We start from the raw sequence: 287,691 nt of genomic DNA, 5'->3' as shown, positions 1-287,691 counted from the left end.
TTTCAAAGCTCAGTAGTCTTAGAATTTCACATTTTCCTCATAGATTTGGTAAAAAAAAAAAAAAAAAAGAATTGTGAATCCAGTGGGCATTTGATATTCACAAGAAACAAACACCTCTATAGCATGTCATTTTCTTAATAAAATTTAAACTGAAATAAAGTTTAACTGAAAAAAATACCTAGTCTCCATACACTTTATGACTTGTATAATATGGCACTGAAATCATTTGTAAAGACTTCTTTTGGGGAGGAGTTGTTTTGGAACACCTTCATTGAAGTACTTCATTGAAGTATACATGTATTCAGAGGGTGCAGAAAGCATACTAACCATCACAAAGTACACACTTCTATGAGTGTGACCATCCTCAAGCAGTAGAATAGGACTAGCCACTGAGAAGCTTCCCTCTGGGTCTGTAAGATTTGTTCATTATGTGCAGCAGTTCCTTTATTCATTTTTCATTGCTAGAGTTTTGTATTGTGTGAACATATCACAGTTTGTCTGTTCTGCTACTAACACATTTGTGTTGTTTTCAGCTTCAGAAAATTATAAACATTTTGTTGCTACAAATACTTTTTAATGTGTTTTGGTGCACTTATATATATGCATCTATTGGGTAGATAATTCAGGGGTGCAGTTTTTGTAGAGTATGCATATATATTCAGCTTTGTAGATACGGCCAGTTTTCAAAATTGGTTGTTCTGATTGTTACATATTTCCCTCCTGACTAATGAGGTTGAGTACATTCTTACCTGCTTAGGACCATGTGGCTGTTCACTTTTGTGAAGGATCTGTTCAAGTCTCAAGAAGATACTGTTTGGCATATCTACTAAAGCTGAGTACACACATATTCTATCATCTGGCAACTCTGTACCTGTTTTTCTCTTTAGTGATTTGTCTTTTTCATATTGATTTGTTGGAATTATTTATATATTCTACATTTTAATCCTTGTGGGTTTGCCTGAGCTTTGCCTTTTCACTCTATTAATGGTGGGTTTTGTTTTTTTTTAATAAAAGGAGTTCCTAAATTTAATTAAATCCAATTTATGAATATTTTATTTTGTAATTATTCTTTTTTGGTGTTCTCTTTTAGAAATGTTTGCCCACTCCAAGATCATGAAGATATTCTTCAGTTTTCTAGAAGCTTAATTTTTTAATTTATATTTTTATTTTATGTTTTTATCTAAAACCGCAAAATTAATTTTTGTATAGAGTATGAGGTGGATTTCTTTTTTCCTTGATGAATCACTATTTAATGTCCTTTCTCCATTAAATAGATATACTCTTATCATCATAAGTTATATATTCATTGATCTTAGTCAATTACTAGATTTTTTTCTTTCTTTCCATTGCCTATCTTTATGTTTTAAATTCTGCCTTTTTCCATCTTTAGCTTTCTCCCAGTGATTTTTATATTGCCTAGACAGTCCATAAAGTTATTATTCATTTTAATTTCCTATATAAAGCATATAAGAAGTTTATTTGTATCCGAGATAAATTATTGCCAAATTCATCCTGCCACTTTATCTGAAACCTCTACCTTGTAGCTCATACTACAAAGACTTAATCTTTCCTTTTCCACTGTAACACTATCAGTTACCTTTCTTTTGGAAGCAATTTTTCACAAATAGTATTTTTTACTTTATGGACATTTTTTCCTTATATTGATAAACAGAGCAATAAAACCATAGGTGAGTGGTGAGCTAGGCTCAGACAATAGTTAAATGACTTCCTCACAGGTAACAACAGCCTTGTAGGACATGTGGTTATGTTTTGGCCTGAGCAGATTTATATAACTGTATATCCTAAACCCCTGTGGTCACTTAAAATAGCTGAATCTATGAAATTCTTTCTTTTTTAATTGTTTAAAACATTTCTTAATGCTATGGCCTGGGTCATTTTTTTAAATTGAAGTATAATTGACGTATAGTATTAGCTTCAGGTGTACAACATAGTGATCCAGTATTTTTATACATTACAAAATTATCACCATAATAACTATAGTTACTATCTGTAACCAGACAGAGTTACTAAAATAGTGACTATATTTCCTATGTTGTACATTACATGCCTGTGACTTGTTTATAACTAGAAGTTTGTACCTCTTAATCTTTATCACCTATTTCACTCATTTCCCCACCCTTTTTCCCTTGCAGCAACCAGTTTTGTCATCTATGAATCTATTTCTGGTTGTTTTTTTTTTTTTTTCAGATTCACTTGTTCCGTTTTTTAAGTTCCAGATATAAGTGAAATTGTACAGTATCTGTCTTCCTTTGTCTGACTTAGCATAATACACTCTAGTTCCATTCATTTGGTTGCAAATGGCAAAATTTCATTCTTTTTCAGGGCTCGGTAACATATTCATTGTATATATACACCACATGTTTATCCATTTGTCTATTGATGGGCACATAATTAGTTAACTAAAAAGAGACAGTTCTGTGCTACCCGTGATGGGGAGCAATAAAAATAATGCAATCTGAAGGTTTGAGAGAAATTCAAGTGAAGAATGACATCTTAATTATATTTAGTCTTAAAATGTGTTCTGATTGTAATATTTTTGTTGAAGTACATATTTGGTAGTCTTGATTGCAATCCATGAAGTCATTCTAGTTTAATCTTAAATATAGAATAAAGTTTAAGTAAATCACTCTTGTGCTAGTTTTGGAAACATTTTTGCTGTTTTTGTTTTCTTACACAGATATCTCCGATATCTCCTCTAATTACCTGCTTTTGAAAGTGAAAGTAAATGTGTTAGTCACTCATTTGTGTTCAACTCTCTGTGACCCCATGGGCTACTGTAGTCTACCACACGCCTCTGTCCATGGGATTCTCCAGGCAAGAATACTGGAGCAGGTTGCCATTCCCTTCTCTGGGGGATCTTCCCGACCCAGGGATCAAACCTGGATCTCGTGCATTGCAGGTGGTTTCTTTACCCACTGAGCCACCAGGGAAGTCTTCCTGCTTTCAGTAATGTTATTTTAGATATTGAAAAAAGATTTTTGTACATATCCATTCAATAATAGCTAAAAGTAGCTCTAGTTTTTAATACAAACTGTGTTTTCTTTTTTTACTTTTTTTTTTCATTTATTTTTATTAGTTGGAGGCTAATTACTTTACAATATTGTAGTGGTTTTTGCCATACATTGACATGAATCAGCCATGGATTTACATGTGTTCCCCATCCCGATCCCCCTCCCGTCTCCCTCCCCATCCCATCCCTCTGGGTCTTCCCAGTGCACCAGCCCTGAGCACTTGTCTCATGCATCCAACCTGTTTTCTTAACAGATTTGCTGCATTGTTTCCCCTGCTATTTGTCTTTAAGTTGCACAAGTATTGTATGATAGGCAAATGACCAATTAGATTGTGAACAATTTAACCAGTGAAAAAGCAGCTATGCTTGAGTAGCTCAAGATGTGTCTCAGTGTTCTAAACTATAACAAATCTGGGCTTTGTTGAGTTAGTGGGGGAAGAGAATTCCAAAGATTCCAGCCACTTTTCATTTTTTAGAGATAAAATGCCTTATGTACTAAAATCATGATTTAATGTAATAGCAGTTGTGACTTAAATCTCTTGCCAACATTTCAGCCAGAACATAGAAGTATACAAACATGCAATACATTGGTGATGTTTTAAAAATATTGTGGCTTTTAAATTTTATCTTTATCTACTTGTATGTAAACTTGTTAGAGTATTTTCAATACTTCCTAAAACTAAAATGTGAGAAAGAATTTACTATGTTAAATATAAAAATCAACATTTAGATTTCTCACTGTATTTGAAATAAATACACAAAAACATTTTCATGCAGCTTCTATACAAACACTTTTAAATATCAATCTGGGGATGCTACATATGTTGTCTAATTTGAAGAATATAGTGATTAGCTGAGGTTAACATTAAAACATTAACATTAAAAAAGAAAATCTTTTTTTGTTATTTTTAATTTTTTTTCTGGCACTGCACCATTTGGCTTCCAGGATCTTAGTTCCCTGACCAGGTGTCGAACCCTGGTCAACAGTGAAAGTACTGAGGCCTAACCACTGGACTGCCAGGGAATTCCCTAGGAAAACATTTTTTAAATTAAAATTATATATGGTAAACATTTTGTTGTGTCAAAAAGGTAAAATGAAGTTTATAGGAAATTTACTATTGCCATTTAGAAGAACAAAATAGTCTCAACATTTTTTCAACTTAAAATGAGTTGTCCATTTTCATATTATTTCATCTATCACTATCAATTTCCATGTAACAGATAAAAACAAAAATCTATATGTAGAGATTTTACATTTAGACTTTGCTTTCATGTGAATTCACTTGAATTTAGGGCTAGAGGTTTTTGAAAGTTGGATTCTTTAACCTTAATAGTTTTTAGCAGTTTCAGTGGTTGCAGGGGTGCGACATCACTGAACTCTTCCCCATTCCGCCAGAAGGGGGCAAGCCTAGCAAGCAAAGGAAATTAATAGGAAAACTTTGCCCCGCCCCCCTGAAAAAAAAAAGGAAAGGCACTCAAAATTCAGAAAGGTATAGCCCCAAAGCTTCTTGGGGTGGCTTTACTGTTTGAGAGTGTAAAGTCCCTAAAGCCAAGTGCCCGCCCCCGCCCCCCCCCCCCCCATAAGCAAATCTTAAGGCATCAATACACGTTCATGCAGACTCAGGCCTATCTAATAAAAATTATTAACCTTGCAGAATGCTTACCAAGTTCCAGACCTGCTAATCTCTGAATATACTACCTTTCTTAATCTTCACAAAAACCTTGCCAGATGGACATTCCTATTAATCTGGGGAACACAAAAAGTCACAAAAAGTAGCAAAGCCAGGATTTAAGCCTAGCTCCTATTACAAAGTCCTTGCACTTAAACTACTGACACTACTATATGCCCTCGTTTTCAGAGAAGCTAGGAGTGTAGGCTTTAGCAGGCAAGAAACATGGATATGTTAGTTGACTAGAAAAGGGATTAGTTTCTTAAGTCAAATGTCACTAATAGGCTTTAAAATACATGGCTTGAGTACTGATGGTGGTCCAGTGGTTAAGACTTGAGCTGCCATGGCAGGGGGCATCCCGGAGCTAAGATCCCAAAGGGGGGGGGGGGGCAGTTAAAAACCAGATGAAGTCCATTTCCATGCTTTTCCTTGGTGTCTCTGTTTATTTCCTATCCTGCAGTAGAGTAATTCTAGGGCAAAAGTATGGGACAGAAGTCAGAATCTGGAGTTTTACCAACTTGGTCAATTTTAACTTTATAGTTAACTTGGTCAGATACTGTGGCAGGTTGCAAATCATGGCCACAATATTTCCAGCTCCTCACATCAAAGTGAAGTTTGTTTTCCCACCCCGAGTATCTGGGCTGGACTTGTGCTTTGCTTTGACCCATAAAATGCAGCATATATGTTTTCTCGGCTAACTCTTTGTCTAGACCTTGAGAGGGCAGGCTACTTCAATCTCTTGGGGTCCTGCTGGCATGTATAGACACTCGGGCTAAAACACTGAACAATGAGAGAATGATGAGAAACTATACGGAGAGCTAATACCGCCGACACCACGTGGAGGAGCGTCTAGGCGGACTTCCTTATCACCAGAACTGTGAGAAACAAAGTGATGTTTTAAAGACATTATATTTTACCATAAAGTTTACTGTGTAGTATACAACCAAAACAAAAATGGGGAACAAAAAAATGCGTAAGTTAAATCTCAAAGTATTTAATGTGGATTCCACTTTTCCTATTTACTATCACCTTTCCACTTTTCGTAAAGGTATAAAATAGCCCTATGTATTCTTTCTCTTCCTTTTTATAATATACAATTGGTAATGAACTGAAAATGTCAAAAGGCTGTAGCTAAAAGCCAAGGTCTTTCCAAAATCTTAAATAATGCCTTACATAATTAGAAATGTACCCAAAATGAAACTCTGTAAGCAGCTCCAAGGGCTGGAAAAGCATTTCTCTGAGTTCTAAAATAAAAGGGCACACTAGTAGTTCTTTTAGCAATTACATTCTTTAAGGATATAATAATATACATAAATAATTTGTAATGTGAAATGTCTTAAGCTCAAGGTTGCAAGTTAGCAGAGATCCAAACAGATCTGAAACCCTTTCCTTTCCTTATATGCTTCAGAACAATTGAGACTTTCTACTAAGTAGAACTATATACATTATTTATGTAATAAACACTCTGTTACTATGTCCATATATTGCTGTGACTCACTCAATAAGAAGGCACTATCTTTAATATCCATTTATAGATGAGGAAATCAGGGTACAGAGAGAAGTAAGTTGTTCAAGGTTACAATGCAGGGAAATTTTGCTCTCTCTGAGGGAAGAAGGGGGAAGGGTAGAAAGCAGAAATGGAGTTAGATGGTATTATGTTTTCAAGTAACAGCTCCGTGTAAATAATTCTTCCCAGGGAAGTAACCATGAGAGCAAGGAGGCTGTTGCATGTCATTTGAGATCCATGATGTGTCTCAAATATTTCCAGCTTTTGTCCATCACCATGGCCCCCTTGGCCCCCTCCACCCTTTAGCTATAGAAAACATCCCCTAAATATACCTTGGAATTTTTCTCCTGTTTTGCTCATTTGGCTCCTTCCAACAGCCACCCACCACATACACTTCAAATGTATAAGTGGAGTCACATACCTTCCAAAGTCTACCAGTCGTACTTTCCCCACAAAGCCTTCCAGGTTCTCAATATGTTAATATAACTCTCTAGACTTCCAACAGAATCAACTGCTCCTTCCATCACGTTTCTTTAGCTCTAGGATTCTAAGCAATTTTTTCACATCACTTTCTTAAATTTTTTTTTTTTTAATTCTGTGGTCGTGCTCTGCAGGATGTGGGATCTTATAGTTTCCTGTCCAGGGATCAAGCCCATGCCCCCTGCAGTAGAACCACCAAATCCTAAATACCAGACCACCAGGGAAGTTCCTCCTACATCACCTTAATTAGTTGTTCATAAAATATATCTTCCATAGTAACTTGCGATTTTCTTGAGCCTAACCCACTTTTCTGCTTACAGTGTGTATTTGAAAACATTCGTTGTAATGATATCTGAATTAGAGGGCATTCAGTCAGAGTGAAGAGGGCATCTTTTCCAGACTCAGTTAATATAATATAAACTTTAGAGACAAGTAGAGGTGACATTTCTGATATTGCCTCAAGGCATTGTCAGTTTCAGGGTAAAGAACAGCAATCTCTTATTTTTAGTTCAAGTTAGAAAATTCCACAGCAATTTCATATAAGCAAGAGCAGCAGGCGAAATCGGGGATTCCTTGGTAACTCAGCTGGTAAAGAATCTGCCTGCAGTGCAGGAGACCTGGGTTCAATCCCTGGGTTGGGAAGATCCCCTGGAGAAGGGAAAGGCTACCTACTCCAGTATTCTGGCTTGGAGAATTCCACGGACTGTGTAGTTCAGGGGGTCACAAAGAGTCGGACATGATTGAGCGACTTTCACTTTCAGGGGACAAAATCTAGAAGCAGAGGACACTAACTAAACAGTCAACCCACCAAGTTTTAGATTGTTTATGAAGCACAAAGTTTAGTGGAAACTAGCATTTACTACTAGTTGCACTGATAGATAAGCTCACTGACAGACAGCCGAAGTCAAATGGGGCTGCAGTTCCTTCAAGGAGCTATCCAGTCATTCTTTTATTAATCAATTAATACCAATTTTCCATTAGACAGAGAAGCCACAATTTTGGTGAATCATTTTTAGGAAGACAAGGTAGTACTTTGATTTCATAAGTCACTTGGAATCTGAGGGGAAAACACCTATATGTGCTTGAGTATTTGCTTTTAAAATTAATTAAAAATAAATATAGTGATATCCATTTCTAAGAACATGAAACCATGATTTAAAAATCACTGTATTCTGCAATGGAATATTATTCAGTCACAAAAATGAATGAAATAATGTCATTTGCAGCAACATGGATAGATGTAGAAATTACCCTCCTAAATGAAGTCAGACAGAGAAAGACATATATATGACATCATTTATATGCAGAATCTAAAAAAATGATGCAAGTGAAGTTATTTATAAAACAGAAATGGATTCAGACATAGAAAACAAACTTACAGTTATCAAAAGGGAAAGTAGCGGAGGGATAATTAGGAATTTGGGATGAACCGAAACACAATATTATATATAAACAGATAAACAACAAGGATCTACTATATAGCAGAAAGAACTATATTCAGTATCTTGTAATAACCAATAATGGAAAATAATCTGAAAAAAGAACACACATGTATATAGATGTATACTCTTTGGATTATTTTCCATTATATATGTATTTTCCTATATATATTATTTTCCATTTTATATATATATGTGTGTGTGTGTATATATACATATATACACACAAATGAATCACTGTGCTATGTACATGAAACTTTTTAAATCAATTATACTTTAAAAACATTACTGTATTCTAAATAAAGCCTTTTGGTCTAAGCCAGTGTTTCTGAAGCTTTTTTCCATTATTGCTCTACTCCTACAGGAGAATATTTAAATTAAATTTAAATTCTCCCTAGTGAGAGTGATAAGGAGTAAGATTTTGTTGGGTAGAGTTGAGCTTTCAAGGGCCAAAAACCATTATTATATCCAAGAGTCTTTTTGCCTTTAAGAAAGTTTCAGAATGCATGGTATAAGCCCATTAACAGAAAACTGCAAACTCGAGATTACAGCCAAAAAAAAAAAAGATTACAGCCAACTAGTCTTAGAGTCACTGGTGGTCCAGGAGTCATCCCCTTGGCTGTGTCTGATAATATTAAGACTCTCAATGTGCTACTCACCCTTATATCACCCTGCTGGGATGATGTTTCAGGTTTGTCTCCATCTTTAAAATGAGACAGTAGTTTCATGTTCTCTTATAGTTTCAGGGACAAGGGAACAATCTGAAAATATTTTGAACACCGAATCTAATATTTATTTTATGGAATCTAACAAATCTGTTCTCTTGAATGGAGATATCTGATAATGTGCCTTAACCATTAATTAGCTAAAATGCTAATGGTGTTCCTTCCCTGACTCTGCCTCCTTGTTCCTTCCTAAACATACTATTGACAACTGTACTTTAAAATAGACATTTGTTTCATCCACATCCAGAAAGGCTGTAACAGGTGTGTTTCCCTAATTGCCTTTTACCAAAGGACTGCTACAAGGATTAAATTATTTAATATACATAAAATGCCTAGCATAATATAGTTTATTCTTACTATAAAACGCAAAGCCATAAATTATGAAAGAAACAACATATAATCAACTGAAAAAGCAAAGATCTTACTGTGTAAGTGAATAAAATGATTGTTGACGTAACCACAATACTGTTATCAAATCTAAAAAATTAAAAATAATTATTAATATGATTAGTTTTCCAAGTTTACATGTTCAGATTTCCCTGAGAGTCTCATAAATGTTTTTGACAATTGTTTTGTTTCAATGAAGATACATACAAGATTCACACACTGCACTTACTTGATCCATCTTTTAAATTTCTTAATTTTAGGTTCCCCTCCCTTTTTCCCCTTGCCATTTATTTGTTGAATTGTGTCACTTTTCCTATATAGTTCCCCACACGATTTTGCTAACTGCATCCCTGTGGTGTTTTAAAACATGTGCCTCTATCCTTCTAATTCTTGTAAACTTAATAGCTGGATCTAGTGAGCTTCTCAGATTCAGGCTTGATGTTTGGGGCGAGAAGGCCTCATATATGCTGTCATCTACTCATCATACCCATAGTGTGAACAGTGAGTGCTGTCAGGCTGATTTATTCATCAAAAAGCATTCAACGTTTCATATAATGCCACCCTCCTCTTAATATGCCTTCCTCCTCTTACTATGCCTTCCTGGGCTTTAGTATCTAGAAGGCTAAAAATGCATTTCTCAAACTCTCTTGCAGCTAGAGTTACTGATGTGATTTGAATTCCATCAATTATAGGCAGTTGTGTTTAGTGAACTGAGTTGTGGAGGGTTGGGTTGTGAGGCACCTTCATGACAGGCTGTATTATAGTGAAAGACACGTGGCTGTGGAAACAGTGGTTGTAGGGGTGTCTTCCCCATTCAGCAGGTAACCTCCTGAGCATGGCCAGATCAACAGTCCTTTGACAGCTCAGTTCTTTAGCCTGGATTTGTGAGTTACTCCTGAAGCTCAACCCACTGGCTGTTTCTTCAACCCTGCCAACCATTTGTGATAAGATCATGCAACACATCCCTTTTGGCTTAACTTACTAGAGTGGATTTTGTTCTCTTCTTTGAATCCTGACTAATATAGCTCCACTAAGAAAAAATATTTTCAGCAATTGTCAAACAGTTGCCTCTCACTTTTTTAAAAGAGTGAATTTAGTTAAGCTTGTTAACAATTGCCTGAGTATGTAAAAATATCTTAGGAAGGTGAGCCTTTTTAAAAGAAAAAAATAAAATAAATAAATAAAAGAAAAAATCATATAGCAATTTCACATTAACATTGTATAAACCTTCTAAAAGAAACAAAGAAGTACCTTCCCTACCAGTTTTATTGAGAAATAACCAACATGAATCACTGTACAAGGTTAAGGCATACAGTATGATGGCTTGATTTACATATACTGTGAAATGATTACCACAATAGGTTCAGTTAACATCTATTATCTTGTAGATGCAATAAAAAGAAAAGGAAAAAACTTTTTCCTGTGACGAGAGCTCTTAGCATTTACTCTAATAACCTTCCCATGTCACACAGCAATGTTAGCTACAGTCACCATATTATACATTATACATTACATCCTTAGTACATATTTATAATGGAAAACTTGTACCATTTGACCACCTTCCTTCAATTACCCCTCCTCCCAGTGTTTTTCAAACATTTAAAAATTAATCCATGTTAAGAAAAATTAATCCACATCCATTAATGAAGACAATTTTATTGAAAAGCAATTTAAATATTATCTTCACAAAATTTTAATTCTATAGTATGAAGTAATAGGTATAAATCTTCAGAGTCTGGCAAAGAGATTTTTATTCAATATTTTATTACATAAATGTAAAACAGAGAAGTTGAAAGAAACTATACCATGACCTATCCAGTGACCAAATTATACTTACACCTGTCACCTGAACTCTAAAATTAACACTGTTATATTTGTTTTACCGCACGTCTAACCATCTATACATCTCCCTATCATATATTAATCCATCTTATTTTTTGATACATTTCAAAGTAAGTTGCAAGCATGAGTACAGTGCATGCACGCTCAGTCATGCCCTGTCTGACTCTTTGTGATCCCATAGACTGTAGCCCGCCAGGCTCCTCTATCCATGGAATTTCCCAGGCAAGAATACTAGAGTAGGTTGCCATTTCCTACTCCAGGGGATCTTCCCAACCCAGGATCAAGCCTGCATCTCTTGAGTCTCCTGCATGGCAGGCAGATTCTTTACCAACTGTGTCACCTGGGAAGCCTGAAACATGAGTACACTTCACGCCTAAATACTTCAGAATAGCAAAAAAAAATTTTTTTTCAAGTATAGTATATGGCCACTGGAGGGCTTCCAAATGCCGTAAAATGCATTAGAAAGTAAACTAGTCTATGAAAGTGAAAGTCTCTCAGTCGTGTCTGACTCTGCAACCCCATGAACTATACAGTCCATGGAATTCTCTAGGCCAGAATATAGGAGTGGGTAGCCTTTCCCTTCTCCAGGGTATCCTCCCAACCCAGGAGTCCAACTGGGCTCTCCTGCATTGCTGGCAGACTCTTTACCAACTGAGCTATCAGGGAAGTCCAAACCAGTCTAGAGTGTCTAAGTTGTCAAGTCCTGGGGAAGGTCTAGGCAAGAAGTTGCACGGAGTGTAAAGGGCATCAATCAGATGGAGAGACCCAATCTGAAATCCAGCAAAATTGCAACATTTTCAATTTTTACCCTCATACCTCTCCTCCTCCTTTTACAGCTACTACAATTATAAAAGAGAAAACACATAACTGGTCTCTCTCCCATTCAAATGATTTGTGCTATTGAAGGTAGAAACTCTTTAAATCAGAATCTCAGAAAACTTGATGGAAATCAAGATGGTATATTTGCAGAAATGAGCTGGCGTCATGAACTCAATGTTAACTTTCCATGAGGGCAGGAGCTTAGTTTATCATTTATCCCTAGCATGTAGAACACTGCATAGTACATACTAGTGCTCAATTAATATTCACTGAAGGATTGGTGCATTCAAGTGCTTAATTCAAAATATAATATTCACATATTTCCTGTCATTACTAATCAATGAGGTTTTTCTAAAATAAAAATAAGCCTCAACTTAAAAATAAGCACATAGGTTGATTATCTAGAGCTAGAGCTGCAATTATACAGAAATGACAGGTTTTCCATATGCAGTGGGAACTTCAGTGCAAGTCTATAGTGTATCCACCGCTGAGGCTCACCTCACTGGTGAGCAGGTTTTGCCGAAGCCCCTGGCTGGGCAGAAGCCGCACTGCCTTTTTTTTTTTAGTTCTCCCACTTTGTTGCTCCCAGCCCGTCTCCCTCCACCCTCGTGCACACATGCGCAGTCATGCAACCCCAGGGGCTGCAGCCCGCCAGGCTCCTCTGTCCATGGACTTTTCCAGGCAAGAATACTGGAGTGGGTTGCCATTTCCTTCTCCCGCACTGCCTTTTGATGGAGACCACAGGAAAGCTTCACAGAATTGTTAGGGCACTTTTCAAACACACCCTGGGACTTCCTAGAAACAAATATGAAGTCTGTCTGTGAACCAGCAGGGATGAGTCTGTGGAATCTGAATTATTGCTATTGATGTTATTCTCCTTTAGGGTTTTTAAACTGGTGATACCTGAGGAAATTCAAATGTGCTGCAACTTTAAAATTACCTTGTTACGGTGATCATTTTCTTTGAGATTTCCTTGGCCTGGAAGAGTATTTCCATATTCAGCACAAGTTCATCAAGCTAGCACACATCTCAACAGCTACTGTGACTTTTTTTCCTTTCTCTTTTTCTTTCCTCCCCCGCTCCCCCCACCCCCCGCCTTTTTTTTCTCTGTGTCCCAGCGCTTGAGGATAGAACTGGCAGACTGGTGACCGCTGGTAGTGAAGACAGGACACCGAGCGGGCCAGAGCCCATCCCCTCTACCTCTGTACATTATGCGGATCGGGGTTGCACGCCCGACCCCTGCCAAGAAAAGGATGGTCCACAGGCACCGTCTCCCTCCCCGAGATCCCCAGTCTGACCCCCATGGTGAATAGGCCACACTCACTCAGTCGCTGCCCTCTGCTACTGTGATATTTTAAAAAACATATATTTTTGTCTCTTTAAGAGAATGAGAGACAAATTATTTTTTAATGTGTCTACATAGAGAGCAACATGAATAATAATTTCAGATCTATCCATTTTCCTGTTAGAGATCACAATTGGTGGCCTACCTAGATGGGAATCAAGGACAGGGAAACGAGATTTAAAATCCATAAATTCACCTTGTATTTTATACTCAAAATAGGTATTTAGAGAAATTTCATGGCATAAGCTATAAAAGGTTAAATGTCCAAAGTAATCTGCTAGAGCAAGTGCTACCCTCTCACTAAAGGAAGGTAAGATCTGCAGGCCCCTACAGACTTTCAAATAGCCCAGTGAAGATGGTCATTAAAACATACCTTAGAGAAACCACATTCTTCCAAGTGAGCCATCAGAGGCTCCCTGACACTTGGTATAATGTGATAGAATCCAAGCAACTGGCTATTGGTGGGAGGTGGTTGACTGAGACCAAATATCCATTTGTTCTTTCTCAGAATGTTGCTTCTCTATGTCAAGGTTTATACTAACCACAGGTACATTCAGTGAAATAAGAAACAAGCAGTAAGCATCATTTCCATAAAGGTAAATTCATCCAACTGAACTGGGTTCCTTCTTTTTCTGTCTTTACGACCTTCCTATTTATTTTGGTGTTAAGATATCTTTTTTGTTAATAGTGATAATGAAAGATAGTTTCATGCTTTCATTGTATTTACCTTAGTAAAAATGAAAGTAAAAAACTCCGTGTTAGTCTCCAAAATTATCTTGAAAATTTAATTGTACATGAAAGTTCAATGTCTGGAAAAGTCAAAAAGTCTCTTCCAAATTAAGATTCTGTAATGCAAAAAATAAAATAATCAACAACTCTATAAATTCATTCTCCCTATTCAGGTACTGGACATGAAATGGAATAAATCGAAAACTATTGGTTGTTAGGACAGGAGTTCCTCCATTTTCAGCCCCCTAAAGCATCTGCAATCCCCTCAAGGAATGTAATAAAATTAACTGATACAACACAGTTTCTGAAGTCAACTGCCTAAGCTCTGACATTTACCAACTGCATTATCTTGGTCAAACTACTTAACCCACTTTGTGCCTCGATTTCCTTATTCATAGAATGAAGATAATAATAGTACCTACATCATAGGGCTGTTGTGAATATTAAATCAGGTAACCTATGTAAAGACTTCATCATCACTTTTTCATCATCATAAACTGAAACTCTGTACCAGTTAAACAATAACTACCCATTACCTCATTCCCTGGGCTTCCCTAGTGGCTCAATGATAAAGAATCCACCTGCCAATGCAGGAGATGTGGGTTCACAGGCTCGACCCCTGAGTCGGAAAGATCCCCTGGATAAGGAAATGGCAATCCATTCCAGTATTCTTGCCGGGAAAATCCCATGGATAGAAGAGCCAGGAGGGCTACAGTCCATAGGTCGCCAAGAGTTGGACACAACTTACCAAGTAAACAACAACAACCCCATCCCCAAGCTGCTTTTCATCTCTATGAATTTGACTAATCCAGGCACCTTAAATAAGTGAAGTCATACAATATTTGCCTTCTGTGTCTGCCTTACTTCAGTTAGCATAAAGTTTCCAAGGTTTACTCATGTTGTAGTATGTATCAGAACTTTTTAAGGTTAATAATACTCACCTCTATGGATATACCACATTTTGTTCATCCATGCATTTATCAATAAAGAGTTAGGTTGTCTCCACCTTTTGGCTATTGTCATATTACACATCCTTAACAAATTACTTGAATTATACTTTAAAATAAAACTTACTACTTTTGAGTGAATCTTATATGCAAGACACAAAATCAAACAAGAATTTACTGAGTTTCATGTCTCATCACCACCAAATAACTGGACTGTGTTGATAAAATCACTGTGACGGGCTTCCCTGGTGGCTCAGGTGGTAAGGAACCTGCCTGCAATGTGGGAGACCTGGGTTCGATCTTGGGTTGGGAAGATCCTCTGGAGGAGAGCATGGAAACCCATTCCAGTATTTTTGCTTGGAGAATCCCCATGGACAGAGGAGCCTGGCATGGTATATAGTCCATGGGGTCACAAAGAGTCGGACATGACCGGGTGACTAAGCACACCAGTGTAGTAGGTAATTCATCTTTCTGCAATATCATTGCAAGTCACTTAAGCTCTCTCAATTTCATCATTTGTAGAATAAGAATAATAGACACCAAAAGCAAAAATAAACAAGTGGGGCTGTATCAAATTAAAAAACTTCTGCACAGCAAAGGAAACCATCAATAAAATGAAAGGGCAATCTACTCAAATGGGAGAAAATATTTGTGAATCATATACCTGATAAGTGGTTAATATCCAAAAACATAATGAACTCATATAATTCAATATCAGAAAACAAATAACCGGATTAAAAACTGCATAGAACAGTTTTCCCTGAATAGGCTTCCCTGGAAGCTCAGCTGGTAAAGAATCTGCCTGCAATGCAGGAAGATCCCATGGAGAAGGGATAGGCTACCCACTCCAGTATTCTTGGGCTTCCCTGGTGGCTCAGATGGTAAAGGATCTGCTTGCAATGCAGAGACCTGGGTTTGATCGCTGGGTTGGGAAGATGCCCTGAAGGAGGGCATGACAACCCACTCCAGTGTTCTTGTCTTGGAGAATTCCCCCATGGACAGAGGATCCTGGTGGGCTACAGTTCATGGGGTCGCAAGAGTTGGACATGACTGATTGACTAAGCACAGCACAGCACAGATGATAGTACAAGCTTTTTCCCAAAGACATACAGATAACTGGTTAGCAGGTACATGAAAAGATGCTCTATGTCAATAATCATCAGGAAAATGCAAATCAAAATCACAATGAGATATCACCTCCTATCTGTTAGAATGGCTGTTATCAAAAAGACGAGAAATAAGTGTTGAAAAGGATGCAGAACAAGGGAACCCGTCTGCATTGTTGGTGGAAATGTCAATTGGTGCAACCACTATGGGAAACAGTACTTAGATTCCTTAAAAAATTGAGAATAAAACTACCGCATGATCCAGGAATTATGTTGCAGTCAGGGGGACCCTTTCCAGGGCCCAAGTGGGCGCTTGTCTAACACTCAGAAATCAATTGTCTGAGGAGACACACATGCTGACAAAGCATGAGGCTCTATTGGGGAGGGGCGCCTGGGCAGAGAGCAGGCGGGTGGGGAACCCAGGAAGACGGCTCTGTCACGTGGCTTGCAATCTCGGGTTCTATGGTGAAGGGGTGGCGCATGCATTGCTCAGCCAAGATGGAAGCCAACAAGAAGGATCTGTGGAGGTGGTAGGACACAGGACACATGCCCACATGGCGTCTCCTTTCTCAAATTTCTTCCAGTTGGTGGTGGCTTGTTAGTGCCGTGTTCCTTACCAGGCCCTCCTGTTGTAAAATAACTCACACAAATTGTTACTATGGTGCCTGGACAGGGTGGGCAGTTTTAGTCAGTGTGTTTCCTCTAACAATTCTACTTCTGGGTATTTATCCATTAATTGAAAAAGATGAATGCACCCCAATCAAGAGAGCCTTTTGTTACAGCAACTGAGATGTGAAAACAACCTAAGTTCCACTGATGGATGAATGGATTAAGAAACTGTGATACATACATATATACACATGCACAATGGGATATTATTCAGCCATAAAAGAACGAAATCTTACCATTTACAACTTCAAGGGTATCATGGTAAGTGAAATAATAAGTCAGAGAAAGACAAGCTCTCTTAAATGTGGAATCTAAAATATGTATACGAAGCCAAGTTTATAGATACAGAGAACAGATTGGTGGTTGCCAGAGGTAGGGGGTGGGAAGTGAAAAAGATGGGTGAATTATGTTGTTTTGTTTTTGGCCACACCTTGCAGCTTGCAGGCTCTTAGTTCCCCAAATAGGGATTGAATCCCAGCTATCACAGTGAAAACACTGAGTCTTAACCTAGCAGGAAGAACAATAAAAGTATCCACGTTATAAGTACTACATGAATTTAAATACTATACAATATAAATGCTGTTTTTGTTATTATATATCAGTTTGTCAGTTCAATACTTCAGGTATAATGAATAATGTTGGCTGCCCATTCAATGTCCATTTTGTTCCTTCTCCTTTCTAACTGCTCCTTTGTTCAAATACCTACCTCTTGTCCTTATAGCCCATGAGATTTATAGATGCTAGCCAGACTCCCAGCTCCAGGAAACTCATGTTAGCCAATAAAATTCATTATGGTTTAGACCAATTGGCGTTTAATCATATCACTTGGAGCTGAAAGCATCCTAACTGGCAGAGATCAATCTTAACTTCCAAAGAGAATTATAACACTAGACTGATTTCTGGTACTAAAGTTGGGTAAACAGGTCCATGGAAAGGGGAAAAAGAAAAAGGGAAGGATGAAAAAAATGTAAAGAAAGTGAGTCTTAGATTATGTCTTCAACAAATAACAACTGTATATCATCACCCAAAAATTTAAAAAAAATTTGTTTTGAAGAATGGCAAGAGCTAAAGGATGAATGAAGCAGTGTCCTAAAAATGTTAAAAATAATTGTACTAGCATGAGTAATATCACACATCTCTACTTCATTGTGAAAAGTGATAATCAGTTAAATGAAGGTACATTCAGTTCTCTCATCTCTGTAGACAGAAGTGAGGGATGTAATTACTAGCATAAGGGCTACAAAGATCGTATGAAATTCAAGGGGAAAGTAACTTGACCATTACACAACTTCTTAGGGATTAAGTAATATCCCACTATCATGCTATTTAACTTGCCACTGGCTAACTCACTATTATGAACAAATGTCTATTTTCTTATTCAATTCTGTTGTAATAATGAAGAATTTCTCTGATCTTTGTTCTGAGTTCCTGTCACTTGGCCTCTAGGGGAATTTTCTGAATGATAAGAGTATCTTTGTTATTTGTAAGTGTCTTGGATCACACCTGATTTTATCTAATGACATGGCTTAGGATGGGGCCTAGTTATCAGAAGGACCAACCAAGTGTTAAGAGGGTTGAGCTTTGAGTCATCTAGACCTTCAGAAAAGGAAGGAAGGCTGGAGACAGAGTTCAATCATATGACCAATGTTAGTTTCTAAATAATGAAACTGTGGTAAAAGCTCTGGAAACTAAAGCTCAGTGGAGTTTCCTGGTTGGTGAACATACCGATACTCTGGAAGGATGACATGCCCTGATTCTATGGGTAGAGGGCGTGAAAGCTGTGTCCAGGACCTTCCACGACTTCAATTTTAGCACATTATACTTTTCATATATCAAATTAAACACTTGGTTTTATACTTCACTATTTGTGTATCTTTCTTTCCTCTCTAGTCTGTAATGTCCTAAAGGACACTGATTGAGTCTTGTTGCTTTCAGAATCCTCACAGTGTCTAAGATCAGGGCCCAATAAAACAGGGGGTAGGACATAATCTTTAAAGGTATGATATATCCATTAAGGATAAGACATAAGGTAGTTAGAACCAATTAGGCCCAAGATGGTAGAGAAGCTGACTTCAGTAGACCTTGAGCCTCACTATAATACATTAAGCATGCTAAAGACATACCCACCAGCAATAGGACTGTTCTGAGGCTGACTGTCAAAAAAGTGGGTAGTGAGCCAGTTCCTGGAAATCCCCATCTCTTCCCCCAAATAGTTGGAATATACTCTTACTTCTTAGCCTATGAAACTACACAACCCATAAAAACCAACCACCCCATATTTTGGGGTAACTCTCTCTTCTGAGATTGACTGCACTCTGTCTGTGGCATATATATCTCTCTAAATAAAACTGCTTTCATTTTACTGTGGCTGGCTTTCAAATTCTTCCTTGAGTAAAGCCAAGGATCCTCACATGGTGGCCCATCCCAGCAATTCACCCGAGACCTGGGATGTGACTACCCTCTCGCACCCCATTTTTCCTGCAACTACAGGGTTTAGAATGCTGAAGGACTAGGTAAGAACCAAACAGCATTCTCAAGGGGATGCTAATGCTCTTCTTCAGAGCATGGCTGAGAGTCTTGCTTTTTGGAGCACTCATGATGTTTGCTAGTTTCTAAGCATGATTCTCCAGCCTACTGAAAATACTGGTATCTTTCCCCTTTGCTTAAGTTGGCTGAAATTGGTTTATAATGCTTACAGATGAACTCTTGACAGGAGAACGCAAAAGCAGTCTATTCTTTCTTCAGTTTTCAGTAACCTTTCCTGGTACCTAGCCATCTGAATCCTTTCCGGTTTGTATAACAGAGATTCAGAATTATACAGGCTTTAGTGAATTATAAATAATTCACATTTATACCAAATGTTCATGGAACAATCTTAGAAAGAAAAATACAGGGAATTTTTCTATGGATTTAATATTTAACATTTAGCTTTTAATGCTAACTTTTACTAAGTTGCAACAAACATAAAAATAATAGCTAAGACAGCCACAGATGATTATGATGGGTGTCAAGTGAATGAGACTCTGTACTGAAACGGGAGAGAAACACTTCATAGGACTATATGAAGACGTATATGAGAAAAAAAGATAAAGGCAACTATTTTTGTTTGATTTGGCACTGGCCAGGCCTCAGCTGGATCAAGCTATACTCAATTTTACATGCCAGGCTGAAGGAACAAAACAACACAACACAACTTGGAGAGCGTTCAGAGAACAGCGACTGATTAAAGGTTTGCTCAATTAGACCTATGAGAAATTGTCATAAGAACTGGGCATGTTCAGTCAAATGCAAAACATTTGGGCAGGATGAATAATTAAGTACAAGTATATATGAAGAGATGGTTCCCAAGTCTGAGGTATAGGTTAAACAGAAAGTTGAAAATCATGGGATTAAGAACATAAAACAAAACAAATCAATGTTAAGTGTGGAGTAAATATTGTGAAAACAAACTAAAAAGCTTTTAAGAAAGTGATGAATGGATGTATCTGTCATAATTCTTCACATACCATTATTAAAACAAATTCAATTTTATCCTTAAATAGAAATAACCTAGAAAATGGAAAAAAAAAACATCTTTTGATGGGTTGCATTTAAAAAGTGAAAATTTTCAGATCAAATATGAAGAATTTTTTTAAGAAAAAAATGGTCTACCTGGGAGCCTTCTTTAGGACCCAGGTTTATCAGAAGAGAGAGAATCCCTGATACTAAGTGTCTCAGCTCCTGAATAAGGATAATTTCCTTGTGTGTGTTTTTTTTTGGGAATGGGGGCAGTGTCGTGGGCAGCTTGTCTGGCTTCTAGAGGTTCAACTGTCATTAAAGACTCCCCATGGACTTCCCTGGGGGTCCAGTGGCTGACACTCTGCTCTCCCACTCCACACACCCAATGCAGGAGGCCAGGGTTTGATCCCTGGCCAGGGAACCAGATCCTGCATGCTGCAACTAAGACCCGGTGCAGGCAAATAAGTACTTAAAAGAAAAAAAAAAAGAACAGGGTATAAAAAGAGACTCCCAGAAACTCCCACCAAGATACATGATTCTCTCCAGATGGTCCCTGTTAATTATCCTTTCTCTTTGTCAAATAGAAACAGTTCCTTCTCTGAAGTAACTTCTGCTATTTGGAGGTCTTGTTGGGCAAAGCAAGTAGAAAACTATTTGCTCTCCAGTTTATACCCTTTACTTCTTTTAAAAAAATTAGAATATAATTGCTTTACAATATTGTGTTCGTTTCTGCAGAAGTGGATCAGCCATATGCCTACATATGTCGCCTCCCTCTTGGACCTCCCTCCAAAAAGACAACCCTCAGAATGGGAGAAAATATTTGCAAATGAAGCAATGGACAAAGGATTCTCCAAAATATACAAACAACTGAGCTGACTTGCCTCTTGAGAAACCTGTATGCAGGTCAGGAAGCAACAGTTAGAACCGGACATGGAACAACAGACTGGTTCCAAATAGGAAAAGGAGTACATCAAGGCTGTATATTGTCACCCTGCTTATTTAACTTATATGCAGAGTACATCATGAGAAACGCTGGGCTGGAGGAAGCACAAGCTGGAATCAAGATTGCTGGGAGAAATATCAATAACCTCTGATAAGCAGATGACACCACCCTTATGGCAGAAAGTGAAGAACTAAAGAGCCTCTTGATGAAAGTGAAAGAGGAAAGCAAAAAACTTGGCTTAAAGCTCAACATTCAGAAAACTAAGATCATGGCATCAGTCCCATCCCTTCATGGTAAAGAGATGGGGAAGGAGTGGAAACAGTGTCACACTTTATCTTTTGGGGCTCCAAAATCACTGCAGATGGTGATTGAAGCCATGAAATTAAAAGACGCTTGCTCCTTGGAAGGAAAGTTATAACAGCATACTGAAGAGCAGAGACATTACTTTGCCAACAAAGGTCTGTCTATTAAGGCTATGGTTTTTCCAGTGGTCATGTATGGATGTGAGAGTTGGACTATAAGGAAAACTGAGTGCAGAAGAATTGATGCTTTTGAACTGTGGTGTTGGAGAAGACTCTTGAGAGTCCCTTGGACTGCAAGGAGATCCAACCAGTCCATCCTAAAGATCAGTCCTGAGTGTTCATTGGTAGGACTGATGTTGAAGCTGAAACTCCAATACTTTGGCCACCTGATGCGAAGAGCTGACTCATTTGAAAAGACCCTGATGCTGGGAAAGATTGAGGGCAGGAGGAGAAGGGGATGACGGAGGATGAGATGGCTGGATGGCATCACTGACTCAACGGACATGAGTTTGGGTGGACTCCAGGAGTTGGTGATGGACAGGGAGGCCTGGCGTGCTGTGGTTGATGAGGTCGCAGAGTCGGACACGACTGAGCAACTGAACTGAACTGAACTGATGGAAATCAAAATCAAAGAAAACAATCCACTCAATCCAAAAATGGATGGAAGACCTAAATAGACATCTGTCTAAAGAAGACACATAGATGGCCAAGAGCCACCTGAAAAGATGCTCAACATCACTAATTACTAGAGAAATGTAAATCAAAACTACAAAGAGATATCACCTTACACTGGTCAGAATGGCCATCACCAAAAAATCTATAAATAATAAATGCTAGAGAGGGCATGGAGAAAAAGCAAGAGTCTTGTACTGTTGGGAATGTAAATTGATACAGCTACCGGGAGTTGGTGATGGACAGGGAAGCTTGGTTTGCTGCAGTCCATGGGGTCGCAAAGAGTCGGACATGACCGAGCAACTGAACTGAACTGACTGTTGGGAACAGCATGGAGGTTCCTTAAAAAACTATAAACAGAACTATTGTATGACACAGCAATCCCACTACTGGGCATATTCCCTGAGAAAATCATAATTCAAAAGAACACATATAAACCCCATTGTACTCTTTACTTCTTAAATACAGAGGGAGATGAAACCAGGAAGTTTGCACCACTTTCTTTTAAAGTTGTTTTACTAGCCTCATGATTTAGTTTTTAACTTAGATGTAGACATTCCAACAGTAGTCTCATTTAAGTGTTATTGTTCCCTCTTTAGGTTTGGCACCTGAATCCCGCACCTATTTGTTCGTTTACTACAATTTTGACACCAATTACAGTGTGTCGGTTCTCTCCCCCTCATCAGTGAATTCTCAGTTACCAGTTGGGTGTCCTACTACTTAATTGAGTTCTGACACTGTCTACCAGGAGATAGCAACAGATCCCACAGGTTAAGGTTCAGTCCCATCAGGACACCGTCTACCTCAGACACCAATCAGAGATCTCAGTGGTTATCTATGCTTCTAACTGACTGGCTATAAACAAAAGGTTCCCACAACCCCTTCCCAGGGTTTGATTAATTTGTTCATAGTACCCACGGAAACATTTTACTACTAGGTCTCTGGTCTATCATGAAAGGATTTAACTCCTTCAAAGAGTGCCAATTCTTTCCTCACCTTATGCCGGTTCCACAGAACCCACTTACAACACACCTGACAAAAGTTAATGATTAATTAATGCCACGTTCTCACGATTCTCTTAGACATAAATGAGCCTAGATTCAAGTTGTAAAAGTAGGTAGCACCCTCAGGTCTGCAGTATCTTTGAAAATACAAGACCAGCAGCTCTGGTGATAGAATATGCTATCTAGTTTCACAAGGCAAAATCCTGACAGGACAGTCTGATGAAGCTGTTAACAAGATCAAAAAGGTTCCAGATAGCACTGGAGTGTGGAAGACCAACACTGATCAGTGGTAAAAAAAAAAAACCTGGTATCTGTAACATATTTAACTCATGACATCGAGGTTAAGAGTGTTAATATGAATTTCATTGTATTAACTTTTAGTTTTTATTTTATTTGACCACACCTCATGGCTTGCACAGAGAAGGCGACGGCACCCCACTCCAGTACTCTTGCCTGGAAAATCTCATGGATGGAGGAGCCTGGTAGGCTGCAGTCTATGGGGTCGCGAAGAGTCGTACATGACTGAGCGACTTCACTTCCACTTTTCACTTTCATGCATTGGATAAGGAAATGGCAACCCACTCCAGTGTTCTTGCCTGGAGAATCCCAGGGACGGGGGAGCCTGGTGGGCTGCTGTCTATGGGGTCGCAGAGTCGGACACGACTGAAGTGACTTAGCAGCAGCAGCAGCATGGCTTGCAGGATCTTACCCGACCATGAATTGAACCTGGGCAGCCGTCAGTCAAAGTGTGCAGTCCTAACCACTGGACAGCCAGGGAATTCCCTTTGTTCAAAAAAAAAGCTGGAGTACTGAATCTTAATTTCCTATTGGGCCCCATTTCCCCCCTAATCTGGCTTCATTATACTGTTTTGATGTCTTCCTGACAGTAATTTTCTTGTTGCTATTATGTTATTACTATGCTTATTGGATAAATAAATCTTTAGGAACTAGAGAAATGTTTTAATGATTGAAAATCAAAATAAATATATCTTATTATAATTTAGGCAAGCACATTGTTAACTCATTTTTTAAATTAAGACTTTAAATATGAACATGCAGAACTTTCACATGGCTTAACATTCAACAGATACAAGAGAACATACAACAGAAGTTTCCCTTTCATGCTGGTCCTGGCTATTCAGTTCCTCCTCCCAGAGACAGTTAATGCTATCATTTTCTTTGGATCATCTTCCCGGGGACCAAAGTACTTGTTTTAAATTTAATAAAAGGATATAGGAAGAGCCAAAAGGTAATTTAGGAGACTGTTTTCAGTGTTATGCTGTAAACATTTCAAATTTCAGCAAATCCAGAGAGATACACCTGCGTTGTATTTTTCACTACCAAAATGTGGTCAAGACATTCCTGTTCACAAAAGCAGCTGTGCAATACTGGACATTTGGTTTTTAAGTGAACACTCCTGAACAACTGCCTACAATCACTTCATTGGCTCCACTGCTGGGGTATAGCCTGTAGCTAATCTGTTCCACAGCCACAGAGCAAAGAGGGGTCAGATAGGCACTTGTCCTTACAGTTCAGGCCAATACCACACAACAGTAGCCTTTAAAAATGTACAGAAGAAAAATCATCTCATTCACATGGCATGGCAAAGAACTGAGTCTCAACCATGTGCTGGTTCAGATTCAAAGCTTTTGAGAGAAAAAATACAGGCCAAATAATAACCCTGTCTGGTGGTACTTCTCTAGTCTAATTCTATAGCATAAATTCTGGGGTGGAATTTATGAAGATAAAAATTTAAAAAAGAAAAAAAAAGACTGATGTAATAGTTTTATTTCCAATAGCAATATTTACAACAAATGACAAATTATATCCTTAGTAAATATTTAAATTTATTAAACTAGAAATTTTGAATTTCAACTTAAAATTATGTAAGGAAGTGAATAGTTTTTCAAATTCTTTTAGAGACACACACATGCCTGAGGATCACTGTTCTAATCTATAAATACTGGACTCCCAATCATCTCCACCTCTGTGGGCGACTTTCAGTGAGCACTCCATTCTGGGCTTAAAGCGGGAGGTGGGGGCAGGGGGAACGACTGATGGGAGGGTGATGGGAAGGTAGGCAGAATCGAACCAGCAATGAGTATCTGCTGAGGCCTCTGCTCAATGTGGCCTTGTGACTACTCCTGGTGGCTGGAACTGCTGCTATCCTGTCCTTTATTACCAAACTCACCACCAGGTCAGCAAAGGATGAGGGAGCTCTGAGGATCAGGGGCCTTCAACTCACAACCGAATCATCCCAGGTGACCAGCGCAGTTGAGTTCTGTGTTATGACTGAGAAAGTCAGAGCTTTCTCCCTGTTGTTTCTCCCCCTTCCCCTTTTCCATTGCCTTTAAACGTACTAGAGTGTACCTGGCACTGCTGTGTTCTGCTGACTCCACACACACTTGAAAATGAGTGTTGACTACCAAGTACAGAAATGGCGAAAACTGGTCTGCCAGAGCTGGCAAGAACCTGGCAGAAAGGGTATTTTCCACTCTTGGTGAGCTGTATGTACATTTTCTCCTCAGGTAGATATGGGGGGAACCAAAGATGCTAAGCTTCTTTGTCATCTCACTCTCTCACTTTAAGAAATAATCTCAGACACCACCAGTGACACGATTCATTTCTGCACAGAGTGCCTAGTTTTATTGCCTTTTTCTGAGGGGCTTCTCACACCCTGCTGATTTTAATAACCAGCATTTGTGTCCCATGTTTCACGTCAGTGTCTGAGCCAGTGTCTATGCAGTTGGCCATTTCTCCGCAGCCAGGACTCTAGATATAGCAGACTGTTCTCAGGTCTCTGAAGCTTGCTCTGCAGGCGCTGTTTGCTTAGGTCTTATCTCAGAGTGGTGTTGTTCTACAGGGGCTGTTAGGCCTGGCCTGGCTGCTTTTGGCTCAGTCTATGGGACTGGCTGAAGCTTGGCCCTTCTTGTTCTCTTTTGTCTTCTCATAGTTATAACTTTTGGGGAGTACTTTTTTCTTGAACACACATGAAGTGGTCTTTTTACCTTCTTATATATCTTCACCACCTGTTAAGGCAACGGTGAGCCCAGAGGTCACTGGTTGGGAGAAGGGTGGGTGGAAAGGGTGGGGGACTAAGGAGGAGGTGTGTGCCAGGCTGGGGCAGGATCATCTCGGGGTGGGGGAGGGGCAGAGGGTACAAATGGGACAGAAGAGGAGGCCCTCGGGTAGGGTCATCTCACCTGGCCTCGTGATCCAGGCTGAGAGAGGGCCTTCCTTTTCTTCCACCGCCTGGTGCTTGTAGTTTTTGGCTCCCAAGATTTATCGGTCACTTTTGCCATGCTGAAGCCACTCAGTTGTCTAGCTGTCTGCCAGGGCTGCCCTCTGTATATATACCTCTCCCCAGGACAATGAGGAGTCACACCTGCTCTGCTTTGTTTGGTCATCAGGACACTCCTGACAGCCAATGGTGGCTCTGGGGAGCTGTAACATCATAAAGGACCACTCCTGAGGGATAGAGGTGCTGGGGAGGCCCAGATGCCCTGACTAGAAAAAGTACCCAGTAAAGAGCCGCTCCTCACTGACCTGCTGTCCCTCCTTATCTCTCCATGTTCTGGTTGTACACAAGGCAGAGAGGGTGTTTTCTCTAAGTCATTCCCCGTGGTTCATTCTACCGACTGCCACCCTTTACTGTCACCTAGCATTTGGATATCTTACCTAAAACTAGCAAGATACAGGTATGGCAGCCTGATCTGAAAAACCTATGAATTAGGGAATTGGAGGAAAGTGTTTGAAGCTTGGTGTCCTTCACTGTCAATCCAGACAAGAAGGCTTTGAAATACAGCTCAGGACAAGATGGGTGTGTGTGCATGTGTGTGCACACTAGGGTCACTCATTCCCCCAAAATAAGATTAAAGTTATGAAATAAGATTAAATGAGGTATCTACCTACCTACCTACCTATGTTTATGGGTACTGTAAGTGAATACCTTTGGAGATTGGATAGAAATTCTTGGAATGAAATTAATCTTCAAAGAATCAGGGATTTTTAACTTCAAATTTTGTGATGGCCAATAAGCAGAGATCAGAAATAGAAGCTCCCCTCCAGACGACAGCTTACCTTTCTCCCTATCTGTACCGTCCCCTCTACAAACAGCAATAATGACAAATCTATGGACAGAAGGTAGATTAGTGATTGATTACGGCTGGCAGGAGAGTGGGGGAAATAGGTGAATGCTAATGGTATGTGGCTTCTCTGGGGTGATGAAAATGTTCTGCAATTAGATTGTTGGGATGGTTACACAACTTTGTGAGTAGGCTAAAAATCACTGAATTGTTAATATGCTAAAAATCTCTAGAGTATGATTTATTTATATTAAAATATGACTTTAACCACAATTCTGATTCAAATTAGCTGACTGATAATGCATATTTATCTCTTTCCCCTCAAGAGGCCATAACACAATGATAATAAAAATTCGTAAAACCACAACATGAAGAGAATGGTAGAGGTCATACATGCCTGAGAGAGTAAATTTCTAGAAGAAGGAAAACTTGTGGAGACGTTAGCTACTGAAACCAGAGCGCAGGGAACAGTGAGCAGAGAAAAGCAGAGTGTCGGCGAGTGGACAGTCACTCCTTTCTGCAGAACCTGGAAGTATCTCAGTATGTGGTAGTTTAGTCACTAAGTCATGTCCTGCTCTTGTGAACCCATGGACTGTAGCCCTCCAAGCTCCTCTGTCCATAGGATTTCTCAGGCAAGAATACTGGAGTGGGTTGCCATTTCCTTCTCCAGGGGATCTTCCTGACCCAGGGACTGAACCTCTGTCTCTTGCATTGCAGGCAGATTCTTTACCAATTGAGCCAGCAGGGAAGCCCAGTGAAAGGATAAGTACCCAAGAACTCAGAAGGATGATCTTGATACTCCTCTACAAGCTATGCAGATGGTTTAGGAATGCGGGAGGGGGGAGGGACTAGGGCAGTAATCTGGTTTTTAATTATTTTGGTTATTATTATTATTCCAGAAGACGCCTGCCCACCTGGAGCTAGTGTTCCTTTAAGATCCAGGAGAATAAACTGGCAGTTTATAGGAACAGACTGAATTGCCTCATTAAAAAGGCTTTAGTGACTGGCACATCCCAGGACAAAATTTGCCTTCACGTGGAAAACTTGGTCTACTGCATCAAATAAATTTATTTTTTAATTTTTTTTGGTCTACTGCATCAAATAAATTTAACTCTTGTTACAGTTTCATTTTCTCCTACAGGTTAAAAGAGGTCCAGGCAGCCATGCCAAATTAGATTTTAAAATTCCAACGAAAGAAATTAGCCTTATTTGTCAAGTTTCTAGAGGGTAAAACTACATACAATGGGTGGGAATAACATGGGGAAAATGTTTGGTTCAGTTAAAAGAAATAACTTCCTAACGATTGGGGGAATTCAAAAGGAGAACAGACTACTCTGTGAGGTAACAAATCTCCATTCATTGAGAACCTATGTGCTGACTGATGTTATATAAAACCACCATTAAGACTCGAAGCTCCACTCAAGGTTATTTTCAGTATATGCTGGGGAAAAGTTTTTGTTTTGTCTTAATGTCCTTCTGAGTTCTCTACCAAGCAATCACTCTTTAGCTTCCCAAAGACTTCTCTGCTAGTACCTAGACTCAACTTTGCTGGTCACCCCCTAGAACCGGGGGTAGAGTGCTCACAATAGAAGCTATCCCCTCACAATCATGCCAGAGGAGGTATGAGAGGGGCAAGCCTTCTTAAAACAAAAAAAAAAAAAAGTTTTTTTTAGTTTAAGTTGAATGGTTTTATTGAGCATAACAATATTTAAAAAAAAATTTTCCCTTGTTTGTGCTTCTGTATGTGTGGTAAAATGTCTTCAAAAGGGATATTCTCTGGGAGTAAGTTGCTATAGTGTACTACACAACCAGAATGTTTCTCTGCCTTTTTCCTCCATGGCATTGACTTTTTTTTACAAGACCAAGTCTGTTATCTTGTAGAATAATCTGCAGTTTTAAATTTTCTTTGTGACTTCATTTAAGATGGTCATTTCCTCAATAAGACCTAGGAGAAACTCTGAAATTACTTTCCTCAAGGGCTTGATTAAATTCTCAAAAGATTAACTTCTTTCCAGGCTTGGTCTGGGGGTTCAGGGGCTATGGTAGTTCTAGGGATAAAAAGATAAACCAGATACATTCACTTTGCTAAGATGCTGAAGAAGTAAGATCGGCCCAGTGACCTGGCTCTAACACACATTTAGTGATTTCTATGGTCTATTTTCTCCACCTCTACTGCACTCATGAATCTGGGTTTCCCTTCTTCCATTTTTAATCCCCAGCAAACAATTACTCACGCAGTTGTGAGTGAGGCTTTGTGAAATTACATCCCCCAGTTTTTTTTAAACAGGGTTTGTGAGGTCTAGTCCTTACCTACTTTTTTAACCTCAGCCTGTCCTCATTACATCCTAGGTATACATATATTTATTCAGTCACACACAAATATCTCTGCAGTGCCTATTATTTGATTTAAAATACACTGTTCTATATCATTTTTTTTAAACTTTATTTTCTTTGTTGCTGCACTTGGGCTTTCTCGAGTTGTGGTGAGTGGAGGCTACTCTTTGTTGTCGTGTGCAGCCTTCTCACTGCAGGGGCTTTTCTTGTTGCAGAGCACAGGCTGTAGGCATGTGGGCTCAGCAGTTGTGGTGTGTGGGCTCTAGGGTGTGTGGGTTTCCGTAGTTGAGGCACACAGGCACACGGGCTTAGCTGCTTCGTGGTATGTGGAATCTTCTCAGACCCGGGACTGAATTCATGTCCCCTGCACTGGCAGGCAGATTCTTAACCCACTGCTACACCAGAGAAGTCCTAAAATACACTGTTTTAGACAAAAGAGAAAAATCTTTTCCTCATTGAACTTAATGTCCTTTTGTTCCTTGAACAAGCCCAGCTCCTTCCTGAGCCCATCTCAAGGGCTTTTGCCCAAGTTCTTCCCTGCCTAGAATGCTTTTCTTTTCACTTCCCGTTCCTTTTCTGACTGTTCTATTTAAAATAGTTTCTCTACTTGTGCCGTGGAACTCCATTTGCTTCTTTAATAGCTCATACCAGGGAGTGTGCGCGCGTGTGTGTATAAAAAGGTTTCTTTGTGTGTAATACATCTATTCTGAAAAGCTGGATCACGTTCACCTACTCTGCCAGGCAGAAGAGCCTGGCGGGCTATAGTCCGTGGGATAGCAAAAAGAGTCGGACATGACTTAGCGACTAAATAACAAATATACTTAAAGCTTTTCATAATGACTATCAGCATATCATAGGGGTTCAATAAGCACTGGCTAAAAGAATAAATTGTGACTTTATTCCAATTGTGACTTTATCCCAAAGGGGATCTAGGGCTATCCCCTTTCTATATGGTGCTAATTTTTATAACAACGTAAGCATATAAAAAGTATACATAGTTTGAAATATTTATCAGCTTATAGCAATATGATTATAAGTCACGGGTGAGGGAAAAAATAACCAGATACTAAACTGGACAAACAGGTTTTTGAGTCCAAAGGTAGCAAAGGTGTAGTTAAATGAAAAGACAGCAAAACCAAAAATTGTTAAAAGAACTGGGGTAAAAGCAGAGAAAGGGAAGTCTCTTAATGAGAACAGAGGACATTGTATCTTTCACCAAGTAGATACAGGTTGCAGACTGCTGTATTGGTCACAAACTAGGGGACCACGTTAGAGATCATAGATAGAGTCTTATATTCCAATTAGCCTGTGGGAAAGCAACTTCAGGTATAGGCCCTATGATCATAGGTCAGCAGCATATTTTTTTATTCCTATCACGTAAATTCCTTTTCATCCTGCTAACGTTACACAGTGAATATAAAATATACATTCACAAAATACAGAACTTCCAGGCTAGACATAAGAATCAAAGATTTAAAACATCCAAAGTCGGGCTACCCTGGTGGTCCAGCGGTTAAGAATTCGCCTTGCAATGCAAGGAACAACGGTTCAATCCCTGGCCCGGGAAGATCCCACATGCCAGGAAGCAACTAAGTCCCTGCGTTACAACTACTGAGCCTGCGCTCTAGAGCCCACGCCAGCAACTACTGAAGCCCGTGGGCTTAGAGCCTGTGCTCCCCAACAGGAGAAGTCACCACAATAAGCTCACACACCACAACAAAGAGTAGACCCTGCTCCTAGCAACTAGAGAAAACTCGATAAAACTAGTGCAGCAACAAAGATCCACCACACCCCACCAATCTTAAAAAAAAACAACAAAGGTCTATAATGTATTCTTTGATGGAGTAAACTGCATAATTATTGTATAATGGGCGTTCACATAAGAATTCATGTGAAGAAAGAATTCTTTTAGAAAGTCTGAAAACTACTTGTCTAAAGGACAGTAGAACTATTACAATAATACAGATTTTTTTAAAAAATTAGCATTTCAAAGTGCTATTGATTTGCATAAATAAGGCCAAAAATTATCAAATATTCCATGTCCCATAAAGACCTAAAATGCCCCAAATATAATATACATAATATACTTTGTACTGACATACCATTAATCAACGTATTGCTGACTTTCGGATCTTGCTGACCTATAAACAGGCTTCAAATGCATAATTTGAATTTAGGGTATCATTCTTGACCTTAAAAACTGTGTTTTGGAACCTCAGGCAAGTGACTAACATATGTCATATATCAAAAGGACTGGTTGTCCTTAATACTTGAAGATTATGTAGCTAGAATAAGGCATATTTTACCTGTAGTACTCCTTGCAATTATGATATACTATTAAACTCTGCACAGTTATGACTTCTTTTGGTAGGATCCTGTTTCTGATTTTAGTTCCACTTCTGCCTAATGGGATTAAATACTTTTCTTAAATGTAATTTTTTCCCCTAAAACTGCTGCAAAATTATCACCCTATCTGTTCTGAGCTACAGGTTAAGTATTTCCTAATTCCTTCTGCCTTTAACATAAACTATACCAAACACAAATGAAAAAAAGTTATTTACAAAGTTTAATGTTTTATAGAAGTAAAGTACTGGAAGTCAATAAATGAATCCAACATAAGTAAATTATTGAATCCTGAGACTGAATAATTATAGGGCATAAGTAATTTGAAATCTTAAATATAAACCAACTCTTCTATTGCTTCTCATAATCTAATTAAGGCCTCTAAACTTTTTTAAAATAAATTTTTATTGGAGGACAGTTGTTTCACAGTGTCAGTTTCTGCTGTCCAGCAAAGTGAATCAGCTACATGTATATGTATATCCACCCTTTTTTGGATTTCCTTCCAATTTACTGCACCACAGAGAACACTGAGAAAGTTCTATATAGTAAGTTGTTATTAGTTATCTGTTTCACACGCAGTAGTGTATAGAGCCTCTTAACTTTCTGATACATAGCATGTACCCATGTTCTAGGGTTGCTGTAACAAAGTGAATTAGGGGCCCACTCTATTCTAATATGGAGGCTTCCCTGGTGGCTCATATGGTAAAGAATCTGCCGGCGATGCAGGAGACTCAGGTTCAATCCCTGGGTAGGGAAGATTCCCTGGAGAAGGCAATGCCCATCCACACTAGTATTCTTGCCTGGAGAATTCCATGGACAGAGAAGCGTGACTGGACACAGTCCACAGGGTTGCAAAGTCGCACGACTGAGTAACTAACACTAACACTACTCTAATATGACCTCCTCTTGATCAGTTACATCAGTAATGACTCTATTTTCAATTGAGGTCACATTCCGAAATACTAGAGGTTAGGATTTCAATATAAAATCTGTGTGTGTGTGTGGGGAGGGACACAATTCAGCCTCTAATACACTGTAATACATATATATTTATTTATTTAGAAATTGTTTACATTCAGTACTGCAGTAAGAATTATATACACTGTAGTCCCTATACAGTTAGAAAATTTAAAAAGACAAGACAAAGATAAAATATACATATTAGTAGTAGTATTTCCTTTATGAACCCTAACATGTTGTGTTGCACATTCTGTGGACTATACACAGCTCACCAATTACAAGGACAGTATCATCGTGGCTTGGTACATCCTACCTTCTAACATCTTCCCTTTGCTTACTTAGCCTGCCTCTTCTGTCACCTACCACATACCCGGCATTCCAACCAATCTGAAGTATTTGCATGAGCTAGGCCCTTTCTCTGTTCAACAACTCTGCACACGCTGTTTCCTATTGTTGAAATATGCTCATTCTCTTCACTTCACATGAACACATAGTGAACTCCCAATCATTTTCTGAAATTCAGCTCAAATGTCATCTCTGGAAAGCTTTCACAGACTGTTCTGGGCAGCACAAAGCACTTTTTCAGGGAACGTTGTTCAAATCTCTGCTATTGTAAATTTCTATTTAATATACATGTAACACACACACACATGTATTTAGATTGAACTGATATTTGAACATTTTGACCTAAAAAAAAGATGCAATTTCATGTGGTTCAACTTAATACTTGACAACAAATCCACTGAGAGTATGGACTGTATTTTTCATTTTTATATTTCCAGTGACTATAATGGATTTTGACAAAAGCATATATATCCTTAGTACATGCTTCTCGAAATTAAGAAAAGGCTTATACACACCTTCCATTTTCAGATTTTCCTGTTCAAGAATGGGTAGATATTGACTTGATCCTTCCTATATATTTCATTGGCTTTATTTAGTTTAACAGTATTTTAAATTACTTCCCCTTGCTTTTGTACCTCTGTATATGGAGAAATCTCTTCAAAAGAGACACTCATTTTTTAAAAAACAGAAGAAGCTATATAAGTTTTGTTTGCAACCAAAATAAAAACATTTCACAACTTTACTGTTTTACTTACAAAATATTTTTATGCTTTTGAAAAAAAATTAATTAATCATAAAAAGGAATATAAACAGGAGAGCTAAATAAAGATATCAGTTGTATAAAGTAAGTGTGGTATTTTAAACCCAACAATATTTTAGTAAAAGCTAATACAAATCTAATTTTAGAATGTCAAATTTTTCATAATATTATTTGGTTTGTAGAAAAACTGTGATAACTGAAATAGCATTTAAGTATTACATGGAGAGTTAAAAGGCAAGGTATGGAGAAGTGTTCAGCTACAGTTAGGAAGCAAGACATGGTGAAGCCTGGGAGAAACTAGCAGGAAGTGAGACACAGTTAGATGAACATTTTCCATGCTTCCTCATTAAGCACTTAAGTTAACAAAATGCACGCAGTGAGTCTTCAGCATGCCAAGGCAGTCAAGAGCAACACAGTTCAGAGTCTGGCTCTCATCCACTGTAGAGACTCTTCTCCTTTTATGGCACTTCATGTTCCTTATACTCAAATTACAAAAAACTTGTTGCAGAGAAAACCACATTAAACATGTCATTATTTCATGTCTTCTAAATGCTCTTTCCTCAGCCTCAAGTCTTTTTCCATCTTCTTGCCTTCTAGTTTTTAAAAATTCAGCTCAAATATCATCATCTCTGGGATTTTCTCCCTCACTTCTCCAGATAGAGTTGATGATCTGTCTTCTGCATTTTCTGTATCTAGTGCATGCCATCATTGCATTATTTTAACCACAGTGTGATAACTTAACTGTTGACATCTATTTTCTCAATTATATTATCACACAGTAAGAAATGAAGTGACAGTCTGGAATAACAAAGCACTGATGAAAAGCTTATTTGGAAACAGAAATTGTGACTACAGAGTGAAGTCTGCCTTGTCTATTGCTATATTCCTAGCATTTAAGTCTACTGCTTGGTACCATGTGGGTGCTTTGGAGGTCCTAGCAGGGGACTGTAACTACTCACACACCCCTGACCAAAGAACGGTCCTCCTTACTAGGGAAGGTTGTCCTCCTTGACTGAGTGTGCAGCTTTGGGAGGGGCACACATGGAGAGGTGAGGTGGGAAGTGGACACTTGCCTAGCTAGTCAGATCAGCTGAAACAACCTTGGCAATTAAAGGAGTGACAGATGTTGCAGCCAGACTGCCTTCAGAGCCTGTAAGTATTCACTGACTAAATACTTAATACACATGGAAAATAAGAAAAAGCAGACTATTTATGGAAGATAAATTGAAGAAGGGCACCCATAAACAAGCAGTAAGAGAAGCACCTCTAGTTTAAGAGATAGTTGTATCAAGGAATAAAGAAGCTGTAAAAAATAATAATATCATTGGTTAGCAAAATTTTTTTAAAAAAATTACTAAATATAAATATGAATGAATACTGGGGGAAGAGTCAATATAAGTTCATGTAAATATGATTTATGCTTTCAATTAGAGTGGTCAAAGACATTAGAATGCCCACATAAATAAAAATAACTCTGTTCTTTACATCTGCAAAAAATTCTGTATCTTTTGCCATTAATGCATTTATGTTTTCCTGCTTAATGCCTCTACTTTGGGCATCAAAAGTGGTACTTAATCTCCAACGGAGTTGGTTGTTCATTTACAAGCCTACCATACCACTCGTGTCTGACTCTTTGCGACCCAGGGACTGTAGCCCACCAGGCTCCTCTGTCCATGGAATTCTCTAGGCATGAATACTGGAGTGGGTAGCCATTCCCTTCTCCAGGGGATCTTCCCAACCCAGGGATTGAATCCCGGTCTCCCACATTGCGGGCTGATTCTTTACTGTCTCAGCCACCAAGGAAGCCCATGACAGCATACCTGTACTTTATACTGGTGCTGCATTATTTTAGGCTTGCTTTCCTATGATATACTGAAGCACTTAACTTGGTATCATCATCAAACAATATTTAAGAGGACCTGTGTACCTCTAATACTGAGGCCCATGTACTGACAGTCCACTGTGAAGAAACAGAAGTCACTGAATGTCTTTATCACTACACTTGTCACATATCAAGGTAATGGGCAAGCTACGCTGGTAGAGTTTGTAAACTCAGATGGCAAGATAAAGACTACAGGACAAACTCCACCCAAGGTTACAAGAATTATACACATGGAAAGCTTACCCTCTTTGCTTGGCACTTGGACTTGTTCATTTATGCTGACAAGGTTTCATGCCTTGGTATTCAGGGTTTCCAGGTACCTGGTTTGTACCTTCTTTTTCTGTCCTCTTTCACTAACTCCCAGTGACATTATTTTAGAACTTAGTGTTTTCTACTCACTGGAATCAAACACAGGGATGAAACATGTGAAAGACTAGGATTAAAATCCTAAAAATAGCAATTATAATAGACTTAATTAAAGCTTGTGTTGGATTTAAAAGTTAACGTTAAAGTGGGCATTTTATGTTTTTTATTTTTATTTTAGTTGTTTTAGTTATGCATCTATTTTTTAGTCTAATGGTGCACAGAAGCCATAGTTCATCTGATAGGAATTAAGAAAAGCCAGCAGTGGCATCTGAGGCAAGATACATGTTGCTTCATGGCTCTGTTCCTTATTCAGAAAAGCTTTTCAAATTAGAATCTGTGAAACTAAAAAGTAAAATCACTTTATGGCAGTCAAAGTTTTGCAATTTTCTAGCTCTACTGACATATGCAGTATTAGCACAAAACTGCTCTGCTGTGGGTCATCTCTTCTGGGAATCTATTAGACCTGCTTCAGGATGTTTGGGTCATCCAGACTCTGTTACTGAATCATAAAGTGTCTTAAGAGTTCAAGTCACTGTTTTTATAAATCTGTTTGTCCACACCCTCTCCCACTCTCACTCCTTCTCCTATAAATATTCTTGGCCTAGTATGAGATAAAAGCACTTGTGTCTACCAGCAACCAAAGAAACACTGCATCTTCCCCGAATGCGTTATTTCCTAAGCATTTAAGTAACTGAAATTTCTAAAATGGCATGATCAATCTGTAGATTTAAAAGACTTTTTAAAAGATGTTTTAAGACTTCTGTTTCCTCTTATAAGATAGGATACATTAGAAAATCAGTTCAGTGTCAGAATGAATGGGGAATTCCAGTTCAGTTTTGAAAAACACCTTGTAAGGATTTTCAAAACATAGGCTGACATGAAATGTTCACAAACATGAGGCTTACACAAGATACTAAGTAAACATCATCCCCCTACCTACAGTGATGGTCTGAAAGTATGGCTGAAACTTATGAAGCAGAGCAGTTACTCTGGAGGTGAAGTTTTCCTGTTGAAGAACAAAGTAAAGGATAAGTGGCAAAGGAAACTCATGAACTGGATACAGGGTTGGGTTTCCAATCTAGAAACTCTTTATCAACTTTCTTTACACCTCTTTGCCACACTTAGTTTTCAAGATGATAGTATATACCTAATGCTCTACCCACCAATTCTTTGCTAAAAAGTTCCCTTTTTTCAGAAAACTGACTAGTACTACAAAACTTACGCTTTTCTTTTCAGAGATTTACAACAGTGAGTAAGGCTCCTGTCATACATTTTACAAGCTTCCTACCCTTTCCTTAAAAATAAGCATCAAAATGATCTGATGTCTTTCCAAACAAAAATTCTGGCAGCAAAATTAATCTCCCAAGAGACGTTATGGATGGTTTTCAGTTACTCTATTTGGCCCCTTTTATTCTTTCTACATTCTTCCTGCTTGGTGGTGGCTGCTGGCTCTCCCAATGAAGGCTTTAAACAGAGGGCACTCTCTCATCTACAATTATCAGCTTTCCCCAAACTTAAGAACATACTCAAACTGGAAAGACTATGATTGGGCAAGCAGTTAAGCCATATTTGTTGTAAAATGATATTCATGGTTAAGAGTTCAACTCGCCTACAATGTTGAGTAAGTAAAATATGGGATGAAAGTTTTACATTTTGATAGTTAAGGGTCTTTCTTTTTCCTCACATCCAAGTTTCAGGCAGGAGAGAAAGGGGGAAGGGGAAAGAGGCTAAATGCCCTCTCATACTCTTAAATAGCTGTCCTGAAAGCCTTGTCCAGACTTCAAAAACATCACTGTATCCCTAGGAATAAGGAAGGTTGGGCAGTCTATGCTCTTATTTCCCCAAACTAGGCACATTGCCGGAGAAGGCAATGGCACCCCACTTCAGTACTCTTGCCTGGAAAATCCCATGGATGGAGGAGCCTGGTAGGCTGCAGTCCATGGGGTCACGAAGAGTCAGACATGACTGAGCAACTTCACTTTCACTTTTCACTTTTATGCATTGGAGAAGGAAATGGCAACCCACTCCAGTGTTCTTGCCTGGAGAATCCCAGGGATGGAGTCGCACAGAGTCGGACACGACTGAAGTGACTTAGCAGTAGCAGCAGGCACATTGCACCTGAATGAAATGAGGTTAGGGTAGTAAGGAAAAAAGGGGAACAAATATTAGCCATCTCTACTACAGACATACTGAATTTGAGGTGCTTTTGACATACCTGTGGAAGATGCTGAAGTGGTTAGGTCACAAACACAAGAGGACCAGGAGATTTACAGATATACGTTGGGGAGCTGTTACTATAAAAATAATTTACCGACATTATGGCCATTTTTGTCCCTTGGACTGCAAAGAGATCAGATCAGTCCATCCTAAAGGAAATCACCCCTGAATATTCATTGGAAAGACTGATGCTGAAGCTGAAGCTCCAATATTTTGGCCACCTGTTGTGAAAAGTCCACTCATTAGAAAAGACCATGACAGTGGGAAAGACTGAAAGCAGGAGGAGAAGGGGACGACAGAAGACAGTATGGTTGGATGGCATCACCGACTCAATGGACCTGAGTTTGAGCAAGCTCCAGGAGATGGTGAAGGACAGGGAAGCCTGGCATGCTCCAGTTCATGGGGTCTCAAAAAGTCGGACACGACTGAGTGACTAAACAACAACAACAAGGAAGAGGAACAATGTGAGGGAAAAAAAGACCCTCAAATTGAAACTTGAGAGTCTCTAGAGGAGGCACCTATAAACCAACATGAGAAGGGGCTGATATAATGAGCCTGAAATGTTCTTGAGATACACAAGTGAATAGTGGCAGTTCAATTTGAATGAAACTAAGATCATGGCATCTGGTCCCATCACCTCATGGGAAATAGACGAGGAAACAGTGCAAACAGTGACAGACTTTATTTCTGGGGGCTCCAAAATCACTGCAGATGGTGACTGTAGCCATGAAATTAAAAGATGCCTGCTCCTTGGAAGAAAAGTTACGACCAACCCAGACAGCATATTAAAAAGCAGACATCACTTTGCCAACAAAGGTCTGTCTAGTCAAAGCTATGGTTTTTCCAGTAGTTATGTATGGATGTGAGAGTTGGACTATTAAGAAAGCTGAGTGCCGAAGAAGTGATGCTTTTGAACTGTGGTGTTGGAGAAGACTCTTGAGGGTCCCTTGGACTGCAAGGAGATCCAACCAGTCCATCCTAAAGGAAATCAATTCTGAATGTTCATTGGAAGGACTGATGCTGAAGCTGAAACTCTAATACTTTGGCAACCTGATGTGAAGAGCTGACTCATTTGAAAAGACCTGATGCTGGGAAAGACTGAAGGAGGGAGGAGCAGGGGACGACAGAGGATGAGATGGCTGGATGGCATCATCGAATCTATGGACATGAGTTTGAGTAAACTCTGGGAGTGGTGACGGACAGGGAGGCCTGGTGTGCTGCAGTCCATGGGGTTGCAAAGAGTTGGACATGGTTGAGTTACTGAACTGAACTGAGTTTGAATGGTAATTCTCTCCTGATGTCCCCATATCCATCCTCTATTTATTAAAACATTTTATTGTGGATACTATGAAAGTGAAACTAGTGAAAGTGTTAGTCACTCAATCATACCTGAGACCCCACAGACTATAGCCCTCCAGGCTCCTCTGTCCAAAGAATTCTCTAGGCAAGAATACTGAAGTGGACAGCCATTCCCTCTTCCAGGGGATCTTCCCAACCCAGTGATCAAACCCAGGTCTCCTGCCTTACAGGAAAATTCTTCACCGTCTAAGCCACCAGGGAGTTGTATACTATACAGCTAAACAAATGCTGTTTGGGTATTTTAACTTTTTCATGTAATCTAATCTCATAATAATTAATTGTCTTTTTTTTAAGTTATTTTAATTATTTCTATAAGCAACAACTACTTATAACATATGGTATATCTCAACCCTGGGACCTCAAATAGGTTCTTTCCTACTTCTTAAATTTAAGAATGATTATAATCAGGGTGAGGGAAAGGATTTACATAATCATCACAGAGCCTAGTGTTGATGGATGCCTGAGAAATTAACAGTGGATCTGTAGTTCAATGTGTTCTCTTGTCGTATATTTATATGGATGCAAACTTGGTAACAATCTTATTTGTCAACAGAAAAGGCAATAATGTAATGTTATACAGCTTAACAAGTTCCCTGTTCTGTAGTTAATTCCAATAGCTCTTTTAACAGGTTAGGTGTGGATGGATGCAATGCTTGTCAATAGTTTTTTTTTTTTTTTCACGTCAGTAGTATAACAGAAGGCTTTCAGATGAATACAAAGAAACTGGTCTTAGATATTATATTTTGTTCCAGTTCAAAAAACTTTTTGAAGTTCATTCAGAGTTGCTTAACTCCGAAGATTCTGAAGATAGCTACAGAAGGATCAAAATTGACCTTCATAGTCCTGTTTACTACTCTATTACCCAAATAGACCTTTTCTCCTAAAAGACAAAACTACGTCAGTATTTTTCTTAAGAGTCCTGACAGTCCTTATATGAGGTAAACATCCATAAAATCTCATGGTATAAGCTTGGCATTGTTTGACCTATTCAGATCTGCAGCTAGAGCTATTCTGCACTTTTGGAAATGAGTTACAGAAAGGTATTCTGAGTTGTACAAATTCTCCATGCATCAGTGTGCTAATACATTGAGAAAGGGTGAAACATTTACCAAGAAACTCACTATGACTGAAATGCACATGGTAGGTATAACCAGATTCATCAGAAAGCTAAAATTTTTTACTTCTTTGTGTATATACCATTGCATCATCATAGAACTATTCTATCAGTTCCTGGTGAACAACTAAGTTGGTTAATCAAAATTCAGGCTGAGTCATTAATTGATTTATTCATTCAATAAACATTTGGTGAGTGTCTAATGCATACAAGGCATTTTGCTAGAGCCACAACACAGAGTACTAATCACTATATGATCATGATATTGCTAAATGGCAGAAATACACTGGTGAACAAAAGTGAATAAGAAAGACATGGTCCTTGGCCCCAGAGAGCTTAGTGTTTACTGAAGGAGACAGATGATAAAAAGGTAAAATAATTATAATCTGTGATAGAAAAAAAGAGAATGCTTTGTCAGAAAATAATGAAAAGAAGAAGGTCTGTCATGACATCTGAAAGAAGACAGTTGGGGTGGGAGGGAGGAAGCATTCCAGACAAGGAAACAGCCTGGGCCAAGGGTCTGAGGCAGGACTGGGAATGATCAGGGATCACAAAGTCGTGTGACTGATGTAACAGGAGCAAAGGTCAGTGTGGAAGAGATGTTTACCCTTTCACATGGTATAAAGGTACAAATCAACATTCTAAAGCAAGAGTCAGAAAACTATATATTGTAGGTCAAATCTATCCTGCCTGTTTTTATAGTTTTACTGGAACACTGCCCTGCCCATTCATTTATATATCGTCTGTGGTGCTTTTGTACAACAAGTAGTAGTTGGTACAGAAACATGCGGTAAGCAAAGCCTAAAATATTTACTATCTGGCTCTTTACAGAACAGGTCTGCTGCCTCCTGTACTAAGTGTGGAGTAAATTAGAACTGACAATATGGAAGTTGAAAAGGTCAGGCTTTCCTAAAGCATAGAACCACTCTTTACAACTGGTCAATGCTGATTCACATAAGAAAGACACATAAGGATGAGCAGGTCAATGTTATAGAGGTAGGGCTTTAAGATGTCCATTCCAGAAGGGTAGAAGAGATGTCTTTAAGGTTAATACAGAGTTTCATAAAGCACAAGGACTTTTTATCCAAGGGGGTCAAGAACCTGGACAAGGACCAAGGATAGTATACCTGCAAAGTAAAAATGCAGTTAGGCTCAGGAGTACTGGAGGACATTATATAAAGAAAAAAACAGTCTAGGAAGATACACTAAGCACTGCTAACATACGTTTATTACAGCTAGAAGTTTGCATGTATTTCTTTGCATGACTATGTACTCAGTTGCTTCAGTTGTGTCCAACTCTTTGTGACCCCCTAAACTACAGCCCGCCAGGCTCCTCTGTCCATGGGATTCTCCAGGAAAGTATAATGGAGTAGGTTGCCTGCCATGCCCTTCTCCACTGGATCTTCCTGACCTGGGATTGAACCCACAGCCCCAGATCTCCTTCATTACAGGCAGATTCTTTACCCACTGAGCCACCTGAGAAGCCCATATATTTGCTTAGCATCTATCACTTCTAGCAACTGACAAAGGTAGGGCTGTGAGTTAACAAATGAATAAAACTCTTAGAAGCTACCTTAACCAAAGCAACTTTTTTTTAGATTGGAAGTCAGACTAGGCTATCAGACCCACAGATATGTTTGTCTTGTCTTGAGTAGTTTCTTAGGACACCTCATATTAAAAAAAAAAATCAAGGAACTTTCCTGGTGGTCCAGTGGTAGATTCTGTGCTCCCAACACAGGGAGTGCAGGTTTGATCCCTGGCTGAGGAACTAAGATCCCACATGCTGCATGGTGTGGCCAAAAATATATATAAATGAATAAAAAATAAATGCACACTCCCATTCATTAAAACATTTTGAAAAAAAAATCTAGATATTTAGCAAGTAGGCTTGCTTCATTTCTATATGGGAACAATCAGCAAGGTACCTTGTAGATATAGATAAGGCATGTAATTCTCAGTTTCCAGTCTTCACCACTTCCTATTATATTACATTCAGCCTGCCTTATTATTTTTTTAACCTATCAAGAACATTTGTTTGTAATCTCTGGTCTTCATCTTATCATAAAGATCACAAATCTGTCCTTTATATACTTCTTTTCAACATTTATTTTCTAACCATGTCCAAGATACTATGCATCCAAATACAAATAACACATCATCCCTGCCCTGAGGAGCTCTCAGGCTAGAAGCTGAGACCAATGTGTTAAATGATCGGAGGCAGAATGATGACAACACAAAGGAACAATCAACTCTACTCTGGCAGGTCAGGAAGCACAGTACTAGGGAGATGCGTGAGCCTACCTTGGAGGGGTATTCCAGGCAGAGTAGACAAAGCAACAAGGAATGCCACTCTTTTGGCAATTACACATAATTCAGAATAGATGAAAAAGCGGAAAGATGCAGGAGGGTGAGAGCGATAGGAGTGCTAAGAATGGCCTGTATTTACACTAGAAAGTGTGACTTTTATCCCATATGCCAAATGGAATTAATGAAGAGACTGTGGCATAATCAGGTTTATATTTTAGAAATATGATTTTGGAAACAGCATGGAGGATGGTTTCTGATGGAAGACTTCTGGTTGGGAAGGTATCAATGACAAAATCCAAACTGGTTTGAGGCCTGAAGACAAGAGGCAGCAATAGGAATGGAAAAGAGAAACTGGCTAGAGACAGTGGCTGACTAACAAGGAAGATGAGGGGGAAAAAATGTCAATAAAGACTACTTGCAAGCTTGTACTTGAATTATGAGGTGTATAAAAAAATACAGGAGAATTAATGCATGGGAGGATGAAAATGGGTGGTATTAAATCTGAGGTGTAAGTGGCTACAAACGTGGCCATATCCATTTGGCATCTGGATAAGAGTTAGGAATCGTGGCAGGCCAAGGCAGGAGACAAAGACTAGGAAACTGTCAGCATTTATGATAAATCAGAAGACACCAAGATGCATAGTATCACAGAGGGGTATGCACAATTAGATAAAGAGCAACTATATATTCCTAAGAATCCCCGACACTTAAATAGAAGAGAGGGAGCAATGCTTAGCAGAGAAGCAGGTAGATGTGGGGCAGGGGTAGCAGTATAAAGATGAAGAGAAGCAGAGTACCAGGAATTGAGGTGATGGCAAATGTGTGGTGCAGATTATATACACAGATTCTAGGCTGGATAGAGAAGAAAGTAAAGAAAGGATAAATTTGTGTAGGGTTGCCAGATTTACTGGAAACTAAAAAGGGACATTCAGCTAGATTTGAATTTTAGATAAACAAAGAATACTTTTTCAAGTATAAACTTATCCCAAATATTGTATAATGCATACTTATACTAAACATTTATTCACTGTTTATTTGAATTCAAAATTAACTGGGGGCAGGGGATTAACTGCTTGCTGGGTATCTGAAAATTTAACTGAGTGTCCTATATTTTATCTGGCAATCATAATTAATTGAAAAGGAAAGATGTAGAGATGGGAGTTCTCTGAGGTTACAAGGCAAGGGCATACTGTAGAGAAGTGAGAAAGCTGAATATTAAAGCACTGCAGTTCAGAATTTCAGAGATGGAAGAGTGATGAAAAGGATCAAGAGGGCGTCCATTGGAATTTGTGGCTGAAACAGAATGGAAATGTAAATCCAAAGAGAAACACTGAGACAAGAAGAATAGTACATGGTTCGTTAGTATGGACACTGACTTCAGTTAAAATGATCGCTGGAGGGTAAAGGGGATGCATATGTATCAAAGTCTTTAATAATTAAAAAATAAAGTAGAATATGGGAGAGATTAAAAAAAATATATATAGTGTCTGTATTCTTGTCTGACACATGACAGCCAGGTGTCAGACAAGAAGATGGAGAAATAGGGTAAAGGGGAGTATGTTTTCATAGAACTGCTGTTACAGAGGAGGAGTGAATAGAGATGGGAGAGACGTTAAGTAAAAAACAAAAACAAGCAGAAAGAAATGGGGATGAGAAGAAAAGGAACAAACAAGTTAGTAATCTAGTCTTGACCAAGAGAGAAGACTTCTCCAAGTAAATGAAGCATAGCTTGAGCTGAGATCCAAAGGATGTGATGTCTTGCAGGTACCTCATATTCATCAGGTGCAAGATCAAAGAGCATCCCAAACTTGTCATATTTTCAGTGTTTCCTAGTTCAATGAATCGTTCCACTGTCTGTCAGGTCATGCAGGTTATAAATATAGGAGGTATTCATGACATCTGCCTCCATTACATCCATTATCCAAACCATCACATAAGCATCAGGCAAAGAGAAAAACATTCTATGCAGAGGAAACAACATATGCAATATTCCTAAACTGAAAGATAGTATGGTGCATTCTGGAAATTAAAGACCATTTATTTTGAAATAGAAGAGGAAGTGGCTAGATCATGATGGGTTTTGTAGGTCAATTAAGGATTTTGTTGTTTAAGATCAATGGAAGCCATACATGGGTCTGAAGCAGGAAAGTGTCATGATCAGATTTATGTTTTGAAAAGTGTAGTCTGGGTAGAATGGCCGGCAGATTTGAGAAAATTAGAAAAGAAGACCACCAGATAAAAGGCAAGTGCAATTATCCAGGTGAGGGGGTGGTACTTGAAACAGGGTACCAACACTGGACATGGAGAGAAGTGGATGGTTTCAGCGCTAGTTGCTGAGACCTGGTGGCTCAGACAGTAAAGAATCCACCTGCAACGCAGGAGACCCGCGTTCGATCCCTGGGTCGGGAAGATCCCCTGGAGAAGGGAATGGCTACCTACTCCAGTATTGTTGCCTGGAGAATTCCATGGACAAGGGAGCCTGGCGGGCGATGGTCCATGGGGTCACAAAGTCGGACACGACTGAGCAACTAACACTTAACACTTAGCGCTAGTAGAGATTAAGCCAGTAGGACTTGGTGATAATAGTAGGAATTCTCTCCTAGTTCAGTGTTGTTAGGAATTACCTAGTTGTGAGGGAATGGCTGACTCCAGGGGAGAGAAGAGAGATAACTGAGCATGTTTTATACCAGTTCTACCATTAGACTTGGGTAAGGACCCTCCTCCAGCTACAAAGGGCAGGGAGTCCACGAGGTCAAGGGGCCATTTCTGCCAGGAGCATGCACACCTCTTTCAGAGTGGCTAGATTTGAGGGCAGATGGAGCAGCTGATTACCCATCACTATTTGCAGGGGGTTTAGGGATGTGGACATGGCTTGAACATGTTGAGTGAGGTGGGAGAAGATGCTTGGAATGGGAAAAGAATAGGGTAGGTCTGAGGAATCTAGAAGTCTGAGAATTCTAAATGTAAACTTGGCCTTCCATATTATTATTTATGGAGATTTGTGAAGGTAGTAGAATAGAATATATTTTTAATAATACTTTGATGATTCATAACTTAAATATTTAGACATATGGTCTTTGAGCCTCTGTAACCATACTCTTGCTCAGGCTCTAAATTTAGGGTCAGGCCTGATAAGAGAGTGTAACAGTATAAAAGAGTATAGTGCAAGTAGTAACATATTTAGATGATAGTTCACTTTAGCTGGACTCTTTAAGAGATAAAATTTTCCAGACTTTTGCACGGGTATAAATGGTGTAAATTTCTAGGTGCTATATTAATGTATATAAGAGACTCTTTCCTATATCTGGAGACCCTTTCCTATTTCTGGAGGGCCAGCAGTTATTTTACTTGTAGTGATTTCAATGTGATTTTGAAAAGCTTCTTAAATAGTGCAGAAGTGTAGAGTGCAGAAGGGATCTTGGTGGTCATGTAATAAAATTTACTCACATAATAAACCAGAAGTTCCGACAGAAAATGAGCACCCTGACAGAAATCACAAAGCTAGTCAATACCACATAATTACCAGCCCCATACTCTTTGTCCACTCTTTAACCAATGTCACTTTTCAGGTAGATATCTACTGCCAGTCCACTCCAAAAGTTTACACATGCTTTTATTGTTTTGCATTTTAAAAAGTACAGTAAATACTTTTCATTACTTTAAAAATTCGAGGTACCTCAAAAGTCTATAAAGCAATATTAAGTTTTGACTCCAAAATATTCTTAAAACCAACCCCCTTGACCCCTCAAAAGTGAACACAAAATTAAGAATTCCAACTTCATGAACTCACAAGAAGTGGTAATTCTGGAAAGTTAATTGTTTTCTACAAAGTCACAGGCAACTTAGGGCACCTTTTGGGACTCAAAATATTCTCTGACTGGTCACCTACTCATTTGACTACTTTTATTTTTATATATCTATTTCTTTGATTTTTTGGTCTCATGTAAGACCTTGGAATAAAATTATAATCGTGCTCTTCACTTTGGTTGCAATTACTGTAACCCATCTCCTCAAATTCTTTATCTTCTAAGCTACAAATGAAAGCACACATTTACAAAACATCACTCAGACTGCTAACTAAACGCTAAAATACAGACACACACACAAAATCCTCTTTCTTTTCAAACATCTATAAACATCGCTATTGAATTTTTCTTAGGAGTATCTGAGTTATAATAGTTAACAGAGAAATTTCTCTAGGAGAGTCTTACCTTCAAGCTGGATAGTAATCCGAAAGTTCTAGGTTTGCAGGAAGTTATTTCCCTCAAAGCATTAAAGACGATCTTAGCAAGACAGTAACGCATCTTGTCAGGACACCAAGCGACCTTTAGCCCCTCCCATCAACCGACTACTGCCTAAGAGAAGGAAGGATTTAATTTCCGGCAAAATTTTCTCCTCAGAGCTGAGAATCTGCGAAATTCGGCTTTTTGAGGGGGAAGAGAGAGGGAGGGACCAAAACGACCCCAGAGGAAAAAGAGGGTAAAGTGGTACAAGACAAAGTCGTCGAGGCAGAGACGAGCGAGACCTGGGTTCGGACTGACTCGGGGCCTGGAGTGAAGGTTCCTCTCAGACATTTACTGGGCCCCCGAGTTCACGCGGGCGACAACTCGAAGACCCTCCCCTCACAGCTTGCTTCGCCACTAACTACGCCCGGAGGACCTGTGACCTCCAAAACGGGTATGCTAGGCGATTCCCCACACAACTTCGGTTAGAGACTCGCGCTTTTGATTGGTTCTTGGAGATATCCCTCAGCGTGGCTCGACCAATGGAGGGCCAGACCGCTCCGCCCCTTCCCCGCCCCCCAAGGAGAGCCCGCCCCTGCCCCGCGCCCGGGAGCCGAGGAGAGTAAATACAACAGGAGCGCAAAATGGCGGAACCGCCGAGCCTAATGCAAGGCGCCCCCGCTGCCGTCTCGGAGAAAGAATCGTTTGGCAAACTGCAAGCCCCACCCCGGGACCCGCCGGGTCCTCTGTCCGCCAAGAAGATCCGTACTGAGGAGAAGAAGGCGCCGCGTAGACTGAACGGAGAAGGAGCCAGCAGCGGCAACAGCAGGCAGCTGCAGTCTCCCGCCGCACCTTCGTCTCAGAGCTACGGCAGCCCTGGGTCTTGGAGCTTTGCCGCTCTGTCCGCTGCCCCCTCCCCGTCGTCTGCTCGGAGCAATTTCTCTTTCTCCGCTGGCACGGCCGTCCCCTCCTCTGTTTCTGCTTCCTCACCTCAGCCGGTGCCGCGCAAACTGCTGGTGCCTCCTACGCTGCTGCACGCTCAGCCTCACCGTCTCCTGCTGCCCGCCGCCGCCGCCTCGGCCAGCGCCAAGCCGCGCAGACCCAAGGAGAAGCGAGAGAAGGAAAGGAGGAGGCACGGTCTCGGCGGGGCGGGCGAAGCTGGCGGGGCCTCCCGCGAGGAGAACGGGGAGATGAAGCCGCTGCCGCGAGGTGGGTGCTGAAGCCGGCAGGGGGGAGGGGAGGGCGCCCGGGGTCCCAGGCACAAGCTCTCGCCCGCGGGGGGCGGGCTGGGGGCGTGCGGGGGCCGCGTGCGCCGGCCGGGAGCGGGCGGGAGGCTTCCCGTTCACTGCAGGCGATTTTGCGGTCCCCGTGGGGACCGGAAATGGAGCCTGTAATTTCGGTCGCAGAGTGGGGAATGGCCGAAGCTCATTTTCTGTATCGTTTCTGCCTCCTAGTTAATGCGCGGCAGGGTTTGTAGAATTCGATCTAGAGGACCCGCCTGGGTGTGTTTGACTATAGAGGGAGATTTGAGGGAACGGGTTCGGGAAAGGTTTGGTCTTGTAAAAGATGTGCTTGATTATTAGACCGTTTAGACATGGTCACGAATTTATATTTGTGACACTGGCTCCAAAGCCAGAAAATCCTATCAAGAAAAGGGGTGTGGAGAGCATTGGCGTCAGCTGGAAGCTACCAGAGGCCTGAGCTTTTCATCCCTATTAGGGAAATGAGGTAGTGTGCAGGGCCCGGAGTGTGCTGTTTCATAAGGTACCCTCCCTCCACACTCCTCTCCCTTAAGTATTTTGAGTGGTCCTGTTTGAAGTACCACCCTTCAAAAAGAATTTTCAGCCATATTTTTTTTTTTCTTTCTTGCAGCAAGTGATAAAATCAGGAACATTGACTTGTTTTTGGCCTGACCAAATACTTGGCTGCAGAATGTTTTAGCATCAGAGTATGGCAAATTCTTTACTCTTTATTTTTTAAAATTTATTTTTAATTGGAGGATGATTGCTTTACACTCTTGTGGGAAAGGCAAATTCTTAAGCACTCTTTGCAGATAGGACTACACAGACTTCTTTTAAAATGTAGGCTAAGCATATATAATTTTCAGAAAGTATTTTTGTAAAATAGGTAGCCCTATTTAGCCATTTCATGCGCAATGTTTTGAGAGTGGTACACGTGGAGACTGGTTGAAAATTAGATTTTTATGTGATCAAAAGCTGAAAGCACGTAATGATCTTCATCATAAATGTACATTGATACACGGTGTTGTCACAGTATGTTTTAGGAAAAAAATGAAATGTCAAGCACTTTTAGCATTACTGATCTAATTGTACCTTAGATCGTGAAAAATTCTGTAGTTTTTCGCAGTTTTAAAAAATGCTGCACATGAGTGTGTAACAACAGTGTTATTTCGATGGTCTGCATGTAGCAAATTTTTGATATCTAAGCATAGCCATCAGGTACTCTGGCACAAGGCAAAGGATCTCACAACTTTGGAGAGTGTTGTTTAGAAAAGTGGTTTTGAGGACGGGATTTATACTACGTTTAGCCTGAGATTTTAGGTGATTTTTGTTTTAAAGCAATTTTGTTCGAATAATTACATTTAAAAGTTGAAAGTGCCTGGAAGTCCGCATTTACAGCTCAATATTAGTCTTACTTGTGATGTGTAAACGTTATATTTGCACTTCTAAGTTCTTTGAGGAAGTGAATATGGATATAGCATTGTCAGTGTATTGGAATGGCTGAAAATAAATAGGCATTCTTTAACAATTCTAACTCAAAAAATGGAGCACATAAATCACTTTTAAAGTGAAATGGCAAAAAAAAATAAATAAATAAAGTGAAATGGCTGTTAAAGAAAAAGTTTTCTAATTTTAAATTGCATGTAGAGTCCTCTGTTTGAAGGTAACAGCTTACATTATTAAGCCTGAGTGTAAGCAATGATAGCTTTTACATTAACATGTTTTTCCATGATTGATAGGTTTTTTGAGTAGTGACTAGATAGTAACACTGTGGTAAAATTTTCTTCTCTTTCTTGAATGGAAATGCTACTTTTATAGAGAAAAAACTAAGTCAGTGAGGAGGACTGCTTGCAGTGTCTTGATTGTAAATTTCATGGTGAAAATCTGATCCAGCCCCCAAACTCCATTAAACAATTAAGCTCCTGTATTTATTAGTAGAATTTTTTTTATAAGTTTTCAGTCAGAACTGCTGCATTTTTACATTGGCTACCTCTCCAGCAGAAGTTATTTGCATTAAATGAAAGTGTGTGTGTGAAAAGTAGGGCATTTAGTGAATGTTACTTGAGTCAGAAGCATGATTTTTTTTTTAAAACCCCTTATAAAAGATGGGTCAGTTCAGATTGAGGACAGATCCGTTGACTGCATATCTGCAAGTTAAAAGTGATGGACAGGGGGATTATAAAAACTTAGCAGTCTAGGTTCATTAAGTATAAGGACTGATGCCTTACACACCTAAAGCCTCTGAGGCCATCTTGTCATAGTGCTGGAGCTGACTTGCATGATAACCTGAGTCATCAAGTAAAAGTTCTTTCTTATAAAAAGAAAAAGTGGAAAACATCTTAAATTTTTAAAACTATGAATAACCAAGTTCTGCTGTATAAAGAGGTCATCTACTAAAGAGTTCACACCCCATTTTCCTGTAAGACAGAATGAATTATTAACTGTTAAGTGTAGAAGATAAAAGTGAATATTTGCTGGTGTCCACCATTTAACTTATAGCAAAAAATAGAACAGACATATTACTAGATAGTAAGCTGCCTTAACTGCATCCAGTAACCAATAAAACTTGTATCGATTTTCTGATTTTTGTTAGCATTTTTGTTTTGCCTTTATTAACTTACTTCCTTAGAATGACCCTGCAAAGGATCCCAAGACAAAACCAGGGCATTTCACTAATTTTTTGCCTTGAAAGTGTAGTTACAGAATTTAATGAAAATAGAGGCTTTCCTTAGAATTGAATAATTTGGTATATGTAAATATCAGTGATTTTAAAGGGATAGATGTTCAAAGATTTTTCAAACTAGGCTTTTTCTTCGTCTTTCTAATACTGTTATTCTGCAATTTTAGATTAAATTCAGGTTAAGAGTATTCATCATTCTGACCAAATATTTGTCACTGGTGAGATAGTAGTTTACTGTGATTTTATTTTATTGTGTAACCTTTTGTTTTTTATGCTTTGTTTTTTCATTTGCTAAGTTTTGTCTCTCTCTGTCTTCTAGCAGCTCTATAAAATGCTTCTCAGTACAATTTTCCACATGGTCAAATCTGTCAGATAAACTTAGCAGTTCCATTTATTCCTATAGTCATCCCTTCTATAGCTGTCTTTCTTCCCGCTTTATTCTGGTTTGTTCTCTGAGCCTGCCTCAAAGCTGTCATCTTGGGACATTCTGGGAATTTGTTTCACTTTTGTTGAGTCCTTTTTTCCTGGATCCCATGCCTTCCTTTTGGTTTGTTCCTTCATTTTGGCTTGGGAAGGTTTATTTCTTCTAACCTCACGCTTGACTGTTGGGCTGTTGAGAGATTTCTGTATTGGAAATTATTTTCCCTTAAAAGTTTGGAAGTGTTACCTTATTGCCTGGCTTCCAGTGTTGATGTTGAGAATTTTGATCTCCAAACAGCTGTCTTCTGTTCTATTTGGGAGATTTCTATCCTTTAACCAAGTCTTAAAATTTCAGATGTCTTTTTAAAAAAATATTTTATGGACTCTTCTCTGTTTCCATATTATAGCATTTTATTTCTTTTTCACAGGTACAGCATCTTCTGTATCTCTTCAAGGATATTAATTATAGTTTCTTTGGCATGTTCTTCCATGCCTTGCATTGTATCTGCTTCCTCTAACTTTTTTTGTTTGTTTTGGTCTCTTTCTTTTTGCTCAAAGCTTTCTTCAGATCTGTGGGATCGTTAGCAATTCCTTTATAATCAAGAGAATGCTACAGAGCTGATTGAAAGCTCACTGGGCATGCATGAGCATGCGTGAGTGCCCAGTCACCAAGTCCTGTCTGACTCTTTGCAACCCACAGACTGGATAGCCCTCCAGGCTTCTCTGTCCATGGGGTTTTCCAGGCAAGAATACTGGAGTGAGTTGCCATTTGCTTCTGCAGGGGTTCTTCCCGATCCAGGGATTGAACCTGTGTCTCTAGATTTGCAGTCGGATTCTTTACTGTTGAGCCACCTGGGAAGCCCTCTCAAAGCTTGGTGACTAATGAACTCCTTTGTTTTTTATCTTTTGTTTGTTTGTTTGTTTGTTTTCCTCTAGGTGGTGGGTAAGAAGGCTTTCAGTTTCTTCCTTCATTTTTCTGTTCATCTGTATAAACGGAATAATGGAGAGAGGAGAGGATTGGCAGAAGTAATGAGTTTTGATGTCAGGTTCTAATGCTGGGTATGAGAGGACAGCTACAAATCTCACTGATTTATAACTTTTCAGTTTGTCTCCTCATACCAGCACGTCATTTCTCCCTTTTTCTGTGTGTGTCATCCCTGATACGAGCCACACTCTGATTCAGTTTTGCGGAATACCTCTCATTCCCTTAGGAGTGTGTGTAGGGGAGTGGGGGGCGTGTGGAGCGGTGGGGAGGGTGAAGCATTGTGGCTCTGTCATCTTGCCTCTCCCAGCACCTCAGATTTCTAAGCCTTTCTGAGGTACTGCAGAGTAAGCAGAGTTGTTTCTTATTATTTCTTTCTATGGAGATTTATATTAACCTTCTTTCATTATGCCAGGTCATTTCCTATTCCACCATCAGCTTTCTGTCTTTATAAGTTGCATTTCAGGTTACAATTATAATTTCACATAGTTATGTTAAAAATGGAATTTATGTTTTTAATTTTTTTTTTCCTTCTCCTTATTGGTAGGGTCTGTTTTTCAGGAAGAGATCTTAAATTTTAGCCTTATTTTGATTTGTGCCTATTTGTGGGACACTGGTGAAATGACTTAATCTTTTTGAGCTCACACTCATCTGTTATTATAGGTATCCTTTTTCACAGCATGAAATTACATGAATCTGGAATATTGTAGGCATTTATGGGCATGTTAGTCCCTAAGTCTTCTTTCCTATAGAAGACATTGGAGACATTTAGTTTCACTTAATTCATGGGTAGGTATAACCTGTATAGTTTTCCCATTGGTATCCAGGTTTCTGAGAATTTCTGGTATTAGTTTGAGCCATACTAACTTGTTCAAAGAAGTTTACATTTCAGAGGTTTACAGTTAACAGAAACTCAATCATTTTTCACCATCCTCAAATGAATTAAAAATTTCAGATTATAGATAAACTATATAAATAGTATCTTGAAAAAATAGTACTTGGTTTTAGAGTAAATCAAGATTGCTGGGAGAAATATCAATAACCTCAGATATGCAGATAACACCACCCTTATGGCAGAAAGCAAAGAAGAACTAAAGAGCCTCTTGATGAAAGTGAAAGAGGAGAGGGAAAAAGTTGGCTTAAAGCTCAGCATTCAGAAAACTAAGATCATGGCATCTGGTCCCATCACTTCATGGCAAATAGATGGGCTAACAATGGAAACAGTGAGAGACTATTTTTTTGGGCTCCAAAATTACTACAGATGGTGACTGCAGCCGTGAAATTAAAGACGCTTACTCCTTGGAACAAAAACTATGACCAACTTAGACAGCATATTAAAAAGCAGAGACATTACTTTGCCAACAAAGGTCCGTCTAGTCAAAGCTATGGTTTTTCCAGTAGTCATGTATGGATGTGAGAGTTGGACTATAAAGAAAGCTGAGTGCAGAACAGTTGATGCTTTTGAACTGTGGTGTTGGAGAAGACTCTTGAGAGTCCCTTGGACTGCGAGGAGATCCAACCAATCCATCCTAAAAGAGATCAGTCCTGAATATTCATTGGAACGACTAATGCTGAAGCTGAAACTCCAATACTTTGGCCCCCTGATGTGAAGAACTGATTTGTTGGAAAATACCCTGAAGCTGGGAAAGATTGAAGGCAGGAGAAGGGAATGATTGAAGGCAGGAGGAGAAGGGGACGACAGAGGATGAGATGGTTGGATGGCATCACTGACTCAATGGACATGAGTTTGAGTAAGCTCCGGGAGTTGGTGATGGACAGGGAAGCCTGATGTGCTATAGTCCATGGGGTTGCAAAGAGTCAGACACGACTGAGCGACTGAACTAGAGTAAAAAGAATTCTGATGAAATAATTGTGGCTTATGTAAAATTTGTGTGTGTGTGTGTGTGTGTGTGATTAAAGAGAATTAATAATAGAAGTACATTCTTACCAACTAAAGTAATTTTTTATCTCTTTAAACATTATTATTTCTGAATACATTAAACTTTATGCATATTATTTTTTTTTGAATTGTAGGTTGAAAATATTTATCATGAAAAAATTTAATACTAAGAAAACCAGAGCCATATGACTTCTGGGTCTATCCATCATCCTGTTTTCAACAATTACCAACAATTTACAATACATGTTTTGTTTCTTCTCTATTTATTTTTGTTTTTTGCTCAAGTATTTTAAAACATATGCTGAATATATATCATTGACCCCCAAATAATTAGCATTGAATTTTTTTTCATTATAGAATAATGCTTGTAAAATTTCAATAATTCAGTATTGGTACTTTAAAGAGGGGCTTCCCATGTGGCGCTAGTGGTAAAGAATCTGCCTGCCAATGCAGGAGTCATTGGGTTGGATTGGATTGGATCTCTGGGTCAGGAAGATCCCCTGGAGTAGGAAATGTCACGCCACTCCAGTATTCTTGCCTGGAAAAACCCATAGGCAGAGGAGCCTGGCGGGTTACAATCCCCGGGGCTGCAAAGAGTTGGACACGATTGAGTGACTGAACAGATACTTTAAAGACTGAAGTTTTCATCCACTCCCAAACTGTCAGAAACAGTATTTCTATGTCCTGAAATAAATATGCTTATGTATTTTTTAGATTCTTTTTCAGAAATTATTTTTAAAAATTCTTGTAAAATACACAGAACATGAAATTTACAGTTTTAGTCATTCTTAAGTGTATAGTTGGAGAAGGCAATGGCACCCCGCTCCAGTACTCTTGCCTGGAAAATCCCATGGATGGAGGAGCCTGGTAGGCTGCAGTCCATGGGGTCGCTAAGAGTCGGGCACAACTGAGCAACTTCACTTTAACTTTTCACTTTCATGCGTTGGAGAAGGAAACGGCAACCCACTCCAGTGTTCTTGCCTGGAGAATCCCAGGGACAGAGGAGCCTGGTGGGCTGCCGTCTATGGGGTCGCAGAGTCGGACAGGACTGAGGCGACTTAGCAGCAGCAGCAGCAAGTGTATAGTTACTGGCATTAAGTACATTCAAATTGTTAGCAGCCACCATCACTGCACCATCCATTTTCAGAACTTTTTTCTTCTTCCCAAACTGAAACTCCATACCCATTAAAGAATTACTCCTCTTTTTCTTCCCCACTGCTCACCCCAGCCCTAGCCTACCACCATTCTACTTTCTGTCTGTCTGAATTTGATGACTCTTAAGTACCTTGTATGAGTGGAATCAAAGTATTTGTTCTTTGTGACAGACTTACTTCACTTACCATAATGTCTTCAGAGTTCATCCATGTTGCAGCATGTGTCAGAATTTCCTTTCTGAAGGCTGAGTAATATTCCATTATATGTATATACCACATTTTTTTTATGCATTCATTCTTTGATAGATGCCTGAGTTCTTCTATTATTTTGGTATAATGAATAATGCTGCTATGAACAGGGTGTACAGATACCCAATTGAATCCCTGCTTTCAATTCTTTTGGGTGTATACCTTAGAAGTAGAATTGTTGACTCCTATAATAATTTTATTATTATTATTGTTGTTAAATTTATAGTTTGCCCATAACTATTTTCTGTAGCAGTTGCACCATTTTACATTCCCACCAGCAGTCCCCAGGGGTTAGGTTAACTTTGTCGTTTTGTTGTTTTTTAAAGGTTAACTCTTTAGTATCTGAAAACTAAATAATCTAAGTAAGCAGACACACCTCCATAACAGCTAATTGATGCAGGTATTTGCAAAGTCATTGTGCATTCAACCACATCAGTATAGGGGGAAAAAAATGAGGGGTTTGGTAGGAGAAAGAAAAGGCTTTTATTGAGTGCTTGTCAGGTGCCATGGTGTTAGCTTAATATTTTTCCATTAAAACTTGGAGAATTGTTTATCTTTTACAGAATTGCAAAGCTAATGTGTGAAGAATTTGGATCAACCCTATCTCTGCCAAGATCTGAGCCTAGTTTTTTACACAGTGCTTCAGTTAACTTGACTTTTTTCCTTTTAGATTGTGATAACAGGAAGAGAGTAAAGATGAACTTTATTTTTACAAATTATTTTTCCCCTAACTTTTTATTATGAAAAAATTTAGAATTCAGAGAACTTGAAAGAACAACATGATGATCTTGTGTAGATTTTCCTTACTGCATTCCTTCTATTTTAATATTTTATCATATATTTTCACTGAATCATTTGAAACTGAATTGTAGACATCATGACACTTCGTTCTTAAATATTTCAGCCATCATGTCCTACAATTAACTACATAACCATAATAATAGAACACTTAAGAAACTTAATATAGCCAGTCCATACAAATTCTTCCAGTTTCCCTCAAACCCCTCATTGTACTGAAACAACATTTTCTGTTTTTCTTTTTTTTTAATCTAAAATTATTCTGGTTACTTTTTCAATATGATAAGTTGACTTTTTGAAAATACCAGTTTAAGATATTTGTTATCTTATAGATTTTTATATTTTTATGATTTTTAAACAGTTTGCTTTATTGTGGTAGTATTGAATTTGTTTCTTTGTATTTCTTATACACTGAAAGGTTTAAAGGCATGATTGATTTCAGATTAAATAGATTGAGTAAGAATATTTTACAGATGTGCTTCATATTATAGCCCATCAGGAGGCCTGCAATATTCAGATTTTGCTATAAGTAATCATGTTACATTTGATCACTTGGTTGAGATGACCAGTGTCACAATTTTAATAGTTTATTTTTCACCTTGTATTTAGTTTATAATCTGTGGGGTGAAACTTTGTGAATATCTAATTTGCCAATTGTCTTTTACCTAATGACTTCAGCATTACTTCATGATCCCTGCTTGAATTAGCCATTTCAGTTCAGTCGCTCAGTCGTGTCCGGCTCTTTGCGACCCCATGAATCACAGCACGCCAGGCTTCCTTGTCCATCACCAACTTACAGAATTTACCCAAACTCATGTCCATTGAGTCGGTGGTGCATTCTAGCCATCTCATCCTCTGTCGTTCCCTACTCCTCTTGCCCTCAATCTTTCACAGCATCAGGGTCTTTTCAAATGAGTCAGCTCTTCTCATGAGATGGCTAAAATATTGGAGTTTCAGCTTCAATGTCAGTCCTTCCAGTGAACATTCAGGACCGATCTCCTTTAGGATGGACTGGTTGGATCTCCTTGCAGTCCAAGGGACTCTCAAGAGTTTTTTCCAACACCACAGTTCAAAACATCAATTCTTCAGCACCCAGCTTTCTTCACATTCCAACTCTTACATCCATACATGACTACTGGAAAAACCATAGCCTTGACTAGACGGACTTTTGTTGACAAAGTAATGTCTCTGCTTTTTAATATGCTGTCTAGGTTGGTCATAACTTTCCTTCTAAGGAGTAAGCGTCTTTTAAATTTCATGGCTGCAATCACCGTCTGCAGTGATTTTGGAGCCCCCCCCCCAAAAGTCTGACACTGTTTCCACTGTTTCCCCATCTATTTGCCATGAAGGGATGGGACTGGATGCCATGATCTTAGTTTTCTGAATGTTGAGCTTTAAGCCAACTTTTTCACTCTTCTCTTTCACTTTCATCAAGAGGCTCTGTAGCTCTTCACTTTCTACCATAAGGGTGGTGTCATCTGCATATCTGAGGTTATTGATATTTCTCCCGGCAATCTTGATTCCAGCTTGTGCTTCCACCAGCCCAGCGTTTCTCATGATGTACTCTGCATATAAGTTAAATAAGCAGGCTGACAATACACAGCCTTGACGTATTCCTTTTCCTATTTGAAACCAGTATGTTGTTCCATGTCCAATTCTAACTCTTGCTTCCTGACCTGCATACAGGTTTCTCAAGAGGCGAGTCAGGTGGTCTGGTATTCCCATCTCTTGAATTTTCCACAGTTTATTTTGAACCACGCAGTCAAAGGCTTTGGCATAGTCAATAAAGCAGAAATAGATGTTTTTCTGGAACTCTCTTGCTTTTTCGATGATCCAGTGGATGTTGGCAATTTGATCTCTGGTTCCTCTGCCTTTTCTAAAACCAGCTTGAACATCTGGAAGTTCACTGTATTGCTGAAGTCTGGCTTGGAGGATTTTGAGCATTACTTTACTACTGTGTGAGATGAGTGCAATTGTGCGGTAGTTTGAACATTCTTTGGCATTGCCTTTCTTTGAGATTGGAATGAAAACTGACCTTTTCCAGTCCTGTGGCCACTGCTGAGTTTTCCAAATGTGGTACCATATTGAGTGCAGCACTTTCACAGCATCATTGTAGGGTTTGAAATAGCTCAACTGGAATTCCATCACCTCCACTAGCTTTGTTGGTAGTGATGCTTCCTAAGGCCCAGTTGACTTCACATTCCAGGATGTCTGGCTCTAGGTGAGTGGTCACACCATTGTGAATATCTGGGTCCTGAAGATCTTTTTTGTACAGTTCTTGTGTGTATTCTTGCCACCTCTTCTTTTTTTTTTTTATCTTAAAAAAAAAAAAAAAAGCAAACCCTTGTGTGGAGGCTGACTTTCAGTAGATCGCAGCGAGGGAGCTGCTCTGCTACGTAGGAAACCCCGACCCAAAAGCAGGTCGTCTACGAATGGTTTAGCACCGAGTTCCCCACGAACGTGCGCTGCGTGACGGGCGAGGGGGCGGCCGCCTTTCCGGCCGCGCCCCGTGTCTCGGGACGAAGGGTCTCCGCCCCGGACCCGGTCCTGACGCGCGGCGCCGCGCCCCGAGGGACGCGGGCGACGGCCCGCCGGCGGGGACTCTTGCCACCTCTTCTTAATACCTTCTGCTCCTGTGAAGTTCATACCATTCTGTCCTTTATTGAGCCCATCTTTGCATGAAATGTTCCCTTGGTATCTCTAATTTTCTTGAGGAAATCTCTAGTGTTTCCCATTCTATTATTTTCCTCTATTTCTTAGCCATTTCACTGGAGGTTAAAATGATGCCAAACTATTTCTAAATAAAAAATAAATTAGTTTTGGGGGTGGAAAATTCAGAGTAAATCGCTGCTCTTATATTTAGGTTAAAATTTGGCTGTCTGTTTTTACTTTGGGCACTTTGTGTGCCAAGGTAAATACTATAAATTCGTTGATATGAATAGAATCTTATGGTAAATACCTTTCTTGAATTCTTAATTCATAATAATTTAAATTTTGTAAAGCTGCGTTTCAGAATGCTTTTATTTAAAGATTGATTGTTATAGTCTGGTTACTGTAACTGGTAATCTATTATAGTATTGGTAAATGGACCAAAAATAAAAAGCCCTATTTACTTTTTAAAATTATTTTTTAAATTATGAAAGTTTGATAACACATTTACAGGAAACTTGGAACATACAGAACAAAGTTACATATAGTTCCAATATATATTACGATGTTTTTAAGTAGACAAATTAAGATTTTTAGTCGGAGTTTCAATATCAGACGCTCAAAAAGTAATAGAGTGAATAGAAAGGTAGAAGGATATAGTAAACCTGAAAAGCACCAGGAACCAATTCAACATAATTAAGATTTATATAATTTTCACACAACAGCAGGATGCAAATTCTATTCAAGTTGCGATAGACTGTAAACCAGGAGACACTGGAACATATCCAGGGACATAAAACAAGGTGCAAAAATGTCATGGTCTAAAGATATTGAAATCATACAGAGTCTGCCTCTTGTATCACTGTGGAATTATGTTAGAAATCAGTATCAAAAGATACTTGAAAATAACCCACATTTTTTAAGGTGCAATGTGACATTTACCAAGAGAGATCTTTGACTTAGCTATTGAAAAAACCTCAATAAAGTTAAAAGACCAAAAAGCACAGAGGGTGATTATAAAAAAGAAAGCATGTAAATATGAAATTAACATCAAAGATGTTTAAAAAACCGCATGTGTTTGGAAATTAAATGTCCACCTTTAAATGATGTCTGTGTCCTAGAAGCCATAACAAAGAAAATCAGAGAATATCTGTAACAGGATAAAAATGAAAAGAGTTTTATCAGAATTTGTTGCATGCCACTGAAGCTGTTCAATGCAACTAAATAAGATGTGGAAACTTGGTTAAGTTATGAAAACAAAATAATGGACAGTAGCATCAAATGTTGTGAAATTTGAACAAAATCTGGAGTTTAGTTAATAATACTGTATACATGTTAATTTCCTATTTTCCAGATGCACGTTAGAGTTATCTTGGAATTTTCTGAAAAATAACAAATGCCCAGGTGGTGGTGGTGTTTTTTCCTCCAAAGCTCTAGATGTGATTTCTAGTGAACAACCATACTTAAAAGCAATTAGACTATATGATGAGCATAGTTTGTTTGCCTTTTTCTGTTTCATATTTAGTGCTTCCATTTCATTTATTTTATGTTTTCCAATTTCTCTTTTTTTTTGTTCTTTTCAAGCCTTTATCAAGTATAGTAGAAAAGCCCTCTTTTTTTAAACATAATAACTAACATTAATAGTGTTAAATATTATATATATTTCAAAATTATAATCTCTATTCCATTATGTCCTCTTTGGGCTAATATGAATTGAGTATATGCCTATATGAATCCCTATTTATTAATTTGATTATGTTAGTTGTTACACAACAGGTATTGTTTTAGCCATTTTATGATCTTTGCCTTGTATCTGATTAAAGAAAGTAAATAGTACTTTTTCATTAAAAATTAATTTTATCGGTCCTCTTTGCAGTGTCAATTTCAGTAGCTGCTCTTGCCAGCTTTTTTAAAGAACAGATAGATACACTTTACATGTTATTTAATTCAGAGCCACTTTGTCTGGTTTGACACGTGAAGCAATATTCTGGAAAGCACATGTCCTTGATTTATTTTCTGGCATAATTTGCTGATGAACTTTATATCTTAAGGGAATAAATAGCATTTTTCAGTTTTCTCTTTTGAGGATAATGAAAATGTCAGAATTAGTAAATTCTGTCTGCCTTTTTTGAGATGGGCTGCAAGCGGATGCAATGAGTACTTAGGTGCAATTTGAGCTAGAATATAAACTTCTTGAGGACAAGAAGTTCTTTAGAACTTCTTAAGAACAAGAGTTAACATTTATAGAACTATACTTAGCAACTTAGAACTATACTATACTTTATATAGATTTAATTTTTACATCTTTAGTTAGATAGTAACCTTTTGAAAGTGCTTTACGGAAGCTCAGAATAATTGAAGTAACTTGCTGAGGGATATAAAATAAAATAGGTCTTTAGATAGTTTGACTTAAAAGCTGTAGCTCTAAACTACTGTGTAAACTGTGTTAATGTTTTTAGTATCTCCTTCATCCAGAATTGTACTTTGCATTGTGAGATAGTTTGCCAGGTAAATGAACTGGGTTTGATGAAAAATTGGTTTTTAAGTAGGAGGATAGTATATTCTAAATGGTATTTTAGGGACATTAATTTGGTAGCATTGTATAGGATGAATCACCTGGGAAAATGAGTCAGGAATATTTGACACAATTGTAGTAGAGAATTGAAGTGACTTTAGTGGTAAAATGATTGGTACTCCTGGACATGAAAAGGGAAAAAAAAGTTTAAGAGGGAATGTATGATAGGACATCATGGTTTTCAAATAAATAGCAAGAAAGGAGGATTTATATATTATTTTATGGTTTCAGATGAAGGGAATGAGCATTAATTGAAAAATGTTGGGTACACCTGTAACAGAACTGGTTCAAAAAGATGGATGTAAGTTTGAGATTCAGGCAAGTACCCTGTTAGAGTTCTGTTATCAGATGCATCTCAAATTAGTAGTGAGTCCATGAATAAGGTTTAAAATTGTTGTTATGTGGACTGGAGATTCTGCCCAGTTAGCATGTATGTGCTTTTGTATATGTATATGGAGGGCTTTTTCTGTGAGGAGCAAATAATCTAAGATCATTAGATTTCAGGTAACCAGCTGTTCCGTTTTGAAAAGACCTCTGAAGACCCCAAGATTAGACATGGTCCCTTCACCTTTACTCCGTTCCTCAGTTTAACCATTTACATTCCATTTGTCCTTCCTCTTTTAGCCTCCCCTGCCATTTTCCTTATCTCTGCTGTAGCCGTTTTAACATTTGCTTTAGTTTTTACAGTTATTATTTTTACTTACTGTAAAGCCATTTTACAGTAATCTCTCTGGCTTTGTTAATGACCCTGTTAGTTTTCTAGTGCCTCTTGTTGGCACTCCTCAGGTTTTAGCTTAGTCCAGAGTTTCAGATCTGTGTATTCAGTTTTCTCCTTGACATACCCACTATTGGATGTTCCATAGAACTGTAAGAGTAATATGTTCACACCTCAGTTGTTTTCCTTACCCACATTTGTCTTTCTGTGTCTGCACCTTATCTTAGTGCTCAAGTTTGAAAACTTGATTCTATGCTTGTCCTTTATCAGACTTGAAAATAAGTCTTTTCGCTTCTAGCCGCTCTTTCACATATATCTATTTTACTCCTTCCTTTCTGTTAGTATTATTTGAAGGCTAATTAATCTCAAGCCTAATTAGCTCTAACCTAAATTATTGTATAACTCCATCCTCATTGGGTTCTCTACTTCATATCTATGATCTTTGAATTCATTCTTCATTCTACAGCCTAAGTGATAACTAGGGATCTAAATGCATGTTTGATCATGTTACTTTCTTGTTTATAAGATAATGTTAAAATTCTTTAAAATGTCTTCTAAGGTTCTGGATAATTTATGTTCTCGTTTAACTCTCTAGCTTCTGCTCTGTGCTCCTTACTGCCTAGAACTTTCTCCATCCATTATCCTTCCATCCCTAGTTCCACACTTCTACTCCACTGAACTTACTTATCTTTTCAGACTCAGCTTGAAAGAGATGCCTTTGCTACTCTAAACTACATTAGGTTTCCTTGCTGTCTCTTCTTATATCTCTTTGCATCCTGTCCTGAGTTTCTTCACTTCATTTTTTTTTTTCAAATTTTTATTGGAGTATAGTTGGCTTACAGTTTGGCGTTAGTTTCAGGTGTATAGAAAGTGAATCTGTTTTGCGTATATCCACTTTCTTAGATTTTTTTCCCATATAGACCATTAAGGGAAGTATTGAATGGAGTTCGCAGTGCTGTACAGTCCTCATTAATTATCTGTTTTACATATAGTAGTGTGTGTATGTTAGTCCGTTTTCCAATTTATCCCTCCCCCCACCCCACTTACCTCCTGATAACCATAAGTTTATTTTCTGTAATTGTATCTCTGTTTCTGTTTTGTAGGTAAGTTCATTTGCAGCCTTTAGATTCTACATTAAGCAATATCATATGATATTTGTTTTTCTCTGTCTGACTTCACTTACTGTGATAATCTCTAGATCTATCCATGATGCTGCAAATGGCATTCTTTCATTCTTTTTTAATGGATGAATAATATTCCATTGTATATATGTACCATGTCTTCTTTATCCATTCCTCTTTTGATGCACATTTAAATGTTGCTTCCATGTCCTGGGTACTGTGAACACTGGGGTGCTTGTATCTTTTCACATTTGCAAGTTACGGTTTTCTCCCCATATATGCCCAGGAGTGGGATTGCTGGAGCCTGTGGCAGCCCTGTTTTTAGCTTTTTGAGGAACCTCCATACAGTTCTCCGTACTGCTCGTATCCCTGTGCATTCCCACCAACAGGGTAGGAGGGCTCCCTTTTCTCCAGACCCTCTCCAGTGTTTATTGTCTTTAGATTTTTTGGTGATGGACATTCTGACCAATGTAAGGTAATATTAATACTTCATTGCAGTTTTGATTTGCATTTCTGTAATAGTGACGTTGAGCATCTTTTCATATGCTTTTTAATTATCTGTATGTCCTCTCTGGAGAAATGTCTGTTTAGATCTTTCATCCATTTTTTTGATTGGATTGTTTCTTTTTGTGATACTGAGCTGCCTCGGATGTTTGTGTATTTTGTAGATTAATTCCTTGTCAGTTACTTCATTTGCAAATATTCTTTTTCCCATTCTGAGGTTGCGTTTTCAGTTTCTTCACTTGTTTAATTGTCTTCTTCACTGGACTGTAAGCTCTCCGGAATCTGGGGCTGTGATTATCTTGTTTCAGGTCAGGCCTTCAACCTCTGGATACTCTGTAATTTGGGGAATGAATGAGTTGCACTATATTTCAGCGGGTTTTTGCCTGCTGAGAAGAGATGTCTGATTGTAGTTTAGGAGAGTTTTGGCAGGTTATTTCAAGTGTGAAGACAGCAGAAAAGTGATAAAGAGATGAGCAGCTGACGAGCCGCTCACCAGCAACGGGCAGGTTGTCAGATGAGCGCAAGAGGCGGGTGTTAGTGGCGTGAGGAATAGAAAGAAAATGAACTGAGTGGGTAATGCTGATTTAATGTTTGACTAATCTTGAATTATCACAATTACTGTATTATAATACAAAATTGTAATTAGAAAAGATACATGCACCCTTATGTTCATAGAAGCACTATTTCCAATAGCTAAGGATTGGAAACAACTTAAATGTCTGTCAGCAGGTGATTAGATAAAGAAGACATGGTATGTAACCACAGTGGAATATTACTCAGCCATTAAAAAGCATGAAATAATGCCATTTGCAGCAACATGAGTGGACCTAAAGATTATACTAAGTGAAGTAAGTCAGAAAGACAAATAGCATATGATATCACTTGTATGTGGAATCTAACACATGACACAAATGAATATCTGCAAAAGAGAAACAGACTTACAGACATAGAGAACAGACTTGTGGTTGCCTAGGGGAAGGGATGAGTTTGGGATTAGCAGAAACAAAGTGTTCTATATAGGATGGAAAAGCAAGGTCCTACTGTATAGCCCAGGGAACTATGTTCAGTATTCTGTGATTAAACCATAATGGGAAAGAATATGAAAATATGTATACATGTACACAAAGTGCAGCAACAACGGTTGTGAAATTAACACAACCTTGTAGAGCGACTCCACTTCAGTGAAGGAAAAGCTCCCTGTTGCACCTCAGTACTCTCCCACTTCTTCTAGCCTGGGACTGATCTGTTTTATGTTCCAATGGTTTTGCCTTTTCCAGAATGTCATTTAAATTGAACTATCTGATTTTTTCATATTTGGCTTTTTTCATTTAGTATATTGCTTTTGAGGTGTTTCATTAATCAGTTCAATCTTTTCTGTTTCTAGTAGTCCATTGAATGGATACACTGCACTTTGTTTTTCCATTTGCCAGTTAATGAACATTTGGATTGTTCCTGGTTTTTGATAATTATGAATAAGCCTGCTATAAACATTCACATACAAATCTTGGAATGGATATATGTTTTCATTTTTCTTCAGTAAATACCTAAGAAGTAGAATTTCTGGTTTGTATGGCTAAGTGCAGGCTTCCCAGGTGGTGCAGTGGTGAAGAATCCATTGACCACCTGTCAGTGCAGAGACACAAGAGGAGACACAAGCTGGATCCCCAGGTCAGGAAAATCTACTGGAGAAGGAAATGGCAACCCACTCCAGTATTCTTGCCTGGGAAATCCCATGGACAGAGGAGCCTGGTGGGCTATAGTCCGTGGGATCTCAGTCAGACATGACTGAGCATACCCACACACGGCTCGGTGTATGTTTTAACTTCATAAGGAACTGTCAGACTTTTGTAAAGTGGTTGTACCATTTTTCATTCCCACAGCCCTTTGATATTGTCAATTTACTAAATTTTAGTCATCCTAGTGGACGTGTAGTGGTATTTCATTGTGGTTTTAATTTACAATTCCTGATGAACATCTTTTCATGTGCTTATTTTCCATCCCTATCTCTTTTTTGGTGCACTGTCTGTTCAAATTGCCTGTTATTGGATATTCTCTTCTTATTGAATTGTGAAAGTTCTCTACATATTCTGTGAACAAGTTCCTTACGAGAGATGTATTTTTACAAATGTATTCTCCTGGAGATGTATTTTTACAAATATATTCTCCAGTTCTGTGGCTTTTCATTCTCTTAATATTGTCCTTTGCACTTTTTCACAGCAAAACATGGTAATTTTGATGAGGTTCACTTTATAATTTATTTCTTTTATGTTTTGTGCTTTTTGTGTCTTAACTAAGGGAGCTTTGCCTAACCCAAGGTCATCCAGGCTTTCTCTTGTTTTTTCTTTTAGATACTTTATAATTTCAGATTTTACATTTGGGTCTGTGATGCAATTGAAAAATTTTTGTATGTGAGGTTTGGATAAGGTTCCTTTACTCTTATTTTTCCTTTTTGATTAACTAGAGAATTATTTTGTTAAGAATCCTTCCTCCCACCCTAATCTCACAGAGATTTTAATCAAATATATTGATCAAATAAGGGCAAATTATAATTATTATAGAACTACTTTTATACTTAAAGCTACATGTGGGGACTTCCCTGGTGGTCCAGTGGCTGAGAGTCTGCGCTCCCAATGCAGGGGTCTCAGGTTCAATCCTTGCTCAGGGAACTAGATAGATCCCACATGCTGCTGCATGCTGTTGCAACTAAGACCCAGAGCAGCCAAATAATTTTTTTTTAAAGCTGTATGTGTATTTTTACCTATTATATTCTTTTCTGTCTCTGTAAAATTTATTGATAGTTAATACAGTCTGTGAATTTTCTTGTATTTTGCTTTATTTTGGGGAGTTTTTTTTCCAGATTATTACTGGTATATATAGAAAACTTGATTTTTCTACATGTACTTGATAACTGGGTATATAATTTTGTAGCAGTGAAAGGTTATCAACTATTTATAATTAGGAACAGATTGAATTACAGTAAGATTACTTTGTAATGTTCAGAATGATTTCTTTGTGGTCCATCAAGCATTGTGTTTGTCTTTAAAATCTGAGGTCTCTAGTAGCAGATTATAACTCTTCAGCTTAAACATTTTTAGTATTTATATGCTATGGCAGGTGTTAAGAAAAATGACTAAATCAGTAACACGTACTGTCTGCCTTCAAGTAGCTTAAACTCTCTATCAGGGTACTAGAAAAAGTAGAGTATTTAGTACAATAAGTTAAATACCACAAGACATATGAAAAGTAATGATGGTACCTAGTGGGAGTGGGGGCAGGTAGATATTAAGAAAGGGAAAGAAGATGCAGGAGGGAGGGAGGGATGTTTGAGAGAAACTTGGAAAGACAAAGTGGTAGGATTTCAGTAAAGAGAGAAGAAGCTCTAGGTAGAGCATTATATGAAGCATAATGTTCATGGAGCTCTGTAGGAAAACTGAACTGTGCAGGGTCACGGATACTGAAGCCGGAGATAATCTCCAGATGTTTGATTCTCTTTATAGCTTTGACATTGTATACTGCTAAGCATCCTTATATTCTAGCCCTTCATCTTAGATTTTAAAATATCAGTGTGTTTTTATGATACTCTGCTTTAGCATTTCTGTGAAGTCAGTGCATGTCTTGTATATACATAACTTACCCCAACTTTTTTGACCATAAGATTTTGTGAAGGCTGCAGTAGCTATTGCCGTGTAACAAACCTAAAACTTGGAGGCTTAGAAGAACAATTGTTTTAGTGTGTCTAATGATGTTGTGGGTCAGGAATTCAGCAGGATTGGCTAATTTTGTTACCTTCAGGGCTGACTGGGGTTGTTTGAGTGTGTGAGTGAGTGAAGTCGCTCAGTCGTGTCTGACTCTTTGCGACCCTATGTACTGTAGCCTATCAGGCTCCTCCGTCCATGGGGTTCTCCAGGCAAGAATACTGGAGTGGGGTTGTTAGTGGTGTTTATTTGGTAGCTAGTCATCTGGTGAGTCCAAGATGATTTACTAATGTACTCATTGCCTTGTGAGAGATAATGAGATGCTGAGCTGGGCCCCCTCTCTCTTGTCCTCTCAGAGCCATTTTACATGATCTTCTCCGCATCACGATAGTAGGATTTTTACATGGCAGAAAGAGACCAAGACACCTGGGTAGAAACAGCAAGCTTTTCTAACATAGCTTTGGAAGTCTGAAACAGTTCCTCCCTGTGTACTTATTAGGACCTTAATAGATAAATTTGTTTTGTAAAATTTTATTTAGAGGATATCCTACATTGAACTGAAATACATAAATTACCTATAGGAGGGTATTTAGTGGTATTAGCTAAATATATAACTTTGAAAATTTAGAACATTAATTGGTTGGTTGTATGAAAAAATATAATTAGTATATAATAAGAGCAGTTATTCCCACATGATATTACATTAACCAGAAAGAACTATATGATTTACTGTTTGCATTATAGAGTATAATTTTTATTAAATGATTGTATAATGTTGACTTAAGAGGTCTTGAATGTCCCAGGTTCTGTGTGTCACATTTTATATGACAGCTATAGTATAAGATTCAGTGACTAGAGTGATTTAATTCTGTCACCTAGGTACCAATTATAATATCTCACTACTTCATATCTTTGTTTTACAATATATTGGAAAAAAGAAGAAGTAACTGTACTTCTGCTTTAGAAGCAAATTTTTCTTGCTAGCTCATTGAAGAAACCTTGACCTGAATTTTTTTTTTTTTTTAATGGAAGAAAAGGGAGCCCAAATTTCTTTTCCATGGTATGCCTGGCTTGACTTTCATGTAGGTATATAAATATTTATTTGTCTTTCCTGTTACTTTTCTTTTGGTGTTCTTGGGACTACTATTGCTATACTGATTTGTCATTCTGTATGTGCTACTGGCTTCCCAGGTAGCACTAGTGGTAAAGGACTTGCCTGCCAGTGCAGGAGACAGAAGAGAGACGAGTTTGATCCCTCGGTTGGGAAGATCCCCTAGAGGAAGGCATGGCAACCACTCCAGTATTCTGGAGAATACCAGAATTCTCCGGTGCCTGGAGAATCCCATGGAGGAGGAGCCTGGTGGGCTATAATCCTAGGGTCGCAAAGAGTCGGACACAACTGAAGCGACTTACACACACACACACACACACACACACACACACACACACACACACACACACACACACACACACACACACACACACACGGTGGGCTATAATCCTAGGGTCGCAAAGAGTCGGACACAACTGAAGCGACTTAACACACACACACACACACACACACACACACACACACACACACACACACACACACACACACACACACACACACACACACACACGCATGTTACTAGATGCTTCCCTGATAAAATCCCACTATTTGCCTTTAATAATAATAGCAAAATTTATCAAGTGCCTTTAATATACTGGGCATAGTGTTGGAAATAAGCACATGTTGCCTTTAATTCTTCTAAAAGCAATCTAAAAGATAGGTGCTGTTGCCTTCGACAGATGAGAATGCTGTGGCACAACACAATTCCGTAGTTTGTTTTATATGCGTTGGTCAGTTGGTGGCAGAGCTGGAATTTGAACTTAATATGTCTAACGGCAAAGCCTGAGCTGTTTCGACGGTACAGTAGACCACTCTATTTGAGGTTTCATTTTCTGCAGTTTCAGCTACTTGTGGTCAACCACCATCTGAAAATATTAAATGGAAAATTCCAGAAGTAAACAATTGATAAGTTTTAAATTGTGTACTGTTCTGAGTAGTGTGATGAAATCTTGCAACATCCTTCTCCATCCCTCCCAGGTGGGGAATCATGCTTTTGTCCAGCATATCCACACACCACACACACTACCCACCTGTCAGTCACTTAGCAGCCATCTCATTTGTCAGATCTACTGTCCTGGTTTCACAGTACTTGTATTCAAGTAGCCCTTAACTTTACTTAACAGTGGCCCCGAAGTATAAGAGTTGTGATGCTGGCAATTCACATGCTCTCTTGCTGTGCCTAATTTATATATTAAACTTTATTGTAGATACGTATGTACACATAGGAAAAACATTGTATATGTAGAGTTCAGTACGATTTGTGGTTTCAGATATCCAACTGGTTTTGTACCATAGCCCCCAGGATATGGGGAGACTACTGTATGACAATCTATTTAAAGTTTCTTAATCCCCTCCTGAAGGAGACGTAAGAATTGTAGTTTGAACTTCCTCTTAATATCTTCATGTAGAAACATTTTTTGCATTACTGTGTAAAACATAGGAAGTTGTTACTGTATAAGTATTGTACTAAATATTTCCCCTTTATAGGGGAAAAAAAAACATAGAATTAAGGAATACTAGAAAAGGAGGAGTCTTCAGAGATCAGTTTTTATTGACCCTGATTATGTAAGAAGCAGCAGAAGCTCCACAACTCTCCCTCAATTCAGCAGTTCACAAGCCCCTGCGTTCTTAGTTGACTGGGTCTGCGTGTTTCTTTCAAATCTCAGGATTTTTAATGTATCAGTTTTTACAGTTACACCCACAAGAACAATTCACCCTGATTTCAGGAATTTCCCTCCATGTGGACGGGTAAACAACTCTAGGGGAGTCAGGTGTTTAAATACCATTTGCCTCATGTCTGTCAGATCTCAGTCATCCTTTAATCAGGAAGGAAAAGTTTTCTTCTTTTCCTTCCAAGTTTCTGAAGCCTATTTATACATTTCTTCCCTTGTCATACAACTCTATCTACTGGGGAAGACTTGATGCAGAACTAGAACTAGTGCTTTTATATGTGCCCGCTATAAGTTGGAAACTATCCCTTAAGTACCAAAAAAAAAATTTGTGGTAAATAATTCTGTTTGTATTTATTGCTTTTTATAAAATAATTTATGTATGTTCTTATATTACATCGTTGTTTTTCTAATTTGTCCTCTACTTCTCTCTTGTGTGGATTCAACAAGCATTTACTGCCTGCTGTACCCTTGGCCCAGTGGGGGAGAATGCAAAGAGGAAAACTGTTTATATTTCTTGTTTTTATTAGAGTATTTATAGTTTAATTGGAGAGATAATTAGCTGTAATGAAATGACACTCTGCATTTGTTATTCATCTTGTTTGTTTCTTTTTCTGCATATTGACCTTTTTTTTTTTTTTGTCTTCTGTGACTGCTGATCCTTTAGATGCTTATCACTAGTAATTTGTTTCTATTTACTTGAACCGTTTTTTTCTTTTGCCCGCTGGAAACTTCATTCATATTGAACGTTGTTTGTATGCAAAACATTTCTAGGTTCTATAGAAGATATCAAAGATGAGTAACGTGATAACTACAAAAAAGTTTATAATCCAGTAGGGCAGATGGAGTAGCTACATAATCAGAATTTGAATCATAAGACAGAGAGGCAGTGATAGTTTTTATTAATAGTTGTAGGGATGTAGGAGGGCTTAATGAAAGAAGCTGAATTTCATCTAGATCTTACAGGACATACAGGATTTTAAGGCAGAGATGGAGTGGGCGAAGACATTCCAGCTAAATGGTATTAGCAAAAATATTGGAGTGAGACATTTGAATAATGAGTCAGAAATTCTGGAATCTTACATATATACGCATGTAGTTGAGTAGTAGAATAAGTTATTAAAAGATAAAATGAGCTTTGACTGAGGTTCTGGAATGCCATAGATTGGAAATTTTCTTTTTTTGGTAGGATTTGTTTGTTTAAAGCAGAAGAGAGTGACATGAAAAACTGTCATTTCAAAGAATATTTGGTCACTGTGTGTTCAGTGGATTGGTGGAGTGGAGAGAAACTCGAGGTAGGAAGGTCACTTTTTTCAGAAGGTAATGAATCAGTGTTTGTGGTAGCTATGGAAAGGGAAGAAAGATAGACATGTTTTAATAGAAAAATAGACTGAACTGAGCAGGTGACTTAATGTTAAGGGGAAATGGAAGAAGGACACATAATAAAGGTTTCTGAGAATTTTTTGAATTTGAATGTTGGAGGATGTTGTGCCATTAGTATAAAGAGAGAATTAAAAGGAGAGGTTAAGCTTTACTTATATGAGAAAGATGATAATTTTGTTGTTAAGTATTTCTTATAGAGATGAAGGCGCGAGGGGCTTGGTAGAAGAGTTGGATTGAGAGATTATTTGGGGTTTCATTCACCTAAAGTTATAGTTTAAATTATAGGATTGCATTTTAGAGGAAACACAAAAGAGAAAGCATGCCTAGAATAGACAGACCCTAGGGGAGTGTGCAGATTTGGAATGATGAATTGTGAATTAGTGAGTCGTCAGATAGGCTAGTTCAATTTCACTGAAACTTCAGTACAGTTTTTGATGAGGAGGTTAATAATGTCTGTTGCAGTAAGCACTAAGGGAAAAGGGCTGAGAAGACATTGGATTCTGTGGTCTTGATTGACTTTGTTGGGGAGGGAGTGTGATAAATGTCCTCTTTCCCCATCCCACTGTATGTACAGTATTTTCTCTTTATTGTACCCTTTTATCTTTTTCTTTCCATTTATGTTCTTACAATTTTTGTAATTTACTTTCCCTTTTGCTTCCCCACTTCAATTCTGTATCATTTTTCTTCTGCTTCCTGCTTCTCAGATCTTATTTCCAGCTATGCTTATTCCTGGGTGGGAAATGGTCACAGGGGAGGAGATGACAGTTATTGCCCAGACCAGTCAATCTCATGGACTGCATTATTGCGCTGTGAATCACGCCACGTATGAAAAACAAGTAAAACATTACATGAAGCTTGTTTGAGGTTTGTGCTACAAGAATGTAATGTGGCTGATAGCTTTAGCATGAATTTCTCCCAGCATTTCTTAAGAACTGCTCTGGTGGATTTTGATGACTTTTCTATTAAAAAAAAAAAACAAAAAAAACCAATGAGCCTATATGAAGATCCTTCTTTATACCAAAAACCGTGTCTTAATGAGTCATAATGAATGGCATTTCTTTTTGTTAAAACCTTACATTTAACAAATTATGTATATATGTTTACATATTCAGAATATATATATATGTAAATATATAAAAATATAATTGTATTGTGTTTTCACCTTTCTTTTGTTCTCTTTTTGAAGTATAATGTAATCTTGAGGTAATGTGTGTAAAGTAAGACAGAAATACATTTGAATAGTTACAATGAAGGGAGGACTTTGAAAAAAGTAAGATTATTTGTATGTATGTTTATTACTTCATCACATATTAATTCATTGTTTTATTTTGAAGTGTCCTTTTCTCTTTTCTCTTTCCTTCTAACATGCCAGAAGTGATTCTAAATTTTTCTTAAGAAATAATTTGTTTGAAAATAATTATCAAAAAAAAAAAGAAAATAATTATCAGTTCTTCCTTCAGGGAGACATGGTTTAGGCTTAAGAGCTTACACATGTCATGCATAGATATGAATCTGTTTCTGTTGCAGGAATGTTAAATACTTGAGACATGCTTGAGATAAAACCAGGAGTGCCCTTGTTCCTCAGTTGTATGTGTCTGTCCTTCCAGACCTTTCTCTTGCATTTACAGGTATACATTTTTACATACATACACACTCACAGAAAAGAATATGTAGTTTATTTTTAAAAGCCTGAACATCCTATCTACACTTTTCTGTAACTTGCACTTTTTTTTTTTCTTACAAACAATGTATATTTACGTATCCCACCAGGCTCGTCTGTCCATGGGACTTGCCAGGCAAGAATACTGGAGTGGGTTGCCATTCCCTTTCCCAGTGTAACTTGCACTTTTTAACCTAACAGTGTGTCTTCGAGCTCTGTCCATTACATAGTGTTAAGTTTATGTACACAACTTTGTGTGACTGTGTGTTTTTCTTTTAATTAACTAGGTTTTGTTCTTATATACTTATATGAAGTCTAAATTTCAATAAGCTTTTAGTTTTAGAGCAGTATTAGATGTACAGGCATGTTGGGGACTTCGTATAGAGTTCCCATATGTGCTGTATCACTTTCTTATATTATTAAAATCTTAAACTTGTATAGTATATTTGTCTTAATTAACGAAACATTATCAATACATTAAAGTCCATATTTTATTCAGATTTCCTTAGTTTTTTTTTTAAAATATTTGTTTATTTGGCTGCATCTGGTGTTAGTTGTGGCACACAGAATCTTCGCTGCAATGTGTGGAATCCAGTTCCTTGACCAGGAATCAAACCTGGGCCCCCTGCATTGGAAGTGCAGAATCTTAACCACTGGACTACCAGGGAAATCCCAGATTTCCTTATTTTTTACCTAACTTCCTTTTTCTGTTCAAGGATCCTATTTAGGATACTACATTTTAAAAATTAATTAATAATTGCTATCTAGAGATCTTTATTTTTAAAATTTTACTCTTTTTTTTTTTTTGCTTATACATATACCTTTTTTTCCCCCCAGAATTCTTTTCCCATATAATTTATTGAGCAGGGTTTTCTGTGCTACACAGCAGGTCCTTTTTGATTATTTATTTTAAATATAGCAGTGTGTTCATGTCAGTCCTAAACTCCCAATCTAATCCTCTCTCCCACTCTCCCCCACACCATAACCATAAATTCCTTCTCTAAGTCTGTGTCTGTTTCTGTTTTGTAAATAAGTTTTTTTGTTTCGTTTTGTTTTTTGGATCCTCATATAAACAGTATCATGACATTTGTCTTTGACTTACTTCATGTAATAATCTCCAGATTCATCCATGTTGCTTCAGGTGGCATCACTTCATCTCTTTTGGCCAGTATTCTCTCTCTCTACGTCTATCTCCTCTTTCAGATTTCCTTCCCGTTCAGGTCGTCACAGAGCACTGAGCAGAGTTCCTGGGCCGTATGGTAGGTTCTCATTAGTTACCTCCTTCATACGTAATAGCAATGTGTATCTGTGTGAACTCTGCTGTCCTCACTCATCCAGCCCCACTCCTGCGCTTTGGTATTCATGCATCTGTGTCTGTTTCTGGTTTTCCTTAGATTCCACATATTTAAGTTAATATATGATACTTGTTTTTCTCTTTCTGATTTCTGATTTCACTGTGTGAAATTCTCTAGGTCCATCCAAGTCTCTGCAAATGGCAGTTTCATCCCTTTTATGGCTGATATTCCATTGTATATCTGTACCACATCTTCTTTATCCATTCCTCTGTTGATGGATATTTAGGTTGCTTCCATGTCTTGTCTATGGTAAACAGCACTGCAGTGAACATTGGAGTGCTTGAAGATACCACATTATATTTAGTTGTCATGGCTATTTAGGTTCCTCTTGGCTATGATAGTTTCTTAGACTTTTATTGCTTTTGATGACCTTGACAGTTTGAGGAATATTGGTTAGGTATTTTGTAAAATGTCCCTCAGTTGGGATTTGTCTGATGTCTTCCTCATAGTTTGACGAAGGTAATTGCCTGACTCATTGGAAAAGACCCCATGAACCACAGCACGCCAGGCCTCCCTGTCCATCACCAACTCCCGGAGTCCATCCAAACCTATGTCCATTGAGTCGGTGATGCCATCCAACCGACTCATCCTCTGTCGTCCCCTTCTCCTCCTGCCCCCAATCTTTCCCAGCATCAAGAGTCTTTTCAAATGAGTCAGCTCTCCGCATCAGGTGGCCAAAGTATTGGAGTTTCAGCTTCAACATCATTCCCTCCAGTGAACACCCAGGACTGATCTCCTTTAGGATGGACTGGTTGGATCTCCTTGCAGTCCAAGGGACTCTCAAGAGTCTTCTCCAACACCACAGTTCAAAAGCATCAATTCTTCGGCACTCAGCTTTCTTTATAGTCCAACTCTCACATCCATACATGACCACTGGAAAAACCACTGCTCTGACTAGATGAACCTTTGTTGACAAAGTAATGTCTCTGGTTTTTAATATGCTGTCTAGGTTGGTCGTAACTTTTCTTCCAAGGAGCAAGTGTCTTTTAATTTCATGGCTGCAATCACCATCCACAGTGATTTTGGAGCCCAGGAAAATAAAGTCAGCCACTGTTTCCACTGTTTCCCTATCTATTTGCCATGAAGTGATGGGACTGATGCCATGATCTTAGTTTTCTGAATGTTGAGCTTTAAGCCAACTTTTTCACTCTCCTCTTTCACTTTTATCAAAAGGCTCTTTAGTTCTTCTTCACTTTCTGCCATAAGGGTGGTGTCATCAGCATATCTGAGGTTATTCTTGTTAGGATAAATAAGAATTGATCGCTTCTATAATTTAGCTTCCTTCTTATCTCTAATAATTTCATAAACCTAACTAGGGTTATTAAGATGATTAAGCAGTAATCAGGCATTATTGACTTTGCAAATACTGTTCAGTGCAGATCAGAAGTCCTTTCTTGGTTTTCAGAAAGCTAAAAATTGCCTCTTTTTCATTTACATACATACTTATTACTTCATTTTTTGTCTTATTCTCTGTTCTGTGATGAGGTAGTGTGTGGTGATTCTCCTTTGTTCCTGGGGGTGTTTTTTCTGCAGTTCTCCACTCTTACTCCTGGCCCACCCCATCGCCCTCTGAGCCGGCTGCACGGCCTTCACACTGCTGTTTCCTCGCGATGCTCCCCTGGGCTCTGGGTCCTGTTTGCTGTGTCTCAGGTCTCCCTCCTTCTTTGTGTACTCCTTTACTTCAGCATACCCTCAGGTAGCTTCCTAAGAAAGGATGCATGTGTGATGAAAATTTTGAACTTTTGCTTGTCTGAAAATGTCTTCCTACATACTTGATTCATAGTTTGGCAGATTCTAGAGTTCTAGCTTAAAAAACATTTTCATTCTGACCTGTGAAGGCACTGCTGCAGTGCTGCTTTCTAGCATCTACTGTTACGTTGAAGAGTCCAGTTACACATTGTTACCTGAGATATATATATATATATATATTTTTTTTTTCTCTTCTCCTCTGGAGGCTTTTAGAGTCTTTCTTTATCCCCAGTGTACTGAAATTTCATGAGGGTGTGCTGGTACAAGTGGGGTGGGGTGTGGGGGTAAGGAGGCTACAGTGCTCAATGCCATTCTTTGTATTCATCCGTTAAAGAATCTGCATTTTGTAGACCGATCTTTTTGGGGGGATTTATTGATTGATTGGTATTTTCTTCCTTATACAGTTGTTTCTTTCTTGTGAAATTTCAGTTCATTTGATATTGGAGCTCCTGAATAGATCCTTTGGGTTGCTGTATTTTCTGCTATTTTTCACTTCTTTTTCTGTTGCTCTGCTTTCTGGAAGATTATCTAAACTTGATCTCTTCTAACCTTTTAATTAAGCCTATCAGTTTTGCTGTTGTATTTTTAATTTTCACAAGTTCTCTCTCTTAAAATTTTTTGATGCAGTTCAGCTTAAGTATTTTAGGGAAGTACAATCAGCTTGTGTTTACCTTGCCTAGGGTACCTGAGTCTTGAGGCCTCTTCACTTTCTTCAGAAGATGAATGTTCAGTGTTTGCCTTAAGGGGTAAGATTGAAATGATCACTTGAATGTTTGGGGTGAGGGTAAGAGAACTGGGGAATCAAGCTTGCTCTTATATAAACTTTTAAACAATTTCTCTTGTTTTAAGATCCTTGTATATGTGTATATGTAGATAGGGAGACAGTGGAAACAGTGTCAGACTTTCATTTTTTGGGCTCCAAAATTACTGCAGATGGTGATTGCAGCCATGAAATTAAAAGACACTTACTCCTTGGAAGGAAGGTTATGACCAACCTAGATAGCATATTAAAAAGCAGAGACATTACTTAGTCAACAAAGGTCCGTCTGGTCAAGGCTATGGTTTTTCCAGTGGTCGTGTATGGATGTGAGAGTTGGACTGTGAGGAAAGCTGAGCGCCGAAAAATTGATGCTTTTGAACTATGGTGTTGGAGAAGACTCTTGAGAGTCCCTTGGACTGCAAGGAGATCCAACCAGTCCATCCTAAAGGAGGTCAGTCCTGGGTGTTCATTGGAAGGACTGATGGTGGAGCTGAAAGTCCAGTACTTTGGCCACCTCATGCGAAGAGTTGACTCATTGGAACAGACCCTGATACTGGGAGAGATTGGGGGTAGGAGGAGAAGGGGACGGCAGAGGATGAGATGGCTGGATGGCATCACCAACTCGATGGATATAGGTTGGAGTAAACTCTGGGAGTTGGTGATGGACAGGGAGGCCTGGCGTCACAAAGGCCATGGGGTCGCAAAGAGTTGGACATGACTGATCAACTGAACTGAACATACATACATATACAGATGTATACACATAAATGTTTGTGTGTTTACATATATATACACAGTATACATTATATGTCAAACTTGGGATTCTTTCATAGGTTTACACTTACATATATCAACTTGCAATTTTCCTCTAACATATGAAAATTTTCCCGGTGAAGTTAACTATTACTTAAATATGATATTGGGGGTGCTTCCCAGGTGGCGCTAGTGGTAAAAGAACCCACTTGCCAGTGCAGGAGATGTAAGAGACATGGGTTCAGTCCTTGGCTTGGCAAGACTCACTGGAGGCGGGCATGGCAACACTCCAGTATTCTTGCCTGGACGATCCCATGGACAGAGGAGCCTGGCAGGCTACAGTCCATGGAGTTGCAGAGTCACACATGACTAAAGTGACTTAGCATGTATGCTCACAAACATAATTTTTAATGACTTTGTAATCTTCCATTTCTTAAGATACCCAAATTTAACTAATTTCCATTATTAAACATTTGTTATTTACAGTTTTTTACTATTAAAAATAATATAGAAAAAGAATAATATGGGATGTAGACCTTTGCATGAGCATTTTTGTGCAGACTTGGTTTTCTTTTTATTAAATCCTAGTTGTGAAATTATGGGATAAGAGGAATGATGGGCTTTAATATTTTTTCAATGTGTTGTTAAATTGCCCTCCAGTAAGACTATCAATTTATACTCGTTATCGTTGTATAGAAGTACCTGTTTACTTCACCTTTGCCAAGCAGCACTAGTTATTGTTAAGAAAAAATTTCGTGTTTATATAAGATGATGGACAGTTTGTGATACATGTAAGTCAAATCATTATGCTGTATACACCTTAAAATTTATTCAGTGATATATGAATATCCCAATAAAACCGGTCAGTTTGATAGGTGAAAAAAATGATTTTACTTTATTTTAATTGAGTTTTTCTTCATGTTTATGGGACATTAACATTATTTGAAATGTGCTTGTTTTATGTGCTTTCTACCTTTTCCTATTTACTATTTTTTATTTTCTTTTTAAGATTTTTTTTTCTGTTGATAATTTTTTCCTTTCTTGGTGTTAAATTGTAAGAGTTCTTTGTGTAAAAGCAACTCTTTGTAAAAAAGAAATTACCCCGTTGTTGTTAGGGAAATATTATTTGTCTTTATTAAGGCTAATCCAGAAAAGTTTTGGATTCCTACTGTTGTTGAAGAATAGCTTTATTAAATCTTAAAGCTGTTCGTCAAAAATGACCAGGTCACTTAGAAAAGGGATATATATACATTTGAAGAACTAATCCTGAAAGGTTTTCAGGACTAAGAATTTCCTTTCTTGCCGTGGAAAAGAAGGAAGAATTAACAAAGATCAATCTAGAGTATTACTGGAGAGAAAGTCGTGATGAACTATAGAAAAATAACAGTAATGTCCTACTTTATTGCAGGACTTCTTTCATGCATCGAACAAGCATTTATTGAGGGAGAGCCATCTCTGCCTCAAGGAATGTACACTGGTGGGAGCAGGAATGGTGCTAAGAAGAAAGATATGTTTGTAGCTGACTAGAGTACGGTATGAGATAGAGAACCTGCTTGCTGCATTATACAGTGTAGTGTTAGTGCACCTGCTCTGGTTTCTTAGCACAGATCAAGTGAGAATGAGCCTGTCAGTGACTGCCGGAAGTTAGAGCTCTCACCTCTTGTACCTGGGTGATAAATGACAGGTGAAACAATAACAATGAAATGATTCTCAGTTGCTGTTTAGTTGAACATTTTATTTTTTCTTCTGTTTTTGAAGGCAGTATGAATATGACAGCAAAAGTTAAAATGTCTTGTATTTTTGAAAGCAGTGATGTATGTAGAAATGTAATTAGAACTGTTATAGCAGGTGGCAGTCGTGTGTTATCTGGAAATCTGTGAATTAATTCTGACCATTCCAGGTGAATGGCTTGTTGATACATTTGATCAGTTTCTTAAAGGTATTCACAGTGCTTTTTCTAAGTTTTGCTTTCTTACTGGAGCAGTTCATGTAATATTTGTGTGTGTGTATGTGTGTATTTTCATCCCTACATTATCATAATAACATCAATGCTTGTGGAGACTATTGAATTTTATTATAACCAGATGAAAACAGTTATTTTATTATTTAAGAACTGGTTTCCAGGGGACTTCCCTAGAGGTCGAGTGGTTGAGACCTCACCTTCCATTGCAGGGGCTGTGGGTTTGATCCCTGATTGGGGATCTGGGTTCCCGTATGTCTTGTGGCCAAAAAATGTAGAACAGAAACAATATTGTGACAATTGAATAAAAGCTTGAAAAAAAAAAGACTTATTTCCAGAGTGGTGCTTAACATAAGGATCAACTGATACCTTATCAGTTTTAAGGTTCTTTAGTCAAGCACTAGAATTGTTTTGCCTCTTACACATAAGTGCTCAATAGAAATGTATTGGGTGAATGAAATATATGTTATTATACATTGCTGCATATATGGTTTACACTACTAAATCATAAGTTGATCATATGTTTGATGAATTCCATTTATATTTTGTTTGAAACTATTTTCGTTAGCGTTCCTTTTCATGTCTTAACTTTTCCATATGAGATCTGTCTTTAGCCCATGTGTGTTTTCCCACATACATAATTTATAGTATGTTGTGAGTTGTAATGACTTACTTACTCCTTCTTTTTCCCTTCATTCTTATATTCCTTTGGCCTCTTTAGATTTAAATTGTTTTTGTGGGTCTCTTAGCATCTGTGTTCCATCTGTCCTGTATCCCCCTTTTTATTTTAAAATAAAACTTGTCCTTATGTTAAATTGGACTTTTCAAAACACATACTTTTGTTGTTCTTACGATGGAATAATTCTTACTTTTATTCTAAGAATTGTGACAGGAAATTGAGCTAGAAATTCTTTCCAAGCCTTAGATTAAACCCTGAAGGTTAAAACTGTACAAATTCTTGGTCATGGAAACAAATAAAAACTTAAGAATGATGATCGTTAAAGAACAACCTATTCATGGGAGGGGGGATCGGGATGGGGAACACATGTAAATTCATGGCTGATTCATGTCAGTGTATGGCAGAAACCACTACAATATTGTAATTAGCCTCCAACTAATAAAAATAAATGGAAAAAAAAAAAAGAACAACCTATTCAGTAAACTAGATGCCAGGGAGTCTTTTTTTGTGTGTGTGTGGAAAGACCTAGAAGTGGCCTTTATAAATAAAAATGCATTACTGTGTAGTAGCAGCAGACTTGAGGTTGTTTAGATGGTGGAGTTCTCAATTGTTATGGCCCAAAATGTTTATTATACCTCAGTAGTATGGGTAGATAGATAATAATAGTCTGTATGTATAAGGCATATTTTATAAAATGTTTTTGTATAGACTTCTATTTAATCTTACCTAAACTCCATCTTACAGCTGAAGCTGGAGATCTGAAAGTATGTTAGTTATCAGGGTTATAGAGCTTAAACTTGAACCCGGGTCTCCTGAGCTTGTGAATTTCCCACTTAATCATAGCTCTTACATGTCTGCCTGTAACAAGCAAATACCTAACATACATCTTTATACTATCTGGAACATGACTACAGAAAATTTAATGAATGTACTTTAAGTTGGGTTTTGAAAAAGGATGTGCTCTGACAGGAAGCAAAAATTTCTCCGAAGAGTGAGTGGGGTCGAGACTGAGATAGATGTGCATGTACCGACAACAGTTATGCCACAAAAATGCTTTTCTGCTATGTATATATAGGCTTATTTGTTTTTGTTTCCTTTGTTTTGAGGGTATAGGATAGGCAGTAAATGCAGTTATGTTGTCAGTCACTCTTAATGTCTTGACTTTGTCATTGTTTTGTTTCCATAGGTGTCTTTCATATAATGACGTCACACCTTACTTTTTCTTGAACTATTTAATACTGTACTTGAGGGCATATTCCAAGACCCCCTTTTTGTGTATTCAGTTCAGTTCAGTCACTCAGTCGTCTCCAACTCTTTGTAACCCCAGGGACTGCAGCACGCCAGGCTTCCCTGTCCATCACCAACTCCCAGAGCTTGTTCAAACTCATGTCCATCAAATTGGTGATGCCAATCAACCATCTCATCCTCCATCACCGGCTTCTCCTGCCTTCAGTCTTTCCCAGCATCAGGGTCTTTTCTATTGAGTCAGTTCTTCGCATCAGGTGGCCAAAGTATTGGAACTTCAGCACCAGTCCTTCCACTGAATATTCAGGACTGATTTCCTTGAGCATTGACTGGTTTGCTCTCCTTGAAGTCAAAGGGACTCTCAAAGAGTCCTCTTCAACACCACAGTTCAAAAGCATCAGTTCTTTGGCACTCAGCTTTCTTTATAGTCCAACTCTCACATCCATACATGACTACTGGAAAAACCATAGCTTTGACTGGATGGACTGTTGTTAGCCAAGTAATGTCTGCTTTTTAATATTCTGTCTAGGTTGATCATAACTTTTCTTCCAGGAAGCAAGCGTCTTTTAATTTCATGGCTGCAGTCCCCATCTGAAGTGATATTGGAGCCCGAAAAAATAGTCTGTCACTGTTTTCCATTGTTTCCCCATCTATTTGCCATGAAGTGATGGGACCAGATGCCATGATTTAGTTTTATGAATGTTGAGTGTTAAACTGGGTTTTTCACTCTCCTTTTTTACTTTCATCAAGAAACTCTTTAGTTCCTCTTCACTTTCTGCCATAAAGGTGGTGTCATCTGCGTATCTGAAGTTATTGATATTTCTCCTGGATATCTTGATTCCAGCTTGTGCTTCATCCAGCCTGGCATTTCACATGATGTATCTGCATATAAGTTAAATAAGCAGGGTGACAATATGCATCCTTGACGTTCTCCTTCCTTAATTTGAGAACAGGCTGTTGTTCCATGTCTGGTTCTAACTGTTGCTTCTTGACCTGGAAACAGATTTCTCAAGAGGCAGGTCAGGTGGTCTGGTATTCCCATCTCTTTCAGAATTTTCCACAGTTTATTGTGATCTACACTATCAAAGGCTTTGGAATAATCAATAAAGCAGAAGTAGTTGTTTTTCTGGAACTCTCTTGCTTTTTAGATGATCCAGCGGATGTTGACAATTTGGTCTCTGGTTCCTATGCCTTTTCTAAATCCAGCTTGAACATCTGGAAGCTCATGTTTCACGTACTGTTGAAGCCGGGCTTGGAGAATTTTGAACATTAACTTTGCTAGCGTGTGAGATGAGTGAAGTTGTGCGGTAGTTTGAACATTCTTTGGCATTGCCATTATTTAGGTCTGGAATGAAAACTGACCTTTTCCAGTCCTGTGGCCACTGCTGAATTTTCCAAATTTGGTGGCATATTGAGTGCAGCATTTTCACACCATCATCTTTAGGATTTGAAATAGCTCAACTGGAATTCTGTCACCTCCACTAGCTTTGTTCGTAGTAATGCTTCCTAAGGCCCACTTGACTTTGTACTCCAGGATGTCTGGCTCTAGGTGAGTGATCACACCATCGTGGTTATCTGGGTCATGAAGATATTTTTTGTATAGTTTTTCTGTGTATTCATGCCACCTCTTCTTAACATCTTCCATTTCTGTTAGGTCCATACCATTTCTGTCCTTTATTGTGCCCATCTTTGCATGAAATATTCCCTTTGTATCTCTAATTTTCTTGAAGAGATCTCTAGTCTTTCCCATTCTATTGTTTTCCTCGATTTCTTTGCATTGATCACTGAGGAAGGCTTTCTTATCTCTCCTTGCCCTTCTTTGGAACTCTGCATTCAAATGGATATATCTTTCCTTTTCTCCTTTGCCTTTTGCTTCTCTTGTCAGCCATTTGTAAGGCCTCCTCAGACAACCATATTGCCTTTTTGCATTTCCTTTTCTTGGGGATGGTCTTGATCACTGTCTCCTGTACAGTGTCACAAACCTCTCTCCATAGTTCTTCAGGCACTGTGTCTATCAGATCTAATTCCTTGAATCTATTTATCACTTCCAATGTATAATTGTAAGGATTTTGATTTAGGTCATACCTGAATGGTCTCGTGGTTTTCCCTACTTTCTTCAATTTAAGTCTGAATTTGGCAATAAGGAGTTCATGATTGGAGCCACAGTCAGCTCCCAGTCTTGTTTTTGCTGACAGTATAGAGCTTCTCCCTCTTTAGCTGCAAAGAATATAATCAATCTGATTTCAGTATTGACTGCCTGGTGATGTCCATGTGTAGAGTCTTCTCTTGTATTGTTGGAAGAGGGTGTTTGCTATGACCAGTGCGTTCTCTTGGCAAAAACTCTGTTTGCCTTTGCCCTGCTTCATTTTGTACTCCAAGGCTAAATTTCCCTGTTACTCCAGGTATCTCTTGACTTCCTACTTTTGCATTCCAGTCCCCTATGATGAAAACGACATCTTTTTTTGGGTGTTAGTCCTAGAAGGTCTTGTAGGTCTTCATAGAACCTTTCAACTTAAGCTTCTTCAGCATTACTGGTTGGGGCATAGACTTGGATTACTGTGATATTCAATGGTTTGCCTTGGAAACAAACAGAGATCATTCTGTCATTTTTGAGATTGCACCCAAGTACTGCGTTTCGGACTCTTTTGTTGACAGTGAGGGCTACTCCATTTCTCCTAAGGGATTCTTGCCCACAGTAGTAGATATAATGGTCATTTGAATTAAATTTGCCCATTCCAGTCCATTTTAGTTCACTGATTCCTAAAATGTCAATGTTCACTCTTGCTATCTCCTATATTACACAACTGATACACTCCTACTGCAGAAACTTAGAAACTTTTTGCCACTTTAAAGTAATGGCTGTTAATTTGCATTATCATCTTTCAGTCTGTTTTTTGAATGTGTGTATATTAATTATAAATTCTTAAAAATTGTGGTTTGTAGAGGCAGGAGGTAGGTAGAGAAATCTCTTTGCCTTCTGTTCCATTTTTCTTTGAACCTAAAACTACTTAAAAAAAAAAAGAAAAAATCTGTAAGTAAATATATTCATAAATAAAGCCTATAAAAATTGGATCATGCTATATTACAGTTTTATTTCCTGAGAAACTAGTTTAATTTTATTCTGCAAAAATATATTCTGTTGTAGATTTACAGCTCATATTCTTTATTTGCCATTAAAATTCTATAGTTGTTTTAATCTTTGGGGTTAGAAGTCAGGCTCATGGTTACCCTTAGCGCTGCGTAAAGACTGAAGGGAACACAGGGGAACTGGGTGCTGTTTATTTTTGTGAAAATTGAGTGGTTTATGGTACTTAATGCTTTTTTTTTTCTGTATGTATATTATACTTTAATAAACTTAAAAGTTTAATAGTTATTGAAATAATACATTTAGGTTAGTAAATATTTAGGGATAATTGGAAAAAAAAGTGGAGACATTTCAGATAACTGTTTTCTTCAGTTGTGATTTTAAATGATATGTAACTAGTTCATTTTTAAAAAGTGTGATTACTTATGCAATATTAACTTATATATGTGTCTAGGCTCCAGCTATTTGTGCTGACATTTTATGGCTGAATGACAGTCTATTATATGATTTCAAGGATTTTAAAACATCAAAAGTAAGAATAGTGAGGTAATCTGAAGTATGAGAACAATTTAATCAACTCTAGAATTTTAGAACAAGTTGTATATGAGCATATATCAGAACTGGAAAAGGTCAGTTTTCATTCCAAACCTAAGGAAGGGCAATGACAAAGAATGCTCAAACTGCTGCATAATTGCACTCATTTCATATGCTAGTAAAGTAATACTCAAGATCCTTCAAGCTGGATTTAGACAAGGCAGAGGAACCAGAGATCAAATTTCCAACAACCATTTGGTCATAGAAAAAGCAAGGGAATTCCAGAAAAAATATCTGTTTTCATTGACTATGCTAAAGCCTTTGACTGTAGATCACAACAAACTGGAAAATTCTTCAAGAGATGGGAATACCAGACCAACTTACCTGCCTCCTGAGAAAACTGTATGCAAGTCAAGAAGCAACAGTTAGGACCAGACATGCAACAATGGACTGGTTCAAAATTGGGAAAGGAGTATGTCAAGGCTGTACATTGTCACCCTGTTTATTTAACTTATGTGCAGAGTATATCATCTGAAATACCAGGCTGGGTAAATCACAAGCTGAAATGAAGATTTCAGGGAGAAATGTCAACGAGCTCAGATACACAGATGAAACCACCCTAATGGCAGAAAGCAAAGAGGAACTAAGGAGCCTCTTGATGAAGGTGAAAGAGGAGAGTGAAAAACTTGGCTTAAAACTCAGCATTCAGAAAACGAAGATCATGGCATCTGGTCCTGTCACTTCATTGCAAATAAATGGGGAAATAATGGAAACAGTGTCAGACTTTATTTTCTTGGGCTCCAAAATAAAGCTGACGGTGACTGCAGCCATGAAATTAAAAGATGCTTGCTCTTTAGAAAAAAAAACTATGGCAGACTTAGTGTATTAAAAAGTAAAGACATCACTTTGCCCACAAATGTCCATATAGTCAAAGCTATATCTTCCCAGTAGTCGTTTAGTGGATGTGAGAGTTGGTCCATAAAGAAGGCTGAGTGCTGAAGAATTGATACTTGCAAACTGTGATGCTGGAAAAGACTCATCAAAGACTGCAAGGAGATCAGACCAATCCATCCTAAAGGAAATCAACCCAGAATATTCACTGGACGGACTGATGCTGAAGGTGAAGCTCCAACACTTCGGCCACCTGATGCAGAGAGCCGACTCATTGGAAAAGACATTGATTCTTTTTAAAAGATGGTTTTATGTATTTATTTTTGGCCATGTTGGGCCTTTGTTGCTGTGTGTGGGCTTTCTGTAGTTGCGGCACACAGGCTTCTAATTGCCGTGGCTTCTCTTGTTGCAGAGCACGGGCTCTGGGGTGCACAGGCTTCAGGGGCTGCCCTCCCCGACTCTAGAGTAGAGGCTCGATAGTTGTGGCATTTGGACTTAGTTGCCCCGTGGCGTGTGGGATCTTCCCAGATGAGGGATGAAGCTTGTTATCTCCTGGATTGACAAGTGGATTCTTTACCAATGAGCCACCAGGGAAGTCCTCAAATCTGTATTTTTAAAATTAATACGTTTTAAAATACTTGTTAAGTACATAGATTTAATGTTTTTTAGGAATTATCTATTTTAGTAGTCTAGAGAGTGGTTCAGTACGGTAGCCCTTCGTCTTACATGGCTATTGAACAGTTAATGTTGAGCTACTTTGTATTGAGATGTGCCGTGAATGTAAACTGTAGACTGAATTTTATAATCTTATTATGAGTAAAAGAATGTGAAATATCTCAATAACAGTTTTTTAGTATTGGTTCCCTGTTGAAAAATATATTAATAAAATTAATTTCACTGGCTTCCTTTTGTTTCTAATGTGACTGCTAAAAATGTAAATTTACTGAAAAAAAATGCAAATTTACTTATGTGGTAACCCTTATATTTCTATTTAACAAAACTGATCTAGACAGTAATCTAAATAAACATTAGATGACTAAGACCTGAATTTAGGGTAGTATTTATAGAAGGAGAAGTATGAAGGGATTTGAAGAAATGATGCCATTGGCACATGTGGTGTGTAATCTTGGCTGCTGCAGGATGTTTTGCAGTTTTGTGTGAAGTTTTGTGTCATAACTTTGTAATTGTAGTGAGCTTTTTGAGGACAAGGACTTCATCACTATTTTAAAGTTCTCCTCTACATTGTTTTTGCTGGGTGCATAGGAGCTTGATTGAATAAACAAGAATTACAAAAGGACATCAAATAATTTTGCAGACACAAAGTTTGAATTTTAGAATGTGGACCAATGATTCTTTGAGTTCCTATATGCCTTATTTTAATATCATAGTATCACTAGTTAGCCAAGTCAGTCATGTCTTTTTTAAAAGATACAAGGGTAAGGAAACTTAACATCTAGTCTTATATGTATGTGTGTGTATATATATATATACGTATATATATCAGACTCTGGGTAGTCTTTTTATATCTTCCTTCATTTAGCCCTGGTGTAACCTATGAAAATTTATCATCCATCATTTTAAACATTAGGCCATTGAGAATGAGTATTTTTTCCAGTGTTGTGTTAACCAGTATGCCCAACTTCAAAACTAGCCCTTTTTACACTGTAGTTTACTCTTCTGATTAAAGTTAGCCAATTATTTTAAGTGATTTGAAGTTAGGCTGATGTTGTGTTGGAAATGAAGTAGGTGAAGAATAATCTGTAGAATAAAATTTGTAATGATACATTTTGACAGCTTATGATGTATATATTCCAGTGTTTAATATATGAAAGGAAATTTAAAAATACTTCCTAAAAACTTAGAGAAAGAAAAAAAGGTGTAATTGTTGTTCTTTCTGATTTCCTTGGTGTATTGTAATTTGAGAAATTGCATTGTAGTTCATGAAAAAAATAAAGTTGTAAGATGTTTTGAAGTATTTATTTTGTCTTTTAGATAAAATCAAAGACAAAATTAAAGAGAGAGATAAAGAAAAGGAGAGAGAAAAAAAGAAGCATAAAGTAATGAATGAGATCAAGAAAGAAAATGGAGAAGTAAAGATTTTGCTGAAAAGTAAGTTTATATTAAGTGATTTCAGTTGTACGATGTTACATTGTTCAGTATATTTATTGGCTTAGTGATTAAAATAAGAAATGTTACTTGGTGCTGAATTTCACTGAGAATAAACATTTGTGGTCAAGATATGAAAAGTTAATAGTGGACTTTTCTAATCTGTATAGTAATATGTCTTTAGCATATTTATTTAGTGAGTTATTGGAAGTAGTAAAGGTAATTATTATTGAATTATATAAAAGTAGGTTATATAATTCTGTGTTTACATTACTAGTTTATCGATATTTGGATAATCCAAAAGAAAAGACTAAAGCAGTATTTACCACGATAGAGAGGTATGGCAGAGGTGGTGATCTTACCAATATTTGATGATAATCACTATGCATAGTTTAGAAGGAGCATTTTACTCTGAGCTAAATAACAAGATGTTCTGTTTTACTGTATGTTTCTTGCATGCTTAAGAATATCCTCTTTTTGTTTCCTATTTTTTTCTCATTATAACTGTTTCAGTTATTATGTGGGGGTGGATGGTTAGGTAATAATATAGATCCTATCAATAAATATGAACTCTTCGAGAGAGAATTTGTGATAGAAAGATAGTTTTAAATTCACTCAGATAGAAAGGTAAGAAGAATCAGTGGCATTTGCTTGCTTGATAGCTGGCAAATTCATTAACTGCCTCATCAAGTCAGCAATTTGTTGATCATAACACGTTGACTTTTATTAATTTCATGTTGAATTTGCATGTGCATAAGCCTTTCTGTCTACGTAAGGGAGAGAAGTCCATAGCACTGTAGGTGCAATGAAATAACTGGTTAATTACATAATTTAAGGTACATAGACTTTTAGATTCTATGATTTCATTTAACTCTTTGTCCTGTTTCCACATGTTCTTTGATGTACTTTGGCTAAGCTCTTATTTTCTACTTGTCAGAACTTTATTTTCTAAAAAATTCTTTTGACCCTGAAGAAACATCACAGAGCTAAAGTTGGTGACTGCTTGGTTAACGCTCATGGTCCTTTCGTTTTGTTTCTTTGCCAGTGTGTTTGATGTGTGTTGTCCAAACAGAACAAATTTTGAGGCAGAAATTGAATATAATCACGCTAGGGCTGTACAGCAGCTTATGATTCACACTTGAAATGTTTTTTTTTCTTTACCATATTGGTGTAGTCATTTTTTAAATTGCTTTAGTCACATAGTCATTTTATTATTCATTTGAGTGTCCAGTGTTGTAACTTCCTATCACTTGGTTGAATGTTAAATTCCTTGCATACCATTAATGTGAAGTATGTGAACCTCAAAATTACATATGCAAGCAGAATTTTAAATAACCTAAAAAGTGGAGATTTTTCTAGTAATATACAGTGGTAACCTTGATTTTGAAATAAATGAAAAGCTTAAGAGATAATTAAGCTAAACTGAACCCTAGTGATGATAAAAGGGAATAAAAGAGATTTGGAAATAAATTGATCTCTGGGATGACATAGGAAAATATACTTACTGTGAAATGGAGGTAAATAATAATTACTGCCTTTCAGGGTTGTGGAGATTAAATGACGTTAAGTATAGGGGAAGTACCAAGTACAGTGTCTAGTCCACAGATATTCAATAAATAGATATGAATCTTTCTTGTTAACATGTACGAAAGATGAACTCTTGTGATTAAAAACAATGAGAAAACTTATCTCTCCTCGGAGGGTAAAAAAAACTGAAAGTGAAAGTCGCTCAGTTGTGTCTGACTCTGTGACCCCATGGTCTGTATAGTCCATGGAATTCTCCAGCCCAGAATACTGGAGTGGGTAGCCGTTCCCTTCTCCAGGGGATCTTTCCAACCCAGGGATCGAACCCAGGTCTCCCACACTGCAGGCGGATTCTTTACCAGCTGAGCCACAGGTAGTATGTAGATAATTAAATGAATAAAAACATGATTAACTTGTGAGATTGTGCCTGTCCCATGGTAAGCAGTGAGTAAGTACTAGCTGTTGTTATTATCCAGCACAGTTTGTCCCGCTTGTGTGGCCAGCCATTTACCGAGTGAGCCTTATGATCAGGGAAAGGCATCCTTTGTTATTGGTGTCCTGAAGCAACAAGAAAATCAATTAGGTTGGGGGAGTTAAGTATGCTGTTCTTTACTGCCTTGTGCCCCATTTTATGGTTTTTGACTTTTCTTCCCTTTATAAGTTTCTCTTTCTGATGATGCCAACATTGCAGGGCAGACACAGGCATGGAGTGGGTGATGACCCTTGAATATCTGAAATAGATGCTAACTCTTTCTCCACACCAATCTTATTTCCTCCAGATTTTCATTAAAGCTGCATCACGTATGACTAGAGATGTATATATGATATGATTACATACATAGCAGAAAGGTGTTATTAATGGACAAATCTTATAAATTTTTTTCACTGATAAAATAGGAGTTTGCTTTATCAGAAACAGTTTAAAGGAACAAATAAATTTGAAACATAAACTTATTTAGCTCATTTTTTATTTCTAATGTCTACCAGTTACTTTTTCTGAATATACTTAGGTGTTCCAGTTATTTTATGTTCTTCGTTGATAAAGGTGTAAGAACATGGATGTTACCAGTATAGTATTTTTGAGAGTAAATTTTGTCATTATAGCATATCAAGGAGCTTGATGGTGAGCAGGTGAAAAGGGCATTAAAAGAAGCCAATGTTCAAGGTTATTAGTAGTGTAGTAAAGGTCAGGGCTAGGTAATTCTTGAAAGGAAGAGTGAAAATGTTGCTGTGCGTAAAAGGAAAGTCATTCCCAGAGACCACAGGCCGAAAACAGCTAAGCTAATTACTACTTTGTTTCTGTGTATGATAATGAAATTATGTATATTACTTTCCATATTAAATATGAAATCAGATCCAGTGTTTCTGGCAACCTTTATTAACACTCAAAATATACTAGGGTTAGGAATGGGAATTAATTCTAGTGATTTTGTAATTTTTAAAGATTTTTTAAAAATAACTTGCCATTAGTAACACATACTCGATTTTCTTTTTTATCTGTGTTTGTGATTTTTTTTTCCTGTCTCTATCAGAGTGTCTCTTCTGGCTGTGTGTATATCTCCATTTATCTTTGTGTCTGATTCTCTCTTTGACTATCTGTGCATGTGGGGAGGGGGCGGGGTATGTGTGTTTGAAATATACTGTACGGATCTTCAAGGGGAGGGTCTCCCATCAACTACACTTCTATACTTTTTGAGGGTCCAAATTACTTAACAATTCTTTCTGTTAGGGGTATTTACCAGGATCCTCTAATAAAACACTGTAGTTCTGATGTATTGGGCTCTGTTTGAAGAATTATGAATTTAGAGTAAATATATACTTTAAATACCATTTAGTATAAGAGAAGAACATTAATATTCAAAATAGTCTTACCGCCTTAAGTATTTAAAAATTTCCTACATATATATCTATTGCGTTTCATGCATCATTCCAAGACAGGAAATGCATTATATAAAACTTAAAAATCTATCTAGTAAAGGCTAGCGTTTGATGTACAGATACATTTTATTTGTATCCATTGGAGGGGAGGGGTCCCAAAGAACACCCCCAGGTTTGATGATTTGCTAGGAGGACTCACAGGACTGGGCCTAAGATTGTACTCATGGCTGTGACTTACGGTAGAGGATACAAAGTGCAGTCAGTGAGGACAAAAGGCACATGTGGCAATTTCTGGAGGCAGCTAGGTGCGAGCTTCCAAGAGTCCTCTCCTAGTGGAGTCACACAGGATGCACTTAGTTCTTCCAGCAGTGAATTGTGACAACATATATGAAATGTTGTCTACCAGGGAAGCCCAGTAGAAACTTAGTAGCTGGGGTTTCTGTTGGGAACTGGTCACATAGGCACCCTCTGTCTAGTTGTAGCAAAATCCAAGGCTCCCAGAAGGAAAACAGGTGTTCGATGTAAACCATATTATTTGCAGAAACAGTTTAGGCACAATGAACCACTTTTATCAGAGAATAGTAGTAACCTTCCCAAAATACAAGTTCTCAGGTGCCAACCAAGGGCCAGCCTTGCAAGCAGGCCTTTCTAAGGATAGCACTCTCAGGCATTTTATGTTAACTCTCTTCTGTTCATGGTGCTCACCTTAGTATTTAATTATAATTTGTCATGTAAGTTTAATTACTTGATTTTCAATATAATAATCTTTTGACTAATTTGCTATTAGTTAGCGTTTCTCAGTTTCTATTATACTACAACTATTTTCATCTATAACTAAGAAAGAAACTATTGTACCTGTTTTATTTTAATGTAACATGTATTCTGAATGTTTTCTATTTTAACTTAAAAAATGTATTAAATGTAAATTAATTGGGTATCAAGGTTATATTTTCATTCAAATGAAATTCTGCTTGTATTGGCAAGCTGTTTAATTTGTGCAATTTTACATGTATTTCCAGTTAAGTTATTAACTATACCTATAACAGTTAAACTGTTTTAAGTCCTGTTTTTTTTTTATTATTGATTTTATTTAAGTTCTCTGTTTTAATTCACTACTGTCTTTTTTCCTCGACTCATTTGGATTTCACTTACGTATATAAACCTCTTTATATCTTTCATTTTGATTAACTCTCTATTTTAACTTTTCATTACTAATTTTGTTCCTAAGATATTAACTGAATCTGATGTTTTGATCATTTATACCTGGGTAGCAAGTATGAATTTGTTTTTATATTTTTAACTTACTTACATGTAGACTCTTGAGAAAATTAACACTTTGCATTTTATGAATTTGCAAACTTGTGTAATCAATAATGTTGGCAGATTTTTAGTTTTGCTTTTCACAGTGATACCAATTTGGCCTTCATTTCATACTTAAGAATTTTTAGACGAGATGGTTAATTATTAACATTAAACTTTCCCTTTTTAAGAATTGCTGTGAACTTGAGAGAATTTTTATGCTTTTTGTTTCAAGGTTAGGATACGGTGAAAAACTGACTGAACTGGAAACAGGGGATAACCCTGTAAACGTCAGGTAGTCTGTTGGTGAGAGAAATCTTTGTATTCGTGGATTCATTAAATGTTCATATATAGCAATGTACTAGATGCCAGAAAAGCCAGGAGGGATTCAATGATTGGTAGAAAAAGTGTTTCACTAGGAATTTATTAAAGTTATTTGTTTCACTCAGACATTATCCTGAAGGATATATGTTATACAGGCATCCTGTGAATGAAAAAAATAATAACTTTGTTTGACTGTATCATATGTATTCATATATATAGAATATATAATAACAGTTTATGAATTTAGAGCGAAAATGTTTCAGTTCCAAAGAAAAATGATGAAAATAACATAAGAGTTGTCTTTATAGGATGGGTAAGAAAGTCCAGTAGTGAGTACTGGGACAAGGCAAAGATGTTTTGGGGAAAGGAAATAACTTTACCAGTAGTAGAAAGATAAAGTAGGATTAGGTATGTTTCATAAGAAATTGTAAGTAGTGTAACTGACCAGAGCATTGTGGTACTTGAGGACACTGAGTTTGGATTCTAGACTGAAGAGATTGTATTTTATTTGGTAGTCATTGAGAACCCTTGAGAACAGTTGAATGAAGGGATGAACATGACCAAAACAATATATAAAACTTACAGAATTAGTGTTATGGCTCTAGCATTAAAGATGAGAGTTAGTCATGAGGCTTTTAGATCAGAAGCTCAGGCAGTAGTAGTATCATGGAAATTAAAAGTAATCTTAAGGATGAGGTGGGTGATTACATAGAACCTTGGAGAGATCAGGAAAAATGACTTGAGAGAATATCATTGGATTTGATATTTGAACAATCTGGGAAAGTAAGTTTGAGTAGACTGGAAACAGACCCAGAATTTAAAGGATAGAAATAGTCATGTAATAAAGATAAGATACTGGTGGGTATAGTGGTTCTTTATGAGAAGTTTGATGGTCAAGAGAAGAGGAGAGAACTTTAAGCAACGGGTTTTGGAGTTGGTGGGAGGGACTTATTTTTGGAAAGTAGGCAGGACATCTCAATCACCAGAGACAGAAAAGAATAGCAGAGATATGTGAAGATGGGAAAATTTAGATAAAGAAGCAGGTTGCGAAGATTTAATTCATGACTGGTTATCTGTAAAAGTGAAATAAAAGATGGAAACAGTGAATGCTTTTTTTCCCTCAATTGTCATCTTAATAACTTTTTTATTTTGTCTTAGGAACCCCAATATTTTCTTATTAGGATGTTTGTTCCTTTCTGTGTTTCGTATTGTCTAGAAATAAATATACTGTGATAATGTTGTATTTAATATGTACACTTAAATTCTATAGCTGTATAGCCACTGAAGATTAATCTTTTATTCTTTGGATTTCTAAATTTCTGAGCCTAGTGTCTACTTACCTCTGGTTACAGAGGTTCATTAATATATAAACTTATTATTGACCTATTTCTTTTTCTTTTCTTTAATTTCTCTCTTTACCAGTAAATGGATATCATTTGTACTTAGGACATGAGAAATTATTCTGATTTTGTCATCTCTTTATGGTACCTTGCTGAGTTTTCAGTGGGAATTTTGTAGACTCTAGTAGATCTAGAATAGCCTGTTTTAGATTAAAAAGTAGTTTACGGAGAAGGAAGTATGGTAAAGAGCTAAGGAATTTCTGTGTTTGTTGCTTGTATACTATTGCAAGCGTTTTTCTCCTTTGCTGATTTGTAAATCTTGACACCTGTATGTAATTTTTAAGAACTTAAAGTAAAAAAGATACATATCAATGGAAAATATCTGCAGGGCATTCATTGTTCACATTGACTTTTGTTCAGCTTTCCATTTCTGATTTTCTGTATTTAAAATTTGAAGACTATGATTTCTAAAACATTAATTTCATTACTTCATTAAACACTGATTGAGCATCTAATGTCAGAATGGTACCATTCACTGTAAGCATAGCTGTCTTCAGCCTTCCTCTGTGTGTATGTGTGCCTGTGTGTGTGGAGAGAGGGAGAGAGCCTGACTAAATTATGATTATCAATACTGTGTAAAACAAGTCCCAAATATAAACTTCATTTTGTGTAAACTTTGCTTATTTTTATAAAACAGTTCCTGAAGCATGATATTTAAAGAAAGTAAAATACGTAGTTTCAAAAAAAAATTTTTCCCAACAGGTGGGAAGGAGAAACCAAAAACAAGTGTAGAAGACTTACAAATTAAGAAGGTAAAGAAGAAAAAGAAAAAGAAACACAAAGAGAATGAAAAACGGAAGCGTCCAAAAATGTATAGCAAATCTATTCAAACTATCTGCTCAGGATTGCTATCTGATGTTGAAGATCAAGAAGCCAAAGGTATCCTAAATGATAACATAAAGGATTACAGTGGAAAGAGTTTGGATACCAAGAATTATGATTCCAAAATTCCAGAGAACAGTGAGTTTCCATTTGTCTCATTAAAGGAACCACGGGTTCAGAACAACCTCAGAAGGCTGGACACTTTGCGGTTCAAACAACTCATTCATATTGAGCACCAGCCTAATGGAGGTGCATCAGTTATCCATGCCTACAGCAATGAACTCTCCCATCTGTCTCCTGTGGAGATGGAGAGGTTTGCAGAAGAGTTTGTGGATCTGGTGTTCAGTGAAAATGAGAACTCTGCAGCTTTCTATGTAATGGGTATTGTTCATGGGGCAGCTACTTATTTACCTGATTTTTTAGACTACTTTTCATTTAATTTTCCCAATTCACCAGTAAAAATGGAGATATTGGGAAAGAAGGATATAGAGACAACGACTATGTCCAATTTTCATGCTCAGGTAAGAGGTTTTAGTTGTGTTTTTTTTTTAAACTTTTAATTATATGTTTTAGACAAGTTAATTATGTTCTTTGATCCTCATTTTCTTACAGGTTTGCAATAAAAAAGGTAAGGATATAACGAAACCTCTTGGGGATATTAAGAATAAATTACTCTCTTGATGTGAACACTAGACCTTAAATTTCAGCTCCTATTTGTCTTTCTTAAAGATAGTGAACTAATTAAGATTCTGTTGTCCTTTTTTCCTTGGATTTATTTTGGGAGTGAAATGAATTTACGTATTTATTATTCCAGTCCATACAATAGTTCTCCTGCCTGAACATCACTTAAAATTGTCTTCTTGCTTTATGCAGTAGTGCTTTAAAAGTGCTTAGCATTGGATTCGTCATATGGAAGGTGCTGAATAAATGTTGGGTATTCAACATATTGTGGTACAAAGGAATCATTAGTTAAATATGTGATTATGTGAGAATATTAGCATATCTGCATGTATTGACCTAATTTCTATTTCCTACCCTTCTCATTGTAGAATATACATTATTTTAAATTAATTAATTAATTAATTTTGGCTGCATCATGCAACTTGTGGGATCTTAGTTCCCTGACTAGTATTGAACAGTCAAAGACTGGAATGCTAACCATTGGACCGCCAGAGAATTCCTGAATATACCTTATTTTAGAATGCAGAGGCAGAATCCAGTCCACTGGCTTTAATTAGAAGTGAATGTAGGCCCCATCTAAAGTCTGGTGCATCATTATTCATTCTCAGATCAGAGACTGCTTAGGCTGAAGATCAGCAATTTTCATGTTTATCTGTGCTAAAGTTTCCAGTATTCTAAGTAATAATTGATATTCTGGTTTGAAAAGAGGAAAAAAAGTGAAGAAAGTTTCAGAGAGATCTTAGTGATCATCTGTTCCAATCTTTCTCAACTTAAACATAGATAGGAGTCATCTAAGGTTTTAAGGTTGGCAGCAGTGCCAGAAGCAGAACACAATCTTCTTAATCTCCACCCAAAACCCCTTTCCTTATTTTGAGTATATATCTTTTTTTGTGTTTGTTTAATGTCTGTTCAAGTTATAGTTTCCACTTTAAATGATAGTCTGGACATTCAGTCACACCCACACATACCAACCTCCCCACCCCACAGTATGTTTGGTGTGTATTCTATAATATACTGGAGTCTGGATAATGTGCTTGTATTTAGCATTTTAATATGTGTGTGTATGTGGAGGGGTACTTACTGTTGGAGAATTAGAATTTAAATATTTTTTAGAGCTGAAAGGGAGCTGTAGAGCATTTGTCACTTGCTCTGTCATTTTATAAATTTCAGAATGGTTAGACTGGCATCTAGTAATAGTGTCTACTGTTTACTGAGTACTACCTATTGACTACCAGGAGCTGCTTTAAGTACTTTATATGTGATAACCCATTTAATCTCCATTACCATTTAATTTTAGCAATGAGGAGAGAGAAGAAATAACTGCCCAGAAACCTTTGGTATTAGATCATTGATTTGTTTTTCATTTATTTTATGTCTGCTAAGTGCTAGGTTTTATGGTAGACCTCTTGGCTTCCAATGTAATTTGTTTCCACTGTATCATAAACTTACTTTTGCCGTACAATGCAAATTATTTCAGTCATCTTTTAAATGTCACAATACATATATTTGCTTTTCAGATAGCTTTTAAGGTTAGGAAGTATTAATCTTTTATTAATGGATGTTTATTAAATGATAAGCATTTTCATCCTAACGTGTAATATATGCAACATGAAAACCATACTTCTGTTGTTAAATACAATATCTTGCTGGGACTTGTTAATCAGGCCGGTGTGTGACTAGGTAGTGAGTCTCCAGTCCTTGTAGAGCCACCTACCCTATTGCCGTTACCTGTTAAAGAGTTCTTGGATAACACATACATTTGCAGCCTTTGTTACCACTTGTGGCTCTGGCCCTGTGTCTGTGTGATTTGGCAGCTACAGGGACTGCTTTTACCTCTTTAGCTTTAGATGTGGTGGTGGGAAATTGCCTGTGCAGCATTCATGTGCCTTTACCCCCGTGGTCCTCCAGATCCAGCCATTCCCCTGGTGTGAGAAGGAATACCTTGCGAAAAGCTCCCCTGAGCTGCTCATTTGATGTTTCCCCAGACCAGATTCTTTGTTTTTTTTACCAGCTTAGAAGACTGAGGAAGTTGTTTTCCTTAGACTAGTTGTATGAATATTTGTTTAATTAAAATCAGAGCAGCGAAAATCATTTGCCCTATATCTATAGACACTAAAGGATGACAATATAAGTAAGATGTAGCTATTTCTATGATCTTTATAGTGATAAGGTTTATCTTTGTAATATTACTCTGTAGTTTTCACAAAAATTCATTTTATATCTTTTTAGCTTTTATGCTTGAATCATGTTAAAGATTTTTTGGTATATGTATCAGTGTATATCTGTGTACACACACACACACACACGGCACTGACAAAAAGGACCAAGGCACAAGACATCCTGTTCTTTGGTCACACACACACACACACACACACGGCACTGACAAAAAGGACCAAGGCACAAGACGTCCTGTTCTTTGGTCATTGGTTTTGGATTTCTTTTTACTTGTATAATTCTGTTTTTCATCTTCCTCTATATCCCTGCAGATGGCCTGAAAAATTTGAAGACATAGTGGAATTATATGTGGTCTTATAGGTTATGTCATTTTTCTGATGTTGTGACTCTGAGGTTAGTGATATAATATCAGTCAAACTGTATGGTAAAATTCTGTTTGAGAATAAAAATGGATTTTTGTGGAAAGCTTGTAATGTATCTATATCAGATATTTGGCTATAGATCAAATCAAAGAAACTCAAAACTAAGTGGCTTAGAGGTATTTCTCACAATTTGTTGGCCTCTCTGGACAGTCTTTGTCAGCTCAGTTGGTGACTGGATAGCTTCATTCATGTCTGGTGGTTTTCAGATCAGTTGTTCTTAGGAGACCTTGCTGGACCAGTTGTTCTTAGGAGACCACCATGTCTGGTGGTTTGATGCAGTGTCAGTTGGGGTGATGATCACGTTCTTCTCATCTTCTTGCAGGTTAACGGGCTTGTACACGTGGTGGTAGTTGCAGGACTTATAGAGCAGAAAGAGTGCGCCTCTGCTTGTTCTGTGTTTGCTAATGTCCCACTGGCCAAAGGAAGTCACGAGGCCAAACCCAGATTCACTTCTTGATAGTAGGAGTGGCACAATCATATTGCTCAGAAGTGAGTATACGTGCTTGTGAAGAGATTTTGGCCATGTGCAATCATCCACATCTCTCTTGGGCTTCCCCTGTGTCTCAGACAGTAAAGAATCTGTCTGCAGTGCAGGAGACCTGGGTTTGATGCCTGGGTCAAAAAGATCCTCTAAAGAAGGGAATGGCTGCCCACTCCAGTATTCTTGACTGGAGAATTCCACGGTGAGAAGCCTGGAGTACTACAGTCTGTGGGGTCACAAAGAGTAAGACACGACTGAGTGCTAACACTTTTACTTTTTCACATCTGTCTTAGTCTACTGTCTCTATTTTGTTCAAATAGTCATTTGGACATTTATCATTCTCCTATGTCTTTCATGGTATGGGAACATAAACGCAAGTAAGACAGGATTTTTATCTGTCAAGGAATAATTGAGATGATTGTCTTGACACACAGTATTTAATCAGTGTGCATTCCAACTTACTACTACTGTGAGGATATGAAAACTGGGGCAGTTATCTTCCAGTCACCTTTTTCCCGCCCTCAAACCTGGTTCTGAATTACTGCTAGCAAATAATTTACATCAAGTGTTAACTCATGATTAAATCTACCAATATTTTAATAGCGAGTTCAGTTCAGTTCAGTCACTCAGTCATGTCTGACTCTTTGCAACCCCATGAATCGCAGCACGCCAGGCCTCCCTGTCCATCACCAGCTCCCAGAGTTTACTAAAATTCATTTCCATTGAGTCAGTGACGCCATCCAACCATCTCATCCTCTGTCATCCCCCTTCTCCTCCCTCCTTCAATCTTTCCCAACATCAGGATCTTTTCAAATGAGTCAGCTCTTCTCTTCAGGTGGCCAAAGTATTAGAGTTTCAGCTTCAGCATCAGTCCTTCCAGTGAACATTCAGCATTGATTTCCTTTAGGATGGACTGGTTGGATCTCCTTGCAGTCCAAGGGACTCTCAAGAGTCTTCTCCAACACCACAGTCAAAAGCATCAATTCTTTGGCACTCAGCTTTCTTTATAGTCCAACTCTCACATCCATACATGACTATTGGAAAAACCATAGCCTTAACTAGATGGACCTTTGTTGGCAAAGTAATGTCTCTGCTTTTTAGTATGCTCTCTAGGTTGGTCATAACTTTTCTTCTAAGGAGCAAGCATCTTTTAATTTCATGTCTGCAGTCACCATCTGCAGTGATTTTGGAGCCCCCAAATATAGTCAGCCACTGTTTCCCCATCTATTTGCCATGAAGTGATGGGACTGGACGACATGATCTTAGTTTTCTGAATGTTGAGCCCTAAGCCAACTTTTTCACTCTCCTCTTTCACTTTCGTCAAGAGGCTCTTTAGTTCTTCTTCACTTTCTGCCATAAGGGTGGTGTCATCTGCATATCTGAGGTTCTTGATATTTCTCCTGGTAATCTTAATTCCAGCTTGTGCTTCTTCCAGTCCAGCATTTCTCATGATGTACTCTGCATATAAGTTAAATAAGCAGGCTGACAATATACAGCCTTGACGTACTCTTTTTCCTATATGGAACCAGACTGTTGTTCCATATCCAGTTCTGACTGTTGCTTCCTGACCTGCATGCAGATTTCTTAAAAGGCAGGTCAGGTGGTCTGGTATTCCCATCTTTTTCAGAATTTTCCACAGTTTATTGTGATCCACACAGTCAAAGGCTTTGGCGTAGTCAATAAAGCAGAAATAGATGTTTTTCTGGAACTCTCTTGCTTTTTCGATGATCCAGCAGATGTTGGCAATTTCATCTCTGGTTCCTCTGCCTTTTCTAAAACCAGCTTGAACATCTGGAAGTCAATAGTTATTAAATCTGATTTGAATCTTAGCCCTGGCTCTGCAAAATGAGGGGAGAAAACTAACAGTTATTGATTTCACTTGGGGTCATTCATTCATCATGCTAGGCCAATGAAAATGATTCAACATGGCATCTTTGACCATTGCCTTCCTTTGTACTGAATTTTCATTTTGACCAATTGTGCTTGACATATACAACTTAAATGGTTGATCTGATCTGCTATGGCAGGAATCAGATGTTCTAATTGAGAACAGAGACTTTTTCCTTTATTATGCTAATTTAAATAATGAGTAGTAACACATTGATTCTTATTTTAGTTATATGGATATTTTTGAAATAAAATATTGATTAAATGTTATAACCTGTTACATATTTTACTTTGGAAGGGTATGCTGGATGTGGTGGGGAATAGCTCCCCCTTGTGGCACGTCTGTTTTTGTTAGATGCTTAGATGGCCTCAGTGGAAGGTGGTGAGCTTGACTTGTTTTTAATAAAAACTCAGCAGGACCCGACCAGTGGCTGCTTCTGCTCTCACTGCCACATTTTTTTATACTGTAGTAACTGTCCTGTTTTTTGTATTTTTTTTTGGTATTGATGATAATACTTGCTAGAAGCATCTATAATATCTTTTCTATTTATCGTGAGTTAACTATAATATATACTATCCCCTGGAGAAGGACACGACATTGCACTCCAGTATTCTTGCCTGGAGAATTCCACGGACAGGCAGCCTGGCGGGCTGCAGTCCAAAGGGCTGCAGAGAGTCATAGACAGCTGAGCGACTGAGCACATAGTGTATACTATAAAGTGTTCTGTGCAGTTTTTAATTTCTTGGGATGTTGACAGGTACGCTAAAAGAAAACAGGTAAATAAGAAAAACAGATTTTGAAATCAAAACAGTTTGTTTATTGCTGGGTGAAATAAGTTTGTTTATTTTGAGTCTTCTCAGAACCTTATAGCGTTTAGTAGTGTGTCGTGAACCTCCCAACCAGAAGAGCTTTCCAATCTTATTGGACTATAGAGTCTTCTCTTCAGGGACTGCCACATCAGGGAGCACATTTTAGGAAACAGCATTATTTCGAGTGAGTCATTCCTAGTGTTTTTTTTTAATTACATATGTCCAGTTTGCTTCCCTTGTTGCAGCAATTTTTATAACTAAAATAAGAGAAAGCAGTATATTTTTGGCAATGTATTACCTGTCATAAAGCCTACTTTTTTCTTTAGTGGCAAGCCAAATGTATCTTTGTTTTTAAAGATTATGTGAGGAATAATGAATAGGGTTTTAGTTTAAACATAATCTAATTGAACAGTCCCTTTCCCATTAATCAGAACTTACAGTTACTGATAGTGGGTACAAAAAGTCTTCTCTTTCCTCCTCTCTCATTCCCCTTACTCCCCTTCATAACATTTACAGAGAATAAATGGAATAAATAAAGGGAAATATGAAAGTGTAGTCATGATGGTGGTAGGTTTTTTGTGGAGTGGAGGACTCTAGGGGAGGTTTAGGTTAAAAATGTTACATCTGTTGATAGCTTTTACAAATATAAATATCCTTTCTGCCTTTTATTATGTTGTCTTCTGAGAGGTATACCCTTTAAGGAATATATACCTTTTAAGGTATACCTTTTAAGGAAGCATATAGGATATGTTTTAATGCAGTGCTATATATTGATATTTTCAATTTTTTAACTGCATCAGAAAACTAGTAATTTGATTAATGTTCACTGAAGCAAATACAGTGATCTTATTATGCAAAGTGTCAACAGGATGTGAGATTTTCCAGATAAGTGGTTTTTCTGAATAATGGAAGCATACAGTCTTCAAGATTTTATTGAAGATATCCTTTTTACTGAGGATTGTTGTTGTTCCGGAGAAGGCAATGGCACCCCACTCCAGTACTCTTGCCTGGAAAATCCCATGGATGGAAGAGCCTAGTGGGCTGCAGTCCATGGGGTCTCGAAGAGTTGGACACAACTGAGCAACTGACTTCACTTTCACTTTTCACTTTCATGCATTGGAAAAGGAAATGGCAACCCACTCCAGTGTTCTTGCCTAGAGAATCCCAGGGACGGTGGAGCCTGATGGGCTGCCGTCTGTGGGGTCGCACAGAGTCGGACACAGCTGAAGCGACTTAGCAGTTGTTCTTCAGTCACTAAGTTGTGTCTGACTCTTTGTGACCCTATGGACTGCAGCATGCTAGGCTTCTGTGTCCTTCACTGTCTCCTGGAGCTTGCTCAAACTCTTTGAGTTGGTGATGCCATCCAGCCATCTCATCCTCTGTCGCCCCCTTCTCCTCCTGCCTTCAATCTTTTCCAGCATCAGGGTCTTCCAGTGAGTCGGCTCTTCACATCAGGTGGCCAAAGTCTTGGAGCTTCAACTTCATTATCAGTCCTTTCAGTGAATATTCAGGGTTGATTTCCTTTAGGATTGACTGGTTTGATCTCCTTGCTGTCCAAGGGACTCTCAAGAGTCTTCTCCAGCACCATAGTCTAAAAGTGTCCATTCTTTGGCATTCAGCCTTCTTTATGGTCCAACTCCCACATCCAAACATGACTACTGGGAAAACCAGAGCTTTGACTGTGCGGCCCTTTGTCAGCAAAGTGATGTCTCCGCTTTTTAATACACTGTCTAGGTTTGTCATTTTCTTCCAAGGAGCAAGTGTCTTTTAATTTCATGACTGAGCATATTCAACATAATTTATGTTTTTATTTCCATCTAGACTTGTCATTATGGTGTTATAATTCCGATGAGCTAGGGCAGCTGCAGTTGGGTATACCTCTTGCCACTCCTTTCCCTTGTAATTGTAGTTTCTTATCCTTTATGATTTTTTATATTAGCTGGAATTATGCCAAGTGTAGAAACATATGTAGGAAGAGTATCCTCATATGAATCATGGCCTTTGTGACATTTATTTTAACTATTTAGATATTGTTTCAGCTCTTACTTTTTTCTTTTCCCATCCCACTGCTCTTGAATTGTAATTGTTGGATAAATTATTTTTGGATAATTGGGACTTTTTCCCTAATGATTATTGTAGATTTCTTTTTGTTCCATGCTACAGAAGAAACTTAATTATTTGCTGTATAATATTTCATTATTACAGATGTCATGTAAATCAAGGCATACTATTTTTTTTTTTGTGTGAGCGGTGTGTGGATTATATTCTTCTATCTCAGGTTTCATCAAGAAATATATACTTTTTGAATTTGAATATGTGTAGTTTTCCATGTTTGAAACATTAATTGTTCAAACAGATTTAGCGTATGTTTGAAGTATCGGGTTATTAATCTAGAACGTGAAAGTGTTAGTTGCTCAGTCGTGTCCGACTCCTTGAGACCCCGTGGACTGTAGCCCGCCAGACCCCTCTGTCTGTGGAATTCTCCAGGCAAGAATACTGGAGTGAGTTGCCATGCCCTTCTCCAGGGGTTCTTCCCGACCCAGGAATCAAACCCCGGATCTCCTGCATTGCAAATTCTTTACCAGCTGAGCCACCAGGGAAGCCACAAGAATATTAGAGTGAGTTGCCATTTCCCTGTCCAGGGGATCCTCCCAACCCAGGGATTGAACCTGTGTCTCCTGCTCTGTAGGCAGATTCTTTACCCACTGAGCCATTAAAAGTTGTATTAATATGAAGTTGCTCGGTCGTGTGTGACTCTGCGATCTGAACCCATGGACTGTAGCCTATCAGGCTCCTTTGTCCATGGCATTTTGCAGGCAAGAGTACTGGAGTGGGTTGCCATTTCCTTCTCCAGGAAGGAATTAAATGATATGCATTGAATGGTATATAAATAAAAGTTACATTACAGTGTGTTTATTTATTTTAATTGGGGGTGTGCATGTATGCATGCTAAGTCACTTCAGTCGTGTCTGTTTGTGACCCTATGGACTGTGGCCCACCAGGCTTCTCTGTCCATGGGATTCTCCAGGCAAGAATACTGGAGTGAGTTGCCATGCCCTCCTCCAGGGGATCTTCCTGACTCAGGGATTGAACTCACATCTCTTAATGTCTCCTGCATTGGCAGCTGGTTTCTTTACCACTAGCACCACCCTGGAAGCCCCTAATTGGGGTATAGTTGATTTATATTATTATTAGTTTCAAGTGACAAAATAGTGCTTCGCAGTTTTTTTAGATTATACTCCATTTAAAGCTCTTACAAAATATTGTCACTATTTCACATTCTGTACATTATTTCCTTGTAGCTTATTTATTTTGTACGTGGTGGTTTGTATTTAACTCCCTGCCTCAATCTTGCTCGTCCCCCTCCCCCCCACCCCTCTTCCCACAGGTAACCACTAGTTTTCTATATCTCTGAGTCTGTTTCTTTTTCGTTATATTCATTAATTTTTTAGATTCCTTATATAACCAATAACACACATAGTATTTATCCTTATGTAAGTAATAATATACATAGTATTTAGCTTTCTCTGTCTGACTTATTTTACTTAGCATAATACTCTCTCAAGTCTATCCATGTTGTTGCAAGTAGAAAAAAAAGGCATTCTTTTTTATGGCTGAATAGCATTCCACTGTGTGTGTGTGTGTATGTGTGTATATATACACACACACCATGTCTTTGTTATCCATTCATCTGTTGTTGGACACTTGGGTTGCATTCATATCTTGGCTGTTATAAATAATGCTGCTTTGAACCTTGGGATGCATTTATTTTTTTGAGTTAGCATTTTCAGTTTTTTTGGATATATACTCATGAATGAAATTGCTAGATTGTGTGTAATTCTATTTTTTAGTTTTTTGAGGAACCTCGGCTGTTTTCCACAGTGGCTTCACCAGTTTACATTCACATTAACAGTGTACAAAGGTTCCTTTTTCTTTACATCCTCTCCAACATTTGTTATTTTTGATCTTTTTGATGATAGTCCTTTTGACAGGTGTGAAGTGATGTTTCACTATAGTTTTGATTTGCATTTCCCTGATGATTAGTGATGTTGAACATCTTTTCTTGTGCCTGTTGGCCATCTATATATCTTTTTTGGAAGAATGTTCAGGTCTGGCCATTTTTTAATTGAGTTACACTGTATTTTAAAATTCAGATTGCTTTCTCAAGCTAAGATTGTAATGAATTTAATTTTTAAAATTTAGTTTTAAATTTAAATATATTTATATCCATTCTATTGAGTCATCAGATTATTATCTTTAATATTTGGAGAATGAATGTTTAGAAGAAAATTCTTTTTTCTTTTAAACCCAATAGCTAAGTATATGTAATTTATATAGAGACCATACTTTCTAGTGGAATATATACTTATCTGTGGTTTTAATAGTGGACAAACAAATGTACTTTACAGTTTTAGCACATTTTGGTGAAAAGGGAAGGGACTTGTGCTTTTATTATAGCAAATTACATGTGTAAAAGAATTTTACATATATATGTATTTTGCCATGAGATGACAAGAACTATGAAGATTCAAGTACCATATTTAACATTATAATCCAACGTGTAGAGTCTGTGTTTACTTTATTCTTTAAAATTTAGTTTTTTCCGTATATCCTTTGAAATATTTATGAATTTTAATAGGACATACTTCAAAAAAATCATCAACAAATATAGCGTTGTTTAAGGAGCGTCAAACATAGGATTGGTTTGCTAGCGTGTGAGATGAGTGCAATTGTGCGGTAGTTTGAGCATTCTTTGGCATTGCCTTTCTTTGGGATTGGAATGAAAACTGACCTTTTCCAGTCCTGTGGCCACTGCTGAGTTTTCCAAATTTGCTGGCATATTGAGTGCAGCACTTTCACAGCATCATCTTTTAGGGCTTGAAATAGCTCAACTGGAATTCTGTCTCCTCCACTAGCTTTGTTTGTAGTGATGCTTCCTAAGGCCCACTGACTTCACATTCCAGGATGTCTGGCTCTAGGTGAGTGATCACACCATCGTGATCATCTGGGTCATGAAGATCCCTTTTGTACAGTTCCTCTGTGTATTCTTGCCACCTCTTCTTAATATCTTTTTCTTCTGTTAGGTCCATACCATTTCTGTCCTTTATTGAGTCCATCTTTGCATGAAATGTTCCCTTGGTATCTCTAACTTTCTTGAAGAGATCTCTAGATCTCCCATTCTGTTGTTTTCCTTGATTTCTTTGCACTGATCACTGAGGAAGGCTTTCTTATCTCTCCTTGCTATTCTTTGGAACTCTGCCTTCGAATGGGTATATCTTTACTTTTCTCCTTTGCCTTTTGCTTCTCTTCTTTTCATAGCTATTTGTTAGGCCTCCTCAGACAGCCATTTTGCTGTTTTGCATTTCTTTTTCTTGGAGATGGTCTTGATCCCTGACTCCTATACAATGTCACGAACCTCTGTCCATAGTGCATCAGGCACTCTGTCTATCAGATCTAGTCCCTTAAATCTATTTCTCACTTTCACTGTATAATCATAAGGTATTTGATTTAGGTCATACCTGAATGGTCTAGTGTGTGTATTCTACGTCTGAATGTGTGTATTCTTACATATACTCTCTTGGAAAGAAGAGAGTCCAGCACCATCCATTCATTTGACTTTTGCTTTAAAAGTATGTTTTAAGTACCCATTTCTTTACATTCACTTGTGCTTAGCATTTCAGAAGGATTCTCTCACTGGAAATTCCTCCTTCCTCAAGTTAATTTGTTGATAATTGAGTCACTGCCCAAATCATTAAGTTGATCATTATATTGTGATACAGTAGAACGAACCAGCTGGATGGCAAAGACTGGATTCTGGCTTGGTTAGAACTGGTTAATAGTTTAGACAGTTATTGAAGTTTAAACAAGACAAAGAAGTTTGAAGCACAGAAAATTTACTTAATTGTGTGAAGTGGAAATCCTGCCTCTCAAATATGACTTGTAATCAAATGATACGTTTCAAAGAACTTGTGAACTTGTGTTTAACAACAAAAGGTATTTGATTTCACTGAGATATTTATGAATTGTAATAGAAGTCTTTTAATTTTAATGAAGTCTCTCAGAAAGTCATGATCATTTGCAGATCTAGTACTGAGGCCACAATCTCAGAATCAGCTAACAAAATTGATATCAATCCTGATAATTTTGTTAAATTTTAAGTTGATATTTTTAGCTTTGTTAGATTGCATTACATAAATGCATAACAATGATTAATTTTACTGTTGTGGTACTGTTAGTATATCTAAACATCTAGAGCCTAAATATTGTTGTAAAGTCAGATACTCACTTTCTGTTCTCTCAGTATTGGAGATGCTAGGAACTTTTGGGAGACAGGAAAAAGATCAGACCATGCGTACAAAATGGTGACACAGACCCCAGCTTTTTTTTTTTTTTTTCTTTTTTTGTAACTTGAAGAATTGGGGTAAGGTTTTATGTTTCTGAGAAGTGAATTTGTGGCAGTTCATGAAAACTTTGAAATTCTGGTAAATGAATTTATTAAGACAATGATGTATCATTGTTAACAATGTTTTGCTTATTACTCTAAAAAATAAAATTATCTAGTGTTTTAGTCTGGAGAAGGCAATGGCACCCCACTCCAGTACTCTTGCCTGGAAAATCCCATGGACCGCGGAGCCTGGTGGGCTGCAGTCCATGGGGTCGCTAAGAGTCGGACATGATTGAGCGACTTCACTTTCACTTTTCACTTTCATGCATTGGAGAAGGAAATGGCAACCCACTCCAGGATTCTTGGCTGGAGAATCCCAGGGACGGGGGAGCCTGGTGGGCTGCTGTCTATGGGGTCGCACAGAGTCGGACATGACTGAAGCGACTTAGCAGCCGCAGCAGTGTTTTAGTCAAATATTCTGTTAAGATAGAACTTCTTTGTCCTGTTTTTGATGTGGGTGGGGGCTTAGATACTTTGATACATAATACTGTGTTTACCAGCTGTGGTTGTAGGGATGCAGCTTGTGATCTGAACATATTTTAGAGTCTGTGTCCCTTTGTGATGAAAATTTACCCATCTAGATTTACCTGGTATATCGGACTTCTCATTTTAAAACTGGGATAGGCCCAGGCAAACTGAGACAATGTTATTTCCCTAAAGTTAGTGGCCACAAAGGCTAATCCAGAGAAAAAGATGTTTGTTTATGAAAGGAATTTGTTTTGCTTTAAAGATACTTGTGTTTACTAGTGTTAGCATATGAGGTTTCTCTGTAAGGTTTAGACGTACTTTTGAAATTTAGGACCAATGATTCTTGAGGTATAGCCTCTTTTATTTTGGTTTAAATTTGAATGATAACCATTTGCTCACACTGTACAGGTGGCTTTACATAATTACTGTTTTCTTTAGAAATCTGAGATCAATTTTTCTAGTTAAAGAAACTAAAACTGAAGGAATTTAACTGATTTCTACCAGCATAACTGGTAGATAGCAAATGTAGATTTGGAACTTAGGACTTTTGGTTCTCCAGCTCTAGTAGGTTTTCATCAGAGAAGTATAAGCTGAATCTTAGGTTAACATGCTAAGATCTAGAAAGGAACATAATTCCTGGTGGCCTTTTTGACATACAAAGTACTGATGATGGTTAAATGCACTGTTTTCAGAGGGTCTAGTTTTGAAAATTCTGATGAAAAGGTATGAACTATTTAGGAAAATATAGGTATAGGAACTTTTAAATATAATTTCAGTAGCATTATAGATCAAATAATAAACTGTGTTGAAAGGAGAAACTATATTATCAGGAAGTATGCTGTTTATCTCAACTCTGTTTTCATAAGCAGTGTGTAGTAATAAATAGCCAGAGAAGGTAAAATACCTCGATTTTGTGCATATTTTTTTTGGTTTGTTTTACTGTTTGTAAAAGGCTTTTTTGCTTTGTTTCGCTTGCCTCACATTTTGTTTTAAAAATCTGAGACAGAATAATTTAGAATTATGCAGCGGTAACAGGAATTGTCTTATGTTTAATGTAATTAAATCCATATCCTTCAGGTAAAAAGAACATATTCTCACGGTACTTATAGAGCTGGCCCAATGAGACAAATCAGCTTGGTGGGAGCAGTTGATGAAGAAGTGGGAGATTACTTCCCTGAGTTCCTTGACATGTTGGAAGATTCACCATTTTTAAAAGTAAGAGAAAACAATGTGAAGCAATCTGAGTTGTGTTACTTTCATGCTACCAGTGATACAAATCATGGCTTTTCAGAATTATAAAATTTTTTATTTCAGTTGATTTGGCAGGAAGGGAAGAAGAGGTGAGAAACTAAAAGTAATTCTTGTGTGTGTGTGTAACTTCTCAGGTACTAATTGTAATGGCAAAGCTGAGTGGTAGATCAGAAAATGATACTTGCCTGTAGCTGCCATTAGAAAAATAAGTTTCATTGGTTTATCACCATTTTATAAACTTGAGTGCCAGAGGATTTAAGAAGAAGTACAGGATAGATGCTCACCACAGTGTTTGCAACTGGGAAGTGACAGTTGGGTGTGTGGAAAACTGGCCTGGCAAGTTGTATAACTGTATTTCAGCTTTGGAGATCCTAGCTGGGTTGGGCAAACCAGTTAAACTTTCTGGGCTTCAGTGTCCTCATCGAAAAATAAGGTATTTAAACAATGCAGCTTTAAGGCCCCTTTAAATTCTTTAAATGATTTTGAGACCGATTCTGTTTTCTTTCTTCCTCTCCTCCCTTCCTTGTTTTCCTTCCTCCTTTCTTTTTTCCTCCCTTTCTTCCGTTTTCTTTCTTTTCCCAGCAGTTCCTGCATTCCAGAAAATATTTCTTCTTATGGGCTGCTAGCACTATCCTATTGAGAGAAAAATCTCTGAACTATGTAGTTAGGTCAGTTATTTAATCAGTAATTCAAAGGTGAAAGTGTGACAAGATTAGTTTATCTCTAATACTTGGTACACATTCTGTAGAACATCTCTCTCTCTCTCTCTTTTTTACTTCTTGCTCAATTTTCTAGCCTATGTGTGTATATATATCGTTTACTTTTTCATCCTACTCTATTTTCCTTTTATTTCCTTTTTTGTTCCTTTTAAACCATTGGTTCCTTGTCTGTTTCTCCCAGCTAGTGACATGGAATTTGGTTGCATTTATTTTGAGTGGCATTTTAAAAATACCATCATTTCTTTTACAACATAGCATTTCCTTTATATTCTCAGAATTGAATTAGAAGTTTCAAGCCTCATTCAAATTTATTTTTAAAAAATCGCTAAGATCATAAGCTTTCTAGACTTTTAGCTGTAATGCTAGATGCCAGAATAAATGGAATATATCAGAGTTTTGAGTGACTATAAATTAGACCTAGCATTCTATTCATAATTAGTCAAACAAGTGGAACCAAAATGTCATAACATTTTTAGTTAAGCAAAAATTAATGTTTTCTAAAATATGTATACATATTTTAGAAACATAAACTGAAATGGGAGCACTGAATATGAAATAGAAAAAGTGAAACAAGCTAAATAAAAATTAAAGATCATCATACAGCCCTATTGTTTTTAAATATGGCTGCTTCCTTAGAATCACATTTGGAGCTTTGGAGAAGGAGGAAAAAAAAAGCCTGGGCATTTATATTTGTCAAAAAATTCCAAGATAATGCGAATGTGCATCTGGAAAACAGGAAATCAACATGCGATACAGTTTTAACTAAAATACAGATTTTGTTCAAATTTCACATTTTAAGCTAGTGTCCATTATTTGTTTTCATGCATTATTTTTAAGAGTCCACATCATATTTAGTTGCATTGAGCAGCTTCAGCTACATGCAGCAAATTCTGATAAATTATTTTTTTTTCATTTTTATTCTGTTACAGATATTTTCTAGTTTTCCTTGTTATGGCTTCTTAGATACACCTATCATTTAAAAGTGGATGCTTAATTTCCAAGTAGATAGGTTTTTAAAAGTATCTTTGATGTTAATTTCTCACCTAACTGCTTTTTTTTCTGTAATCACCCTCTGTGCTTTTTTAGTCTTTTACCTTTTTTGAGGCTTTTCCAATGGTGAGTCAAAGATTTCTTTTGGTAAATGTCACATTGTACTTGAAAATATGTGAGTTATTTTCAGATATCTTTTGATATTGATTTCTAAAATAATTCCACAGTGATAAGAGAACAGATTGTGTATGATTTCAATACTTTCAGATGATGAAATTTTTGCACTGTTTTATGTCCCTGGATATGTTCCAGTTTCTCCTGGTTTATATAGTCTGTGGGAACTTGAATAGGGTTTGTATCCCGTTGTTGTGTGAAAATTCTATAAATCTTAATTATGTTGAATTGGTTCATGGTGCTTTTCAGGTCTCCTTTATCCTCCTACTTTTCTGTCTATTCATTTTATTAATTTTTGAGAGTTTGATATTGAAACTACAACTAAAAATCTTTATTTATTTATTTAAAAAGTTGTAATATATACTAGAACTATATGTAACTTTGTTCTGTATTTTCCAAGTCTCCTGTAAATGTTATCATACTTTCATAATTTAAGAAGTAAAGAAAAAATAAAAAAATCATTTAAATATTTATATTTCAGATTTTAATCTTAAAAGTAAATGAGCGAAATAAATGCATTCTTCCTGGAGTAATGTAATTTGACAACCTCCCCTTTTTGAAAAGGGGGGGTATAGTTTATAAATACCCGTTTTCTCACCGTTTTATGGACAGTGACTCTTCGTCATTCTCTGTTGCTCCTGTTTTCTTTTCAAATATTTTAATCCCTGGTTTTAGACCAGCAACCTCTTCAAGGAACTACTACACAGAAATAAATTTTAATTTTGGTTTAGTTTTCCTCTTTGTTCTGTTAGGTTTTAATTATAACTACTCAAAGAGGTAGCCCCCTTTTATTTGAGGTATCCATTTTTTAAAACTCAGTTGGTCATTTTTATAGATTGTCATGGAAGATAACTTGCTTATTTTGCCAAATTGTTAACTTATATTGTCGGGTTGGTTTATTTTTCTTTCTTGGCTCTTGCCTTATCACAATAAAAATTTGGAACGACTGACTAAAGGGTTTAAGACAACTGACAAGTTACAGCTCAGTTGAGCTCAAGCAGGCAGATCTTTTATTAGACAGACACCCCCAAAATATGAAAACAGGCCCACCCCAAAGGAGTCTTCCTTTTCCATCTGGGTTCCCCCTTTTTATACTTCCAGTTTCTTCCTTTTGGTTATGCCCTGTGCAAAATAGAGCTTCTATTCACCACCAGTCAATGAAAGGGAATGCAAATGGGCATACACGCAAGCCCGATTGACAATTGCAAGTCATATAACAGTAGACTGTGTTGTTTATATATTTCCAAAATTCAGTCTGTTATAATCAGATGTAGTATATTTATGAACCCTTAATGGGCCCCTAGCTGCCTAAGATTACTTGGGGAAGACCCTGTGGTTATTTTGTATCCACTGTGGGCCTAGGGTACATGTGCAGGAGTTGGAAAAGTAAGTCTCTGTGGTTATTTTTGTAGCATATCTGTGCACTCTCCTATGTGTGTCTGGGATGGGTTTTAGAGATCTGCTTGCATCCCTTTCAGCCAGGCCACCCCTTGTTGCTCATGCCTATCTTCCTACTTAACAATATGACCCATATATTTGGTAGAAAGATTAACAAATGATGAATACAGTGAATCATACCTCTGGCAGAACTGGAGAAGTGGAGGAAACCATCCAAGAATAATTATCCTCTTGATGTGTCTGAAATAGAATATTTTGAAGGCAAACTTATGAATATATTAGAAACTTAGAAATATATTTAAAACAGGTACATAATTCAAATGTATATATGAAATTTTGTGAAGGACACAGTAGTCTTTAATATATATTTGAAGATTAGTTTTAAAAAATAATTGATTTCTATGTCATTATTTGCCTCTAGTGTACACTGCCCTGGGGGACACTATCTAGTTTAAAATTAGAGAGTCGGAAAGATAGTGATGATGGTCCCATCATGTGGGTGCGCCCAGGAGAACAGATGATCCCTGTGGCTGATATGCCAAAGTCACCTTTCAAAAGGAAAAGGTATGTTGGATATAAATGTTTATTGCTGGGAATGAGTGTTTGTACATTGGTATGTATGCATTTGTTGAAAGTTGGAGGAAGAAGGTAGGGGAAGTTTAGAGCATAACTGAAATGTAAATTCAAAAATGGTTACACATGCTGATATAATTTCTTATAAATATAAAATATAAATAAAACATGAAAAATGGCAGGCAAATGACAAATTGTAACCAGAGATGGGAAAAATTGTCATTCACAACAGGGACATTATAAACTGTATTGGAATAAATTGAATAAATATTCAGAAACAAATATAAATAATATTTTAAGAAAACTAAAACATCTATGGAGAATATAAAGAAAGATCTAAGCAGATATTTAGATCTATACTCTGGATTGAATACAAATGGTAGTCCTTTAGAATTTTAGGATTCATTTGGACTCACACTTCTAGCACTGGATAAAATAATTTCAAAATTCATATGGAATAACAAAGTCAGCAGGTAGTCTAGAAAGCTGTGAAAGAGAAGATACGTGTGAGGGGGGACCTTATCTTACTCAACATTAAAAATTACCATAAAGGTCAAAAAGATCACTGGAATAGGATAGAGTACACAAATAGATCAAAGTATAATGGGAACTTAATAATAAGATAAATGGGGAAAAAAAGTTTATTTAATGAATAATGCTGGCATAATTGGAAGTCCATTTGAAGGGAAACAAAGCCATAACCCCAGTGTTATATAAGAAATAAGGGATTTGAACATAATAAGTAAAAAAAGAATAAAAATACCAGAATAAAATACTTAAGCTTAAGAGAGACCTCCCTAAACAAAGATGCAAAAACATACTGGTGATACTATTGTGAGAAAAAAGACATCAACACAACGAAGCTCAAAACTGGACTTGTATCGTGACAGACTAAAGTTAATATACAAAGAGCCTTTCTAAATGAGAAGAAAAATGTGAGAAAAAAAAAAACCCAATAGATAAATAGGCCCTAGGTAGTCAATTGTATATTAAGTGTATGTTAAAAGAATTATGGGATATTATTTTTACCCATTGCATTGGCAGAAAGTATTAATAGAGTGATTATATTACAGGGTGGTAGGTACGTGAGGAAGCAGGGTCATATATATTATTGGTTGATGGGTGAGCTTCTGTAATCATTTTTTTAAAGTAATCTAAAATAGCTCATAAAGCTTCACACACACACACACGCGCGCTCTCTCTCTCTCTCTCTCTCTCTCTGAACTAGGATCCCTACTTTTGGGAATCTTTCCCCAAAAACAAAAGCACTAAAGATAAATGCATAAGAATGTTAATTGCAGCATTTATTATAGTGAGATCAAGTATAAAATGATCTCATTGTCCATTATTAGAGTGGTTGAATTCATTTTGTTATATTCCTATGAAAGAATGGGGCTTCCCTGGTGACTCAGCTGGTAAATAATCTGCCTGCAATGTGGGAGACCTGGGTTCGATTCCTGGGTTGGGAAGATTCCCCTGGAGAAGGGAACAGCTACCCACTCTGGTATTCTGGCCTGGAGAATTCCATGGACTTTATATAGTCCATGGGGTCGCAAAGAGTCGGACACAACTGAGTAACTTTCACTTATAGAAGAATGTGGTGAAATAGTTAATTTCATCATATGAATTTTTGTCTGTTGAGCTGAAAGAATATCCCATGAAAAGAGCTAAATGTAGAGTATATGCTAAGTACGATTCTGTTTTTATGAAGAAAAAAAACAAACGTGTATAAGAGTATATATATGTAAGCACAGAGAAACGTGTAGAAAAATGTACATTAGGTTAACATTGTTGGGAATGGAGTAGGTGATCTTGGGGGGAGGTAATACCTTTTTTTTTTAGATACATAAAGATGGTCTCTCTTTTTATTATTTAAAAAAAAAAGAATAGGGAAAAATGGTGATAGAGTAAAGTGTAGGTTACATGAGAGCATGGACAATGTTATGCTTGTTACAAATGTCTCTAGCACCTAAACAGAATGCCTGGTGCTTAATAAATAAATTTTTGTTGAATGAAATTTTTACAAGTTCATTTTTTTTTTTTATAAGTTCATTTTTAAGTTGGGAGTAAATGGTAAGCTTGATATGTATCTCAATGATTAACTTAAATTTATAAATCATTTAGAGAATCCAAAAGCCTCTCCCCAGAACAATGCAGATGTACATAGATTGTTACATGTAATTTAAGGGAGTTCACCAACCCCTTGAGGAACTCAAGGATTAAAATCCATGGTACATATATGGTCATTTCCCATCATGTTATAGTCTTACCAACTAATGAGAACATTGCCCTAGGCACTGTGCCAAATGCTTTGTTTTGTTTTTTTTTTTTGGGCAAATGCTTTTAATCAAGTCTCAGTTCATTAGAATGTGGTATAATGAGACCAGACTTGCTTGTTTGAAAACCTGTTAACTTTTCACAGAAAGCAACATCATCGTCTAGCTTTCTGATATCTATAAAACATTAATCACAAAAAGGAAAAAAGGATATTAAAGCATGGTGTATGTGTCTGTGTGTCTCTGTGAATGTATAAAACTTTAAGACAGGAATGCACAAAGAGCGGTGAAGTAGTAGAGATTGAGGGTGGGAAATAAAGAGAAGCAAAAGGAAGAGTGACCCTAGGGGATAGACTAGGATGAGATAAGAAAATGATGGGGGCAATCCTGATTTGTCTCTGTAAGCAAAAGAAAAATCATACAGGGTGATAAATAAGATGATGACTCCCAAAGTAAATTCTTCTCACCCTGTTCCCCTTCTGCAGCAAAATTTGAGAGGGTTTCTGCAGTGAGTGAGGCTAGGTGGTAAGCAGTTTCTGTATGTGTATGGATTCTAGAATGTGAGTGGTGGAGGAGAGGGCCAGTGGGAGATGTCTGTCCTCCACAGTGGAGCTACAGTGTTTTTTTTCCCTCCTACTTCCAGTAAACTATGTGTGTTTTATGGAAGCACTTATTGCCAAGTGTTTTCTTGCTGTTTATATTTTGGTATTTCTCCCACAAGAATATAAACTCCCCCAAGAATAAGAATTTCTCTTATTCACTGCTGTCTTGTTGACTAGCTCTAGTGCCCAGGTAGTACCTGACTTACAGTAGGTAATTATTTGTAAATATTAATGCATTTTAAAAAGTTAAACCTGTGAATGCCTTAATACAAACGTTTGAAGGCAGTTAAGCCTTAATATTTAAGCCTACCTCTGTCTCTTTATATACATATATATATGTAATTTTTTTTTAAACAGAACTACCAATGAAATAAAAAACCTGCAGTACCTACCTCGAACTAGTGAGCCCCGTGAAATGCTCTTTGAAGACAGAACAAGAGCTCATGCAGATCACATAGGACAAGGTTTTGAACGACAGACTACAGCTGCCGTTGGAGTGTTGAAGGCCGTGCACTGCGGAGAGTGGTACATGTTAACTACTGCTACTTAATGGCTTCTGAACTTTTTCTTGGGAAGTTTTTCAGTAATTCTTCTTAATGTGGGGGAAAAGGTTTCAGTTTCCTGTGTTTGGATATTGTTTTTGTGTAATTGCACTAAAGATTTGCAACTGATAGAATCTAGATTTTATCTTTTGGATTTGACTGAAATAGTTTGATTTTCTACGTGACTGGAGTTGAAAACAGTTGTCTTACATACAGTAATGGAGAACCCAAGGTTCACCTGATGCTTACTGTATGTCCACTTACAAATGTTCAGTTAATTTTCTCTGCTTTTTGGCTCACAGTTTTTATATAAGGAGACTAAGACTCAGGACTATCAAATAGTATTATCATAGTCATATAGCTCATAAGTGGCAGAGCTCAGTCTGATTTCAGAACTGACTCCAGCTTCTTGTGCTTTTCCTTTATACTGTTTTAACTTGCTGTCTTTTTAAGGTTTGGTATCTATTAAGTGTTTGTTTACCTTAGTATATTAGTATTTTTCCAGCTGTGCTTGCAAGTTTCACTAAATCTTTTGATAGATTAGAAAAAATTGATAATTTTCTTAAGGAAAATGGATAATATACTTAAAGTGCTTGTCTCATACATTAAGAGAATTTCCATTTACTAAATTGACAAAACCCGTAGAGCAAAGCTATATTTATACTGTAAGGTAACTTTGGTCAATTAGGTTTTGTTTTCAAATTGGGTATTGTTTGGGTATGAAACTTAAGTTGAAATATGCTATTTCACTTATTAAAGCAGTTGAATTAAATACTTAGCATGTAAGAAAGTTTTCTAAGTAAAAAGAAACTTTAATTCTGAAAATATAAAATGTCAGTATTGTTGCATAGATTTCTAAGATGTTTTGAATAATATGGCCTGTATTTTCTACATGAGGAAATTGTATTTTCAAGAGTTGTGAATACAAAATTGACCCTATGTTCAAAAAAGAAAATTTAAAGTAATATTTTATAAATTAATACTGAATGGGGAAGCCAGTGTAAACTGACTTTCTTCCTTAACATAAATGAAGCTTTATCATTTCAGATATGCAAAGTAGCTAGTACCAAGCTAACCCTATGAGTTCTTTAGGAAAATGATGTTAATAATTTAGTAGTTTATGATTCAATAATAATAATAATTGTGTTTATGTTAAATGGTAATATCTGTGGTGATTCCCATACAGTTTCAATGTTCTTACTACAATCTGGTTTAAAATGCTAATTTCGTCAAAGACTAAAGGCAAATTTGTCTGTGGAAATCAGTACAACAAACCCATTTCAGATTAATGGGATTTTTCTTGAATGTTTGGTAAAAAGATTTAAGAGTGGCATCAAAATTTATTAAAGTGAAATCTGATTTACAGATAGTATTCAATAAAGTTAGCCACATATTATATTTTTCCTCAGAGATAAATATTCTTGTTTCTTGGCCTTAACTTTATTTAAATCTCTTTCAGGTTTCTTTTAATTATTGTTCATGTTTGCTTTTTCTCCACTTTATATGTGATCTGATGTTAGAGATTGTTTCCTTTCCTTCACAGGTCCATCATAGTTCACTATAGTTACTGAATTAAAAAGTCTTTGAAGCTAGCAATTTCACAGTGAAAAAGACTATTGTCAAATTATATTAGGGGACAGATTTAAGAATATTCCTGAGGTAGATTTTGGAATGAGATGTTGCTAGTTATGAATTTTCTCACTTTTGTAAAATACAGTTTACTTTATCTACCAGTGATGCTTTGATCTCTTCAGTTCATTTTAGTCACTCAGTTGTGTCTGACTCTTTGCGACCCCATGAATCGCAGCACGCCAGGCCTCCCTGTCCATCACAAACCCCCGGAGTTTACTCAAACTCATGCCCGAGTCGGTGATGCCATCCAGCCATCTCCTCCTCTGTCGTCCCCTTCTCCTGCCCCCAGTCCCTCCCAGCATCAGGGTCTTTTCCAATGAGTCAACTCTTCGCATGAGGTGGCCAAGGTACTGGAGTTTCAGCTCCAGCATCAGTCCTTCCAATGAACACCCAGGACTCATCTCCTTCAGGATGGGCTGGTTGGATCTCCTTGCAGTCCAAGGGACTGTCAAGAGTCTTCTCCAACACCACAGTTCAAAAGCATCAATTTTTTGGCGCTCAGCTTTCTTCACAGTCCAACTCTCATATCCATACATTACAACTTTGATCTTTTAATATTATAATAAAGATAGTAAGAAAATAATTTGGTTGATACTTTTAAGATGGTTTCATGGCTCTGATGCAAACATGGTTTATGATCGCTTTACTATTGTTTCTTGCTGTTAACCTAAGCTGTACTAAGGAAATTGGAGCACTGTCTTAGTGTTCTTATCTTAGCATTTTGGGTTCTCCTCTTTTTCTCAAGGAGACATTAGGTATTAGATGATTGATTTTATCTTACAGCCTGGCTTAACACGAATTTGAGATATAAGACTTAAGTTGATTTAGACTATAAAGAGATCTTAAACTAGATAGACTTGTGAAGTGTTGGTCAATTTTTAGTATTAGGAAGACAGAATACACATAGATTTATATATTTAAGGTTGCCTCTTGGAATTCAGTTTTTTGAAAAATCAACTAATGGAATATAATTTGTATTCAATAATACAAAACTTGTTATAAGTATACAGTTAGATGTGTTTTGACTAATATATACAGCCATGTTAACCACTACCACAATTAAAATATAGACCATTTTGTTTTTCTTGTATCCCTTGACAGTTAATCTCTCCCCATTCTTACTCTAACTCGAGACATCTATTAACCTATTTTCTGTCTTTATAGGTTAGCATTGCCTAGTCTAGAATCTCATGTAAATAGAATCATATATTGTCTGACTTCTTTCACTCAGTATGATAGTTTTTAGGTTTATCTAAAATCTAAAATTTAGTGTTAGGTGTCTTAGTAGTTCATTCCTTCTTGTTGCTGAGTGGTATATCATTATATGGATATATCACAATTGATTTATCCATTCACCTGATGATAGACATTTGAATTGTTTCCAGTTTGGGATTTTTATGAATAAAGCTCTTATGAACATTTCCTTACAAGACTTTGTGTGCACATATAATTTCATTTCAGTAAATACATAGACATGGAATTACAGGGTCTTAGAATAATGTACAATAATTGTGTGTAGAGATAATTCTAAGTCTACAAAAGAAGTACTAGAATTTATCTAAGTCACAAGATAAGACAATATTGAAAAGTTAGTTGTATATAACTATATTTTAGCAGTAAATACTTTGAAAGATTTTGAAAATGAAAAGAAAAAATAATGCCAGCTTGTAGTAAAATAAAAATTATGAAATTCTTAGATTAATTTTTTTAAATAAGTGACTTACACTAAAAACTACAAAACACCAATGAGAAAAATAAGATTTACAGAGATGTTAAGAGATATACCTTGTTTATGGATTGAAAGACTCCATATTATATGTCAGTTCATTCCTTTTCCCCACTTTCCTTTCTTACCTTTTTTAGTGTTTCATTATATCTCCACTGACTTCCCAGGTGGTACAGTGGTAAAGAATCCACCTGCTAAGGCAGGAGACACAGGAGGCATGGGTTCCATCCCTGGGTTGAGAAGATCCCCTGGAGTAGGAAATGGCAACCTGCTCCAGTATTCTTGCCTGGAAAATTCCATGGACAGAGGAACCTTGTGGGCTTCAGTCCATGGAGCTGCAAAGAGGCAGACACAACTGAGCATGCACTGTTATACCTCTAACTATTTGCTTAGTAGTGGTTGCCCTAAAGTTATCATAGTGTATCTTTAAATAATATCATACTTTTCTATGTATAATGTGTAAGAATTTTCAACAGTGTATTGCCATCTTTCCATGCCCCCATTTATGGCCTCTGTGTTAATTATTATACATTTTGCTTTCTATATTCTATAACATCACCCCCCCCCCTCATATGTTGCTTCCTTTGGCATTAAGGATATATTTCTGAAAATATTTTAAAAATAAGAATAAAATAACTTTCATATTTACTATTACTTGCATCCTACATTGCTTTGAATAGATCTGCATTTTCATTGAAAAATCATTTTCCTTCAGCCTGAAGAAGTTCTTTGACATTCTTTGTTGTGCAATCTTCTGGTGACAGGTTCTCTCAGTTTTTGTCTGAAAATTATTTATCTCACGCTTTCTTAAGGATATTTTTGGGGATACGGAATTCTAGATTTACTTTTTATTTCAAATACTTTAAAGATAGTCTGCTTTCTTCTGGCTTGCATTGTCTCTGATGTAGCGTGCAATCATTCTTACACTCTTTCCCTGTATATTAATATGCATAAGTTTTAGATTTTCTCTTTATCACTAGTTTATTAAAATAAATTGGTTATGATTTGCCTCAATATGATTGGGGGGGTGGTATTTATTTTGCTTGGAATTTTATTCCAGAATCCATTTTGAGCATCTTTTATAAACATGTATGTGTATATTATTAATTAATTGAAGAGTTTGGGTGTGTTTAGAAGTATAATTAAAGATACTATTAACCTCCACAAGTAGAATGGTAACAGTTTACTTTATAAGCACTTTCCTAATAAATGTCTCTTAACTTTTTTAAAAGTTATTTAGGGATTTACTGTATCATTGCAGTTATATACGCCTAGATTGAAAGAATGTATTCCCTTCCTCTCCATATTTACCTCTGACTTCTATGTTGTGTTTTTAATTACATACTTAATTTGTTGAAGTACTGACCTTAACTATAAACACTTAGTTTTTTGATTTGCATAATTTAACCAAGTCAAGTCAATATAAGTTTTCAAAACATCGTTACATATAGCCATAATAAAATGAGATGTGGCTGCTTCTGGAAATCCCCTACTCTTTCCAAGAGTCCTGATGACATGTCTTCCTTCTACCTTAAAATTTCCTTTGTTCTTCTCCCTTCCTTGATCAATGGATAAAGTTTCTGCTCTGCTATGCCTATATATTATATAAATAATAAAATGAGTTGTTTTATCCATATTTAGGTTAAATCTCATAGTGTTATCCTTTGTTTAAATATGTAAAGTGGTCTTCTAATTACAATTTATTTCTAAGATACTACTTTGATTTTGACCATAAACTAGTTTTGCTTTGAATTTATATATATATATATGTGTGTGTGTGTATGTATATATGGACATATATATATATATATATATATTTGGCTGCATTGGGTCTTAGTTGCAGCGAGCAGGGTCTCTTGGATCATGTGGGGTCTTTCATTTCAGCACATGGACTCTAGTTGCGGTGCATGGGCTCAGTCGTTGTGGCACACAGGCTCCGGGGTGTGTGGGCTCAGTAGCTGTGGTACCCAGGCCTAGTTGCTCCATGGCGTGTGGGATCCTGACTGTGAGTGGAACTCACGTCTCCTGCATTGCAATGTGGATTCTTCTTAAGCAGTGGACCACCATGGAAGTCCCTTCTGCTTTGAATTTAATAAAGACTTAGCAGAGTAAAACATTAATGGCAGACTCTTCATTATCTCTTGTTCTTTTTTTAGGCCTGATCAACCCCGAATAACCAAAGATGTAATTTGTTTTCATGCTGAAGATTTCTTAGAAGTAGTTCAACGAATGCAGTTAGATTTACATGAACCTCCACTGTCCCAGGTATATTTAAAACTATTATTATCCTCAATTTAATTTTTATTGTGGAAAAGGCTTACTGGTATTTTGTGTTTTGTTTTGTTTTAGTGTGTCCAGTGGGTTGATGATGCAAAACTTAATCAACTGAGGAGGGAAGGCATTCGCTATGCCAGGATTCAGCTATATGATAATGACATTTATTTTATTCCAAGGAATGTTGTTCATCAGTTCAAGACAGTTTCAGCGGTATGCAGTTTAGCATGGCATGTTCGGCTCAAGTTGTATCATTCACAGGAGGACACTGCTCAGAATACAGTTACTCATGAAACAGGCACATCACCAGATTCCACGTCATCAGTTCTTGGACCTCACACTGACAGCACGATTTGTGCTGTAAGCAAAACCTCCTTGGATTCTATTTTTTCAGACAAACTTCATTCTAAATATGAATTACAGCAGATTAAACATGAACCTGTTGCATCTGTAAGAATCAAGGAAGAACCTGTGAATGTTTATATTCCTGAAAAGACTGGAGGACCGAATAATATGGATAGCAAGAATGTTAAAGCAAAATTGGATCATGTTCAATTTACAGAATTTAAGATTGAAGTGGACTCTAAATTTGAAAATAGCAACAAAGATTTAAAGGAAGAATTGTGTCCTGGAAGTCTCATAAGTCTAGTTGATACAAGGCAACATAGTTCAACACATTCAAATCAAGAGAGAAAAGATGATGACGTTTTGTATTAAATTTGTACATACCATTTAAATTTTTTTTCCCTAAACTTAATAGTGTAATAAAGATTCATGAATTCTGAAAGCAAGCGGAGGACTTGCTCCCAAGTCTGTTACAAAATATAATTTAAGTAGCTTTGTAACATTCCTCAGTGCCTGTCCATAACTGTGAAGTAGCAAAGCACTTAGGGCCAGAAGCACTGTCAACACTGCAGGTTTAAACAAAGCAGTCTTTAAAAAAAATCCTTTGAGTTGGAGTTGTAGGTTTTAGAATAGAGCTGACATTACCATATATATATATATATATATTTTGTAATATGAGCCAGAATTCTTTTTTGACAATTAAGGCTTTTCCATAGAGTTTATTTATACCAGTTTTTTTCTTTTCCATTTTAAATGTGTCAGCACTGTAGTGTAAATAGCTTTTAAAAAATCTTTTTAGTGTGATTTATACTGAAATGTGAGCCACTTAATAAAGGTTCATAACAATAAACATGTTTTCTGTTGGGTCTGCCAAAAAACAAAAAACATTCATTTAAATCATTTATTTCATCTGTTATGTTTCTGCTGGTATATCAAGTGCTAATGGAGTGCAACTGTATGTATTCAAATCTAATTAATATTTAAGTTCCCCACACTGTGCAAGCATTTTTAAAACCAAGATTCAGTTATGAAAGCATATTTATGTGTGTGTGTATGTATGGGAATATATATATATATGTTACCATATTTTGCATAACTTCATAAATCGCTGAATGAGTATGTGAAACTTCCTATACTCCCTGGAATACATTTTAAAATATTTCAATGTTAAGAAAGCAGTTTAGGTAATAGAAAAATGTTATAAGTTTGGAGAGAAAAGGTATTTTAGTGGTATCTAACCCTTCTAACTAATGAAGTTATGTGGCCAGATTATATAGCCCTATTACGTGAATTTTCTTTGTAGTGTGTGGAATAAGAAGTGGAGAAAATTTTCTTATTAATCAGCACCTATACTGTATCTAATAGTAGCTGGGAAAAAAATGCTCAGTTACAGAAAGTTTAATTGCGTGCAGTTAAAATATTTTATTACATATTTCTTGAGTAACAGGAGAAAAAGATGGCAAATACAGCATATTAAAATAAGAGCAGTGACTTAACTGCCATATACAGAAGTATAATTAACAAAATAAAATTTGTTACTTGATCTTTCTAAGCATCCCTCTCCCTACCTTACTAAAGTAAACAACTTAGATTTTTTTTTCTTTGAAAAGAAGCTCTGGAAAACTGGCATAGGAAACAAGATTGCCAGTGCCTTGCCAAAGATGATTAAAACAAATCTCTTCAATGATGGACTTTAGCACTGTTTCAAATTGCTTTCATTATTGTAATAAAAGTCAAGCAAATGTCTCTAATGTTTGCTTTGATGTTAAGAACTCTACATTTGCAATTTATTTTCTTTAACTTGAATTTGGTATTTTTCTGGGCTCATGCTTTGGTTGATACTTTCAGCTGGAGTTCTCTGTGCTGCTGCCTTTTGAGCTTGTGTAGCTGTTCCCATTCAGTGGCTTCTATGCTGGCCCATAAAGCTGCTTTATCTCTCTGATGAGGGAGAAGCCACTTGAAGGCATTTCGCTAGAAATAATAAACTGTAGCAATGGTGTCATTTCTGACCTCCAATTTAAAAGGGCAGGCAAATATGATACAGAAATATCAATGGTTTGTAAGAAATCAATCTATTTGCAGCATATGAATTTTCATGGAGTAAGGAAAGTATAAATCATCAAAATGTAAATAGGGTTTTTGTTTTATAACTTTCTTATCTTGCTTCTCACTACCTTTATCTTCAATTTTAAGCTAAATTTATGTATTTATACCTACTTTGGGGAGAGACAGAAGTTTATAATAAACCAGTATTGAAAATTGAGAGAGAATGTGATTAAAATGTTTAGGTTTTTATTTTTTTAAGTGAAGGGTGGGATATTTAACATGGTTTGCTTTAGCTCCATTTTTCCAGTGTCACACACATAGATGCATGAGACCATACTGTAAGAAAATGTCTTTAGGATATCCCTCCAAAATATATGAGCCTTAAACTTTTAAAGACATACCTAAAACAACCAGAGTGGTTACTTTTTAAGTGTAGTTTCCTTTTTAACCTATTGTCAAACTTCTCCATATTTTGAAATTTTAATTGTGTTGTAAAATGCATACATCCCCGTAGAGGTGAAATACAAGCCAGTGAACCCAGATTTTCAAGATTCAGCCTTTACCTTGAGTCACGCTTATCTTTCTGTCTTACAGATTATAATTTTAAAATTCTCTCCAGATGCAACCTGAGAGCTTATTGGCTCCATTTGCTACATACAAATAATTCTTATTTCAATATTGTATTAAAAAGTTTTCCTAGCTAGTCCACTCCAGTTCTTTATCGGAACAAAACTTTTCTGTTATTATTGCCAATTTCTTGGACCAGAACAATAAAGCACATAAGATAGTTTCTATATGAACTTATACTATAGGGAATAAATGTTATTATGTAAATTATTAAATTGCTATACAGACCTTTACAAAAAAAAGCGAAACTAAGGTACCTTAGTGGTGTCTGCTACAGAGATTTTTTTTTTTTTCCTTCTTAATTATTTTTGGTCATATCCTCTTTGGTAAGTAATATATATTCCATACTCAGGTTAGCTATCAAAAGAATTAAGCATTTGTGATATTTGGTTGAAAACTTTTACTAAAGCCATATTTATTATCTTCTTTGTCGCTACAGCTATTGACCTTAAAGATTAGGTTGATCTAGCGCAGCACTGTGTGTGTGTGGTTGTGTGTGTGCGCATGCATGCATGCATGCATGTGTTATAAAGTTATTGGAAATACTGTTTTGTTTCCACATGTATTCATTTTTTTATCCATTCTGTAACTGGCGGCGGGGTGGTCATGGAAGGTAGGAAATACTTTATTTCTTGGGTTAAGTATTCAAGGTTATTTCATTAGTGTTCCTGAATGTAAAACAGGTTTTTCCTGAATACTTATGGCAGGTAAGATCATCTTTGTAAATAATAGATTAGCACTCTTTTGGTATATTTGGATTAATTATTTTTGGGGGTAATTTCATTGTCATGTAAAGCAAATATCAGTTTATTTTGCATTTAGCAAAGGTGCAGGATTTATTTTTGAAGTTGGAGAGGAATTTTCCTTGTCTTCCACCTTTCAATAAATACTAAAATTGATAATTGTGATAATTTAAATTTGTTTTGTAATTATTTTTTTATATTTGACATTTTATTTTCATCTTACCATATTTGAAGTTCTTGTTTATCTTCAACAGAAACCATAAGATCTTGAAAGTGATTCTAATCTGAAAACTGTTTTTTCTCTTAAAAACTATGAAACAGTTGACTTTTGTCAACAGAGAGAAGAAAAGTAAAGCTCACTTTAAAAAAGGTTGCTAAACTAGGAAGGTATGGGTGCCGGGGTGTAATGGTAAATTGCCTCCCTTCCCTCTAGATATGACTGTTTTTATCTTGAGGTGGAAAGGACAAAAGTGCCATTGTTTTCAAAATACTTTTAGCCTGGTAAAATGTTACTTGATGGGTTTTATATGTAGCTCATTCTTAATCTTCCTTCCTCTTGTTTAACTACTGTTGATACGTAAACAAAATTTTACTGGTTTTAGAATGTGCTATGAAAAAGTTATATTAGAATGTGCATAGAAAGAGTTTTGTTTGGTAAGATTGGGTTCTGACAGTATACCTCAAATAAGAAAGTTCTGAGGACAACTCAAGAGGGCTGTAAAATCCTATCTCTGTTCTGGCTTTTCTGTTCAACTCTTCATGTAACCCACTACATACTGCAGATGGGAGTGAGTTTTTTAGAATGTTAAGCACAAGGAACCTAAAAGCAGTGATGTCTTTCCTTTTTTAAGTTTACAGATGTAAACTCTCTACTGGGAGAACAGGGAAAGGAAGGGGAATACATCTTTCTAAAAATTTTGCATTTATCTTCCCTTCAGGACTTCAGACCCAAACAGGGAATGTGAATGACCTGAGAACAAAATGTAGGAAACTGGATTATGTTAACTAGAAATTAAAAGTAGAATTTGTACTACTTGTATGCTCTGTTACTATTCTCTACCTTCTCAGAACTGTACTATTAAAATATGAAACTCTGAAATTCAACACATTTTGAAGTTTAGATTTTATGCATTTATGTTTTTAAAATGTTGATTTTAAAATATTTTTATGTTTATTTGGCTGCCCCAGCTTTTAGTTGCAATCAGTCTTCATTGCAGGGCATGCAGGATCTTTTAGCTGTGGCATGTACGAATTGTTTTGTTTTTTGGTTTTTTTTTTTTTCAGTTGCAGACTGTGAACTCTTAGTTGCAGCATGTTGGATCTAGTTCCCTGACCAGGGATCAAACCTGGGGCCCCTGCATTGGGAATGTGGGGTCTTAGTCACTGGACCACCATGGGAGTCCCTAAAATGTTAAATCTTTACCCTTCCCTATAAAGTTCATTGCTTCTGTACTGCTGAATACTACTAAGTCTGCAGACTGAGAGGCAGGTCAACATACTTGCAAATATTTTACGTTAACAGTGTTTTAAAACTTTTAGACAGTTCAATCCCCACTCCACTCTGAAAAAATTTTTTTTAACATTTATTTATTTATTTGACTACATCGGTCTTAGTTGTGGTCAGTAGTTGTGGTGCACAGGCTTAGTTGCCCCAAGGCATGTGGGATCTTAGGTACCTGATCAGGGGCTGAACCCACGTCCTCTGCATTGCAAGGCAGATTCTCAACCACTGGAACAACAGGGAAATCCCGAAATTTTGTTTCTTAACTGAATTGATTGATTTTTATGTCAAAAATCTCGTCTGTCTAAAAAACAAAAACAAAAAAACCTTGAGTCTGACTTTATGCTCTTGTTCCCTCTGTCTTCCTAACAAAGTTCTTGGAAATCTGTCTGCTTCACTTCATCTCACTAAAATTTCATTTTAATTCTCAAATTTAATTGTTCAACCGAAGTGATTCTCCCAACTGTTGACTATCAAATCCAGTGACTCCAAGTCTTAATACTTCCATTTAACCCCTGTAACTCTTGTTATTGATCATTTACTCAGTAAAACTCTACATGACCTGTTGGGAGTTTTTCATTGTTTTTGGTTTCTTTGGATGGTGTCTTTTACCCATCCACTACTATTTAAGGCCCCTGGAGAAGGAAATGGCAACCCTCTGCAGTATTCTTGCATGGAGAAGCCCATGGACAGAGGAGCCTGATGGGCTACAGTCCATGGGGTTGCAAGAGTCAGACACGACTGAGCAACTAAACCACCACCACCACCATTTAAGGCAGTCTCTCTGATTCTTCCCTTTAGGTCTTTAGGTTATGTCCCTGAACTATCTTCATGACACCATGACTTCAGTCAGCCTTGGTTTCTTACTTAACCTCTAATGATCCATGCTATCAAATCTAAATTCTTCTCTTTACCCTTGCCCCCAAGAATTAGCTGTTTCATTCCCTCCTAATTTTGCTGTTGTATCACTCTACACAGTCATCTCATGGTAATCTGATTTCTGTATCTTTTCCTCTGTGTGCAGTTGACTCTTGGACAATACAGGTTTGAATTGCAAGGGTCCACTAATAACACGTTTTTCAACCTGTACCATATTCCTACACAACCTGTTACTGATTGAATCCAAGAATGTGGAACCTCGGATGTGGAGGGCCAGAGAGCCAACTGTAAATTATAGGTGGATTTGCCAGCATGGAGGTCAGTGCTCCAAACCGCACATTGTTCAAGGATCAGTTCTACAATGTATTGTTAAATATTTTCTTGTGTTGACCCCAAAAATGCCTATAATTTGTCTACTCCTCTTGTTATAGTAGATGTTCACAGTCATAGATCTTCATCTCATCTAGATTCTTAAAATAGCATAAACTGTTCTAGGCTGCCTGCAGTCCTCTGCCTCTACCCTTATTCCAACCTGTTACATTACCACCTGGTAATTAATGGCTTCACTAAAATATTTCAAGTTTGTTTCTAAAAGCAAAGTGTTCTTTTTATAAATACCATCAGTAAACATCTCTACTAAGGAAGTATCCTGTAGTTAAAATCTAGAAGATAATTTTCTGCAGTACTTACTGTTTATGTATTATTACATTAGTTTTGCTTTTCCTGACTTTAAGTATAATTTCATTTCTTAAAGTATATCCCAATTACTGAGACTGTGATACTGGCTTTTAAGAAGTTAAAATATATATCTAGTCTTCATCCCTGTTCCTTGCACAGGAATTGGACACCCTTGTAATTTCCCAAGTGATAACTGTGAATAAGGTGTCTTTTGAATTTATGTTAATGGGGAGACTTTTGGAAAGGTCCTAGGTTTGAGGCCAGTTGCCAAGGGAACCAACCTGGTGATTAGAGTTGAAACTGTCAGTCCCCTTCTCTCCCCCAGGGCTGGAGATGATTTCAATCACCAGTGGCTAATGATTTAATTAATCACACCTATGTAATCAAGCTTCCATAACATCCCAAAAGTACAGGGTTCAGAATGCTTCTAGGTTGGTCAACATGAGGAGATGGGGAAGAGGGGTGTGCACAGAGAGCATGGAAACTCTGCACCTCTTCCCCATACCTTGCCCTGTGAATCTCTTCCACCTGGCTGTTTCTGAGTTAATATCCTATAGTAAACTGGTGCTCTAGTAAGTGAAATGTTTCTCTGAGTTAACGTGAGTTGTTCTGGCAAATTAATCAAACTCGAGAGGGGCACGGGAACCTGCAGTCTAGAGCAGGTAGGTCAGAAGCAAGGTGACAACCTGAATTTGTGATTGGCATCTGACGTTGGGAGGGGAAGGAAAAGGTGCAGTCTTCTGAGACTGCTTATGGGATATGACTCTATCTTCTACCTCCACTAGTGTCGGAACTGAGTTAATTCTTGGTGGTGTGGGGAAAAAACAAAAATACCTGGTGTCCAGATCAGGGAGGCACACATCAATAATAAAGTTGCTTATTTAGTGTGGCAGTACACCAAAATTAAGAAAGAGGAGTTCTACTTTCTGGGACTCTTTCAGACACTTAAGATTGGTTGATCCTTACATGTAAACAAGTTGTTTATTGTGCTGCGTTTTACATACAATTCTTAACCTAAACCTCTTTCCCTTTTCTTGGAGACCAGCCCCACCTCTCCTGTTAGTAGTGTCATAAAAATTTCTAGTTTTGCTTATTTTATGGCCTATAGCTCAGGGGTCAGCAAACTACTTTGCCCATGGGCCATATCTAGACCACTACCTGCTTTTTGTATAGCCTGTAAGGCAAGAATGGTTTTAACAGTTTTAAATAGTTGAAACAAAAATCAAAAGAATATTTTGATATGTGGCAGTCATACAATGTTAAATTTCATTGTCCATGAACTTTTATTGGACCATAGCTAGGGTCTGTGACTGCTTTCTTATCATATGAGCTAAGCTGAATAGTTGTGACAAACCCATATGGCATACAAAAGGTTTAAGTATTTACTATACAGCCCTTTACAAAATAACTTTACTGACTCCTGGCCTAGCTGATTCTTTGCATGTAATGCTGTTCCTTTTCCTTTTCTCTATGAGAGATTATACTTAGTGATACTTTCACAAATACAGGTTTTCCTAAACTACAAAACCTTATCTGGTTTCTCAGACACAAAAGCTTTCTTCTACTTTGAATATACCCAATAATAGATTCCAGGGACAAATAGTTTAGATTTCTCATCTGAATTAGGAATAGCTAGTCAAGTCTTGGAACATTATGTTCCCCATATTAACTATCCTTCTTAATCCTATTTTTACATATCCAAAATACTAATATATACCAATTACAAGATAGAAAAACATTTGTAATCAGTTTTTTTTTTCATTTAACCTAGCTCTGTAGTTTCAAATGAAGAGTTAAGCAGTATTAATTTGTAGTGTTGTGTCTGAAACTTTGTCATGTTATCTGTCTACAAAGAAGAAAAGAGAGGAAAGTGAAGTCGCTCAGTCATGTCTGATTCTTGGCGACCCCTATGGACTGCAGCCTCCCAGGCTTTTCGGTCCATGGCATTTTCCAGGCAAGAGTACTGGAGTGGGTTAGCTATTTCCTTCTCCAGGGGATCTTCCTGACTTAGGGATCGAACCCGGGTCTTCTGCATTGCACGCAGACACACACTTAACCCTCTAAGCCACCCAGGAGAACTAGATCACAATGCTCTATTTAAGCAATCTTCTCAAGCTTCCTTGGTGGCTCAGATGGTAAACAATCTGCCTGCAACACAGGATTGATCCATGGGTCAGGAAGATCCCCCGGAGAAGGGAATGGCAGCCCAATCCAGTATTCTTGCCTGGACAATTCCATGGACAGAGGAGCCTGGCAGGCTACCATCCACGGGGTCACAAAGAGTCGGGTATGACTGAGCTGGTAACACACTCAAGTACTAGCAGCCAAAAATCATTTTCTTGTTAAATATTTTTAAAATGAACACAATACTACTTTAGAGACTCCCAAAGCTGAGAGGGCTGTATGGGGCAAAAACAATCACCCTGACCCTGCTTTAGGGTTGTAAGACACTTAAGACTCTGGAATTCTTTTAAGTACTGCCACCTATGTGCCTGTTAAGTCGCTTCCATGGGATTCTCCAGGCAAGAATACTGGAGTGAACTGCCATTTCCTTCTCCAGGGGATATTCCCTGACCCAGGGATCCAACCCTGCGTCTCTTGCAGCTCTTACCCTGCAGGCAGATTCTTCATGGCTGAGCCGCTGGGGAAGCCCTACTGCCACCTGTTTCACTGGGATTGGTAGGGGCATCTGGAATTTCCGAACCAAGACACCTGTAAGAAAGGGGAACTACCTCCCTGAGACCCCAGACCTACAGGCATAACCTGGACTGTCCTGACATAAATGGGATGGATGGTTCCCCTAACATTAGGAAGAGGCAACCTTCTGCTCAGTTTTTAATATGCTACTCTAATTTATTTGTTCCAAATGGAAAGCGAAGATAACAATGAAGGTAGCCTAGATAAAAACAAATGAAAAAAACTCAAAACTCTTAGATTCTTTTTGAATATAAACCTTAAGTGGCACCCCTAATTATTTCAGTAACTAGGTTTTATCCTTCATAATTGAGAAGCACAAATGACTATTTACGTTCATCATAATGGGGCCATGATATACTAAATGTCTATTCAAATATGTAGACTAAAGACTTTACTTAAAGGCTTTTACTTACTTTTACTTTTTTACGTTTACTTTACCTACTTTACTTTTACTTACTAAAGGCTTTTACTTACTTTAGTTTATGTTTACTTACTTTTAATATTGACCACATACTTAAAACAGATTATTCAAGAGTCAAGTAGAAACATAAGATCCAAAACAAACTTTATTCATATAGGACAATAAGGGTATTAATAACTCAAATACGGAATAATCAGGTTTTGGGTCAACTAGAAGTCACCAAGATTATTTTAATGGAAGCAGTATAAAATTACATTTGGTATTTTTCTCAGTTCTCTGGCATTCTTCAAGCTTGCAAAGATTCAGTACACTTTAATAATAGCTTGCTGATCAGCAATAAAATGATCTGATGTCCTTAGAAGTCAGTCTCTCACAAAAAAGACATTATATCCAAGCTCTATCAAAGCCCCAGCCAGCAAGGCCCATAAAGGAATGAAGACATAGGACAGATTCATGGTAGTAAACTGTTCCAGTTTAGCACAGAGTGCAAGACAGAAGGCTAATTTAAGTAACATTGCAATGAGGTACCAGGCTTTTTTTTTAATATTGTGTGATCCATGTCGAGGGTCAAAGCCAGACTTACATCGCCCAGCCATTTTCACAATCAGCATGACAAGAAGGATAGTATCAAATATCCAGACTGGAATAAATATGAGGAACCAGTTCCAAGGTGCCTTCTCATCCAGCTTCAACACCAACATGATCAAGAAGAGTAATGTGAAAAGCCAGGTGAGTAGTACTCTCTGAGCCAAGGACATTCTCATTTAAACAGTTTAAAGAAGCTGTTGCAGGGTCGAAAAAAGGAAAATATACCCTAAGAGAAGAAAAAAAAAAAAAAGTCAAGATCGTAAATTTTGGTACCAGAAAAAAAAATTATTTCTATTCCTGGTTTACAAAGCTGGCTCTTTCTCTCTCAGATTTCCTAATTTTGAAAACATTTTACCATCTCCCTTTCATAATCCATCAAATTTGTAGCCATCTTTGACAACATCACATCCATCATTCCATACAGCTGTGACAAAATACAATTTTTAGTATATCCACTGGGTATAAGTTCTATTCAAGATGTTTTAAAAACAGCCTGTTTCTCTTCATTGTTGTCACACAAATCCAGGCACTCAGGATCTTTTTCCTGTACCTCAGGGATGTTCTTAATTAACCTTTCTTTGTACATTTGCACACCTATTAATTTTCATTCAGTATCAAGGAATACTAAGAAAAAGCATTCAAAATCAAAGAAAGGGTGGTATAAAGCCAGGAGAGGAGTTTTAATAAGGAGGGAACAGTTAAAAAAAATTACAACATTAAGTAGAACTATGATTGTACAGAGGTCACTGGGCTAAGTAACATAGAACACATTGGTAACACTGGATTTTCACATAGCTAAATCTATGGGTCTAACATTTTTTAAATCAAATTTTCTCAAAGTTCTTATAAATACCTATTTTCTTAGTCTAAAACTATTTTTAGTAATACCCATTTTTTTGGTTTGTGGTATATAGCTTTTTTACTACTTGCTACCCAATAATCAAAACCACTTAAAAAACTTGTTTTGGGATTATTAGGTGCTAAATTGTCTAATAATTGGGGCTATTTCTTACAGTCCTATCCTGTCTTACTGATCGATGTCTGTTTTGCACTAGTACTGTATCACTGTTACTAGATAGGTTTTAGTATCTGGGAGGCCTCGTATCTATTTACTATTTTCTTCTCCAAAATATTTTGTTATTTGGCCCTTCCAGTTTTTCAAAATCACGAAATTTAAAAAACTTGGAATTTTGATAGGAATCCATCAATCTGTAATACTTAAGTATAAACACATTTAATCTTCACATACAGGTTTACAGTATGTTCCATATTTATTCAAGTTTTTATATCAGCCTTGTGACCATCTGGAAAAAGGGTAAACAGAATGGCAAGTCAGAAGCCAGGTTGCATGAAGTTGGGCGAGGAGCTAACAGAAGATAATGAAATGCAAACAGGTGACAACATTTTATTCCTTTGAAACAGTGGGAGAAGAGAAAATGAAAGATAAGACTTAAAATGAGGATGATGAAGGATCAAAAAGAAATTTTCAGTAAAGGAGAGAAATTATAAACAAAAGGAAATAAGCCACTGGGGAATGACAGACTGAGGATGAGAGAGGATACTAGATGGCAAGAGGAAAAGATAGGCAGGTAATGGGGAAGGTAACAAAAGTATGGGTGACAGGAGTAAAAATGCAGGAAGATAAAAAAATAAGGAAAAGGGGAGGAAACTGGCTAGATAAATGTCCTAGACTATCATCTTTAAATAATTATATTTTAAGACTAACTTTGATTGTTACATCTTTACTACTTTAAACAGTGGGTAGCTATCATGGTGCAAGAGTATGTATGTGTTTCATTTCAGTAATGATCTGAGTCTCCGAGCTCCCTTCTTTCCCTTACACTACCCATCTGCTTGCACTCAATTTGTTTACTTAGCTTGAAGATACTTCATACTGCAGTATGAAAAACAAGATGCTTTTGCTCTCAGGAAGGCATTTTCTAGTCTCCTTTCCTGGTCAGGGGCTGCCATAATGGGATGTGGAACCAAATTTGGAAGAAGAGATTGAGAGGTGTGTACTTATTAGTAACTACAGATGGGTTTCATACTGTAAATTGAATTTGCTCAATTCCAGTTTCCAATCCCTCTGGCTGTTTTTGTTAACTTTAAAAAGAAGTTTATGATAATACATTTGCTTAAACATCACTTCTATCAGCCAGCCATTAAATGAGTCAAGCTTTTTGTTTGTTTCCCCCACATAGGTCTGAGTAGTAACTCAATAAGAAGGGTGACTGCATTCGAAACAGGTGCTTTAAGGCTGGAGGTCAAAAGACTGCAAAAAAAAAAAAAACACAACCTTGTGGCTGCAAGTTTTTTTATGTGGGATGCAACAAAGTTTTGTGTGCACTTTCACTAAAAGCACGCTATTGATATTTAAATGATGCTTGAGGGATCATGGGTGCTGGGGTACAATGATGACATACAACTCCAATTTATTCATAAATCCCCATTAATTTATTATATTTGTTTCCTACTACTTCTCTTCTTTCTCTTTTAAGGAGGGCTGGGGAGCTGCATACTCCAAAAAATTTTGAAGTATTTTTCATTTGAGGTGATTATGTTTGCACCTGAAGACAGTTAAGTATATACCGCCTATCCGCCTAGCACCTGCGCTGCTCCTAAATGGAAATCTAAAGGGCCCTGCCCCCACACAGGTATCAGGCCCTGCCCCCACACAGGTACCACATCTCGGTATCAGGTGTGTGTGGACCCGATAACTTGTCCGTGGTGCTTGCCACACCATCTCCATTTCCCTTCTCTCGCGACTGGCAGTACACTTCCATATGAACTCGTCCTATCCCAAAGACAGTTTTGCTTAATGAGCCCACAACAAAGAATTCCTCCAGATAACGAGTCACTTTCAAAAGGTACCTACTTCAACAGCCTTGGCCAAACTGACCATCCTTCAAAGGAACAGCGTTCTGCTTACATTTACCTGGTTTTCGGGCCTACTTGTCTATAGAACTCCAGGGCGTTCCTAAGGGCGTTTCTAAACTATCCATACCCTTCAACTTCAAACGCCGACGGTGTGACAGCCGCGCCCTGTCCGAACTCCCCCCATTCTGCACTGTGGGCCCAGTACATTTTAGAGTTGAACGCATTTCTTGTACGATATGATCCACAATGCAAACAGAAGCCTGGTGCCAATCCGGTGTATTTGGGGCTGGAGGGTGAGGGGATGGGGGCGGCGACTAGGGAGGCAGACACAGGGTAGGTGGCGGGGGCAGAGTGCACTTCGGGGGATGCCGGCTCGTCGGAGCCCTGGACTCACCCGGCAGTTCCGCTGTCTGGAGAGCGGACAGGGGCTCGAAGATCAGGAAATTCGCCAGTTTGGATCCTTGGCCTTTTCCACACTTCTTCCCCCATTAAATCCAGAAGCCATCACATGATAGTCAAGAAAAAGAGACCTCAATTTCGCCGCTTCAAACGACCACAGTGCAGGCTCTCTCAGGTCTACCTCAGAGCCGCGCCCACATCCGGGGCAGGGTCTAACCGCCCTGGGCCTCTCCTATAGGTAGAGAGAACGCCAATCAGAGAGCGCAGAAGCTCCCTCCCCTGAATTAATTGGACTATTCAGCCGCCAGTGCAAACCAACCGACTTTTTCGTACAATCCGGTTTGTCAAAAAGATGGCTATCAAAGAAGGCACTGGGCCCGCCTCTTGACTGCTACGGGCTAGCAGGAAAGTCAGTCTAAGCAAAGCCGGGAGCATCCGTGGTCCCATTGGGCCTACAGATGCCAATTAGACTTTGTAGCGCTCGGCCCCGCCCCCGCGGGGCGCCCCGCCCCTCCTCTGGCTCTACCAGTCAGAGCGCGGAGACTGCAGGCTCCAGCGCAAAATCCTGCGGGAGAGGGGGTGGGGCGGTGGATCTGGAGGCGGCGCGCCCGCGGGCGGCTTCGTTGTGACTCCTCAGGCTCCCGCGGCAGCGGCGGCGCTCGCCTCGGTGTCTCCCGCGCGCACCCTAGCCGCCTCTAGCGGCGCGGCGCCCTTTCCTAAGGTAAGAGCCGGCATCACCTCCACGCTCGGGAGGGCCGTGTGGAGGTCGTTGGGTTCTGACATAAGCCGAAGATGAAGGTGGATGAGGGAGGAGAGCGGCGAGTGGGATGGAGGTGGGGGCTCTGGGGTCAACGCGGCGTCCTCCCGGCCCGTGACTTCGTCGGGCGGCCGCCGGCACCTGCGCTCCGGGATCCTATCACTTGGCCGGCGGCGGAGGCTCAGTTTCCCTCCTCCCGAACCCGGGCAGTTCTCGAGCGTGGATGGTGCCGGCCCGAGTCCCAGCGCCGCCTCTCGCCCCTCCCGCCCCTCCTCAAGGCCCCGCTCCTTCGCTTCCTTCCCGTGGCGTTCTGTTGGGGGCGCGTCGGGTCCGAGGGCGTGTGCGGCCAGCGGGTGGCCGAGTCCCGGCCGGAGGGGAACGGCCAGCTAGCGGCCGGAGGAGCGAGCTCGGAAGGAGGGGGCGACTCCGCACGCTGAGAGCCGGCTGGCGGGGGTCTCTGCCCTGCCCTCACTGAGGGCAGCAGTTTTCCGATTGCAGGACTGACCTCGGAGCGGGTGCTGAAATCCTTGGCGTGGGCCTTAAAGGGGTATTTCTTGTCTGGAAACAATGCCGCGGTCCATCGAAGTGCTTCACATTTTCTTATTTTTATCTGTCTCATGTTGACAGCCAGTGTTTTGGTATTGTTCCTTCAGGTCATGGCTTTCTAATGGAGCGCCTTGTAGTAGAACTTTGCAGAGTATTCTGTCGGTAATCTGATACCCTTTTAATTTTTAGCGTGGTCCCCCTCCCCCTCAAGAAAGGACCTGCTTTATAACAACATGTACTGAGTAGGGAATTACAGAATCTGGGACAATTTCTTAATCTCAGTATCTGTTGACATGTACCAAGTAATTTTAAAATTCGTGTGAATGTATTAAGTGTTTTGTCATTTACACTTGCTTACTTTGTTAATGGTATATCCTGCTTACTTTGAGGTTAGTCTGTTATTTGTGGTACTTTGATTTTATAGTTTTTGGTTAGCTTTAGCCAAATAGACTTGAAGATCTGACCCCCCCCGCCCCGTTTCAGATTGTGGCTGTAGCCTTCGTATTTGCTCTTGTTTCAAGGGGTTATGTATTTTTAAAAACCTTTTTCCCCCCAAACTGGGCTTTTTCATAGCTTTTTAAAGTTTCAAGGGGGAATTCTAAAAATTTGGAAATTACACACTTTAGCCTAAAGATCCATAAAAATAGCATAACAATATAAAATCCTAACTTTTTGGAGTAACCACTGCTCAGTTTAAGAGATGGCAGTGGATAGTCCCTGGCCGTTGCAGTGACTTATCCTCTAGATTCGAGAAATCTTGGAGGTGTGGGGAGAATGAGTTTTGCCTGAGACCAGAACACAGGTGGTTCGAGGAGCGTTTTCTTGTTGGGAAAATAGCAGCATGCCTCCCTCACAATTGAGTTGTCTGTGTGCATCCTAGGTAGTATTAAGTTAGGTGGTAATAAAGTGCCCGTGTTCTAATTTTCAAACTTTCTGGTAGGGCTTGAAAATGAGGTGAGCAAATAAAATGTACAATGGGGACACTCTTGCATGGTCAGGCTTCCAAGAATAAACTTTTTTTTTAGTCCAAACTGGCACTGGCCAGTTGGCTGTAAAAGTCAAGTAAGTGACCTGACCAATTTTTAAGCCATGAACCTTTTTGGCTAGTCCATTTCATTCAAAATTTCAAGGAATTTTTTTTTTTTTAAGTTTTTATTGGATATAGTTGATTTGCAATGTTGTTAGTTTCAGGTGTGCAGCAAAGTGAATCAGTTATACATATATCCACTCTTTTTTAGACGCTTTTCCCACATAGGCTATTATAAGTATTGAGTAGAGTTTCCCGTGCTATACTGTAAATCCTTATTATCTATTTTATATGTAGTAGTGTCTCTATGTCAGTCCCAATTTTCCAATTTATCCCTCCCCTTTACACCCAATAACCATAAGTTTGTTTTCTACATCTGTAACTATTTCTGTTCTGTATTTAAGTTCATCTGTACCGTTTTTAAATATTCCACAAAAAGTGATATTATGTGGTATTTGTTTTTCTCTGACTTCACTCAGTATGACGCTCTGTAGGTCCATCCATGTTGCTGCAAATGGAATTATTTATTTCTTTTTTTATGACTTGAGTAATACCAACATTTCAAGAATTTATAATGAAAAAGGATGTCCTAGACTGAGCTGAAGAAAATTTAGGGTAGCGTGTAGAAAAAAATGAAGATCAAAAAAAATAGTTCAGTTGCCTCTGTTTTACCTCATTTAATCATTATAATCCTAAGAGGTAGCTACAGTGATTACTGTCCTCCTATGAGTTAATGTAGTTAACACATGTGTTCAAGATTTCTCAGATAATAAGTTTAGAGGTGGAATTCACATCTAAGCGATCTAATTACAAAGCCTGTATTCCAGACTTGTGTTTTACCATCACAGTAAAAATGGCTTCATACAGATTTGGTTGAAGGCAACTAATCAGTGGAAAATAATGCTGCAGAACCATAAACTTAATATTCGGTAACACTTTGAGATCACTGTGTAGTAAGCACTGTTGACTATTGCTGGAATGTAAGGATGGAGTCCTTCCCTGTCTTTGAGGAACATCCCTTTAGTGAGAGAGAGAGATTAGAACAAATAATGGTAATACAATACAGTGTATATTGTACTATAAGAGAGTGCCATAGAGTCTGTGGTTTCATGGAAAGAGAATTGAGTCAAAGTTCCGACCAGCATTTGAATTCCTGTTTTGCTTTGTGACCTGGAACATGATCTCAAATTTCGTTCATCTTTAGTTTCCTTATCTGTTAAGTGGAAAGACTAATACTTCAAAGGGGAGTATTAATATTAAGCAAAATATGTAAAGTACTGGTTTATTGGTATGTGGATGAATAAAGTCCTGAATGAAGAATAAGAAACAAATAAATTGAACAGAGTTGAGATGGGCTGGAGGTTTACCAGGGCGCTATCTCTGGAGCCTTAAAAGGTGACTGATGACTTTTATTAGTGGGGAGGGGGGGCGTCATCACAGACAGAACTCACAGAGCAGGAGGCAGGGTCTCAGAGGAGGAATATGGATTGTTGAGAGAATGGCAAGTAATTGTGGCTCTGTATGCAAAGTATTTGCGAAGGCTAAATTTAAATGGTAATTGTGTAGAAATGTTGCTGGGCAAATTTAGTAGTTAGAAATTATATACTTTATAAGAATATCTCAAGAGTGTGAATTGTTACATTTTTATTTAATATTTGCTTTTTAATACTTACTAAAACTGATTTCCAAATGTGTTGAGACAAGCAACTATTTCATTATTTCATTACGATATTTCATCCTAACCAGTAAAAGAAGACTAAGGCAGCTGTGCCTATTCAAGGGAAGTCTTTTGGGATTATTTTAAAAAGAAAAATAATCTTGAGAATTCCGTGGATGTCCAGTGGTATATTTCCACTGCAGGAGGTGCGTGTTGGATCCCTAGTTGGAAACTAAGATTCTGTAGGATGTGGGGTGCCACCAAACAAATTAAAGTAAAATAGTCTTAATTAAGTGATTGCCTTTCCTTAACCTGACCTACCCCGTTGCCATGTAGAGTCCATATTGCACATTACCCTTGGCATATATGTTACCATCTTTTCTGACCCAAAAATTGAGATGTTTAAATTGACAGACAGAATGTTTTAAATTGAGACTGTCCTTGAAAACCTGAGAAAAAGTCCCATGCTTATGTCTTCCCCTCAGGAGAGCACAGAACCATAAATACTCACATTGGATTTATAAATGTGGATCACTTGATAACCAAAATCACATGACTAAGTTGAAAATACCAAATGACATTTAGGAAAGCTCCCTTTTTAGTCCAACTTGTTAAGTGTCATGTAGATGCGTAAATGACACAAAATAATAGAGGTGAGCTTTTGGATGAAAAAAATTGCTTCCTAAAACAGGTAATTTTAGAAGACTAGGAAAGAAAATATGTTGGACTTCATTTTGAACAGAAACCGGGGCAGGAAATGGCTGTGGCTGAACCACTACCTGATAATAATCATAACATGATTAAATTTGACATTTAATGAGAGGAAGTAAAGGAGAAAAGGTGCACTGTATGCAGCTTTCCAGTTTTAGAAACAGTAGGGAAAGGGGCTTTAAAAGTGATCTACAGAAGTTGTGGAGACATGTAGTAGGCACACTTGTTGCATGGATGAAATCACCTTGGTTAGGCATTCAGCAAAAGGCAGCAAAAATATTATGAAAGTTATGTGTCACAAGTTTTAGTGCACTACAGATCTAGGTTCAAGTTTCAGGTCTGCAGTCCACCAGTTGTCTTAATTTTTGGCTGATTATGCAATCTTTTTCAGGTTTAGCTTTATTTAATCATAAAATGGAGATACTTTGCAAAATTTTGAAAATTAGGTGAACGAATATATGTGAAGCACTTGATACATGGCCTGGCTTATAAGACTTGCCAAAAAAAAAGTTGCTGCAATTCAACCAAGTTGAAAAGGTGTACTTTAAAAGAAAAAAATACGATTCTTGGGATTTCCCTGGTGGTCCAATGGCTAGGACTCTGAAGTCCCAAAGTAAGGGTCTCAAGTTCAATCTCTGGTCAGGGAAGTAGATCCCACATGCCCAAGTAGATCCTGCGTACTGCAACGAAGAGTTAGCACAGCCAAATAAAATAATAAAAATAAATATTAAAAATGTACAAAAAAATACAGTTCTCAAGTAGAGTCAGGAAAGCCAGAAAATGGCAAACAGTGAAAACTTTAAAAGGAGCAAATGATGTTACATAGGTAATAAGCAGAATTCAGTAAAGAATTGAATGATTACAGCCACATACAACAAAAAAGGGAAAAGGTAGGGAGAGAGCTTCACATTCCCTAATTTTTTCCTGAAGGAAGTAGGAGAGACTCGTTAAACCAGATAGAGCAAATAAATAGGGTGGGCTTCCCAGGTATCTCAGTAAGAACCCACCTGCTAATGCAGAAACTGCAGGACATGTGGGTTTGATCCCTGAGTTGGGAAGATCCCCTGGAGGAGAAAATGCCAACCCACTTCAGTGTTCTTACCTAGAGAATCCCAGGGACAGAGGAGCCTGGAGGCCTACAGTCCATGGGACCACAAGGAATTGGACAAGACTGAGCAGTTGAGTACACACACAGAGTCTGCCTTTTGGCCTCTGAGTGTGTAAGTGTACCATTGTTGTTGCTCAGTTGTTCAGTCATGTCCGACTCTTTGCGAGCCACTGAACTGCACACCAGGCTTCCCTGTCCTTCACCATATCCCAGAGCTTGCTCAAGCTCTTGTCCATTGAGTCAATGATGCCATCCAACCATCTCGTCCTCTGTCGTCCCCTTCTCCTCCTGCTTTCAGTCTTTCCCACATCAGGGTCTTTTCAAATGAGTCAGTTTTTTTTTTTTTTAATTTTCCCTCTTAATTTTTTTTCCATTTATTTTTATTAGTTGGAGGCTAATTACTTTACAATATTGTAGTGGTTTTTGCCATACATTGACATGAATCAGCCATGGATTTACACGTGTTCCCCATCCTGATCCCCCCTCCCACCTCCCTCCCCATCCCATCCCTCTGGCTCTCCCCAGTGCACCAGCCCTAAGCACTTGTCTCATGCATCCAACCTGGGCTGGTGATCTGTTTCACCCTAGATAATATAGATGTTTCAATGCTGTTCTCTCAGAACATCCCACCCTCGCCTTCTCCCACAGAGTCCCAAAGTCTGTTCTGTACATCTGTGTCTCTTTTTCTGTTTTGCATATAGGGTTATCGTTACTATCTTTGTAAATTCCATATATATGTGTTAGTATACTGTATTGGTCTTCATCTTTCTGGCTTACTTCACTCTGTATAATGGGCTCCAGTTTCATCCACCTCATTAGAACTGATTCAAATGTATTCTTTTTAACGGCTGAGTAATATTCCACGGTGTATATGTACCACAGCTTCCTTATCCATTCGTCTGCTGATGGGCATCTAGGTTGCTTCCATGTCCTGGCTATTATAAACAGTGCTGCGATGAACATTGGGGTGCACGTGTCTCTTTCAGATCTGGTTTCCTCAGTGTGTATGCCCAGGAGTGGTATTGCTGGGTCATATGGCAGTTCTATTTCCAGTTTTTTAAGGAATCTCCACACTGTTCTCCATAGTGGCTGTACTAGTTTGCATTCCCACCAACAGTGTAAGAGGGTTCCCTTTTCTCCACACCCTCTCCAGCATTTATTGCTTGTAGACTTTTGGATAGCAGCCATTCTGACTGGCGTGTAATGGTACCTCATTGAGATTTTGATTTGCATTTCTCTGTTAATGAGTGATGTTGAGCATCTTTTCATGTGTTTGTTAGCCATCTGTATGTCTTCTTTGGAGAAATGTCTGTTTAGATCTTTGGCCCATTTTTTGATTGGGTCATTTATTTTTCTGGAATTGAGCTGCAGGAGTTGCTTGTATATTTTTGAGATTAATCCTTTGTCTGTTTCTTCATTTGCTGTTATTTTCTCCCATTCTAAAAATATGGAACGCTTCACGAATTTGCATGTCATCCTTGCACAGGGGCCATGCTAATCTTCTCTGTATTGTTCCAATTTTAGTATATGTGCTGCCGAAACGAGCACTCAAATGAGTCACTTCTTTGCATCAGGTGGCCCAAGTATTGGAGCTTCAGCATCAGTCCTTCTAGTGAATATTTAGGACTGATTTCCTTGAGCATTGACTGGTTTGATTTTCTTGCAGTACGGGGGACCCTCAAGAGTCTTCTCCACACCACAGTTCAAGAGCATCAATTCTGTGGTGCTCAGCCTTCTTTATAGTTCAACTCTCACATCCATACGTGATTACCGGAAAAACCATAGCTTTGACTAGATGGACCTTTGTCAGCAAAATAATGTCTCTGCTTTATGTCTCTGCTTTTTCATATGCTATTCAGGTTGGTCATAGCTTTTCTTCCAAGGAGTAAGCATCTTTTAAATTTCATGGCTGTAGTCACCATCTGCAGTGATTTTGGAGCCCAAGAAAATTAAGTCTGTCACTCTTTCCATTGTGTGCTTGCCTGTTTGTGATGGGACTGGATACCATGATCTTTGTTTTTTGAATGTTGAGCTTTAAGCCAGCTTTTTCATTCTCCTCTTTCACCTTCATCAAGAGGATCTTTAGTTTCTCTTCACTTTCTGCCGTAAGTGTGGTGTCATCTGCATATCTGAGGTTATTGATATTTCTCTCAGCAATCTTGATTCCAGCTTGTGCTTCATCCAGCCTGGCATTTCACATGATACACTCTGCGTATAAGTTAAATAAGCAGGGTGGCAGTATACAGTCTTGTCATACTCCTTTCCCGATTTGGAACCAATCTGTTGTCCCATGTCCATTTCTGTTGCTTCTTGACTTGCATACAGGTTTCTCAGGAGACAGGTAAGGTGGTCTGGTATTCCCATCTCTTTAAGAATTTTCCAATTTGTTGTCATCCACACAGTCAAAGGCTTTAGCATAGTCAGTGAAGCAGAAGTAGATATTCTTGTGGAATTCTCTTGCTTTTTCTATGATCCAGTGGATGTTGGCAATTTAATCTCTGGTTCCTCTGCCTTTTCTAAATCAACTTGAACATCTGGAAGTTTTTGGTTCATGTATTGTTGAAGCCTAGCTTGGAGAGTTTTGTGCGTTACTTTGCTAGCATGTGAAATGAATGCAATTGTGTGGTAGTTTGTACATTCTCTGGCATTGCCTTTCTTTGTGCTTGGAATGAAAACTGACCTTTTCCAGTCCTGTGGCCACTGCTGAGTTTTCCAAATTTGCTGGCATATTGAGTGCAGCACTTTCACAGCATCATCTTGTAGAATTTGAAATAGTTTAGCTGGAATCCCATCACCTCCACTAGCTTTGTTCGTAGTGATGCTTCCTAAGGCCAACTTGACTTAGCAATCCCAAGATGCCTGGCTGTATGTTAGTGATCTCGCTGTCGTAAATGTGCCATCTGTTGAATAAACGTATCATCTTTTCTCCTCTTGTATTGCCTATTCTAGTGAATGGTTCTTCTAATGTTCAAGCCGGGAATCATGGAATACCCTTACTCTTTTATTCCCCATACGTTTCATGTCCAATCAGTCACTGCATCTGGTTATTCTCTCTACTAGTTATCTATTTTATTAATGCCCTGTTTCAACACCTACTCTGAGTTAATAAAAGTGCTTGTTGCCACTGACTTACTTCATGTCCTCATCGTTTCATTATTGTCTCTAATCTCTTTACCTTTTTTTTTTTTTTGTGACCTTGAGGCATTCAGGATCTTAGTTCTCTGACCAGGGATCAAACCTGGGCCCCCTGCAGTAGAAGTGCAGAGTCTTAGCCACTGAACCATCAAGGAAGTCCCAGGTCTGTTTGATTTTAATTTAGCCTCATATTAACCAATTCTCTACACAGTTTCCTTCCAGAATGATTTTACTAACTACTAACATAACCATATCAAAATTCTATCTGTAATGCTTATACACGATAGTTAATAAATACCTGATCTCTCCATGTATTGATATCTTAAACTTAAGATGAATTTAAATGGCTGGCATACTCATATCTGGAGTTTTCTTTATGGGAAAGATTTTAGCTTCAAATTCTATTTATTTAATTTATTATTTCTTTTTATTTCTTTTTGAGTAAGCATCAGTCATTTGTATCTTTAAAGGAATTTGTTTATTTAATCTCAATTGTTAAATTCAGGGGCATACATGTTCATAACATTCCTTTTTTTTTTTTATAACATTCCTTTATTATCTTTTTAATATCTCTAAGGTCTGTAGTAATGTCTTCTTTCTCATTCCTGACTGTTAATTTGTGTATTTTCTCACTTTTTTTCCTGTTCAGTCTGGCTACAGATTTGTCTGTTTTGTTGATATTCTCAAAGAGCCAGGTTTTTGTTGTTTTTAAAATTGATTTTGTTTTCAGTTTCAGTGATTTCTGTTATTTCCATTTTGTTGTTTGCTTTGTATTTTATTAGCTTTTGATTTGTTAGAATCTTAAAATGTAAACTTATTCTGTTGTTGTCTTCTAATATAAATGTTTAATGCTAGAAAATTCCCCTCTAAATAGTAATTGGACTGCATCTCACAAATGTTGATATTCATGTTTTTATTTTTGTTCAATTCAAAAATCCATGTTGATTTTGTTTGTGATTTCTTCATTGAACCTGTTGGTTATTTAAAGGTACGTACACAAGTTTCCCAATATTGAGGTATTTTTCAGATGTTGACTTCTGATTTAATTTCACTGTGGTCAGAGAACATACATGGCATGATTTGAGTCATTTAAAATTTATTGAGACTTGTTTTATAGCACAGAGTATCATCTCTCTTGGTAAATGATTCATGTGTGCTTGAAAAGAATGTTGGGTGGAGTGTTCTATAAATACTAGTCAGATGAAGTTGACTGACAAAATTTTCAAGCCTTTTGTATCTTTACATATATTTTGTCTCCTTGTTCTCTCCATTTTTGAGAGAAGGGTGTTGAAATCTCTGACTGTAATTGTGGCCTTGCCAATTTCTCCTTGTAGTTTGATCAGTTTGGCTTCATATATTGGTAGTTTGAAGTTCTGTTACTCGATACATGCATATTTAGGGTCGTTATCTTTTGGTGAACTGGATCGTTTTGTCATTGTGAAATGGACCTTTGGTAATATGCTTTTCTCTGAAGTCTACTTTGTTTGTATTGCCACTCTAGCTTTGTTTTGAGTAGTGTTAGTGTTATTTCTCTTTTTCTATTTGAAAACTTTTTACCTATTTGTATTTAAGCTGGATTTCTGGTACATGGCATATAGTTGGACCTTGCCTTTTCTTTTCTGTCTTTCTAATCCAGCTTTCTAATCTCTGCTCTTGATTTAGACCATTTACATTTAATGTGATTGTTTTGTTGGGTTTAAATCTTCCTTCTTGGTATGTGTTTCTTATTTGTTACATCTGTTCTTTGTTCCTTTTTTTCTTTGCCTTCTTTTGTATTTGAGTATTTTTATGATACTCAACAAATATTTTATTGGGGAATTAATTCTCTAGCTTTTTTTTTTTTTAATTTTACTGCTTGTTTGTAGTGGCTATATACATCTTTAGCTTATCACATCTACTTTGAGTAAAACACCACTTTTCATTTCATATAAGTGCCTTGTAACAGCATGCTTCCATTTTCTCTTTTCAGCTTGTGTGCTATTGTCATACATTCTGGTTTTACATTTGTTAAAAATTCCACAATGTATTTCTGTTTTCACCTTTACATAGTCAGCTGTCTTTTAGGGGGATTGGTGGCTCAGATGGTAAAGAATCCACCTGCAATGCTGGAGACCTGGGCTTGATCCCTGGGTTGGGAAGATTCCCTGGAGGAGGGCGTGGCAACCCACTTGAGTATTCTTGCCTGGAGAATCCCTATGGACAGAGGATCCTGGTGGACTGCAGCCCATGGGGTCACAAAGAGTTGGACATGACTGACCAATTAAGTACAGTGAACTTTTTTTTTTAAAATCTCTTACATTTACCCACATATTTACCATTTTCAGGGCCCTTCTTTCCTTTGGAATTCTTTTTCCATCTGGTATTTTCCTTTTTCCTGAAGTACTTACTTTAGTATTTATTGTAATGGTTGTAATGCTGTATTACTGATGAAATTTTTTTCAGCTTTTTATGTCTGAAAAAATACTTTTTTGAAATATATATTTGCCAAGTATAGAAATTTAGATCAACACCTTTTTTTTTTTTTTTCTTTTTTTCCCAGGAGTATAACGATACTGCACCCCTGTCATCTCATTGCATTTTTCCAGTGTGAAATCTACTGTTATCCTTACTTCACTACACTGAAAATGTTTTTTTTCCTCTGGCTGCTTTCAAGATCTCTTTTATCATTTGTTTTATGCACTTGTAGTAAGATGTGTCTAGGTGTTTTATGTTTCTTAGGCTTGGGGTTTGTTGAACTTCTTGGTTTGAAGCTTTACCATTTTTATCAAATGTAGAAGAAATTTGTCCATTATTTCTTCAGATATTTTTTCTTTGTTTCTTTATTCTTCTCATTCTGGTACTCTAGTTATTCATATATTATGCTTCTTGATAATATCCCACAGCCAACTGATGCTCTCTTCCTTTTTTTTTTTTTCTCTCCTTATTTCAACTTGGACAATATCTCTTGCTATGTCCTCAAGATTACTAATCTTTTCACTTTCTGATTTACTATTATCTCATTCAGTGTATTTTTCTTTTTAATTTTTTTTTATTTTTGGCCACACTGGGTCTTTGCTGCCATGTTGGGCTTTTCTCTAGTTGCAGCAAGCAGCGGCTGCTCTTTATTTGGAGTTTGTGGGCTTCTCACTGTGGTGGGGTCACTTGTGCAGCATGGTTTCTAGGCCTTGGGGGCCTCAGTAGTTGCAGCTCCCAGGCTCTAGAGCACAGGCTGAATATTGTGGAGCACAGACTTACTTGCTTCACAGCATTTGGGATCTCCCTGGATCAGGGATTGAACCTGAGTCTTCTGTGTCGGCCAGTGGATTCTTTACCACTGAAGCACCACCGAAGCCCCATGGTATTTTTCTTAATAGACATTTTCGTTTCTAGAAGTTTGATTTGACTCAAACAACATTTTAAATGTTGTTCCTTTATATGTTCAGGCTTTCTTCTCCTTTCTTGAATACAGTTGATCTTCACACGATGTGGGGGTTAGTGGTGGTGACTGTTTACACAGTCAAAAATCTTTGTATAACTTTATAACACTCCATGTCGTGGTTCTGCATCTGCACATTCAACCAATCACAGATCAAGTAGTAATGTAGTATTTTTTTTTTAAATTGTGTGTAAGAGAAACTACACAGTTCAAACTATGTTTTTTGAGGGTCAGCTGTATATATGGAGTTTATACTGAGGTGTTTTTTTTTTTAATTGTAATTAAAAAGTACGTAAAATTTACCATCTCAGTCATTTTAGTATACAGTTCAGTAGTGTTAATTACATTAATGTTGTCTTGAAACAGCTTTCCGGAACTTCTCATCTTGCAAATCTGAAACTCTGTAACCATTAAACTTAAAAACAACTACTATTTACTCTTCCCTCCAGTCCCAGGCAGCCATTCTTCTGTTTTCTGTTTCTATGAATTTGGCTATGCTAGGTACCTCAAATGAATGGGATAACACAGCATTGGTCTTTTTGTGACTGGCTTATTTCAGTCAGGCTTATTTAAGTCAGTTTAACTTATTTCAGTTAAACTAAGTCAGGCTTAGTTTAACATCCTCAAGATTCATCCATTTTGTGATGTGTGGCAGGATTTCCTTTAAGGCTAAATAATACTCGTGTATAATTTTCTTTATTCATTCATCCATTGGTGGACATGTGGGTTATTTTCATTGCTTGGCTGTTGTGAATAGTGCTGCTGTGAACATGGGTATGCAAGTATGTCTTCAAGACCATGCTTCTTCTGAATATATCCCCAAAAGCAAAGCTCAGTCAGTCAAGAATTTGCCTGCATTGCAGGAGACCCAGGTTCAATCCCTGGGTTGGCAAGATTCCCTGGAGAAGGAAATGGCAAACCATTCCAGTGTCCTTGCCTGGAAAAATCCCATGGGCAAAGGAGCCTGGTGTGCAGTCCGTGGGGTTGCAAAGAGTCAGGCATGACAGAGCAACTAACATTTGTACTTTCCAAAAGCAGAATTGCTAGATCATATGGTAGTTCTATTTTCAACTTTTTTGAGGAACCTCTATACTATTTTCTGTAGTGATTTTCTGTAGTGTAGACTGTTTTCTGTGCCACTTCAGCTTTGCACCAGTAGTACACACAGTTTCTGATTTTTTCACATCTTTGTCAACACTTGTTATTTTCTATTTTGTTGATACTAGGTATAATGGATATAAAAGTCATATCTCCTTATGGTTTTAATTTGCATTTACCTAATGATTGGTGATGTTGAGCATCTTTTCATATGCTTGGTGGCTGTTTCTGTATCATTGGAGAAATGTCTATTCAAGCCCTTTGCCATTTGTAAATTGAGATATTTGATTTTTTGCTCTTAAGTTGTAGTTCTTTATATATTCTGGATATTAACCCACTATCATGTATATAGTTTGCAAATATTCTCGTTCATCCATAAGCTGCCTTTCACTCTATTGATTATTGGCATTGATGCATAAAACTTTTAAGTTTTCTATAGTCTCACTTGTGTATTTTTACTTTTACTGTCTTAGGTTGTGCCTTAGTTTCACAACCAAGGAAATCACTGCCAAGTACAGTGTCATGAAGTTTAACCATAAATTTTCTTATAGGAGTTTTATAGCTTTAGGTTTTATTTTTAGGGCTTTAATCCACTTTGAGTTAATTTTCATATGTGGGGTGAGTTAAGGGCCCACTTTCATTCATTTGCGTGTGTATATCCATTTTTCTGCATACACGTTGTTGAAGAGGCTGTCCTTTCACCATTGAATGATTTTATCAAAGATTATTTGACCACATATGCAGGAGTTTTATTTCTGGGCTCTGTTCTGTTCCAGTAGTTTGTTTGTCTTTATGCCAGTAGTACACTGTTTTGAACACCATAGCTTTGTAGTATGTTTTGGAAATCAGAAAGTGTGACTCCTCCAATTTTTGTTTTTTACAAAATTATTTTGGGCACCTGGGATCCCTCAAGATTCAGGGTGAATTTCAGGATGGATTTTTCTATTTCTGGGAAAAAATGCCTTTGAAATTTTGATAGAGATTGCATTGAATCTATAGATTGTTTTGGGTATGGATATGTTAACATTAAGTCTTCTAATCTGTGAACATGCATTTCTTTCTGATGTGTGTGTGAGGTGATGGTTAATTTAGTGTGCTAATCATTTTGCTCTGTATACATGTATCATACCATTATGTTGTACAACTTAAGCTTATGCAATGTTAGGGTAATTATATCTCACTGAAATTGGGGGGGGGGGGAAGATGGTTGAAAATTGGTGATTTTCTTTTTCCCCAGTTCACTAATTTCTTCTGTGTTTATTAGCTGGCTTTCTGCTACAGAAAAAACTTCATTCTCTTATACTTGCCCATTCATTCATACCAGTATAGACTCATTGTTTCTTATTTTATTCTTTTGACAGTGTCCCTATTATTCTTTGAGCACTTTAATTTTTTAAATGTTTTTTATTGTGGTAAAAGTCACATAGTATAAAATATACTATTTTAACCATATTTAACATTTCAGTGGCGCTAAGTACATTCACATTGTTGTGTAGCTCTCAACATCATCCATCTACTGAATTTTCCACTTTCTTAAACTGAAACACTGTCTTCATTAAACACTAAGTCCCTATTCCCCATTCTGACCCCCAACCCTGGCCCCTGGCATCTACTAGTGTACTTTCTGACTTTATGAATTTGACTGTTCTAGGTACCTTGTGTAAGTGAAATCAAGTAGTGTTTGCTTGCACCTACTCTGTAATGTGTTTTTAAAGTTAATACATGTCTTGCAAACAGATTGTATCTTCATTTTCCCCTTGTGCTACACAGAGAAAGAAAGTGAAGTCACTCAGTTGTGTCAGACTCTTTGCAACCCCATGGATTGTAGCCTACAAAGCTCCTCCGTCCATGGAATTTTCCAGGCAAGAGTACTGGAGTGGGTTGCCATTTCCTTCTTTAGTGATATACAGTAGGTTCTCATTAATTATCTATTATTTTATACACAGTAGTGTGATGTCAATCCCAATCCCCCACCCCCCAACTTTGTGTCCATGCATTTCTTCTCTGTGTCTGTGTCTCAATTTCTGCTCTGCAAACAAGTTCATCTGTACTATTTTTTATAGATTCCACATAAGTGAGTTATATACAATATTTGTTTTCCTCTTTCTGACAGACTTCACTCTGTATGACAGTCTCTAGGTCCATCCACGTCTATGTAAATGGCACAATTTCATTCATTTTTATGACTAATAATTCCATTGTTATATATGTACCACATCTTCTTTATCCATTCCTCTGTTGATGGGCATTTCAGTTGCTTCCATGTCCTGGCTATTGTAAGTAGTGCCACTATGAATATTGGGGTGCATTTGTCTTTTGGAATTATGGTTTTCTCCTGGTATATGCCCAGAAGTAGGATTGCTGGATCATATGGTAGTTCTGCTTTCAGTTTAAGGAACCTCCTTACTGTTCTCCACAGTGACTGTATCAGTTTATGTTCCCACCAACAGTGTTAGAGAGTTCCCTTTTCTCTACACACTCTCCAGCATTTCTTTGTAGATTTTTTTGGTGATGGTCATTCTGCCTGGTGTGAGGGGATACCTCGTTGTTTTGATTTGCTCTTCTCTAATAATGAGCAATGTTGAGCATCTTTTCATGTGTTTATTGGTCACGTGTATGTCATCTTTGGAGAAATTACTGTTTAGGTCTTCTGCCCACTTTTTGATTGAGTCATTTTTCTGATATTGAACTATATGAGCTGCCTGTATATTTTGGAGACTAACCCTTTGTCAACTGTTTTGTTTGCAGTTATTTTCTCCCGTTCTCAGGGTTGTCTTTTCATCTTGTTTATAGTTTGCCTTGCTGTACAAAAGTGTCTAAGTTTAATTAGGCCCCTCCTTTTTTTTCATTACTCTAGTTCAGTTCAGTCGCTCAGTCGTGTCTGACTCTTTGCAACCCCATGAACCGCAGCACGTGTCCATTACCAACTCCCGGAGTCCACCCAAACCCATGTCCGTTGAGCCGGTAATGCCATCCAGCCAGCTCATCCTCTGTCGTCCCCTTCTCCTCCTGCCCTCAATCTTTCCCAGCATCAGGGTCTTTTCAAATGAGTCACCTCTTTGCATCAGGTGGCCAAAGTATTGGAGTTTCAGCTTCAACATCAGTCCTACCAGTGAACACGCAGGACTGATCTCCTTTAGGGTGGACTGGTTGGATCTCTTTGCAGTCCAAGGGACTCTCAAGAGTCTTCTCCAACACCACAGTTCAAAAGCATCAATTCTTCAGTGCTCAGCTTTCTTTATAGTCCAACTCTCACATCCATACATGACCACTGGAAAAACCACAGCCTTGACTAGATGAACCTTTGTTGACAAAGTAATGTCTCTGCTTTTTAATAAGCTGTCTAGGTTGGTCATAACTTTCCTTCCAAGGAGTAAGCGTCTTTTAATTTCATGGCTGCAGTCACCATCTGCAGTGATTTTGGAGCCCCCCAAAATAAAATCTGACACTGTTTCCAGTGTTTCCCCATCTATTTCCCATGAGGTGATGGGACCAGATGCCATGATCTTAGTTTTCTGAATGTTGAGCTTTAAGCCAACTTTTTCACTCTCCTCTTTCACTTTCATCAAGAGGCTCTTTAGTTCACTTCACTTTTTGCCATAAGGGTGGTGTCATCTGCATATCTGAGGTTATTGATATTCTCCCGGCAATCTTGATTCTAGCTTGTGCTTCCTCCAACCTAGCGTTTCTCATGATGTACTCTGCATATAAGTTAAATAAGCAGGATGACAATATACAGCCTTGATAGGTCAAAAAAAATCATCTTGCTGTGATTTATGTCAGTCTTCTGCCTATGTTTTCCTCTAATAGGTTTATAGTGTCTGGCCTTACATTTAGATCTTTAATCCATTTTGAGTTTATTTTTGTGTATGGCGTTAGGGAGTGTTCTAATTTTTATCTTTCTACCTGTAGCTGTCCACTTTTCCCAGCACCAGTTATTGAAAAGGCTGTCTTTTCTACACTGTACATTCTTGTCTCCTTTGTCATAGATTAGGTGACTATAGGTGTGTTAGTTTATCTCTGGGCTTTTTCTCCTGTTCTGTTGATACATATTTCTGTTTTTGTGCCAGTACCGTACTGTCTTAATTACTGTAGCTTTGTAGTATAGTCTGAAGTCAGGGAGCCTGATTCCTCCAGCTCCATTTTTCTTTCTTAGGATTGCTTTGATTATTTGAGGTCTTTTGTGTTTCATACAGATTGTAAAAATTTTTGTTTTGTGAAAAATGCCATTGGTAATTTGATAAGGATTGCATTGAATTTGTAGATTGCTTTTGGGATTATAGTCATTTTCACAGCATTGATTCTTGCAGTCCAAGAACATGATATATTTCTCTGTGATGCCTTTGGTTTCTTTCATCAGTATCTTACAGTTTTCTGCATATAGATCTTTTGTCTCCTTAGGTAGGCTTATTCCTAAGTATTTTATTTTTTTTGCAGTAGTGAATGGGATTGTTTGCTTACTTCCTGTTACTGACTTTTCATTGTTAGTGTATAGGAATACAAGAGATTTTTGTGCCTTAATTTTGTATCCTGCACTTTACCAGGTTCACTGATGAGTACTAGTAGTTTTCTGTTAGAATATTTAGGGTTTTCTATGTATAGTATCATGTCATCTGCAGTGACAGTTTTCACTTCTTCTTTTCCAGTTTGGATTCATTCGTTTTATTTCTTTTCCTTCTCTTAAGTGCTGTGACTAGGGCTTCCATAATTATGTTGAATAATAGTAGTGAGAGTGGACATCCTTGTCTTGTTCCTGATCTTAGAGGAAATGCTTTCAGTTTTTCACCATTGAGAATGATCTTTGCTGTGGATTTGTCACATGTGGCCTTTATTATGTTGAGGTAGGTTCCCTCTGTGTCCACTTTCTGGAGAGTTTGTGGGTTTTTTTTGTAAATAGGTGTTAATTTTTGTCAAAAGCTTTTTTAGGGACAGATAAGTGATCTGGAGGACAGAATGGTGGAAATCACCTCTGCAGAACAGAATATAGAAAAAAGAATTAAGAGAAATGAAGACAGCCTAAGAGACCTTTAGGACAACATTAAATACACCAACATTCGCATTGTAGGGGTCCCAGAAGGAGAAAAGAGAGAGAAGGGACCTGAGAAAACATTTGAAGAGATAATAGCTGAAAACTTCCTGAACATGGAAAAGGAAATAGTCACCCAAGTTCAGGAAGCACAGAGAGTCCCAGGAAGGATGAACCCAAGGAGAGACACACCGAGACACACGGAAATCAAACTGACATAAACTGAAGACAGAAAATATTAAAAGCAACAAGGGAAAAATGACAACATACAAAGGAACTCCCATCAGGCTATCAGCTGATTTCTCAACAGAAATTCTACAAGTCAGAAGGGGATGGGATGATGTATTTAAAGTGGTGAAAGGGAAGAACCTAGAATACTAAGAATACCAGCCAAGAATACTTTACCCAGCAAGACTCTCCTTAGGATTTGATGGAGAAAACAAAAGTTTTCCAAACAAGCAAAAGTTAAGAGAATTCAGCGTCACCAAACCTTAGCTTTACAAAAATGCTAAACGAACTTCTCTAGACAGAAAACAAGAGGAGGAAAAGCCCTACCTAAAGAGAATAAACCCAAAACAGTTAAGAGAATGATAATAGGATCGTACATATCAATAATTCTCTTAAATGTAAATGGATTAAATGCACCAACCAAAAGACATAGACTGGCTGGGTGGATGAAAACATGTGCATGTATGTACTTCCACTTACCACATCACTCTGCTTGACCTTCTTCCCCAAATTGTATGTTATTTTTTTATATTGTTAGGTTAATCATGTTACCATTATGGCTTGCATTTGTAAGTATCTTTTATTTTTTTGTCTGACTATTGATTGTGAAAACTGATAAACATCTTCTACTATTGTTTTAAAATAACTATTACTCAATACCGTTGTTAACAGAAAAATAATAGAACTCTGTATCACCAAAACCAAGATCTAATAGACCTGAAATCACTTTTTAAAATCCAGATGCATATCAGAATTATCTTGATATGTGGTGATATGTTGCAGATATGTGTCTAACCAGCAATCATGTTTAAAAAAAGCTGGACTATATGATGATCTTTTATTTCTATCTAGTTTGTTTCACTTTTTCTGTTTCATTTTCAGTGCTCCCATTTCATTTAGTTTATGTTCTCTAGTTTCTCCATCTCTTCTCTCTTTTTTTTTTTTTATGTTCTTTCTCAAACCTTTATCAAGTGTAGTAGAAAAGCTTTTGTATACATATATATGTATAATTATATATTTTAGAAAACATAACCAATTTTTGCCAAATAAAAAAATTAGGACATTTTGATTCTACTTTTTGACTTAGTTTGAATAGAATGCTAGATTTCTAATTTAAAAATAGATCTGCAACAAGCAACAGAGGTTTAGTGCATAGCACAGGGAACTATAGTGAAAGTTAATTTCAAAATAATGTATGTGTACTTGTGTAACTGAATCCCCTTGCTGTGCTCCTGAAACATTGTCAGTCAACTATACTTCAAAAAAAAAAACAAGACATATTTTATAAAAAAGACTTTTTTTGCATCTGTAGAGATGATCATATGGTTTTTTTTCTTCAATTTGTTAATGTGGTGTATCACATAGATTATTTTGCCTATATGGAAGAAAACTTGCATCCTTGGAATAAATCACAGTTGGATCATGGTGTATGATTCTTTTAATGTGTTATTGGATTCTGTTTGCTAGTATTTTGTTGAAGATTTCTGTATCTGTGTTCATCAGTGATACTAGTCTTTAATTTTTTTTTTTGTGGCATCCTTTGTCTGGTTTTGCTATCAGGTGGTGGTGGCCTCACAGATTGAGCTTGGGAGTGATCCTTCCTCTGCAGTTTTTTTGAAACAGTTTGAGAAGGGTAGATGTTAGCACTTTGCTAAATGTTTGCTAGAATTTACCCGTGAAGCCATCTGGTCCTTGACTTCTGTTTGTTGGAAGTTTCAATTTCATTACTTATAATTGGTCTGTTCATACTTTCTATTTCTTCCTTGTTCAGTTTTAGAAGATTGTACCTTTCTAAGAATTTGTCCATTTCTTCCAAATTATCCATTTTATTAGTATATAGTTGCTTGTAGTAGTCTCTTATGATCCTTTGAATTTCTGCTGTATCTGTTGTGATTTCTCCTTTTTCATTTCTAATTATGTTGATTTGTATCCTCTCCCTTTTTTTTTTTAAATTGAGGAATCTGACTGAAAAAATTTATCAATTTTGTCTCTCAAAGAATCAACTTTTAGTTTCATTGCTCTTTGGTATTGTTTTCTTAATTTCTGTTTCATTTATTTCTGCTGATTTTTATGATTTCTTTCCTTCTACTAACTTTGAGTTTTGTTTGTTCTTCGTTCTTTGGTTGCTTTATTTATAAAGCAACTTGTAAAGTTTTGAAATTTGTAAAGGTTTGAAATTTTTCTTGTTTCTTGAGGTAGGATTATATTCCTGTGAATTTCCCTCTAAGAACTGCTGTTGCTGCCTCCTATAGGATTTGGGTCATTGTGTTTTCATTGTCATTTGCGTCTATGTACTCTGATATTTTCTCTGATTTCTCTAGTGATCTTGTGGTTATAAGTTTATTGTTTAGCCTTCATGTGTTTGTATTTTTTATAGTTTTTTTTTTCTATAGTTGATTTCTAAATCTCATAGCATTGTGGTAAAAAAAGGTCCTTGAAACAATTTCAGTTTTCTTCAGTTTAACAGGGCTTGATTTGTGACCCATGATGTGATTTATTCTGGAGAATGTTCCATTTGTGCTTGAGAAGAATGTGTATTCTGCTGCTTTTGGATAGAATGTCCTATAAATATCAATTAAGTCTATCTGGTCTAATGTGTGATTTAAAGGTTGTGTTTCCTTATTTTCTATCTGGATGATCTGTCCATTGGTATAAGTGGGATATTAAAATCTCCCACTGCTATTGTGTTACTGTTGATTTCCCTTTTATGGCTGTTAGTGTTTGCTTTATGTTTTGAGGTGCTCCTGTGTTGGGTGCATAAATATTTATAGTTGTTGTATCTTCTTCTTGGATTGATCCTTTAATTGTTATATAGTATCTTTTTGTCTCTTGTAACAGTCTTTGTTTTAAAGGCTGTTTTGTTTGATATAAGTATCGCTACTCTGACTTTCTTTTGATTTGCATTTGCATGGAATATCTTTTTCTGCTCCCTTACTTTCAGCCTGTGTATGTCAATAGGTCTCAAGTGGGTATCTTGTAGATAATATACATGGTTCTTGTTTTTGTATCCATTCAGCCAGTCTGTCTCTGGCAGCATTTAATCCATTTATGTTTGAGGTTATTATCAATATGTTAACATTTTCTTAATCATTTTGGGTTTGTTGTCTATAGTTCTCTCTCTTCTCTTGTTTCCCTCTTAGAGAAGCTCCTTTAAAATTTGTTGTAAAGCTGATTTGGTGGTCCTGAATTCTTAGCTTTTGTCTATCTGTAAAGCTTTTGATTTCTCCATTGAACCTGAATGAGATGATTGCTGAGTAGAGTTATCTTTGTTGTAGGCTTTTCCCTTTCATCACTTTAAATATATCCTGTTGCTCTCTTTTGGCCTGCAGAGTTTCTGTTGAAAGATTAGCTGATAACCTTATGGGGTTTCCCTGGTATATTATTTGTTGTTTTTCTCTTGCTGTTTTTAGTATTTTTTCTTTGAATTTAACTTTTGTTATGTTGATTAATATGTGTCTTGGTGTGTTTCTCCTGGGTTTATCCTGTGTGGGACTCTGTGCTTCTTGGACCTGGTGGCTGTTTTCTTTCCCATGTTAGGAAAGTTTTTGACTGTTACCTCTTCAAATTTTTCTCAGCCGCTTTCTGTTTCTCTTCTTCTGGGATCCCTATAATTTGGGTATTGCTGAGTTTAATGTTGTACCTGAGGTCTCTGAGACTGTCCTCATTTGTTTTCATTCTTTTTGTCTGTATTCTACTCCTTGGCAGTTATTTCCACCATTGTATCTTCCAGTTCACTTATTTGTTCGTCTGCCTCAGTTATTCTGCTATTGATTCTTTCTGGTATATTTTTCATTTCAGTTATTGTGCTGCTTATGACTGTTCTTTAGTTCTTCTAAGTCCTTGTTAAACGTTTCTTGTATTTTTTGGATCCATACCTCTGTTCTATTTGTGAGATTTTGGATCATCTTTACTATCATTTCTCTCTGAGTTCGTTTCAGGTAGATTACCTATTTCTTTTTTCATTTGTTTGATCTTGTAGGTTTTTGCTTGGCTTCTGCATCTGCAACAAATTTTCTGTTATGTCATTTTTGTTGATACGTGGGGCTGTGTTCCTGTCTTAGTGGTGGTTTGGCCTGTGGCGTCCAGCACTGGAGCTGGGTGGACTGAGGTTTGCCGGCAGTTGGGTGGAGCCAGCTCGTGGTGCTGAGATAGGACCTCTGGGAAAGTTCACACCAGTTACTGTTCCCTGAAACCAGTTAATGTTCCCTGAGCCCTGAAGTTCTCTGTTAGTCCAGCAGTTTGATCTCAGTGCTCCCACCACAAAGTCTCAGACCTGACCCTGGCCTACGAACCAAGAACCTGCAAAGCCACATGGTGGGGCATGAAAGAAAAAAAAATACAACAAACAAAAAAGAGCAGAACAAGAAGAAAGAATAAAAAATAAAATTAGAAAACTGAAAAGTTTATTAGGTAAAATAAAAACAAAATGAAACAAATTTAAAAAGCACAAGAACAAAAATATTAAAAATTTTATTTTAATTTTTAAGAAAATTAAAACAATTAAAAACTTCCTGGTGTTTCCATTGTCAGTGTCCTTGCCTCTACAGTGAGCTACATCTAACCTTCTCCTCCCCAGGAGGGCCTCCAGGACCTCTAGGTAGGTCTCTGCACCCAGTGTGTTGGCCCCGCCTCGTTCCTTTCCCCAGCATCTGCTCTTGCAGCTGGCCTGCCTCCCTTGGCCCACGTGTCCAAGGGGCCAGCTGGGGTGCTGGCTCCCATGGGCGTACCCACAGGGGCCAGAGCAGCAGAGGAGTCTTTAGAGTGGGAGGGCATTGCACATTGAGCACTTTAGTTTCTGACTCAACAAGATGTTCTAGGATCACCTTGTCATGTCTCTATGACAGCCCTGAAATTAGACATTTCTCTAAGGAGCCTTGGTTTCTTTACTGTAGTAGGGGGAAAAAAAGTGAAAAGTGAAATCGCTTAGTGTGTGTGTCTGACTCTTCGCGACCCCATGGACTGTAGCCTACCAGGCTCCTCCATCCATGGGATTTTCCAGGCAAGAGTACTGGAGTGGGTTGCCATTTCCTTCTCGAGAATAGTATTTAAATATTTACTTGTTAGATGTGCTTATTGCTACTGAGAAATTGTTGCATCTAAGCCCTCTTAGTGAATATAGCTAAGTGTGTTGATTATGTGTGAGTATATATGTGTGTGGATGTATGTGATACATACCTTTACTTTTAGAAACTATTACTGAGTTAACCAGTATCATGGCTGTTAAAAATTTTTAAAGTGAGTATACTCTTAGGTTGCATTACTAAGTGATCATGTTCATTATAAATCCACAGTTGTTTTGCATTCTTTAGACAAATAGATTGTTTTGTTGGCCAACTAGATTCCAGGAATTTAGATCTTATCTGATAAGGAAGATGACTAGATGGAGAGAGGTTTGAAAGGCATGTTATGTGAAGAACAGTTGAAGGAGGTAGATATATTTAATCTAGAAAAAGGAAAGATTAACAACAGCATATACTTGCTATATTATTTTATTTGAAGGCAGAAGATATTAATTAATTCTGTGCTCATGTAGAGTATAATATAGGTGAGTGTAACTTAAGAAAGACAGCCAACTTACCTTTGCATAAGGAAATTGTTGAGGCAAACTCCTCTAATAGAGTGAATTGCCTTGAGAAATCCTCAAACTAAGTTATTGTCTTTTCAACTGGTAGAAAAGTTTGCCCATTTTCATATAACTAATTTGTACCATGAGAAGTTGGAAGTACTTGAAAGATGTCTAAGCATGCCATATTTAGTGGCTTGTTAGTTAATTGGCCATATTTAGTTAATTGTGTGTGTTATGAGGCGCCTCATGAGGAAAAGGTTCTGCTGTGTAAGAAACAACATGATTGTCGTTTTCTCTTGTATGTTTATAATGCACAGCAACATAGTAGGCTCTGGGAAGTCCTCAAGTAAGGGAACTTGTTTGGCTTTTTCTAATCTAGTGGATTTAGGGGATAGTTGAGACTATAGAGATGTAATCTTCATGTATAGTAGTCATTACATACACATGGTATTTAAACCAAGATGTTTTGAAGTGATTACCAAGGGACTAAATGAAGACAGATGTCAAGGAATGAGATAAGGGAGAAGATGGGAGTCAGCAAAGAAACTTGAGTAGCCAGCAAGTTAGGGGCAAACCCAAGAGAGCGGTTTTCTGGAGGGTAAGTGACTATTGTTCTGAGTGGAGGGAACATAGTCAGCTGTGTTGTATACTGCTGATTAGATGAGGAACTGAGACTTGACCATTGGATTTGGCAACCTGAATTCATTGGTGTCCTTAAAGAGAACTTTCATTGGAGTGTGGGCAGCAAAGATATGCTTGGATTGAAGAGAGGAAGTAGAGAAATTGGAGGAGATAGCAAAATTTTGCTGTGAAGGGGAAAACAGAAATGGAATATTTCCTTTTGTTGAGCACATACCTTCTGTGTATACAGTCATCCGTTGGTACTCACAAGGATTGGTTCCAGGACTCCCTACTAGGGATACCAAGATTCACTGGTGCTCAAATCCTTTTTATAAAAAAGCATTGTACTGTATAGCTGGAGGGATTAGGCACCAATGAAAAGAATGAGTTATACATAGTTGAGCTATTGGTTCTGGTTAAACAGTAGTTGTAGTATGTTAGAAAGTACTTTGCTCTGTGGTATGGATTTGGATGGGTTAGAAATTGAGGTGTTAGTTTCCTGATTTGTAGAAAACTCCCTCAGATACAAGGATGTTATGAGTGTAGTGGCTATTGAACTGTGTTGCATTCCTGAATTTCAGGCAGTTTGAGTCAGTTGGCATGGTAGTTAGTAGTAATATGAAGCAAAACCCCCAAATTTCATTTTCATTAACCTTGAATTGATGGTCTGGACATATTAATAATGGTATTATTACATGAAATAATGAAGTTTGATCACCAACCACAGATTCATTTTAAAAATGACTCAGTTTCCAAAAATAGTTCACTTGTCCCATAAGAAGTTACCTGGTATATTTTAAGCCACATGTCCTAATTTTAAATTGGCCACTTTAACTATGGGGTGAGAAAACCCAGGGGACACAATTTGATTCTTACCACTACTTCACCATTAATCCTGCATCTACTTTCTTAAAACTAATTCCAAGTTCATTCCTCATATATGTATGCTTTTGCTGTAGTTTCGATTACTTATTGTAAGGGAGTGAAGTTGTTAGATGCTTGTGTTTAGTCCACTCTTTGTTTTTGGGGGGTTTTTTGGCTGTGCTGGGTGGCATGTGGAATCCTAGTTCACAGACCAGGAATCAAACTCACGTCCTCCGCACTGGAAGCATGGAGTCTTAACCACTGGAACCCAGAGAAGCCCCCACCATTCTTTTCCCTGGTAGTTTCAAATATTTAAATCTTAAGTTGTTCTTCATTAAATCATTTGAACATCATTGTTTATATATTCTCACCATTTAATTTCCTGTGATGATCTGGTCCTAGAAGAGTCCAAAGTAACTTGTCAAATACGTCAGAACAAGGAAAAAGTCATTTTAGAGTGAGAAATTACCACTAGGACTAGAAGGCAAGCATGAAAATATATTTGATAATCCATATGGCTTGACTGTAGGGTATATGTGGATGGCAGATTGGAGTGGGTAGTTAAGAGGTCGTGTGTGGAAGAAGACAGAGATGATGGATGCAGCAGCAGCAGCAGCTGGTTATAAAAACAATGAATCTGTGATCAGGTTGTAAAGGAAGGGTCTTTTGTAAACTATGCTGATACAACTCTTTTGTTAGGTAATAGGAAATTAATAGAGATTTTTAAGAAGAGAAACATGAAGTCAGTAGTTTAGACAGATAAATGGTGAAAGTGAAGAAGTAATAAGAGACCGTTAGAGTAGCCCTGGTAATAGATGATATGAGCTTGCACTAAGCCTGTGGTAGTGGGGCCAGGGACAGGTTATATAAGAGATGTTTTGCCCGTGTGACAGATAGACTATATTAATTTATTCCTTCATGTTTATTGAATGGTTTCCATGTGCCAGGAATAGAATTGGTGATGGTGAGAAAGGGAAGAAGACAAAGATGCCAGGGTTCCTTGCTTAAGTACCAAGTTGAGTAGATAGTAAATGAATAGTAGATTAGAGGAGGGAAAATGCATTTTAGCTTTGTTTTTCCCTGGAGGTAGTTGTCACAGATTCACAGAAAAGCTTAAGCTTGGTCCTATATTTTCTGTTTAGTATCTTGATTTTATGAAAAGAATTGAAACTGAATGTCTTCCCTTTACTTCCGTCTGTTAGAAATAACAGAAGTAAAATTGCAGCTGTTGTTAGTTTAGCATCCTATTTTAGAATATTTAAATTTTGCTTTTCAGTTGAGTCATTAACTTAAAAGATTGTCATTAGTACATAAAAAATAAGTACTGAAAAGTAAATTTAGGGATTTGTGAGTAAAAATGAAGTTCAGTCAGTTCAGTTCGGTTGCTCAGTTGTGTCTGACTCTTTGGGACCCCATGGCCTGAAGCACACCAGGCTTCCCTGTTCATCACCAACTCCTGGAGCTTGCTCAAACCCACGTCCATCGAGTTGGTAATGCCATCCAACCATCTTGTCCTCTCTTGTCCCCTTCTCCTCCTACCTTCAGTCTTCCCAGCATCAGGATCTTTTCCGTTGAGTCAGGTCTTCGCATCAGGTGGCCAAATATCGGAGCTTAAGCTTTAGCATCAGTCCTTCCAGTGAATATTCAGGACTGATTTCCTTTAGGATGGACTGATTTGATCTCCTTGCTGAACAAGGGACTATCAAGAGTCTTCTCCAACACCACAGTTCAAAAGCATAAATTCTTCTGTGCTCAGCTTTCTTTATGGTCCAACTCTCATATCCATACATGACTACTGGAAAAACCATAGCTTTGACTATAGAATCACATAATTTTCCTTCGCTGAAACCGAATGAAAATAGGAAAAAGTGAGTGCGGGGAGAGGAGAGGGCAACAAAATGGAATAGAATCTGGAAAAAGAGGTATGTGCAACCTTATGCCAAATACTTCAGAAAATAGAGACCAGAAAAGAAGGAGAAAATACTAGATGTATCTGTCAAGGTTTATAATTCCAGCCCCATGTCCAAGAAGCCAGACTAAGGAAAGATAAGGTCTATAAAACATGAAGTATTCTCACTAATTCTCTTCAGGGAGCAAATCTAAGGGATGAGTTAGGGAGCAAAAAATCAACAAAAAATCCCTAAAGACCCTCACATACTGTTTCTGAGCCTCACACTGTCCATGACCATTGACATTCTGAAACATACTCTGGTTAAGGGTAAGAAGCAAAACCCATGAAGACGAATAGGACAGTCCCCGATGGGGCATGGGTCCTGGTAGAGGGTACTAAATGACGTTTCAGCAGTGGCTGTTCTCAGTTCAGGCTTTCCTGACCATTGATGGATTATAGAAAAAAAGATTAAAACAGCACTGTCCAGTTCTCAAACTGAAGTTTGTGTGTGCTGTGTGCATGCACATGTATGCACAGAAATAAAAGTGGTCCTGGATAAGAAGGATGTTGAAATTGTCAAAGAGAACCTATTGGATAACAGAATAAGTAAGAGCTTCAGTGTAGCACTCCCCATGTTAAACATAATCAAGAGTTTATTTTTAATGACAATGGCAACTCTACAAATACACTACAGGGAAAAAAAAAAAAGACCATGAACAAAACAATACGACTATCCTACATTAGCATAACTTGTATTCCCAAAATAGAAACTCCAACAAATGGAACAGAAAAAGATTTAAGGAAAAAAAAGGAAAAAATTTATGAGATTAAAAAACTAACACTTGCAGGTTGAAAGACTCTAAAGAGCAGAAAAAATTTCATGAAACAATGAAAAAATGACTACACCCTCGTAGTTTTTAACTTCAGAAATAAGCAGAGAATTATTTTGGAATCCTGGCCAAAATGAAAATCTGACTTACATGGGGAGGTGGGAGGCAGGGATCTAACTGCAAACTTCTCAGTTATACATAGACAGTTCCAAAAGACAAGCCAACAACATTTACAAAGTTTTGATGGCCAAAAAAAATAGAAAAAAATTAATTGTGTATCAAAACTATTATATACAACTTAGATTTGGTTTGGCTGCTAATGATAGTTGCTAAAGCTGTAAGGATTTATAATATTAGATACAAGAAGTATGGAGGCAGGCAGTCCCGAACTGGTATGGTGGCTCCACTAGGCAGCCTAGGTTCCTTCTTGTCTGTGAATATACCCAGCTTCTGTCTCAAGGCCACTGTCCATGCTGCTTCCTGTTGCTTTGGCCATTAGAGCAGCATTCCAAGGAGCAGGAAATAGAAGGGGGGAAAGAACAAACGGTTTTCTCCAACTGAGATTTCTTTAAGGGGCTTAACTTGGAAGTTGTACCTAACACCTCTTGTGTCTGGACCAGAACACAATCATAGCCACACCTGGCTTAGGAAAGGTCTTTATCTTGGGCAACATTGTGCTCAGCAAAATTTTGCAAAAGGAAGAGGAAGCTGGAATAATGAGAGTCAGCTGGCAGTCTCTGGTGATTTTTATTTTTTTTAACAGACATTGTCTTCTTTATCAACCATTTCTTCTCATTTGATCTTGATTTCTGTCTCTTCCACTCCATTTGAATTGCTTCTATGATTAATTCTAACTTCTGTTTTGTTTAATCCAGTGATCTCTTAGCAGCCTACTCTTCTGTAAAAGACCCTCCTCTCTTGGCCCCTCTTTTTTCGATTCTCTGAATAGTAGTAGACTTGAGGCTGAACCCTTCTCTAATTATAATCTTCTTAGTTGATATGGCAGTCACATGATTTTATTGAAATCATTTCTGAAAGGCACAGGTGTTTTGTTTAGTTTTGACCTAAACCTGTATAGCCTACCTCTGATTTTTCCCCCAATATAGCTAAAGCTTCTTTTTATTTTTCATCAGGTGGATCTTTTTCTTTTTTATGCAGCTTTATTTTTGGTTGCACTGGGTCTTTGTTGCTGCATGGGCCTTTCTCTAGTTGGGATGAGCAGGGGCTACTCTCCGTTGTGGTGCATGGGCTTCTCACTGCAGTAGCTTCTCTCTTTGTGGAGCCCAGGCCAGGGCGCCTCTGCTCAGTAGTTTGTGGTACATGGGCTTAGTTGCCCTGCGACATGTGGGATCTTCCTGGACCAGGGATCGAACCCATGTCTCTTGTATTGGCAGGTGGATTCTTTACCACTGAGCCACCAGGGAAGACCTCCCCCCCGGCCCTGATTTTAAATGTTGGCTGTGTATTTGTGACTTTTATACCCATATTTCTATCCCTCATCTTTATCTTGAGCTCAGACTCAAGGATCTAAGTACTTGTTGGACATCTTTATTTTTTTGTCTACTAGGTACTGTCCCCTTAACAAGCCTAAATCAAATTTTTTGTGTTACTCTCATAAACCTTTTTTTTTTTTTTTTTTATGGGAGTCCAACTCAGAAAAATGGTTCAAACCAAATATTTAGATTTCTTTCCCTTATTCTTCCCTCCATTCTGCCCCAAACTAGTCCATTCCTATATCTTGTTGATTTTACCTATAAATAAAATTCAGAACTGCACACCCATTGCCATCCCTACTGCTTGCATCTGAGCCCAGCATACTGCAGCTTCTGTGTGAGACTGACTTTCTTAACTAGCCTTGCTGTTTCTAGTCTTGAGTTCTTCAGTCCATTCCTTTCTCTTCACAGCTCTGACTGGTCTTTGCAAGTTAGATTATCACTGCTTTGCTGAAGTCACTTCAGTGGCTTCCTATCTTTATAATAAAATTATTTGCTGTGATGTCTGAGACCCTATGAAAAGGCTCTTATCTCCCTTTCATATTTCATCTTGAGCCACTGTCATCTGTGTCCATTATGCTTGTATCACACAGGCCTCCTTTCTGCTTCTTAAAAATTCTAAGCTCCTTCTTACCTCAGGGTCTTTGTGCTTACTGCTGTTCCCTCTGCTCAGGACGTCCTCCCTCCATTCTTAGCCTGTCTGTCCTCATCCTTCAGGTCTCAATTTACATGTCATCTCAGAGGGGACTTCTTTGGCTATCTTTTCCAAAAGTGCTGCACTCCATCCCAACTGTATCTCCCTGTTTACTTCCTTCATAGTGCCACCTAAACACAAAATTATCTTGACGCTAATTTATCTCGTCCTGCTGGTACTTTATCTTCTCTCTCTGTGCTGTAGTTTGCTTCATGGCGGGGACCTTGGTTTCTGTTTACTCTCATGTTCTGAGTTCCTGCCGCGGTGCAATTTTAGTGCTTAGTCAGATACTGGCTGAAACATCTCTCAAGTAGAGTTTTTCAGATTTTATTCATGGTATTTTTAGTGAGTAATTTTTGATCTCTAAATACTTTTTGAAGTTCTGTTAAATCCTTAAAACATTGGATTATCATTTCATGCATTATCATTTTGATAATGGAGTACCTGGAACACTAAGTTAGTATTTTAGTAGACACCTCTAATAACATATTCATATTTGAATGGAGTCTGAACAGTTCATGTAAAAAAGTTTCTTGTGAGTAAATGAGGAAGTTAAACTATTTAGATCATATTTCATTGTTGACTTCTCCAAATGGCACAACAGTTAAACATGACAATTACTTACCCAGTACACTGTCAAATGAGTATTCAAAGGACCTCCTAAGTATTTAAAAAAAAAAAAAAGAAAGCCCAAAGGAATGCTATCAGTAGAGATTTCGTAGGTATGTGCTAAAGTTAAGAAGCTACTTTAAAGGACATGCAGGGTGGGTTGGTTATACACATCAGAAAGTTCTACAGAGGGTATTCTGGGTATTAAGATTATAACTCTAGGGATTCTCTTAGATTTCACAATAGTGCAGCATGTTTTTGTAAATACAGATTTAGAAGTTGTTCAGTCACCCAGTTTTGTCCCGACTTTTTGTGACCCCAAGAACTGCAGCATGCCAGGCCTCCCTGTCACTCACCATCTCCCAAAGTTTGCCCCAAGTTCATATTCATTGCATCAGTGATGCCATCCAGCCATCTCATCCTTGGACGTCCTCTTCTCCTTGTGCCCTCAGTCTTTCCCAGCGTCAGGGACTTTCCCAATGAGTTGGCTGTTCACATCAGGTGACCAAAATACTGGAGCTTCAGCTTTAGTCCTTCTAGTGAGTTCAGGGTTGTTTTCCTTTAAGGTTGACTGATCTGATCTCCTTACTGTCCAAGGAACTCTCAGGAGTCTTCTCCAGCACCACAGTTCGAAGGCATCAGTTCTTTGGCTCTCTGCCTTCCTTCTTTATGGTCCAGGTCTCACAACTATATGTGGCCACTGGTAAGACCATAGCCTTGACTATATGGACTTCTGTCAGCGAAGTGATGTCTCTGCTTTTCAACACACTGTCTCCGTTTGTCATAGCTTTCCTGCCAAGAAGCAATTGTCTTCTGATTTCATGGCTGCAGTCACCGTCTCCAGTGATTTTGAAGCCTAAGAAGAGGAAATCTGTCACTGCTTCTGCCTTTTCCTTTTCTATTTGCCATGAAATAATGGGGCTGGATGATGTGATCTTAGTTTGTTGAATGTTGAGTTTTAAGCCAGCTTTTCCACTCTCCTCCTTCACCCTCACAAAGAGGTTCTTTAGTTCCTCTTTGCTTTTTGCCTAGAATGGTATCATCCACTTATCTGAGGTGGTTGTTGTTTCTCCCACCTATCTTGATTCCAGCTTGTAACTCATCCAGCCTGACCTTTCTCAAGATGTACTCAGCGTGTAAGTTAAATAAACAGGGTGACAGCAGACAGCCCTGTCATATTCCTCTCTCAATCCTGAACCAGTTAGTTGTTCCATACAGGGTTCTAACTGTTGCTCCTTGACCCACATACACGTTTCTCAGAATCAGGTAAGGTGGTCTGGTATTCCCATCGCTGTAAGAGCTCTCTACAGTTTGTTATGATTAACACAGTCAAAGACTTTAGTGTAATTGATGAAACAGAGGTAGATGGTTTTCTGAAATTCACTTGCTTTTCTCTATGATTCAGTGAATGTTGACAATTTGCTTTGATCTCTGGTTCCTCTGCCTTTTCTAAACCCAACTTGGTCGTTCGGAAATTCTTGGTTCTTGTAGTGCTGAAGCCTAGCATGCGAGATTTTAAGCATGACCTTACTAGCATGGGAGATGAGTGCAGCTGTCTGATGCTTTGAGCATTCTTTGGTACTGCCCTTCTTGGGAACTGGGATGAAGATTGACTTTTTCCTGACCCGTGGCCGCTGCTGGGTCTTCCAGATTTGCTGGAAAAGACTGTAATTTTTCTTAGGTTAGGCGTTATCCGCTAGCCCCCAAAACATGAACTGTGTGGTGTTTCCTTGAAGGAAGATAAAAATTTCAAATACTCCTTTTATGAACTGATATAATAGAAAGTGTGTACCTTTTGGACTTCTTTTTGCATTGTTTTTTTCTATCCTAAGATTGAAAACAATTTTTAAAATATAGTTTCTGATGTTTATTCTTCACAACATTTCCATGAAATAAAGTTCTGTTCCAAATGAATTATTTTGTAAGTTTTCAAGAAGCTGTAGCAATGTGTAGGTCACATGATTAGAACATAGCCAGCCTGAAACTAGTAGAAGTTTTCCTTCTGTCCACACCACATTCCTTCTACCAGAATTTCACTTGTTTCCTAAGTTCAGTATCAGTATGAAAAAATTTGGTTTGCACATTAGTGTTTATTATTTTTTTAAAGAGAAAACTGCCTTGTTCCTAGTTTCTGAAATCTAAAAATTACCTATTTTAGCCTTGGAGGATGCAGCTGAATTATATTTAACTATAGAATTGTACTTCATAGATTTGCAAATCATTATTTATTTGTTGATTGATATATCAGTTAATAAACCAGCTATATTAATTATGCTTCACTATAGTTTTGTACCTTTTACTATTAGGGAAAGCGTTTCTCTGTTTATATGCGTGTTGAGGTAGTGCAGGAGTTTGACAGGTAGAGTTTTTAATTTCGGCCTGTCTACTAAAAATTGTCCCTCTCCATCTGACACTACAAGAATGAAGTTGTTAGCCACTGACCTTCAACACACCCTGAGAGGAATTCAGGGTGGGGATCTGGAATGAGGCACTCTGTGCTCTTGGAGAAACTGGCAGTACAGGCCTTCAGATAGTTAGATAACTTTGAGATTTTATGAGCCCAATTTCTTTTATATTCTCACATCTGGAAAAAATCATTAGCAGAGACATCTGCTCCTCATGACTAGCAACAGTCTTCTTGTGATCAGCAGCAGCCTTCTGCCAAAATGTGTGACTAACTGCTCATATCCCCCTGCACTAAAATTACATACATACCAACCTTGCCTCCTACCTCTTCAGAGCTACCTGAAAGGCTGTCTTTCGGTTGTTGGCCTCATTTTACCCAAATAAAACTTAACTGACAGCTCTTATGTGGTTCCTTTTTTTTTTTTTTAAAAGTCAACAGGCCCTTAAATTCATTCATCTGTGATGGTACTTGGGTTGGCAGATATCTGTTTAATCTGGTTTGTAAACATTTGTGTTTATTATATATAAAAGGGTATCAGAGAGTTCAGAGGTAATAAACACTTGCTTTAAAAGAACTTACAGGGTACTTCCCTGGTGGTCCAGTGGCTGAGACTTTTTATATTATATATAAAAAGGTATGGCAGAGTTCAGAAGTAATAAACTTGCTTTAAAAGAACTTACAAGGGACTTCCCTGGTGGTCCAGTGGCTAAGACTCCATGTTCCCAAAGCAAGGGGCCTGGGTTTGATCCTTGGTCAGGGAACTAGATCCCACATGACACTATTGAAGATCCTGCATGCCACAGCTAAGACCTGGCATAGACTAATAAATAAATATTAAAACAAACAAAAAAACTGCAGATAGTGGTAGGGGCATGTGTAGGCAAGTATACAAAAGTCTATACAAAACAGAACATATTAAGTGTGATAGGAATACAGAACAGGATGAGAAATATTTAAAATGGAGGAATTTGGGAGAAACTTGTAGAGAAAGAGGAATTTAGAAGACCTTCTTGAAATCTTCGTTGTTTGGAAAGAGAAGAAGTGTTAATTTTGGCAGAGAGGTAGAAAAGTGGAGGAAGTATGGTATGATTGAAACAGATGTGTGAGAAGATGGTGAGCAATAATGTTGGGTAAGTAGGGTAGTGTGAGATTTTAGAGGGTCTAAATACAGTTCTAAGTGCAGTGGGGAGTGACGGTAGGTTGTTGAATAGCATAACAATGAGGTCCCAAATATGTATCATTGACTTAGATAGTATTAATATTTTGTGGTGTGTTAGTAAAGGGTTACATCATTAATGCATTTTTGTAGACTCTGACATCAGTTCAGTTGAGTCGCACCGTCAGTCGTGTCTGACTCTTTGCGACCCCGTGAACCGCAGCACGCCAGGCCTCCCTGTCCATCACCAACTCCTGGAGTCCACCCAAACATATGTCCATTGAGTTGGTGATACCATCCAACCATCTCGTCCTCTGTCTCTTTGCGACCCCATGAACCGCAGCACGCCAGGCCTCCCTGTCCATCACCAACTCCTGGAGTCCACCCAAACATATGTCCATTGAGTTGGTGATACCATCCAACCATCTCGTCCTCTGTCGTCCCCTTCTCCTCCTGCCCTTAATCTTTCCCACATCAGGGTCTTTTCAAATGAGTCAGCTCCCTGCATCAGGTGGCCCAAGTATTGGAGTTTCAGCTTCAACATCAGTCCTTCCAATGAACACCCAGGACTGATCTCCTTTAGGATGGACTGGGTGGACCTCCTTGCAGTCCAAGGGATTCTCAAGAGTCTTCTCCAACACCACAGTTCAAAAGCATCAATTCTTCGGTGCTCAGCTTTCTTTATAGTCCAACTCTCACATCCATACATGACTACTGGAAAAACCATAGCTTTGACTAGATGGACCTTTGTTGACAAAGTAATGTCTCTGCTTTTTAATAAGCTGTCTAGGTTGGTCATAACTTTGACACAGTAAAGAGTTATTTCAGATGCTATGACAAGATATGGTGACTAAAGCAGCTTCAAGGAGAGAATTAACTCAGGGTAATTGCCTGTGGCAATATGTGAATGTTATGCCTATGCTTAGCTCTGTTTTCATAATTGGATTATTTTTATATCTTAATACCATCTTTCTATCAGGTCATTTGCTCAGAAATTAAAATCCTCTTAAAATCCTGTGTTTAAGGTACTCAATAAGTATAATATTCTCCTTTTTTCTGTAAATTAAACTTAGTGTCATAATTTAGCATATAAAGTTATTTAGCACAAACTATCATGGTAAAAGAGATCTCTTCCTGGACAGTCAGAATCAAAGTAGTTGGAAAAGCTTTATAAACAATCTTCATTATTAATGAAATTGTTTGTTGACTTATTTCTTGTTTATACTCATGTGTCTTTATGCTTTGTCAGATGTCTGATTCAGGAATGCATCTTAGCATGCTGTAAAACCTGTTTTAAAAATAGATATGAGCCACTCAGTGTCACTGAAAGGTTGTTGACACAGTGGAAAACCTGTTAAATGAATTTGCGGAGCAAAACTTACCTTTACTTGAAGAATGGTTGTGTTTCATTTTTTTTTTTTTTTAAACAAAATTGAAATTTTATTTCCGTAGGTTCATATGAATTTAATTAAAATATTTAGAACATTTTATATACCTAGTGTAATGTTGTAGTTGATTTTTGAAATTTATTTCCAAGGATAGCGTGGTATAAACCAAAGCATATTAAAAAATACTTTTCACATAATTTTATTTGAACCAGGTACTGTTTTCCTAACTTGCATCGAAGCATTTTTCTTAAAAAAAAAAAACAAAAAACTATTTTATATGTGACAATTTAAATATTTTTCAAATGTATTAAATATCTCATATTTAGTAGATTGAATAAAAAAATTCTTTCACATTTTGTATATGAAATATATGTTATTTATACCTGTGGGACATTAGGAAAAAGGATTTTTACTTTGGTAGATAATGTGGAATTTTCATCAGTAAAGGTTGGCTGAGATTAAAGGACAGTAAAGTGAAAAATTGATATTGTCATACTTTTTGTAGCAGTCTTAACAGACAGTTGCAGTGACTGTGTAATATATTTTAATGAATAGTCTGCTGACAGAATCAAGGGAAAACCTCTAGGACAAAATGTGGTTACAATTAATGAAGTATTCCCAGAGACCTCCAGGAAAAAACAAAGGGGAGATTTTCCTCCCAAAACCTTGGTAAGAGAAATGAAGGTAGTCACATTTGACTGAGGAAGTTCACTTTGTGAACAAAGGATGTGAACTTTGAAGTCTCTCAATAGTTGGTGTGTATATAGTTGAGAGTTGACATTGCACTCTTAAGATAATTAGGTGGTGATGGTGTTTAGTTGCTCAGTTGTGTCTGACTGTTTTGGAACCCCATGGACTATAACCTGCCAGGCTCCTTTGTCCATGGGATTTCCCAGGCAAGAATTTTATTTTAAATGTCAATAAAAAGTGATTGAACTTTGTTTTCCTTCTTTAAACTGATTGCCATGTTTAAAAAAAAAATGAACTATTAATACTCCCTAGTTACTGAATTGGGGAACTTTAGAATATAAAATAATATAATTATAATTGAGCATCTATATGTATTAGACATCAGAAAGCATTTTATGTTATTGTATTATTTATTAGTCACAAGAATCTTATAGAGGATAGATAGGTATAGTTGTTCCTATTTTATAAATATAAGAAACTAGGTCATAGAGGTGAATGACCTCTTCAATAGTAAGTATTAGCTAGTGGAGCCGTTTGAATCCTTGTCTTTTGACTCTGTGCTCCTCTTCTCATGATATGTGGGAATTTTTGAGGTTTTCACAACATGGTTTACTTGAATTTGATCAATTAAAGATACAGTCAGTATCTTAGGAAAGGTAATAAATAATCTGGTTTCTAACAGTATCAGAAATATAGGCAGTCACAACGTCGTAAATCAACTATTTCAGTAAAAGTTAAAAAAAATTACAGGCAGTAAATAAATTCTGCCTTAAATTTTAGAAGTTGATCTGACTATTTGAACTTGTTGGTAATTATTGTCATTATATTTGAATCATTATACGCTGCTAAAAATGGAGTATAAAACCTCTGGTATTTTGTTTCCTCTGGGTGAACTTTGGCCATTGCAGATCTGCATGTGCCAGGATTGGCTGAGGAGGGTGCTCTCGACTCAGAATTTCCTTGAGATCCTGTTTGGCCTTGGATGATCCCAATTTGTAAAATGAATTCTGGGGCCAGTATCTGCATTTGAAACTGTCTCGGCTCATCAGAGTCGGACATGACTGAAGTGACTTAGCAGCAGCAGCAGGCTCATTCTTAACACCTGCCAGAGGTACCCTCCTGTGCCAGTGTGGTATTAAAAACTGGAAAACGATTTCAGAGGTTACTGGAATCAGTCTGGAATTAATTTTCTCTAGGGGTAAGGAACTGTTAAGTTTAGTATCCAGAAGATGCTTATAAAATTGTCTGTGATGAATTTTTAAATATTAGCAAACTGATATCCGAAAAGTCCTTAATATTAGTTATTCCTGTGTAATTAACTCTAATATTTGCTTAGTATTTAACATACATTAATTAGGTTTCTCCAGCTATTTGATTTCATTTCAACTTTTTGTAACCAAATATCAGGGAAAATTAAATGTGATTATAAATTTTGGCATCTCTGTCAAGCTATCCATTAGCAGCAGTAATTGATGCTAGTTCCTAGATAGAAGCTAAAACACAACTGATCTGTTACAGAGTGAATGGATTGATTCCTATCGTGTGTGAATTTATAAATGAAAAATTTCTTGTATAACCTGGAAAATTCTGAAATTTATTTAAATGATATTTAAAAAATCAACTATTTTATAAGAAATTTTAAATGTTCTATTCATGTAGAAAGATCCTTCTTTTATTATGGCAACTGACTTTTTGTTTACCTAAGAGAACCTGTTGCTAAAATAGTAATGAGGAAGGGTGTAATGTAAGTACAGTCATACACCCCTTGCTCTGCAGGTAACCAGGGTGCTGTGTATGCGTGTTGTTCAGTCTCCTTTTAGAAGGTGGAAGTCAAGAAGTCCTTTGTTTTTCTCTCTCTTGCACAGCCTAACATGACAAATGTGTGATTTCAGTGGAATAAATGGCGTCCAAAGTCACAGATGCTATTGTGTGGTATCAAAAGAAGGTAAGTTGACAATCAGAGCTTTTACCTTTTAAATATTTTTATTTTAAAATGCATAGTTTTAAAATTTGATGAATTTGTGTCAGATATTACCTAAAATAAGAAAGGTAATGCTTAAAAATAATTTTCTCTACTTTTTACTCCACATTGTCAGAGTATCTAAATTATTTTCAGTTATAAACCACGTTTCCAGGATTATGAATACAGTTCACATTTTATGAAAGCATTACATTTTTTCTTGCATTAATTTCTTTTGAGAAGAGGTAGGTTGACAGAGCTGTTACAATTTTATAACTATTTTACAAGGGTAACTATAGTTTTAATCTCTTTCTTGTAAGCTACAATTCAACAGCTGAATCTTTTCAGTAAAATAAACCTTTGGAGACTGTATTTTCCAGATTGAAATATTAAAATGTTTATTTTGACATTTTAGGAATAGTTGTTGTAACTACTTAACTAGCTCTGTCATCCTATATGTTTTAAAATAAGCCTTACCAGTTTAATGTTTTCTTTATAAAGTATAAGTTCCAGTGCCTTTTTTTTTTTTTAAGATACTCCTGTTTACTCCTGAAGACTGTTGTTTATACTCTTTAAAATGTATTGTTGTTATATGTGGTATCTTAGACTTTTAACTTATGTAGTGAATTATGTTTGTTTTCACATTTGAAACATTTTTATGCTTTATTCATTAGGTCCCTATTAACAAAGGATAATTAGGTATTTCCCTTTGTATGGGAAAATCAGTCAATTTTAAAATTTAGTAGTAAATAAGTGGTAATTAGCACACTTTAAAGATTAAACAAACCTAAGAATACAGTCTGTCTTTGAATATTTAATTTCTTTCTGGGTAGAACATACCATAGATAATCCAGTATCACATTTTTCTCATGAAGTAGTGAGTTGGAAGTATTGGTGTTGATTACACTATTCAGTCTTGTATGTTTCTATATTAGTGTTAAAGTTACTTTTAAATTTCCAATAAACTTAAAGATGAATTAAAGAAAACTAATTGTTTTTGCAGATAGATCTTTGAAAGCTTTTCTGTTAATTTCTACTTATGAGAGAAATGCTTATCAAAAATTTTATCTGACTTTTTATGTGCAAACATTTCAAACTTCACTAAAGATCATTTGTAGAATGTATTAGCTTAACTGACCTCTTTTAAGATCAGAGAGTTTGAAATATTATATTCACATTCAGTAAGCACAGTAACACCCTTCTTATCTGAGGGTCTAACAGCTTTGGATGTGTGTTAGTCGCTCAGTTGTGTCCGACTCTTGCGACCCCATGGACCACAGCCTACTAGGCTCCCCTGTTCATGGAACTCTCCAGGCAAGAACACTGGAAAGTGGGTTGCCATTTCCTTCTCCAAAAGCTTTGGATATGTGCAACCAAAAAATTCTCCAGAGCAGCCCTAACAGATAACAAATTATATCTAGCAAACGTAATCACATCAGAATCACCAGAACCATGAACCAGATTTGATCTGCTTGATTGTTTTATTTTGCTTTTAAATTTAATTTTCTTGAAGAATACATAGGAATGCTTTGAAACATCACTTAGTCTTTCAAGGCTTATTTAAAAAAAAGAAAGTACCTGTAAGTACCCTTTCCCATCCTTATCCAACCTCTGAGTTCTGTTCCCAGAGGTAGTTGTTTTAAATTCCTATGCCCTGAATACTTATTTAACCAAAATTTTTAGTCATTGGGAGGATGGAGGTGGGTTAGTGGGGAGAAATCATAAAAAAATGAAAGTCTAATTATACAGTCAAAAATCAATAAGAAATCATCTACAATGTAATATAGTGTGATAATATTTCCTTTCAGTGCAACAGTTTATATTTTTTTTAGTATATGTGCTGCTGAAGCAAGCACAACAGTTTATATTTTTTGCTTGGTTTTTCTAGATCTTGAAAGTCTCTGACAGAACTGAAAAACTTTTGTTATAGTCAGTCACATTGAGGTGTTCTACCAATTTCTTTTTTTCCTTCTTGGGAATGACCTTCCTAGAACCCTCTGTCCACCTGCTGCATTCTTCGCTGGATTGTTCTCAAGTCATGCCTGTCACCTGCCATCTTGGTATTTTCTTTTATCATCAGCCTGAGAGTTCCTTTCACTGCTCTTTAGATCATACAGATTTGTTTTCCTCTTAAATATACTCTAGTAAAAAGAAGTCCTTTCAGAGGTGTTCATGTTTCAGTGAAAAAAGAAGGCTTGAGTACTGAAGCTTGATATTCCTGATTATTTGACAGTGGGCAGATAATTTGATTTTTTTAATCTCATTTCTCTGAATTAACTAGATAATAATTCACAACCTCTTTTCAGTCATGTATCCCTTTGAAATTGTGATGAAATTTCCAGTTTCCAGGTTCTTATTTCCAGAAAAGTGTATGTAAGGAACAAAAAAAATTTTACATCTGATTCAAGCCTCAAATGAAGAAGTCCTGGGTTAGGTGATTTTAAATGTTTTAATATTTTAGCATTCTTTGATTTTGTGTCTGTCATTCAGTAGTTATCCATGTTGTATACTGGGAGGTATCACTATAAATAAAAACCAAGAAATTTCAACTTCATTTTCTTGACTATTTCTTTGCTTGCAACTCACTTTAGAGTCACCTTTTTTACTGGAAAATGATGACATTTTCATAATTTTGTTTTGAGTAATGCAAACAAACTACCCCCAAAGACCAATACTTGATTTATTGACTGCTGTGAACATGAATTCTAATATCAGATGGGAAATTTCCAGAAGAAAAATAAGTACAAATAAATTGGTTTTAAGTATTAAAATGTGTGTTGACGATCTAGGTAAATATCTTGTTAAAAAAACTTTTAATAAATTGCATGGTTTATTTTGAGATTTTAAAAGTTCACTAGTATCTAATTCTAAACTTCATTTTGTACTGTCATAGCCATCTATAGTCATGAATTTGAAAGTTCCTGTTGAAGCAAAGTGATTTTCAATCTTAATTTGGAAGACTAATTTAACCCTCAAGAATGGTAATGGAATAAACCAGAATAGGTTTTGATTAATATTGGGCTTTTGAACTTTTTTTTTTTTTTAATAATACAGTACTTTTCTTTCACATATCTCCTTTCTTGTTCCTGAGTAGATGGGATTATTTTATCTTTCAGAAGGCATCCTAAATAGGGGCTTAAGTTATAGGAGTTCAAAGATAATTGACACACTAAGTATTTCTCTTAAAAAAATATGACCTGTAGAGTTCTATTGTAAATGTGTAGATCATATTATGAGAGAATGAGGTTATGTTTTCAGGAAATGAATATGTAAGAGCAGAGTGGCCCAGATAAAACTCCAAATTTTAAGGAGGCACTAGTGACACTGTATAGAAATAGTAAAATAGTGAACTTACTTTATAGAACTGAGGAAGAACTATATACATCTTGGTTACTGCTTTTATGGAATCAGTAGCCAGCAAGAAAATTTGAATGAATTATGTTTAATAGCTTTTAAATATGAGCCAACAGTGGAATTTATTTAGTAGTTTAAATAAAACTCAGCCTATCTAGCAAAACAAGGGACATTTTTTGTCTTTCAAGCTAAACTATGAAAAGTGGTGAAATGCATCTCAGGGTTGACTGAATTCTAAGACCAGAGCTTCATCAGAGGTGTCTTATCTGCTTTCCTTGAGCTGACTTGTTTCATCCTGCCACGTACATGCAAAAAATTTTTCTTCCTGTAGAAATATGCCCAGAGGTACCTCCACACTCCCTTTAACTCCTTGAGGAGGATGTGTGGAGGACTGGAATACAGTGGGTTTCCTACCAGAACTATTCCCAACCTTTTTCCCTGTTGGAAGAACCTCTACTTTGTTAGGGAATTCATTACAGAGCATTGTGGCCTGGGAGCATGTATCTAGTCTCACAGGGCATGAATCCTGATCAGTCTAAGCCAGTCATGGAAGTCTATTTCCCTTGCCAGTGATTGGCTTAGAAAGAGGCACATATTCTGGCTGATGAGATATGAAAACTTCTGGGGAAAATCTTCCATCTCTTAAAAAGAGACCCAACAATAATAATAGCAAAAGCTATATAACATTTATTATGTACCAGGCATTTTCTAGGTGATATATATATATATATAATTTAACATAAATGAATGAAATGAGATAGAGGGTCTGCTTCCTATCTCTGGATGCTTTGGGTGAAGCTCTGCTGCCTGAAGCTGTTGTAGCAAACTTGCTCCCCAGAGGGGAGCTTGACAACAGGCAGAGTTGAAAGATGGAAAGAACCTGAATTTTTCAGGATTTTTTGAGCCATGGAATTAACTAACTCTGGAAATATCTTACTTTGAAACTTCTTATTGTATGAGATAATATCCCCTCATTTTTTTCAGCTACTTGAAGTTTAATTTCCTTGCAGCTGAAGGCATGCTAAATAATTACCAAGAAATGCTTTCTGATGGTATGTGGTTTCCTGTATAGTCCCTTTTTTTTTCCCTTTGAATGGTTATAGCAGTAGATACAAGATTAACATCTACCAAAATAGAAGTCCTGAGCCTCAGACCAATGGATTTATCATATTTTCTCTTTGAAGTTATTTTTTTTCCTTGAACCATATTCTTACAGAAATCATTAAATCTTTAATGTAATTTTTAAACTACTGTGCCTCATAGTATGATGTGGTTAAAAGAGCATTTGTATTTGATTTTGTGACATTGGTTAGCTTGTAATATTGAGGGTGTTACCTAATCTGTGTGAGCCTAAATTTCTTTTAATCTGAGGAGATTATGCTTCCTCTATGTGCCTGAAAGGGTTGTGAAGCAGTAAATCAACTTTAAATACAGTTTTTAAAAAGCTTTTTATTACTGGTTTATGAATTGTTCAGTAAATATGTAGTATCTTAAAAATGGTTTGAGTTTGAATTTTATTTACAAAGAAGAAAGAAACTATGCTATGCAGTGGTCAGTTCACTCCACCCTGAGGTTATCTTCAGCCCTGACCCTTGAATTGTTTAGCTGATGTTTCCCCTTTTTGTTGAAGCTAGTTCAAATTGGACTGTTACTTGTGAAAGAGTCCCAACTAATGTATAGAGAATATATAAATTTTATTGAGGTATGATACATACTCAGAACCACACAGATTATAATTGATTATATATATTATATATTTATATAGATGTTTACAAACTGAGCAACTGCTTGTGTTCAGGACTGTTTGTATGCTGTTTACAAAATAGGACTCAGATCAAGAAAGAGAATGTTACTAGCTTTCCAAAACCTTCAGGCTCCCTTTTAGTCACAGCCTGACCTTTTTGACCAGTGTATGAGGCAATATGTCTTCATGGTAACCAGAACACAGGTTTTGGGGTTGGCAAAAGATTTTGAATCCTTGTTCTTGAAAGCATGTATGATTCTCGATAAGTTTCGTCTCTGAATTTCACTTTCATGATATATATATATAAACATTGTCCTTTATATTTGCATGCTTGCATGCTAAATTGCTTCAGTCGTGTCCTTTATATTTACTTGAGGATTAATTGATGTCATATGTGAAGTGTTAGCAAAGTGCTCTTCACAGGTAAACCTTCAATGAATGAGAGTTATTTTTGTTATTATTACTTCATATTTATGCACTGATCAGAGGAAGTTCCCCTAACTTATTTCAGAGTGCTTTATTTCATGGAGTCTAGAATTTCTCATGAGGCTAAAAAGATTCTTATTTGTAAATAAGAAACCTGAAATGTCAGTCTTCTGATACCCAGTGTTAGAACAGTGGGTATTTAGTTGATATTTAACACTCATATAACAGAGACATGATTAAGTGTAATTTATAAATCTCAACTTTCTTTGCTTCAGTCACAGCTCATTTTTTCCACCGTTTCCTTTTCAAAGTCACTTTCTTGCCAAAAACAAAGATTTTTCCTAGCAGAAATAGATTGGTTAGTTTAGTTACTGAAATATTTACCTTTTCACTTAGGACTTTTCTCCCCTATTTTGGTCATGAAGTTCTTGAAATTTTCCACTCTCATAGTCTCTCCAGTTTGGGTGCTTCTAAGGTAAATAATTTGAGTTTGAATTCTATTTACAAGGAAGAAGGAAACTATGCAGTAGTCAAAATAGTTTGACTTTAGAGATCATCTAGTTCCTGTTAAACTTTTTGCTTTACCGATAGGGAACCTGATGCCTGTAGATCTAATAACTTGATCATAGTCATGAATTAATGATAAAACCAAAACTCCAGTCTGCTGACTTTCAGCCCACTCTTTTCTCCTGTACTAAGGCTGCTTTGAAAAACACACTGAAGAAACTTTTATAAAACTCATCTGTTGAATGTGAACTTTTTTAAAAAAAACTTTAAAAAAAAGCTTCATTTAATCTGTAGATAAACCTTAATAAAGAATGTTTTATGTTCCCCGACTCCCCTTCCAGCTTTTGTCCTTGCTCATCCCTCTTACTGTTCCTTGGCTTCCAGTTGCCATTGTCTTTCAGTTCATTTCAGTTGCTCAGTCTTGTCCGACTCTTTGCGACCCCATGGACTGCAGCACGCCAGGCTTCCCTGTCCATCACCAACTCCCAGAGCTTGCTCAAACTCATGTCCATCGTCGGTGATGCCATCCAACCATCTCATCCTCCCTTGCCCCTTCTCCTTCCGCCTTCAGTCTTTCCTAGTATCAGGGTCTTTTCCAGTGAGTCAGTTCTTCGCATCAGGTGGCCAAAGTATTGGGGTTTCAGCTTCAGCGTCAGTCCTTCCAGTGAATATTCAGGACTGCTTTCCTTTAGGGTTTTCTGGTTTGATCTCCTTGCAGTACATTGTCTTTATTGCCTCCTTAGCCATTGGTCCTCGAGTTGCTGCAGTCTGGCTCCTGCCTCTGCCCTTCTACTGGAAGTACTCAAAGGTCAGTAGTGATAATAAACCATTATTATAACAACACCTAGTGCTTCTTGTGGATTTACTGGGTGTCAAACACTGGGCTTGGTGCTTTGTTCACATTGAAGGAAGAAACCTGGAGAATCATAAGGCCATGCAGACTTGCAGATGTTTTTAGCTTAGTTGGATAAATTTTTAAAAATCAAGTCAACATTGAAAGAGCAGAGTATTTCAGATAAAAATCTGAACTTAGGGAATATGCTGTTCAGTTTGCTACAGTCCTCATGGTGAATATATGTGCACTTGGACCTACCTCACCTCTCATTTATATCACCTGTCTGACCCCTATAGGAACATAGTTTACTGTCTGCACTTTACATGGATATTCAGGGCTTTTTTAAGGTAATTTCTTTTGTGAGAGTGTTTGAAAGGGTGTCACCTTTTTTAAAAATATAAAAATTAATAAACATAGATATTGATTTAACACTAATGATTGAATGATGTTGATAATGAAGGTGCTTAGCACTGCCACATATTTAAGTAGCATCTGTTTTTCAGAGTGCTTCCATATTATATATTTTCATGGTTTGATTTACTGTAATAATGAAATGGATTAACTTGGTGGCTATATCAAGATACTATAAGAAGTTGTATAAGATTTCTAGGACTTTCATGATTGGCCACAAACTGGATGGCTTAAATCCACAGAGTTGTATTTTTCCCATGGTTGAGGTGGCCAGCATTTCAGAATCAGCATCAGTATGGTCGGTCCCTTCTGTTGGGAGGCTCTCGGGGAGAAACTGCCCCTGCCTCTCGTGTAGCTTTTGTGCAAACACAGTCCTTGATGTTCTTTGGCTTGTGGATGTGTCGTTCCAGTCCATGCCTTCAACTTCACCTTGGCTTCTTCACTCTTTCTGTACTTTCTCTTCTGTTCCCTCTTGAGAATAATGGAATGTTGTTATTAATAAAAATTTGGATACTTAAAGGTTTTGGTTAATAGTTTTAAATTGGACATTTCTATGTCTGTTAGAAAGACATCATCAGAGGAAGGGGGCAATTTTCTTTTGTATTTCTGATAGCTCTGTATTTGCATTTAGTTGCTCTCTCCTTTGCTCTTTGCTTTAATTTCTAGAACAAATAGTTTCTTTTTTTCTTTTTCTCATAAAATGTCATTCTTTATCTGAGATAATTTGAAATTCCTTTTTCATGATTAAGGAGAGGTATTTTAGGAAGGAACAAAACAAATGATGTTTAAAAAGTGGATGGAGTAGGATAATTTCTTAAGTTTAATACAGCCTAATTTTACATAGTAACTGTGAAGAATGAACCATACTATTTGATACATTGTCTGTACATTTCTTCAAGTAGCCAAACTTGTTTTTAAAAAATTGACTTTTTCCAAAAATTCTTTTACTGCAAATAGTATAGACATGATCACTTTCTAATATTTTCCTGAATTGTGGTTGTTGTTAGTTGTGGTTTAATTGTGTTCATTGTGATTTGGTCTATAATACATTGTAGTTTACCTGTGCTCTTTTCTCATGAATTTTCACTTCTTTGGCCTTATCCTCATTTGTTTAATCAGTTAGTAAAATTGTAGGTAAATTCATTGCACAGGGCTCTCCATATCCCCAGGTTGTGCATCCACAAGTTCAGCCAAACTCAGGTTAAAGATGTTCAGGAAGAAAAAAAATTCAGAAAGTTCCAAAAAGCAAAATATGATTTTACCAAACACTAGCAACTACTTACATAGCACTTTACATTGTATTAGTTATTGTAAGTAATCTAGAGATGATTTAAAGTAAATGAGAGGATGTACATAGTTAAATGCAAATATTTTGCTCTTTTTGTAAGGAACTGGAACCAATCCCCTGTGGATACTGAAGGAGGACGTCTTAGAAGCAAAACATGAGGGAAGGTTCAAGGAAGTTTCTCCTTGGGTAGAAATTCAAGTACTCCAGTGAGCTGATTTTGCCAACAGCTTTTTCAGTGACTCAGAAACTCTTCTTTCTGTTTTTTTTTTTTTTTTGCCTGAGGCTGTCACTCTTTGAGGTTGCCTTGTGTTAGAACCTTGTTTCAAAGGAATCAGAAATGTAGAGAGGGAAAAAGGTACCTTAGAAATTAACCTTTTTAGTATCTGTATTTCACTGATGAGGAAACTGAGACACTGAGAGATAAGAGAACTCAGCAAGGTCTTGCTTTTATTTATGTGTTTGTCTTTACCTAGTCTAGATAGCTGTCAACCATACTATGAATTATTGAATTTCACTTTTTGAGCAAGCTTTACCTGTACTTAATTGAAATAGTAGAGTCAGCTCCCATGGATGAAGCAAATGGAAAAAAAAAGAAAAAAAACAAAACACCTTGCACTGTTTCTTAGCAAAGTCCTTCTGGGCTGCTGCATGGTGATGTTTACACACTCCAAGGGGATCCATATTCAGTCCTCCTTAGTATTAAAGTACTAAGTTCACAAAAACACTATTAATAGAAGATTATTATTATTAAAGTTTTTGAAGTATCTTTCCCTGTGTTCAGATATTATGAATACATAAACACGCATTTGCTTAATATTTTATGTTTGTCCTCTTTAGAAGTTGAGTATTTGGCGATAGAAGGTTTTTGGTTTTGTTTTGCAAATATTCTGGTATGCCAGAACTAGGAATATCTACAAAATACATAACTTCTTTGAAATACTGCAGTTCTCTTATTTGCTTATGACTTTTTTTTGGGGGGGGTAGGTGAAATATTTATTCCTTTAAAAGGAAATACTCATCTGCCTACAGCAGTTGCTGGAGATAGAGTGCCTAAAAATTAAAGTAGTTGTTTACACAGATTATGAGGAGATCTAGGAAACAATGTTATTTGAAGAGTTGAAGTTTTTCAGTGATTAAAGCTTATACCTGTAGGGAGTTGGGAAGAAAAATATTAATATTTTATGACATACTGGAATACTAGTCTCTAATCTTTTTCATTTTCTGATGAATAGATTTAAAATAGAAATGTTAGTCAGGGATGTAAGTTTGCCAGTTATATTCCAAATATCTTGCAGTCAGTTTATCTTTAACCATGGTAACAGACAAAGTGGTGAAATAAGTTGGTAGGTTGCCATTGACAGCCTAAAATTAGGCAAATGTACCAGCTTTTACAAGGCCTGAAGTATCTAAAACACTGGTGTTAACCTGCTGTGTTTATAGTTCACAAAGAATGACATTTATAAATGCTATTTAGAAGGGTAACTTACAAACTAAATTGCCATTTGCCAAATGGCACATGGAGTTTATTCAAAAGAAGGCTGTTAATTCAATATCAAGGATTGATTCACAAGAATAAAAAGCTGGAGAGGGCATATTGCCTAAAAATTTCCTATTTGAATTTTTACCCCAAATTAACATCCTTAAGATACTTGGTCACTTAAAATGAAATGTTGCTTTAGTTTGCTTTTTGCGTTTGGTGTCTTCCCTTCTCCCCCTATGATCGGATTAGAATTACAGATAGAGAGTTCTGATTTATCTAGTTTATCTAGTTTGTTTATCTGGTTTATCTAGTGAAGAAGTGGGTTGGTGCATAACTGTAAACAGGTAAAAGACAGTATATAAAAGAAAGTAAGGTAGCCCTCAGTGTCCGATTCTGTGTGACCCCGTGGACTGTATCTTGCCAGGCTCCTCTATCCATGGAATTCTCCAGGCAAGAATACTGGAGTGGGTTGCCTTTTCCTGCTTCAGGGGATCTTCCCAGCCTAGGGATTGAACTTACGTCTCTTACATCTCCTGCACTGGCAAGCAGGTTCTTTACCACTAGCACCACCTGGAAAGCCTTATTAAAATTTAATTCTTTTTAATAGAGTTTTGGGGGGTCAGAGAATGAGGTATTATTTTTCCAACATCAAAATGGTAGACAGGAAGATTTTTTAATTAAAAAGTAATTTTTAATTACTGGTTTGTGGCCACAACACTTTACGTGGTTCGTTTTTATTTACTGATAGAAAACTAGGAAAAATTGTTAGTGAAGCCTCATTACATTGACTTCATACAGGGAAAACTCAATACATTTAAGTTCTATCAGTACAGTTTGACTTTCAGAATTAAAGCCTTAAAAAAAAAATCAAGACTTCCCCCTCTCTCCCCAAAAATATTGTCCTGTTAGAATTTGCACCCAGTTACATTTAAATAGCATTTATGATGGACCTATTATGTATTAGGCACTGAGGATTACCTTACAACAACTCTGCATCATGAGAGAACCAAAATCCAAACAAAAAACGATTATATAAGTGCCATAAGAAAATTACCCTAGAAGCACTATGGGAACTCAAGTAAATTTGTTCTTTCAGTCACCATTCTGTTACTACTTGCATTTCCCAAATATTTCTCAGATTTGCTGTAATCTTCCTGCCTTCATTGTTTCTTAATTCTTGTTCCACTTAAATATTTCTTCCTTACAGTCACCAGAGTGATTTATCTTAAATGAAAATTTGGACTTACATATTTAATAACACTCTTCAAAGACTTCTCACATATGATATAAACTCACATTTCTTCACAAACCATAAGGATTTAAAAAAAAAATTAATTTCAGTTACCTTTCTAACCTCTTCCAGCCTTCAGCTCTCACTGAATTAATTCCACCTTTCCAACAAATAAAACTTTGATATCTCCCCATACTGTTTTTCACCTTACTGCTTGAGTTGCCCACTTGGTTGTCCCCACCCCGCCCCTTGTATACTAACTCAGTTGATCCTTACTTAATAGGTAAAACTAGTATCTTCCCCTGAAGGACATCTTTCATAATCCATGGAGACTGGATTATGTGTTCCCTGCCAATGCTCATAAAGGAAATTTATGCATGCTATCTGTAAGGCAAGAATATGGCGATTTTTATTTTCTTGTTCTTTTTTTTTTTTTTTTACAATTTTACAAACTAATGTGATAGTTACCTACTACGTTCCAGAATTCAACACCATTCTTTGTTTTTATCTTGGCTTTAAAGATACTTGATAATGTTTCATCCTGTTGCAGTTACTGATGCTCAGATTGTTGTGTTGCCAATAGGAGATTATTCAGGTTGGCTTTTGAGTCTCTTGGGCATGACTAGTCAGTCAGTCAGTTCAATGGCTCAGTCGTGTCTGACTCTTTGTGACCCCATGGACTGTTGCATGCCAGGCTTCCCAGTCCATCACCAGCTACTGGAGCTTACTCAAACTCATGTCCATTGAGTCAGTGATGCCATCCAACCATCTCATCCTCTCTTGTTCTCTTCTCCTCCTGCCTGCATGACTAGTAGTATTTGTATAAATTCAGTTATTTTTCTACCTCTGTGTTACAGTGGTATTTGTTATTCTAGCACTTACCACAGATTGACTTGCAGTATAATTAATTCCCCCTGATAATCCATAAAGAAAGGAATCATCTTTGTATCTTTGTATTATTTATTTCAGTGCTTTACTTTTTGTTTAGTGCTTGGTAAATTTTTCTGCTTTGATAACAATGCTTTCAGCAGACAGTACTTACATTAAACTTTTGGTTTATGTAGTTCTCTATTATATTGATTGCCAATGATGTGCCATATACCAAGGCAGACACTTATTTTGAGTAATTTGATTTAATTTATTTAGTAGTAAAATGAAATAGTCTCTGTATGCTGAATATCTGTTATATTAAGTATTAAATACTTTAGCTTATAGTAACATTCCCCAAGTATTTTCTGTATGATGTTAATAGGTGTTATTAGAATAGAGGTATTTTTATGGTCAAATAAGTTTGAGAAATATTGAGTTAAATAGAGGTTAACAACTTTATTATAGGATTTCATAGTTTATGTGTAGTGTTACTGCCTATAAGACAAATAGAAGAAACATGTTTAATTTTTCAGTTTGTTTAATTCCTTCCCGCACAGCCCCCCGCCACGAGTATCTGTGGAACATACTGAGGAATATGCTGGCCAAGTTATATAAAAGAGTGCAGTGCAGTGGAAAAGGCATGTTGTTGTAAGTCAGGACTTGAATTTCTTCCCTGAAACACTAGATGCAGAACTTTCTGACAGCCTCAGTTGTCTCATCAGTGTAAGAATATATATAGCACCAGTATGTACAGCCTGGTATACTGGAGTGGGTATAGCCTGTCCCTTCTCCAGCGGATCTTCCCAATCTAGAGATTGAACCCAGGTCTCCTGCATTGCAGGCCGATTCTTTACCAGCTGAGCCAGAAGGGAAGCCCAAGAATACTGGAGTGGGTAGCCTGTCCCTTCTCCAGCGGATCTTCCCAACCCAGGAACCGAACGATTGTTTACCTACTGAGCTGTCAGGGAAGCCCATGTACAGCCTAAGATTACAAATTCTTTACAAAGCACTTGACAAAGATTAGTAATTTAGCATAGTCTTACTATCTAGATAAACAGTTCATTTCTTCCTCTGCCAAGTTTTTCCTAATTCTACATAGGGAAGATACAACAGTCTGTTTTCTAAAGGTATTCCTGTAGTCACTCTTAGTAGCAATTTTATAGCCACCTGGATTCTTGAATTAAAGCAGACCTTTTCTTAACCAATGATAATAGTGGTCCAGGTCCCTTAGATTCTAATTCTGAGGAATCTGGACTAAGCACCCAGGAGCAATTTATCTTAACTTTTCCTCCATATTAATTGTATCTTATATAGGTAAGTGGAAGGAAGCTAAACACTTTAATGTGTTTGATTTTGAATAACTTAGATCTGTTTCATCATCTCATTTTTAATTTCACATGATTGAATTAGTGACAGTAATATGTTAGGTATTTTCTGAAATACAACGGTACTTAAATAACCAAGATATTTTAATACTCTTGGCATTTTAATTGCTTTATAAATATGATACAGCTTTTCATGCTATTTATAGTTAACTGTTAGAAATATGTAAACAAGGAAGGTGCTGTAGTCTTGATTCATAATATGTATGCATCATTTAGTCAGGGCTATGTTTTCGAGTAATAAACCAGAGTATATCCTGTGATAAACATTAAAAGAATGCAAAAAAGGCATATATACCTTCCTTCCTTGTCTCATGCTGTGTTACTAAGGAAAGGGAAGCATTAGGTAATTTATCAAAATGATAAAATAGCTAACATTTATTGAGCTGTTACGTGTCTGTTACTGTTGTTAGCTCAATATGACTTAGCACATTTAATCCTTATGGTTATCCTGTGGTTACTAATAATATTAAATATTTTGCATATTTTTAGAACTGAGGAAACTGTACTTCTGGAGGAGTTTTGTGGATTCTCATTTGCTTTCTTAAAAGGTCTGACAGCTTCCCAGCTGGCAAGGCAGCCGTGGAGAGTCAGTAGAGTATCTGACAATGATTAGGGGTTAAATACCACCCTTCTCAGATACCTCTTAGTGATCAGAGCCAAGGCAGAAGAACATAAGATGGTTTGCGTAAGGATGTGAATGAAATTACTGGTGGGTAAGACCTCGGTTGTAGAGCCAGTCCATCTGGATTTGAATTCCTATATTCTGCTACTTACTGTTAAATTTTGCTGACCCTGCTGCACAGCCTGGGGGTCACAGCTGTGCGCCCACGGGCCCCAGCTGCTGACCCTGCTGCACAGCCTGGGGGTCACAGCTGTGAGCCCACGGGCCACAACCGTGGAAGCCTGCACGCCCTAGAGCTCATGCTGCGCGAGAAGGCAGGCCACTGTGGAGAGAACGCATGCATTCTTCTGCCTCACAACTGTATCCCCTGCTCACTGCAGCTAGAGAAAGTCTGCACAGCAACAGACCAAGTGGAGACAAAAATAATAACATAAATAATTAATTTAAAAAATGACTACACAGGAGTACAGACCACTGAGAAATGAGAAGCTGAGAAATTCTTAGAGTACATGGAAGAATGCTCAGATATAGTTACTCAGATTTGCTTTGTTTCTCAGTGTGTGAGTCCATTTCCTGATGCTTTGGTTCTTTGAGAAATTGACATTTAACTGAAATTTTTTTTACCTGTGATGCTTATGGAAATGTTCTGATATATTTTTGGTAGGTTCAACATATCAAAAATTGAAAGTTGCAAAAGCTAGATTTTCCTATAATACTTCAGTTTAAGAATTGCTTATTGTCTAAGTTAAATATGAGCATTGAATTTCTTCATAGCTTAAATTGCTGTTAATATGAATGTTTAACTTGTCATCTCTATTTACAAGTTCATATCATAGTGCCATAGATGTCGAAATCAGAAACTAAGCTTTCTATTATGTTTAAAATATTACATCATGGAGTAAATAACTCATTCTTTTATTTCAGTGTTGATCCAAAAATTCTAGAGAGGGCATTTTGATGAAATCCAATTACAGCAGATTTTCTCCAGTTGTATATGATATTTTTGTATAACGCTAGACATAGCTGGCATTAAAATAAAACTTAAATGCCTGATATATATTAAATGCTGCACCGTCCAATTTAAAAAATGTCACTGAAGAAACAAGTTCAGAGGTTTTTTTCGTTTTTTGCTCTACTCACTGAGTAAATGGCAGAACTTGGCTTGTCCAGATCTTCTGTCTGTTAAAGCCCTGCTTAAGAAAAAAACCAAAAACTCATTATTATTTACTTTCATAGCAATTATCTGATTATCCAAGCAAAAATTACATATTTAATAATTGCAAACAAGTTTCTTATACATATTTATAGAGAAATCCTGAAATTCCCTGCAGTGGAAGTGCAGAGTCTTAATCCCTGGACCACCAGGGAAGTTGCCCGATGTCTTTTTGATTATAGACATATCTACCTATGTATATATCTATATCTATTTATATGTATTTTCCCTTTAAATTCTTATGTTATTTTAAAGAAATTTTGCAGAAACATAGTTATTCCTTTTTACAAAACAGCTTTTATTGACATGTAGCTTAAATGTAATAAAACTCACTTGTTTTAAGTGTACAGCCTTCACCACAATCTAATGTCAAAACATTTTGATCATTAACCCCCAAAATGTATGGCTTATTTGTAGAGAGGGAAGCCTGCCATGCTGCTGTCCATGGAGTTGCAAAGAGTGAGGCAGGACTTAGTGACTGAACAACAGCATTTGTAGTCACTCCTCATTTCCACCCCCACCAGCACACAACCACTGATCTGTACATTTCATGTAAAAAGAATGATACAAGAGTGACCTTTTGTGTCTGACTTCTTTTCTTAACGTGCTGTGTATGAGTCTTACTCCTGTTGTAGCGTGTGTGAGTACTCCATTCCTTTTCCTTGCTGAGTAGAGCACCATTGTATAGCTGTGCCATGTTTTGTTTATTCACCATTGGTGGGCATCTGGATTGTTTACACTTTTTGACTATTACGAATGGTGCAGGTATAAACATTCACATACACATCTTCATATGGACATACGTTTTCATTTTTCTTAGAATAATAACTAGGAGTGGAATTACCAGGTCAAAACTGTCAAACTGTTCTCAAACTGGCTTCTTCATTTTACATTCCCACAAGCATTGTATGAGGATTTTAGTTTCTCCCCATCCTTGCCAGCATCTGTTATTGCCTGTCTTTTCTATTTTTTTGGCCATGCTGCCTGCAGCATCTTAGTTTCCCAGCTGGGATCTGTCCTGTGCTCCCTGCAATGGAAGTACAGAGTCTTAACCTCTGGACCACCAGGGAAGTTGCCTGATGTCTTTTTAATTATAGACATTTTGGTGGATGTGAAGTGCTATCTCTTGGTGACTTAATTTGCATTGTTGTTTCTTTTAATTTATTATTTTGGTATTATAATTGTAATATACAGTCTGATGCAGCAAACCATCTATAGAATTATCCTATTCATGTGCTTTTTTGGTTTTATTCAGTATTAGACCAATGAAACCCTGTTCAGGGAATTTACTTTTGATTAAAAAAAAATAAACTTACTCTTATTAAAAAACTCGTCTAAAGTAATTAAATAATACAGTTTAGAGGAAAGTATATACATTTATGTTTTAATAAATAGTTATTTTTTCTCCTCAATGTACATGAAGTGCTTTGGTGTGGACTCTTTCCTCACTCCTCCCGGTTGGTGTTAATCCTCTTATATGCAAAGTAAGTAATAAAATTGGACTTTCAAAAGCTCCAATCATGAATCAAAGGAAAAGTGATAGTTATTCTTGGGAATGTGATTGATTAAAAACAAGTCTTGGCAAATCAAAGAATGGATATATCTGAAACAGTTGATATGTTTACTTAATTCTTAACCTAAGCAAGTAATTTGAAATGGTTTCAACTACTAAGATATAGCAGTTTCCACAGCATTTATTGAATACTTAGTATGTGCTACAGTACTGTCCTGAGTATTGTACTTGTATTTAATTATCACAGCAATTTCATGAAATAGACATTACTACCATTATCCAAAATTTATAAGTGAGGAAACTTAAGATTCAAAGAAGTCTATTGGTTTCCTCAAAGTCACATAAAGAAGGCGTGATGAAGCCAAAATTTAAACTCAGTTGTAGTAGGCTTCATAATCTGCACTGCTTAACTAATAGCTATTCAACTCCCAACTTTATATCCAAATCTGGCCTATTTCTTCTTTCACTTTACATTTTCTTGGCTATGGGCTCTCAGGCGGTTGTGAGTGGTGGGATTAAATCCATCCTGTGTGTCTTGTTTCCTGCCAGGACTGTAATCTGTGACCAAACAGCAAATAAAATAAAATGCTCAGTAACGAGAACAGCAGTTATGTTTATTCATAAAACTGTTATTTTAGCTTAAATGTACTTGTTTAGTCTGTTGGAAGTCTTGTACATATACTGACTAGCTTGGTTTGGGTCAACTTGTTATTTAAATAAGTTAATTTTTATAAATGCATGTTTGGCTAGGAGAATTATAATCTGTGTTGTTGGTGAATATCTTGTCATGGAGAAGATGAAGTTTGTTTTTTGGGGGGAGGTTTTCTTTCTTAAGCTTGATACATAAACTGTGTGCAGCACTGGAAATGGTAAAATGAAGACAAAGTAAAGTTTATATTTGGTCTTTCACTGTGTTTGGATGATTTAGAAACTAAAGAAGTGAACCCTTAATTTTTAAAACTGTTTAAGTAATGAATAGCTTTTAAAAAAGCTGTTCTAAATAGTTTAATAATTTATTTAAACTATTTATTAATAATTTTCATTCTCATTGTTGAAATAACATTTACTGAAAGTTTTGAGTATCTATTAATTGCATGATGTTAAAATTTATAGACTTGGTTGTAAAAACTTTAACACCTGGGAATTGATGTTATAGATTTGTTAAACAGAACTTTAGTATTTACCCTTGGTAATGTGTTTTTGACCCTCTGATTGATTAAGTAAGGCATATTTAAATTATTTTCCTATGATTAATAATAGCAACCAATGCTTCCTTTTTTCTCACTAGCAGGGTCTTTTCACAATTTACTCTGCAAAGTTTAGTTAAGTAAAAACGTAGAAGTAAAAATCTTTGCCAAGATGACTTCTTGGAGAAAGTTTTTAATTGGATAGTGCCTTGATTAATAAATCCACTGAGAATACACAGCCATGTACTAGCACGTTGGAAAATAAACAGTCTTTGTAAATTATGCAGAGTGGTATTGGTTTGCATTAACAGTAACGTTCTCATTAAAGTTGGACCAGGAAAATACACCACTGTGTTCTGCTTCTACTTTTACTACACATATAAACTGCGCCAACAGCAGACAGCCAAGAGCTGGGAAGGAAAGACAAACCAGGACTGTGTTAGGCCCCACAGCAGCAGAATTTCTAGAAGCTTCTCTGTAGGGCTCTGTTGTATTAATTTTATTTCCCTCTGTTCACCATTCCTCTCTGTTTCTCCTGTTTACCTGACATTGAAATGGAGAGAGAATCTGATTGGTTCAGTCTGAGTCAGCTGTCTCGCCTGAAATCACTGGAGGAGGGGCCTGTGCAGGATCAAATTACACAGACCAGGTCCTTTCACATCTCCCTCAGAGTGTATTAGGACTTCAGTCCTTTGTTTTTTAGTGGTTGAGTAATTTTACTTAAGTATGTATGAAAGGCATTAAATCAACTATATACTTTTTAAGCTTTTAAGTTACAGATTACAACTCCATATTAAAGTTGGGAACTTGGCATTCAGGGGCTATTGAGGACCCCTGACATTACACTGCATCACTAGATCTCGTTAGCTCTCAGTTTGCTCTGAGGGTGAGTTTTTAATCTCTTTAGGATCCCTGATACAACACTACATCACTAGCTCTCATTTGCTCTGAGGGTAGACTTTTACCCTCTTGAGGATCTAAGGGGACACCAGGAGAGGATTCAGACAAGACAGTCCACGGCTACTGCTTTCTCCTGTATGTCCAGCCCCTACTGGTTGCACCAGGGGCCAAAGAACTGATGATGGCCTTTTCTTCTTGGCTTCTTCCAGAACTTGGAGTTCTCCCAGTTCTACCATGGGGCTGTTTGCCAGTCTGCCTTGCTTCTGTCCCCTCCCTTTCCTGTTTGAACCAGTTAAATTCCTTCCATCACCACCTAATGCAATTTAAGTTACACTTCTACCACAGGAGTCCTGTATGAAATGTTGTTTTCTTGGGCTTTTGAGTATTTTAGCATTTTGCCTCTTTAACTCCTTTTTTTCCCTTGATATTCTAGGATGTAAATCTCTATCTGCCCTTTTATAGTACTAGAATTTCTGACAGTTTTGTTATTATGGCATAACTTCTCAGCTGAAAATTTCTGTTACATAACTCATAGAAAAAGCCTTATTTATTTTCATAATGAGACTTAAATTGATTTTGAAAAATGAGTTACTTTCTTGACAGTACTTTCCCGTGAGAAAATGTATTCAAAACCATCTAGCCCAGTACCTAAATACTTGTGTCGCTGAGTCGTGTCCAACTCTTTGTGACCCCATGGACTGTAGCATGCCAGGCTCCTCGGTCCACGGGGATTCTCCAGGCAAGAATACTGGAGTGGGTTGCCATGCCCTCCTCCAGAGGATCTTCCCAACCCAGGCATTGAACCCAGGTATCCCACATTGCAGGCGGATTCTTTACTGTCAGAACCACAAGGGAAACCCAATACTTGATGCTACTTGTATAATATGACTGCTATTTCCTCTTGATTTTTTAATGTTTTAGTCATAGTTTATAAGTAATATATGTCTCCAGTACAAAAAGTGTAAAATGCATCTAAGTATAATAAGGTCACACAATTACCCTACAATTAACATTGTGAATTTACCCCAACAAAATTAGGATTATATTGTATTTAGTTTTTTATATCCTGTTTTCTTGCAAAAATATTACTTTTTCACATCACTAAATATCCTTTTAGTGGCATAATTTTAATGAATATAATAGTCTCTTGACTAAATATGCCATAATTTATTAATTAAACCCCTCTACTTATATATAAGTATAAGGGAGCTGACTGTGGCTCAGATCATGAACTCCTTATTGCCAAATTTAGACTTAAACTGAAGAAAGTAGGGAAAACCACTAGACCATTCAGGTATGACCTTAATCAAATCCCTTATGACTATACAGTGGAAGTGAGAAATAGATCTGGGACTAGATCTGATAGACAGAGAGCCTGATGAACTATGGACGGAGATTCGTGACATTGTACAGGAGACAGAGATCAAGACCATCCCCATGGAAAAGAAATGCAAAAAGGCAAAATGGCTGTCTGAGGAGGCCTTACAAATAGCTGTGAAAAGAAGAGAAGCGAAAAGCAAAGGAGAAAAGGAAAGATATTCCCATTTGAATGCAGAGTTCCAAAGAATAGCCAGGAGAGATAAGAAAGCCTTCCTCAGTGATCAATGCAAAGAAATCGAGGAAAACAACAGAATGGGAAAGACTAGAGATCTCTTCAAGAAAATTAAGAGATACCAAGGGAACATTTCAGGCAAAGATGGATTCGATAAAGGACAGAAATGGTATGGACCTAACAGAAGTAGAACATATTAAGAAGAGGTGGCAAGAATACACAGAAGAACTGTACAAAAAGACCGTCACGACCCAGATAATCACAATGGTGTAATCACTCACCTAGAGCCAGACATCCTGGAATGTGAAGTCAAGTGGGCCTTAGAAAGCATCACTACGAACAAAGCTAGTGGAGGTGATGGAATTCCAGTTGAGCTATTTCAAACCCTGAAAGATGATGCTGTGAAAGTGCTGCGCTCAATATGCCAGCAAATTTGGAAAACTCAGCAGTGGCCACAGGACTAGAGAAGGTCAGTTTTCATTCCAATCCCAAAGAAAGGTGATGCCAAAGAATGCTCAAACTACCGCACAATTGCACTCATCTCACACGCTAGTAAAGTAATGCTCAAAATTCTCCAAGCCAGGCTTCAGCAATATGTGAACCTTAAACTTCCAGATGTTCAAGCTAGTTTTAGAAAAGGCAGAGGAATCAGAAATCAAATTGCCAACCTCCGCTGGATCATCGAAAAAGCAAGAGAGTTCCAGAAAAACATCTATTTCTGCTTTATTGACTACGCCAAAGCCTTCGACTGTGTGGATCACAATAAACTGTGGAAAATTCTGAAAGAGATGGGAATACCAGGCCACCTGACCTGCCTCTTGAGAAACCTGTATGCAGGTCAGGAAGCAACAATTAGAACTGGACATGGAACAACAGACTGGTTCCAAATAGGAAAAGGAGTATGTCAAGGCTGTATATTGTCACCCTGCTTATTTAACTTATATGCAGAGTACATCATGAGAAACGCTGGGCTGGAAGAAGCACAAGCTGGAATCAAGATTGCCGGGAGAAATATCAATAACCTCAGATATGCAGATGACACCACCCTTATGGCAGAAAGTGAAGAGGAACAAAAAAGCCTCTTGATGAAAGTGAAAGAGGAGAGTGAAAAAGTTGGCTTAAAGCTCAACATTCAGAAAACTAAGATCATGGCATCTGGTCCCATCACTTCATGGCAAATAGACGGGGAGACAGTGGAAACAGTGTCAGACTTTATTTTTTTGGGCTCCAAAATCACTGCAGATGGTGATTGCAGCCATGAAATTAAAAGACGCTTACTCCTTGGAAGGAAAGTTATGACCAACCTAGACAGCATATTAAAAAGTAGAGACATAACTTTGCCAACCGTCTAGTCAAGGCTATGGTTTTTCCAGTGGTCATGTATGGATGTGAGAATTGGACTGGGAAGAAAGCTGAGTGCCAAAGAATTGATGCTTTTAGAACTGTGGTGTTGGAGAAGACTCTTGAGAGTCCCTTGGACTGCAAGGAGATCCAACCAGTCCATCCTAAAGGAGGTCAGTCCTGGGTGTTCACTGGAAGGACTGATGCTGAAGCTGAAACTCCAATACTTTGGACACCTCATGAGAAGAGTTGATTCATTGGAAGAGACCCTGATGCTGGGAGGGACTGGGGGCAGGAGGAGAGGGGACGACAGAGGATGAGATGGCTGGATGGCATCACCGACTCAATGGGCATGAGTTTGAGTAAACTCCAAGAGTTGGTGATGGACAGGGAGGCCTGGTGGGGTCACAAAGAGTCGGACACGAATGAGCAACTGAACTGAACTGAACTTATATATAGTATTCATGTCATTGAACTAATTATCTCTTTAATAGCTTTATAGAGACTTTTGAGTCAGGGGAACATTTTCAAGCTTTTGAGATATTAGTCCTTATAAATGTAACCATTCTCTTGTCATACCATATTGTATATGGATACCCTGTTAATCCCTTTCAAGCTCTTTATTCTAGACCTTCTTTACGTTTCTTGGGCTCTGATACCCCACATCAGCATGTTCTCCAAGTAGTTGATCTCTTTACGCTGCTAGGCTGGGTTACCCCAACATGTGGTCCTCTCCTTACCCTTCCCACAAGGTCCCCTTCTATACCCCCCTTTGGTTAATAACCCACCACGGTTACCCCTGTGTGTCAGAGTCTCTTGACACCCTTCTTTCCAAGCGCGCTCAGCCCCCTACCCCCCAGGGGACTCTGACCCATCTAATGGCTGTACTCCTGAATTGTTCAGGAGAAGCAGGAAGAAAGAGAAAGGAAGCTATACAGTTAGAAGACTTAATGAAGGGCATTGCCAAGGGCATAGCATCATGCTTGGTATGTTGTATATATTTGGTGGCAGGGTGCGTGTTTGTTTGTATATTTAATTCTTCCCTCCTGATCCTGAGATTTGGTGGTGAAAGAGAAAATACAAACATGTAACTCAGCTGACTCCCAGCTGACTGTTTCTAATACCATCTCATCTGCATTTGCTCTTCCTGGTGTCCCTAATCTAACTCACTCTAGTTGATTCTGTATTGTCTCCCTGACTGGTTATTTCCTACCTTTAGTTAGTTAGTTCAGTCGCTCAGTCGTGTCTGACTCTTTGTGACCCCGTGAATCGCAGCACACCAGGCCTCCCTGTCCATCATCAACTCCCGGAGTTTACTCAAACTCATGTCCATGGATTCGGTGATGCCATCTAGCCATCTCATCCTCTGTCGTCCCCTTCTCCTCCTGCCCCCAATACCTTCCAGCCTCAGGGTCTTTTCCAATGAATCAACTCTTCTCATGAGGTGTCCAAAGTATTGGAGTTTCAGCTTCAGCATCAGTCCTTCCAGTGAACACCCAGGACTGACCTCCTTTAGGATGGACTGGTTGGATCTCCTTGCTGTCCAAGGGACTCTCAAGAGTCTTCTCCAACACCACAGTTCAAAAGCATCAATTCTTCGGCACTCAGCTTTCTTCCCAGTCCAATTCTCACATCCATACATGACCACTGGAAAAACCATAGCCTTGACTAGACGGACCTTTGTTGGCAAAGTTATGTCTCTGCTTTTTAATATGCTGTCTAGGTTGGTCATAACTTTCCTTCCAAGGAGTAAGCGTCTTTTAATTTCATGGCTGCAATCACCATCTGCAGTGATTTTGGAGCCCAAAAAAATAAAGTCTGACACTGTTTCCAGTTTCCCCGTCTATTTCCCATGAAGTGATGGGACCGGATGCCATGATCTTAAGTTTTCTGAATGTTGAGCTTTAAGCCAACTTTTTCACTCTCCTCTTTCACTTTCATCAAGAGGCTTTTTCGTTCCTCTTCACTTTCTGCCATAAGGGTGGTGTCATCTGCATATCTGAATTTTATCGTCCCCCATTTACTAAACTCCCACCTTCCATGTTTCAGTTAATGACTTGGACTCTATTTAAATGTGATATTTGATGTGAATATGTTTATCTGATAACTTCAAAATGTTTCAATATTTTTAGCTTTCTTTACCTTCTTTCTTAAAACTCCTGTTTGCCATTTATTATAGTATATTAATACGTATACTATACTCCCTTTATATATGTAAATATAATGGTTTAATTATCATATATAAATATATCATACAGCCTCTTCCTACCTGTCTAATTTTTCTAAGTCTCCTTACTTGATTTTGATACTTCTTCCCTCCAGTTGAATATTTACCCTTCTTAATATTTTGTTCTTGATCTCACTAAGTTATTCTGTTTCTCTAGATTATCAAATTGACCACATAATGTCACAACACCTAGTTTAAGCTTCTGAGTTCCAATCTTTTCCTTTTTTTTAACCTTTTCAACTCTCTGAATTCAGACATAATTCTTCGCTGTCTTAGAGCTCCAAGAGCTTTTTTCAAACCTGTGGGTTTTCTTTTTTTTTAATTCCATGACATGGTTAATGATACCTTTGCAATTCAAGGTACTTAAGCCAGAAATTGTCATGTTACCTCTTTCCCGTTCCCCCATATTCAGCAGGTTTCCTGTTATACCTTTTGTCTCACAAATACTGCTCATTTTCAGACCAGCTCTCAGTGATGTGTAGTACGATAGTCCTTACTTCATTCCGTTTTGAATTATAATGAACTCTGAGTATTTTTTCTTTCGATTTATAATTTCTTAGAAGCACATTCTACCATGATGATCTCTCTTTATTGAATTAAAGAATACCCTTCAAGACTTTTTTTCTAAACTTGAATCAGTGTTTTACTATATCATTAACTGGCTTTTCTTAGGCAGTAGAAACTTGGTCATGGTTTGTGATTCGATAGTATGTATGTGGCCTATAATACACTATGCTTAGGGTTAATCCGGGTAAGAGAGTGGTTTTAGATTATGTATAACCTACCAGAATCTGTGGGAAGATGTGAAATGGCCTTAGCTGTTATTACTAATAATGAATGGAATCTTTGCTAATTAACCAGATTTTAATATCTGTAGATGAGGATGTGTTTTCAAACTTTGATGTTTTAATCCAAATGCCAGAGGCCGGGTAGATATGTTGTAATTTAAAGTGGGTTAAATTTCATAAATCTGTTTTCTTCCTTTAAAGTTCTATTCTCCATCTAAAAAGACTTTTTACTCTTAAAAAAAGAAGTTTTATTTTTTTTACTTTGCCTTCTATTTAAGCAGCTTTGCTTAAATAACACTTTAAGTAACACTTTTGGTATGAAACGATTCTGGTAGTAATTGATAGCAAAAGAAATAAATGACAGTTGAAGCAAAAAGATTGCCAGGAAACCTCTTTGCTTATGATTATTCTTGTTTATTCTATGATTTAAAGTTCTTTCCCCAGTTAGGATACAGGTATCCCCCACTTGTTGAAAGTGTGGTGTACACCACTTGCTTTTACAAAAGGCCTACATTGGGTTCGTTGCTACCCGCCCCCTAAAAATAATTCAGAGAGTATTTTCACTTTTATGAAAAAAGGTGAAAAGTGAAAATAGCATCCAGCATTTGTTTTGCAGTGAGTGAGCTGTTCAAGGGGCCGCACACACCCTGAGCAGCAAGAATGCACCGCCAAACTCTTTCCCCGGGAACAACGTGAAGCATCCCAGCTGCCACTGCTTTGAACTGTGTCTGTGAGCATCTGTGCTTTATCTCGATTTATTTTGTGCCTTTGTTAGCAAGATGTGTCCTAAGATAATTGATTCTTCATTTTTCATTTTAAGCCTTTTTGGCCTATAAACAGTTTCATAGGAGTACTCTACTTTCAGAAAGTGAGAAAAACCCTATCTTAACTTTGAATACTTAGCCATTTTAGGTCCTTCTCTTGCCCCCAAAACTAGAATTATAGGGCAGTATTTTAATTATTGGATTAAAAGGCTTCTATGATTTGGCTTGGGCTTCCCTCGTGGCTCAAACAGTAAAGAATCTGCCTGCAATGCGGGAGACCCAGGTTCAATCCATGGGTTGGGAAGATCCCCTGGTGAAGGAAAAGGGATACTCACTCCATTATTCTTGCCTGGAGAATCCCGGACTGAGGAGCCTGGCGGGCTCTAGTCTGTGGGGTCTCAAAGAGTCAGACACGACTGAGCTACTGCACTTCACACTATGATTTGGCTTCTCATATGATTTTTAGAGGTCTAAAACTGATTCAGAAGAGTTAAAGAGTTTGTAATTTGGTAGTTATTCACATTCAAAGGAGTTACTAACTCATGCCGTGTCTTCAGAACACACCTTTTTTCTGACATTATCATCACTCATAGTTTATATTGTGTAATGAAATGATTTAACTTCCTCATTTGATCCTCATCATTAAAGTTACCTGAGTGTCTGACAATTATAGGAGTGTGTGTGTATGTATGTAATGGACAGTCAGAAACATTGGACAATATGTTGATTAAAATAAGATATTGTGAAAAAGGGAGAGAATAGGATAAGAGAGCATATAATTGGAAATGTAATGGGAATTTGCTATTGAAGATACATAGCAGGTTAGCACCAATGCTTTACATAGGAGCAGTTTTAAGGACTCAGATATTCCTAGGCACTCAGTAGCTAAATTTGTTTGAGAGGCAGTATTTATGGGCAAAAAACAGTGAAAACTTATTTGATATTCAAAGCATTGAGAGCTTTTCCTTGAAATAGTTTAAAAAAGTTAACCTACATGTCCATTGACAGTTGAATGGATAAAGAAGATGTGGTGTTTATTTATACAATGGGTCATTAGCCATGAAAAAGATTGAAACAATGCCATTTCAGCAACATGGATGAATCTAATGATTATCATATTAAGTGAAGTAAGTCAGACAAAGACAAATATCATATGATATCACTTAAATATGGAATCTAAAACAGTGATACAAATGAACTTTTTTGTAAAAGAGAAATAGACTTGTAGACATAGAAAACAAATTTATGGTTACCAAAGGTATACATTAGTAGGTTGGGATTAGCATGTCAGATGGTAAAGCGTCTGCCTACAATGCAGGAGACCCAGGTTCAATCCCTGGGTTGGGAAGATCTCCTGCAGAAGAAAATGACAACCCACTCCAGTACTCTTGCCTGGAAAATCCCATGGATGGAGAAGCCTGGTAGGCTACAGTCCATGGGGTCGCAAAGAGTTGGACATGACTGAGCAACTTCACTCACTCATGCACTACTTTACATAAAATAGACAAACAACGAGGACTTACTGTATAGCACAGGGAATTATATTCAATATCTTGTGATAACTTATAATGCAAAAGAACTTTTAAAAGAATATGTGTGTGTGTATATACATATATATATAAATAGATCACTTTTTTGTATACCTTAAAGTAACACAAGATTGTAAATTAACTATACTTCAATTAAAAATGGTTATAAAATTAAATTTTAAAGTTTAAAAAAGTCAAAAGAATTAGTTTCCACTAATTCTGGGGAGAGATTTATCTGGAAGTTAATAATCCTGATGATTTTAAATGACCCTAATTGTTTCTTTAGGATTTTTTAGTAGTGTGAACAGAAGTACCATATAATTTCAGAATGTCTACCATGACAACATAATTTTTTTTATTATAGATATGTTTTTTTTCATTGGTGATCTGTATCCTCAGATCTACTGTTTTGTTCAATAACTTTACTTCTGTTGGTTTGCTCAACCCCTCCCTCAGTCCCATGTTTCTTATCATCCTTGTAGATAGATCACTGTGAGAGTGGAAACCATATAGTTTAGTTGTCTGGGTAAATGAGATTTTGGGTGTTGACAGTTCTGGTTTCACTAAAAAACTGTATGTAATTCTAGAAAAATTTTATCTTGGTTATTAATTAAGAAAAGGACACTTAACTTTACATCCTTGTTTGCTTTTTTTGTTAGTACCTTCTGCCTTGACATTTCCAGCTATCCTTTTGATTCTACTTTTTTCCATGATAACACTGAGTCTTTTCTCTCCCCATACTGGTACATAAAGAAAATTAATCTCTGGTCATCCAAATTATCTTTAGTGAGTCTAAATGTTGTCATACAACCTAGAGGGGTGAGTTGTTGGGGAAAGTGGAAGGGAGGCTCAAGAGGGAGGGAATATATGTATACTTACAGCTGTCTTACATTGTTGTATGGCAGAAACCAACACAACATTGTAAAGCAGTTGTCCTCCAATTAAAACTTTAAAAAAATTGTCCTGATTTAATTTAAATGTAATTAACTTAATCAATTTAAAAATGAGGTATTTGAGGCCTGGAGAGATTGAGATTTGCCAAGAAAGGAAAGAACTAACATTCACAGAGCACCAACTGTATACCAGACAAAATCATTTTATATTCCAGTTCTGTGAAATATGTTCTGTTTTCCCCATTTTAAAGAATCTCAGAGGTCAAGAAACTTGCCAAGAACCATAAGACTAGTCATGGTGGAGGCAGGATGAAAAGCCAGTTCTCTTGCAGAGTCCAGGGTCTCTTCTAACTCCTGTCAGCAAACATTAAGAGCTGATCAACTGAGTCAGTGCAGGAACATAGGATTAAGAAGCCAAAACTTATAAATAGAACAAAGGATATTTTCTGATTGATAATTTTCATTTTTATAAAAAGACTCAAAAACTAATTATCGTGAGTTGTACTGGAAGTCAATTATCTCGAGATTCTTTAGCCTCTTGTCTTGTGCTTTTAACAGACACTCTTGCTGACAAAGGCAGGCTTCGTTTGTCCCGGCACGTGATTGGCCTTTGATGTTTGTTGAACGAGGCCACGCTTGGAGAGGATTGGGCTCTGTGTTACCTTTTAAAATATTTACTTATTTTTATCTATTGTGGCATGTGGGATCTTTTAGTTGTAGCATGTGGGATCCAGTTCCTCGACCAGGGCCTGAACCCAGGCCCCTTGCGTTGGGATAGAGAGTCATAGCCGCTGGACCACCAGGAAGTCCCACCTTTTAAACCTGATTTGGTGTTTGTGAGAATTAATAGCCTACTTTTCAGAGTTTCTGAAATGATATTGCAAAAAAATGAAACAGCATGAAAGTAGTAGGAAAAATTAGGGCTCTAACATAGTATTATGGAATGCCCATCCATTAATGAAAGAGCCGAGTGTTTAACGTATGTGTGCAAATCTGGGCCTCCATTTGCCCTGCTTATATTTATCTGTGAACTCTACATCTTTTATTTAAGCACTTCATCTAATTAACTGTTGGTAACTACATTTTTGAAGCAACACCTTCTCTTTAGCCTCCTAATATCTGATCCACTGTTCTTGTGAATGTGATGACCTAAGTAGTAATCAGATCACCCAAGAGTAGCTTTTCAAATTGTTTTTCAGAGGTATTTCTTTTCTGGAATCATAACTGACACATATTTCCCACTTCACCATTTAATTATCTAGTCTTTTGTATTTGTATTCTCGATACCTTCATTTTCATTATTATTTCTTTTCCAGAGAAGCCAGAGCCAAGTGGCAGACACCTGGACAAAGACAGTCCTTTTTTTTTACCTACCAGTTCTCTCCCCTCTATCCCTCCATCCCTGACTGTCCCTCCCGCCTCTCCCTCTCCATGCCCCACCCCTCTATTTCTCTTCCCCATTTTGTCTCAGTATATAGAAAAATAAAAACCAGAATGATGACAAGTAGAGGTAGATGATTCCTTGCAAAGATAATATTCATTGACAGAAACGTATTAGTTTCTCAGATAACCAATTCAGATTACTTTGTGGTTCACTAGACCTGGGTTAGACTCCTGCTTTATGAAAATAGTACATATCCATTGTAGGGAGAAGAAGCGATACAGTATCAGTGAATATAAAGCAGAAAATAAAAGTGCTGTTTTTTTCTGTACTTTCCAGAGACACTATTAATGGTTTTTTATGTATCTTTTTGAAATGTCTGCTATATATATATATTTACATACATGTTTAATGTAGTTAATTAGCTCCATCCATTTGCGTTTTATAAGTAGGTCTTCAGAATGTCATAAAGCATCTATTAGTTCAATTTTAGTGTGCTTGATATTACTAAATTATAGTATTTCAATTTCTTTTCTCATTTTTTCCTTAAAATTATTTTTTTAACCACTTTCAGGATACTGGTCCCTTGAATATTTTCTTTATTTTTTAATTGTTTTTTTAAACCAGTCTTAACATTTGCATTGTACTACTTTGATGCAGTTGAAATAATTGATTAAAAGTGCTTCCGGGAGTGTTATGTTCTGAGTAATTAAGAATTAGAGCCTGTGAAGAGAAAATTTAGAATTATGCTTGCTGTCGTTATGGGGAGTATTATAAATGATCCATATAAGATTAAAAGACCTGTTGTTGAAGATAACAGAATGCATCTATAGCGGGCAAAGTGTTTGGTCTTCTGGGACCTGGTGAAAACGGCTGAGTGCTGATTAGCTCTGGTTGGGTAAGATTACACTAGAGGCTTAAGGTGTTTGGGGCATCTGTGGGAGTAATAATCAGAGCATTGATAAAATTTGCTATTTGTAGCCAGGCACCAGAGAATGAATGTTACTTTCTTAACGTGTATAAAAGTATTGGCTGCACATCAGATGTTAATCAGAATTTGAGTCCTCTCTTATAATACAATAGAAGCAATGTTTTTCCCTCCTTGAAGCACAGCATCATATGGAGAATATGGTCAAAATTCATGGAACTACTCATACATTAATTATGTAGGTATTTGTCTAACAATAAAACATTATTTGCATATATGTCCTTTTGTTCCTATAGAATGTTAGGCACTTTTCTAAACACCCAAAGAGTGGAGGCATTTTGTGGGTCAGGGAAGAGCAGTTAGGCAGTTGGTAGCTAAAATTTGAAAGTGGCCAAAATATTACATAATATTTTTCTCAGTGAAAGAACATACTATCTGATTAAAAGGCCTTCTCTGTTAGACACATGTTACTACTGAACTTCTCTTAATATTTTGTATGGCATTAAAATATAATGTAGTTATTGTCTTCATGATTTTTCACAGAACCATATTTGAACTTGGCCTTGGCATTTAATTTTTTGTAGAAGAAATAAATACACAAGAGAAATAGCTATCGAGGTTAGGTGATTTAGTCAAGTCTGTATAGTATGTGTGAGTCAGAAATAGCATATAACCTTTGGAAAACTTGTCAAGTTTTTTTTTTTTTTATACACAGCTCTGCAAATTATTCTTTATCTATGACCTTAAGTCTTGAGAAGATCATTCTTCTCTTCAGTTTGTTTCACTTCTCTTTTTTGCTCTGTTACGATTGACTGTTAAGATTATGTTTCTTTCAAGGGAAAAGCTTGACCCCAGCCGCATGTGTTCTAATCTTCTATCTTGCCAGATTTCAGGGTGAAATAAAGTGAGGCTTAGGTCAGAAAGGAGTCTTCCTTTCTGAATTCCTTCCCTGTCCCTTCTAATGCTCTGCTACCACCCTGATTTCATGATGTTTCTGAGGTCCTATACACATATCCCAGGATGCAGTTTTCAGAGACAATTAAGTCTGAATTGATACCTAAGGGTAGTTTGTTAATGGCATTATATATCACTAAGCAGAACCCTGAGCATCTCGTGAAACACCTGTGGTTAGCTTTAAAGGCTTCTATCTTGTAGTTTTCTTCAATAAACTAGGCAGTCTGCTTATGTAACTAAAGGGTCTGCTCCGGTATTATTTTCAAAACAAAATGAAAACTAAACAAAAGAGAACTGATGTTTCCACTTTAGAGAAATTTAAATGCTTGTAATTGAAAATGACACTTAAACCTGGTTTAAAAAAAAAAATCCCACAAGGTATTCTGTTACAGCAAAAGTTGTTCTTCCTCTCATCCATGAAATCTTTGAAGAAAAGTTGATTACCCAGTAAAACAAGTCAGCATTTTCTTTTTTTTTTTTTTCAGCATTTTCTTTTTTATATTTTTATAGCAGTCAGTATTCTGCATCACCATTCGGCTATTTGCAAGAATTTCAGCCTTCAAAAAACGTTTCCACTTTTAACCACTGCTTCTGCAAGGTTTATTAGACTTTCTACGCCTTTTAAAATCTGGAGCCGTTTAGTAGCATACTGTGGTTGTACTGGCATGCTTTTTTGATTTGGTCTGTTGTACATGCATTATTTTATTTTCCCTGACTTTAGAACTGTGGGGTATATATTCCCATGTCCATATTCTTGAAATAAAAACACTTGAATGTTCTTGTATCCCCTTGTGATCAGGTTAAGCATGGTCAGACTCCATGCTTCCGTTGCAGGGAACTAACATCCATCCCTAGTCAGGGAACTAAGATCTCTCATGCTGCATGGCACAGCCAATAAATTAATTACTTTAAAAAATCAAAAAACCACCACAGTTCTTTTTAAAGAGAACCTAGTGCATTGTTTTGTACCTGAAAACAAAATACTGCCAAAATAATTATTAAACATATTGGTACCTGTGTCTGGGAAGTCGCATGGGCAGAGGGGCCTGGTGGGCCGTGGTATATGGTACAGAAGAGTTTTACGTGACTTAGCTACTAGGGTGTCCCTGGTGGCTCAGCTGGTAAAGAATCCACCTGCAGTGTCGGTGACCTGGGTTTGATCCTTGGGTTGGGAAGATCCTCTGGAAAAGGGAACGGCTACCCACTCTAGTATTCTTGCCTGGAGAATCCCATGGACAGAGGAGCCTGGCAGGCTGCATACAGTCCATGGGGTCTCAAAGACTCAGACACGACTGAGCGACTTTCAGCACTCACTCACTAGTTACTAAGCAATAACAACAAAACCTACTGTTTATTGGTTTTGGTTATTGTTTCACTGAAGAGTACGCAGTACATTGAAATAGTTACATATTTTAAAAAAACAAATGTTGATTAAATTAGCCTAGTCATTCTGATACTTACCTTTTATGATTTTAAGAAAGATGGCTGATTGAATTCAGAGTTTAAGAGAGTAAGGGGAAGCTAGTCATAGTTCAGCACTACCATTAGGACTAACCATTCGGTTATTGCTTACCTGGGGCTTAATCATGCTTTCTAGAGACTGATGGCAGTTTCGGTTAAGTATGTGTGACTTGGTTTACATGTTGAAGGATTTTAATTTGCAGGGTATTAGTATATCATAAAGTGGTTTTCAAAATAAGAAAAACGTCACAGGAAAGTGATGAAAAAGAACAGTATTTCAAGGAACAGAGAAATTAGAATAAATAAGATTAACATGTAGGAGAGAATAACAGAAATGAAGGGTACTTACAGAACAGCCCCAGACACACACTGAATGTCTGGGCATTTCTTTCTCTCTGCTAGAAAATGTGTAAAAGCATGTACACCCTTAAAAAGTCTTTGTAAAATCACACCTTTAAAAAATGACTTAACAATTTTTTTTACCTCCTTTATGTCTGTCTTTAAAACATTATCAGCTTATCAATTTATTATTTCTTGAAATGAGATTTTAAAAAGAATGGGTAGAAAAGAGGACTTGTGGGTAGAAAGATCTTGTGAGTCAGAATAAATACTCTTTCTTGAGTTTACTCATGTCTTTGCCTGTCTCTGGTCACTGTCTCCAGTCTCTAAATTGTAATTATCTGAAGTAATTTTAATTTCTCAGAATTCTAATTTTCAATTAATGCTCATAATGAAAACTCTTAGTTTAAACTATAGGCTTTTGACCCATTTCAGTGTCCTCTTGAATATAGGAAATTGAGTGGAAATTGGAGATAATAGGAGGCAAAAGAAAAGAACTTGGTTAGGAACAGTAAGAATGGTTTGTTTATCCTGCCCAAGTAAAGGTGTATTCAGAGAACTTTCCAGCTTGTAAGAGTAATAGGCACAAGCTGCAAAGAATTCTACTTCTTGATGCTTTCTCTGTGTCTTAAGTTGCTTTCCTGACTTTATTTTTCAACTTAAACCTTACTCTAAGTGGGTAATTGTGGTCTACCTGCTTATGAATTTTTACTTCCAAAGAATATTGATATTTTTTCTTTAAAAATAACTCCATAAAGAGTGTGTCACTTGGGAGTTTTTTCTTGAATGTACCAGGGTTTTAACAATTATGTTAGTTTAAAATAAAAGATTCCCTAGGGTCATTGCCCTAGGCTTTTAAACTTCAGTAGTGTATCAGAATCATCTCAAGGGATTGTAAAAACAGATTGTTGATTATCGAATCCATATTTCTGATTCAGTAATTCTGAGGTGAAGACAGTTGGCATTTCTATCAAGTTTTGAGATGGTGCTAAAACTGCTGGTCCTACAGGCATTCTTTGAGAACCACTGCCATACAGCATGGGTACAGAAGCATGAGACAGAGCTGGATCTAATCTGTGTTGAATGAATAACTTGTGACTTGTAATTCAGCAGAGTTGTATTTGTTGGATGGGCTCCAACAATGATCATTTAATGTAGTACTGTTTTTATTTTATTTTCATAGATTGGAGCATATGATCAACAAATATGGGAAAAATCTGTTGAACAAAGAGAAATCAAGGTAACAAGTTTATTTTGTATATTCTATAAATTGATTATTAACCACAGTTTATTTAATATCTTTCTGCAGACCTTTTAAGGTACAAATTAATATTACTCTATCTGTCCACACTTTTATATAATGGAGTAAAGTCTTTTATGATGGTATATTCATGTGTCTTTACCTCTGATTTTTCTTTTTGGGATCTTTAGCATCTTTCTGTTTTTTTTAAATTTAATTTCTAATGATTATTTTTTGTCAGCTCTTTTCCCCTTTCACTTGTCACCTTATACTTCTAGTTTACTTTTCCTCCCTTTTGATGCTGTCATTGCTCTGTACAGTTTATTAAACTGGTAAGTGTTTCAGGATTTTTCCCGCCTGAGTGATACTGTGCAAACGCTGCTCTGCTTAATTGAGATCTGCTTTTTGGTGTTACTAACAATGACTTGGACGCAAACAGAGTCGCTGAAAAGTTGGTCATTTTTGGAAAGAATTTAGGAAAGTAAAACATTAATTAAAATGTTTCTATAGTTCGCAATTTCTTTTTGAACGTGTAATCATTTACAGTGATAAGATGTCCTCATAGGCTACCTTGCTAGCATGAAAACTGTTTTCTAACTAAATTTGGTTTTGTTTCTCAGCAGTCACACCTTTTCAGTAATAAGATTTATAGTACTAATCAGTGTGTTCCTGCACGAGCTAAACTTAATATTGGCCCAGAGAATGATACTTTAGTTGCTTTATATTTTGTACAAAAAGTTTACATTAAATTGAAAACCCATGTCTATATTTGCTTAAAAATCTGTCAAAAAAAAATCTAGTATTTAGACAACTTAGTCATCTGTAATAAAGAGCAAGACTCTACCATTTGTCAGTTTTAATCTTTGAACTGTTGTCATGAAGAGTTAATACAATCAACAAAGTTGCAGTGAGCACTTGCTATGTCTTAAGTATAGGATTAAATCATGGGAACAAAAAAGATAAAGTATACTATAATTATGGAGACGAGATACGTGATTACAAATGAGATGAATTCAGTTAAGAGAGGGATGTGTAGTTCTCTGTCAGGGTACAAATTTGGGAAGCCCCGCTAGTGAGGTTAGGAAAGATTCACAGAGGAAGTGAGTCATGAGTTGAGTTTGACACACATTAGGGAGAATGAGGAAAACATTCCAGACAGAATGAAGAGCTTATGAAAATAGACATGATGGAAGGAGCATGACTGACTCAGGAATCCTCAAGGAACTTGATGGGTAATAGGTTGGATGGAGGAAGGCAATTAGAGTGATGTGGAAAAAACAAGAAAGGAAAACGAGTTCAGATCTTGAAGAGGTTTAACTGCTTTACCTGAGTCTAGACATAATTTAGAAAACAACAGAAGAGACATGAATGAGTTTTAAGCAGAAAAAGTTACCTGGTTAGATTTCTATTTCAACAACTTCACTAAGGCAGCACTAAGTATGGTGGGAAATATTAGAAGAGGAGCAGATACATAATTCTGTTTTAGAAATATTCAGGTGGTACTTGGCAGAGAGACTGGGGAGTCCTCAGTATTTAAAGTATGTATGTCTGTATATATGTATACGTATGTACCTGTGTGTTAAGTCGCTCAGTTGTGTCCAACTCTTTGTGACCTCATGGACTGTAGCCCACCAGAGTCATCTGTTCATAGAATTCTCCAGGCTAGCATACTGGAGTGAGTTGTCATTTCCTTCTTCAGGGAATCTTTCCAACCCAGGGATCGAACCTGATTTCTTACATTGCAGGCAGATTCTCCACATGTATACTTATGAAAGTGAAAGTTTCTCAGTTGAGTCTGACCCTTTGTGACCCCATGGAATGGTCCTTGGAATTCTTCAGGCCAGAATACTGGAGTGAGTAGCCTTTCCCTTCTCCAGGGGATCTTCCCAACCCAGGGATGAAACCCAGGTTTCCTGCATTGCAGATTGATTCTTTACCAGCTGAGCCACCAGGGAAGCCCAAGAATACTGGAGTGGGTATCCTATCCCTTTTCCAGCAGACCTTCCTGGCCCAGGAATCAAACTGGGGTCTCCTGCAATTGCCAGCTGAGCTACCTATGTGTGGGTGGTTTTTTGTTGTTCAGTTGCTAAGTTGTGTGCCTGGGTGTTATGTATATTATATATGGTACACATTATACAGATACGGCCGTAGGACTCAGTGGATTTACATTGAATGATGAGAGAAAAAGGCTGAGAACAGAACATTGGGAAACAAGATTTAACGGATAGGTTTATTAAAAAAAAAAGAGAGATGTAAGTGAAGGAGGAAAGAGGAATGAGAGATTGTGAAGCAGTAGTCTGAGAATATCACAAAGAGCTGGAATAGTCAAGAATATTAGCAGGAAAAAAAAAAAAGAATATTAGCAGAGAGGTCTACTAAGATGCTTTAAAATGCTCTTTGACAGTCTTTAACTTGTTGGGCAAAATGTTAACTACCTTAAGAGGTTGTGTTACCGGTTGGCACATTTGGATGTTTTTGAAATTAACTCCCCTCCCCAAATCTATCTGTCTGTCTATGTGCAGTTTTTTAGCTTTAAGTGCTCATCACCAATTACTATTTTACTTATGTAATCTCCTCATTTTTAATAGATCTATTTTAATGCCTAAATAGAGGCTAAGGTAAGGGAGGATTATATCAGTTGGTACTTGGTGTGCTGGCAGGATGAACTTAGGGAAGGCTAAGACTTATAACTTGTTTCTGAAATATGTCTCCTTTTAAAGATAATACTTTGAAATAGTAACTGAAGAATTAAAATTTAATTTTGTTATTTTGTATTAAAAGGCTCAATTTCTTGACAAGCCTCAAAGCACATTCCATTCTTATTAAATGTTCTATTGGAAGCAAGTTATTTATAGTGTAAAATAATTTTGTATTTATTCTATGGAAGATAGAGAAGTTGGGTAACTGTGGTGTATTAATGTTGATACTTGATTAAAAAAACAAAAACACTGTACCTGTTGTGCTTAGAGAATATGATAACAAATGTATTGACTTTGTCCTTTTATATAATTAGTTCTTTTATTATCTGTCAAAGCAGTGAGCAACAATTAAAGGAAACCATGAAAATATATTTCTTGATAATTGTTTTTAATAAAGACCCTAACTGATACTGCTAAAGTGTAAAGTCTCTTGTAAATTGCAGCTTATTTTTTTCTTAAACATTTTAGAAATTATAACTGAAAACTATAGTTTTCTGTTCCCCTTGACCCAAATTTAAAAGTAAATATGAAATTTCCCTGTTTTAGTACCCACTAGTAGGAGAAGGCAATGGCAGCCCACTCCAATACTCTTGCCTGGAACATCCCATGGATGGAGGAGCCTGGTAGGTTGCAGTCCATGGGGTCGCTAAGAGTCGGACACAACGGAGCGACTTCACCTTCACTTTCCTGCATTGGAGAAGGAAATGGCAACCCACTCCAGTGTTCTTGCCTGGAGAATCCCAGGGACAGGGGAGCCTGGTGGGCTGCCGTCTCTGGGGTCGCAGAGTCGGACACGACTGAAGTGACTTAGCAGCAGCAGCAGAGCTGTAAAGTTTCAGCAAAACAAACTATGTTGTTTCAAGTTATTAAAGGGATGGGGGAAACTAAATAGGATTTCCAGAAAGTGGTTAGTATATATTTCAATAATATATACTCAATAAAGAATATATTATTTGATTTCTTGGCAGTTATATTCATAGCACTTGATTATTTCTACTTTTTAGTTAAACCAGTAGTTTAAAAAAATCTTTCTAAAGCTAAGTTTTCGTTTTTTGTTTGTTCTCTTAAACTTTTTGAAGGCTCATAATTTTTTTAGTACTGAAAGCTAAGCTGTTTGTGTAAGTGTAGTTTACTCAAAACCAATTTAAAGTCGTCAAACTTAAAATATCTACTTAATTAAAATCACATGTTATAAATGCTGACACGTTGGTACTAATATTTTTTGTTTTTGTGAATAAAATCACTAATGGTAGAAGATTTATCAGTAATACTCTTTTTTAAAATTTTTTTAAATAATACTCTTGTATATCCTTTTTTTTAAACCCTTTAAATACTCTGATAGGCTACCTTGAAGGGTAAGTTTTTGTCAACTCTGCTGTGACTTTACAATGCTATGGCTTTACAATGTAGCTTAAAATTATGCTATGACTTTACAGTGTATGATAGTTCAAAATGTTTTAATAAAATATAAAATAGGAAATTAATCACATATTTAAAATGCCAAGTAGAATAAGCATGTTGAAAAACAACATAATTGCATAAATCAAAATACTTTACTGTTTCTCTTATAAGGACTTAAAGTTCTTAAAACAGTCTTGAGGAAAAGTTTAGGTTTACAGCAGTAAATGAGGCTTCAGATTTGTTATAAACATTGGCAGTAAGGTTATTTTCAAAGTGCTAGAAAACAGTTTATGAAAGATAGAAGTATATATGTAAAAGTACTTGTCTAAAAGAAAACTCTTTTTCACTTTAAGACTAAGAAATAAAGAAGAAAAAATAAAAAAAAAAGAAAGAAGTAAATGAAAATATGTTATTGTTTTCAAATTTATTGGCACTAATAAAGGTAAAATAGCATAATAAACTTCATGCCAAATTTAAATAGTGTTTGATCAGTGGATTTTTTGTTTAAATATGTTTTATTAGTTTACCTTTCCAATTTGCAAAATATTGGGAGTGATTTACAGTCTATGAGTGACACTATCATGACATTAAAGTGGGAAATGGCATGCAGATAGTTGTTTTTTGTGATGTGCAGTAGTTAATATTCTCTCAGCTCACCGTGAATGATGATTTAGTGAATACTGACTGTTGTTAGGAGAAATACAGAATTAAGTTCCTGCAAGCCCCTAGTCACAACACTTGTCAGCTAATCAATATATAACCTTGTTTAAATGACATCTTATTTAATATATGGTGTTGATTCGTTAACACTGAACTAACGGGAAACATCTCATGCCTGAACAGAGCTTATCTAACACATTTTCTTAGTGAGCCACGTCACAGCCTTCATGCACTTAGGAACACTAGACCACTTGTCAGCACTATCTCAGGGACCATTTCCATACAGAATTACCGACAGAAAGCAAAAGATTGACGCTGAATGGATTGTGAGAAGGAACTGAAAGGAGAGCTATGCAAGAAGGCAGAGGGATGCCGTGTTTGATCTCAGCTGGGAATGTGAACACTGAGTGACTCCAATTGTTTGCCACTCTCACTGTGCATGTCTGCAAATGACTGCAAGATCACAGCAAATATTGATTTTAGGGACAAGTTAATTTTAGCATATAGGTGAGTTTGCAGGTATGGAATCTATGAATATCAGGATTGACTATATGATCAATATCAAGATGATCATGGCTGTGTCTTCAACTCTGACCTTCTTTTGTTTTTGTATCTGTGGGTAGTTTGCAACTTCACATGGACAGACTATTTGAAGGAGTTCAGAGCTTAATTGCATCTTGATTTCAGGATACATTTTTGGTTTAAACATCTCAGTTAATTTTGAGCTCAAATGTCCTATTCTCTGTTTCAGATAAAAATGTTGCTTGATTAAATTTTTATTTTAAGGAGTCATTATTACTTAGATCAGGACTAAACAAAGGATTTACTTTATAGTTACTTGGTTAACTGAATGAACAATAAACAAATCTTTGAAACACTAGGTCACCTCTCAGCACTTGGATTCCAAGGAGTTTAGCCTGGGCTCCTCCAATTCTTAACATCCTAGTCTTAAGTTATAAAGTGTAATTTATTTTTTGATTTTTTTTTTCGTTGATTTTGATCTCTACTCCTGCTCTAACTTGGTACACTGATGCAGAAACTTAATCTTAGTGTTCAGTAATTTCAAGTTGAAACTAATTCTTTTCATGATTTCTGCCTTCTCCTTCTTCCTCCTCCTGGGCATGGCATCTAAGCTATGAGGTGATAAGGTAGCGTTGTGGTCTGGTTAGTGGTTAGCATGTGAAGATAGTGGCAGCCCTGAGATGTGCATTGTCCTCTCTGGTCTCACCCTACATGTTGGCATCTGCTAAGAAGTCTGCATTCCTGTCTGTCCTCAACTCTGTGACCCCTGCTTTCTTCAGCACTGCCTCCGGCATCACACCTTAAAGGCCCTTTAGGGCCACTGTTGTCCCAGCCAGCTTCAGCACTTTCCTGTGCAAAACAAGGGCCACCTCAGTCTCCTGGACCATCTCAGGCTGTACATCTGAATTGGTGGTGATAGTCTTTGTTTTAAAATTATGCTTTTCGTAATAAACAGACCCCATGTGTTACATACATCCCTAAAGTTATCTTTTTGGAAATAATAAAATTCATTACACTACTGTTGTGTTACGTTTGTCACAAATATATGTGATAGTTTTTGTACATTATATTGCTCAAAGTTTTTCTTCTTAATCGAAATCTTTAGGCATTGATTTTGGGTATTAAAAATGTACATGTGTTGAATTTCAATACTACTTTTTTGCTGAGTTAAAATTGACATATAACATATTAGTTTCAGGTGTAAAACATAGTAACTAGATATTTGTATATATTGAGAAATGATCCCAACAGTAAGTCTAGTTTAAATAATCATCCCCATACATGCTTACATATTTTTTTTCTTGTGATAAGAACTTTAAGATCTACTCTCTTATCAATACTACTTTTAATATGTTACAGGGGTTAAGGAATAAACCAAAGAAAACAGCACATGTGAAACCAGACCTCATAGATGTCGATCTTGTAAGAGGTGAGTCTTGAATAACCAAATATTTAATGAAATTAGAAATTGTCCTCAAAGGAACAGAGTTCAAAATGGGTTAGATATATATGTTTGTAGGAATAAAAGCAATGTGAGGCTAAATGAAGTTAGAAGTAGTATTAAAAAAGAGAGTGAAGACCTTTAAATACCATTGACTAGTCTTTTCTCTCACTAAAAATCATTCCAAGTAATAAGTGTAAAAGAAAAGCAGCTTGTATTTGCTTAGCAAACTATAAAGCTTGTTATAAACATTAAAGTGGTATTTTTAATTCCTAACTGAAACTGACATTTGAAAATTGTCTTGTATTTATAAAATATGTAGGAGAAATTTTGCTGTTATTTCAGTTAAAAATAGTTCTTTTCAAAGTACCTGAGTCAATATAATGGCATGTGTGATGTTTTTAGAAATGTTTCCTACCCATAGTTGGACAGTTGACACCCATAGTACAAAAGAAATAATATGTTTTACTTCAGATGTTGAAATTTTTTTCTTTAAGGAAATTAAAAAATAATAAATGTTGTCTTTCATTTTGCATTACTTTTCTTAGGGTCTGCATTTGCTAAGGCAAAACCTGAAAGTCCATGGACTTCTTTGACTAGAAAGGGAATTGTTCGAGTTGTATTTTTTCCCTTTTTCTTCCGGTGGTGGTTACAAGTAACATCAAAAGTCATCTTTTTCTGGCTTCTAGTCCTTTATCTTCTTCAAGGTACAACTAAATGAAAGAAATGCATTTTGCTTTTAACTTTCAGCATTTTTTTTTTTTTGGTTAGGATTACTAAGGCTTTGTTATTTTTAAAATATACTACTTCCGAGTATGGAAAAAAAATTTATAGTGATACATGATTTAGTAAGACACAAATAGTTTGGGATTAAAAATGTTTAAGAAAGCAAAGTAGTTATTTTCCAAAATAATTTTATTATAATTTGAATGTGTGTATTGCTAAAGAAAAATACAAATTGAGAGGATTTTTAGAAATTACAGAATCTCTTCCAAATGTACCCCTACATATATGAACACACGAGTCTTTTTTTATGAAGCCTTAAGGTTAATTCTTCCTTTCTCAGCAGTATTCTTTTTTTTCCTCTTAACCACAGTGTTCTGAGACTGTCCTCATTCTGTATTAAAATTCTGTGTACCATGTACTGCTCTAAGAGCTTGTCACAGATGCTCATTTAATACAACCATCCAGTGAAGCATGGGTCCTATTAGTATGCCTAGCCTATAGACATGGGACCTGAAGGACCTGCAGGTCCAAAGTTACATACTCAGCAAGTGTGGCGGTCCAGGTTCAAGCCTAAGCAGTCTGACCTCAGAAGCACATGCTTAACGCCTCTGTAACGTCACATCCCAGCACAGCAGTGTTCCCGGGCACTCACAGCAACGGCACACATTGCGAGGTGCACAGCACTCCAGAGCATTTACACCTAAAAGAAGAAATTGCTCACATTTCTGTCACTCTAACAAAACAACAATTTGAATTTGGTTGATACCCTTTTAGTGTTTTTAATATCTTATTTTTTTTTTTTAAACACAGTTGTATTTCTGAGGGGCTTCCCTCATGGCTCAGCTGGTAAAGAATCCGCCTGCAATGCTGGAGACCTGGGTTCAATCCCTGGATTGGGAAGATCCCCTGGAAAAGGGAAAGGCTACCCACTCCAGTGTTCTGGCCTGGAGAATTCCAAGGATTGTACAGTCCATGGGGTCACAAAGAGTTGGACATGACTGAGTGATTTTCGCTTTCTTTCTATCAAAAATACTAAGTAAAAGATAATATCTTTTAAGTAAATGAAAACAATAAAAATGAAAGATTTATTTAGGTTATTTCTTTAAGTTTAGTCGCTCAGTCGTGTCTGACTCTTTGTGACCCCGTGGATTATAGGCTACCAGGCTCCTCCGTCTACGGGATTTTCCAGGCAAGAATACTGGAGTGGGTTGCCATTTCCTTCTCCAGAAGATCTTCCTGACCCAGGGATCAAACCCAGGTCTCCCACATTGTAGGCAGACACTTCACTGTCTGAGCCACCAGGGAAGTCTTTCTTTAAGCTTGTGTATATCTTATATACTTAAGAGGGAGCGAACTTGAAGTTATCCTCCAATGTTTTCTAGTTTACCTAGAGAACACTTTATTCTAAAGTGGTCAGAAATTGCAATTGCTTATTAGAATAATAATTAATCAGTACCATTCATTGTAACCACTGTGCCTTGTACTTTTTTGATATTATTGCTTTATTGTATTTGAGGACAAACAAGTTTCCAGTGTAATTAGAAGGTCGCATATTGTGGCTGAAATTCACATGTTGGCTTGCCTAAATTAAATAGGGAGCATAGCTTAGATCAAGCATGAAAAAACAGATATTTTTCAGTTCCAAACTAAGTTTAATGTTATTAGTGTTTTTAAGTGTTGGCCACTGAAATTTTCCCTGGTAAAGCTTAGTCTAAAAAGTGTTTCAAGTCATGCAGCCAGTGACAAAGCCATGATAAGACAAACCCTCAGCAATCTGAGTGCCTTTAGAAGCCCCTGTGCTTCTGCCTCTTTGCATATTGAGCAGAGTATAGTGCTCTGAATTATGTCCTCATTCTCTATCCCACCTTCTTGTCCTGAAGAGTAGAAAGAATCGTGTGCAGTCAGACTGGGTTTTACATAACTACAGTTTTTCACTTCAGTCACATGTCTTTAAGTATATCAACTATATATTTTCAGCTTCATCCTACTTATTATGTCATTTCTCTCCTGGGTCACTGCCAAGAGCCCTTATGTCTTTTACTTTCTGTCCATTTACCTTTTGGGCTTCCCTGGTGGCTTGTTGGTAAAGAATCCACCTGCCTTTCAGAGGACATGGATTTGATCTCTGGGTCAGGAAGATCCCCTGGAGAAAGAAACGGCAATCCATTCCAGTATTCTTGCCTGGGAAATCCCATGGACAGAGGAGCCTGGAGGGCTACAGTCCATGGGGTCACAAGAGTCAGACACGACGTAGTGACTAAACATACACACACACATTTACCTTTTACATTACAAATATAAATCAGCCACTCAAGTTCTAAATCTTAATTATCATTGCCTTCAAGATAAAGAGCCAGTTTTTCAGTCTCTTAAATTTCTCAACTTTAACCAAACTAAACTGGTTCTGTGCTGTTTCTTAAACATTCTGTGCCTTTTTTGGTAACCTGTATGTTTTGGGGGTAACTCTTTTTTGCCTGTGTAGCCCTTTCCCCTTTTGTTTACTTAGTCCACTACTTATTCTGTGAGTTATTAACTTTTGAGAATTAGGCATTAGAATTCCTTCATACCTCTCCAGTTTACATATCTTTTTTATGTGTCACAGATATTTTGTTAGTCTACTCAGACTGCTACAATAAAATACTACAGACTGAGTGGCTTAAACAGCAGAAATTCGTGTTCTCATGGTTATGGAAGCTGGACACCTAAGATCAAGGTGCTCTTAGGGTTGGTGTCTGTTAGAGGTTTCTTTTCCTGTCTTGTAGGTGGCTGCCTTCTTGCAGTATCCTCACATGGCCTTTATTCTGTGCATGAGTTGAAAGAGATTTCTGGTACCTCTAGCTCTTATAGGAGCTGGTCCTTTTGGATTAAGGTCCTACCCTTATGATTTTATTCAACCTTCATTATATCATATAGGCCCTATCTGTTAAGATAGTCATGTTGGGGGTCAGGACTTTAACATACAAAATGAGGGTGGAGGGCACAATTCGGTTCATTACAGGGGTTTTAATTATTTCTTTATATGTCCCCCTTTTCCTTTAAGGAGGGGGTGTCTGTGATCTTACTAGGAATGCCTTTAGATTTATATGGATCTAGTTTTCATTGCAGTGTTAAGGTGTGTACTTTAGAGACCACGTTGGCTGTTACTTTGTTCCAAGAGTTTATTTCTGAATGGCATGGTTAGCCAGGGGCAAACAAGTCTTGAAGAGCTTGTCTGAAGTAACTTTTATACTCATTTAATTTAGAAAAATAATCTGGCAAACAACAATGTTAGAACAGTTTTTAAAGTTTTTTTTACAGTTTTGAGGACATGACTGTCAGATCTATAATTAAATGTATTTTCTTTCCCTTTTTGTAGTTGCTGCAGTAGTGTTATTCTGTTCGGCTTCTAGCCCACATAGCATACCTCTGACGGAAGTGATTGAGCCGGTGTGGCTGATGCTGCTCCTAGGTACGGTGCACTGCCAGATTGTCTCAACAAGAACACCCAAACCTCCGCTAAGTACCGGGGGTAAGAGAAGAAGGTACTGTCTGTTTAAGAGAGATCTTTTTGTAGATTTCTGTAATTTGAATCAAGGATTGTTCTTGACTTGAATGAAATGTTATCTTGAAACAGTGAGCTTCAGAATCAGCTGTTGAATAATTTAGTTTCTTTTATTTGCTTCAGAGCCAGTTTGAGACCCCATACCTGTTTGTTTTTGTTTTCTTTCTTGAAGCTCATTGCTGAGGCACATGATATCAATGTAGGGAATATATGTTAGTTGGAATTGCTAATAATTTCCACTATTACAGAACCTTGTACTTAAAAGATGCTTTGGCAAAAACAAAAGTCAAGGAAATTTTTTCGCTAAATTCCATTTATTATATGTCATTTGAAGCTGTTTAATATTGCCCTTTGATTAAGTAAGCACAGCAAGTCTTACTGGCCACTTAGCACAGTGAAGTTCTGTCTTAAGGGTCTTTGGGAACAATTTCTCTTTTGAATGTTGTTGCTAAGAGAGTGTGACATTTGCTGTTTTGGAATATTGATTTAAGCTCTTTATTTAAAAAAAAAAACCTAATTAGATAAGTAGCACTGCTGAACAGATAGATTGTAAGTCTCTCCAATTTAAATTTTCTTCTTCATCTGCAAATAAGTAGCATTCCAATAGGGAAGGGGTACTTTTGTAAATAATCTGCCTGGTGCTATCCTTACAACCTCGTGTCCACTGACTTGTCAGTATGAGCAAGAAATAATAACTTAACACTTACAGAAACTGGTCTTGAATATGTACTTAATAACTTTTATGCATCATTTTATGCATCAACCTGAATTTTACTGTGTATTAGAGTTCTTGTGTTTATGTTTTCTGAATTTTTAAATGTACTGTCGAGAAGGTGGTTATTAAAATTTAAAGTTACCTTCCACTCTTAATCTCTTCTAATGAAGGAAATTAAGAAAAGCAGCCCATTTGGAAGTCCATAGGGAAGGAGATGGTTCTAGTACCACAGATAACACACAGGAGGGAGCAGTTCAGAGCCACGGTACAAGCACCTCTTACAGCGTTGGCGCTGTCTTCAGAGATCTCTGGCATGCTGCTTTCTTTTTATCAGGGTTTGTATTAATTCAAGACTTCCTATGGCTTAGAAATGCACTGTTCCTTTTTTGGCACTACAGTCTTAATGCGTACTAATGATTTTGAATATGACAGTCCTATTGTGGATTTTATTTTTATAAGTTATAAAGCTATATATAAGGAAAAAAATAGAGACCATAAAATTCACTCTGAGATATACATATATATATGTAAATGTATATTTACATATATGTATAAATAATCTGTATGAGAATGAATATATACTATCAAAGTATATTTAGTTAGTATTTTTTGATTTTAGTTTCTTTTGTGATTTCTCAAGTACTATTTTATTTCTATTAAGTTGCTTATTTAATCTTCATCAGCACTATAGGACAAATTGGCTTTGTTAATATAGTATGTGAGTTGTATGGCATTTTAAAAAAATCTGCCTCAATTACCTAAAATTATCTGAAATAAAACATATAGGTATAGGTATATGTATTGTTACTTGAAAGAATAAAATATATACTGTAATACCAGATTCTGTTTTTTTGTAGGTTGGGTTTTTTATTTAGTTTGTGCCATAATAAAAACTGATGAAAATTGCTAAGTTAATAAGTCAAGAAAAGGGATACTGCAAGTAACTTATTTTTAGTCACTTCTGGTAACTTCTCTGCTAGTATCATTGTTTTATCAATTTGTGATTGTGTTCTTATGATAAAGTTTATCATGCAGTATATAATTATAGTGCATGTAATTAATTATATAATTAATCAGTTTATATCCTGGGCGTATTCTTATTGATAGTAATTTGGGGAGAAATTTTCACAAATTTTAATAATTTTCAGTAATGTGGCATTAAGTTGATTCTCTGACTTTTCAACCACTTAGTCTTCTAGAAAATACGTATTTTATATCAGTTCACTGCAGTTGCTCAGTCATCTGTCTCTTTGCCACCCCATGGACTATAGCATGCCAGGCTTCCCTGTCCATCACCAACTCCTGGAGCTTACTCAAACTCATGTCCATCGAGTCAGTGATTCCATCCAACCATCTCATCCTCTGTCATCCCCTTCTCCTCCTGCCTTCAATCTTTCCCAACATCAGGGTCTTTTCTAATGAGTCAGCTCTTCGCATCAGGTGGTGAAAGTATTGGAGCTTCAGCTTCAGCATCAGTCCTTCCAATGAATGTTCAGGACTGATTTCTTTTAGGATTGACTAGTTGGATCTCCTTGCAGTTCAAGAGACTCTCAAGAGTCTTCTCCAACACCACAGTTCAAAAGCATAAATTCTTCAGCACTTAGCTTTCTTTATAATCCAACTCTCACATCCATACATGACTACTGGAAAAACCATAGCTTTGACTATATGGACTTTTGTTGGCAAAGTAAGGTCTGCTTTTTAATATGCTATCTAGCTTCGTCATAGCTTTTCTTCCAAGGAGCAAGTGTCTTTTCATTTCATGACTGCAGTCACCATCTGCAGTGATTTTGGAGCCCCCCAAAATAAAGTCTGTCACTGTTTCCATTGTTTCCCTATGTATTTGCCATGAAGTGATGGGACTGGATGCCATGATCTTAGTTTTCTGAATGTTGAGTTTTGAGACAGCTTTTTGACTCTCTTTCAATTTCATCTAGAGGCTCTTTAGTTTTTCTTCGCTTTCTGTCATAAAGGTGGTGTCATCTGCATATCTGAGGTTATTGATACTTCTTCTGGCAGTCTTGATTCCAGCTTGTGCTTCAGCCAGCCTGGCATTTCTTTATGATGTACTCTGCATATAAGTTAAATAACCAGGGTGACAATACACAGCCTTGATGTACTCCTTTCCCAATTTGCAATCAGTCTGTTGTTGCATGTCTGGTTCTAACTGTTGCTTCTTGACCCATCTACAGGTTTCTCAGGAGGCAGGTAAGGTGGTCTGGTATTTCCATCCTCTTAAGAATTTTCCACAGTTTGTTGTGATCCACATAATCAAAGGCTTTAGCTTAGTCCCTGAAGCAGATGTTTTTCTGGAACTCTTGCTTTCTTCATGATCCAGTGGATGTTGGCAATTTGATCTCTGGTTCCTCTGCCTTTTCTACATCCAGCTTGAACATCTGGAAGTTCTCAGTTCATGTATTGTTGAAGCCAAGCTTAGAGAATTTTATGAATATAAATAAATATCTCTAATTTCTGACAGTGAAAATATGATAGTTTTATCACTGCAGAGTCAATTTTTTAAATGTTTCTCAAGACTTTCTGTAAGCAAGTATCAATGGCATAGTAGATATGTTTTGCTTTGAGGGGATCATTTAGATATTTTGGTCATTTGAAACTGGTGTTATATTAATATGTAGTATTCAGAATCCTCCTAACTTAGTTCATGCCTTTAGAATTCTGCCATGTTTCTCTAGTCAAATGAGTTTCAGAGTTTAATTTTCATCTTTTGGGGCTGTACCATACTTTGACTCCTAGTTATTGATATCATAATGGCTAAATCCCTTTGGATTTATTCCCTTTAATCATGACAACTGTAATCTGACTGTTTTTAAAGAAGCACTATTTTAAACTGTCTCATTTGGGGTCATTTGCCAGCATATGAATGAGACTGTTTTAAATACTGGGTATAAAAAGATCTTAAGAAAAATGTTAATTTCAAAAGTTCTAAACTGAGTTCTGGAATCTTGATGATGTCTTGGTCTTTCAGGCTTTGATAAGTCACAGAGTGCTTAAACTGAAATACCAACTGAGATTTAAAGTTGTTTCTGGTGATAACAAGTTGAATTAGCATAACTGATGGAAAAATAAATGCATAAATACACAAATATCTAAGCTTTGTGTTTGGTGAGTTGATGGTTTTCTGGATGTTACAATGAAAACTGTATTTTTAATACCCTGTATTTCTGTTAGGCACTACTTATTAATGTCATTTCTAAGTATATTTCATTTTTAAGATAAAACTTTTCTTTTTAAAGTAAGGCATAGGCTGATTCATGTCAATGTATGGCAAAAACCACTACAATATTGTAAAGTAATTAGCCTCCAACTAACAAAAATAATTGGGAAAAAAATTAAGACTAAAATAAAATAAAATAAATAAAGTAAGGCATAATATTTCTCATTTGAAAAGAATTGAGAATTATTGTAAAGGGATTCTGTAAACCTGAGAAAACTGAGCCAGACAAAATATCAATTAGAAAGATACACAAGTCAGTCATATTTCCTAAGGATTTAGCACTTTAATATCAGTTAGTTATAGTCTTAAATTGGCATAATTATAGAAAGATTAAATATGAAGAATTGCATCTAGGTTGTACATCTCTTTAGCATGGTACCTGTTTCAAAATTCAGATAGATCCTAAGTTCTCTTTCATATCCTTTAAGATTTCATTTGGCTATCACAATATCATTAAAACAAAAGCATTTGGAGTTATGCTTTTGAGTAGAAAAAGTAATTATATAAATTGAATTGGTAAGTTAGAGACAGCGGAATAAAACCAGGTTACATGTTAACTCCTCTGCGTAACTGACCTACCTTGAAGTGTTCTGGTCCGTTTAGCTTCCATATTTACTGTTTTTAACACTAAAGTGAAAATTAAAGGTTTAGTAAATTGATTTTCTTCACATAATGGAGTATACTGCATAGTGTAAGTAGTATGCAGTCCTGCCAGAAATTTTAGATACAGGGATTAAAACTTGGCTTTTACTGACTGTAGTTTAAATAGTTCAGTTGTTTAAGCTGTCGACTGGGTGAAGCTATGTTGCATGTCTTTCACAGATAAGGATGAAGACCATGTAAAAGCCAGTGTATTCTGGCTTTTCCCAGATTTTTAAGACCATCTTATGGACACAACTAGATAACTTATTAAATTTGCTAGTGTCACTGTATTTTAGAGTTGGATTGATCCTAGAAAGATTACAGGTACTATAAATAAATTAATTTGGTACACCTCTCAAACTTATTTGTGATAGAGGATACCTAGAGAAACATAGGGTCCCCAGAGTCTTTGAAAGAGGTATGGTAGCATGTAATCAAGGTGTAGTCATAGATCCAGAAAGCAGTGATGGTTGTAATAGGCCCCTATGTCATTCTCTTATATTTTATGCATTTTGTTTCTATAACTTTCTCTCCCCCTTGATTCTTAACCATGTGCAAATGAGAGCAGGACCAGAAATTTCATACTGTGTTCTAGAGCAGAGTTACCTGCTGCTGTTAACTTTTTTCTTAGCATGTCTAATGTCCTTTAGTACTGAAAGCATGATCTTCAATTGGCTCAGTTTATATACCTCTGAATAGTTTTGAGAGCACCAAAAAAAATACTTCCAATATTTTTTTTTCCATAGCAATACAGAGTATTCTGAGTGTTCTTGATTATCTGACTAGGTTTTTTAATGTAGAAACATACTAAGTTTCATGTTTGGCATAGTAGATTGGATATTTCATAAGCTAAGTAGTTCTTTAAAAGTTGTGTTGACTTTTTGGCCAAAGTTTTAATGTGAAAAAATTTAGTTTCATCATTTATTTATGGTGTAGATCGTACATGTACAAAATTTATTTACATTTTTTTCAGAAAAGAACCAAATTGTCTCTCACTCTGTCTCACGGAGGAGCTAAGGCAATTAAAGTCATGTCCTCCTAAGATATTTTTGACATAGAGCTACCTCCTTTGAACGTCAAGCATGATACTTCAAAGAAAGTATTACACAGGTCATGCCTTCCGAAAGTGTTTATTAGTTATTAGCCCCTTTATAAGCCATGACCATGGCAATGAAATTGCACATTCTGTCATTGCAAATGCTTTTTGTTCAGAATCCAATGCAGCAATATATAAATGCTGAACCACTATATTGTTACAGCTGAAGCTAAAATAATATTGTACATCAACAATACTTCAATTAAAAAAGGCCAAATGCAAGAAATCCCACTTCTATTGTGGAGTAAGTAAAATCAGTATAGACTTGTATATCTCCTCTTTTAAGATACTAACCTCACTGCCCATTGTTAACTATGGTTTTATTAGGCGATTGTATTATATGCTTTAAATGTAGCTATCAAAAGGTAAGATCTTTTTGTAGATAATAGTAAAAAGCACCATATCTTTCTATACTGTAGGATTTTAATTCCTAGCTAGATTCTTTCTACCCTGCTTTTTGTTTTTGGTAGGAAATGATGATTTAGATACATGTGTTTATTTTAAAATCAATGTGCTGTTAATATTGATAAAAAATAATAAACTGACTAAATTATCTCCTGTAAAAGAGGGAATTCTATTAAATGATCCCCCCAAAAAAAGAAAAAGGAAGAAAATCAAAATGATATTTAACTCCCTTCAATTTATTTTTTAACATATTTTAAAGTTGTCTTAAGTAGAAGTAACTTCCCTTTAAAAAATGTATTCTAAGTAGTATTTCACAGTTATCTGTTTTTTAAAACTGAATGTCACTCCCACTGCCTTTCCCTAACAGTTTTATTATCTTTTGTAAAGAAATGGGAGGAATTCCTTAAAATCTGAGTCTTGGTAATCTGTGTTCCTTCTGAGAAATTATTATTCTGTGAAGTTCTTACTTTCAACTATTAATGACAGTATGAATGATATAGCAATCAGTGGTAAAATTAAACCTTGCCTGGAGGTTTAACCTCTTTAACCTACATTTTTTACCTTCTTTAACCTACGTTTTTTTTTAACTTAGCTCTCCTACATTTTCTCCTTCCTGCATTTCTCCTATGTTAAAATCTAAAGTAATCAGCTTGTACTTTTAAAAATGTATAATTTTACTTTGAAACAATTTTAACAATTGTTATTTAACAATTAGAAAAGTTGAGAGAACAGTGCAAAGAACTCCCATATATTTTTCACCCAGAGACCCAGTTCAGTTCTGTTAATTGTCCCCTATTAATATCTTTTACAGCAAAAGGATCTAATCTGGGATCATATGCCACACTCAGGGGTCGTGTCTTTTTAGTCTCCTTCACTCTGGGACAGACTTCAGTCTTTCCTCAAGTTTCATGTTTTTCACAGTTTGGAAGATACAGGGCATTCACTTAGTAGAATGTCCCTTAATGTGGGTTTGTGCATTTGATGCAGTGGTTTTCTGCTTCTAGTTCCAGGTGACTCATGAGAGCTCAGTGTATATCTCTTCCCTATGCTGTCTTCAGCATCATCAGTTGGTACTTGAAATTGGTCATGGTAGGATTATCTACACCATGGAAATCAGAGGACACTACAGACAAGGACTTTTTACACCTGGATAGCTGGTTTTTCAACAGTTAGCAGTGCACCACTGAGTTAGCTGTGTGATATTTCTTCATATTTAAACCCAGTTCCACATTTTTGGTAGGAATATCATTGTGTACTATCAGGTGGCAAACAGTGTAGATTTGTTCCTCACTAGTGATATTTATATGAATCACTTGATTAAGATAGTGTCTGCTAAATTTCTGGAGAAGGAAATGGCAACCCACTCCGTGTTCTTGCCTGGAGAATCCCAGGGACGGCAGAGCCTGGTGGGCTGCCATCTGTAGGGTCACACAGAGTCGGACACGACAGAAGCGACTTAGCAGTAGCAGCAGCAGCTAAATTTCTCCACTGTAAATTTATATACTTTTCCTTTGAAATCAACAAATATCCTGTGTGGAGCTACATTAACTATAAAAATGACCCGTTTCTCATCCCACCATCACTTTCTAGTTTTAGCATCCATTGATGGTTCTTGCTTGAGTTATGGTAGTTGCCAAATGGTAATTTTTCTAACTACATCATTTCCTTCTACATTTATTATTTAGCATTCACTTTAAGGAAGAGCTTTCCCTTAATCATTTACTTAGGGATTTTTATTTTTTCAATTTGTTATTGTCATTTTTTATTTGGATGATTAGATTGACTTCAGTTTGGCCAGGGGATACTTTAGAGCAGTTTCTTTTCTTTTGGGGATTTCCTTGTCATTTTCTGAACCCTTCCTTACTGTTTAGCACAACAAAATGTTTCCAGGTTCAACTTGTACTTTCTTTTCCTCAGGCTTGGAATGAACTGCTTCTTCAAGGAGAGTAGTGTATGGGAACTAAGCTCTGAATGCTGGGCACACTCACTGCTGTTGTGGTGTTGCCACCCTGGAGCCTTCTCAGTGGAAAGATCTAGAAAGTGTGTGTGTGTGTCCTTTTACATTTATATTTATTTCTTTGTCTAGGTATAAGCCATGGATTTTCAGAGATAGTTCCAATACAGATACAATACCACAAAGCTTATTGTATCTTTTCTCCTCTTTATATGTTCATTCTCTGTCACTGAAAAACCTGGTTCCAGTCCTTAATATACTTATTTGATTAATCCTCTGTGTGTATTGATAGCCCATCTCCAGTCCTCTGGGCTGCACCTTGCCCCCTGCCCTAAAACTGCCTTCAGATTAGTTGCCATCGTCTGTTGCTGGGCGACTCCTGCTGTTGCATTCCAACTACTGTACGCTCTTGCAACTCTGTGTTACCACTGCTGTTACCAGCCACTGCCAGGATGCCTCAATTTGTATTTTAAGCTGCTTTGTAAACCCTGAGGTTGGTACTTACATTTAGTATTTTCTTTGTTATTTCAGCTTGATTTTCAGCTTATCTGCATTTAGTGTGAGAGAAATATCAAATAGCTACTGTAGCTTAGTAAATTACTGTTCATACCTTCTGACAGCATTACTTACAGTTTGAGGAGATATTGGGAGAAACAGCCCAGAGAAAATGGGAAGGAGGCAGAGATATGAGAGGAAGTAGGAGATAGCTGAAAGGTATATGGAATGAGTGCTGCTAGAACTCTTTCTCTTGGCTTAATGCAGTCTTTACGTTGTCCTGGTAAAGAAAGAATACATTCTCCTTAGAAGTATTTTTAAAGCAGCCATTATTACAGATTCAAGCCCTTTTCCTAGGTTCATATATTTTGATCCTTTGGGGTTCTGGGTCACTCTTCAAGGTTACGGCTACTTTTTCCGCTTTGACAATTGTCTTCTAGGCCTACGTTATCAACTGTCTACTGATCTTTCTCAGGATGTTCCTGGGGACTTTAGCTCCAACATTTTCATCTTTCTTCTCGAATAAATTTCTCTCCTTGCATATCCTGGCTGATTAATAACTCTCTTCTACTAACTTTCCAGTCTCCTTTCCTCTTATTCATGGCCTTACTCCTCCCTTTCCAACCTAGTACAATTTCCGTGAAACTTCATACCTTTCCAGCACACTCTTTCACTGTCTGAGTTTCCCACATTCTTATAAGGTCAAGTAATTTCACTTCTTTTGGTATTTTTCTACATCTCCATGTTGCACAGTGTTCAGGGAGAGGTAAAGGGAACAGTAAATGACAGTTCTCTCGGCAGAGAAGGTCACAGGGGTTCTCTGCACCTTTTATTTTCTCTTTTGCCCTGTCTCTCCTCTCTCCCACAGTTCATTTTCCTCCCTCCGTCTGCCACGCTTAAATGATCTTTGTTCTGTAGTGCATGCCCTTAGTCTCTCTGTGCCCCTTAGGGTCATACAGAAAGAATGACCCATTGCGTCTTGCACCTTTGTGAAGATCTGGTCTTTGTGACCAGGAAGGATGCATTGGAGCTCTGTAGAGCACATGGGAGGGATGATCTGTCTGTCCCCTTTTGTAATCTTACAGGAGAAGGTCGGAAGTGTAAGACAAACTTTCTAGGCTTTGAGTGTGTTAGGAAGAAATCCTAACAGGCAGTTTCCCAAAGAGTGGGCTGTTGAAGATCATATAGAGAATAAACCTCAGTCAGAAGGTCTGTGTTCTGCTCTAACTGGCTGTGTGACCTTAAATTAATCATCTAGACCTCTTTTTATTTCTGATTTATTGTTTCCAAAGTGAGTATTTAGCATAGATGAGTTACAGTGTCCTGTACAGTTCTGATAGATTCCAATAGAACTGAGCAACTGTAGTGTTAAAGATAACATTTTTCCCCAAAGAAACATTTTCCCCCCCATTTAAAAGTTCTTCTGTTTTTTGACCTACATGAAGGCATTGTACTAATATTTTTCCTGTCTTACAAAACGGATACTCTGGAGAAAATTCAAGGGAATTTATTTTGAATACAATTTGACACAATTGCTTTTTAATAATGTTTTATGATAGACTTAATCTGCATTGAGCACATTTAAAGTTTGTGTGGGATTTGCATTGTATTTCTTCTACTACCCATTTCTTTTGGATAGCCATTCTTTCACCGGCTGGATCCCTCAAGCATTTGCCTATTAATCAAAAATTATTTATTATTTTCCATGTTACATATTATGTATTGAGAAAAACTTAATTCCTGTAAATGAAGAACCTCAAGTGTAGTCTTTTAGATACTTGTAAGCTACATGATTACTGATATTTTTTTCTGGAGTATTTCAGTGGGTGAAAGAGGTTATTTCTTTCTCTTTGTGTTCTTCATTTTTACCTCTTCCATTATGTAACATTTTATCAGAGTTTTCTCTTTTTTCTTGTGCTTTTATGTTACAAAAGGTCCCGTGTCCCCATTGTGTATTAAAATGAATTTATCAGAGGTGTTTAGGTATCTACACTTATGGTAAAGTGTTTGGGTAAAGGAGAGTATTAAAATTAAGCTAAACCACTAATTGTAACTTAACTTTGTAATTACTGAGGTAGTTTTTTTTTAATTAGTCTTTAAAAGTATATTATTAACCATAATGGGCAAAATTTTAATCCTAGGTTTTGCTCAAAGACCGGTTGATTTTGACCAAATATTGTTTGATAAGTTAGGGCATGTCTCTTAGAATTGCTGTTTGTAAAACCTTAAAACTTATAAAGTAAGGTAAAATAGGACCTTGATTTTCATATTTATTTTTTATGATATTATATTTCTGAATTATTAATTGTAAATATAAGATAGCAATTAAAATCTGAGAAATAGCTACCATGTTTAATTTTTAGCAGACTGTAATTTCTACTGGTAACCTATCCAAAATAAACTAAGTCTATATAACATGTTTCACATATCTTTCTTTTTAGATCAAAGAAAGCAAAGAATTCAATTGATAAATCAACTGAGACTGACAATGGCTATGTATCCCTTGATGGGAAAAAGACTGTTAAAAGCAGCGAAGATGGAATACAAAGCCATGAACCTGAGTGTGAAACTCTTCGACCGGAAGAGGCAACCTGGAACACCGGAACACTGAGGAATATCCCCAGCAAAGTGAGTGTGATTAAAAAAAATAATAATACTTTGTGTGATTTTACATTAGTTAATGGAAAGTGACTTAGACATAGTAGTTACCCTTGAGTGTATATATATTCTCCAGAATTTATTCTGTGAGCCTTTACAAATCACACTGATAATGATGAAAATAGATAAAGTAGTGTGAATAAGCCTGATTTCCATTATAACCTGGCACCTTCTAAATTAATTGATTGACTCTAATTTTTCTAAAATGTTAAATTAGATTTAAATTTATAATTAATGTTCCTTAAACCTTTTTATTTCTCTATTTCCATATGTGTAAATGAATTTGTTTCAAATGGAATATCTGTGTTAATCTAAAAGCTTAACCTAGGACCCTGGTTTTCCTTTAATGTTCTCTATAAGAAAATCTTACTTTGTTTTTCCTACCTTTGTGACCTTTGGTGTCAGCACATTTGTTTTGTTTTTTAAAATTCTTACAGAGAAAATACTTAAGGATAACAATTGTTTATTTACTTTTCTAAAAGAAACCCTAGATTTATTGTAACATAGCCTATTATAAATATCTTCTTTCTCTTCATTTCCCTGAAGTTTTTTGGTTAAATAATTTTTTTCTTTAAAAGCTGTTACAGAGAAAAAAATGTGGTCAAATTAAAAGATAATACCTTAGTTACATTTAGAAATATAAGCATGAATGTGGGTATTGAGGAATAGTAAATGAAGAAAAGAGGAGTCTCTATTTGAGTAAAGTATGTGCTATTGCTTGACAGTACATATATTTTAAGTACCTGTAGCTGTATAGTAAATATCATGGAGTGGCAGTAAAATAGAGTCCCTTACCATAATTTTAGATTTTTGAGGCATTTAACTCTCTGGTAATGTGAACCTCACATCACTAGCATGTCTCAACAAATGAAGTTTTTAGTCATGCAGTTTTCAAACATATTTCCAGGTATGTATTACCTACTAACATTCTATAAGAGGAACATGAAAGTATCAATAAAATATCTGTTCTGAAGTCTCTTGGTTTCAGAATTTCTCAAATCTGGGTGTCTTAATGTGTACATGATGTTGTCTGTCTGATATGTGTTTCATTTGGCTACCAGTCACCTCCTCTTGCCTTGTAAACCATTATTAAATCAGGGCTGGTTTTATGGCATTTTTGGTTTGTGAAAATAGTAAATTCATTTTAGGTCTCTCAGCTTCTTTTAAAGGGTCTCTTTTCTACTTTTATACTATTTTATGTTCTCATAATTTTATAAGCTATTTCAGATCTTTTGAACAGAAACGTTGTAGGACAACATTTGATAAATGACTGTTGAGTTACTCTTAAAAGAACAGTACCAAAGTCACTGATTTAAGACGTTTTTTTAGAAAATCAGGTGGTATTAATCAGTTACTTTGAAATTTTTAAAGGTATTTGAAGGTATGTGTATATATGTATGTATAATTTAAAGTTTTGCAGTTTTAAAGCTACAGGTTTAGTCACAAATTACCAATGATCCTCTTTGCATACTCCTAACTTAGGATACCCAAAGGACAGTAACAAATGTCTCTGATGAAGTCTCCAGTGAAGAAGGTCCAGAAACAGGATACCCATTGCGCCGTCATGCAGACAGGACTTCTGAGAGCATTCTTCGGAATAGAAAGTCACACCATTATAAGAAACATTACCCTAATGAGGTATTTACTTTGGCCTTACATTTGTGCATATGTATCTATATGTTTTTAACTTACAACTTCTTTCAACTATTGAATATATTACTGAAATAAATATCTCCCATCAGTCTCAATATCTTACTGTTAATATGATCTGGATTTATAGAAGAGTACTTTTTAGATTTATATATTTCACATATAAAGAGCCACACACTTTTATTCACTTTGTGCATCATCTCTGAGGATTCATACATTCAGCTTGTTGTTTTCTTTTAAAGAGCATTCTGGAGAGACAGTCTGTGAACTCCCATGTTAGACTTCCACAATTTGAAAAGGCTCTATAACTTCTAAATTATAGCAGTGTTACTATTCTAAGTGACTTCCTTCATGGCACTGTCACCAGTTACATTGCCCCAGACTATAAAATTCAATTCCTTTTTCTTCTATAACTCTGAATTTCTTTATTAATGTGTGTTTTTCTTTAAATCTTTTTTCCAGCTTTATTACAGCTCTTGATGTTGTCATATCTCTGGAAACTATTTCAATAGAAAAAAATTTTTCAGTTGTATTTTCACATTTTCTTAAGGATAGAACATTGTCTTTCTTCAGGGCACATGAATTACTCCTTTTGTCACTTTCTGATAAATGTTACCTTCTGCTCTTTTTGTACTATATTAGAATATATTTTTTTTTCTTGATGGTTTAGAGTCAAACTTCTGAAAAATCTAATATTATTCTATGTTGTAATATGAAAACCTTAAGAGTTTTAAGATTAAAGGAGTTACTTGTTTTTTCTATGCTTTTCTTTGTGATTCTGTCTCTAGTTAATCTTTCTTGTGAACTATGGCTGTTTCTTCTGTTAGTGGCTGCCGTTAGAGAGACACTTAATGCCAGTGTGTCTGCTCATTGCCTCTTCGCCCACAACTGATGTTCCATCTCCTGTTCCTAAGCCAGATAACCACGCTTGTGAGATTCATAGTCTATAAACAGGTGAAAGTCTGTTGGTCCTGGAAAGGATTTAGAACCTTCTATAAAAAGAGGTCTCCACTCTCTTATAGAATAAAGTATTTGGCTTTAAAGTTACTTTTCTTGACCCAAATCTTTACTTTTCTTGAGTTGCAGCTGTATTTTGAGATATTGAGATTCTTTTTTTTTTTTTTTTTAAACTGTTTATTTGGCTATACCAGGTCTTAGTTACCGCGTGTGGGATCTATTTTCCTGGTCAGGGATCGAACCTGGGCCCCCTGGATTGGGAGCTAGGGGTCTTAGCCACTGGACAACCAGGGAAGTCCTGATACTGAGATTCTTGAAGGACAGAACATTATTCTGCTAGTCTTAACTTTTAAATAAATGTTTCTTCAACTCTTCCAGATTCCAAGCTAAGTAAGGCTGATAATTAATGAGTAGGCATTGGTTGTTTTAAATCTTTTAAAAGTGATGTAAAAGATTACATTAAAAATAAACCAGATCTTCAAATTCTTCATCTGTGAAGTGAGGAACTTGAGACCAGAGGATATTTAAAGGCTGTATTTCAAAATTTTTTACTCTCAAGTTAAACCAACTGAAAAGTTGTTCTTATTTTTTATTAAAAAAGCAAAACAAAACCTTCTTTGAATAAGTAAAATTCAAACAGGATTTATAGTGTTGTTTTGCATCTATATGTAGTTATTGCTGTACTTTTCAAATTACTGGTGATACTGTTTTCTTTTAGGGTGAGGCACAAATAAATCATTTGGGGAAACACTTTGTGCAGGAGCAGGACTGATGGGCCTCACCAAAAGAGTACTTTTCAGGAACTCAGCCGTTTGTTGTAAGCCTCCCAGATGTTAGCATCTGTAGATATACTTCGTAGGGGCGTTTTGTTTTTCAGGAAGAAATCATCCAATCTTCTACTGGCATGGGAGTGGTAGGTACTATACCATGCTGTCATGGTGTTTGGCACCAAGGGGATTGGGGATGAGGTGTGATCTTGCCATTCAGTATCTTGGACTTTGACTTAACCCTCCTGCCTCTTACCCTTTAACTCCCTACCCTGGTTCCTTGGCTGTTTCTGCTGGGTTTCTTCTGATGGGTTTCTTCCAGTCTCCTATTGGGAAGGTGGTGGTGGAGTTACTTGGTTATCTGGGATATAGGAGATGTCCTGGGTAATTGGTAGCTCCTTTTAAGCATTTGTGCTATTTCTTAGCTCTGTCTTGCTTTGTTTAACTCTGCAAGTGTCTCAGTTTTTATTTCTTGTTGTGAATTAGCTTTTCATCTGATGATGGGAAGCATAATGAAGAAACAGTGGGCTTGGAGTCAGACGACTTAAGTGACTTTGGAAAAATTGTTTAGCTTACGTGAGTCTCAGTTTCTGCCTCTGTACAGTGGGGAGAGGAGGGGACTGGCCTCATCAGATTGTTAGGTTTGAATAAGATTATGCATAATTGCCTGGCACAAAGCATTTATGTTATAAATGCTTCGTCCCTTCAGCTATTTCAGTTCAAATAAATAGTCTTTCTTAATATGATTGTATCCTAAATTGAAACTACCAGTCTAGAGATTTGAGATAAGCAGAGGAAACCGTATTAAATGACCTATTGAGCTATTTTCTTCAGTTCTAAAATTTCCTACTTTTAGGCTTAATTCAGCAATTTGTAGTGAAATTTAAAGTGGCCATTAACCACCTAAATATTACAGGTAAAATTCTGTTTGAAATGTAAGCAATTATAGGTAATAATTTTTAGATTTTACATTTGTGAAATGGCCCACTCATCAATGAATATTTGATGAAATATGTTTATTAAGAATTACATAACATTTTTTTAATCCCTGAAATCACCCATTAGTTTCACTTAAACAGTTATCAGGCCTTTAATCTTATTACTTATATTTGTATCTGGTTAGCAAGTCTGCATCAGAAATAAGTTACAGATAATCTAGTTTCATAAAAAATTTTGATTTAGCAATTACTGATTACTTAATACAGTGTGTCTTCCTATCTAATGAAAACAGCTTATGTTTCAAATATTATGGTTGACATTACTGAGTCTGAAGTATTTTGGGAGTGTATGTCTTAAAACAAAGTTGACTTATTTTTACCCTTTTTTCTTTCTTTATTCATTTTCCTGCTCAGCTCTTCTGGGAAATTTTTCTCTCTCAAACCATGCTCCTCCCATAAATACTCTTATCAGTACACTAAATTTATGTTTATGTTATCCCATCCTAGTATCAATAAATTAATTATCAATAATATATCTAATTCATTTAAGATATTTTGTTATTTGTGCTAATGATGGCCAAAAAAAAGTGTTTGGTTTCTGTCTTTCATGGACTTATAGTATATTGAAGAGGTATGACATATTTGAGAATATGAACTACATTGAGCATTTAATTAACATAGGTAAATTTCAGATGCCAGAAAACAACACAAAATTTGTCATTAAATGAACATAAAAAGTAATAACTTGCTTTAGGGACAAAATGATTGCTCTAAATAGAGAGAAGCTTTCTTTTTTCTTTTTCTTTTTAATTTATTTATTTTAATTGGAGGCTAATTACTTTACAATATTGTAGTGGTTTTTGACATACATTGACATGAATCAGCCATGGGTAGAGAGTAGCTTTAAACTAACATTTGTTGAGCCCCTGCTTTGTACTAGGTTTGCATTAAAATCCACAGCGCTCATTTAATTTTCAGTATCTCTTTAAGGTAGGTAGTTTTATTCCCCATTGGTAGATGATTCAGTAACAATGTAAGACAGCTAGAAAGGGTAGAGATGGTATTTTCCTGATACTTTGTAGAGTAGACTTTAAAGGAGAGTAGGATTAGCAGTAAGTGCTAGGAACATGATTAGAGGCTAGAGTGGCAAAGAGCAAGTGGTGTTGAGGGGCTAGGGAGGAGCCCAGTGTTGCTGTAGAAGGAGACAACAGGGTCCGAAGTAGCACATTCAAAGACAAGCATGCAGGTTGAAGGAATGTGAGAAGCCACAGAAAGATTTTAGTCTGAGGAATGAAAGAGCAGCTGCACTGTGGGAAGGTTAATCTAGAAATAGGGAAAGGCCTTTCGGATAGGGGTCAATAAGGAAGGTCTTACAGCAAATAAAGTGTGAATGATGAAATTTGAACTGTTGTGGTAACATGGCAAAGAGAGAGGAATAAATATAAAACATTTGCAAGTAAAATTGACAGTCTTACCGACAGAGGATGGGTAAAAACAAATCCAAAAATTTCAGCGTACTTGACTATAAGGATGGCTATTACCATTCTTTATTTAGGAAGTTATAAAAAAAAAAAGAACAACTTCCCTGGTAGTTCAGACAGTAAAGCGTCTGCCTACAATGCGGGAGACCTGGGTTCGATCCCTGGGTCGGGAAGACCCCCTGGAGAAGGAAATGTCTACCCACTCCAGTATTCATGCCTGGAAAATCCCATGGACCAAGGAGCCTGCGGGGCTACAAAGTCGGACAAGACTGAGTGACTTCACTTTCACTTTCACTTTTGAATTAATTTAAGTTAAAATTTTACTCAAAGGTATTTATTTTGTATTTGAAAAAACTCCTAGTGGAAAAGTATATTGATGAGAAATTATTTAACTTATGCCTTTTAGTTTTTCACTTTTTTTTTTAAACTATAGATTATCTAAAAAACCTGGGGCTTCCTGGGTAGCTCAGCTGGTAAAGAATCCACCTGCAATTCAGGAGACCCTGGTTCGATTCCTGGTTCAGGAAGTTCCCCTGGTGAAGGGATAGGCTACCCACTCCATTATTCTTGGGTTTTTCCTGGTGGCTCAGATGGTAACGAATCTGCCTGTAGCGTGGGAGACCTGGGTTCCATCCCTGGGTTGGGAAGATCCCCTGGAGCAGAGCATGGCAGCCTACCCCCTGTATTCTTGATTGGAGAATCCCATGAACAGAGGAGCCTGGCAGGCTATAGTCCATGGGGTCACAAAGAGTCAGACATGACTAAGCACAGCACACGTCTAAAAAACACAAATTGGCAGTTATCTTCCTGGTATAGAGTATTTGTTAATTTTATATCAATTTATTGAACTTCTGTTTGAAAAACAAAAACAGTAGATATATGAAACCTGTTGTTGCTTAAAAAAAAAAAGACTAGAGTAAGAAAAGAACTTCATTAAATATATCAGTTAAAGTGGGTTAGTATTCACTGGCTATGCAGTCCATATAGATTTAGGCTAGTCTTTGAATTCTGAACTTTGTATAAAGTTTAAGAGAAAACAGGCACAGCTTTTGCCTGCAAAATAACACTGGAGCTAAGATGTGAAATCACATTTTGATATGAGAAAATTTTGTTACTCCTTAAAAATAATATGTATTTTAATGTTTTGCTGTTTATTTCACTGTCATTTGGCAGTGTGTTTGTTGTTTTAGTAAAAAGTAGCAATATATGTTTCTGATAAAATCCGTTGAGTTGGAAAGGGTACATAAATTGTATTAATGTCAAAGAATATCTTGATTTCAGGATGCCCCTAAGTCGGGTACTAGTTGCAGCTCTCGCTGTTCAAGTTCCAGACAGGACTCTGAGAGCACAAGGCCAGAGTCTGAAACAGAAGATGTGTTATGGGAAGACTTGCTACACTGTGCAGAGTGCCGATCGTCTTGTACCAGTGAGACAGATGTGGAGAGTCCTCAAGTTAATCCCTGTGTGAAAAAAGAATATAGAGACGACCCTTTTCATCAGGTTGGTTACAGTGTTGGATTATGTGGGGCTGTTGGTCCAGCTCCTTTGAATGTATGTACATTTTACAGAGGTGAGAGAAAACTTACATTCAATTAAAATAATGTTCCCGTATTTTTATTTTTATGTGACCTGTGATCTGGCTTCATAGGAACATAGAATCTCAGTATTTATATACTGATTGTCAATCACCTTGCAAACATATGTTCCTAAGAAATTGTTGGTAAATAGAATTTTCTGAGTCACATTGTACTTTAGATGTATTAGTCCTTTTCTCACTAAGCATACTTCATGGTCAGATTCATCTATACCTGTGACCTTAATTCCACACACGTATACGATTATAATTCACAAATCTACACCTCATGAATATCAGATTTCTATTTCAAAGTGCCTGTAGGAATGCTATCCAACAAAAATAAAATGAGTTACATACATAATTTAAAATTTTCTGGTAGTCTCATTTAAAAACATTTAAAAAGGTAAAATTCATTTAAATATGTTTTGTTTAACCAGTATATTCAAAATATTATCATTTCAATATATAACTACTATGAGACGATCCAGTGTACTGCAACTAAGACCCGATGCAGCTAAATAAATAAATAAATAAAATAAATAAATACTTAAAAAAAAAAAAAAAGAAGAAGCATAACCCTGACAAGTTGGAGAAAGTGAAGGAATGTATTGGTCCCCAGCTGCTAGATGTGAAGATGGGAGAGCTCTTACGTGCATAGGAGAAAAACAGGTGGGGAAATTGGTACAGTTTTGGTTTCTTAGAGTTCTGGAGAAAAGGTATACTTAGGAAGCCTAGCCTCCAACAGGACAAGGAACACATCCTCTGCTGAAACAGGCAGGGGAGGAAGAGTGCATGAAGCAAGTCAGACCATGAGAGTTACTGCATGAACTCTATTCTTTGAAGTGCTGGAGGCCAGATGGTCTCTTAATAGTAAAGAAGTGAGATGATAGGATAAGGGGCTTGTGGATAGTGGTGAAGTCTTTGCATTATCATTTATGGGAAATGGAGATGGTGAGGAGAGAGTATATGTTTGTTTGTGTTCAAGCCATATAACACATTAAAAGAGTCACAGTCCTACTTGATTGAGTGGAATCTTGGTTTAGCTGGAATCTAAAACTATGAATTTGTAGCTGCCCATTCTACACATTTTCCAAAGCAAACCATTCAACATTACAGTAATTCAAGCCTGTGCTCCAGTCACTGATGCTGAAGAAGCTGAAGTTGACTAGTTCTATGAAGACTTACAACACCTTCTAGAACTAACACCAAGAAAAGATGTCCTTTTTATCATAGGGGATTGAAACACAAAAGTAGGAAGTCAAGAGATAATCAGAGAAGCAAGTTTTACCTTGGAGTATAAAATGAAATAAGGCAAAGGCTGACAGATTTTGTCAAGAGAACTTGCTGGTCATAGCAAACACTCTTTTCCAACAACCCAAGAGATGATTCTACACATGGACATCACCAGATGGTCAATATAGAAGTCAGACTGATTATGTTCTTGGTACCTGAAGATGGAGAAACTATATATAGTCAGCAAAAACAAGATCTGGAGCTGACTGTGGCTCCGATCATGAGCTCCTTATTGCATAATTTAGGCTTAAATTGAAGAAAGTAGGGAAAACCATTCAGGTATGACCTAAATCAAATCCCTTTTGATTATACAGTGAAGGTGATGAATAGATTCAAGGGATTAGATCTGTTAAAGTGCCTGAAGAACTACGGGTGGAAGTTCATAACAATATACAGGAGGCAGTAACCAAAACCATCCGAAAGAAATGTAAAATGGTTGTCTGAGGAGGCTTTATAGATAGCTGAGCAAAGAAGAGAAGCAAAGGAAAAGAGAGAAAGGGAAAGGTATACCAAACTGAATGCAGAATTCCAGAGAATAGGAAGGAGAGAGTCTTAAATAATGCAAAGAAATAGAGGAAAACAATAGAATAGAAAAGCCTAGAGATCTCTTCAAGAAAATTGGAAATATCAAGGGAACATTTCATGCAAGGATGGGCACCATAAAGGGCAGAAATGGAAAGAACCAAACAGAAGCAGAAAAGATTGAGAGTACATAGAAGAACTGTACAAAAAAGATCTTAATGGCCCAGATAACCACAATGGTGTGGTCACTCACATAGAACTAGATATCCTAGAGTGTGAAGTCAAGTGAGCCTTAGGAAGCATTACTACTAACAAAGCTTGTAGGAGTGCTGGATTTCTAGGTGAGCTGTTTAAAATCCTACAAGATGATGCTGTTAAAGTGCTACACTGAATATGCCAACAAATCTGGAAAACTCAGCAGTGGCCACAGGACTGGAAAAGTCAGTTTTCATTCCAATTTCCCGAAGAAGGGTAATGCCAAAGAATGTTGAAACTACCATACAATTGCACTCATTTCACTTGCTAGCAAGGAAATACTCAAAATCCTTCAAGCTAGGGTTCAATAGCTTGTGAACCAAGAACTTCTAGATGTACAGACTGGATTTAGAAAAGGAAGATGAACCAGAGGTCAAATTGCCAGCATTCATTGGATCATGAAGAAAGCAAGGGAATTCCAGAAATTTCTGCTTCATTGACTATGCTAAAGCCTTTGACTGTGTAGATCTCAACAAACTATGGAAAATTCTTAAAGAGATGAGAATACCAGACCACCCCACCTGCCTCCTGAGAAACCTATATGCGGGTCAAGAAGCAACAGTTAGAACTGGACATGGAACATCCGATTTTCCAAATTGGGAAAGGAGTACATCACAGCTGTATATTGTCACCGCTTATTTAATTTATATGCAGAGTACATCATGCAAAATGCCGTGCTAAATAACTCACAAGCTGAAATCAAGATTGCAAGGAGAAATATCAACAACCTCAAATATGCAAATGATACCACCCTAATGGCAGAAAGTGAAGAGGAACCAAAGAGCATCTTGATGAAGGTGAAAGAGGATAGTGAAAAAGCTGGCTTAAAATTCAACATTAAATAAAACTGAGATTATGGCATCTGGTCCCATCACTTACGGCAAATAGAAAGGGGAAAAGTGGAAGCAGTGACGGATTTTATTTTCATGAGCTCCAAAATCACAGCCAATGGTGACTGCAGCCATGAAATTAAAAGACACTTGCTCCATGGAAGGAGAGCTATGACAAACCTAGACAGCATATTAAAAGCAGAGACATCACTTTGCTGACAAAGGTATGTGTAGTCAAAGCTTTGGGTTTTCCAGTAGTCATGTACAGATGTGAGAGTTGGACCATAAAGAAAGCTGAGCAAAAAGAATTGATGCTTTTGAACTGTGGTGTTGGAGAAGACTCTCGAGAGTCCCTTGGACTGCAAGGAGATCTAACCAGTCAATCCTAAAGGAAATCAACTCTGAATATTCATTGGAAGGACTAGCACTGAAGCTGAACCTCCAATACTTTGGCCACCTGATGCAAAGAGCTGACTCACTGGAAAAAGACCTTGATGCTGGGAATGATTGAAGGCAAAAGGAGAAGGAGGTGGCATAGGATGAGGTGATTAGATAGCATCACCGACTCACTGGACTTGAATTTGAGCAAACTCTGGGTTATAGTGGAGGACAGAGGAGCCTGGTGTGCTGTAGTCCATGGGGTCACAAAGAGTTGGACATGACTTAGCGACTGAAAAATAACAGTTTTACACAGTTGTATGATATTCTCTAGAATATAGTTTTAATAATTATAATAAAGATTTAATAAGCATTGGCCCTATATATCATCCATTGTGCAAAGTAATCTAGATGCATTGCCTCATATAATCTCCATGATCTATGTCAATGTAGTTAGTTTTTTGTTTCATAAATGAGATGAAGGCTCAGGATTAAATAATGCACCCAGAGTCACACAGTGTAGGTGCCAAGTAGTTGCTATTGAAGGGACAGGAAAGGGGATGCTATGCTGGTTAAAATAATGGATATGGCAAGAAGCTAGACATGTTAAATTGAGAAGGAAATATGAAGAAGAGACTGATAGGTTGAAGAATACGTGTGTTCAAGGAAAAGTGTGTTTCAAAAGGAAGGTTTGAGGAAACTTTCCTCTCTGGTAAGATGAAAGATTGTGGTTAGAGGCTCATTTCAGAAGTAGGCATTTCTGTGTGGTGACAGGTTCCAGGGTGTGGTCATGGGACTAGCTGAAGATCCCTTGAATTTAAGAAGTGAAAAAAAAACAGTGAATAATGCATGGGAAAAGGGTGATGGATGAGTCATCTATATATTCATCTAAGTCAATGAGGATAATAACTGGATTTTAGGTTTACGAAAATGTCTGAGCTCTTTTCTCAGCAACCGCATAAGTGGCACAGAGGTAGGGACCACATGTTGCTTTGCTCATTGTTGTATCACACAGTGCTTGGTACATAGTAGGTGCTTAATATTAGTTGAGTGAAATAATGAAACAAAAATTTTCAAAAGGTGCTAAGTAGACCTTTCTTAAATGATTAAAAATTTTGTTGTAATGAATGTTCTATAGAATAAATTTTGGTCCTAAATCTATTATATCTCTTTTTTCCTTTTTTTTGTAAGATAAAAAAAAACTTTTTTTTTTTTTTTTACTGTTTTACTCTACATATTAATTACAGTACTCTAGATTTACAGTGGTTTTGCTTTTTGATTTAGGATGATTTCACACGCATTTTATATTCTCTGGCTTCTAAAGACAAGCTCATATTTTCAGTCTTAGCTGAAATTAGCTCCCTTTAATGAAAAGCTGCCTTTTTTGTTTGTTTGTTTGTTTGGCTAAGATCTGTATAAGGTTTGGAAGACCCTTTCCTGCCTATGATAAAGACTGGAAAATTCCTCCCCATGAAGCACTGAGCATTTCAATCAGTGTGTTCTAGCCAGTGTGTCACCAAATATGTAGTTTTATCTTATTTTCTTGGTAAATAGTTACTGAAATATTTCTAAAAGGGAAAATTTTTATTCTGTAGCCATGGATGAGCATATAATATAATATAAAGGCGCATTCCGGGGGCTTCCCTGGTGGCTCAGTAGTAGAGAATTCACCTGCCAATGCTGAAGACATGGTTTTGGTCCTTGTATCAGGAAGATCCCATGAAGAAGGAAATGGCAACCCACCCCAGAATTCTTGCCTGGGAAGTGCCATGATAGAAGAGCCTGACAGTACAGTCCATGGGGTTGCAAAGAGTAGGCACAACTTAGTGAGGGACCACACAATGACAAAGACACATTCGAGTGAAGTTCATTTTTCAGTGGGTAAAGCCATACTTACTGCTATAGTTCCCAGAGGTGGAAACTTCAAGAAAGCTTTGAATGAACAGGGAGCAAAGCAATTGAGATTTTGATAAGGATAATAAGAAGTATTGAATGAGTTCTAAACTTTAGCTTGAAAAACATAGCTAAAAGAACCTGTTATCTGATGAAGCTGTAAAATGGAATGATTTGCTCTTAATGTTTTCTTTGAGACTTTTAAAAAATCTTTCATGTACCAAAGGCAGTGTATATTTCAATAAGACTGTTTTTTGAGTACATTACACATGTACACACACATTCCTATATCTTTTTAAATTTTCCAGGTTTTAGTTACTTTCTATGCTCTTGCCTTTTTCCTTTCTAGAAGTAGGAAAATGCTATCAAATGCTAGTTAGAAGGTACCTGAGCAAAATGAGTACTTTTAGAATTAGACTGAAGAATTTTTTGATTTCCTATTTCTTTTTTTAGATGGACATTCTTGGTATTGTATATCTTGCTTCATAAAATTCACTGTTACAGACTGAGAGTTTAAAAAAAAGGAGCCTGTATATCGATGCTTTAATCTATTACCTCTGTGGTTTAACACTCTTTGCATTCAGCTTCTCATACTTGTTCCAGGCTTTTTTGTTTCATCATTTTTCATAATTATTATAGTTTCAGGGAAATTTTGACATTTTAGTGTAAATTATTTCTGTTTTGTTTGGGGATAAATTATAAAATACAATTTGAGGAATTAGGTGGATGTTTAATAACTCCTCTCAGTAACGCATAGCTCTTAAGGTTCTCCAGTAATGAAGTGTATACTATGAAGGTTAATGTATATTAAGATACTCTGATTTTGGAATAGATAAATTTTCAGAGGAACTGTCTTGGTAGCCAAATAGCTACACATAAAAGGGCTTTGCCAGTAGCATGACTACTGGCATTATGGTTTGCCTGTATAACTGTTCATCACTTTTTTTACTCTGTGTACATAAATGTGGTATATTAGTTTTACATAAAGAAAATTAATGTATGAGGTCAGAATAATAAGTTCCCCTATTTATTTTCTTGCATATTATTATGTTACTTTTTATACCTTTAATTAAAATGAATCAGTGCAACTTTACTTCCTCCAGAGGGAAATATATTCCTTAAGTCTACAGAAGCATATCTTTTATCATATTTCAATCACATTTTTATCTGCCAAAGAATATTTTAAAGTAGATTCTTTTGTTCATTGTTAGAAGTTCTTTCAATGAAATATGTTATTAAAATAACTTAGAAATAATATAATATTAGAAATATCAGTTGTATCTCATTCTGGAACTAATCTTTTTTGGGGGGAGGGACCAGTCTTTTTGTTTTATTTCTATTGATATCTGATAATGTAAAGATTAGTGTTTTATTGTGTTGCTATCTTTAACCCTCAACTGTCCTATTTTGAAGTTTTATTCTTTTAATTATAGATCTGAAACAAACAAAAAAGACAAACATACACTAAGTATATGATTTTGTTTGTAGTAAAGCTTTCAGCTTTTCTTTCTACCATTTTCTATTCTGTGAAACTGTGAGAGATACTTTATTTTACTTGGGGGAATACTTCTATTTTCTGTGTGCTTCCGTTTGCAATATTTGCTCTGAAGAGAAAAGTTAAATGGATCCTTTGGAGAAATGCTAGATTTAAAAAAATCAGAAAAGTGACTAAATCAAGTATTAAGGGTAAGTGTGTGTCTTTCTGAATGAGATTGTATCACTGTTTAGTCTTTCAGAAAGGTTCAAATCTCAGCGATCATTTTCTTTCGTATCAGACATGCATAAGTTGAACAGTCAGTAATATGAATAATTAGTAATATGAATTTGATACACATTTGTCTTTGAACACTAGTATATTAGGAGTTATGTAAACAGATTGACAACTAAGTGCCTTTGCTGACAAATTTTAGAGTATTTTTGAACAATCAGTTGCCCTAGTACAGGTTCTGAGAGTTCTTAACTTATATGCATTTTTATAACTAATTTCTTATGTGACATGTTCAATGTATATGCTAACTAATTTTAAGATAGAATTTTAGTGTCCTTGAAATTGTACATGAGATAGCTTTATATAGATACATATATCTGTTCTATAAATATAAATGCATTCACCAGTTTCTGTTTTTTAGTGTATGTAGATAAGGTTTTATTTTGAAATGCAGTTAATATACTCACCAATTTCTGTTTATTTTTTATAGAGTCATTTGCCCTGGCTCCATAGTTCCCACCCGGGATTAGAAAAAATAAGTGCTATCGTATGGGAAGGCAATGACTGCAAGAAAGCAGATATGTCTGTCCTTGAAATCAGTGGAATGATAATGAACAGAGTGAGTTTTTAAATTTTATTTGTTTAGATAGTGATTATTAATATAGCAAATGATTACTGGAGTGTTATATTTACAAGCTGCTCACCTCATTTCTTCAACCTGAAAGAAAAAGTTCCTTGTGTTTGAGTGGTTTGTCACCAAAACACTCTCATTTTTTGGTGCTTTTCATTTTCTGATCAAGAATAGACCTTGATGGTTTAAAATTTTCTTTTATGTTACTCTTTTTTTTGCTTTCAGTGGACCAAATTTAGGAGCTGCTAGGTGTATCCAAGTGTTAATGAAAACATTTTTCTGTATCATTTATCCCAGTTCATTTATTTATTACTACTCAAAACATTAAAAAAGAGAATTCACACTGGAAAATTTCTATTGATGCTTGCCTCTTAAATATACAAGAGTAATGCAACTAATGGTAAAAGAATCTTAAGTCACTTGAAGATGTAGAATACAAATCCTACAGATTTAAGCTTCAGTTTCTGTTATTATTTTATTACATCATTACTACTTTTAAAATTTTGCCTAATTCCCATGGACAGCTAAGCATGATTTAACTTGCAATTTTAAATTTCTTATGTGTTGCTAACTAGAACTGTTGTGCATACTTTTATATAGGACAGGAATTAAAATAACTGGTTTCAGAAACTGAGCTACTTCCTATTACATATCTCCATGTGAGCTATGAAAAGCTATTGACAAGGAGTCTCCAAAAACTTGCATCTAGTTAATACTCTGTACCTTATTTGTGAATTTTTGCATGCTATGCAATATGATGTTAAAAAAGGTAGCTAGATGATATTTAAAATCCCTCCCAGTCCTGCCAATTTTATATTTTCCATTATTTAATTTCCAAATTTCTTTTTTTCTTATAATTGCCCTGCCCCTTTTTCCCTTGCTCTTATTTAATTTTTACCCCCTGGCATATTCTCTTCTGAAATGGTTTCAGTAAACTATATATATATATATATGTGTGTGTGTGTGTGTGTGTGTGTGTATATACATAAAAGAAAGTAGTTTTGCAGTTTAAGGAGATTATCCATTTGTATTGTGAACTCTTTGAAGAAGAACATAAAGTATAAATTCTAGATTTTTTTTCTTTAACTGGATTTAAGGGATACAAGATCTCCTCATTCTTTTCAGTATTCTAGTATTTGTAAATATTTCTAAATTTTTAAATAATGAGATAAGTAGAATATTTTTTTCAAGATCCAAGTAAGACCAGGTAAGTAAATCCTTTTGCCTCTACTTAATGAATTAAGAGATCTGATAATGAACTGTTTTTAAAAACTGAAAAATATTGACTTACGTTTTATGTGTAATAGGTTCTCAGACTTTGAGTAAATTTAAATTTCATTATTCAGGTATTAAAATGGATATATTTTAACAGTAATTTCACATTGCTATAAATAAAATAATGCTTCATTAGGAATTAATTTTACTGTAGATAAAATTTGTGTACTTTTTTTTTTTCTCTCTCTCTCTCTAAAGGTAAACAGCCATATACCAGGAATAGGCTACCAGATTTTTGGAAATGCAATCTCTCTAATCCTGGGTTTAACTCCATTTGTTTTCCGACTCTCCCAAGCTACCGACTTGGATCAACTCACAGCACATTCTGCTTCAGAACTTTATGTGATTGCGTTTGGTTCTAATGAAGATGTTATAGTTCTTTCTATGGTTATAATAAGTTTTGTGGTTCGTGTGTCTCTTGTGTGGATTTTCTTTTTTTTGCTCTGTGTAGCAGAAAGAACTTATAAACAGGTGGGTATAATATGGACGTCTCAGTAGAGAATTTTATCCTTTTCATAATATTCACGGTATCCCTGAAGTATTTTGGTGTTTCATTAAATCATTTTGACGTGCTAATTGTTTCCCCATTTTGTTTTTATAATAGTTAACCAAATAAAACCTTAATAACTTCTGTTTTGTTAATTTTTGTTTTTATGTGGTAATCTACTTGAAAATTAATTTTTATTTTAATCTTTTTTAGCGATTACTTTTTGCAAAACTCTTTGGACATTTAACATCGGCAAGGAGGGCTCGAAAATCTGAGGTTCCCCATTTCCGATTGAAGAAAGTACAGAATATAAAAATGTGGCTCTCTCTCCGATCCTATCTTAAGGTAGAATGGTAGTGATAAAAGTACTCTTAACGTGCTGGCTCCCTCTCATAGTTCCAATTCTTTGTCAGTATGTATGTATGTCTAGATTTATAGTCAGGTTTGTACTCACATAGTGCTATGTGGCCACGTCTAGTGTTCATTTTGATCCATATGCAGAAATTCAAAATGTTAAACTGGTTCTTTACAGTAAAACATCTGAATTCCAAAAGGCTTAAATGCATTTTAGGTAGATGATTCAAGATCAGGTTGTCCTAAATTTATCTTTGTTCATAAATCTCACCAACTACTACTACTCATTCAAAAGCTAGATTAAAGATTTTGTTTCTACAATAGAATGATTATATCACAAGCCAGCAGAGGGAGCCCACTGCTTAAAAAAGGAAATTAAAAAATCTGTCAATGAGCTACCTCACCGAGGTGGCCTATTACTATTTGAAAACTTTAGCTTCCAATTCTAAGCCATCCTTCCTATGCCATTCTTTTCCTTTAATCTTTTAAAATAACTTTCCTAATTATGGAATTAAGATATAAAAGCTCAGGAGGGAAATGGGAAACATCTGAATTAGTTTTAGGAAACATTTCTTCTGAGGATTATTTCTTTGTTGCATAGCAATAAATTTCATTGTGTATGGAGTAATCATAGCTTAGTAAAATTGACCTAAAGGCCAACTGTCCTCTGACATGCTTAGATCTTTAATGACTTTTATTTTGAGGTAACAAGGAAAAAGCAGAAAACTTTTGCATTATTTGCTACACTTCTGTTTAAAAAAAAAATCATTATGCTGTTTATTTAACTTGTTAAATTCAGCTAAGTTAGTCTTCATTGGGCGATGCCACAGATCAGTGTAGATTGTTTTTCCTCACTGTGACACCGCTGGAAGGATGGATATGATCCTTGTTACCTGTCTTAGTGAGAAGCCACCTAAAATTTGCTCTCCTTAGCATCCCTGAGCAGGTATTGCATTCTTTTTTGCATTGATTATTTTAGTCCATAAACATTGATTTAATGTTAACCATGTGCCATTCACTATTGATGAGATCAAACTCTCTCTGCTCATTAGGAGCTCATTCTTCAGTGAGGGAAACATGTAACCCAAGGTCTAGGGATTATCCTGAGTACTGACTTCCTCTCTTGGATTTCCAACATTCAGTTTATCACCAGTTCCCACCCTTTCTGCTTCCAAAATGTATCTCAAATCCATTTACTTCTCTCTCTCTCTCTCAATTTCCCCACCCTAATTGCAGCCACCAATTATCTCCTGTATTGGATTACTGCAGTTAGATCTTATATGGCCTCTAGTGTTCCTGTTTCCTCCTTTTAATGTTTTTCTCAAGTTTGCTACCAGAGGTGTCTTAAAAATGTAGATTTGACCATATTCTTAAAACTTTCTGAAAATTCTCCATTGATCTTAGCATGTAGAACCAAATCTTAATAGGGCTTTTAATGCCCTTCGTGACTCAGCTGCTGCAGACAGCTTGTCCCTCTTGTCTCATTTTGAAATACTTTCCTTCCTGCATTCCAGCCAGCCTACACTGCTTCAATGCTTTGAATGTACTGTGATCTTTTCTGTTTTACACTCTTGCACTTGCTTTTCCTTCTACCAATAACACTGCTGTGTGCCATCATGCTACTGCACCCTACTTTGGTGTAAATATCACTTCCTTGGAGAGATCTTCCCAGGCCTACACAATCTTTCTGAGAGTTAGGAGTATGGGCCTGGGAAGATCTCTGTAAGGAAGTGATATTTGTACCAAACTTGTCACCAGTGTTCTGAAAGCATTCTATACCTTTCCTTCATAGCTCTCATCACAACTTGCAAGTGTATCTGTCTCTGTGAACTTGATGTTTGACTCCTTGTCTGTTTTGTTCTCTACTATATTTCTAGCATCTAGCACTGTCCCTCATTCTGAGCAGGTGTCCAAGAAACCTGTTGAATAAATGGTTAGGGTTTGACAAAATGGGATATTTGGGAGTTATCCTTCTACAAATTCTAGGCTATCTATTCACCATTTTTCATTGTGTTGCAAATCCTCAGGCAATAGTAACAGTTTATAATTAAAATTCATCTCACAAATTAGGTATATTTTCAATGTCATAAGCTATGGTCAATGTGCAGTGATGGATCAGTACCTTAGTTGAAAGCATGGAATTAGCTGCTAATTAGTAAATATATTTAAAAGTGTTTTCACTTTTTTCCCCCAGCGTCGAGGTCCTCAGCGATCAGTTGATGTCATAGTTTCATCTGCTTTCTTGTTGACTATCTCAGTTGTATTTATCTGTTGTGCCCAGGTGAGTTAACTTATTCTGTGTAGAACTTAGATAATCAGATCTATAAATATTCAACCTCCAAGGCTTTCTAATAAAAAACAAAGTAATAAGTAATTTGAAATTGAATTTTTACAGTTTATTTTTTTCAGTAGAGTAAGTAAATGCATCTTACTTATTTACATGATGAACAATGACTAACTTATTTTCAGGTGTCTTATTAATTGAACATAAAATAATTAGCTTTTGTCTACAATTCACCTTTATTTCCCCAAACAAACTGATGAGTGTCTAGAGTTAGGAAATTTTTCAGACTATTTTTCATGATCTCTGCTTTATTCACATTTAATATTAACTTTTATTTTATACCTGAATTATCACTGTGACTTAACTGCCTCATCTCTGAAAAAAGAATTCTCATTGACCAAGATTAGTCAGGAAGTACAAAAGCATCTCAGGATATATTCTATGCTATGAAATTTAAACTTCCATTTCAAGTAATAAGATATGCTAGATTACCTGAAAATTCTTCTGGTTTAAAATACACAATACTGGGGAAAATAAACAGCATCTTAATATGTATAAGTGAGCTATTTTATAAATATACATATTGCTTGTATATTTCAGTTTATAACACAGTAAGGGGCCAAAAATGAGGATAAAAGTGAAAAACAGAGCAGTTAAGTATATGTGTTAATGTTAGGTTGAAGTGCTTTGTTGGTGTTAGTATGTGAGAGACTTGAGATTTTACGCCCATTTGAGAACGGGAGATGAGGCCTTGATCTGCTGTACCTCCTTATACATAAGCTACAGGGCCAGAATCCTCAAAGGCCTATAGTCTCAGTGAAAAGGTGCAATAAGAAAAAGTCTGCCCAACAGCACAGGAAGACAATAAGGAAGCTTGGTCAGTTTTGCCAGGATTCTGGCCAAGGAGGCAGAGAAAGTCTCTCCTAAGAATATATAAATGTAGGTCAGCTTTTAATACAGGTTCAGGGTTCAAGTGTACATTACAGATCTTGTCTTGTAGCTGCTGTGTCAAGAAGTTAATATAACAAGATCCTAGACTCCTGGATACCTGAAAGAAGCGAAACCAAGACTGTTCTTGGGATGTAACACCAACCCTAATCCTCATAGAATTTGCACAGTTAAAGCCCCTTCAGGTCTCAGAACACATGGAAAAACTTTCTAACATGAGTGAGTCAGCAAATTAACACACAGCAGGAGAACATCTCCAGCAACTTCAGATCTGATCAGATAGAAACTATAAGCTTGTTTAAAATGACTGAAAATGTAGGTAACACTATTAAAAAAAAAGAGCAGATAGATTTGAAAAATACCCAAGCATTGCTTCATAGCAGTTACAAAGTCACTGACATTAAAAACACAACAAACAGAAGAAACAGCAAATTGAAGACAAAGATATTTGGTGAGCTGGGAGATGGAAGAAATTACCCAGAATATAGAACAGAGATGAAGAGACGGAAATATGAAAAGGAGATCCAACATATATCTAATAAGAATTTCATATTGAAAGAAGAGAGAGAGCAATATTTGGAGAGATGATGACTTAAGAGGTTTTCTGAATTAGTAGAAGACGTTAATTTTCAGGTTTAGGAAGGACAAGAAGAACAAGAAGCCACAATAAAAGCAAATTGACACTTTGGATACATTATAGAGATACTGCAGTAGAGATACTGCCGAATACCAAAAACAGAAAAATCTAACACAATTAAAAGGAAGAAGACTGATTTCTTTACTCACAATTGCTTGTTGCATTTCAGTCTTTTCTTCAAGGTTTTATTTCCATATTCCTGAAGTACATCCTGTAGTATTTTTGTCTCTAATGAACATAAAATCTATTTCTGTCAACAAAAGACAAATGAAACATAATAACATTGTCAAGTTTTAAATGTAAAAAGATAGAAAAGTACATTGCAGATAAATACTAGCCAAGAGAAAGCTGGTAAAGTAACATTAATAGCAGATGAAATAGACTGTAATCTAAGACATGTTACTGGGATAGAGACAAACCTGACAAAAATTTTGTAGAATTATTAGGAAGATCTAACAATTCTAAAATTGTGTGTGTGTTATCACATAACTTCACTCTTACCTATATGCAGCCTAAATCAATAGCACTGTAGTAAGGAATTGACAAAATGTCACTTTGGGAGCTTTGAACACATTTCTTTCATAATTGATGAAGCAGACAAAAATATGAAGACATGTATCTAAACAAGACAGTTAAAATTTTATTCTGAGATTGGACAATACATACTCTTTTCAGACACAGAGCAGTTTATTAAACTTTCCCATGTACTAGGAGACAAAATGATTCTCAACTGATACCATACAGACCTCTAGTTATATACAGCTAAAGTAGAAAACAATGACAGCAAAAAGAAAACCATGCATTTGGAAATTTCAAAACATACTTATAGATGGCAGTGTTTAAAAAGAAAACTCACAGTATTAAACTGAAATAGTTGAGAATTTTTTTTAAAAAAAGAATAGTAGTATATATTAATGTCATTAAAGTTAAAAGCTTCTGTGGACAGTTTTGTAGAAATGTTAATTAAAACTGACTCAGAAGGTAACTGAAGCGCTGAGAAGACCCTGCAGCCATATAGCAGTATTGATTCAGTAGTTTGAAAATCTGCTACCAACAAAAATCCCCAAGACCCTTGTGATTTTTACAGATGAATTTTGCCAGATGTTTTAATAAACAAGTAATCCTAATCCTATGCAAAAGATCTAGAGAGTAGAAAAAGGGAATATTCCCCCAACTCATTTAATGTACTTCATGTAACTTTGTTACCAAACCAGAGAGACAGTATGAACACCGGAAGCAGTGAACCAGCTTAGATGCAGAAATACTCAGAAGATGAAGCCAGCAGTTAATAACAGTAAATATGCCATGACCTAGACAGCCTATCCCTTGGATGCAAACGTTTTCACTTTAGAAAATCCAGTTATCTAGTTTGAACTCCTTTAGTTGATTAAAGGAGAAATCATCTGATCATCTCAATAGATTCAGAAAACAAATTGGTAAATTTCGATGGGAGATTCATAATAGAGTGACTGAAAAGTACTGTCCTTAATTTGATAAATAAAAATCTTTCAAAAACTGGAGCAAACACTGTACATATGATATTTATTATCTTTGAGATACTTTAAAATCAGGAATGAGATGGGTGCTTTCTTTATCACTTCTAGTTAAGGAAGGTACTAACCAGTGAAGATAGGGAAAAGAAAGAAATTGTATAAAGATTTGGAAAAAAAATAGACTGTATGGATGTCTATGTATAATATTCTAGTAACTTTCCAGACAAAGTATTAAAAACATGACACATTTTTTAGAAGTACCAGATCAACAAAAATGGATATAACCTCAATATAAAACAATCAGTTTTGTTTCTATAGGTCAGAAATCAGCAAACTTCTGTAAAGGGCCAGTCTAAAATAAGACTTTTACCTGATACATTCAGTCTCTTATTTATTCTTCTCTCCCTAAAATTTGTTAAGTATTAAAAAAGTACCATAAATGACAAAAGAGAGTCTGTGAAAAACTACTGGCAAAATACGTGATTTAAGTAGCTTTGTTATTCACAAAAATAACTTCAACAAATCAAAGAAAACAGACAACCTAATAGAAAAAGTTATATACAAAATTTACAAAGTTAACTTAGAGAAGAGGAAACCCAGTGACCAGTAAGCATATGAAACATACTCATCCTCCCTAAGTAATTTGGAAAAGTAAAAGAGTAAGAGAACAATGTACACCCATTAGAATGGCAGGTGTTAAGAAGTTGAATAATACCCAATCTGAACAGATATGAAGGCAAAGGGAACTCTGATCTGCTGCTGAGAGTATAAATTGGCACAACTGTTTCTAGAAACAGATTTGTAATATCTGCTAACACTGAATGTGTGACTATCCAAGGCTTTAGCAGTTTTACTCCTAGATATTAACTCCTGAAGAAGGTCTTACATGTGCACAAGAAGACCAGGAGAGGCATAAGAGAATATTTATAGTTTGCAATGAGGAAATTGGCAACCCAGTGAATGTTAATTGATAGAGTAGGCAAATCCACTGTGGTTGATTCTTTTACTGTAATATCTTGCAGTAGTTAGTATGAATGAATTTAAGTTTAATGAATCATGGATAAGCTTTGAAAACAAAATCCAGTAGATTAAAAAGCAAATTGAAGAATGATAAGGTCAATGTGATAGCATTTATACAAATTCCAACATATATATAACATAACATAGTATAAGCATAAATACCTAGCTAAACTATAAAAGCTGAGTGGAAAAGGTAAATACAAAAGTCATTACCCTTACAGAGGGGTGGGGAAGAAGGGGAATGATGAAAGGAAAAGTTTAAAGGGGCTTCCTTTGAATCTTTACTCTTCTGTTTTTGAAAAATCTAAAAAATATTGCAAGATATTAAGATTTAATGGAAGTAAATATATGAGTTTTGATTACATCATACTCCACACCTTTCATGTGCTTGAAATATTTCCTAAGAAATGTCAAATGTTTGAAAAATGTAACACTATATCCATGATCTATCTGTATGAAGTAAAATTTTACTTTCTTTTAAAGAAGAAATTTTTGAATCACATTCTTTTTCATATTGCCTTTTCCCTACATTTTTAGTTGCTTCATGTACATGAGATCTTCCTTGATTGTCACTACAATTGGGAACTGGTAATCTGGTGCATCTCGTTAACACTTTTTCTCCTAAGATTTGTTACCCTTGGATCAGAAACAAGTAAAAAATATAGCAATACCTCAATATTACTTACTGAACAGGTGAGAATTCATGTTTATTATGTTATAAATTAATGTCTGATACCTACATGTTAAAATAAAAAGTTTTCATTTACTTCAGAATTTTTCAGGAACCTCTATTAAGACCATTTATGTTGCAGAGCAGAACTTGAAATTTGGTAGCGCACAAAACTTTCTTCAGTGTTCAGCCTTGATACAGATTTCAAGTTTAAGCTATTGTTTCTGTGTCCCATTTTCATTTGATAAGCAGGAAATACCATTTTTAGAAATGTAGAAATCCCATTGTTGGGATAGGTTTGCATTGCAGTGTACCAGAGCCATATTTGAATAAGCATAAACTTTTATTCAATAGAAAGTGTAAAGCCTAATAATTTTGATACTTAACTTTATTTTGTATGAATTAAAAAGTTTTCCTTATTTCATAAGATTTAAACAAACTTATTTCTAGTGAACTTGTTGAGTATTTTTGTCAGGAATAGTTTGATTTTTAAAAATTGGTAACCCTGTCAAACCAAGTCAGTTAGAGGGAAAGGGGAAAGTAGGAAACAAACCAGCTGATTTGCTTTACTCTAGTTATTGTTTATTTTCTATGTTGGTTTGGATCTGGGACTAAAGGGTTTCACATTTTAAATAATGAAATCCAGTTTTCCTTCTTTCAGCTTTTAGTTACATTTGAAAAGTTAAAAAAATATTATTTTCTTATTGTAAAATATTTGCTGTAAGAAGTTAGGAATATATAGTTAAGTGTGAAGAAGAATATTAATATCACCTATACTCTTAATAATAGAGAATTACTGCTAATATTTTAGCAAATGTTTTTCAGCTCCTCTTAAAAATGAGTATTTGTTATAATAAAAAAATAAGTATTTGTTATAATTTTAAGTATATTTAATTGTTAATTCTTTTTTTAATAAAAGATAAACCTCTACTTGAAAATGGAGAAGAAACCTAACAAAAAGGAGGAATTGACACTAGTGAACAATGTTTTAAAACTGGCTACTAAATTGCTAAAGGTAAGAGTGAAAATGAAAATGGACATCATGTAGAAAATGCTGTTCTAACTTTTCTTACTTTTTTGTTTGTAGATCCTGCTTTGTGTTTGGTTTTCAGGATTATCGAAATTGTTGTCCAAATTATTTTTGAGCATGTTCATGCTGTTTACATTTTATTTCTCATTGAAAAACTAATCAAAGTAATTCAGATCATTTCATTTTGAAATTTTAAGACTCTTAATAATGTTTAGAATATTGTAGAAGTTGGCATCTTTGGAAATTTTTGCATCCTAGAACTTAAAATAGATTTTAAAAAAGAAGATTTGGGGGCTTCCCTGGTGGTCCAGTGGTAAGACTCCATGCTCTCAATGCAGGAGGCACGGGTTCAAACCCTGGTCGGGGAACTAAGATCCCACATGCCATAGAGCATGGCCAAAAAAAAAAAAAAATAAATAAACAAACACCTTATTTAAAAAAAAAAAAAAAAAAAGAAGATTTGGTGTTAATTTGCTATTTTTTTTTTTCATTTTGTATTTCTCAAAACAATAATACTGTTTACTTGGCCTGAGTTGGTTTAAAAAGTAGTAATACATTGTAGTAATCACTATAATAATTATATATCACCAATAAATAAATTTTCAAAGCTTTTTTGGTAGCAGTCAAAAATAATATAATTTCAGTATATCTGATCTCATATTAACTCTTTCAGTTCAGTTCAGTCGCTCAGTTGTGTCCGACTCTTTGTGAGCCCATGAACCGCAGCACACCAGTCCTCCTGTCCATCACCAACTCCCGGAATTTACCCAAACCCGTGTCCATTGAGTCAGTGATGCATTCCAACTATCTCATCCTCTGTCGTCCCCTTCTCCTCCTGCCCTCAATCTTTCCCAGCATCAGGGTCTTTTCCAGTGAGTCAGCTCTCTGCACCAGGTGGCCAAATTATTGGAGTTTCAGCTTCAACATCAGTCCTTCCAATGAACACCCAGGACTGATCTCCTTTAGGATGGACTGGTTGGATCTCCTTGCAGTCCAAGGGACTCTCAAGAGTCTTCTCCAACACCACAGTTCAAAAGCATCAATTCTTCGGCGCTCAGCTTTCTTTATGGTCCAACTCTCACATCCATACATGACCACTGGAAAAACCATAGCCTTGACTAGACGGGCCTTTGTTGGCAAAGTAATGTCATGCTTTTTAATATGCTGTCTAGGTGGGTCATAACTTTCCTTCCAAGGAGTAAGCATCTTGTAACTTCATGGCTACCGTCACCATCTGCAGTGATTTTGGAGCCCCCAAAAATAAAGTCAACCACTGTTTCCTCTGTTTCCCCGACTATTTGCCATGAAGTGATGGCACCGGATGCCATGATCTTAGTTTTCTGAATGTTAAGCTTTAAGCCAACTTTTTCACTCTCCTCTCTTTCACTTTCATCAAGAGGCTCTTTAGTTCTTCTTCACTTTCTGCCATAAGGGTGGTGTCATCTGCATATCTGAGGTTATTGATATTTCTTCCGGCAATCTTGATTCCAACTTGTGCTTCCTCCAGCCCAGCGTTTCTCATGATGTACTCTGCATGTAAGTTAAATAAGCAGGGTGACAGTATACAGCCTTGACGTATTCCTTTTCCTATTTGGAACCAGCCTGTTGTTCCATGTCCAGTTCTAACTGTTGCTTCCTAACCTGCATACGGGTTTCTCAAGAGGCAGGTCAGGTGGTTCGGTATTCCCCCTTTGGAGGTAATTTAATAAGATATCATCATCACTGCAGTGTTAGTAATTCCTTTCTTTCTTAAAAGGAAACTATTTTTTATCAGTCATTTGTTTGGGACAGAAATTGGAGTTACAAATTTAGGTTACAGATTTCTTTTAAATGAAAGTCACTTTTTCCTAAGAAGACCTAAAAGTATATTTACTTACCTCAGGTTTAACCAAGTTTATTCTTTCTAAGACTATCATGATTTGTAACTATCTTTTGAAATGGTGTTTGTAAAAATTCTCTTTGCATATTGCCCTGAATTAATTTAACAACTAATTCTTAATGAATCTGGGTTCATGGTTTTTTCCTCTTCTGCTAGGAATTGGACAGTCCCTTTAGACTATATGGACTTACAATGAATCCACTGCTTTATAACATCACCCAGGTTGTCATCCTGTCAGCTGTTTCTGGTGTTATCAGTGACTTGCTTGGATTTAATTTAAAGGTAAGGGCTTGCAGGTATTTTTAAATTTCTTAGTACCCTGTTACATTTTCATGATGTTTATTTCACCCTTACACTCTTGAGATCTCACATGTATAGTAATGGATCATTTTGATTATATTATATACAGTTAATGAAGATAACATTTATTTTCAAAGAATGATAAATATTCTTGGCTTATAATACTGATGGAGCTTCTCATTCAGAACAGTATTTGTTACAAATGGTACTCTTGGATAGGATAAGTGGAAGTGCTTATTTTTTACTCATATATAAGATGAATCTAATTTAGATGATTTTTTAAAAAAAGCTTTGGCCAAAGGCTATGTTATTTATCTATATAGCAATATATGCATCCTCCAACATGTGCAAAGCTGCTAGTGAATGTTTATATTAACCGGTGTAGATGTATATTGTCACTTTCCAGTTAGAGAAAGCAAGAGAAATTGGAGTTTCACTTTTTTATTTGTTTGAGGTGAATTCTTGAAAATAAAAGAATTTAAAATAATAGAACCTTCACTTGTTTATGAATGAAATTTAGATAAAAAACTATCATGTGATATAACTTAATAAGTTGCAATATCAAAACTGGCTCTAATGGTCCCTACTTGTATTATTTTTTCACTAGCTCTGGAAGATTAAATCATGACAATTCAGAGAAAAGAAGATGTAGCCTCTTTTCCAGAATAAGAGTACCAACTAAGCTGCCTGAAAGCAGTCACTGACTCTTTGCTTCAGGAATCTCAGCTGAGAAATTGAAGTGTTTACATCAGACTGTCCTGTGCAATTCTTATATTTATTTCACTTGTTCACTGTTTTTTACATTTATTTTAGTCTTTATATTTTATTTTTAGCATTGATATACTTAGTTGTTGAAAGGGTGATGAAACTGATGTCCAGATACTTGAGATCCTGGTAATTGCTCATAAAAAATGACAACAAATTGTGAGAATAGAAGCCATTGCTAAACACTGTTTCTCCATCAATGCCGTGACTTGCCTTACTTGAAGTAAACTTCTTTAACTTTGTCATCTTGCATCAGACTCAGCTAAACACATAAAGCATTTTTCTTCAGTAAATCAAGATCCAGTCCGGGTTTCTTTTGAGTTATTTTGGAACAATGCCAGGATCTAAACTGATTAAGCTGCAGTTTAAGCACCCTTCAGTATTAATATCTATGGTATTACACAACAGGTCAACAAGTGCTCTTTGATGATAAAACTCTTAATAGAGCAATAATTGTAAATGGTTACCATACTGTAAGATATTTTGATAAAAATTAACTAGTAATAATTGTATTTATTTGAAACACTGGGCTGTTTGCACAGCTCCAACTGTGCATGCTCAAAATGTGCACTTTTTTAAAATTGTTACTTTTAATGCGTGTCTTTATATGGGGTATGTTATAGTGTACTAGGGCATGATATGGTATCCTTTTGGGTGAGGTATATACTCATCTCACAAGTGAAGTGCCTATTGATATTACTCAAGTATGTTATGTTTACTCAAGTAAAATAATTTCTCCCCATGGTACACTATAGTGTATGCTATTCATACCACACTCAAATGAACAACTTAATAACATTAAGGACTAATCAGATATTCCTGATTGCTAGCTGTAAAACTATATATGAGTTTTCAGGAAAAATAGCGACAGCTTGCAAATTCTGCTATCTCGTACATCTCCCTCCTCAACTCGCAATTATATAAGGGCTATTTTAGATGCTTTTAACCTAGAAAGTAACCCCCTCCCTCCCTTCCAAATAATTTGCCAAGTGTCCAAATGAGAACTTATCTGTTGGCATGTTAGGTAAATAGGGCAAATATGATGGTATCTTACATTGGGCCTTGATTTTAAGTTGTTATATTTGTACAATCAAATTTTAGGAGTTACATGAAATATGAAATGTTTTAGCGAACTTTTTTTTTTTTAAAACTGGGTGTCTAGTTTTTAAAAGACTTTATTTGAAACAATCTAGAATTTTCTTGGTGCAAGTTGTATCATGTTGAATATCCTCACCTTTTTTTACAATGTTTTAGGGAATTTAAAATAATTAATTGTAAATGATTTATTTGACTGGTGCAGTTTTAATCCCCAAATCATAATCTTAAGATCAGGAATGTGTGGAGAACAGAGCCATATCATATCACTTTGCTCTCACCATTCCTTTTGATCAGCCTCAAATCAGCCTCATTGTATAGTATATTTTCTTTCTATAGAAAACAAAAACATTTTGTTTTATTTGCCTATGTTCTAATATGTTTAATAATGACCAAAGTGCATTCTGAGTTTTTTCAAGGAATGTATTACTGGAGCTTTAAGAACATACTTATTTTCTCCTGTGAAAAATTAGGCTTTGTCTGATACGTTTATTCTTCCTCTATTGTCTAATGTTGAGGTTGTTTTTAGGAATTATATTTTATAAACTTTTTCAAGATAAGGTACATACCTATACAGAACTTAACATTTTGCACAGAATATATTGAATATATTTTGAGAAAAAAAAGTACAGCATGAGTTCTGTTAGGAATAAAAATGAAACTATTGTATCTCACAAAAAAAACCTTATTTCAGAATGGAAATATTTTTGAGAAAAGTAGCTGAGTAAACTGATTTAGGAAAATGCTTGTTTTTTGATTGAAGTTCATTTCAACTTGGAGTTGGGAGTTGATTTATTAAGTACAGTGTACCTCTCAACATCGTATTAATAATATGTTGAATTATGTCACTAATATGGCAGCAGTAGAATACTAAGAGGAAAAAGTTGTCATTTTAAGTAATTTCAGAACATTAATGGAACTGTTTTCAAAGCAGAAAAATTGACATTGCTGCCTTTAAGAATACAATGAATGTAAGAAATTGAAAGAAATTGTAAAATAGCACATAATATAGAAAAGACAGTTCAAAGATAGAATTGTGGCAGATGTTGTGTGTTAACTGTTGTTGTTTCTTTGCCACATGTATCGTATTTGAAAGTTTGAACTTGGCAAGTTTAAAATAAAACGTTCTATGACTGACAGTGTTAAACCTGGAGTGGGTTTGGTTTTTTTTGTTTGTTTTTTCAAATTTTCAAGTCATGCACATTTCTATGGTAATTTTGTTACTTACTGTAGCATAAACTTTAGGTGTAACTGTTAGATTTGAGGGGAGTGGGAATACATTTTTAAAACCTTTCCAACATTTCAGATTTTGCATTATGATTCTTAGAACATGAAAGAAGAATCAGCGCACAGGCTTTTCATCACCAAAATGCTATGACATCATTAATGTTTGTTTGCTTGTTTGTTTGTATTTAAATACAGAAAACTGGCTGTAGCCTGGGGTATTAAAATTCATTATCAGGAGGATTGTGTTTTTAACCAAGTGATTTTACACATGATTTCAACAAGAGAGATCATGGCCAACAATAACATGGGTAAGCATTGTAATATTTCTGTTCTCTGACTGGTACAAATGTTCATAGGCCTTAATCAGGGACTGTTCATTCAAGTGCACTTTACCACTTTCTTTAAGCTTAAAATTGGGTCTCTTAATGAGTCTCCCGCCACACTTACAGATAGAGCAGTATGACTTGCATCTCTTTATACTGTATGACTTATAACACTGATTCTCAAGCATTTTTCTACCAGCCTTATAAGAAAGACACCACAGATGCGCATCAGTATCTCTGGCTCCCCACAAGGCCTGCTTCCTGGGGCGTAGACTGTGGATCTTGGATGTGGTACACGCATACTCCGAAAAAAGTATTCCATAAGTGATTTTGAAATTTTGTTCCACTTATCACTCCTCACCACCTTGAGAATTACTGTCTTAAGATTAGAGCAAGTAAATTACATAAGATTTTTAACTTCATTGACCGCTGTTTTCCCAGCACATAAAATAGTGCCTAATCTCAGTCTATTGAATCAATGAATTTTGAATGATGACTTGAGTCACATAGAACCTAGACACCACCTAGTCCAAAGCCCTCATTTTACTATTGATAGGTTTAAAAAAAATGAGTCCGAAGAAGAGATTGAAAAGCTTGCCTAAGTTTCCACAAGTAGAATCCACACTCTCCTTTATTCCCTTTGAAGGTATATTCTGTAACAGCACCTCTTAACTAATCAAAATGCTTAATCATAGGAAAAAATTCTGGAATATTTATAAATATTTATAAGTCTATGCATATATGTAGTGAGATCATATGTAAACTAAGAAACTTTTTGGCGGCAGGAAAGAGAATTCATTTGATGGCTCCCTGTTCAGCTCTGCAGTGGGACTTGCTAGAGAGAACACATACTTTGGAGTCAGACTTATTTTATATTCTTGGGCAAATTATTTAACCTCTGTGAAATTTGGTTTTCTCAACTATAAATTACTGACAGTTATTTTATAGGACTATTAGAGGGACTAGTAAGATTAATATATGTAAAGCACCAACACTGGAACTGACATATACTGAATGTGCGGAAAGATTGGTTCTCTTTCCCCTCCAAATAAGTAATGGCCTAGGACAATTAACAAAAAGTTCCAAGCTAAAGCATTCACATTATGTAAGATGTATACATCTTTACCAAATATGAGACATAACTAAGTATCATGCTTCATATAAATTATCATACATGAAGAGTTATTTTACAGAGTTGACATCTAGTTCCTTTACTTCATAAGTAGGCACGCTAAACTGTGGAAGGGAATTATTCTCATTCTTTTGTTAGTGTGTGTGTTATATCCAATTGTGAATGACTTTACTAAATTCTCAGGTGCATATTCCATTCATATCTTTTCATTATTAGATTTCTGTTTTGTTTATGTTTGTGTTTAAGGTAGATTCCCTTACTAGTAACAGCCTAGAGTCTTTGTCTTCTACCTGATCTCACCTCTTAACTTTAAGTTTCTCCTCACTATTTGTGCTTTGACTAGCTGGAGAACATCTGACTTCACTTTCTACAAATGGTGCTTATCAAGGTATTACTAGAACTTTTGAGCCCTGTATTTGGCAGTGCTTTTTCTTTAATCAATCTTCTGTCCACTTAGATGTTGCCTACGATGGCTTTTCCAAACTTCCTTTGTTATCCTCAAGCTCCTAATCCCTCTCATCTTATAACTATTGGTATTTTATTCCTCTAGCTTTACCAAAGAGAGAAAAATCATCATGTATGAATTCTCTTTTTCCTCCTTCTTCAGCTCTGGGAAGGACACATTGCTTTGTGAGGCCAGCTCTCTACCAGTGCTCAGGATCTGTCTCTGCCCTCCTGTAGGATACCTCCTCTGCTGTCCCCCATCATCATCTTTAGTCTTAACCCTTTGCAATTTTATGTTGTAAATCATTTATATTTCAATGAGAGGTGCTTGGATCCTTAGTATGAGATTGAATTTATTGGTCATAGGTTGGATGGGACCATTGTCTACTAGATGGCCCTGTAAGGGCTTGCTGCACTCTGAACCCTCATCTGAACAAAGCAAGAAGTTGGTCAAGGTTGGTTTTCTTCACTTTTCTCTCTCAGCCATAGCTGAACAGGTCAGTGATTTGTGCTGGGCCCGAAAGCAGCCAGCCATTTTACAGGCCTCGAGAAACTTGTGAAACCAACAGGCATGAGAGTTTTGCCCAGCACAGGCTTTCCATCCTTAACGGTTACTTGCTGACCCAGTCAGAATTTCTGTTAATGCTTCAGGAATGAATCAGGACACAGTGTAAACAGGAAGAGTTGGTAGGACAGCAGCGTCCCAAAAGAAGCCGTGAATTAAAAAAAGCCTTGAAGTAGAGAGACAGTGGTGAACATGAAGATGGGAGAAGAAACTAGCAGAAACTTCCCTAAGCTGTCGGAGGCAGAGAGACGGAGTGATAGCTTGACCAGCTGTGCCATTGAATCATTAGAGCTGGTCTCAGACAGTGGTAGCTTCATCTTGTGTCCTGAACCGTGAGGCCAGATGCCCCCATTATAAAGATAAATTCATGATGATAAATTCATCACCTCAAGTAACCAAAGGATGACTGCCAACCTGGATAAGCATCATACATTTGACTAACTGTATAATCTTAAGCCATTTTTCTTCCCTAGTTGGCTTTCCCTCTGCGTCTTTCTACTCCTGTCTTGTTAAGGATAGTGCTTGGCTATCAGTGCTGTCTACTCTTCCAACATATTTATGTCTCCTGTGTCTACAAAATAGTTAACAGCCTCAGGGCTAAAAGTTTTGCTTGTTCCTTCCTTTTTACGATGTTTCTCAATTCTGTGTTTTCAACAATGATATGAAATTTAAATTAGTAGCTTGCTTTCTTTTTTTGTCTTTTAAAGCAAAATCTGACTCTTTGGGCCAAATGTAATCATTTACTGAATGCAGTTATTTAGCAATCTCTTTGACTGGTTTTTTAAGAATTTGGGGTTGTCTTTGTCAACTTCTCTTACAAGTTTTGATCAATTATTTATCTTTGGGAATTTCTGGTTTTCCTAACCTTGTAGTGAGAAGTGTGCTTTAAAGCAAAATAGACGTGTTGCCAAAGGCTGTGACCAGTTTGCATCCCTTGGGATATATACCCAGTGTTTGTAAATGCATTTGCTTGTTTTTGCCTGGAAATGCAGACTGACCTGGCAGCTTTCTGGCCTTCTATTTATACCCTTACTCTTGCTCTCAGCCAGAACTTACTGTGTCAGGTTAGTGGTGCTGAAAGAGTCTCAAAATGTGATGAGTCTACTGTCTGGGGAAAGACATTGGTGTAAGAGGCTAGTCTAACAAATGGGAAACAGACCAAGTGCTTTTAAAATTGCAATTTTATTCTGTTTTTCTTCCATCCATTCCATGGATAGTATTTGAATATCACATACTAGGCACTGAACTAGGTACTAGGGAAATAGAAATTAAAATATAGTCCCTCGTTTCATTTACCATGGAGTCTAGGAGGTACAAATTTTAATTTGTGAAGGGTACGTGCTATGGAGGTGCCAGTGTAAGTGTCACATGCAGGCAATTCACTATGGCTGGAGAACGTGTTATATGTAGACAGGGGTTGGAAGATAACACTAGCAGATGATTTTGTGAAGTTCAGGGATTTGAATTTTATCCTCAAAGATTGGGACTGCCTAGCTCAGTTCTGGCATGTCGTAATTACTTGGCAAATACCAAACTGAGGGACCACATTCTTCACTTGAGTATTTAGTGAACAGCTCCAGACTGAGAATTAAGGTTTTTAATTTAAAATTTTTGTCCATGTTAAATCTATGCTAGAATTTTTGTGTCATTAAAAAAATGACATGGCACAAATCTGTATCCAAGAGTATTGTAAAATTAAATTGACTGCAGTTTCTTTCTCCATGTTTGCATGATAGAGTCAATGTATAATTATTGATATTTGCAAAATTGCATCTCTCTCTCTCTTTTTTTTTTTAAAAATTACAGAGTAGCCCAGCTCATCTGCACTATGATGAGGACCATGGGTTCTGAAGTCAGACAGAGCTGGGATACTTTATAGCATGTGTATGGCCTTGGGCAAGTTCCTTACACTCCGTAAAATGAGGTGTGGAGCTGCTGCTGCTGGAGCCTGAAGTGGTTCTTGTGAGTATAAAATTAGAAAATGTCCATGTACTGGGCGTAGTCCTGCTCCACCAACCTCCTGTGCAACAAAACATCAATTTATTTGTCCTCAAACTAAATCCGGCATTGAGCACTTACTGAAAAGATTATTGAGATTATTGTATGTTATGTTTGGAAGAGCCTTTCTTCCCTAGAGTGACACAAAATCCCAGGGGGGATTCACCTAGTACTTGGAAAATACAGAACTGGCCCAGTCCTTATTCTCTGGTGGTAGCTATTCCTCCGTTCTGATGCTCCTGCCTGGCGAATGTGTCCTGTGTCTGTTGGGCAGGTATGCTCTAGCCAGCTCAGAGATACTCCCCACAGAGGTCCTCCCTGACCCTGACGCCAGGATGAGCCTCAAGGTCCTCATCTCTGCTTCAGGGTTTCCGCTATCAGTGCCCATCTCCTTCCACAGATGCCCCACAGCTGTGGGCCATTGCACATCTGCAGCCTATCTTGGGGATGTGCCCCTCTTCCAGTAACCCGCACCCCCTCATTTTCCACTAGATGCTCTGAATCCATGAGACTTCTGAGCCAAAGCCTGGTTGAGTTGTCATCCTGCGAGCCTTGAGAACTACTATTTTCTGTTCAGAGGTTCCAAAGATAATGATACCCTTGCAGGGGAGGGACTTGAGCTCAAGATAGATTTCTGGGACTGTGTTCTTAGAATAGTGGAGAGAAGACATCACTTTTTTTTTTTTTTTTTTTGAGTCTTTTCCAGCATCAGATATTCCAAAGAATCCTGCCACTTAAGAAAAGTGTTTAGTTTGGCACCTGACATACAGTCATGTCACAATAACTGTTAAATATTAGCATTATTATTTTTATCAGCATCCTTTTCAGGTAATAAGCAAAGATTCAGTGATCTCCATAAGTTAAAGAAATTATCCAATTGGAAAATGAGCTAGAGAAACTGAAGCTGTCTAGAAAAAAGTCTAAATTGTTAAAGAGATGAAAAGTCAGGCTTTGAGAGAAAGCACTTGGACTACTCAATATGGAAATGGAAAAAAAAAAAAAAAAAGGAAGGTCACATTTGTCTTTGGGCATGTGATGGCTTACAGTGAGGTCCCTAATCAGCTGCTCTTCATTCACCTCAGAATTTAAAGCTACAGGTAGTACCTTGGATTGTATTGCGGGACTTTAGCTCGTCACACACACAGAGTAGGAAACAAAAAGCATCTTATTCAGCTCTGAATGTTAGTAGAAGCTGGGACTACCCCAACTCTAGAGACACTTCAGGCAGTTATGGGGTTCACCTGCTTGGAAATAGGAACTGGTTTAATTGGTGCATTGACTCCTCCTCTTATCAGTGTAGAATGATACCTTGTAGAGTACATTGTCATTCAGTAGGTGATCCTGAAAATCATATTTTCTCATCTGCAATGGAAGATTTTTTCATCTCAGTTGAATATGCAGGAGATGTGGCATAGGAGGAAGGTCTTGCTCTGAGTATCAGGAACCTAGATTTTTATCTTTCCTTTTAGGCTGATTTCCTTCGTGACCTATAGTAGCCATTTACTCTCTATCTGAATAAAGATGGGACAGAATTAAAATGACTTGGTCTGTTTCCATTGAACTTTACCATTCTGAGACTTTTTTCTTTACATTTTCTCTCTCTACTGCTAATAAGCAATAGAATTAAGAATATTTCATTCTCAGAAGGTAGACTGTGGTTATAATTTCCTAATATAAATACTTAAAAGCATCTAGTTTCTAAAAGGAAATTTAAAAGGTTTTCTTGTGGAGAAATTCAGCAGCTCCACTATTCTAACAGAAGTCTGTTTTAACCAATTGTTTTAATATAAGGGAACCTGTTCTTCATGGGACAGGTAGTTTGGAACCCTTTTGTTTCTTACCATGTCTCATTTCGTGAGCGAAGTAAGCTTTTCACTGCTCCCAAGTGAACTTGCGTTTGTTTTTGGGTTGTGGAATTAAGCAATCACACTTTAAAACATAGCCTTGGTGTTAAGACAAGATTTTCTTCAGTTTTAGGTTTTACAGATTTTTTTTGGAATCCGTCTCCCTTGATTCAGCCATGTTACTCTTTGACCAAAGAGTTAATCAGATCACATCTCATTAGCAGGCCCTTATTTTAAAACTCTGGAAACAGAATTTTCTTACTCCATTGATCTTCCACCATACCTAAAGTGTAGCTCATGGTGGCAAACTCTTATTTTCTATGGGCTTGTCTTATTCTGAATAGGTGAATCCCAGAATTGTGAGATGGGATCCTTGACTGTTTTCCATGTCCTCCTTCCCTCCATGCTCCAGTCCCAACAGGGTACTAAACTGAATGCCACCTGTCAGAAAGCGACGGATCCTCTGCACTTCACTCTTTGTTTAGTTTGCCCTTCTGTATACAACTTACTTTTTCTATCCTCTTTAAGCATCTTATTAAAAGATTAAGTAGGCACATGATTTTGCCACCATAATAGAATGTAACATCTTTGTGTGTGTCGGTTATAAGAAACAAAGTCTTTCTTTTATATCTTCCTAAACATCTAATGTAGATCTTTGAACATAACCTTCTCACTGAGGGGAAGATAAAGAGGGAGTAGCAGAGGGAGACCTTAAGGTTTATTAAAGAGTGTGGTGTCTTCATGAGCATCTCAAGCCTGGATGACTAGTAGAATGACCTGGACCCTTAAGAAAACTGATGAATTTGTTCCACTCCCAGAGATTCTGAGAAGAGGATTTTTTAGCTCTGCCCACTCTTACCAGTTGCTCTTGGGGAACCAGAATTGTGATTATTAAAATGTTGGTCTTCATTATCAGAAGCATTTAGACAGTGTTGAAACATTGCCAGTGGATTCATGATTTTAGAGGCTAGGAGAAATGTGTTTTCTATGTTGACAACTGAAAATTTTGTGTCCTAAATAATGTACCACTGTTTTCTCTTTCATTTATTAGTTTCCTGGCGCTTCTCATACCTGGAGACCCTGGTGATCCTCGTTAGCGGCTGACAGCACCTGTGAGTAATATTGTTCCTGCATCAGGACTTAAAGATTGTTGGTACGTTCAGCCAGAATATGTCAGCTGAGTGTTGTCGGTGATGTTTAGCCGGTCTCTGCTTCCCAGAGTGCTTATCTGTGGGGCAGAGGTACAGCAGGTCTTTTAGGTACTTTGTTTCAAGAGGATATTTAAACAGGAAAGCATGGTAATTTGTTGCAGACATTGAACTGATACAAACTACTCAGGGAATCTAGTCTTTAAATCAGCATGAGGATTACCTTCTTTACTTTGTCACAGATTCTTTAGGGTCAGCTAGGCCCCAGGAGTTGCCTGCATCTCAGTTGATAAAAGATTGAATAACCTAGATCTGCCATTGAAAAGTGTGATTCAGGGCATTTTGGACATTACCAAGACTCTTTCAGGAATCTGCAAGTGTAATATGGATCGATGTATATTAATGTAGCAGCATAAAATATGTAAAATATGGTTTCAGATTCCACCCAGTGATGTTACCTTTAAATAATCCATGTACACTTGAACTTGTATTCTGTTGTTGTTTGGTAGTGAAAAGTGAAAGTTGCTGAGTCGTGTCCGACTCTTTGCGACCCCATGGACTGTCCATGGAATTCTCCAGGCTGGAATACTGGAGTGGGTAGCCTTTCTCTTCTTCAGGGGATCTTCCCAACCCAGGGATCATACCCAGGTCTCCCACATTGCAGACAGATTCTTTACCAGCTGAGCCTAGAGTGTGTGATAAGTATTAGGTCAGATTGGTTGATAGTATTGTTCAAGTTTTCTGTTTACTTACAAATTCTCTACTTTCTCGATCAGTGATTGAGGAAGGGGTGTTGAAATCTCCAAATGTAATTTTTTTTAAAAATACTGATTTATTTGGCTGTGCCTTCATCATAGCATGCAGGATCTTTAGTTGTGGCATTCAGACTCTTAGGTGCAGCATGTGGGATCTAGTTCTCTGACCAGAGATTGAACTTAGGTCCTCTTCATTGCTAGCACAGAGTCTTAGTCACTGGACAGCTAGGGAGGTCCTCCAAATATAATTGTTATTCAAGAGAATAACAGTTCTCTTTTTATTTCTATCAGTTTTTGCTTCGTTTATTTTGATGTTCTCTTATTAGGTACATATGTGTTTAGCCTTGTTATGAACTTCCAATAAATTGGTCTCTTTATCATTATGAAATGACCCTCTTTATCCCTATTAATATTCTCTGTTCCGAGATCTACTTTGTTTGATATTAATATATAGCCACTTTGGCTTTCTTTTGGTTAGTACTAGCATGGCATATGTTATCACATCCTTTTACTTTCAGCCAATTTGTATTTTCATTTTTAAAGTGAGTTTTTTGGCATCCGGGATGTATTTAGGTCTTGCTTTATTATACAGTCTCCTAATCTCTCTTTTTAAAAAAATTTTAATTTATTATTTATTTTCAACTGTGTTGGCTATTTGTTGCTGCATGGACTTTTTTCTAGTTGTGGCCAGCGGGGGCCTCTCTCTAGTTGTGTTGTGCAAGCTTCTCATTGTGGTGGCTTCTCTTGTTGCTGAGCACAGGTTCTAGGGTGTGTGGGCTTCTAGTAGTTGCAGCGTGAGGGCTCAGAAGATCTGGTTCCCAGACTCCAGAGCACAGGCTCAGTAGTTGTGGCGCACAGGCTTAGTTGCTCCACAGCAAGTGGGATCTTTCCAGATCAGGGATCAAACCCGTGTCTGCTGCATTGGCAGGTGGATTCTTTTACCACTGAGCCACCAGAGAAGCCCCATCTCTGTCTTTTAATTGGGAAGTTTAGACCATCTAAATAAAATGTTGCTATTGATATGTTTGGATTTAAGTCTGCCCTGTTGACATTTGTTTTCTATTTGTTCCATCAATTTCTTGTTTTATGTTTTTTCTGCCTGCTTTTGGGTTGAACATTTTTTATGATACTTTTTATCATTTTTGTTGGCTTATAGTATTTATTTTGTTTCAGTGGTTGCCTTAGGGTTTATAATATACATCTTAAACTTACCATATTCTACTTTCAATTGGTGTTATATCACTTCACATATAGTAGAAGAATTCTGTAATAATAATATACTTTTATTTCTTCCCTCTGAAAATTCATGTTGCGTCATACATTTTGTTTCCATATGTTTTAAATTCCGCAGTACACTGTAGTTGTTTTTACTTTGAATAATTGGCTGTCTTTTAAATGTATTTAAACAATATAAAGAAGTATTTATATTTATTGACATAATTACCAGTTCTGATCTGTTTTATCCCTTTGTGTAAATCTAGATTTCCTATCCTTTGAAGGATTTCCTTTAGTATTTATTTTAGTGTATATCTGCTGGTGACAGATTCCTTTAGCTTTTGTATGTCTGAAACAGTCTTTATTTTGCCTTTGTTTTCAGACAGCTAGTTTTAAGCAGTTTGTTTATGAAGTGACTTGGTGTGTCTTTATTTGTTTCCTGTTCTTGGAACTGATTAAGATTCTTAGATCTAATGGGCTAATAAGCCCATTTAATAAATTTTATCAAATTTGATTCTAGTAAAACCTTGGCCATTATTTCTTAAATTGTTTTCTGCCCCTCATCTGCTTTTGGGATTCCAAATACATGTATATTAGGCTACTTAGAGTTTTCCCAAGGATTACTGGTGTTCTGTTCACTTTTTTTCAGCTTTTTGTCTCTGTGTTTCATTTTGTATGGTTTCAATCATGATAGCAAGTTTACTGATCTTTTCTTTCTCCACATCTAATCTGCCGTTGTATATTTTTTCCTGTCTCTTAGATGATTCATGCAGGATGGTAAATCTGATTGCTGTTTTTCCCATCTATTTTGGAAGCAGAAATCCCGTCCATTCTCTAGAAGCCATATATTAAAGAGATTTGCAAAGATTCAAAACAATTCTACACTTTAAACTATTTTTTGTTTGTTATGGAAAATATTTTTTATAGAAATATTTAGATTGACATGTAATTGATTTATTATCATTACCTTGAAATAAATTAACAAATAAGTGTTTAAACTTTTTCTGTTTTAATTTTGAAAATGGTAAATAACGATAGATACAAGCCATGCAAGCAAAAAGTCTTTGGATTTGTCAGTAATTTTTAAGAGTGTAAGGGCTTCCTTAGTAGCTCAGTTGGTAAAGAATCCACCTGCAATGCAGGAGACCCCAATTTGATTCCTGGGTTTGGAAGATCCCGTTGGACAAGGGATAGGCTACCCATTCCAATATTCTTGGGCTTCCCTGGTGGCTCAGCTGGTAAAGAATCCGCCTGCAACGTGGGGGACTTGAGTTCGATCCCTGGGTTGGGAGGATCCCCTGGAGAAGGGAAAGGCTACCCACTCCAGTATTCTGGCCTGGAGAATTCCATGGACAGTATGGTCCGTGGGGTTGCAAAGAGTCAGACACAACTGAGGGACTTTCACATCACTTTAAGAGTGTAAAGTGATTCTGAGACAAGAATAATCTGAGAACATGTGATCTAAATGTCTGAAGTAGTTACAGTGGGTTGCTTGAACCTACAAGTTGGGTAACCCTGGTGCTGAGGAGGGCCTGAGTATAAACATGAGAAGACCCGTAAGCAGATAGAAGAACAACAAACAAAAGTTAAGTCATGTAACTTCCAAGAGACCCAGGGTAATATAGATTTCTCACTTTTCAGCTGCTGTATAGACATTTGTAAGGCCCACTTATCCCTCCTGCTCTTAGGATTTTTGAGACAGTACTAAAACTAAATTCCATCTTTTTTTTTTTTTTCCTTTAAGGAGGAAAAAGAAACAGGAAGGGAAAATAAAACACTATGGTAGACTTAAAGGGAGACATTTTGAGAGTCCAGGGTCCTTTTGGAGTCTAGAAATTACATTGCTATGACAAAGGCTCTTACTATTCACAGTGCTCATGGGGAGGCCAGCAGATTGCATGTCTGAGGTGTAGAAAAGGAAATCTCTAGTTTTGTGATTCTGTGGTTATTTTCAGTATGCTGGTAGTTCATTGGCATACACTGGAGAATGAGGACTTTCCCTCGCCTTGCTGTCCAGTCTGGGCAACACTTCTCTGGGACTTATTATAGTTTCTCTGCAGTTACAAAGTTGGAGTCAGAAGCCTTTCTAGGTCTTCATCTAAGTTACAGAAACCTACATCAAACTAGCTTAAACACAAAAAAGCATTTATTAACTCGTGTAACTAGGAAACCAGGCTGAGCTAGTGCTGGCTTGGATCAGTTAGATCAAGTGTTCAAACTGCCATTGTGGCTTCATTCTAAGTTCTCTTCCCTCTTCTTATTTCTTCCCATTTTCTGCCCATTCCCTCTACTTGGCTCTGTTTACTTTGTTCTCCATTCAGCCACAGAATAGCCATCAGAAGCTCTAAGCTCATATGGACCTTTGAGCTCATGAGTTCAGAGATAGAAACAAACATGCACTCTCAGCAGTCACAGACCAATCCTTTGGAGACTCTTTCATTGACTTGACTTGGGCCACATGCCTGTCTTTTCAACCAATGACCTTAGACAGAGCTAAGGAGAACCTTGGTTAACCAGACTGGGTCATATGCCCACTCCTTTGGCAGGGAGTGGTGGATAAATTGGTATTGGTAGTTTCATCAGAACTACCTGGAATAAGACAGAGGCAGCTTAGAAACTGGAATGGTGCTGGGAAGACTGCAGCCTGCATTTTCAAAGTGTCATGAAGTGAAGCAGACTGTGCCTATTAGGTGTTTATGACTTAAAAAGAAATAACATCATGTGGCTGGTAAAGTATTGTTGAGAATTTGGCATTTTCTTCTGGGTACCCTAATTCTCTTCTTAGGAACAGTTTCCTCTTTTCCTGTTGCTTTTCAGGTAGTTTATCTGCATGCTTTAGAAATCATCTTCGCTCTGAAGCCTTTTACTAACTTTTGTTACATCAAAAGCAGTCAGCTGCACCCAGAGCATTCCTGCTCAGTGATTTTCCTTCCTGGGCCAACACACTGATGCTTCTTTTCAAGTCTAAATCTTTTCTACTTGAATATTTTCTTTAACCCTGATGAGTAACAGACATGTAGAGTCAGAGTTGGTATTAAAAGTGTACAGATCAATAAAAAGGCAAAGAGGATGACCTCTTAATGCAGAATCCTCATCAGATTTAATGTTTAGTTGAGTAATAACCTCCAGCCTCTTTGGGAGTGCAAACACATAGAGTGAACACATAGGTGAAGGATTATTCACAATGCCAGAATGTTTATTATATAAGACATTCTGTTTTTTCTGAAGCGGCAGCCTTTAGTAAAAAGCTCTCTCTACCAATCCACTTTAGAATCTCATTCTGATGTTTTTAAGCCTAGAAGAACTGAACAAAAATGTAGAGTCTGAATTTGTGCACTCGTACAAATAAGATCCACAGGGTCACAAAGAGTTGAACACGAGTGAGCAACTGAACAACAACAACAAAAAATAAGATTAACAGTGTCATTTTAGTTACGTTTGGGAATGTAGCTTATCACCTACATGTTATATTTAGATTGGTACTATCACAATGAAAAGGCAACATGCCAGGTGGTTATTATATTCTAGAATATTCATGCATTTGGAATTAAATATAAGGTCCTTGATCTTCCATAAGATCCAGCCAAACTCACAGTTCAATAAGAGATAAGAATCTGGCATTCACTGGCATTCAAATGGGTAGGTTGCTGGAAGAAATGCTACAAAAAGTTATTGGAAGTTGTCTCTGAAGATGAAAATATGTGTGATATTAATTTTCTTTACTGTCCAAGTGTTTTTGCAATCAGTACATACCACTTTCACATTAAAAAATACTACATATATATAGATATAAGGAACAAGTAAAGGCTATTAATTCAGATCTTTGATATAGCAAGGAGGTCCACCACTGTCACTTGCATTTTAGTGGAGACTCAAAGACAAGTAGAAAAGTGGGATAGCTTTATAGTGGAAAAAAGGGAAGGCCTTGGTTGTGCTCCGATTGGAAGCTGTTTGCATGAGGTGGACTAACTAGAAGGCTAAAACAGGGTATTTTATGGTGTACGTATGTGGCTTTCTCTGACTGGTCCTAAATTGGAAGTGAGGATACAAATTAGAGAAGCTATCAGTTGTTAGTCAAGTCCTTGTCACTTTGAGCCAGTTATTATAGAACTTGTTTGGCTTTTTGGATTATTATTAGAGATAGCAATCCAGTCTCCTGCAAGGAGACTTCCTGGGCTGATTATTGTATACAGTATAAGAGGGTTGGTTTCCTGGGCAAGTTGCTGCAAGTTGTGGGTCAGAGTTCTGTTTTTATACCCGGTTTGGTAATTGTCTCTTTGTGTATTCATTCTCTCACTGGTAGCACTGACTGCCCTTCTCACTGCCTGCCTTTTCTCTTTCGTACATTATTAGTTCACACTGAGTCTGTCAATATCAGGTCCTCAAATAGCTAAAATAAGTTTTACAAAGGCATGTTTTAGATGGTGTGATATGGTGATTTATAATAAGAAACATATGTTTGGTCTTCATCCAGCACATAGGTCTATAAAAAAGAGAATTATCTATTTGATTGTGCTGGGTCTTAGTTGTGGCATGTGGATCTAGTTCCCTGACCAGGGATCAAACTGGGGCCCCTATGTTGGAAACATGGAGTCCTAGCCGCTTTATAGGGAAGTTCCATAGCATATAGCTCTTAAACCTTGGGAGTTTCTTAGGTATTGAGAGCCATAAGGGTATCTTTGCTATGTTAATGAGATGACTTTTTTTTAACAAAAGTAATTTGTAAAAATTGCATCTATGCTGAATTGTGAAAATTCTTAGAATACACCAAATTATGTCTAAGCAGGATACACCCACTGAATGAGACCCACTGACACTCAGGAAACTCTTTGGCTTGAACCCCAGTCTGGGCAGTCTGATTCTGCCCTAACTCTGGGGAGTCCCAGTGTGGTCTGGCATGTGTACCCACCTCAGGACCCTTTGTTGTGCCATTAGGGCTGCAGGAGAGCTGTCTGACAAGCACCCCCAGAGGGAGTTTTGGAGCTTAAGTTCAGGTCTCCAGTTGCCAAGATTTATGACTACGTTGCAAAGAAGAGACATTTCCCCCAACTTCTGAGAGTAAGCTCCCGAGTGGAAAGGGAGCATATCCTTTTAAGTGGGGAGGCAGAGACATAGGCACACTGCCCTGAGAGCAGGCCTTCACCCCCAAGCCCTCCCTTCAAGCATTTACCTGGTCTACACTCACAGCGTATCGGCAGGACCACTGGCTCATCTCTTCTGAGTGCCTGTAACTCAGGTGTCTGCCCACACACAGACCCCGTGGTGAAGGGTGCAGTGTCATAGGGTCAAATCTCTGACCCAGTCTGTGGGAACTGCTCCTTCTGACTTGCAGACCACTTGTTAAAGAACAAAGTCATGGTTAGAAGCCTTAGAGATACCTAACCACCATCCGGTAGCTCCAGGCCCAGGTTAAGACTGAGAATGGTCTTCAAGGTGGTAGGCTTGATGCAAGTCCTGACTCTCAGCCAGCAGCGTTGAGATCTTGAGGCAGAACTTGCCCCTCAGATGATTTTCTTATGTAGAAGTGAATAGTTTATTTTAGAAAGCTTACCAGAAATAAGATGGGGTGAAATGTTGGCAATAGAAATTGCTTAATAAGTGACAGTTCTCATTAATGCAAAATCATATTTACAAAATAAATTCAGTCCCCCTCCAGCAGTTTTTATCAGACTTAAGACCCCATTCTTTAAGTTTCCCATTGAATCTGTTAGTAAAACCAGAAACTATCTGTTGCTCATCTCTAAACCAACTATAAATTGTCTTTATTATGCTTCAGTTAACAGTGCACAACCTGAAGCAGCTTGGCTTCCATCTTTCAGATTCCTGGGATGACCTTTATCAGTTTTGGGAGGCTTAGGCCTGTTATTCATAGGAAGTGCTATTAACAGGGCAGACTGTCATTGCTAGTGTTCAAATTGTATCAGATTTTTTGGGATTTGTTTGTTTTAATAAGGAAAAAAGAAAAAGCAACTCTACTCAGTCTACTAATCCTATAATGGAAGTTCTCACTTTTTTGTATATTCTTATGTATATAGGTTAATTTTGATATTTTGCTTTTCTCTCTTAATAAAACTGTCATTGACAAAGTTACTGGTCACCAAATCAGTGTGTTTCTCTAATAGGGTAAAACTTGTGAGATATGATAGAAGTCTATGAGCATCTGGTCTTACTAAATATAATGTAGGCCTCAGTGGATTGGAACAAAGAAAGCATAACCTTTGCAGTTTTCATTACTTCATACACATGTATACTCTTATTTTCCACATGCAAATGTTAGGATAAGGAAATGGCTACATTCTATTTTTTCCAAAATCTTAAGTCACCCAGTAATTTCTTCTTAGCAATCTGCTTGTTCAGTGTTTTATTGAATCTAAGATGTTATCTATTGTAAAATATATCATTATTCTGTGTGTTACTAAAAAAAAGCACTGTCATAGATTGAGAGATGTTAAATGTGAAAATGTGAGTCTTGAAATCAGTCAAAGATGGTATAGCCTTCTATGTTTGATGAGTCCTTTTTTTACATCCTTTGTGTCTGTTTGCTGACAGTAATACTTAAAGACATTAGTTGACCCATTTGAGAGAATTAATCACAATTAAAATATATGTTCCACTTTATACAACACAAATACAACCATTCACTGCTGGATGCCCTAATCATAACATTTTAAGTACTAATGAAATGAAGCTAGTTTATATTTCATGAATTGATTAAATAATACTAGGGCTCAGTCATCAGGCAGATTGAGACAGGCATCACTGGGAGGACTGGCTGGGTCTTACAGTGTTCAAAGGGTTTGTAAACAGAAATGCCATTTTCTCATTCCTTTTGTCTTGCGCACTTGTTCTTAACAAATCCTTGGGATAATACCAGATTCCCCCACTCCCTGCCTTTTAAAGAACCAGTTATAGAAGAGCCTCAGATTTTGGCTAATACTAATCAGCTCACCCCAGGCAGTTATGATATTTCCCTCAAGGGTATAACAGGCAGAGTTATTTCAGCAAGAGGCTTTGCTAGCAGAACGCTAAGAAAAAGCTCAGCAAGGAAAATGGTAGATGGAAAATGTCAGGAGAGAAATTGGGTTTCTATTTTGAGGATAGCAAAGCCATTACATTTTAATGCATTCAAGTTTGGACTGATTCATAGCCAGTGACCATGCAGGTTAAAGCCAGAGGGTGCGCACTCCCACTGAGAGGCAGGGCATTCACACTCTGCCTTTCAGGAGTCAGAGGACAGGAGGTGGGGGCTGGATCTTTGGAAGCCTCAGTTTCCTTATCTCTGCTATTGGACTTAATGATCTCCACACCCTTTTTTAGTCTTTGATACTGTGGTCTGGCCAGAGGTCATCGTTGAGCAGCAAAAGCAGGCCTGGGGTCAACTTCCCTGTGAAAGGACTTTAGGACTGAGTAATGGTCATGGTGCCAAGGATTTTAGGCATCAGATTGGCCCATAGGACCTGAGATTCTGGGTTCCTGGACCTTACAGACTGAGATTGTTGTTTTGCCTAACTCCCTGATCTCTGTCAAGGTCAGGTCTGTACTCAGCTCAGGAACGCGGGAGATAAGGGCCTAAGCATAGCCGTGGCCGGCAGGGCACTGCTGAATAAGGCAGAAGGCAAGGACCTGAAGCACTGCCACGTCTCCTGACAGCTTAGAAAGCTCTTCTGGGGGAGTCGGCCTACCTGATAGATAGTAAGTCTGACCATCTGCCTTTTTACCTTGTCCCCTCTGTATATAAACCCTTCCCAATGCCCCAAGCATGCAATTCAGTACTATTTTTAAAATCAGGTTTTATCTCAGCATCTTATAGGTTATCTCTGCTCCCACAGAGGTGCAGGAAACTCAGGCAACACACTAGTTACACCCCACTTGATGGGGGCAGCCTAGGGAGCTGAGATGCGCAGGGCAGCTGTTTTGTTGGCCCTGCTAGGAGGTTTCAAGAGATAGTGCTTATCTCTTTAAGTCTCTGAGATTTTTGTTGAAGTTTCCCCACAGTATAGAGAGTGCCCTCTATCACAGTGCTGGGGTAAGATGGATTTCTTTCTTTCTGTTATTTTAAACCATGCTTATTCAGGCACTGGGGAATATAGTTCCTGGCACTTCAGAGAAGGTGCCCATTTGACTCTGAATAAGGCATTTTTCTCTGCAGTTGGAGACTTTGGCTCAAGCAAGACCTTTTCCGAGAAACCATAAGCCCACATTCTGGTATTTCAACATCTCATTCCTCATCCTGCCACCAGTCCTCACTAGGGTTCATACAGTCCTAGAAGTTGAATGTCACCATGAAACACCCAAACTCATTCTTCCACTTTACAGGCTTAAGAAAATGAAGTTAAAAACATAGACCCCCAAAAACTTCTAGTGGAGCTTTACACGTAATATACATGAAGGACCTTTTCCAGAAGGAATAATAACTAGAAGCCACAAATAAAGCACTGAAATAAAATCCCCCTTTGAATTATGTATAAGCAAAGTAAATTAATAAAATCCAAGTGTACTTTAAGAATAGAGATTTGTGATTTGCTGGGACTGGGGTTTATTTCATTATTGCAGAGTAAAGGGGAAAACGAATAATAAAATCAGTTGTACTTATTAATAGTATTGATGACAAATTTGCTTCAGATTTTTGGTGATCATCTCTCTAATCCATCAGTATATTGTCTGAGCTGCTCCTAGGTTTAAATTGTCATTAAGAGGAGAGTTGGGCTTCCCAGTAGCACAGTGATAAGGAATCTGCCTGCCGACGCAGGAGATGCAAGATGCAGGTTCAGTCTCTGGGTCAGGAAGGTCCCCTGGAGAAGGAAATGGCAATCCACTCCAGTATTCTTGCCTGGAAAATTCCGTGGACATAGGAGCCTGTTGGGCTAGAGTCCATGGGGTTGGAAAGAGTTGGACATGCCTGACACAGGCACAAACACAAAACAAGGCAGGAGTTATAGGACTTCCCTGGTAGTCCAGTGGTTGAGAATTTGCCTGCCGATGCTGGTGACACAAGTTCGATCCCTGGTCTGGGAAGATCCCACATGCTGCAGAGCAACTAAGCCTGTGCTCTGCAACAAGAGAAGCAACCGCAGTGAGAAGCCTGAACCTGAGCACCGCAACTAGCGTAGCCCCTGCTCTCCACAACTAAAGAAAGCCCTCGTGTTGCAGGAAGACCCAACGTAGCCAAAAATAAATAAATAAACTTCTTTTTTTTTAAGAGGTATCTCATTTGACGGGGTTGATTATCTCTTGAGCTGAGGAGATGGAACATGAAGGTCTGATTTTTCTGTCTTCTATTCATTAATTCATTTATTCATCATGAAGCTCCTTCACTGCCTGGTACTGAGGAAGGACATTAACATAGAAACAGCTCCTACTCTTCAGGGCCTTCAGTATTTAAGAATCGTGCCACTTGTCATATGTTTTCTTCACCAGATGACTATGGGAGATGTTTAGTGGTTCTGTTTGAATTTCAAGGGAAAGTCACTGCTTCCTGTCATGGTAACCAGGGATAAATCCATGGAGAGCAGTGGTTTGAACTGGGTTTTCAAGGATAAGTGAGATTTTGACAGGTGGAAATGGATAGGACAGAGGCACTTGAGGGGAATGGGGAGAATGGGCTAAGTATCTGGGAGATTCCAGTAGTATTTATTCAGGAAGAGAGTCCTTTGGAATAAGATGAGAAGAGTAGTGTGGAGCTGCCCAGTGGAGGCCCTTGAATAAAGAACAGAGTTGTTCTGAAGAACTTTGGGGCACGGAAGCCCTAGTTTCTTTTCTATCCTTGAAACTTCCTGTAGGAATTGTTCTCTGCATTTCAGTTGTTGATCTCGGTTCATGAAAATCCAGGGGGCTTGCTGTTGCTGTTGGATTCTCCTCCTTCCACGTTTGCTGCTGTAGATAAACTCGGGAAACTTCCACTGTCGGGAGTCAGAGGAGCCAGAGTGACCCTGGCGGGAAGCTTCCTGCGCAGAGAGGCTTCCTGCATGGTTGACGTCTGACCACCCGGTAACAGTGGTGCTGCTCGTCCATGTGGGTCGACAGTGGAAGAGAAGCCATGTGTAGCTGGATGGAGACACCCCAGATCTTTCTGTGAAGTGAAGGAGTTGAACTTGCTCCTCCCTGGGATGCCTTCTTTCCGTGCTTCAGTCTCCCCTGAACTGTCATTGGTGGGGAGCCCCTGCCTCATTTGGCATGGATTTTGCAGATCTCCGGGCTATGGTTTGCTGAGCTCATTTGCTAATATTTATATATATATATAATATATATATTTAATTCTTTTTTGTTTCTATGGGTGATTGCTTGAATTTTAAAAATTTGAGTAGTTGTTTAAACAGCAAGGTTTAAAATCTCGAGTCATCTTAGAGTCTGTGATTTCAGCTCCCTAGCCTCATTCCAGATGTTGATCATCGAATCTGCTATCATGTTGGATGATTAAAGGGATGTGGATGTTAGGGAGAGAGCAGGCGGGGAGTAACATGTGACAGGCTTGATGAGTCTTCTGTAGTTCAGGTCAGGTCAGCACAGGATGTTGTTAAAACTCTTTAAGTTCTGGTACTGTGTCGCTGTGCATAGAAACTCTTAACATTCAGAGGTTTTGCTGCCCTTTGAATGTTGTCAAACTCATAACCCAGCTATGAGCATTAGCTCATTTTATCTCAGAGTACCTTTATAGAATTAGCCCATTTCATTCAAGGAAACACAGCTAAGAAGATTTCACATGTGCTCTAGGCCACTCACAGATAAGGAGTAGTGCCTGATCAGAATCTCTTGGTTTGCACTTAACCCTTACACTGTCTTACCTCCCCCGGGAAAGTGTGCAATGACACCTTCTAACTTTGTGTCTGAGGGTTTCTTTTCCTGGTTTAATAGCTACCTGTGCCACTGGGGCTTCCCAGGTGGCACAGTGGTAAAGAATCTGCCTGCCATTGCAGGAGACGTGGGTCAGGAAGATCTCCTGGAGAAGCAAATGGCAACCTGCTCCAGTATTCTTGTCTGGGAAATCCCATGGACAGAGGAGCCTGGTGGGCTACAATCCACAGGGTCACAAAGAATTGGGACACGACTGAGCATGCACATGCCCACATACACATACCTGTGCCATATTTGATGTTTCATTCTTTCTTGTACCACAGGGAAAGATCTTTTCTTTTGCCAGGTCTTGCTGACACATCCCCTGCTTTATCTGTTACAGTCTGTCTATGCCCATTGCTAATTCCATGTACAAGTCTTTTGACCTTTCTTCTTTTCCTTTCCTCCAAAACTGCTCTTATCAAGGTCACCAGAGCTCTGACTATTGATGACCCAGTGGTGTCCAGTTTATCTGTTTCATTTTTGCTTGTGCTTTTTGGTACTGTTTGGGTACTAAGGAACCATCCTGGTCATGGAGAGTTATGCCTAGGTTCTCTTTTAAGAATTCTGTAGTTTTAGTTCTGACATTTAGGTATTACACAAGGCATTTATTAAGAGGGGTATTGCATAGAATTAGGAGAGTTTGAAGAAATGGCCTGTAGCTCGGGCTTCCAGGAACAAGCCTCCAGACCACATTATAGAACTGCGCTGCCAAAGAGCTGCTGTCTTAACCGTCCGTGAGCAAGGAGCTGCGCCCCTGCAGCTCTAGGGCCCCCCGCACCTCTGCTGTGGCCTGCTACCCCTGTTCCTGTGAAGCTCAGAGCTTCAGTCTCCTCGTTGATAAACTGGGAGTGCTGACCATCTCCAGGCTGTGTTTAGTACATTTCCAGCCAGTGTGGCACAGGCACAGACCAGTGGTGGTGGGTGAGGATTGTAAATCACTTGTTAGGACCAGCTCGTGCCAACCAGCTGAATATCAGCCCTCTTGACAGTATTGCAAGAATTAAATGAGCTTGGCATAGCAATGGCACAGCAGTGGCATGTGGCAAAGGTTCTCCTGATGGTCCTGGGTGCATAGAGCTTGCTAGTTTGACTGACATTACTCAGGGTACCAGTGGTCAGACTGAGGTGGGAATTCTTTGAACACCCTCAAGACCTTAGTGAATGCTTTCACAGACATAGAGCAGAAACTGGGGATGATGGGGCAAGAGGCTGGCATATGGTCTAGGACTCCCGCATCTGGACTGTCCCCCTGAGCGCAACGCCTGCACACACGAGAGGGGGCAGAGTGGGGTTTGAGTGGTAAGTCAAGGAGGAGGCTGCTCTCGCAGCTGTTACTCTAGTGAAACAGGTGGACAGATTGGAGCCTGAGGGGTAAGAGGAGAATAATTTGGAGCATTAGATTTTGGGGTCCCTTCTGCATGATCTTCTGCTTTCCTGATAGCTCAGTTGGTAAAGAATCCCCCTGCAATGTGGGAGACCTGGGTTTGATCCCTGGTTAGGAAGATCCCCTGGAGAAGGGAAAGGCTACCCACTCCTGTATTCTGGCCTGGAGAATTCCATGGACTGTATAGTCCAGGCGGTCGCAAAGAGTTGGACACAACTGAGTGACTTTGACTTTCACTTTCTGCATGTAATGATGGTCACTCAAGCTGTCCAAGGAAGAGATGTGGACAGGAATAAACACAGCAGAGCCTGGAGTCCAAAACCTTGAGAGCTTAATGAGGACAGTTAGTGAAGCAATACCTGTGATTAATCACTTCAAAACATCAGCTAAATCAAGTGGGATCATAGTGGACAATGACTGTTTAATTTATCTATCAAGGGACATTTGAAGCTCTGAATAGTGTACTGTGAGGAGAACTTGACTTCTAAATCCAGGCAGATGAAGGCCCATTATCTCCCCAGAGTAGAGGACTTAAGATCTGAGCCAACTCGGCAGACCTGCTGTGCCTGAATAGATGAGAAAAGACAGGGACATGTATCACAGGAAGCGGAGTCACTGAAGGTGGCTTGTTTGTTTTGCTTCTTTTTATTTTTTAAACATCTTACTTGAGGTCCTAAAAAAGTGATATTAAGAAAGCCAGTAACTGAATACAGGTTATTAGAGGGAATATTGCTATCATGTATTGTGAGCATACTGGACATGTTATGTAAGCTGCAAGTTATAAAAGCTGTGTGCAAAGAGCAGACTTTAATATTTTAATCAGAAAAAATGAGGCTTACAATTCGATGTACCTGATGCGTATTTAATGGAGAACATAATCAAGGGATATTGGAGCTGTGAAGAACCTGGCCAGTTGTCTAGTTCAGCCTCCTCATTTGCACAGATGAGAAATATGCAGAGATGACTTGAAAGTCCTGACCTCACACAGTCACAAGGAGTATAACAGGGATTGGTACTGGCCACTTCATTCTGTCCAGGCCCATCCACTTCATCGTTAACTGTGCTGAAGGAGCCTTCGCTGTAAAACAGACACCTCGTGTTTCTGTGCTGCTACCGAGCAGACTTCAGGGAGGCACCGGGAGAGGAAGAGTCAGACTGAGCCAGGGTTGTTCAGGAGATCCTGAAAGGCTTTGGGTTTGGAACCTCCCTCTCTGAGAAAGAATGTCTTCGGCACCTGCCTGCTCACCCTTTGCTTCCACCTGCCCACCCAGGTGGCAACTAAACCTGGAGACAGTCTGGCTTAAGGGGGTGAAGGGATGGGTGCACTGGCGGTGAGTTACAGGGAAGATTTCTGTCCAATCAGTGCCTTCCTCCTGGTGACCATCGTTGTTTCATCATCCAAATGCCCTGCGCCGTTTTCTTGCCTTACTGTCTTTTGAGTGGCTTGCCTGTCCTTGCTTTTTGCTTGTTTTCTTACTCCATCTCCCCATTTTCACTGGTTGGGAAGTTAGACCCTCTGCTTCTACAGCCTTAGTGTTTGTCCTTGAAACTTTAATATGCACACTCATCAGTACAAATTAATCAATATCTGAATTCCTTTATTATAAAAATAAGGAGACGACCACTTCTAACTCAGATCCCCTCTCCTTACTTCCAAGCTATTGGTGAGTATTTTAATGTCTTTTTAACCCCTAAGAATTAGACATTGTTATTATTTTACATAGTTAGTTGTTTATATTTACTAACAGATTTATCAATTTTCTTATTCAAGGTCCTTTCTCAGTCCTGTCTTTTCTGCTGTAGGATACCCTCCCCTTAGGTGCAGGTACTGTTGGTGGTAAACTCCCTCATTTTGGGTATTTCATCTGTCTTCTCGAAAGGCTGCATAATTCTGTGCTGACAGTTACTTTCTCTCAGCAGAGATTTCCCCACCCTTTCCTGTCTTCCTGTATAGCTGTAGGCAAGTTGACTATTGATCTAATTGTCATTACTTGTGACCAAGATGTCTTTCTTCTCTGGGTGCTTTTGTGATCATCTCTGTTTTTCTTGTTTTGTGGTTTTACTCTAGCAGGTATAGGTGGGGATATTTTTTCTTTTCATTTATCTATGTGCTTCTTGTCTGTAGTAACATCTCATGAATTTAAAAAGGAAACAAACAAACTGCTACTTCTTTACATTTTCTCTGTTATTTCTTTTGAATCTACTTCCTTTGAACCTCATTCTCTCTTTTGTTTCTCCTTACTTTCTTATTTTCTATTTCCATGCCTCTATGAAATTGTGGGTAATTTCTTTGGATCTATCTTCCAGTTTGCTGCCTTTTTTTTTTTAATAGTATATCTAATCTACTGTTTAATCCATTCATAATTTTTAGTTTTAATATTTTTCCTTTCTAAAATTTTCATATGAATCATTTCAAGTCTTTCTGCTTCTCTGTTTCTTGATCCTTTTCTGATTATATCTTCCTCTTTAAATATTTTATACATACTAATTTTGTTTGCAGTGATTCTAACATCTAGGGTTCTTGGAGATGTAAGTCTGCTGTGTGTTGTTTCTCCTGACTCCCACCCATGTTGTTTTATTTCCTTCTATATTTGATGGGATCATTTTTGATGGAACTTACTTTGTTTCTCCAGAGAATTTGTGCTTGCTTCTGCTTGGGCATTAGGTAG

The 287,691-nt window shown here is 37.1% G+C and overlaps 3 protein-coding genes, 2 long non-coding RNA genes and 4 other non-coding genes across 13 annotated transcripts; 2 read left to right on the top strand and 7 right to left on the bottom strand.

The window, feature by feature from the left end:
• Positions 1–13,007: 13,007 nt before the first annotated feature.
• LOC122674982 lies at positions 13,008–13,156 on the bottom strand. Its single transcript, XR_006335140.1, has one exon. It is a non-coding gene; the product is annotated as a small nucleolar RNA SNORA57 (small nucleolar RNA).
• A 12,582-nt stretch (positions 13,157–25,738) lies between these two features.
• LOC122674577 lies at positions 25,739–29,703 on the bottom strand. Its single transcript, XR_006334997.1, has 2 exons — positions 26,319–29,703; positions 25,739–26,144 (listed from the first exon to the last, which is right to left on the bottom strand). It is a non-coding gene; the product is annotated as an uncharacterized LOC122674577 (long non-coding RNA).
• An 18,298-nt stretch (positions 29,704–48,001) lies between these two features.
• On the top strand, positions 48,002–127,742 carry RSBN1L (round spermatid basic protein 1 like). The gene is made up of 8 exons (XM_043871958.1): positions 48,002–48,619; positions 88,921–89,037; positions 96,162–96,802; positions 110,728–110,865; positions 114,604–114,746; positions 117,991–118,158; positions 123,690–123,798; positions 123,883–127,742. The coding sequence occupies exons 1-8, from the start codon at positions 48,055–48,057 to the stop codon at positions 124,522–124,524; spliced, it is 2,523 nt and encodes an 840-aa protein (XP_043727893.1). The 5' UTR covers positions 48,002–48,054; the 3' UTR covers positions 124,525–127,742.
• On the bottom strand, positions 74,513–74,585 carry TRNAG-UCC. Its single transcript has one exon. It is a non-coding gene; the product is annotated as a tRNA-Gly (tRNA).
• On the bottom strand, positions 87,259–122,541 carry LOC122673999. Of its 2 annotated transcripts, none has more exons than XR_006334863.1 (3): positions 121,662–122,541; positions 114,363–114,422; positions 87,259–87,533 (listed from the first exon to the last, which is right to left on the bottom strand). It is a non-coding gene; the product is annotated as an uncharacterized LOC122673999 (long non-coding RNA). The 2 variants fall into 2 exon arrangements; XR_006334864.1 differs by lacking the exon at positions 87,259–87,533 and adding an exon at positions 113,401–113,483.
• A 6,129-nt stretch (positions 127,743–133,871) lies between the features above and the next one.
• Positions 133,872–137,815, bottom strand: TMEM60 (transmembrane protein 60). The gene is made up of 2 exons (XM_043873279.1): positions 137,604–137,815; positions 133,872–134,558 (listed from the first exon to the last, which is right to left on the bottom strand). The coding sequence occupies exon 2, from the start codon at positions 134,506–134,508 to the stop codon at positions 134,107–134,109; it is 402 nt and encodes a 133-aa protein (XP_043729214.1). The 5' UTR covers positions 134,509–134,558; positions 137,604–137,815; the 3' UTR covers positions 133,872–134,106.
• A 314-nt stretch (positions 137,816–138,129) lies between these two features.
• On the top strand, positions 138,130–263,301 carry PHTF2 (putative homeodomain transcription factor 2). Of its 4 annotated transcripts, XM_043871633.1 has the most exons (20): positions 138,178–138,329; positions 176,391–176,470; positions 193,275–193,335; positions 210,792–210,848; positions 211,169–211,180; positions 217,490–217,559; positions 218,120–218,278; positions 221,653–221,818; positions 222,724–222,888; positions 232,822–233,008; positions 234,521–234,676; positions 240,113–240,331; positions 247,777–247,905; positions 249,391–249,663; positions 249,893–250,024; positions 252,228–252,314; positions 256,953–257,108; positions 258,005–258,100; positions 260,151–260,276; positions 260,902–263,301. In XM_043871633.1, the coding sequence occupies exons 2-20, from the start codon at positions 176,445–176,447 to the stop codon at positions 260,920–260,922; spliced, it is 2,298 nt and encodes a 765-aa protein (XP_043727568.1). In that variant the 5' UTR covers positions 138,178–138,329; positions 176,391–176,444; the 3' UTR covers positions 260,923–263,301. The 4 variants fall into 4 exon arrangements, with proteins under 4 accessions (XP_043727571.1, XP_043727572.1, XP_043727568.1 ...); XM_043871636.1 differs by lacking the exon at positions 193,275–193,335 and having other exon boundaries at positions 138,130–138,329; XM_043871635.1 differs by lacking the exon at positions 211,169–211,180.
• LOC122674928 lies at positions 144,856–144,962 on the bottom strand. Its single transcript, XR_006335092.1, has one exon. It is a non-coding gene; the product is annotated as a U6 spliceosomal RNA (small nuclear RNA).
• TRNAR-UCU lies at positions 146,632–146,704 on the bottom strand. The gene has a single exon. It is a non-coding gene; the product is annotated as a tRNA-Arg (tRNA).
• Positions 263,302–287,691: the final 24,390 nt, after the last annotated feature.

This window comes from Cervus elaphus, chromosome 18, assembly GCF_910594005.1.
Source record: "Cervus elaphus chromosome 18, mCerEla1.1, whole genome shotgun sequence".
NCBI classification, from domain to species: Eukaryota; Metazoa; Chordata; class Mammalia; order Artiodactyla; family Cervidae; genus Cervus; species Cervus elaphus.
The sequence above is the reverse complement of the archived record's forward strand: the minus strand, read 5'-3'. Positions and strand labels throughout refer to the sequence as shown.

Coding starts and splice junctions, on each gene's coding strand:
- TMEM60 (XM_043873279.1), bottom strand. CDS start 134,508: ATGAGAATGTCCTTGGCTCAGAGAGTACTACTCACCTGGCTTTTCACA.
- RSBN1L (XM_043871958.1), top strand. CDS start 48,055: ATGGCGGAACCGCCGAGCCTAATGCAAGGCGCCCCCGCTGCCGTCTCG. Junction 114,747..117,990: donor TCACCTTTCAAAAGGAAAAG/GTATGTTGGATA, acceptor TTTTTTAAACAG/AACTACCAATGAAATAAAAA. Junction 123,799..123,882: donor ATGAACCTCCACTGTCCCAG/GTATATTTAAAA, acceptor GTTTTGTTTTAG/TGTGTCCAGTGGGTTGATGA.
- PHTF2 (XM_043871633.1), top strand. CDS start 176,445: ATGCTATTGTGTGGTATCAAAAGAAG. Junction 218,279..221,652: donor AGTCCTTTATCTTCTTCAAG/GTACAACTAAAT, acceptor CCCTTTTTGTAG/TTGCTGCAGTAGTGTTATTC. Junction 258,101..260,150: donor TGGCTACTAAATTGCTAAAG/GTAAGAGTGAAA, acceptor CTCTTCTGCTAG/GAATTGGACAGTCCCTTTAG.